The sequence below is a fragment of the Myotis myotis genome, unplaced genomic scaffold (assembly GCF_014108235.1).
Source record: "Myotis myotis isolate mMyoMyo1 unplaced genomic scaffold, mMyoMyo1.p scaffold_m19_p_15, whole genome shotgun sequence".
Classification (NCBI taxonomy): domain Eukaryota; kingdom Metazoa; phylum Chordata; class Mammalia; order Chiroptera; family Vespertilionidae; genus Myotis; species Myotis myotis.
In genome coordinates this window covers 23763564-24051921 of record NW_023416319.1, presented here as the reverse complement: position 1 = coordinate 24051921, position 288358 = coordinate 23763564, and the positions used below count along the sequence as shown (strand labels likewise).

General features: G+C 39.1%; 4 protein-coding genes, 1 non-coding gene and 1 pseudogene across 14 annotated transcripts; 3 read left to right on the top strand and 3 right to left on the bottom strand.

Moving 5' to 3' along the window:
- Positions 1–372: 372 nt before the first annotated feature.
- On the bottom strand, positions 373–5096 carry PPP1R3C (protein phosphatase 1 regulatory subunit 3C). The gene is made up of 2 exons (XM_036336626.1): positions 4845–5096; positions 373–2846 (listed from the first exon to the last, which is right to left on the bottom strand). Exons 1-2 carry the CDS (start codon positions 4856–4858, stop codon positions 1907–1909), a joined length of 954 nt encoding a protein of 317 aa, XP_036192519.1. The 5' UTR covers positions 4859–5096; the 3' UTR covers positions 373–1906.
- Positions 5097–77159: 72063 nt separating this feature from the next.
- TNKS2 (tankyrase 2) lies at positions 77160–136581 on the top strand. Of its 5 annotated transcripts, none has more exons than XM_036336620.1 (27): positions 77161–77639; positions 84915–85139; positions 87494–87589; positions 90998–91034; positions 91200–91275; positions 91640–91734; positions 92467–92533; positions 97122–97308; positions 98363–98445; positions 101468–101559; positions 101648–101726; positions 104375–104546; positions 104824–104903; positions 108726–108871; positions 110913–111078; positions 113245–113464; positions 116071–116180; positions 116876–117064; positions 118850–119102; positions 120169–120251; positions 121422–121542; positions 123849–123946; positions 124795–124869; positions 127672–127777; positions 130122–130308; positions 132534–132690; positions 134239–136581. In XM_036336620.1, exons 1-27 carry the CDS (start codon positions 77441–77443, stop codon positions 134299–134301), a joined length of 3462 nt encoding a protein of 1153 aa, XP_036192513.1. In that variant the 5' UTR covers positions 77161–77440; the 3' UTR covers positions 134302–136581. The 5 variants fall into 5 exon arrangements, with proteins under 5 accessions (XP_036192516.1, XP_036192513.1, XP_036192512.1 ...); XM_036336619.1 differs by having other exon boundaries at positions 77162–77639; positions 98363–98484; XM_036336621.1 differs by lacking the exon at positions 116876–117064 and having other exon boundaries at positions 77163–77639; positions 98363–98484.
- LOC118670420 lies at positions 130728–130830 on the top strand. Its single transcript, XR_004972318.1, has one exon. It is a non-coding gene; the product is annotated as a U6 spliceosomal RNA (small nuclear RNA).
- A 19507-nt stretch (positions 136582–156088) lies between the features above and the next one.
- FGFBP3 (fibroblast growth factor binding protein 3) lies at positions 156089–157800 on the bottom strand. The gene has a single exon (XM_036337352.1). The coding sequence runs from the start codon at positions 157733–157735 to the stop codon at positions 156959–156961; it is 777 nt and encodes a 258-aa protein (XP_036193245.1). The 5' UTR covers positions 157736–157800; the 3' UTR covers positions 156089–156958.
- An 8375-nt stretch (positions 157801–166175) lies between these two features.
- On the top strand, positions 166176–279846 carry BTAF1 (B-TFIID TATA-box binding protein associated factor 1). 6 transcript variants are annotated; one of them, XM_036336615.1, is made up of 39 exons: positions 174983–175100; positions 181724–181847; positions 182717–182960; positions 185553–185667; positions 188257–188403; positions 200509–200672; positions 202740–202876; positions 206087–206216; positions 206496–206564; positions 214694–214783; positions 215449–215544; positions 215641–215817; positions 216785–216925; positions 217730–217854; positions 220952–221072; positions 229386–229490; positions 230591–230740; positions 231038–231180; positions 231440–231614; positions 233506–233709; positions 243762–244188; positions 245299–245489; positions 247932–248085; positions 248503–248612; positions 252357–252558; positions 253772–253920; positions 262652–262804; positions 262996–263117; positions 263206–263373; positions 266030–266107; positions 266227–266356; positions 267953–268094; positions 268179–268309; positions 270135–270260; positions 272091–272243; positions 274219–274430; positions 275937–276096; positions 276441–276611; positions 278228–278371. In XM_036336615.1, exons 5-39 carry the CDS (start codon positions 188277–188279, stop codon positions 278369–278371), a joined length of 5277 nt encoding a protein of 1758 aa, XP_036192508.1. In that variant the 5' UTR covers positions 174983–175100; positions 181724–181847; positions 182717–182960; positions 185553–185667; positions 188257–188276. The 6 variants fall into 6 exon arrangements, with proteins under 6 accessions (XP_036192505.1, XP_036192507.1, XP_036192510.1 ...); XM_036336612.1 differs by lacking the exons at positions 174983–175100; positions 182717–182960 and adding an exon at positions 166176–166468 and having other exon boundaries at positions 278228–279846; XM_036336614.1 differs by lacking the exons at positions 174983–175100; positions 182717–182960; positions 233506–233709 and adding an exon at positions 166176–166468.
- On the bottom strand, positions 197365–198891 carry LOC118670277 (annotated as a pseudogene).
- Positions 279847–288358: the final 8512 nt, after the last annotated feature.

The following is a 288358-nucleotide window of genomic DNA, read 5'->3' as shown; positions in this document are numbered from 1 at the left end:
AGCTCCAAGCTTGCCCCTTCAAGAAGGTGCTGGAGCTCAAGAGATAGGAAACCATTCCAGCCCTTCCCACACCATCTCCTCCCCCATCTTAATGCTAAGAAGTGGCCCCAAAATAATCCTGACCTAGCAGAGTATGTATGATGAAAAGTCAACACAGATAGTGAGAGTCAGGGGGACAGTCCCAGCACTGCCCCTGGACCCCAGCCCCAAAGATCAGGTGGTAGGAAGTCACCCACAACAAGCCTGGGGACTTGTGAATACCCTTAGGTGACCCAAACTAACCTCGCCCAGTTCTCCTTAAACTAAACAGGAGAATTTCAGTTCATGGTTTCTTACTTAAATATGACATTGACAAAGAAAACATACTTTGATCTTATATCAAATACTTTTATTCTTAAAGTGAGAAGTTCATTAAGATAGCTATAGTAGAGTGAAACATGTAGAGTAGAAAAAATTGTGGGTGCTAACCAAACTTCAAATACTGTCACAGCAGAGTTATTCCAATAGCACTTTTCAGCATAGCAGATCACACGTGTTAAAATTAACTACATTCTCTGAACACCTCGCAATGGACATGCACAAGTGATGGAAGCAAACATTTAGGGACTACTGTCCTTGAGATCTTACAGGATGTATTTATGCATACCTCTAAACAAATATATTACAACACATCCAAAACAATTCACATTCACTTAAAAAATATATTTTGACTTCAAAGAAATTGGTACAAAGACTTAAAACAACAAGACGAATACAGGCAAGAAAAAGAATGCTACTTTTATGTGCAAGGTACTGGATTCTTGAATTGAGAATCAGTGTCAGTCCTCACTTCCAACATCACATTGAAAAAGTGTAGTGGAAACGTAAGTCACCTTCAATATGAAGGATGTGAGTTGTATACACTGACAACACTCTCGAAGACACAACAGCATTGCAGGAGGAATGCCAGTATACAGAGTGGGCCTTTTTATGAGGCCAAGCACTCATGAGTTATCGGATGACCCTTCAGATATTTGGGTTAAGCAACTACAATATTCTGGTTTAATCAAGGCACTTGCAAAGAGCTACCTTTGACATGACAGAGCCCCTACAAGTTGTTAGCCACTGGTGATGGCATGGTTTTTTGGTTAAGCAGCATTCTCTACTGAGAACTCAAGCATGATGCCTTGATCACAAACAAGGTCACTTATAACATTACAACTGCAAAACCAGATTTGCCTAAACTTCCCCAAATCATGGTTTTTGATTAATCATGTCTGAATAGAAAGGCTTCACTTAAAATCTTGATTCTCCAGAGTTATAATTCACCTTTCTTCAATACCTCCCAACACCTCTAAAGCTTGTTTGGTTCTTCTCCACAAAAACACATAGACTGGATCTTTTTCTCCCTTCTACAAATGACTTCCCCAGGAGAGAACTGTAGAACCAACTTAAAAACACAAAATAATCTTACATTTCTCACCAACAGTTAAGTATCAGACCTCCCACTCCTACTCTGACTTGAGCTACAGAGTCCTTTGTGAACACTTTACCAGACGTTCCTCATACCATTAACACAGCTTTCCTTCACCATCAACTGTCCTTCTTCAACCTTTCCCTTGCCCAATGTGAAAGCTAGTGAATTGAGAGGGAAGGAGAAATGGCATTGAAAAAGTATTGCTTTGATAAAAATGGGATTCCAGGCTATTACTTGATCCTCCACAGCAAAATTGGACAGCATCATCCATATAGACCCCAACACTAAATTCTCCAAGTGGCTATCTTTTTTTGTAGCCAGGTCTCAAAGCTCAAACCTAAACCTACTGAAGGAAAGTAGCGAAGACTTCCTAATATTGAGCATTATATTATAGACCTAGAAGTACATGGGGAATATGACAGGTCCACACCATTTACTAGGTTGCTTAATTCATCGATAAGAGGCCAAGTTCTCCATTCTCCCCCAGCTCTGCCATTCTGGGAAGAACCCACTGGCCAGCCTCGGACTGCCAAAGATTGTTGACTCTAACTCAGTCTTGGGGGGCACCTGGTAGAAGGCACAGTTCTGGGATGCCATCTGTGTCTGAACGCCATCAGGTTTCCATTGCACATGAACAATTCTATAATTCTGACCCTCATTGTTGTCCCAGAAGACCTGCCCGTTAGCCTGGTAAGAAATGCAGAACTCAATTTTTTCCTCAGTTGGAATGACAGAGGGTAAGTCAATGGCAAACGAGAAGGTGTCACTATCTGAGCCACCATACACATTTTTCATGTAGACACAGTCCACATTGGTGTAGTTTTTCCAAGTATCAAAAGTAATACGGATCTGGACCTTCTTCTCGAAGCTCACATTTTTTACCTTCACAGTCCCAGTCACTGTTCGCTCCTGAAGAGAGCAGTTCTCCAGACACACAAAATTCTTCTGGAAGTGGTTCCGAAAACTCAAGTAATCGATTGAAGGCTGAGGGAAGTCTAAAATCAAGTTTTTCTCCTCGTGGAGCTTCAAGCCAGAGGACAGATCGTTAAGGTCCAAGAGATCAAACTGGAGGTCCCACGCTGGTTCTTCTGGGAGGTCAGAGAAGACATGGATGGCGGTGAGGGAGAGGCCCTTGGAATCTGCAAACACAACCCGTTTCTTGGCCTGGTTATGTGGACTCTTCCAGTCATTCTGTGATTTGGCTTCCTGTTTTATATTGAGACACGGCTTCAGGGGCTTTAATTTGTTGACAAAATTTCTTCGTTGGAGGTCATCATATGGGCCCAGGAAATTCTTCAGAGGTGGGGAATGAGCCAAGCAGAGCCTCATGGCCACGTCCACTGGCACGACTGAACTTGTCAAAGGCCGTGGATCTAAAACCTGGATCATTCTGGAATATGAGAAGAAAGGTAGTTGTCACCTGGATCTAGAATACTCTTCCCCTGTTCCCAAATACACACATACTATTTTGTATTGGCTAAATCATTGCCTGCACAGTAGGGAGGTGCTATCATATGTATTTAAAAAACAAACAAACAGTATTATAATCAGATCTGTGTTCTGTGTTTGATTCTACCATTGACTGGCCACAAGGCCATGGGTTAACTGCTTAAAACACTTGGGGAGTCTCAGATTCCCCAACTGAGACATAAAAGGGTTGGATGAGGTCATCTTTAATGTAGCTTTAAAAACCATTGGCTCCATTCTGGACCAGTGCTTTTCAAACCTCTCTGGTCACAATGGCCTAAGGAGTTGATTTTCTTTCTTTTTCTTTAATGCAGAATCCTGGGACTTAGAGTCACTAAGGCAGAACCTCTGGGGTTGGGGACAAGGAGTTACATATGTTCTTAAAGCTTACGGTGATGTTAATGACCAGACAGGTTCTGGAGCCATAAGACCCTGTGCTTCCTCTGGCTGCTTTCCTGATTTTGCTATTGAATTGATTATACATCTCTGAAAAGGTAACACACTTGAAAAAAAAAAAGTTCTCATGGAACTGTTTTTCGAGTGAGAAGGCTGAAACGAGTGAGTGAAGGCAGAGAATTATCTCTGCCCTTGGATTATCATGCTCTTCCTCATAAGCCACTGAAATGCAACCCAGCAAAGCATGCACTTAAAAACTTCACACAATCTATGTTTCATGTATAAAGACATCTATGAAAAGACACATTTAAGTGGAAAAAGCTGATAACCTGAAAACTGAACTATTTTTATATTTATATTGTGTGTATATATATAGGAACATATAAATATCAAAACAGTTCATAGGAAATGCACCAAAAAGTTAATTATCTCTGGGTGATAGGATTGTAGGTGATCTTTTTTTGGTCTTTGTACTTTTAGGGCATTTTCTAATGTTTGGGCAATAGATATTTATAACTAGAAAGATAATAAAGCTATTTTAAAATTTAAACAAAACTATGCTCAGCAATATTAAATTAAGAAGTGCCCATCAAGTAGGATTTTTTCCCTGGCCCTCAGCCCTCATTATGTATTGCCAAGCATATGGACTTTTCTTCCCTATCCTAGCCTTACAGATAAGAGGTGTATGTATACTGTACATGGCATTTCTTAGTAACTCTTCACGGCAGCTCTAAGCAAGTAGGTCATTATCCCAAAATGGATAGTACTAAAAGAACCTCCACAGAATTTATTTTATCGGTCCTGGGATTTTTCTGGAAGACCTAGAAACTTAGAACAAAAAAAAAAAGAGCTAAAGCTATATTTGTGAGTCTAACAATCCTTAACAGGAAGGATTTTTCGAGAAGTCTGCTAAATGTGTCTGAGGAAGCCATTTAAGATGGTTTTGTGGGGAGGTTTGCTTTGTGGGTTTGTTTTGTATTTTTTACTTTTTGCACTTATTGAAAGGCAGTTTTAAAATTTAGCCATTTCCCCGAAATTTTAAATCCTGGCCAAGAGTTCAAAAATCATCCTTTGCTCAAACTCGGCCGCTGAGTTTGCTGTGGCAACCCGTGATAAGAAGAGTGGAGGACGACGAATGAATGCAAATATGGTCCTGTAGTTTTCTCCCCAAGCTAAACTCCCCAACCAGCGACGTCAGAGGCCCTTCCCTCAAACGAGGAGTCCTTGGGGTCTTGGTGCGGGACCAAGAGATGACAGTCGGAATCCATAAGGGAATCAGAACTAGAGCCGACTCTCCTTGAAACAGTTTCTGGTTTCAGATGCGGGTTAAATCAGCTCCGCCTAAGCACCGAGCAAATCTCCACACCTCCCAGGCCTCCCCCTGCTCGATTCCACTCAGCAATGATTCAACGTGCCCTCCCGTGGGGTCTGCATTTGCAGAGCGGACAGAAGGGAAGCGCAGCCTAACCTCCCCGCAGCCGCCCGCACCCCTGTGCTCCGGGGCGGAGGTCTGCAGCGAACCTACCTGGTGCAGCTCATGAGGCAGAGAAGCGGCGTCGGACCGAGAGATCGGCACTGGCTGCCTGTGCAAGTTCGCGCCCCGCTCCCCGCTGTCCCAGCTGGGCAGTAGCTCCAGTGGATTGCGGGTGCGGCTTCCAAGAGGCCCCTTATCTGCTGCTGACCACGTGGCCCGATCCCGCGACCAACCAGCTCCCAGCTGGGGCGCGAGCCCTCTCCGGAGTACGTGACCGCCGTGGTGCTGGACTCCTGCAGGGTGCGCACGGCAGACGGAGTGAGCTCCCCGCGGGGGCGGGGGCGGGGGCGGGGTGAGGGCTGGCCCAGGGAGAAAGCCGCAAACCTCCCCCAGGCCGGGCGCCAGCTCAGCCCGGCTGCTGGGAAGGAAATGCCTTGAGAGTCTAGAGGCGTCTATGCACAGTTCAATCTGAGCACGGAAAGCTGGGGCTCTTTCCCCAGGCTTATAGTATTTGAAACGTTCATCTTGTTCAATGCTAGGTGCATTCTTGCATCTTCTCCCGCAAGAAGTTGGCTGCATATACTTTGATTAGGGGGAATCCATAAACGCAGCCCGCGGTAGACTGAAGGCTGCCAGGAATGAACCGTTCTCTAACAGATGTCGCTAATTAAGCCCAGCCACCCCATAAAGGGAGGTGGCATTTAATGAGAAGGCACTTGGTATTGCGATCTAGTCTCCAGTTTTTCTCCCTGGAAGAGAACCCTAAAGCCAGAAATGAAGTGGCCTTTTCCGCTCACATGGCCGGTCAACCACAGAGCCAGTTGGTCAACCCAAATCCCTCGACTCCGTTTTGCCGTCCTTCAGCAGTGGTGTGGAAACCAACATGTTAAAATATCACACTCTTCAGTTTCATGACTCTGCGAGCCAGTTACTTTCACTGAGGTTTTGTTATTTTGTCTGGTTTGGGAAGTTTTTAGACCATCAGCTACAACCATAAAATTATATTTCTAAGACGAGGACGAATTCTTTTTATAAAACTCACATCCTCTATTAACGTCAATATCCAGGGGTCAGTTAAAAAATACAAAATTCCTTGTGTCTTTAAAGTAACTGTCAAACAGTGGAATTGCTAAAGTGGCGTGATTAGAATGAAGAAAAAGAAATACCTTCTGAGTATCACTGGGGAAGATACCAAAATGCTGGGGCTTGAGTTGTGAAATGAAATATCCAACTAGAGCAGCGGTTCTCAACCTGTGGGTCGCGACCCCTTTGGGGGTAAACGACCCTTTCACAGGAGTCGCCTAAGAATATATATTGAATATATAATTACATATTGTTTTTGTGATTAATCACTATGCTTTAATTATGTTCAATTTGTAACAATGAAAATACATCCTGTATATCAGATATTTACATTACGATTCATAACAGTAGCAACATTACAGTTATGAAGTAGCAATGAAAATAATTTTATGGTTGGGGGTCACCACAACATGAGGAGCTGTATTAAAGGGTCGTGGCATTAGGAAGGTTGAGAACCACTGAACTAGAGCAATTCAGTAGCCCCTCAGCCCCATCAAAGCTAGCGGAAAGCACGTGCTCTTTGGGTTTGACACTCACCAGCTACACCAGTGGTTCTCAACCTTGGCTGCAATTAGAATCACCTGGGAATCTTGTTAAAATCCTGATTTCTGGGCCTCATCCTCCAGAAATTCTGTTTCTTTGTTACTAATGATGAGGCCCAGAAATCAGGATTTTAACAAGATTCCCAGGTGATTCTAATGTGCAGCCAAGGTTGAGAACCACTGAGCTACACGAATCCAGGCACGTTTAGACTCAATGTTCACACCTGTACATGCAGATAGAGAGTAAGGTTGTTCTGATTATTACATAAGATTGTGCAGATGCGAACACTCAGCGCAGTGCCCAGCACAGGTATTCAGCCCACATCAGTTCTGGCCGGTCCTCCACTCCTTAGTATTAATTTTCACTGTTACCACAGGAGGCCAGAACCTGAGCTAAGGTACTGATAAGAGCTACTGATAAATGCTTGTTGAGCCTTTATTGTGTGTCAAACACTGCTCTAAGTGTTTTATGTCTTATCTTTTTAATTTTCACAACAACCCTAGGTGGTGTGTATCATTACTGGTCCCATTTTATTTATTTTTAAAATATATTTTTATTGATTTCAGAGAAGAAGGGAGAGGAGAGAGAGATAGAAACATCAATGATGAGAGAGAATCATTGACCGGATGCCTCCTGCACGCCTCCTACTAGGGATCGAGCATGCAACCCCGGCATGTGCTCTTGACTGGAATCTAACCCGGGACCCTTCAGTCCACAGACCATCACTCTATCCACTGAGCCAAACCAGCTAGGGCTGTTAGTCCCATTTTAGAGGAACGATAATGCGTCATTTAAAGGTCAAGATCTGCCCACAACCTCCCAAGTAAAACTTGGATTAAAATCTAGCTGATGCCAGAGCAACAAACACTGTACCACACTGTCTTCCTTTAATTAATTACTCATCAGCCATTAGAATGATGGAGGTAGAAGGTGCCTTAGGTAGCATTGGCTTCAAAGTCTTTATTTCACAGATGAGGAATCTAAAACTCAGAGAGGCTGTGCTGCTTGCCAGGGGCTGATTAGGTCAGAGCCAAAATTAGAACACTGGGTAGAGTTTTCTCCTCTACTCATGATCATATGTTGAGCTTAAAAAGTGGATATTACCAATTAAAGTTATGAGAAATATAAAATAATAAAATCCCACTTGGGGGTAAGGGTATGCATACACAGGGAATAGAATATGCTCTACCAAAATTTTAACAGTGCTTTTTTTTTATGGTGAGATTCACGAATTAACAATTGCCTCTCTGTATTTTTTAATTTTTCTACATTGAACATGGACTTCTGTAATTAAGAAATCACTTTAAAGGACATTAAAACTTTCAGATTTAAGTAACATGTACAGCCTATCTATTAGGTGCCAAGGACCATGTCATTTATTCACACAGTCCTTTTGAGTTTGCCCTTGCTTCCATTCATGCCACTTTCTCTCCTGCCCCCTGGAGGTCACTGATGCCATAAAAGTCACTCTCTGAACTCAAAATATGAATCCGCAAACAGAGCTCTCCCCTAACAGGAGTCAACACTCAATAAACCTCTAAACCAGTCCCTCACGTCTTCCCCCGCCCACCCCACCCCAGCTTTATTGAGATCTAATTGACATATAGCACAACGTATTAATTTGATACACTTAGATATTGTAAAACCATTACCACCAGAGCATTACCTACGGACATGTAAGTTGTGCTCTCTTGGCAGCTTTGAAGTATATAATACAGTATTATTAACCATTTTGTACATTAGATCCCCCAAAGTTCATATTCTTTGACCAACATTTCCCCATCCCCACCACCAGTTCCTGGTAAACACTATTTTCTGTTTCTATGAGTCTGTTGTTGTTTTTTAAGATTCCACATATAAGTGAGATCATACAGAATTTGTCTTTCTCCATCCGACTTATTTTACTTAGCATAATTACACCCCCCCTCACTTCCTGGTTCTTACCACCTTTCATTATGGAATGAGAGGAATTGGGATGGAATCAGTGTTCCTAGGAGTTGCAACAGTGAAGAAGTGGATTAGGACTTGTGGGGAGTTTTATTATTATTTGTAGGTTTCCTCCAACTGTGGTTTGGCATTACTTTGTCCTGCCCATCTTGACAATAAATCTACCAGTGAGGGTTTGTTTATTTATGTATTTTTAATCCTCACCCAAGGATATTTTTCCACTGATTTTTAGAAAGTGGAAGAAGGGGGAGATACAGAGTGAGAGAAAGATCGATGTGAGACAGACATATTGATTGGTTGCCTCCCACACGCACCCTGACCAGGGCCGGGGATCAAGCCTGCAACGGAGGTATGTGTTCTTGACCAGAACCAAATCCTTCAGTCCACAGGCAGATGCTCTAACCACTGAGCAAACTCGCTCAGGCAGTGAGGGCTTATTTATCTACGCAGTATTCCCAGCCATGCCAGGGGTTTCCAAGACTCATAAGTCACAGCCCTTTGGCCTTAAGGACATTATAGTTTTCATCACAAAACCCAAGTTTGAAGTAATGAAACACCCAAGGGACATTTTAAGGAGCTACTAAGCAAGGGCTGAGGATTGCATGGCTTACACAAGTGGGTTTCTTATAGTATTTGCCCAACATGTTACCAGAGATCTGCCCTTATGGGAAAGACCCTAGGGATTCCCAAGTTGCCAAGTCATTTTCTGCAACCTTGCCCTTTTTTTCATGACCAATCAAGACAGTACTTGAGAATTCAACCGTATATTTATATTAAAATGTCAGTACTTTAACCACAATTAGCAGTAATGGGATGAACCTCATAACTGACCTTCATACCCCACAATGTAGAGTCCATGAGGTTGAAAACTATTCATTTTGATTAAAAGGACCAGGATTTCTATTTTTGAGAGTAGAGAGGAGCCAGTTCACATGTCTCAGTGAATAGTAAGCTCGTAAACTAATTCCTTCTTTCTTTGTTAGTGATGTTGGATGGGAACACAATATCAGGTGAGGGAGTGTTAATTTAAACACACACACACACACACACACACACACACACACACACTGCTTACTTTGGGTCATGCACTGCTTTAAACACTTTAAAAATATAAACTCATGTAATATTTATAAGAATCCTGTGAGGTAGAGACCATAATGACGATCCCCATTTTACAGACAAGGAAGCTGAGGTCGCCTTGGCGGCTTAAGTAACTTGTACAAGGTCACACTGCTAGCAGACAGTAGGATCAGGTTTCAAACCCCTCTGGAGTGCATGCTGCAAGTTGAGTTGCTCTGACAAGCACCACACTGGTACCTCCCAAGACCAAAAGGATGCTCTATAGAAGCCCAGAGAAATTCAGAAAGGGAAGGGCTCCCTGTGGAATATCTGTGGAAGCTTCAAGGAGGAAGTGAGATATGGAAAGCCAGGAAAATGGAAAGAATTTTTTAAATGGTGGAATATCATCTTTAGGGCATTTAGATGATAAGCATCATTGGGATTCAACCAATGAGAGAGTAAGTAAGACCAGAACTGAAATGGTGCCAGCAGCCCATCATTCTTTTCAAAGGACATAATCCCAGAGGGCAAGAGAGAAAATTAAGTGTTGCTAATGCAGTGCCCTCGGCGGTCCCGGATCTGTCTCTTATTTCAACAGTGTTAGGAGGGAACAGACTCAGGGACACCCCTTCTTCCATCCTCCGACCCCACTCCAACCTCATTTCCAGTCACCACCTTCAGAACCACTTCAGCCACCCTCAGCCTCCGAGACCAGCCTACACGGCGTTTCTACCTTAACTCCTTCTTGCTGAACAACCATGAGCTCCCAAACCCGTCAGAATTATTCCACCGAGGGGGAGGCTGCCGTCAACCGCCTGGCCTGCATCTGCAGGCTCCCACCTACCTCTCTGGGCTTTTATTTCAATGGCCTGGCCATTTCCTCCTCGAGTTGGCGGACAAGAAGCGTGAGGGCGCTGAGTGGCCCTTAAAGTTGCAACACCAGCGCGGTGGCCGCGTTCTCTCCAGGACGTGCTGAGCCCCCCCAAGATGAGTGGGTGAAACTCAGGGCCATGGAAGCCGCCATGGAAGCCGCCAGGGCCTTGGAGAGGAACCTGGCCAGGCCCTTTGGGAGCTGCAGACCCTGGATCTACCCACAGCCCCTCAGCTCTGTGAGTTCCGGGAGAGCCAATTCCTGGGCGAGGAGGTGAAGCTCATCAAGAAGATGGGCAATACCTGGCTCCCCTCCGCAGGCTGCCGGCCCTGAGGCTATGCTGGGTGAGGCTCATCCTCCAGCAGGACCAGGAGCCTTTGGAGCCCAGAGGCCTTTGAGGAGCCCCTTCTGCATTCCCTGGTGTCTGGATTTTGCCTGAGCCTCACCCCGAAACTGCTAGGCAACCTTTTAACCACCCTGGAGACCTCTCCCATGCATTGGACCAAATGAAACAATAAAACTCTTTGCAGAAAAAAAAAAAGTGTTTCTGAGTTAGACTATGCTATTAGTCATTCGGTTTGCACTGAGGGAATTATCCGGTGTAATTTTCATTGCCTAAAATTTTTTTAGTTTTTGCCTCATATGCCTCTTTTAAAACATCCCTGCAAGAGAGCGATTTGGCCACAGGCACGAAGGCACGGTTGTTGTTACCAACAGTAAGTGGTTAAAGAAAGTGCAAGACACTTGAGACATATGAGGTGGCTCAGTGGAGGTGAGGAAGGAGAGGGAAGGGGGAATAAGCAAAAGATGGCACGCGTGGTCTCTCTAATAATCTGTTGAGATGTAGAGATAAAAAGACTCATACCAGGGTGGTTGAGTAGCAAGTGGGTCTTGTGAATTTTGTACACATTTGCTCCATGTACACATTTGCTACATGTGCTTCAGGACTTTAGAGAAAGGCAAGGTCTCAGGGCCAGGATGGCCAAAGAGGACCAGGAAATGTGTGAACTGCAAAGAGAGCAGTTCGGCCAGAGGGGAGGATTCTAGCTGGGGGTGTTGGGGGGGAAGGGTCAAAGGAGAGAGAATCTTTGGACTTTTCTTGAACAAAATTAGGGATCTGAGTGCTACAAAACAAATGAGCAATGAATGAAATAATCTAACTGTAGGGGAGAAATTATTCTTACATGCTCATAAATACATCTCCTAGTTGCTGTAGTTTCTCCATATTCATTGGATTTGTCTGTGCTGAGTCAGTCTGATATTCTGTACAGGTTCTCATTGCTCTCTCGGCCACAAGTGCACACATCTAGTTTCAGTCCCATTTTAAAAAAAAAAAAAATTTTAATTGATTTTAGAGAGGAAGGAAGTGGGAGGGAGAGAGAGAGAGAAAAAAAAAAAAACAATGATAAGAGAAAATCATTGATTGGCTGCTTCAAGCATGCCCCCTACAGGGGATGGAGCCTGCAATCCCGACATGTGCCCTGACTGGGAATGGAACCCTGACCTCCTGGTTCATAGGTTCACACTCAACCCCTGAGCCACAGCGGCCAGGCTCAGTCCCATATTTTGCTAACCCTTAGCATTCTGAATTGTTGTGACTGTGCACTGATTCTTAGCTTGAAAACCCAAGAGCTTCTGAGATGTAGCAGCTCCCTGTCTAACCACTCTACTTGTCAGGCTCATTCTGTCTAGAGACAGATATTTTTCTGCTTCATAACATGGTTTCTGGACTCGGCTATGATCTGTGGCTATTGAAGTAATTTTAAAGCACCTTGGGCAGAAGGAATCCAAACTGAAACAGATCCCCCATTAATAAGGTATTACAACATTTCCGTTCGAACGTGACAAAATTAGCCTTCTCCTCTACCAAATCACTCCCCCTCCCCGCCCACCACATACACACAAACACATCACATCACCCCACCCCAGCTCTGAACATAACTGTTAATAACCACCTGCCCCATAAGATGTTCAAAACCCTTTATTCCCTTCTTTTATTATCTCCCTTAACGATGCTGCATTATCTCCCTTAACCATGGAGAAAGATATTGCCAGAGCCAGGGTTTTGTGTCTCTCAGAGAACTATTTCTGTGTAGCTGCTACAGGCCTAAGAAGTGGTGAAAAGCTCCATTTGGGGTAAGATGGGAGGGGGGGGGAGCAGATCCTATCAAGTCAACTATTTTCACTAGGGCTTGAATATTTTGTCTGAAGTGTAGTAAATCCTCTAGACTAGAATGTCAGGCACAACTTTAAAAACACATTGCAAAGTCCACTTTTGCCAAGCCTTGTTTGCTCTTTCTTAGGGAGACATTAAATTTTTTTTTAAATGAACAACTGTTACACTCTTAAGTTACTTACTAAAACTGGCAATTATTTGAAACTGCCAATAGATACACAAAACATTTCAAATTCTCTCACTTTTCTTATAAAAAAAAAAAAAACACCTCCTGTAGTCGAAAATGATGATGTTGGGCATCAAAGCATTAGGGCTTGCTTTCCTGTGTACATCGTTGAGCTTTTGTTGTGACATTATTATGTTCTGAGCTCAGACAATTAGTGATTAAAAGAGAAGTTTTTCTTTCTAAAGAAAGGACAGAAGGAATAAAATTAACATTATTAAGAACAAACCATGTGACCAGCACTGTTAGGTCCTTTCAGATATTTATGACAAAATCACTGGCTATAATATTGGTACAATATAATGATTCTTTTAAATTAAATGCTATTACATTCAAAAGAATAGAAGACTATTGCTTAAAACAAAACAAAAGGTGATTTCTCTTATCTTACTTCTACCCTACCCCACCCTCAAATCCAAAGTGTTTGGATGCTATTTAGAGAGTTAGTCTTCTCTATGGTTGATATTGGAGGAGGTTCATATTTTGCAAACTACAAATAGAAATGCAAGATTTGATTGGTAAAGGTGACGGGGGCAGTATTTGAACAATAACGTTTTGTATGCAATTAGTCCTTTCAACTTTACAAATTCCTTCATATATTTTATTTCATTTAATCATTATTAAAACCCTAAGAAGCCACTCTTATTATTATTTCATCTTACAGATGAGACTCAGTTGGGAAATGACTAAAGTAGATTTCAAACTATTAAGAGAGGGAGTCCGGCTTCAATGCCAAGACCTAACTTCACATGCAAACACCTTAATCTGAGTAATTAGCTGGTTCATTTGCAGGTGTGAAACTAGGATCTGAGCAGGAGCCCTCTGTTGGATACTTCTGTCCTCCTCACTCCCATATTTAATCACCAAGTCCTGCCTGCTGCTTCCTTCTCGGTATGTCTCAAAATTCATGTCTTCTCCATTCCCTTGCCACTCACCATCTCTCAAACTGTTATAACCTTCTAACCAGCCTTTCCCAGACTCTATGTGTCACTCAAATGGATCTTTCTCACAACTAACAAGCTGTCTAAAATGTAGATCTAATCACAAAATCCTTCAATGGCTGCCCATAATCTAAATAATCAAAATAAACAAACTGCTGACATTCACAGCCCTCCAGGGTCCCTGTGTATCTCACCAACTTCATCCCCATTTGTCCTTCTTAGCCCTCTCTGTGCTCATACACTGTCCCTCTGCCTGAGTGTCCTCCTTCCATTCACCTTTGCTTGACTCCTCTTTTGAAATTCAGCTCAGCTGTCATCTCCCCAAGATACCTTCCATGACTGCTCTCCAGCCTGCCTCGGGGACCTTCCAATGTGCTCCCACAATACCCTGTGATTATCATTTCACTTACCATCTACTTTTTTATTATATTTATTGGGGTGACATTGGTTAATAAGATTATATAGATTTCAAATCTATGATACATCATCTGTATGTTGCATTGTGTGCCCACCACCCAAAGTCAAATCATCTTCTGTCACCATATATTTGACCCTCTTTACTACCCCAACCCCTTTCCTCTGATAAACATCCTACTGTTGTCTGTGTCAATAGAAAAGATGAAATACTGCCATTTTCGACAATATGGATGGATCTTGAGAATAACATACTAAGTGAAGTAAGTCAGACAGAAAAAGTTAAGAACCATATGAGTGAAATCATATTGATATGAAACTGAAAGCAACAAATAAAAAAATAACTTACCATCTACTTTTATAAAAATCTGTTTTGTTTTATTTTGTTTTGTTAGCAATATCTTATAGAAAGAGATCTCTAAGTTGTCTTTATTAGTATTTTCTTTTTTAAATAGTCATTATTATTTTTAGAATATTAACAATTGCCCACAGAGAAAGAATCAAAAAGAGAAAAGAGTTTCCACTCTAAAAAAAAAAAAAAAGTAGTGGAATTCTAATGGTAATTTTGAGAATTAAAAAAATATTCCAGATTTCACAATTATTTTTTATAAAGAATAAATATTTGCTTAGGGGAAGAACATTATGGGAGATTTTTAATAGTCATTTTGAACCCTCTAGTAAAATATCTGAAAAGGCTGACATAGTTTTTTATTTCTTTTCTTTTTACTTACAATTAATTTTATTCTTTTTCAATTATTGTTATTGAAATATAATTGACATATACATTGTGTCAGTTCAAGGTATAAACGTGTTGATTGAAAACATTTATATACTGCAATATGATTACCACCATAGCATTAGCTAATACCTCTGTAACTTCACATAATTATAATTTCCTTTTTGTGGTGGGAACAATTAAGATCTAGTCTCTTAGGAACATGAAAATCTGTTTTGTGCTTGTGTCATCTGCTAGCCTTTAAGCTCCTTGAGGGCAAGGACAGTGTCTTAGTCACCCAGGGATCTCCATCACTTTACACAATATCTAGTACAAACAACACATACTTCTTGGATAAGTTGGATACATTAATTTTTTAAAAATGGTTGCTGGCTTCAGAATCCTGCACAAATAGAGAAAATGAGAAGATGACATTTAAGCAATGTGAATGGTGAATCAGCAGGTGGGGAGAACATGAATTTCCAAAAGATGCTTCCAGAAACAGTCTGGAAAGGAGTGTTGACAAAAAATCCTAAATGAAGACAGTGTACCGAAGTTGGCAGTCAGGGAGCACAGTTATTTCCAAAATACCACCATGCACTGCCAACAAAACCACCCAATGCCCCAGACTTAGGAGCCTCAGCAAGAGTACACAAGAGTACACATTGTCCTGGGACATGGCAGGCTTGTTTCCAGATCACAAGTTAGACACCAGGACCAGGATGATGTAGACTTGAGGTTTTTAAAGCAATAACTCATGCCTGGCCCGTGTGGCTCAGTGGTTGAGCGTTAGCCTAGGAAACAAAAGGTCATGGTTCCATTCCAATCAGGGCACATGCCCAGGTTGCAGGCTCGATTCATCCCCAGTAGAGGACATGTGATTTTCTCTCTCTTAATCCTCCTTCCTTCCTTTCTTCTTTCCTTCCTTGCTACTTCTGGTTGTTGTCCAACTTGCCCTTTTCTTTGGTGGACTTCCAGATGTTTCCTTCCTCCTCTGCCTCCCCATGTCTCCTTGCTATTGTCCCTCACTATGTTGTTTGTGTAAAATCACCATTGACTTTAAATGCCCTGGAACATTCTGCTGACTAGTATTGTACTCCTCTAATTGTGGAAAGTACACAGATCACCTAAGTTCATGCCTTAATGGGTTACATTCCCTGTTCGTCCCTGCTGTTTCGTCTGCCTGGAAGACCTTCACCTGGGCAAACCTTATCCAGCTTTCCAGGTTCATCTCACATGTCCAATGTTAAACTTCCCCCAACCCTAAAGACATAAATAGAATGATCTGTTCTCTGCTCGGTGTTCCAAGAACAAACTTATTTAGACATCTAGAATAGCTTTTGTAGCACTATTTGATATTTATTTGTTTACATTACTATTTCCCCCATTAGACTCTGAACTCCTAAGGGCAAGTACCAAATGTTACCCATCTGTGTATCCCTTGAACTTATCAATGCCTAGAATATTGTAGACACTCAAAAGATATTTGTTAAAATATCCAATAGTCTTATTGACTCATTAAAGTATCAAGTTCACACCAAAAGTTAACAACACCTGTTCCCATCAAAATTGGGTATCATACAAGGAGAAATGTGAAAACTGGACAACATGGGTATTAAACAGTTAATTATGTAACAAATATTTATTGGTTTTCTGCTATGGAACCCACTGTACTCAGGGACTAGAGATACAGAAAAAAAAAAAAGAAAAAGAAAAAAACAGACCAATTTGGTCCTATGATCTCAGTCTAACAGAGAGACTATTCTTAAACAAATACTTGTGCAATTAATCATTATGCAATTTTAATATGCATATAGAAAGACAAGTAGAGGGTGCTTGAGAGCAGGTAATAAAGAGACATGAATTAAACTGGAATAAATAGAAGAAGGCTTCTTCCCTGAATTAGTGACATTCAGGCTGAGAGCAGAGTGAAGAGCAGGCATTAGATAGGTGAAGGGAAGAGCATGGAGAAACAGAAGTAAACAGCATATTTAAGGTAAAGGTGCTTTAGAAGAACTATACAGGGGCCTTCCAGATGTACTCTTGCCTGGTAAACTCACCTATATGGACTGCATCATCATTGGGCTTCCGTGCCCTCTGGCTTCTGGTTGGGTTTGGCCAAGGTGAGGCACTGACAGGAGAGCAGAGAGTAGGAGGAGCATGAAATCAAAGTATTATTCTCTCAATTTTCACCCTGACAGGTGGCTGTCATTGGTTTCAGTCCTCTACCTATAGCCATGACTTCCATTAGGCAATCCGCTCCATGGAGCTATTCTGTCGGCTCTGTAATGACTCTCTCCACTTGTCCTTCAGACCTAGAGATGGTAACAGTTCCTGGCGTTATTACCCCCAGAGGACTGCACTATCCCTTGTTCATTTCTTCAAATCCTGCCCCACACTCTTGTAAACAGCCTCTTTATTAACCACCCATCAAGTTACCCATTTTAATTTATGCTGTTTTCCTGCCAGAATGCCAACAGCTAGAAAGGACAAATAAGAGGCTAGCTCACAAATTGAGGAATTATGATGTGTTCCAAGAATTTTTTAAACATGATAAGGGCTTTAGATTTTGCCCAAAGTGCCATAGAAGCCATTGAGGGGGCTTAAGCAGATGAGGCAGGTGATCATATTTGCATTTTAGAGAGTCACTCTAACAGCTGCTGTACAGAGCATAGATGGGAAAAGGTGCAAGAGTAGAAGCAAGGAGACCAGTTAGGGGGCAACTTTTGTCATGAAGATGGCAAATGATGGGCCATGATGGAATCATTGAGACTGGATACCAAGATTATGACAGAAAACTAGGAGGAACTAGGGAGCAACAAAAGTCCAGCAAGGTCTTTAAAGTAATGCACGTGACTGCATGACCTCACTGACCAGAGACTAGACCCCAGACTCCAAGGCCACCCAATTCTGGTTGCTGAACTCCCTTCTTCCCCTCATGCACCACATATGGGCCAGCTAAAGTGACCTGTTTACCAATTGCAATGTACTTTACACCTGGTATACACTACCTAGAATGTTCTTGTTCTCATCCAAACCTTACACATCATCCAAGGCCCTGCTCAAAAGATAATAAGTAATCACATCTAATAATTTCTGAGAACATAACTCTTTTCCAGGCACTATGTTACTAGCATGGGCTCATGCAATCCACCTACCTATAAGGTAAGAGTATCATTCACTCCATTTTACAGAAGAGAAAACTGAGGCTCAGAGAAATTAATTGTCCACAGTCACATCTTATTGGACTTGAACCCGGGCCTGGATGACTCCAAAACTCCTGTGTTTGATCCCAATTTGCAATTTATCCTTTGAGTGTCCATCTTGGGTGCCTTATTGTATGTGATTGATAAGAAGCATGTTAACTGATATTTCACATTTTGTGAATTATCTCTGGAAATTCTAAAGAGGAACTCATTTCCTGAGCTATTCAGAATTCACTTCCAGATGATCTCATGCCTCAGTCCATGGGTATGTGCTAAGTTAGTTTAAATTGCTACAATTGGAGATTCTGGTGGAACCTAAATGCTAAATGAAAATTGAGTATGTTAGCTGACTTCTCCATAGTATCTGCTTGCATCAGCTGAATTAAATGAGACTCCCAAGAAATGAAGTCCAAGAGTATCAATGATTGGAATCTGGGCACAGGCAGGCATAGACAGTGGATGTCATGGCGAATGGGATGGTGAGTATAAATGGTGCTATGGTGCAGAATTTGGCATCAAAAAACTTAAAACTAGCCTGGCCAGAATGGCTGTGTTTGGGCATCAACCTATGAACCAGGAGGTTACGGTTCAATTCCCAGTCAGGCACATACCCAGGTTGTGGGGGCATCCCCAGTATGGGGTGTGCAGAAGGCAGCCAATCAATGATTCTCTCTCATCATTGATGTTTCTATCTCTCTCTCTCTCTCCCTTTCTCTCTGAAATCAATAAAAATATATTTACAAAAACAAACAAAAAAAGTCTTAAAACTAGATCTGGTCCAGGACGAGTCACTTAAACTCACAGCAAAATGAAATTAATAATAATTTCAAAAAGATTGTTTTGAGGGTGTCATCATTCATGTGAAAAAAAGTTTTGCAAACTACAAATTTCCATTATGAAGTATTATTGTTATCTTTTTATATAAAAGGGTAAGTGACCATGCAACCATCTGACCAACTGTCTAACCGACCAACCGGCCGGTACATATGACAGCACGGGCAATTTAAAAATAAACGTTGGCTCACACATGCACGATACATATAAAGCTCTCACTGGCGCCAATCGCACACAATGCCAGAATATATCTGAAGACCAACTATTGACACAACGTACCTCTGAAGCTGAAAGAAAGCGTCATCATCGACAGAATATGTCTGAAGACCAACTATTGGCACAAAAGATTGCGATCTAACATAATCAAAGCTGAAGTAGTAACAGGATTGCAGAAGGAGAGGTTGTTCTGATTCCAAGAATTGATTTGTCCCCATCTGACATTGGCCTCCTATTTAAATTAATTTGAAGACAGTTTCCTGTGATGCCAGCATTTGCGATGACTATTAATAAATCACAGGGACAAACTCTAGACAGAGTAGGAGTATTCCTACCTGAACCCGTTTTCAGACATGGTCAGTTATATGTTGCTTTCTCTTGAGTTTGAAGAGCATGTGACGTTAAAGTTAAAGTTGTAAATACTTCATCACAAGGTAAATTAGTCAAGCACTCTGAAAGTGTTTTTACTCTTACTGTGATGTACAGGGAGATATTAGAATAATTTAATCAATTTATCACTCATTGTTTTTATATCATGCTTTTGTTGTTTTTATATCATGTCTTTGTTGTTTTCGTATCATGTTGTTGTTTATTTATTAATCAATTTATATATTATTTTCATGTACATTTACTAATTTTCTTTCATCTCTGACACTTCTATTATAAAGGGCAAATAGCGATATTAAAATATTTTGTATTTTAATTTTATAATACTCTATTACATGTACTATTTTGACATGTAATTTTTTGCAGTAATGTAATTACCACACAAATCTTTCTTCTAATTAATTTCCTTTCAATGTGCACAAATCCGTGCACTGGGCCACTAGTTAGATAAGTCCCTACAGTAAGCTTTGACATACCTCAAGCTTATCTTCAATTTCTCAATTTTTTGTGTTGAAGATTAAGAAAGTGTAGATACAAAGTGCCAGGATGTCAGAAGCCTATTAAATATTTAATAAATCTTGGTAAATGGTTTATTCTTTCATACACAGGAGACTGTCATATAAGTATATATGCAATCAGATATGGTATGCGTATATAATCACATATACGGAAGGACATCCATAAAAATGTAAAGAGGTTTTCCCTAGTTATCCCCCAGTCACTATTCTAGATACTGGAGATACAATGGGGAATTGAACAAAATACTACCCTCAATTTCTTGTTATTTACTTCCTTTCAACTCCTCTCTCATATACAAGAATCACTTTTTTTAAAAATATATTTTATTGATTTTTTACAGAGAGGAAGGGAAAGGGATAGAGAGTAAGAAACATAGATGAGAGAGAAACATCGATCAGCTGCCTCCTACACACTCCCTACTGGGGATGTGCCCACAACCAAGGTACATGCCCTTGACCGGAATCGAACCTGGGACCCTTGAGTCTGCAGGCTGACACTCTATCCACTGAGCCAAACCGGTTAGGGCAAGAATCACTTTTCTATTATAAAAAAAATCAAACTACAAAGACAATAAAAAGAAAGAGGTTGCCAAACATGGGAGGAGGAAGGATAGGGATGAATAATTGGAGCACAAGGGATTTTGAGGGCAGTGAATTACATCATCTTTTGCCAAAACTTACGGAAAGGTTGACAATGAGTGAACCCTAATGTACACGATGGATTTTAGATACTAATAATGTAGCTTCATTGTTTCATCAATTGAAATAAATGTACCATATCAATGCAAGATGTTAACAACAGAGAAAACTGAGGAGGCGTATATGGGAACTCTGCATTTTCTGCACAATTTTTCTGTAAACCTAAACTGCTCTGAAAAATAGTCTTTTTTTTTTTTTTTTTTTTTTTTTACAAAAAAAAATGTGGGCGGGTGGGGAGAGAAAAAGAAAGATCCCTGAAAGCTCTGGTTTGCTTAGGTGAACACTTTCCAAATACTAAATTGCAATTGCATTACTCTTCCTGGCAGGAAACAACTTGTGGCCTTTTTCCCTTACTAGCAAGAAGTCATTAGCATTCATTTTTCTTTTTCCCCAAGTCTATTGAACAGTAACAATAAAATGCCTGGTTAGGTATAGAAAAACTGCCTTGTTACCTACTTTATTATTATGTGTGCTTTTATATTTGTTGGTTATAAGCAATAACTGGTTGCTTGGCAACAAAGTGTGAGGCTGTCTTCCTGGTAGAGATGAGTTCTCTAAGCAAAGCACCCCATTGTCTTCAATGCTGAGTTTCCAAAGCCACCCCAGCATATAAGGTTATGGAATTGTTGGAGTGAGTGACATTTTCATCTGGTTCCGTTCTTTTCTTATTCATTCATTCAACAAACGTTTAAAGATGATTTACTATGTGCCAGTCACCATGCTAGTAGGCACTGGAGTTAGAGTGGAGAATAAGGTGGACAATGCCCCATCCTCATTCTAGTGGGTCAGGAGGAAGATAAACAATTAAGTACAATTTTTCAGTTATGATTATCAGGCAAAGATGCGTGCCATGAAGAAAAGTAAAGTAGGATAAGGAGATATAAAGTTTTGAAGAGTTTCTCTTCGTTAGTTTTATGAGTGAAGGTCTCTCTGAGGAGGTGATGATTGAAGAGAGGCAAATGAAATGAGGCAGGGGAAGAGCATGCCATAGAGAGGAACTGCAAGTGCAAAGACCTTGGGACAGTAGCATGCCTGGCATTTCCAAGCTCAGCAAGGATGTCAGTGTGGCTAGCAATGAGTGCATTAGTGAGTTAACAGAAGAGGCTGGGAAAGGGACTCAAAGAGATGGAAATCCATTGGGGAATTCTGAGCAAGAGTCTTTCAAGGGTGATACCATGTCTGCCACATGGGGAATGCCTGTAGGGGGTGAGCAGAGGGGTATGAAGGAGTCAGACATTACTGCAGTGTCTGGAAGAGAGACCATGGACTGAGTGAACCAGTCAAATAGACAACCAGGAATCCAGGTTTTTTGGCATATTTGATGTCAAATAAAATCTATTATTTATCTCCCAAATTAGAGGAGACCAACCTAAGTTGGGAAACAAAAACTAATTGATTAGTTAAAAGCAAAGTTTAGTAGTGATTTCTGCAAAACTGAGCTTCAAGGAAACACTGACTTTCTAAGCACTATTCTCTCTGCGTATATTACCTAAATTTATTTCCACTTTACCTTCAGAGTCAATTTCTCACATTCACAAAACATGTATTTCACAAAAGAGCTTATATGCAGAATACATAAAGAACTACTGCATCTCAATAATAAAAAGACAAATAACCAACTTTTTAATTGGGCATAAAATTTTGAATGGACACTTCAGAAAGATATATGAATGGCCAATGAGCACATTAAAAGGTGTTCAACATTAAGCCCTAGCTGGTTTGGCTCAGTGGATACAGTATCAGCCTACTGACTGAAGGGTCCCAGGTTCAATTCCAGCCAAGGGCACATGCCTGGGTTATGGGCTTGATCCCTAGAAGAGGGCATGCAGGAGGTAGCCAATCAATAATTCTCTCTCATCATTGATGTCTCTCTCTCTCTCTCTCTCTCTCTCTCTCTCTCTCTCTCTCTCTTTCCCTTCCTCTCTGAAATCATAAATATATATATATATATATATTTAAGTGTTGAACATTAAGTCTGCAGGGAAATGCAAAGTAAAACCTACAATGAGATACTACAACATATGCTAAATGTTGGTGACAATATAGAGCAACTGGAACTCTCATATCATGTTGATAGGAGTGTTAAAGGGCACAATCACTTTGGAAAAAAGCCTGGCAATTTTTTTTTGAGCTCAATATAACCCCTACCTTATTACCCAGCAATTTTACTACTAAATATTTATCCGAGACAAATGAAAGCCTTTGTCCACAGAAAGAATATATATAGCAGCTTTATTCAAAACATCCTCAAACTGAAAACAGACAAGGTGCCCTTGACCAGAATCAAATCCAAGATCCTTCAATCTGCAGGCAGACACTCTATCCACTGAGCCAAACCAGCTACTCCCATTTTAAAGAGAGTGGGGCTGTTCTCTATTCAAAGATAAACATTGTTAACATTTTGATGTTGGTTATTCCAAGTTTTTTTTTCTATACATATTATAAAAATTTTTTCAACTTAAAGTAATAGGATAAACATATACATTTCCCACATGTCTTTTGTACTTACTAATATATGGTAAGCATCATTTCTTTTTATTAAGTATTTTTTTAAAACATCATTTTCAATAACAGAACTATTTAAGGCTCTATTGCCAACCCCTACCCATTCCCAACTACATTGGATTTTATCTTTTCTTTTAAACCTTTGCTAATTTAGGGGATGAAAATATAACTCTTTTAAAATATTTTTATTATAGTGATATTTAACTTTTTCATTTTAATTGATCCTTTGTTTATTATTTTTTTCTTTTATCTTTTCTATTGAAGTACTTTTATTGATTTATAAAAGATTTTTATTTATTAGATTTATTAAGTTTTTGTCATATGTTACAAATACACATACAAAAATATATTTGTTCCAGATTTTTTTTAATAAAATTTTTTTACTCACAAAAATTTGATATAAATTTTTGGTTATCTATCTACTAAAGGCGCGATGCACGAAATCCCTGCAAGGGTCTCGGCCCTTACAGCCCCCCACAGCCTCGGCCAGCCCTCGCAGCCCTGGCTTTGTCTGGAAGGTCGTCCAGGTGATGGTTCTGTTGTGAGGTCTAATTAGCATATTAGCTCCTTATTATATAGTATTGTTTGTTTCCTTACCATGCTGTCTTGAAAAAGACCTTGAGAGATTGTGTGAGAGAGAGAAAATAATAAACAGATTCAAGTAGGAAAACTTGAAGAAGAGAAGGAAGAAAAAGTATTAAGGCAATTGTTCCATGATTGAGCAGACAGACCTGGTTTTAATTTCATCTCAGTATTAACTACTAATTGGGCAAGTGATTAAATCTCTTAGCACTAGTTTCCTCTTTTGTTTACTGAAGATAACAATCCTTTCCCTTAAGGGTTGTTGGGAGGACTAAATTAAAAAAAAAAAGTAAAGCACCTCCCTTGAGAGAGGGGGGAGGGTCTATTAGGGGCAGAAGTAGAATATTGGAGACCAGCTATAATTATAAGAAATATTAATCATACTCTGTTAACCATGCTTGTTTTTTTTTCTGATGAAAGATAGCACATTCTAACCTGGCTGGGAGTTGCAGAACCTGGGAGCTCACCTGGAAATGCGGCCAATTTTCCATGTCCAGGAGCTGCCTATTATCATGGGAAGATTAACAACCTTGTTGCAGAAACCAGAGGTGCCAGCCCTTTGCAAACCCCAGCCCTTTGCATACCTGCAGGCCTTTGCAAACCCTTAGCCCGCATTGCTTGTAAACTGCCCATTTTGCATACCCATTTTTATCACTTTTGCCTACTTCCCCATGTAATCTTCTGCCTTCTACCCAATATAAGCAGTTGGCTTATGGTGGGGGGCAGAGCAGAATTTTGTGGATGACCTGTTGCTCTCCCATACTGACGGCATTATTGGAATAAACACCTGTATATGATTCAAACCTGTCTCTGGTGAATTGGCTTAAGTAGTGACAGGCAGCCCAGACCCATTAATTGTCCAGTTTCAGGTCCTCAACAAGTTGTAACAATTACTAAAAGGAAAAATGTCCTAAACCAGTGCTTCTCAAATATTAATGTATCTGTGAATCATGGGACATCTTATTGAATGATTCAGTACAGCTGCGGCAGAGTCTGAGTTTCTGCATTTCGGACAAGCTCCCAGATGCTGCTGATGTGAGTTTGAAGGGTCTAGCATCTTCGGACAATGGGAATCTTTGACAGGGAATTCTTAGGAACCAAGTTAACAACTGATGTTTATTTTCAAAATAATTGTGACTCTTAGAACTACACAGAATTTGCAAGATGGAAGAGATGGCTCTTCCTTGGAGGATGAAACTTGAATCCAAAATTAACTAGGTCAATGTTTCATCAGATGAAATCTAATTACAGTCACTATTGCTATGCAGAGGAGCCAAACCTCAGATGGATAGATAATTATGCATAAAGAATAACATAAAATATCTACTGACCAAGACCTCTCATGACCTCCTTCCCAAAGACCCATCCAAAACATCCCCCAAAAGGAAAACACCCTTTATGAAAAACTTGAGGCCTTGAGCAGTTTTCAGCTTGTGTCTTTCTCCACCAATCAGAAGCATCACTTGGAACATTTGCTCCCACTCCTAGAGCTTCAGGGAGTTCATGGATGGGGATGGGAGATCCCCCAAGCCTCTGTATTTCTAACAGAAATGATTTGGGAAACCCTGCCTTACTGGGTTCATCTCCTTTCTTTTCAGTTTAGAAGTTATAGCAGGGAGGAGTTAGCTCAACCTAGTGGACAGAGGTTCTATTGTAAAAAAACAAACAAACAAACAAAAAAACTAGGTGACCTTTAGTAGCTGTGTAACCTTAAGTGAGTCACTCATCCTCCTTGAGTCTGAGTTTTTTCCTCATCTGTAAAACAAGAATAATAAAAGCATTCACATAAAGTCCTTAGGGAGCCTAGAAAAGGTGATGGATTTGACAGCCACTTGCAAACTGAATACAAATGCGATGTCTATAAATGCATCTATTATGTCAAATCTTCACTGAACAAAGCCATTGACATGTCCCTGGGGGTTTCATAGTGTGAGATTGTATCCATTCAGCAAGGGGGAGTTGGTAAACTAAAGATCAAGTTGACATAAAACCTGGCTGTTATCCCAAGGTTGCCTTCTTTTATTTGAGCAACCTGGGGAAAGAGAGGCACGCTTCCAATCTGCTATCTCACCAATACTCATGATGATGATAGCTCCCCACTCCCCTCTCAGAGCCACCCAGATGCTTTGTCAATGATAAAAGCTAAAGGTGTCTTGTAAACTACAAAATCCATACACATTGGTTGTGCCTGTCACTGCAAGAGCTGAAAAGGGCAAGGCACCGTTTTCAGTAATATCTCACCCTAATCCCACCTAATCCCTGCCCCAAAGAACAAGAAGACTTTCCATCACAGTTCCAAATTCACAAGAGTATTCAGTTTCTGGCATGAAGGTCAGTGCCCTAGGGTGGAGCAGAGCTGCTCAAGAAGCAAAGAACCACCTCCCTTGGATGACACTTCAGGTATTTATTGTACAAAAACCTTGCTCTCTGAATCTTATGTTAGTGATCCCTCTCAGTACTATATAGAATCTCCTTTCTGAATAGACAGATTGGGAACGGTCTATAATTTTAAATTTTTTATCATCACCCCAGAATATGCTTTTTAATTGATTTTAAAAATGAGGGTGGAGAGAGAAAGAAACATTGATGTGAGAGAGAAACTTGGGGGAGAAATATCAATAGGCTGTCTCCTGTAATATGTCCCAAGAATCTACATATGTGCCCTGCCCTAGAATCAACCCCACAACCTTTTGGTGTATGGGACGCTGCTCCAACTAACTGAGCCACCGGCCAGGGCTTAAATTTTAAAAACTAAGCAGGTGAAATTGTTGGCCCATTGTCCACATGCCTGGCATCTTTGCATGTTTCCAAGAGTTGGGTGATGGATGGTGCCACATGTTCCACTGCTGCAGGCTGAACCTGTCATTATGCATCGGATTTCAGGAGTGGAACACTAGAATCTGAGCCTTGGGAGAGCTGAGTTCAGATATCTGTAGAGTTGGGCATGGGTCTATTAAGGGATTAGGAGTGGGAAAGGCTCACAATCATTAAAAGTGGGGAAATGAGAACAGCTGTCTGGGAAAATAACCCCACTCAGAGATGGGAATCAAGGTGGGGAGCAGGCAGGAAGACCAGGCAACCAGCAGAGCTAGCAAGTGGAGCTGCTACCCACCATGAACGCTTCCTAGAAATTCTAGGAAACCAAGGAGTGGGGGCTCAGCAGTGAGATTTGGAAGAAGTAAGCTAAGGAGACTCATACCCCAAAGAACAGCCTACAGCCCCTGATATTTTTCAGAGTTCTTTCAACGTTCTCTTTTTCTTAACAATTTTACTCACTTAGAAACCAGCAAGAAATGTGATGTCACATTTCTTTACAACTTAAAGGTAACAATTTCTACATACTTTTCCTTTCATGGGGTATTACCTTAAACAGAATGAACCTTAAAAAAAAAAAAAAAAACTACTGGGTATATCTTAGGGGTATGAAGATTTGTCAAGAAGACTGTCACTTTAAACTAGTGGTTCTTTAACCTCAGAATCATCTGGAAGGCTTGTTGAAACATCTAGTTCCAGACTGCACACATCCCCAGTCTTTGATTCACTGGGCCTGGAGTGAGGCCTGAGAATTTGCATTTCTAACAAGACCCCAGGTGATACTGATGCAGCTGGTCCACAGACCAACCTTGAGATCACTTCCCTACATAATTAGGGATCTTTGACAGGAGGAGAAATAAAAACACAGAGACTCTCAGGTGGCAAATACATATCCTAATCGCACGCATTCTAACCTTTTAAGTTGAAGTTCAGAAATGTCACTCCTCCCAAGCAAATCACTTGGCTTACTAGTCAATGTCTTGCTGTGTGGAAATGGTCAAAGAAAGGCTCAGGGTAATCTGAAAAAGGAATTGAGGCGTGGCTCACTGGACTAGAACTATAGCATGAGGTGGAGGTCATGCAGGTGCTCTTGAGATGGTGACATCAAGTTCTATCCCCCATGGGGACAGACCTGTCAATGGTAAAGAAGTCAGAACCACCTCCCTTGGATGACACTGAAGGTGTGGTACAAAAATCTTGCTCTCTAACCTGGCCAGTGTGGCTCAGTGGTTGAACATCGACCTATGAACCAGGGGGTCATGGTTCAATTCCTGGTCAGGGCATATGCCCAGGGCGCAGGTTTAATCTCCAGTATGGGGTGTGCGAGAGGCAGCTGATCAATGATTCTCTTTCATCATTGATGTTTTGATCTCTCTTTTCCTCTCTGAAATCCGTTTAGCTGTAACAATTGGAAAAACAACAAAGAAGTAGAGGCCACACAATAGAGTAGGAACCCAATTCCTGGGGATTTTGTGGAGCAGAGCCTATGTCCTGACTTTAGAGAGAGAAATTAACTTCTTCCATGCCTGAGCCAATGTTGTTTTTCCAATTGTTACAGCTAAATTGAACTCAGTGTAACTAATTCGCATGCGCATTCATTCATCCCAGGCTTGTAAACATGTCACAGGTGGAGATCTTGGGGAAAGAGGAACTAACAGATACAGTGTGCATTTTTAGCACAAAATAAAACAAATAATAGCTAATAATTAATGAGTGCTTACTTTAAGGGCTCTTACCTCCTTACGCTCACAACAACCCCCATGTGTAAATAAAGAACTTAAAAGAGGTTAAGTGACTTGTACAAGATCATACTGCTAGAAAACTGCAAAGATAGGATTTGAACCCAGGTCTGGATTGACTCCATAAACTACATTCTTTGCTAGAAGTATCCCCATGGGTGGAGACTGAGCCACACAGCAGGCAAGAGAGTGGGGCACAAGTCCAGTTTTACAAAGTCAGCAGAAACTCTGAATTCAAACTCAAATTCAGACTCTTATTCCAGCAAGATTCAATCATTTCATAAAAATGAGAGGGTTGGCTGTGTTCTAATGACTCTGTGAGGTATCCTAAGGGAGAGAGGCTGAACCACATAAAGCTAGATTCCCTAAAATTCAACTCGCTTTTGAGGCTTTTTGCACCTGTCCAGGTGGTCTATTATTTCTGTCTTTTTTTTTTTCACTCTAAGGACTTAAAAATTAATTTACCTAGAATAAAACATCTGGCTTATTGCATTTACATCATTTTAAGTATGATGGAGTTGAGATTGCTTTTGGATGACAGAAAGTGAAAGGAGACTTATAAAAGAGCAATCGTGAGCTAGAAAGTTAGTAGAATTTTTTTAATATATTTTTATTGATTTTTTTACAGAGAGGAAGGGAGATGAATAGAGAGTTAGAAACATCGATGAGAGAGAAATGATGTGCCTGCAACCAAGATACATGCCCTTGACCAGAATCGAACCTGGAACCCTTCAGTCCACAGGCCGACTTTCTATCCACTGAACCAAACCAGTTAGGGCAGAATTTTATTTTTACCAATCTCAACTCTTTTCAGATTATGAAGAATGCAAAAGGCAAGGAGTGCAACTGCACAGAGAAGTCAGGGGAAGAGTATGTGACTCTCAAGTTCAAACCCACATCCGTGGAAACTGGAGAGGAACAGCATACTTTGAGTGAGCCAATCACATCAGTTTTATGAAGAACCTCAGCGAAGGGGATCAAACAAAAAGAACTGTAAAGGATAACAAAGCTTCCTGTCCACTACAGCCTAAAACCTCGGAAGAAGATACCTATTCCTCTGTCGCCCTGTAAACTGTCACCAGTCAACCTGCTTCACTGAGACATCGTGCAGAGCTGGTGCCATCGGTGAAACCTCAGCACCGGAGGCCAGAAATAGCTGCACTTGCCCAATTCAAAAGAATGTTCCTGTCATAGGCAAGGAGGCCAAGATCCAGGCATGGCCATAAAGAAAATCAAAGGTAGAAATGTCTCTGAAGAAAAAGATGTGGCTCCTGCCCCTGAGAAGAAGGTGCCTGCCCTTGAAGAGCCTACCACCGTCCTCGAGGGAGTGAATACTGTTGTCATAACAACTGCTGCCTGGAGCCTGTGTCGGCCTCCGGGACCAGAGCTGCAGACAGAGCCAGGAAGATCAGAGCAGTGGAATCGCCACAAGAGACTTAGTATGTCGGGTAGTGTGGGGTCCATGGGAGAAGTCTCCCTGTGGACATAATGGTTGGGTTCACCTGCCGTTTTATGCTGAACTAACCTGGGTTTCTGAAAAATGAAGGCAACTGAGTGCCAAACCATAGAAGCCAAACTAAAGAGAAAATTGTTATTCCCTTCTTGCACCCTGCCTGCAATTGTCCAATATTCTGTGCCCCAAATGAGTTTAGAGGAAGAATATGTTCATGAAAAGCCTCCAATGAGATTAGAATACAAAAAAAAATCACCGATATGATTATAAGTAAGCAATGGTGAAAAGGTTACTACAATCAGCGCACTGATAGCCAACCCCCAGTCCCTTCCACACCCTCCATGCTTTCTGCGACGGGTCTCGTAGACTGGTGGGTTGTAGGTGGTACTCACAGACCCCAAAGGTGCCTGCTTTGGTTTGGGATAGATGGGTTGGGATATGGAAGCTTCTATGTTTTAAAAATGAAAAAACATCTCACTAATCACCAGTAATTCCGCTTAATACCATGAAAAGGTCATTCATTCTACCAATGTCGACCCTTTTGAAATAGTAATGACCTCAATACCTTCTAAGTAGGAACATCTTCAGCTGAAGACTAAATAACTGAGTAACGAAACAGCAATCATTTGCTCCTGTGCTGGATATTCCTCCTTGGACTACAGACTACTTGGTTGCTACTGGCTTCTAATTGTAAGTGTAATAATGACTTCAAGGTGTTGAGTATTTTAAGGCAAAGAGAAAGTTGTTATTCTCTCTCTCTCTCCCTCCTTCACTCCCCCAAAACATATGATTCTTAAAATAAAAAACAGCATTTTCCAAGTGGGTTTTTTTTTTAATAACCTCAGACTCCTATGGTTTGGCTCTGGGCTAAAACACAGGGTGCTTTGCCAGGAGCGTTTTCACTTGTAACTGTTTTGTATATTTCTGTTGCTTAAAAATGTTTCAGGCTGCTTCCAAATCATAAATACATAACATGTTGAATTTAAAATATGTATGTAAAATTGCCAACTATGATATTTAGGGGGATACATTTATCATAATCAAGTTACTGTCAGTTAATGTTCTGACTCAAAGTAGGATTAAGCCAAAAAGCATGATTTTTCTTTTGCATGATTGTTTTTTACATATGTTGTCTACTTCCTAAATTTATAGCCCTGGTTGTCTTGAAAAAGACTTGATGTTTTTCTTTTGTCTTATGTTTTCATAGTAATTTCTAACATTGTTTTATTATGAGTAGAGGGTCCCCCCCCCATCTACCACCACCAGTGAACATGTAAAAGTAATGCACTAGAAATGGTGACAAAGTTGGAGAGTTTGTAACCATCATAATATAAACTTGTTTGGGCAAGAATTCTTAATAAATATTGACACTAAAGAGGAAAATTGAGCAGAATATTTCCATGGTCTCGGAGTGTCTCTCTACTGATTGCACTTTAGCACTAAGAATTTTTCAGTGTAGTAAATAATACACACATTTTATTCCCTTTTTTAAAAATCATAGAATCATTTGATGTCCTGGCTTGTGAGCAAGTCACGAACAGAGATCTCTGGCTACTAGCTCAGGTGTATTACCCATTTTTAGCAGTGCCACAAAATAAAACTAACAGCTATTGAGAGCTTATTTTGACAGACCTAATGTTAAATTCCTATGTCCTTTAAAGCTCACAACACCCCCAAAACAATGAGTTTCCTGAGGGTAGAGGTTGTGTTATCTTGTCATTGTTGATCACCATCTCTTATTACTTTACCTGGCAAACAGCCGGTCTGCAACAACTTTTGGTTGAATGAATGAAAGGGTATCAGCTACTTCTTGGTGCCACTAACACCCAGCCTCACCTGTCTCTAATCCAACACTACAGCAGGCTCTGAGCAACTTCACATAAGCACAAAGGATATGCCTCCCCTGCAGGCCATACTTCCTGCTTCTTGACTTGGGCTTCCCTTTAGACACAGAGGTTGAGGCACCATGTAAACTCTACCCTGCATGTGCAACATGGAAGTGTGGGGGAGTTAACACTTCATGGACTATAACTTTGACCAATGGGAGACAGGAGTCAATGAATACATTTTTCTACCTTTCTTCTCTCCAATGGACTATTCAGATACAGAATTTATTTGGCTTTTTGGATGATAGTCATGATGGTCCTATGGGATCAAACAAGTAGCAGCAACCAACTCGGTAATATACCCTCCTATTGGTATATTACCTACCTCACTTTCTTTGTCTCTACATCCTGCTCCCTAGGCTCACAATCCCTGATAAAAAAAAAATTGCACATAAGTCTTACCTCAGACCCTACTCTGGAGATCTCAGGCTAATACAAAGTAAGTGAACCTACCTTTAAATACTTTGTCTAAAAGCATGATCCCGATGAACTATCATACACTGGACCATCATCTTGTTTTAATTGCTAAAAATAAGAACAAATGATGGATGCCATCTTCCAGAATGACATAGCCTACCACCCTGGATACCAATGGTAGCTATTTATATGAGCTGTGGGAACAGGGCCCGAAGGCAGCTGGGCCCCATTCTGAGTCCTATAAATAAATAGTCTTATTTCTCTGCAAGAAGCACCACTTTACAGGATTCTTTGAGGACAGGAGGATGTGATATTTTGTGTCAGGGTTCATCTCATAATGCTTAAAACAGACATTTACAATAAATGGTGACATAGGGATGCCTGCAGCTAATGTCTGAAAAAAATTATACAAATCTCAGGAAGCTTATCAATCCTTCTAAAAAGCAGCAAACCTAAGGAGGCTCTAATACAGCAAATGACTAGTAATAAAATAATAGATGTTATCGTTTTCTAACACTTACTGAATATTTACTCTTTGTCAGGTCAGGGTTCACCACGTTAGGTCTTCACAAAAGCTCTTTGATAACATTACTATTTTTAACGTACAGCTATCTGAAGGGTTTGGAAGTTTTAAATTCCCCAGGTTCTCACTGCTAGGAAGTGGAAGATTCCAGTCAACTTCCAGGCTTTTTGTAATAAAAGAGAGAAATAAATTTATCTGTTTAAGCTAGTGTTGTGTTGGTGGTTTCTTCTATGGGTAGCTGAAATATAACTGTTACACTTACCCTAATCGCAAGGCATTTCTTATACTACTTTTCGTTCTGGACAGTGATCCAAACAGAAGCCAGGAGCAAGGACTGTAGCAGAGGAAAGGTTAAGGCTCAGAATTAGGGGTTAGGGCTCAGTGATAATATCTTACCAGCTAGATGGCTGCAGGGACTGGGGACCGAACAGGTGCCAGGACTCACCCTATCAGATGGTACCTCTAAGGGAACTTTTTTCATATTTGAACATTAACTGCAAAGTCCAAGGTAGATTTATTCCATTAACCTGCTTTATTATCTGCAAAGTCCAGGGTGGGGTTCCAGGGGCTGGGACCTGGTTTGCACTCCCAGTGGCTCCTGGTGTAATAAAGCAGCCCTAGCCCCTTTCCTCACCACCTCCACACACATTGGCCTAAGTGGTGAGGCCCTCCTCGACAATTCTATGCCGCGTTTCAGAGTAGAGAGCAAGAAGCCAGGGACCAGGCAAGGACTGAGTCTGCTTTGTCTACAACTGTATCCTCAACACCTTGGACAGTACTGAGCACTCAGTAGGTACTCGGAAAATATTTGTTAAATAAGCAGACAAATAATATTCATTAATTGTGCCTCTGCATATACTATAATAATAGTAATAAACATTTATCATCTTTATTATATATTCTAAGAATTTTGCAAGTATTTTATCCTCAAAATAATGTTATGAAATAAGTATTATTATCATCCCCTTCTTACAAATGAGAAATGTTAGGCAAAGAGAGGTTAAGTGACTTGCCTAAGGTTAGTCACACAGCTGTAAGTATAAACCCTCTATCAACAACAACAACAAAAAAATAGTGTTTGTTAAATGCAAGCTAGCATTCCTGGTTCCTTTGAGACCCCATTATTTTTTCAATTTGGGGTATTTGTGGGTTTTGGTTGTTATAAGGCAGCATTATTAACAGGTAAGGATACATTTGCTCATCTTCTGGATATGAATTACAATCCAAACACTGGAAGAAGGGAGTGAGACTCAAGTGGGAGAAAACCCTAAAATCCTCCCCTGCAGTCCCACTGCTCTGAAATGAAATGCACGTGCCCAGCCACGGCCAATCTGATCAGGCCCCAGATAAGGGTGTTGTTCCTCCTGGTCACTGAGGTCTCTGTCACATTGGCCGCCCTCTGTTCTTCAAACAAGCCAACTGTGTGCCCCTCTCAGGAGCTATGCCCTGCTGTCCCCACTGCTGAAAATGCTCTTGCCCGGGGTCTCCTCACCGTTCAGGTCTCAGCTACATGTCGCTCCTTGTTGAGGCCTTCCTCCAGCACCCAGGAGAAAGAACTGTGCCAGCCCCCATCCCACCTCTAGCTGACCAGTCAATGTCCTTCTATTCCATTAACCTGCTTTTTTTTCTTTGTAGCACTTATCACCAGCAGAAATTATAATTTCTGTTCTCTTGCTTGTTTCCTTATTTCATCTTCCCACTGAGGAATATGAAATCCATGAGATAGATCAGGGACCTTGGCAGCATATAGGAGTGCAATTCCTATTTACTGAATTACAAATAAGTCAACAAATTACAAATGTTTGCCAAGCACTGGCCAACACACCAAGTCATCTGAGGAGAGGAACCTTGGGTCTCCACCCATATCTCAGCGCCTGGATCATGCAAGATAAAATACCTTCTGCATCAAAGGCTCACTGATAACACCCAGCTGCCCCCAAAGACTCCCAAAGGCCACTTGCAAATCTGAGAGATCAAATTGTGGACTTTGAGCTTGAGGCAAATGACTTGAAATCAACCCAAGAGAAGGTTTAGGAGCACCGAGGATGCCGGCAAGGTTCCTGGGGAGAAAAAGAGTTGGTGCCACCTCTAGTTATCAACAGGGAAAGTGGTCATTCTTACTCCAGTTTTATACACTGGGGTGTAGCATAAGAGTTCACATGAATAAAAATGTTCCTTTGATTTTAAAAAACACAGGTTGGAAACCCTTTCCTTTAGAAGAATTTATCCTCATTGTGTACAGAGTGAAGAGGCAAGAGGAAAAAATATATATATATATATTTTTTTTTTACTGAGGTCTTTCTCAATATTCAGAATTAAAATTTTAAATGACCTTCCCAGATATAAATTTGAAAACTTCAAGGCCAAGAACCCTCCTGCAGACCTGGGGAGCTGAACACATTCGGCCCTCCATCCACCTTTCTCTTCTCACCAGGTGGTAAGAAGCACGCATTGGCCACTCCAGGCAAGACACATTCCAACTGTAGTGCACTCAACCGTGCTACGGATGTGGGTAATTTTTTCCTGCAGGAAGAGAAACTAGGAAAATAACTGTCCTAGAAATAACTAGATCAATGGGCATCCTGCCCCAACCCCACCAGGCACGCACACCTCCTAGGTGGAAGGTAATGGCATGCTTGCTGGCAGCTGAGGATGCACCGTGTCCCAGAGGCTTTGGTAAAAAGTCTGCTCACAGCCATGGGGACGATTTGGCTGAAAATAAATTCCTTCCTTTCATTTGCACACCATGCCTTTAAGCTCCCCAGGTGCCACTTCCCCTGCTGCTGGGTGCAGAGTGGCAGGGACTTTGCAGCACTGCTCCCCAGCAGCCAAGGCCCGGAAGCACTGAGCAGCCGCCCCCACACCTCTGCCTTGTGACTGTCGCCTCACGGCTGCTAGGCGAGAGGTAATTAATTGCTGGTGGCTCTGGAACGCGGCCAAGATTCAGCCAGATGCAGAGCAGGCATCTAAACATGGGGCGTCGGGGCCAGCATTCGAGCTCTGACCCTGGGGTAGGTGCCAAAGTCACCACACGGCCTCGTGTGACCTGGCCCCACTTGCTCCGCCTCTTGCTAGGGCAGCAGCGGGAAGGTGGTGGGTGACATTCGAATCCTGAAAGGTATGCACGTGGTGGCTGCACACCACCCACGACTTGGATGGCGACAGTCACAACTGTACTTAGGGAAGATTAGCACATCCCTCTGTGGGTACTGCGAGTTCTGGCGCCCGGGCTCTCCGCATCGTGCCAGGGCCCATCAGCAATGTGGAACTTGCTCCATGCCAACTGGAAACACAATCCCTTTTCACTTCACCTGGGGAGAGAACAGCATCTGAGCTTTAAAGAGCCACACCTTGGTGGTCAGCCAAACAATTGATTAATTGAATCCAGCAACCTGTGTGTCTATACCTCTTGTTGGGGGGTCACCTACCACCCTACCTTCGGTCACTAAATTGTTACCATGGAAACCCAGCTACAGCCCTAGTCCTGAGGCTGAGTGTGTGCCATTGGGGATGAGCAGGGACCTGTCCCTCAGATGGAAGGTTTTAAGTGCAGTACCTACCACTCTCAGAAGCAGGGCAGGCATCACAGGGGTTGCCAAGAGACCATCTGGCCCGGGCCTCCATTCACAAAGGCCTCAAACTTAGAATTTTGAAGTGATACCCTGACATGACTGAAAGAAAATTATATTCCAGATGAAACGAAATGAGCAACCTCTAACCAAATGACACTGCTGGGGGAACATTAAAATAATAACAATAATAATAATGACTGACACTTACAAAGTGCATCCTGTTCTAAGAGTCTAGGTACTCTTCTAAGACTGCATTTAATCCTCACAAAATCCTCGAGGAGGTACTACTGTGCCCATTTTACAGATTAGAAACCGAGGTACAGAAATATCCAATAATGTGTCCAAGAACACATAGCTCATAAGGTCACCCAGCGAATAAGTGCTGGGCCAAGATTTGAACTCAGGCTGTCTGGGCTCCAGAGTCCCTGTGCTTAACTACTGCACTATGAAGTAACAGCTTTTAAAAATAAATCCTTAAAAAATAATAATAATTAAATAATAATAATAATAATTTAAAAAATAAAAATAAATGATTGGTAACCGCACAATCACACTGCTATTTTACGGGTGCAAAGCAATCACCTCTGAACATGAAACACTTGGCATTTCACTGTTTTTAACATCCCAGGAGCCTCTAAAAATGGAAACGCCCTAGGCTCTCTGAAAGGCATGCGGTCAGGTGAACCACAGCCTGTGTTCCTCACGAGAATGACTCCTACTCAGGAGAAAAATGATACAAGTTCTGCGCCAGGATGTTGGAGGGGCCGTGAGGGGGCCTTTCTCTGCGCTGCCGAGTCATCCTTTACTTGGTCATGTCAGTTCCTCAACTCAAAGCTCTCAAATTAAGGATCAAGAGAGCTTCTCTGTCCCTAATCATTGGCCGTGCCAAGGCCCCCGAGGGCTCTGGTTCCGTCCCAGCCCCTCCAACGAGTGGCAGCATCAGAGAGCAGTGCCAGGCACCTAGCCAAGGTGCCAGGAGGCATTGCCCAGTGTGAGCCCTAACTGACCTACAAAAGGAAAATGTGGCTCCTCAAAGCTGGTAGTTCCATCAGAAATAGAGCCCCGTGTGTGCTAAAGGGAGACACTGTGCACAGTTAATATTTGATACATGGACAGTAGCATTTACTCACCCAAACCCATCTGCTAACCTCCCTGGGCAGGCACTGTGCTGGGCACTGTGGGAATGAAGATGAATGAGACAGGAGAGCCCAGGAGAGGAGCAGTGGACACAGGAGCAAGTTGCTGCGACAGTGTTGTTGGTAAAGTGAAGCTCAGCCTGTGTGAGTGCTGTGAGAGCCGCAGAGGGCACTTCTCATTAAGCAAAGACGTTATGTGGAAGATTCCATTACAGGAGCTGACATTCTCAGGCAGCCTGGAGGGGGAGGGGGAGGGGACATGCCTTGGGTGTGACTTAGCCAAGCAGAGAGCTGAGTGAAGAACAAAGGGAGGCAGCAGGACACGGGAGTAGAGACAAGGCCCCCAAATGCCATCCAACCTATCATCATCTTTCTGCCTCTAAGCAAACTTCTGGTTAATTAGCTGATTTCACGAGTATTCACTGAGCACCTATGTGACTCACAATGTGCTTGGAAAATTTGAGGGTCTACCTGGGATTCTTAATAAAAGCTCAAAAAAGATAATGAACCAGATGTTTCCCAACTAACTCTTTCTAATGCATATTTATCCTCAGAAATTAAAATCAGCAGAGGCCATAGGACAAATGCAGAGTTGCGGCCTGTGCACGTGTGCACACGCAAGCACACACAATCTGTGGAGGGGTTTTAAAGCATTTCCATCTTTGAGCTTGATTCTCTTCGGACTCTGACTCCTTAGATTATATCTGCTGGGTTGGCACTCTTTGGGGGGACTGTTAGCAACAGATCACAGTCCCAGCAGGGCCTTGGGACATGCCCGTTCCACATCAGGCTGTGATCGGACACAAGTGCCTATATGGGCAAGCATAGCGAGGCTGTCATGCCATCTTTAAGGATGTTGGGTGCCAATCTGACTCTTTGTTCTCTATCCCTTTATTGTCCTTAAACACTTTAGGGAAAAAAAATCTGCTTCCAAAGGAAGCCAAGCTTGCCCTACTCAACTAAAGCTTTCGAGTTTGGCTCAGGCTGGAGCTGCAGAAAGAACTTTAAATGAAATTTAGAGTTTTGACTAATACCTATGACTGGATACTTTTATTACTGAAATGGCATCATGTTTGTGACAACAAGTAACTGAAACCCTTTAATTATCTACAGGAAGCCTGCCCTAAACATTACCGGGAACAGAAAGGAAATAGCTCCACAGAACAGTGTAAGCAGGTGGTGAGGAAAAGAATTAAGCTGATTTCTCTTTGTACTTTCCCAAGTTCTCTCACAACTTAATATTTGCCTAGTTTCCCCAGGAAATCTCAATTATCTGCTAGACTAGCAGTTGAAAGACGTCATCAGAACAGTGGCTGGCTGGGCTCGAATCCCATTTCTACACTTACAGATTTGCATGAAATTAGTCAGGATGTTTATTCTCTAAGTGCCTCAGTTCACTTTTCGGTGAATGTGGTTATAACTGGAACCAATCTCATGGAGCTGTTATGAAGACTCAACATCTGCAAAGAGCTTAGGACAGGGTATGGCACATAGTAAATGTTCAATCAATAACAGCCAATATCATCATCCCAATCATTGGAGACCTTGAAGTTAAAGGTTTGCTCATTAACCGCTAAAGGAAAAGAGGAGTCAGTAAGCATGTGGAATCTTGCTCCAGCCAAAAGAAAGCTCATGCCACTTGGTGTGAGTCCTTCCAGTTCAATGCCTGCTCATAGTCATTGCCAAAAAGGACCTGTTGGGCAAATGAATGAAGGAGTGAATGAATGAACGCCTACTCTTTCTATGCTCTGGCCAAATTGATTTGGTTGATCTGAGGCTATGTGAGTGGTAGAAATCTCTCGCATCTTTCCTTACCCTCAACAGAGGAGCCTCCTGAATCTACTGGGGCTCTTCAGAAACTCTTCCCAGCATGAGTCTCTCACTCCAACCTCGACAGCTGAAAGGGATTGTTCTAAGCAGTGAATCTCAAACTTGAGCATGCATGAGAATCACCTGAGGTGCTTTTTAAACTATAGGTTGCTGGGCCCACCCCAGAGTTTCTGGTTTACTATGTCTGGGCCAAGAATTTGCATTTCTAATAATTTCCAGGGGATGCTAACCCTGCTGATCCTGGGACCACACCTTAAGAAACCATCTATATGTATAAAAGCCTAAGCAACCATTACAACCAAACAACCAGAAGGACCGGTCAACCAACCAGTCACTGTGACATGCACTGACAACCAGGAGGCAGATGCTCAATGCAGGAGCTGCCCCCTAGTGATCAGTGCACCCCCACGGTGGGAGCGCTGCTCAGCCAGAAGCCAGGCTCACAGCTGGTGAATGCAGCTGTGGTGGCAGGAGTCTCTCCTACCTCAGCAGCAGCGCTACTGGGCAATGGTGGCGGCAGGTGCAGCAGGGCCAGGATGAGCGGCAGTGGAACTGTGCCCAGCCCCTGCTGGGGCTCCTCCCTGGCCACCTGCCGCTTCAGCACTGCTACATCCCTCGCGGGGATGTCGGATTGAGAGAGGGCACAGGCCAGGCTGAGGGACCTCACCCATGCACGAATCTGTGCACCAGGCCTCTAATCTTCTATAAACTTGATTGCATCACCCACAACAGAGGTTCTTTAAAAGTCCACAAACTAAAGTGACTACATAAAGTCCACTCTTTGGTCTTGGACCCTTCCAACTTAGCCCCTATCCAATTTTCTGGCATTATTTCCTGCCACTCCCATTCTCTAGCCACACTGAGCTGCACTTTATTATTTTTTTAATCCTAACCCAAGGATAGGTTTATCAATTTTAGAGAGAGGCAGAGAGAGAGAGAGATGTGAGACAGAAACATCAATTGGTTTCCTCCCAACACATCCCAACTGGGACTGAACCCACAAAATAGTATGTGCCTTGAGCAGGAATCGAACCTGCTGCAACCTTTTGGTGCACTGGATGACGCTCCAACCAACTGAGCCACTTGGCCAGGGCAAGCTCTGCTTTATTTTGTGAACACTTCCCTGGCTCTACCTCTGCACTCTTCCCTCTCTCTGGAATGCCTTTCTCCCCTTTGCTGATAAAATCCTACTCATTCTTAAAGACCTGATGCAAATGTCAGCCTCTGTATCACTTATTGTGAATCCCCCTGTGCTTTGTGGCCACAGCACGTTGTACATAGTCCTACTGTCACCCTTGTACAGTGTCTTTTAGGTATCTGTTGTTATTGGACTGACATTGCCCCTCCAACTGTGACCATGTATTATTTCTATTTGATGCTCAAAGCCAGCACAAGGCTTACCAAAAGGAATAGTTTAGTACACATATGATAAATAAGTGAACTCCAGATTGCAATTGCCCCAGTTGATATCTGTAGCCTGATCCACAGAGGTTTACTGTATCAACCAGCTATTGCTTTAGTAATGCTGCATCACACACAAACACACAATCTCCAACAACAGCTCTTTATTTTTCTGCCTCAGCGAGGACAGCTCTGCTTCAGGCAGCAATTTGGCTGGGATGGGATGTAGACTTCAGGTTGGGTTCAGGTACTCTCTACACATTTCCTCATTCTGGAACCAGGAGCTACATGAAACATGTTCTTCTCATGGTGGATCACAGGACACAAAAGCTAAAGCCAAGCCATACAGGCACATTTATAGACTCTGGTCATATCATACCTGCTAACGTTACATTGGTCAAAGCAAGTCATATGGCTAGCATCATTAACAGAGTGGGGAATACACTCCGTTTACACAGTATTAGTTAGCAAAGTCCGTGGCAAAGTAGATGGGGGTATAACAGGGAACCAGTTGGGAAGAATGAAGAATAATCCAACCTACTAAATGTACTCTTTCCCATCTTGGGGGCCTCAATCAGCTTTATTTATTCTGTTCAGATGATACCATAGCGTCCCAGATACCCAGTGAGTCTATTTTGCTAACCCTGGACATTGGGTGGGCTATTTCTAGACCTCAACTTCTATATCCACAAAATGGACCAAGCCAAACAAGGGCCTAGAAAACCAGTGATACTTGGCCTTTTGATAAGAAATAGAAAACCTGCATCCCATATATTTCCGTTACCTTTCTTAAGAAAATGATTGCCACTGGTTATACTACGTTTTTTTTTAAATTTTGATTTGTGTTTCTATGACTCCATGTTTAAGTTGTAGCTAATTATTTTGAAATCTCATTTGAACTTTAGCCATGCCTGCAGTTGTTCAAGTACTTAAAAAGTCATCTAAAATAATAGGTTATCCAAAATAAAATGCTGTGTGGTGATTGAAGGGTGATTCTAGGTGGTCTAATGGCTTATAGACTGTGGTGTAGCAGGCACAGCTGCAAATGTCCATTCAGAGAGAACTAAGAAATCAAAAGCCTCAGGCAAACACATGTCATTCTCCCCAGAGCCAGGCAGGAAACACTGTCCTATTACAGTACAGTACTTGTGTCCTCTGAAAATAAGAATATGGTTTTTTGCAGAGTACTGGAGATTTCATCTGGGACAGAGGACACTGTGACTTCTCTCTTCTGGTCAGGACAGACCTGCCAACTCCCCAGGGTGGTAAATGGAGCCAGTGAACTTACCCTTGCCTGACAGCTTTGTTCTTAAACTTTTGTCTACAGCAGGTCTGGGCTGCACTCAGCCATTGCATTTTTTTGTTTGGTTGGCTTTGTTTTGTTTGCTATCCTCACCTGAGGATATTTTTTCTATTGCTTTTCAGAGAGAGCGGAAGGGAGGGAAGGAGGGGGAGAGAGAAACATCGATGTAAGAGAAACATCTATGTGTGGCCTTGAACCCACAGCCTAGGTATGTGCCCTGACTGGGAACTGAACCCTCAATCTTTTGGTGCATGGGACAACACTTCCACCAACTGAGCCATCCATCCCAGGCTTTGGCCAAAGGTTTCACCTGCTCTTTGCTTATTTGCTTTTTAGATAATGATGTATCTAGTATGTAGGTGATACTCTTGGCACAGAAATGGAGAGCCTGGTCTCCTTGAAAGCTTTCCTCCAGAAAGCTATAGGTTTGTTCCAATGTGCTGACCTCCAAGGACCTTCTAACAAGAGCAAGTACATCCGTGCAATATGAGATGTTCATGGCAGAACGTAAGGCAAATCCTGGTGGTTTGTTTGGAGTTTTGCTTATGTGATCAAATGGCCATCTTTCCTGGCTTATTTCCCAACTTCCTTCACTCTTCTTTTAATCAGACCTAACATTGCTTTGTTCCTCATGCAAGCTTTGAGCTTTCCTGAATCCTTGCCTCCTAAATATTCATCCCTTAAGGTTCAACTCACCTGTGGCCTCTTCCATGAACTATCCTTGATCACCCCAATTGGAAGTAATCTGAACTCCTGTGGGACTTTTATTTCTCTTACAGGACTTTTCTCTTTCTGCCTTATCTACAGTTATTTATAAATTTTCTTCTATATTGACAATAAGTTATTTGTATGTAGGAATCATCTCTTTGTTATCTTTATATCTCACAGGATAGTCAGTATTATTTCTTGGTTGAATGAATAAATGTGTCTCATTTGTGACATGAGACACCTGTAATATATTTTAAACTCAATACATGTTATTAATCCTATATAATAAAAGCTTAATATGCTAAGTGTCCAGTCATCCAATCATCCGTTCAACCAATCAAAGCATAATATGCTAATGATATGCTAAGGTGACTCAACTGCTCACTCTGACATGCACTGACCACTAGGGAGCAGATGCTCTGACTGGTAGTTTAGCTTGCTGCTGGGGTCCGGCCAATCGGGACTGAGCAAGATGAGCTGGACACACCCCAGAGCCCTCCCACGTCCCTCCCCAGCTGGCCAACCTCCTGCGTCCCTCCCCAGCCCCAATCATGCACCGGTGGGGTTCCTCAGGCTGGCCTGCACCCTCTCACAATCTGAGACTCCTCAGGGGGTGTTGGAGAGCCAGTTTCGGCCCAATCCCGCAGGTCAGGCTGAGGGACCCCACTGGTGCACAAATTCGTGCACCAAGCTTCTAGTTATAGATAACATTCTATCATCCCTTCTGGATTCTAATGCCAGTAGGGAGCCAGGAAGCTAGTTAATGAGCTAGAATACAAGATAGGGAAAGTTTTTTGGTTCAGTGTACATCCGGATGCATAGGGTTTTATCTATAGACATCACAGGGTTATGGCAGGAATATTAATTCACACCAAGTTAAATGATAACTAAAGCTACAAATAGAGGGCATCAGCACTTCCTACTAGGAGAGGATATGATATGGAGGTGTTGATACAGATATCTACTCCAGATGGCATAACTCCCTTTTTTGTCTATTTTGGGTGACTGTTCATGTACTACCCATAAGTTCAGGAGACAGTGGGTGAGCATCCACAAAAAAGCATACAGATAGGGTGGGTCCAGGGGCCTACTTAAACCTAGGAGGGTGTTAGCCAAGATTAATCATGAATGTACAGCCAGACCTGAGAACTGAGGGTAGAGCCCTCATGAATGGAATTAGTGCCCTTATAAGAAGAGACATGAGAGTTTGCTCCTATGTCTGTTCCATACCATGTGAGGACACAACACAAGATGACCATCTGCACACCAGGAAGTGAGCCCTCACCAGACACTGGATTTGTCAGCACCTTGATCTTAGACCTCCCAGCCTTCAGACTATGAGAAATACACATTTGTTGCTTAAGCCACCCATATGTGGTATTTTGTTATAGCAGCCCAACTGACTAAGACAGGGCTGCCTAGTTCTCTAGTGGAGGCAGCGTTGGTGTGAGAACCGATGAGTAAATGCAGACATTCACCAACCTCCTTTCCCATCAGAAAACCTGAGGTCCATGCCAGCTCACCCCAGAGAGGCTCTGCCAGGCCTTCATGGAACCAAGCAAAGAGCAGCCTTGCTCCAGGCCAAGTCGTAGGCCACAGGCCAGGCTCAGCTAGCTGGAGGCAGTTGGATCACGAAGAAGCCTTGCCCAAGTCTGTGCCCCCTCCTACTCTGTCAGGGCAGGCTTTTGTGGGGGCAGGTGGGCCAGGAGCCTAGCATAGCTTTCACATAGGAACCAACAATTACCAACCCCTTGGCTTTGGTGATGAAGACATGAAGGAGCCCTGCTCTCAGCCTCCCCAGGACAATGGTGGCCCAAAGGCCCACAACAATTTCTAGTTCTTGCAGGGATTCAGGCAAACTGGGCTGGTGACTGAAAAACACAAGGTTGTGCTTTGGCTGTAGCGGTGCTATGGGAAGGAAAGAGTTTGACCCAGGACAGGGGTCAGTTCTCCTTTAAGCTCCCCACCGTCTCTTCAAGTAAACATGGTCTGTTCTTAAGACAACTCTACAGGCAAACAAAAGAGATCAGCTTGGATCTACTCATTCTCCTCTCCTCAATTCCCTGGTCCCCCTGGGACATGGATCCTCATAAAACCGTCCAGCCACAAGTCCCTGTTCCTCAAGAACAGAGGGAAGCCAGCACCCCAAAACCTGGGCTTGGGGCTGGAACCACTAGGGTTGCCCAAGCGAGAAATTTGCAAATGGCCAAGCCTGAGAAATCAGAAGACTAAGAAAGGAATTCAAGAACAGGTCATCAACTTACAAGCTGAAAACAGAGGCTCCACAACCACAAACAAGGCAAAAGAAAGCAGAAAACTGTAGGACAGGGGTCCTCAAACTACGGCCCGCGGGCCACATGCAAATACAAATATTGTATTTGTTCCCGTTTTGTTTTTTTACTTCAAAATAAGATATGTGCAGTGTGCATAGGAATTTGTTCATAGTTTTTTTTTAAACTATAGTCCGGCCCTCCAACGGTCTGAAGGACAGTGAACTGGGCCCCTGTTTAAAAAGTTTGAGGACCCCTGCTGTAGGACAATAGAGTAGTGTGGATGGTTCATGGCAAACCTTACAGAGGCCCAACATCTCTCAGTGTGGAATTCTGGAATGCTATCATTGGCTCAGGCCAGGGTCCTAAGGGGCAGCTTCTCTGGACAAGAAGGACCCCATCAGCCACTCTTGGGAAAATAGCATTCAATTTACAGTATTGTTTAAGCACCAATGTATGCTGAGAGCTGTGCCAGGCACTGGGGTATAGTGAAGAAGGCTGACCTATTCCTGTTCTCACAGAACTCCCATGCAGCAGGAATTATCAACATTACACTACTGTTACAGGTGCTCTGAGCAATGCAAAAAAAGTTCAGTTAGAAAAAAAAAGAAGAAGACGATTTTTTCATCACTTCTCTACTAATTCTTTAATGAAGAGCATTTGAAAATAGGTGTGAGACTTAGGAGCTAGCCAGCCCTAGTGTCATGATAGTGACTTCATGGTGGTGACTTCCCTGAACAGCCTCAAAGCTGCTCAAAAATCCATTTAAATTTTATCACCCATGAATATCTAAATCCCTCTTGAAGTTTACTACTTAACATTTAATCCTATTCTACCATTGTTCGGTTAAATATGTCTTATGAATTCATTCATAGTCTATCAGTCTCTATCCTTCTGTGTGGGAAAATCCTTATCTCCTCAATGTATCTTCTCACAGAAGTCTTCCCCTTTCCTTCATCACTTACCTCTCCTCCCCTGGACTTTTTCCATCCACTTTAAGTCATTCTTGACAGGGGTGGTCAGAAATGGTAGAAAACCCAGTTTTATTGCCAATACCCTTTGCCAGAATCTGCCCACATACCCCACTGGCCAGGAGCAGCCCCTTCCTTGCTTGTCCCGGCAGGCCCAGGACAGCCACGGCCAGTGCCTACCCCTGCAGGACGGAACTTTTCATTAATTAATATCACCGTTCTTGTTCTCAGGTTTCTTAGTTTACAAAGCTCTTTCATTTTCTCATTTGCCACAACAATCTTGAGAGGTAGGCAAGGTACTTACTAGCTAGCATCCTCATTTATAATTAAAAAAAAAAAAAAAAAGTTCCCTGTCTGGCAAGGCTCAATGGTTGAGTGCCAGCTACCTAGGGGTGGTGGTGATGGGGATGGAGGTGTGGTGAGAATGCGGGGTGCCCGCCTAGCTCGCTCTCACTCCCCCTGCTACCCTCCCCCAGGACGCCAGAACTTGCATGCCGGGGAAGCCCCCCATGCTCAGGTGCCGGGCACCTGTGAGGAGCCCGCCCTGTACCCACGCAACCTCTTCCAGGTGAGCCTGGCTGCAGCCACCGGGACCACAGGGGCCGGTCAGGCTCCCTGTGGGTTCATGCAGGAGCTGGTCTGCAAGGCTGGCTGGGAGAGAGCACACTGCCCACCTGGCTTCTGTGTGGCACCGCTGGGCGTCCCAGAGGCCCACACTGAGCCCTGGCCTGCAGCATCCGGCTACACTCACCGCATCTCTGTGTGGGGACTCGGGCGCTGTGACTCAGGCAGAGGGGGGCACAGGGGGGCCCAGGGGCCCAGGTGCTGCCCAGGGCCCAGAGGTCAGCTGTGACCTTTCCTCCCACGCCAGACGCTCGCTCTTTGATCGCCAGCCAGGCCTAGAGACCATACCCATGCACAAATTTCATGCACCGGGCCTCTAGTAGTGACAACAATATGGGGAATCTTTCTAAAATTCAGTATCATCTTCATTTCCTAGTCAGGAGTCCCTGGATTTAATTCAGTAATAGGAAAGTGTCTTCTGTGTTTAGACCACATATTAATCAGGGATCTCTCAGGAAAATCAAGCTCATGCTAGATGGTTCAGTGGAGATAAGCAAATACAGGGAACTAGTTATAAAGGTGTTGGGGAAATTGAGAGGCTAAACAAAGGACAATGCCATAACCCAGAGACTCAAAACTGCAGGAATTGCTACACCATATTATCAAGACCCAGAAGCCAGTGCAATGGGGCAAAAACTGGAAACTCAATACACCTCCTGAAGCAGACAAAGGAGGGGAGAAATACCCTGGTTTCTCCCTTTCTTTTCCCCTCAACCTCCCTTCTTGGCTCCTTACTGATGAAATGTAAACAGAAACCAGTTGTCCAGGAAGCTTGGGAAATGCAGGGGCAGCCCTGCTGGGATTTAGAGCATTGTGGAGGAGTAAGCAAGTGAGTGGCACAGTGCACTTGTAAAGAGCTAGAACTTTGCCACGAAAAGGGTACTTTGTTAATGGAAGAGAGCCCAGTGCCTCAGTCTCTCCAGATGTTCACATTTCTTGCCCTTAAACTCCAGTCTCCACATGAATAGGTCTCCCACCCCAGTCCCAAGCCCACTTGTACTTCCCACTATTAATCTCTGTTTGCACCTTGACCAATGGTACTCACATTTCATCATCTTTGTCCATGGAGGCCGATCTAGGCTTTGACCAGCTTTGAACTCTATGCACCTCTTCAAAGACTCTGGACTTTGGGCCCATATCCAGACTTCTGACCCTTGCCCAACCCCATGGGTCTGTCTGCACTTCCAAATTCCAGTTTTCTCTCTCAGAATCAATAGAACCATAAATAGAAGCTTAAGTATATTGCAGCAATAAGGGTAACTAATACCATAACTAAAAATATCATGCATAGCTATCCAATATTGGGAGGAGCAGGAGGGAACGTGGGATTGTGTGAGCTAAATCTTCATCTGATGCTAGAGGTAAATAGATAACATTTAAAGCTGATAAATCAAAGTGTAGTTATTTGAGCATATAAATTAGAGACCTGGAAGTAACCAAGAGAATTAAAAACAGAAACAATTTTAAAAAATAAGATGGCTGCCTTTGAGCAGTGGGGCTACTGGGTGAAGCAAGGACCTGTTGTTTTTCATTATAAATGCTTCTGTAAGCTCGGATTTTTTTATTTATTTTTTTTGACCATCATGTATTCTGTACTCAGAATTTGCACTTGATGTTCCCTCTACCTGGAACACTCTTTCCCCAAATATTCACATGGTTGATGCTCTCATTTTCTTCGGGCCTTCCCTGAGCACTTCTCCCCATCCTGTATTTTATTTCTCTCCATACCACTTATCACCTCTTAATATCTTATAGAATTTTCTTATACTTTTCTGTCTGCCCCAATTACAATGCAATTGCCAGAAGGGTATGAGGCTTGTTTTGCTCATGGGTAAAAGCCAGCACCTGGGACGATGACTGGCACTGCTGACTGATTATATGAACAAATCGTGTGTGTGTGTGTGTGTGTGTGTGTGTGTGTGTGTGTGTGTGTGTTGAAAAAAAATTTTAATGGCCAATAGTTGTTTTATGAAAATTTTATTTTTTGCTTGTTTGTTTTTGTTTTGTTATGTTTCACATTGAGGTAGTTCTTGGAAGATCAATTATGCCAAACGTTTTTCAAGTGGGTTACTCTTTTGTACACTTTGTCCTTCAAAGATTCCTTTGAGTCCAGACTAATGAAGCATCAGGCTGGTCCAAGTGCAGGGAAATGACATAATTGGAGAAAGGAAAGAAGTTTTCTGACAGAACACTTCCGTACCCCAAAATGTCACCCAAGAAAAGAACCTTTAAAATGAGGGCACGCTCCATTGAAAAAGGACATAACCAAAATAACACAATGTTTTAACGAGTAATAGATTTTGGGGTGTGTGTTTTTATTTTCTTAAAATAAAACTTTCAATTCTTTAAATCTAAAAAGCTAGAGAATTGAAGGTTAGACAGCCCTTTGAACATGCAGGTCTTTTGGATAAGAGTCTAAAAAAACACATCTTCCAGGGACCTTAAACTCATTGTAGAAAGTGTGCTCTTATCCAATTTCTTCTGAAAAGACCAATAATTCCTCACAAAGGAATTTGCAGACATTAACAGCATCAAAAACATCCACTCTCTTCAGTCCCTCAAAGGACTTCACTGCGACTTTGCTGGTGAGTCCCCAACCGATGGGACTGAATCACTGACACAATCAAGTAGATAAGACCCAGAATGCAGAGTAAGACACCCCAGTCTGGATTCAAGACTAAGCCCACCACTTACCATGGTGTGACCGTGAAAGACCTCCCTGTTCTCAGGACTGGTCCTTTAAGCTTCAATTTCCTCATTTCTATGGAAGGAATACTGGAACCTACTTCTACTACCATAGAATGAGATGGAATAAGGCATATAAAATGCTTGCCACAGCATCTACAACATACTAAGTATTCAATAAGAAATGGGTATTTTCATGATTATTTTTATTGGGTAGCTATGACATTTTATAGAGTTAGAAAATGTCTCTCATAAACAAATAAATGTTAGATTCTAAATTTGATGTCATACTCATCTCCTCACCAATTCCTTGCAAATTGCCTGTCCTTAGAACCCTTAAGTAAACACGTTTAAGCTTTAATTACGTCTCTTCAAGAATAGAAAATATAACCCAGCCAGTGTGGCTCAGTGGTTGAGCGTCAACCTGTGAACCAGGAGGTCACAGTTCAATTCCTGGTCAGGACACATGCCGGGGTTGCAGGCTCAATCCCCAGTGTGGGGCATACAGGAGGCAATCAATCAATCATTCTCTCTCATCATTGATATTTCTCTCTCTCCCTCTCTCTTCTCTCTGAAATCAATAAAATTATATTTTTTAAAAGAATAGAAAATATAACCTTACCTTTGACTCAAATAATTTTGCCCAGTATTAATAGACTTGTGCTTTGTTGAAAAAACAAGTGTTATGTTCTGCTGCTAGTTCTCAAGTGGTGTCCCCTAAAATTTTATACTTTAGGATGATTAGCAGATCTCCATCTATTGACTACCATTTGTAGCTAGTGGTTAGACTTTAAGATGACCAACATCTATGTTTGGATTTCAACAGGCAGGCAGGCCAAACATTACTTAGGAGTTTGACTTGACCAGAAATTTCTAAGAGAAAAAGGCTTTCTCTTTCCAAAGGTGAACAATTCAGGTTACCAACCAAGTCACTGACTAGACCAGCCATGGGCAAACTACGGCCCTCGGGCCGGATCCGGCCCGTTTGAAATGAATAAAACTAAAAAAAAAAAAAAAAAAAAAAGACCGTACCCTTTTATGTAATAATGTTTACTTTGAATTTATATTAGTTCACACAAACACTCCATCCATGCTTTTGTTCCGGCCCTCCGGTCCAGTTTAAGAACCCATTGTGGCCCTCAAGTCAAAAAGTTTGCCCACCCCTGGACTAGACAGAGGCCCAGGGGCCCTAGAATTAGAGTTTCTAGATAAAATAAGAATGCCCAATTAAATCTGAACTTCAGGAAAACAATAAATCAGTTTTAATGAAAGTATATCCCGAATATTGCTTCATTATCTGAAATTCACATATAACAGGCATCCTATATTTTTATTTCCTGAATCTGGCAACCCTACCCAGAGTCTAGAGATAACCACTAACCTCCCCACTCTTCATCTCCCATAATGCGATCTTCTATACTAAATTTTGAGTTTCTTGAAGTGGGCCCTACATCTTTTGGTTCCCATGCCTGCCACACCATAGTTGCTCAATGAATGTGTCATAAATGAATGTATGAATGAGTGAATATATGAGTGAATGAATGAAGCATTTAAACCTTTGAGGACTCAGCAAGGGTCATGCTGTCAGATTGCAACACCAGAGCTGCTACCCTGAGCTCAGCTCCAGCTGACCCCAGCTTGACCCCAGTTTCTAGTCACATAATTTATCCTGACTCCCAGAATCCCTGTGGACAGAACAAAGAAAGGCAGGTGGTCTGAGTTGTACAACCATACACTTCAAGTGTGATAATAATCAGCACTGATACTGGTCCACAGTGCTGGAGACTCGAGAGGGAATCGAAGGGTCTGGATACAAGTGGAGAAGGGGGCCGATGCTGCTTAGTTGCAGCTCATTGTTGCCAACAAGAAGTATCCATTTTCATCATGGATAGGTAAGCCAGCTTTTCAAGTGAAGTCAGAAGTCTGTGTACTTATGTGAAATCTCTCAGTTTTTAATAATAGACAACTAATTCAAAAATGATTTTATTAATACTCTATATCCAAATAAAACATATCTGCAGGCTGGATTTGGCCCCCAGCCTTCCATTCCCACCTCTGGACTTTGTAACTCAAATTTCCTGTCTCTGCAGAGTTGCTGATCAGGTTCTTTGGTTTGTTTGTTTTGTTTTTTTGATATATTTTTATTGATTTCAGAGAGGAAGGGAGAGGGAGAGAGAGAAACATCAATGATTGATTGGCTGCCTCCTGCACACCCCCTACTGGGGATTGAGCCTGCACCCCAGGCATGTGCTTGACCAGAATCGAACCCTGGACCCTTCAGTCTGCAGCCTGACGCTCTGTCCACTATGCCAAACCGGCGCCAATCAGTTTTAAACTACTCTGATTGGAAGTTATTGTTGTCCTAAGTAAGTAACTTGAAGGCATCACACCACTTTTGTGGCTGTTTAAACTGGTTTTAAAATAGTGCTGAAGAGATCCAGAATGAAGGAACAACCATCCCATTTTTAAATCAGCACATTTCACTCTTAGTGTTCACCGGTCCTCCTGCCTACTCATGTCATTAGTCACATAAAGACAGAAAGTGGGGGTGGGAAGTAAGAATATGGATGGTGCAACATAAACCATTCCAACTCCTGCAAAGGCAACCCTGAGAGTATGATCTTTGGATATCATGAAATCATCATCTATGTTTTTACCTAGATCATAGTTTTTAAATATTTAAACTGCCCCAATGAACCATTTTCAAATCCAAAAGTTCTTTTTTGTCATATTGTCCTATCCTTTTATTGTAGTTTTTATTACTTCATTAGAAGCCCAGCCCAGTGCATGGATTCATGCACATTGAAAGGAAATTAATTAGAAGGTGGTCGACAGAGTGGAACTGGGCTAGATGGACTGTACATGCCCTGGAGCCAACCTCCGGTGGTCCCTCCCCAGCTAGCAGCACCTGTGGCAGCGTCGGGGCTCGAAGTGTGTCTGCAGAGTGAGTGGGGTCCCTCTGGCAGGTGGGGTCCCTTGGCCTGGCCTGTGGGGATCAGGCTGAAACCGGCAGTCTGACATCCCCCAAGGGGTCCCAGAGTGTGAGAGAGCAGTCTGCAAAGTTGCTGTCGCTTGGCACCTCCTGTGTTGAGCATCTGCCCTCTGGTGGTCAGTACGTGTAATACCTACCCATCGGTTGGCTGGTCAGCCAGTTGCTTAGCCTTTTATATATAGACTAGAGGCCCGGTGCACAAAAATTTGTGCACTCGGGGGTGTGGGGGGTCCCCCAGCCCGGCCTGTGCCCTCTCGCAGTCTGGGACCCCGCGGGAGATAACGACCTGCTGGCTTAGGCCTGCTCCCGGGTGGCAGAGGGCAGGCCCAATCCCTAGGTGCAGCTCCTAGTCGGGCTCAGAGCAGGGCTGATTGGGGAGTTGGGGCACCGCCCCCTGTCATGCACAGAGCAGGGCAGATCGGGAGGTTGCGATGCCACCCTCAGTCACGCTCAGGGTAGGGCCGATTGGGGGGTTGGGGCACTGCCCCCTGTCACACTCAAGGCAGGGTCAATGGGGATGTTGCGGCACCACCCCCTGTCACACACAGAGCAGGGCCCGTGGGGGGGGGGGTTGGGGTGCCGCCCTCTATCACCCACAGAGCAGGGCCCATCAGGGGGTTGGGGCGCCGCCACTCTCACACTCAGGGCAGGGCTGATGGGGAGGTTATGACTCTACCCCGTCACACACAGAGCAGGGCCCGTAGGGGAGAGGAGGTTGGGGCGCTGCCCTCTATCACCCATAGAGCAGGGTGATCAGGGGGTTTGGGCGCTGCCCCCTGTCACGCTGATCCCAGTGCCGGGAGGCATATTACCCTTTTACTATATAGGATAGAGGCCTGGTGCATGGGTGGGGGCCAGCTGGTTTGCCCTGAAGGGTGTCCTGGATCAGGGTGGGGGTCCCCACTGGGGTGCCTGGCCAGTCTGGGTGAGGGGCTGAGGGCTGTTTTCAGGCTGGCGGGTGACTGAAGCTCCCAACTCTTCCTTTTTTTCTTTTTTGTTTTATTCTTGGCCAGCTTTAGCTCTGGCTCCAGCTCTGAGGCCTCTGCTGCTGAAAGCAGGTATCTGTTTGTTTGGGTTCTAGAATCGAAACATTGTATCAACTCCAGCTCTGAGATCCCGGCTGGCTGAAAGAAGGTTTCTGGGGTTTTGTTTAGCTTCTATATTTGTAACAATGTTTCAAACTGCAAGCTCAGAGGCCGGCAAGGCAGGCAGGGAACGTTGGTTTTCTCCATCACTGAAGCCTCATGTTAGCTTCAAGCTGCCTGGCTGCCGGCCGCCATCTTGGCTGGCAGTTAATTTTCATATTGCCCTGATTAGCCAATGGGAAGGGTAGCGGATGTACGGCTAATTACCATGTTTCTCTTTTATTAGATAGGACTAGAGGTCCGGCGCATGAAATTCATGCATGGGTACGGTCCCTAGGCCTGCCCTGTAGTCAGGGCCATCTTCCCCAGCTGCCCGCAGCCGGCCCTGCCCTCTGCTGCCACCCACCCCTGGTTCGCGTTCGCCATTGGGTGATCAGTGCCTAATGGCCAGGGGAAGGGACCGAGAGGGGGTCAGGGCGCCTCATAGTGACTGGTCCAGCGATCATTCTGGTCATTCTGCTGTTAGAGTCAATTTGTATATTACCCTGTTATTATATAGGATAGAGGCCAGCTGGCCTGCCCTGAAGGGGGTCCCGGATCAGGGTGGGGGGTCCCTGCTGGGATGGGGCTGGCCTGGGTGAGGGGCCGCCAGGGGTTTGCAGGTTGGTCACACCCCTGATCAGGGTGGGTGGGTCCCTGCTGGGGGCAGGACAAGCCTGGGCAAGGGACCAAAGGCAGCTTGCAGGCCAGCCACAACCTGATCGGGGTGAGGGGTCCCCACTCAGGGGCTGGGCTGGCCTGGGCAAGGGGCCTGGAGTGGTTTGCAGGCTGGTCATGCCCCCCATCGGTGTGGGGGTCCCCACTGAGGGAGGGGCCAGCCTGGATGAGGGGCCATGGGTGGTTTGCAGGCCAGCCATGCCCCAGGCTTTGTCAGGAAGGATGTCTGGAAGACATCCAGTCTAATTAGCATATTACCCTTTTATTAGTATAGATCAGTGATGGCGAATCTATCACCTCTGACACGCAAACTCATTTTTTTGGTTGATTTTTCTTTGTTAAATGGCATTTAAATATATAAAATAAATATCAAAAATATAAGTCTTTGTTTTACTATGGTTGCAAATATCAAAAAATTTTTATATGTGACACGGCACCAGAGTTAGGGTTTTTCAAAATGCTCACACGCTGAGCTCAAAAGGTTCGCCATCACTGTTATTTCTATTCTGAAATTGTACACATACTTTTTATAGTGTCTTTTATCTCAAATAATTGATTTGCCAATTCCATTTGTTTGTTGATCTGTTGACTCTCCCTCATAGAGTATTCTTTCCTTATGGGTTTGTGTTTTTTACTGTGAGCATATTTTCAACAGGGATTTCTAGGGGGAGGTAAAGGGACCTAGGGAAGGGCATTGCCTATAGAAATCCTATGTATCCTGTTACAGAAGTGTTGCTAAAGAGAAATTTGGTATTTGTTTCTACAAATTTCACTGAGTTGTTACCTTTTTTATGTTCTTAGGATGAAAATTCTGGGACCAAAGCCACATCTTCTGTCCTTAAGTGAACATAAATATGAAATCCCCAGCTACTAGTCCCTTCAAGTCTATTTCCAGCCCAATATCTTCCTGAGCCATTGTCACATCAGATGATGAAGTTACACATCTGGTTTAACATTCCCTTGCTGTTTTGGGCTCCCACAGAATTCTCTGTCTTTATTTTGAGCTCCTCTATTGCATTTTAATTTTTTGTTGCAATATTTTGTCCTGCATTTATATGTTCTTGGAGTGAGGAAAGAAGATAAAATGGGGGATCTCAGTAAGCCATGTTACCAGAACCCAGGAAAAAATATTTTTATACATTTTCCCATTAAATAGAAAGCACACATTATCTTGGCAAGATTATTATCAGAAAATGGTATTTCCATTACCAAATCACTTTGGTTCATTTCCTCAACCAAAGTTCCTTTGTTAAGTGGTAGATCCAAAATTGGGCAAAAGTTGTATAAACAATTTTATAAATCGCCTTTTTATATGTGGTTTTTATCTTGAAACATTAGACAGCTACCATTTGCTATATCATTAAACATGGACATAGTTTCCAACGTTTTATATAACTAATACTATGATTATTATCCTCATATACTTAAATATTTATCCACATTTTTTATTATTTCCTTAAGATATAATCATAGAAACATCTATATAGGGGAGTTGTATTAACTCATTTAAGCCAGTGTACTACATGGGGAATGATTGTTGAAATTGTATCCCTGCCAAGAACTGAACTGGCTAATTTGCCAGCAGGAAGAGAATGATTAGCAACTACCCTTCAGCAAGCCACAGTTTCGTAAGATTCCTGTTTGTTTTACTGTAGTTGTCCCTTGATCGCAAGTCATTAAAGGCCAGTGATAATGAAAACCCTATGCGAGTTTCACAGTGTAATTAAATTTCACAAGCTTTGCATAAGCAGAAAGCTGATTTAGTTTGGCGCTGTCCATCTTGCTTCCCAAAGATTGCTCCTCCCTTCCTCCGCCACATTCCCATGTGCCATCAGTTTGTAAAGATCCACATCAAATGCCATCTCCTTCAGGATCCCATCTACCAGGAGAAAAATATGCCAACTCTCTGTTCTCCCACAGCACTCACTGTACGTTTACATCAAACACTTTTCACTCTGTCATACCGCAGTTGTGCCCCTATCTGATCTTCCACACTCAACTATAGGCTTTGAGGACAGAATCTTTTTCCCCCAGCTGTATTAAGAAATAATTGATAAGCAGCTCTATGTGTAAGTTTAAGGCATACAGCATGATGGTTTGATTTGCATGTATTGTGAAATGACTTCCATAATATGTTTAGTGAACGTCCATCATCTAAAACAGAAAGAAAACATTTCTTGTGGTAAGAACTCTTGGGATGTACTCTCTTCACAATTGCCCATATATATCATACAACAGACATCATGTTGTACATTACATCCCTAATACTTATCTTATAACTGGAAGTTTGTACCTTTGACCACCTTTCTCCAATTTCCCATCCACCTATCCCTGGTAACTACAAATCTGATCTCTTTTTCTATAAGTTTCATGTTTTGGTGTTTTGTTTTGTTTTGTTGTTAGATTCCACATATAAGTGAGATCATGCAGTATTTTTCTTTCTCAATCTGACTTATTTCACTTAGCATAATGCCTTTAAGGTTCATCCATGTTGTCACAAATAGTAGGTTTTCCTCATTTTTTATGGATGAATAACATTTCATTGTGTATGGTATATATACCACAACTTCTTTAGCCATTCATCCATCAGTGGACACTTAGGTTGTTTCCATGTCTTGGCTATTATAAATGATGCTGCTATGAATAGGAGGGGGAAGATATCTTTTCCAGTTAGTGTTTTTATTGAGCACAGACTCTTTGATTCATCTTCACATCCCCCAAATTACCTAGAACTCTCTTCCTAAAGCATAGAAAAGACTCAGAAAACAGTTCTTGTGAACTTTCAATGCACAAATGGTAACAAACCTAACTATATACAATTTCATTAACAACTAACCAAAAATATATTTTTCTACTATTAAAAAGTGGAAATTTGTTTTTTCCTCAACTAGGATAAGGAAGTTTCTCTCTTACCTAATACTAGATTTGTAGACATAAACATAAACGAACCACTATGATTCGGGCAGAAATAAAGTAAAATTCAAAAATTCAGTTAATCTGATTCTTGATCTAATGTTGCAACTAATTTTATCTACATGATGGGAATTTTAGTAATAATTCTTAACTATTAGAGAAATGACTCTGACTACTAAATTACTATTTTATATTTTTTCTTTTAAACAATAAGTTTTATAGCTTGATTAACAAATAAATTTGTGATATAGCAATCTTTTAACAACTGAATCACTTAAAGCAGAGGTTGGCAAACTTTCTGTAAAAAGTCAGATACTAAGGACTTCAGGCTTTGCAATCTCCATTGGACCTACTCAAGTCTGCTGTTGTAGTGCAAAAGCAGCCAGAAACAAGAGGAATTAATGGGCATAGCTGTGTTCCAATAAAACTTTATTTACAAAAAAACCTGGATTTGGCCCATCTGTAGTTCGTCAACCCCTGATTGAAATGGTGAGTGCATGGATGTTTGCTATACAATTCTTTCAACTTTTCCATGTGTTTTAAAGTTTTCATAATAAAATGTTAGTAAAAATATCTATGAATTATCCAGAGGTTTTAATTATTATTCAGATGTCTAAATATTAAAAGCTTATAAATTATCCCCAAGTTTTTGTTTTTATCTATGCCTGTCTCTTCTCTTTCCTTATAGTCTCAGCTTAAATGTCATTCTCTCAGAGGGACTTTCCACAACTACTATTACCCCCAATCTAAATTAGATCTCTCCAGTATAGCATCTTGCCTTCATAGAATTTCCCTTAGTTTGTATTATATACCTATTTATGTGATGATTTTTCACTAGAGTTAGATTATATACTGTATGAGAACAAGTGCCAGGGAATATTTGTTTGGCTTATCATTTTTATACCCAGCTCTGCCAGCACCTGGCAGATGGTCTTGGAATTTGTTTTTCAACATTGGATTCATGAATACTAGTACATAAAGATTCAGCTCAATCGGATCCAGCAGTACATCAGAAAGATCATACACCATGACCAAGTAGGATTTATCCCAGGGATGCAAGGATGGTACAATATCCGCAAATCAATAAACGTGATACATCACATAAACAAATTGAAAGAAAAAAACCACATGGTCATATCAATTGATGCAGAAAAAGCATTTGACAAAATTCAACACCCATTTTTGATAAAAGCTCTCAGCAAGGTGGGAGTAGAAGGATCATACCTCAACATAATAAAAGCCATATATGACAGGCCCACAGCAAACATCATACTCAATGGACAAAAACTAACACCATTTCCCCTAAGAACAGGAACAAGACAGGGATGCCCCCTCTCACCACTCCTGTTCAACATAGTACTGGAAGTGTTAGCCATTGCAATTCGGCAAGAAGAAGAAATAAAAGGCATCCAAATTGGAAAAGAGGAAGTAAAACTGTCCTTATTTGCAGACGACATGATATTATACATACAAAACCCTAGAGACTCCATCAAAAAGCTACTGGACTTAATACATGAATTTGGCAATGTAGCAGGATACAAAATTAACCCCAAGAAATCCGAGGCATTTCTATACACCAATAGTGAACTTTCAGAAAGAGAGATTATAAAAACAATCCCGTTTACCATCGCACCAAAAAAATTAAGCTACCTAGGAATAAACTTAACTAAAGAGGTAAAAGACCTCTACTCAGAAAACTACAGGACGTTGAAAAAAGATATAGAGGAAGACATAAACAGATGGAAGAACATACCGTGTTCATGGATAGGTAGAATCAACATCATTAAAATGTCCATACTACCCAAAGCAATCTATAAATTCAACGCACTTCCCATTAAAATACCAACGGCATACTTCAGAGATCTAGAACGCACTCTCCAAAAATTCATCTGGAATAAAAAAAGACCCCGAATAGCTGCAGCAATCCTGAAAAAGACCAAAGTAGGTGGGATCTCAATACCAGATATCAAGATGTATTACAAAGCCACTGTTCTCAAAACTGCCTGGTACTGGCACAAGAATAGGCATATAGATCAATGGAATAGAATAGAGAGCCCAGAAATCGGCCCGAACCAATATGCTCAATTAATATTTGACAAAGGAGGCAAGAACATACAATGGAGCCAAGATAGTCTCTTCAATAAATGGTGTTGGGAAAATTGGACAGATATATGCAATAAAATGAAACTAGACCACCAACTTACACCATACACAAAAATAAACGCAAAATGGATAAAGGACTTAAATGTACGACAGGAAACCATAAAAATTCTAGAAGAATACAAAGGCAACAAAATCTCAGACATATGCCGAAGCAATTTCTTCACTGATACAGCTCCTAGGGCACTTGAAACTAAAGAGAAAATGAACAAATGGGACTACATCAAAATAAAAAGCTTCTGCACAGCAAAAGAAACCATCAACAAAACAACGAGAAAACCCACTGTGTGGGAAAACATATTTGCCAATGTCATATCTGATAAGGGCCTAATCTCCAAAATTTATAGGGAACTCATACAACTTAACAAAAGGAAGATAAACAATCCAATCAAAAAATGGGCAAAGGACCTAAATAGACACCTTTCAAAGGAGGACATTCAGAAAGCCAAGAGACATATGAAAACATGCTCAAAGTCACTAATCATCCGAGAGATGCAAATCAAAACAACAATGAGGTACCATCTCACACCTGTCAGACTGGCTATCATCAACAAATCAACAAACGACAAGTGCTGGAGAGGATGTGGAGAAAAAGGAACACTTGTGCACTGCTGGTGGGAATGCAGACTGGTGCAGCCACTATGGAAGACAGTATGGAGTTTCCTTAAAAAACTGAAAATGGAACTCCCATTTGACCCTGTGATCCCACTTCTAGGAATATATCCCAAGAAACCAGAAACACCAATCAGAAAGGATATATGCACCCCTATGTTCATAGCAGCACAATTCACCATAGCTAAGATCTGGAAACAACCTAAGTGCCCATCAGTAGATGAATGGATTAGAAAACTGTGGTACATCTACACGATGGAATACTATGCTGCTCTAAAAAGGAAGGAACTCTTACCATTTACAACGTCATGGATGGAACTGGAGAGCATTATGCTAAGTGAAATAAGCCAGTCAATGAAGGAAAAATACCACATGATCTCACTCATTCATGGATAATAGAGACCATTATAAACTTTTGAACAATAATAGATACAGAGGCAGAGCTGCCTCAAACAGATTGTCAAACTGCAGCAGGAAGGCCGGGGAGGGTTGCGGGGCAGGAGGTAGGGGGGTAAGAGATCAACTAAAGGACTTGTATGCATGCATATAAGCATAACCAGTGGACATAAGACATTGGGGGGTAGGGGAGGCTAGGGGACTGTCTAGGGCGGGGGGATAAAATGGACACATATGTAATACCCTTTGTAATACTTTAAGCAATAAAAAAAAAAAAAAAAAAAAAAAAAAAAAAAAAAGAAAAAAAAAAAAAAAAAAAAAGATTCAGCTCAAGTCTCACTTCTATAATCACTTTCTCAGCCACCCTCCCTGCTCCCCAACACTGGTAGATTTCAGAACTTGCTTCCTTGATCCCTACTGAGCATTGTGCCTACAACTCATACTTGACAGTCTCACCAAACTTCTTTTGGGTTCTTAGTTAAGCCAATACTACATGTCACTTCCAGGCCTTTACTCATGCTATCCCCTCTACCTGAACATGCATCACCTAGTCTCAACTTCCTCTACTCTGTCTTTATCTGTTTCTTACACTAAAATAGAGGATCATAAATGAAATCTACCACCACACTCTAAAACCTTTAATGGCTTCTCAAAATCTATCAGATAATGTTCACCTAGTTAGCATTCAAAGATTGTAAAACCTAATCACACAATACCATTGGATTTACCTATTTCCTAATATCTTCCTGCTCAAATAAATAATAAAAAACTTTTCTTATTGTCCTCTATTCCTTATTATATCTAAGCCATCGACGTCACCATTCCCCCATTGCTGGATAACATAATAGACAAAGTAAGTAGGTATTTAAAACATTAGCAAAGCAGAGGGGAGAGAGAAAGAGAGAGGAATTTTGCAACCAGAGAATCTGGAATAATCTATTTTATTTTCATCATATGTGCACATTTTGTGGTTTACAATTTTCAAATTGCCTTATTTTGAATTACATATGTATATGTACATCATACATTTTCTTCTAAATGTTAAATCAAGTGATGGCAATTTAGAACACATCTCTCTTATCTAAATCCTGCTCCATCTCTTGAGCCCAAGTCAAAATCCAATCTTCTCCAGATAACCTTTCCATACCACAGTAGAATTGTTTTTAATTAAATTGTTACAGTTTTTAGACTCAAGCATTCTCATATATACATATTACTATAAACCGTTTTGTGTGAGTTATAGATGATTTCCCTTACTAGATTCAAAATTTCCTGCTCACAAATAAATCCCCTAGAATGCAATGTACTTTTAAAAAATCTTCCACATTGCAATTAGAACACTAAGAATGAGATGAATAGTTGTTGAATGGAAAGAGGACAGAGCCCTGTTCTGCCAGTTTGTTTGTTTTTTTAATATGTTTTTATTGATTTTGGAGAGGAAGGGAGAAGCGAGAAAGAGAGAGAATCATGGATTGGCTGCCTCCTGCACGCCCCCACTGGGAATCGAGCCCGCAACCCGGGCATGTGCCCTGACCAAGAATCGAACCATGACCTCCTGGTTCATAAGTCGATGCTCAGCCACTGAGCCACACCAGCTGGGCTGTCCTGCCAGTTTACACGACCACTTGGCCAATGAATGTTTGAACGTAAATGTCATATTTCAAGAGTTATCAGAAAGCTATTAGGCTAAAGATAAATCCTGGATTACGTTGTTCAGTGGGATAACTATAAATAGCATCAATAAATGAAGAATCAAATCCTCCTTTTAGAAAATTCTGCAGGATTCCACCTGTTTTAACCAATTGCTCACAGCAAAGTCTTTCCTTCACAAAAACTCATTTGCTTAGACATTTACCACCACTACCCAGTCCCACTCCTCCCCTTTCACCCAGCACCACTATTACCCTCACCATCAAATCAAAAATATGTGTTTTAAGTCAGATCATAAATTGGCACCCAACAGCATTTAGGCTGTGCCGAAATTGATTACCAACACATCCCCACCTCCCTGCTGCCTACGACTGTCTGCTACCTGCCTCTTCCTCCACTTCAGTGTTATGGGCTATCCTGCTCCCTCTCTGTGTAGAAGCCATAGCCAAAGCTGCTCGTCATGAGCTGCCTCAACATGCCAAAGGGAAGGGAGGAGGAACTTTGGCACCCTCATTTTAAAAGGGTGCCAGTCTATGATGTAAAAGGAAGACAAAATTCTTCTCCCAGTGTGGACACTGCCTGCTTTCTTTATTGCAGTCATTAGGTGATGTCTTTGGCAGAGGACATACCAAGTAAGCTTTTCCAGGTTGGGTTTGTAGCCTTGGAAATATAGCATCCAAAACAAAAAGCCAAACGTTTTATTGTTTCTCAGTTTGTACCCACATTTCACCAAGCCACTTCACTTTTTGAAATATTTTATAACAAAGAAAGAGAGAAATTTATATTACTGTTGTCCCCTTACCAATGGTGAGTCATTCCAGTTTTTACTTCTCTTTTTGGTCTATTTTCTTTCCCCATTCAATTAAAAGAAACATTTTTTGTCACCAGTAACTATGGCATTTCCCATTTTCCCTTTTCTGTTCCCTGGCCTCATTTTTTCCCTGACCTCTACTTAAACAAAAGAAATTTTAAAAACTAAAGTGAATTGTGGATAATCTGTAATGGAAATTTTAAGGTCAATATATAAAAACTACATATGAATAGGATTTGACTCAATAGATCATTTATTTCTTTATAAATCTGAATACAGGTATGTTTAGCATTCATAGTGCTTTTAAGGAGAAATGTGAACTTTTTATTCAGGAAATTTTTATTTTGGAAGGTTGCATACTCACATTATACCAAAATCACATTATGATAACAAAATTTAACCATTATAAACTTTTTTCCCACTGGATCGACATGAATTTAATAGGCAATCAATCCAGAGTTCCAACTTCAACTTTAACCAATTCCAATGTCAAATCTCTGATTATCATATGCTCTACTTAATGAGTAACTAGCTGGAGAGTAAGATTTCAGTTTGATTGCAGCATTATATGTACAACCCAGAGGACTGGTTTTTCTATTTTTAACACAGTTATAGAGTAACAAATATGCTTTTAAAGGCCATGGAAAAACACCACATAGCTAGGAGAATTGAACAAAAAAAAAAAAAGATGCTTCTAATTATAGGTTAAGTTCCTCTCATATTCTGGGTTTGATTTTTCCTTAGGATATAATATGACATATTGTGCTATAGAAATAATAAATAACTCCCAACAACATCTACGTTATGTAAGCATTGGTTGTCTAGTGTGAGGACTAGGCCAAACAGATTCAAGCATATCCATGATTTTTATTAACCCTTTCCTAAGAATTAATCAAGATTTGAGTCCCAATTCCACCACTCAAAAACTATGTGACATATGATTAGCTTTTCTGGGTCTCAACTTTCTCATTTGTAAAATAGCGATAATAACCCACCTCACAGGGTTGTTGTGAAGATTTAGTGAGAGAATATATATGGAATACCTAGGGAATCTAGGGAACTTCCTTCAAACCCTTCCCCATCCCTAAATTTCCACTCTTACTATTATGAGCCAAGAGGGACGTATGTGAGCATCCCTTCCATTCCTCTGTAGCAATTAAATAAGTATCTTTTTGTTTATAGGCATTCTTACAAAATATATCATGTACATGTGATTTTACGTTAAATAGTGTTATATAACGTATTTCATTTTATTTCTTATTCCATTTACATTTTGGTTTGAGGCTTGGAGCTCTTTGTTTCTAATTATTGTGATTTGGGAAAAATATAACATCTGTTATAAATCAGTTTTTTACAGCTCCTTTTCAAAGGCAAATTCAAAAGCAATTTTTTTTTTTAAGATCAGATATGTCCAAACGTGCTTGGAACAACTTTATCTGAAAAGATTAGATATATAGGCAAAGCAAATACATGATGAAAGGGTGCAGGAGATTTTTTTTTTTTTTTTTTTTGGCAGAGGAGTGAGTGGAGTGGATGCCCCAAATGCATCCACTTTGAAGACAGAGAATAAATTTCAAACTTTGAAGACAGAGAATAAAATATTGTTCTACCCTGAATCATCATCTATTCTGATCATGCTGTAAAGACCATTTTTAAAATTTCAAGTAGATTCCTTAATATGTATGTCTCAGAAATATACCTGGTATCTTGACTAACCAGAACCTCTTGTTTTTTAAGATAAAAAATATCATGATGTTTATAATGCTGAGGTTAAAGGACTGATATTTCATAAGAAAACTGAATCGTAGTGAAAAAATGATTCAATAGTCGATAATTTCACTCTGCCAGCACTTGATTCTCTTTACTCTTCAAAGAAAGAAATCTATGATATATAATTGGGCATATTCTAACATTACAACCAGATGCTTCAACAGAATATCAAGTAATATTTCTTAGAGCCACATACAACCAAAGAGTGTGTTGCTAGACATCCAAATGTTTGAAACATTTGAAACAATAGCATCTGACTGAGAAGAAAACCAAATGTGCTATTCAGAGAAAAATCTCTCCAACACTTTTGAATCTGTATTCAATCAAAAAATCCAAAACTATCTGACAAAGTCTGCACACATTAGCTCCCACTTCTGATGGCTTATAATTGTGAATTTGCATTTTCTAGTTTAGAAGAAAATAACGAGCAAGAAAAGAAAACTTCTGCATAAAATCTGACCTACAGCCCTGGCTGGTGTGGCTCAGTTGGTTGGAGTGTCGTCCTATGCATTGAAGGGTCACAGGTTTGATTCTTGGTCAGGGCACATGCCTGGGTTTTGGGTTCCATCCCAGGTTGGAGCACATAGTGGAGGCAACTGATCAATGTATATCTCTCTCTCTCAGGTCGCTGTTTCTCTTTCTCTCCCCCGCCCCCCCTTCCATTCTTCCCTCTCTAAAATCACTTATTTAAAAATCCAAACTACAATTCAGGTCATCCATGATCAAACCTATCAGATATTATTATTAACACATTGCGTACCGCATAGAAATCTCTAAGACATACGCCAGGGACCACACATTTTTGGGCAAACTGCACGTTATTTAAATCATCATAATGCACTTTAGGTGTTGTTTTTCAATAGTTATAACATTTTTATTTACAAAAACAATTAAACAATTAAAGTTCCTAGTACTTTTTTAACGTATGGTACTGCGCAAAACATTTTCCTCTATGAAGAGGGACCAAACAAAATTTACATAAGTATCTAGATTCCCTCCTTTTTCCATGGGCGTGAAAAACGAGAACACTCGTGAGCGGTCCTTAACAGCTGGCGCGCGAAACACGAGAAAACTCCTGAGCGGTACGAAATGTGTTAACTGGAGGCCCAATGCACGAAATTCACGCAAGAGTAGGCCTTCCTTCCCCCAGCTGCTGGCACCGGCTTCCCTCTGGCACCAGGGACTTGGGCTTCCCTCCAGCCACCGGCAGGCACCTGGGACCCAGGCTTCCCTCGCAGCACCAGCTTCGTCTGGAAGGTCATCCGGTCTAATTAGGATATTAAGCTTTTATTATTATAGATCATTTTAATATGCTTTATTTTTAATTTATTTTTTAAACTTGCTTTCAGATTTTAATGCACTTGTCAACAATGGTGGTAAAAGGCTATGTGCAAGGGTAAAAGGAAGCAAACAACATGATTCACAGTCTTCAGAGATGGACAATATAGTCAGGAATACAAGATTCAAACATAGAAGAGGATGGGCAAAATAAAACTGACTAGTAAATAACAAATAATTGGATAGATAATATTTACTACAACAGCATGAAGGGTTGAAACAGCAGTAAAGACCAAAGTTTTGCCATTCATAAGAAAGGAGGGGCTCGGGCAAGAGTAAGAGCGAGGAAGTACAAGCTATTGAGAATAACAGGAGTGCAATGCTATAGTCCAAATAGTAAAAGCATGTTAAATAAATTATCAGACCAGTTTAGCTAAAATATATATATATACAAAACACGAGTGGGACAGCATTAGGAAGAAAAACGAACTGTGGAGGGCACGAGTCACTGAGTGTTCGGCTAATGTACCCAGGAGACAAAGAGAAAAGCACTGGAGACTCAGCACAGGGCGACATTCCCACACTACGGAGGGGTGAGGGTCAAGCCTGCAGCAGCGTTTCACAGACTGAAGACAACTGAGGGCGAATCATGCTATCTCAGTAGTTCAGAAATCATGCTAAAAGCTTGAAGTACAATGATGAATGGGGGTGGGGAGGGGATGAAATTTGGTGAGGGAGCAACTGACAGAACCTGGTCAATGACATAAAGCTAGACATGTACAAGGCAGAGGAAGGAATTCAAAATGTTTCCAAAGCTTTAAAACTGGGGACAGAAGTAGCATGAAAAGAAACAAAAGACAGAAAACCGTTACTAATAAATTTTTCCAACAATTGAAATGTTTTTAAACCAAAATTCTATTTATGTTTTTATTTAACACAAAACAAAACACAAACACAAACGTACAGCCAATTTCTGCAGTTGAATAAAAAGAGCATTCATGCTCAAATATTATGAAGAAACATCTTATACTAAAGAATAAACCACAGTCTATCATAAATCTGCGTGAATTAGTAACTAGTTGATCCAGATCCGTGCTGCTATTCTTTTTGTCCAAATGGCTCCCATTACTTAAATTACCATACACTTCATATTTAAAATAAACAACTAGGCAGAATAACTAACTGACACCCAAGAACTATATGAATAAAAGCAACACGTGCTGGAATACGTATTTCTCAAAAGTCTAATCAACAGCCCTAACTGGTTTGGCTCAGTGGATAGAGTGTTGTCCTGCAGGCTGAAGGGTCCCAGGTTCCATTCTGGTCAAGGGCATGTACCTTGGTTGCAGGCACATACCCAGTAGGGGGTGTGCAGGAAGCAGCTGATTGATGTTTCTCTCTCATTGATGTTTCTGGATCTCTATCCCTCTCCCTTCCTCTCTGTAAAAAATCAATAATATGTATATATTTTAAAAGGCTAGTCAACAGAGTAGAAACACTAAATTTCAAACTGAGTTACTATCAAATCCTTTATAAATAAATATAAACTCATACCTTTCTTTTCCTGGAAGTCTCCACCAAAGTAATCAAATTTTGAAAAAAAATAAAAACTATAAAATACCACATTCGACAAGTTTCATGAGTTTCTTGATTGCCTTTACTTTATCTTTCAAACAACAGAATAGACAATTTTCATCAAAAGTCCAATCTGAAATGCTTTCAGGTTCACAGTTTTAAAATAAACTGAGATTTTTTTTTAATGCTAATAGAGTTTTTAACCTAAAATTGGTGGTTTGCATATGGTCTAAAATTCTATTAAGTGGTCCACAGACATCAAAAGTCAGAGAAAACACATTGATGGCTAAGTATGATGACAATGTGGTTTGATCTGTGCCTCTGGGTAGCACTGATTCACAACTGGCATCAAAGTTTTAGGTAGGAACTGAAAGAACAGAGTTGTCCTCTTCCTAGGTATGAGTCATGGGAATGGGTGTTATTACTACACTATACTATGCCTATTAACAAACAAAACCCAGTAATTTGAATAAGTAAAATGAACAGAGTCATATAAACTGTACACACCAAAAGCAGACCTACCTCAGGTCTTCTCACCCCTAATTCAGACTCTGCTTTAAACCGTTCCTTCTCATAACTGGAGTCTTTTGGGCGTGCTTAGTATAGCACAATGCTTTCGTTATTTAAACCATCAGCTTAAAGGACATTTTATCCTGGGACTCTAATCGAGTTGATGACTACTAACTAGCTGAATTTCCTACATCACAACTAGCTGCTAGTTGTTGAGCTTTCATTGTAAAACTTCCTTCTATTCCACAAAATTGTCTTCTTCTGCTGCCTTGAGATTGCATTCAATGCAGTCAAAGCAAGGCTTATTGGTGTCCAGAGCTCTCTATTCTAATGGCAACCTATTCCCTGGACCTTGTACAAAGCACTAATTTATCTTCTGACCCCGCAACCTGACCCTCAATTTTGCTACCAGACCTGGACATAAGACAAGGAAGTATGTGAACACTGAATACTTTTTTAATTTCTTTTTAAGCCTTAAACCAGCATTACAGTTTGCAATTGAACTGAAGGTTCACATTCACTCTATTTGCCAGTCTTTAAAAAAAATCAGTAGAACTATTTCCACTAGATGGCAGACTTTACCAAGAACTGTAAGAGTAATGCCCCCTTGCGGCAATTTGCACGTTTTAAAAATCACCTTTTATGCAGCCATTTAGTAAACTCACTCAGACAAAGCTTTTATGATTCTATTTTTTAGGCCTCACTTTGGAAAATGTCAATAAATGTTAAAAGTGTAATGTACTCTTAAAAAATAGAAATTTTGGCCGAAACCGGTTTGGCTCAGTGGATAGAGCTTCGGCCTGTGGACTCAAGGGTCCCAGGTTCAATTCCGGTCAAGGGCATGTACCTGGGTTGTGGGCACATCCCCAGGGGGTGTGCAGGAGGCAGCTGATCGATGTTTCTCTCTCATCGACGTTTCTGACTCTCTATCTCTCTCCCTTCCTCTAAGAAATCGGTAAAATATTTTTTAAAAAATAGAAATTTTGTTTGTTTCATATTGAAATTTTTCTTTTTAAAATTGAAATATAGTTGACCTATAGCATTATGTAAATTTAACATGTATAACATGTTAACTTGTTACACTTATATATTATAGTATAATTGCCATTGTAGAGATAATTAGCACCACTATCACTTTATATAATTATCATTTCTTTTTAATGGCTGGAATAATCATCTCTTAGCAAGTTTGGTTATTATCATACAACTAGAGGCCCAGTACATGGATTTGTGCACAGGGGCGGGGGGGGGGGCTCCTTGGCCTGGCCTGCACCCTCTCGCAAGGCTGGCCTGCAGGGATGGGGCCTAAACCAGCAGTCGGACATCCCCCGAGGGACGTAGCAGTGCACCAAGCGGCAGGCGGCCAGGGAGGAGCCCGAGCCAGTGCACAGCTACAGCCTGGCCTGCTGCACCTGCCACCGCTGCTCAGTAGCACTGCTGTGGAGTCGAGAGAGGCTCCCACCACTGCAGCTGCACTTGCCAGCCGTTAGCCCTGCTTCTGGCTGAGCGGCACTCTCCCTGTGGGAGCACACTGACCACCAGGGGGCAGCTCCTGTGTTGAGCATCTGTCCCCAGTGGTCAGTGCGCATCATAGTGACTGGTTGACAGGTTGTTCCGGTCATTCTGGTTGCTCAGTTGTAATGGTCACTTAGGCTTTTATATAGATAGATAGATATCATTGTCTATATTCACTATATTGTGTATTAGATCTCTGGGACTTATTTAGTACTTGTTTTGAGTTCGTAGCCTTAAACAACATCTGAGAATTTCCTTAAAGAATAAGGAGTTTCACCGCCCCCCCCAAAAAAAAGACTGAAAGACATATATAAAAATTATCTCTGGAATTGTTCATATTTTCAGATCAAAAAGTACTTGTTGCCCGGCCAGTGTGGCTAAGTGGTTGAGCATCGACCTATCAACCAGGTGGTCATGGTTCGATTCCCGGTCAGGGCATATGCCTGGGTTACGGGCTTGATCCCCAATGTGAGATTTGCAGGAGGCAGCTGATCAATGATTCTCTCTCATCATTGATGTTTCTATCTCTCTCTCCTTCTCCCTTCCTCTCTGCAATCAATTTAAAAAATATTTTTTTAAAAAGTACTTGTTGATTATAAAAATTAAGTGTTTGATATTTAGGAGAAGAGATTGGCTATTGCTATTGAGTGTTGGCATTTGTTTTGCATCTTTTCTCCAGTAATGCTTATTTCCAGTAATGTCTGCCTTAAAGTGTTCTTATATGATATTGATATAGCTGCATCAGTTTTCCTTTGGTTAGCATCTGCATGATATGCTCTTTAATTCTTTTACTTTCAAATTTTCTATGACTTATATCAAGGTATATTTCTTATAAGCAGTATATAGTAGGAGTTTTATTCTATCCAAACTGACAAGTGTTTAATTGGAATATTTGGTTCATGTACATTTAATGTAATAATTAATATATAATATTATGATAATATCTACTACTTTATTACTTGTTTTATATCTCACCCAGGTGTTTTTTAATCTTTCTTATCTTCTTTTGGGTTAATTAAATAATACTATTTTTCTTTTTTTCCCATCTATTAGTTAGTTATACTTTTTTGTTTGTTAATCCTCACCAGAGGATATTTCTTCCATTGATTTTTTTTTTTTAATCCTCACCCAAGGATATTTTTTTCATTGATTTTTAGAGACAGTGGAGGAGAGAGGGAAAGACAGAAAGAAATATCAATGTGAGAGAAACACATCGATTGGTTGCCTCCTGCACAAGTCCCTGGGCCAGGGAGGAGCCTGCAATCGAGGTGCTTGCCCTTGACCTGAATGGAAACTGGGACCCTTCGGTCTGCAGGCCAACGCTCTATCCACTTAGCCAAGCTGGCGAGGACTCTATTGATTGTTTAGAGAGAGTGGAAGGGAGGGTGATAGGGAAGGGAGAAAGAGAGAGAGAGAGAGAGAGAGAGAGAGAGAGAGAGAGAGAGAGAGAGAAAGAGAGGAGAGATAAAAATCCATCCAATTGATTCATTGCCTCCAACACTCACCCTGACCCACACTCACCCTGACCGAGCAAGTGAGGCAGGGATCCTACTCAACCTAGGTACTGCCCTTGACCAGAAATCGAACCCAAGACCCTTTGGTGCATGAGCCAATGGTCTAACCACTGAACACACTGGCCAGGGCTAGCTATTTATACTTTTTAGCTATTTTTTAGTGGTTAGCCTAAATATTGTAATTTTTTAAGTCTGTATTAGTTTCCTAGGACTGCCATAAAAATTACAACAAACTGGATGGCTTAAAACAACAGAAATGTATTCTGTCATAGTTTAGGAACAAAAATTCCAAATATCAAGGTGTCAGCAGGATTGGTTCTTTCTGAAGGGGCCTGAGGAAGAACTATTCTATGCCTCTCTCATAGTTTCTGGTGATAGCCAGCAATCCTTGGCATCCCTTGGCTTACAGAGGAATCATTCAAACATCTGTCAACATCTTCATATGACATTCTCCCTATATCTCTGTGTCTTCACATGACTGTTTTCTTTTTAAATATATTTTTATTGATTTTAGAGAGGAAGGGAGAGGGAGAGAGAGATAGAAACATCAGTAATGAGAAAGAATCATCAATTAGCTGCCTCCTGTATGCCCCCCACTGAGGATCAAGCCCACAACCCTGGCATGTGCCCCTGACTGGAATCAAACCCAGGGTCCTTCTGTCTGTAGGCTCCATCCACTGAGCCAAACCAGCCAGGGCATGACTGTTTTCTTATAAGCACACTATATTGGATTATGGTCCCACCCTACTCCAGTATGACCTCACCTCTACTTCAGGAACTATACCTGCAATGACCATATTTCCAAATATTAGTAAGGTCACATTCTGAGTATTGGGAGTTAGAATATAAATATCTTTTTGGAGGAACACAATTTAACCCTCAATACAGCCTTAATTAATTATTACTTTTACTACTTCCCTGACAATGCTGGGACTGAAGAACACTTTAACTCAATTTACCACTTCCTGCCATTTGTGGTATTGGTATCATGCATTTAATTCTACGTATTTTAAATTTCAAAGAACATTATTGCTCTTTCATACCATCAAAGTCCATTCATTTTCACCCATATTTTTAACTTTTCATTGCCCTTCACTTTTTCTGTATTTTCTTTTCCCATCTTGGATCATTTGCTCCCCCTTTTACTCCTAGTTTCCTGAATCTTTCATTATATGTATGTTAGATCTGTTTGCTATGTCCCATTTGTTTCTGGTGAAATTCTCTTTTTCTTAATCTATTTTCTCCTTTCTCTCTGTTTCCTTTATTTATTTTTTATTTTTTAAAATATATTTTTATTGATTTCAGAGAGGAAGGGAGCTGGAGACAAAGATAGAAACATCAATGATGAGAGAGAATCATTGATTGGCTGCCTCCTGCACACCCCCTACTGGGTATTGAGCCCACAACCCAGGCATGTGCCCTAACAGGAATCAAATCATGACCTCCTGGTTCGTAGGTTGCTGCTCAACCACTGAGCCACGTAGGCTGGGCTCTATTTTCTTAAATATATTCATCACAGTTATATTTAATATTTGACTGGTATCTATAACTCTAAATCACCTGTTTTTTCTTATGTTTTTGGTCATTTTTCTCTATTTCTTGGTATGCCTGATATTCTGATATTTAGATATTGTGTTGAAAAATTGTAGAAGCTCTGGGATGAGGAAATCACGAGTGCATTCACCATTTCCTCTCCTGGGGAGGCAAAGTTAGACTGATCACCTTAGTCCAAGCAGGGGCTGAGCTGACTCAAGATTAAGCTGCAGTTCTAGTTCTTTCTGCCTCCTCTCATCACTCCCATAGTACAGCATAGCCTCAGGGTTCAGACTAAAACCCTGGGTGGTTCCCCTCCTCCATGACCTGTCTTAAACTCTAATCATTGATCCCTTGGTTGCCTGGGACAGCCAGAAACTCCACACTACTTTTCAGAAAATTTCTGCCTAGCTTCTTAGCCTCCTTCCTGTCTTTCACAGCTTTAGAATTCAGCAAAATGGCTAAAAACAAAACAAAACAAAACAAAACAAAAAACAAACTCTGACCAATTGGGCTCAATTTTCTGCCCCTGCAGCTTCCACTTTGTCTCTTTAAAACCAAAGGATTGCCAAATGCTCTGATGGTTTCTCTGCCTTTCAGCAGATGGTTTCCCTTTGCCCAAGACTTTAATTGGATATCAGCACATTCCTTGAGCACAGAATTGTGAAATTCCCCATGGAAAAACATGGCTGTGGAATGTTAGTTCAGCTCTTTATGGTTTGCCCCTCTCCAGAATCTTGACCTCTCAAATGCTTACTTGTCTTACCAATATGCATAAAGAGAATTTTTTTAACCCAACTTCTCTAGTTATTCTTAAAGAGTGCAATTTTCTGCCATAAGTTAATCTATCATGCTAAATGTAGAAGACTCAACCAGAGAGTTTTAGAGCTTCCCCTTCAGTGAAGTTATTGGTTATGCTCCGGAAACTTCGATTGCTGAATAGGAAAATTTCTCATTTTTAAAAAAATATATTTTATTGATTTTTTACAGAGAGGACGGGAGAAGGATAGAGTTAGAAACATTGATGAGAGAGAAACATTGATCAGCTGACTCCTGCACACTCCCTACTGGGGATGTGCCCGTAACCAAGGTACATGCCCTTGACCGGAATTGAACCTGGGACACTTGAGTCCGCAGGCCGACGCTCTATCCACTGAGCCAAACCAGTTAGGGCAAATTTCTCATTTTTAAACATCAGATATATGATGGTCTCTAAATCCCAACCGTATAGTAATTAGTGTGCCCTATAGCAAATTATGAATTTAAATAAATTATGAGAACTTGCCATTGAGCTGTCAACAAACAAACAAAAATATATATATACATAATTTAAAAACAAATATATAATTAATAAAGCATGTTGAAAACAAATTTTATTCAAGATTGGAGCAAAATAAACGTGCTAAGTTTTTCAGAGAAATAGAAATGTTATTAAATGTATTCTGCATTAACCTAATAAAATAATTTGCCATTTTTTAAAAAAAGATTGAAGCAAAATGTTAAATTTATTTCATTTATTTCATATTGGTATAGATAACCTAACTAAATATTTATAAAATAAAAATAGAATTCTTTCAAAAAGTGTTATACCTTGGTGAATTTTTTTTACCTCAGGTGTATAGAATTAAATAAAAAATATTAATTTCATGGCAAGTTAGTATTATCCATCCAGGTTAAGCCTCATCTTTTTTAAAATTTTGATTTATTTATTGTCTTTTGTTAATCTCTGTCCCTGGTCCCAAACTTCATTTTTCACTTTTTCATTGCCCTTCACTTTTTCTGCCTTTTCTTTTCCATCTTAGAGCATGTGCTCCCCCAAGATGAAAGCTTGCATCAAATCATAAGGTCTCTCTTATGTATTTAATGTATGTTCTTTCAATCTACCTTCATACATGTATTTGTCCTTGAAAATATTTGATAGTATTTTTGTGTATTAACTTACATACATGAAACTGCTGACAATTGCATTGTTTTTAATTTTTTGTGAACCTCGTTTATTCATATTGCTCTATGAAAATCCAGCTCATTTCTTCTGTTCATTGCATCATATTCAATCCTATGCTTATATATTTTCCTTACCCATTTTTTTTTTATAAAGGACATGTAATTTATCCCCAACTCTCGATTACCGCAAGCAACTGCAATAAACATCCTGTGCATGTCTCCTAGTGCATCTGTGTAAGAGTTTCTCTATCAATAAGTGCTGGTGAGGATGTGGAGAAAAGGGAACCCTCGTGCACTGCTGGTGGGAATGCAGACTGGTGCAGCCACTGTGGAAAACAATATGGAATTTCCTGGAAAAATTAAAAATGGAACTGCCTCTTGACCCACCAATCCCACTTCTAGGAATATATCCTTAGAAACCTGAAACACCAATCAACCCAATAGAAAAATACAAATAGACCACAAACAATGAAGATATTCAACTTTCTTTGCATTTTTAATGCCATCTTAACCATTTTTAAATGTATAGTTCAATAGTGTTAAGTATATTCACATTATGCAATAGATCTTCAGAAATTTCCATGCTGTGAAACTGAACCTCTATACCCATTCAACAATAAACCTATTTCCTCTTCTCCCCAGCCCCTGGTAACTAACCATTACTCAACTTTCTGCTTCTATTTTTGCCTCATGTTATGAACTGAATAGCATCCTCCCCCAAAATCCATGTTGAAGTCCTAACCCCCAGTACCTCTGAATGTGACTATAATTGGAGATAAGGCCTTTAAAAATGAAATTAAGATTAAATAAGGCCACATGAGTGAGCCCTAATCCAATCTGACTTGCTTCCTTTTATGAGAAAATTTGGACACAAAGACACCAAGAATGCATATGAACAGAGAAGAGACTCTATGAGGGCACAGCAAGAAGATGGCTATCTGCAAGTCAATGAGAGAGGCCTCAGGAGAAATAAGACTTGCCAACCCTGATCTTGGATGTCAAGTCTCAAGAACTGTAGAAAATTAATTTCTGTTGTTTAAAAAGCCACCTATTCTGTGGGATTTAATATGGTAATCCTAATTAATACACCTCATATAAGTGGAATCATACAGTATTTGGGGACAAAGGGGATTGACTTATTTCACTTAGTATGATGTCCTCAAGGTTCATACTAGTATATGCTGCAGCATGACAGGATTTCCTTATTTTTAAAGCTGAATAATATTCTGTTGTATGTATACACCACATTTTGTTTATCCAATCACCTGTTCATGGACATCAGGGTTGCTTTAACCTCTTGGCTATTATAAATAACTAGTGGCCCGGTGCACAGATTTGTGCACATTGAAAGGAAATTAATTAGAAGAAATATTTTAATATTGCTATTTGCCCTTTCTCTATAGAAGTGCCAACCAAATTCATGTTCGACAATGACAGATGGAAACACACGAGTGTGATTGGTGCCAGGGAGAGCTTTATTATGTATTGCGCATGTGCGAGTCAACTTAGCCTTTTATAGATATAGAATAAACTTGCCTAATTAGACCTGCTTTTTGATTTAGCTAAACTTTTTCCAGCCCAGTGAAGCACCCCAACTTCTCTTACAGGTACTTGTCAGCAACACAGCAGTAAATATCAACACGAAGCAGATTATTATTGTAGATCACACAGGAAGAACAAAGGGTGAAATATTTAACTGTAGCAGTGTTTGACTATATTCTGCTCAGTGAGAAAACCTGAAGTCATTTTCAAGGTCCACCATTTCTTACTTCTTTTCAGTCGGGTCAAGTTTCTAAGCTTTCTAAATCTCTGCTTTCCGGCTAATGAAAAGAAAATAGGATTCCACCGAGTCTCCTATCTACCTACTCCAGGATTTCTGTGAGGATCAAATGAGATGAGGCACAGGAAGTCCTCACCCCCAGTACCTCTGACATTTGGTTACAGTGTAAAATGTTTCCACCTGGCTATAAAGCAAGTCGTGTTCCTGGGCTAAAGAAACTTCAGGGAGGCTAGTCCAGGGAGCGGAAGCTGGGCATTGCTACCTGAGGTCATTACCCGGACAAACACTTAGCATACTAGCCTTTTATAGAGAGAGATGCTGCTATGAACAAGGGCATGCAAGTATCTCTCCAAGACCCTGCTTTCAATTCCTTTTTCTATGCCCAGAAGTGGGGTTACTGCATCACATAGCAGTTCTATTTTTATTTTTTTAGCAGTTCTATTTTTAAAGGTTTAGTAAATGCCATACTGTTTTCCATAGCCATTGCACCAGTTTATAGTCCCACCAGCAGTGCACAAAGGTTCCAATTTCTCCATGTTCTCACCAACCCTATTTTGTTTTTTTTTTATAGTAGTTATTCTAATGGATACATATATATTTCCGTAACTTTCATAATTATAAAAATGCTGCCAAAAGTGTACATCCTCTATCTTCTAGCACAGTAGTGAGTCAACATTTCCAAGCAAAACCTGAAAAACAGGTTAAAGAAGTTCAGGCAACGGAAGAAATTTTTTTGCAGTTCATTGACCTTTGTCCCAGACATCCACACCTCAGCTACGTCAGTGTAATACTGGTGTACCTGTGGGCCATTGGATTAGTCCTCAGCTAAACTCAACTATGGAAAGAATAATTAACCAGAGCCATACCTCGCAATTATTAATTTAGAATTGGAACAAACTTCCATGGCCTTCCTAATTTCACTTAAATGATCTTGAAGCAGCGCACCCAAACTTCCCATCAGGTGGAGAGCAGGGAAGAAACAGGAAAGGAAAACAAGATAAATAAATCCCCCAGAAGAAAGGGATTGTGGGGCTGAAAAAAGGGGGGGAAACTTCCACAGTGAGAATTCCAATATAATATGCAAGATCGCGGGGGAATGACGCTTTCAAAGGCTCTTCTCGGTGTAACAAAGCAAGGAAATTCACGCTTTAAAAAAGGACAATAGCTGAGTCGTTCTACTTCAGTAAAACCCACCGCAAAGATGGCGGTGGGCCGAATCCCCTTCTCCTCCCGCGGCCACATTTCCCACCAGCCCCTCCGCGCGCCCTCGCTCGCCGAAACGGGTCCGGCCGGGCTGCGGCCACTGCGCACGCGCAACACGCGTCACTCGCGCTCCCAGGACGGCGCGGTGCTGGCGGGAGGGAGGGGCTTTCCCAGCTTCCGCCGCCGCGTCGCCTCGGGTCTCGAACGTCGGGTTCAAGCTGCCTCCGCCGTCGCGGGGCAGTCGGGGGTTCCCGAGGCCCAGCGAGGGGCGCCCGGCGGCGCGGCCATGGGACTGCGCCGACCCCGGTGACCGGAGGGAGCTGAGCGGCCCAGGCCCTGAGTGTGTCTCCTCCGGCGGGCCTCGCCCTCCTGCTCGCGGGGCCCGGGCTCCTACTGCCGTTGCTGGCGCTGCTGCTGGCGGCGGCGGCGGCCAGGATCATGTCGGGCCGCCGCTGCGCCGGCGGGGGCGCGGCCTGCGCGGGCGCGGCGGCGGAGGCCATGGAGCCGGCCGCCCGCGAGCTGTTCGAGGCGTGCCGCAACGGGGACGTGGAGCGAGTCAAGAGACTGGTGACGCCCGAGAAGGTGAACAGCCGCGACACGGCGGGCAGGAAGTCCACGCCGCTCCACTTCGCCGCAGGTAACCCGGGCGGCGCCGCCTCGCCTCGCCTCGCCTGGCGCCAAACCCCACCTGGGCACCGGGCTCGCGGGCTCCTCTGCCCGCCTTTCCCCGCTGGCGCTCCGGGCCTGGGCTTCTCCTTCTCATCCAGGGGGGGGTTGGGGAGATTGGGGAAGGGGCTGCACGGAGCGTGCCGCGCTCAAGGTGTGTTTTTTTGTGGCTTTGTTTTGTATCTTCAATACTTGGATCAACTTCCGGTCTTGCTCTCCTAGAAGGCCTCTGCACGCAAGAAAGCGGGGACGTGGTAGACCTTGTAATCTGAAAGGCCTCCAAAATCTGTCCTCCTTGCAAATTCCACTGTGATTCTCACCAATCCTTTGGTTAAGGTGTTAAAGGCCTTTGTAAAATGCAAAGATGTAATTTAGAAGGAGTCGCTTAGTGGGCCATTGACACATTTGCCTGAATGGGTTTATCTAGGTATCATTAGCAAGTTTCTGGAGAGACAAGTACTGGAAATGGTCAAAATCGGGAGAACTGAGGTCTGATTTAGGCTGGATCGGGATGGTGGTCTCTGCCACACACTCTCACACACGCACACGCACCCTTGGGGTGGAAAAGTAGTAGGAAGAGAGGAAAGATGGTGCAGATACTTTAGCTTGGATCTAGCGTTACATTGGGACTGATCTTGCTTCATTCTGAGATTTATATCGTCTGAATGACTTTCAGTATTGACTAGGTTCACTTTATGACATAAGCATATTACATTTCATTGAAGAATTTAAAAGAACTAGAAGTGAGATACTCAGCTTATTTCTATACTTTTCACTTTTAGGAAAGATCAAGACTACCCTGTTCTTATAATTGAAAATGGGATTAGGGTTTCATACTTCTGATAATCCTGGTGTTTTATTTGATGTATTACTTGATTGCTTAAAATAATTTTTTTATTGATTTGAGAGAGAGAAATTATCGATTTGTTGTTTACTTAATTATGCATTCATTGGTTGATTCTTGTATGTGCCCTGACCCGGGATGGAACCTGCAGCCTTGTCGTATTGGGAGCTATCAGGCCAGGCTAAAATAGTTTTTTAAGAAACAGAAGGATATATTTTAAAGCACTCTCCTCTTTTGGAATAGGAATGATGCGCAAAGAAGGAGCATAAGAAAGATTTCCTTGTTCACAGACCTTTTACTACCAACAAAAATTTGTTTGCTTTAACCTGTACCAGTTTTAAAACATAAATATTATTAGGAGGTATGCTTTCTTGATCAATTACAACTTTGTTGGGTTCCCAGTGGGGAGCCTTTTTAAAGAGAGAAGGTTTGAGGGGTTGTTGGTAAGAGAACTAGAAACAGCCTGTGGGCAGCAGAAGGGATTAAGAATGCTCAAGTCAAATCTAAGCTGTTTAGCCATTTTGCCTACAATTTTGGTGTTCGGTGCTGCCTTTGCTCAGCTAATTTGGATTGTCCTGTTTGACCATATATTCAACATTTAAACAACTGATTTGACAAACTGTCATAACCAACTGATACGTAATTCAAAGGGTAGTGTTACTTAGATTCTGTTCACTTGATATGTGGGATAAAAATAACCAAGGAAGATCTTAGTTGCCACCTTTCAAGAATTTGATGTATTAATGAGTTCATATCTGAAAATAGGAATATTTAGAGGTTTAAGATTATGGGTTTAGCTTCTTATTGATTTTTGTGTGTCGTCGTCCCCCCCCCCCACCACCACCACCACCATTCCACCCTCAGTCTGTCCCAACATTTCAAAGTACTTTCTACATAGGTTTATTGTGGTTTGTTGAGACTGAAATGGAAAACTTATTTTGAGAACGAGCCCACCCCTCACAATTTTCCATATTATCAGGTACAGATTATACAGTTAAGAATTTAAGGTGTGAAAAGAAAATAATACAATAAAAATTGCTAATGGTCTACATATACCAGAGCTTTAAAGTCCTGAATTTAAAACCAGGCATAGCTCTAGCTGGTTTGGCTCAGAGAATAGAGCTTCAGCCTGCAGACTGAAGGGTCCCAGGTTCGATTCGGGTCAAGGGCACATGTCTAGGTTTTAGGCTTGATCCCCAGTGGGGGGCATGCAGGAGGCAGCCAATCAATGATCCTCTCTCATTGATGTTTCAGTCTCTCTCTCCCTCTACTTCCCTCTCTGAAATCAATAAAATTATATATTTTTTAAAAAGCAGGCATATAACTCCATATATAAATGTCTAATCACTATGTTGTACAAATAAAAATAATATATTGTAGTTCAACTATAATTGAAAAATGTTAATTTTTTTAAAAAGAATTTAAATTTAAAGTCCTTCCCAACATTATTTAGAAGTTGCAAATGCCACATCACAAAAAAGAAACTTAAATTAGCTTTGTAAATTTGATCTAAATTATTAGATGATGGGAGAGAACTTGTTTTCTCAATTTTTAAATAAATGCATCCAGCTGCATTTTCTCTTACTATATGGAGAATACATTGTATATCCCGGATGGTGAGTTATCGGTCATGTTAATGTGCATCTAAACATGCCATTGGAAACTCAACGTAGGTGGTGAGACTATGTAGCTGCCTGACCAAGCTGTTTCTTCGGTTTGTACCTTACAGAGTAAGCAATGGAGGAAAACAGGTTTTTTTTAGCCAATTAAAGTTTGGAGGTTTTACTGCGGGGGGGGGGGGGGGGGGGGGAGCGTGTTTTTGTCTTTTTGTTCTGATGTCCAAGGAACAGGAATAAGTCTGTGCAGACCAAGGAAAATGGATAGAAGAACAGTTTCAGAAAAAATTGTCTTTTCATCTAAAACATTTAGTTAAAAGAATAATCAGGTGCCATCCCCAAAGGAGTTCTGTTAATGAAAATCGCAATCAACATAAACTGGAACTTTTTCTATTAGGTGTATTTTTTTATTTAACTGGATTACAATCCTTGTAGATAAGTATACTTTAAGAAGTCATTTTTATAAGAAAAATTGTTTCCTCTTCAGTCCCGCCACTGCCAGCTCCCTTCCCTCCTTATCCTCTCCCTACCCCCACATTCCATCCCTCATACAGAGGATATGAGTGAATTTTTGTGACATGTTGCAAAACTTGTAGAGGCAAGTTGGTGGAGAGAGGCTGCAGCTTTAATTTTGCTAAAAACAGTAGCATCTGAAATGCTTGACAGTGTAATCCCCTAGAAAAGAGCAGATTTCAGTAAGGGTGATTGCTTCTCTGAACTTGTTTAGAAGAGGGACAGAAACTTTGGGAGAAAGTCATCTTATTGTCCATCATAGCCAAAGAAATACATAGCATTCTCTAGAATCTTAGAACTGGGGCGGGTAAAATAGAATTCAATGGTTTGAGAATTTTAAATATTTTGGGAAGTGTGCAGCGTGGTATCACTCAGTAGAGAAATGTGTAAACCCATTTATCAGGTTCAAGAATTTTAGATATAGAGATGGTGGCAGAAGATGATATACATATCAAAATATTAAACAGCACTAAGCAAATGTTTATTAAGTCCTGTATACATGTGTATTAGAAGAATGACAAGTTGGAAAAGAGCTTGCATTGTAGAGTTCTAGATAAGCAAAGTAACACTTGTTTTGTATTTGTAGTATGTTATGTTACTGTTCTGTATTTGTAGTATGCTACTCAACTCTACATTGGACCAGTCAGACTGAACCTCAATTATTGTATTCAATTGTGTGGATTGCATATAAGAAGGATTTTTAGTATTATTATTCAGAGAAGGGAAGTGGGATTAAAGCCTCAGGAATTTATTATACAAGCAACAGATGAAAACTAGAGTTACTTATTCTAGAGCTGAAAGAAGACTAAGGTCAGACAGTGTTACTCTCTTCACATATATTTAAGACATTCCAGTAGAAAAGTAAATGGATATGAGTTGTATAGCTTCAACAGTCAAAACAAGTACCAGTAGATGGAAGGTTGCAGGGAGTCAGACTCCCTTTAACAATCTGTTTAGCTATAGAATTGGTGGGGTTGGCATCTTTCAGAGATGTTGTAGAAAGGATTTCTGCATAGGATGGACAGTTGGACCAACAGGTCAGACACTGACTGGTATAACAAAGTGGAATGATTGCCCCAACTGAAGGTTTTAACAACTCAGCTATCAAAGATATAATAGCTTTTATACTTGCTGTTCATATCCTTTCTCATAGTGGTACTTTTAAAGACATCCAGTATGTTTCAATAGTATTTCCTCCTTTTGTCTGTAGGCCAACATCATAATTATGGGAGATTCATAAAATGTACCCACATTCCTTACCTAGGACTAGAACTAGACATTATTGTTTCCAAAATTGCTTTTTTGCTTTGGGGGGTAGGGGGAAAGTGAGTAAAATCCTACATCAGTAAAAACCCAAATCCTCTATAATAAAAGCCTAATATTCAAATCCAACGACTGGTTGCTATTATGTGCACTGACCACCAGGGGGCAGATGTTCAATGCAGGAGCTGCCCGCAGGCCCCAGGCCAGCCAAAGCCGGGGGCAGCGAGTGGACGGTGCCAGCCGGCCAAGTTGGGTGCCAGCGGGGGGACCCCCGATCCCCCCACCAGTTGCCCTACAGATCAGTCCTGATCACTGACCAGGCCTAGGGACCCTATCTATGCACGAATTTCATGCACCGGGCCTCTAGTATCAAATAAACACCAGTATATTTAAGAATTCAGAATCTTTCTTGACTTAGCAGATCTCCCCAGTATATTATCAAGATTTGAGCTACACTTTTTTCCTCAGCTCTTGCTGGACTTAGAGGTAGGCAATTGACTTCATTCAGAACTAGTTTGGAGTACGTACTTCTCCATTTAGATAGTTAGAATTTCATCAGCCCAGAGGTCATGGCACCCTTTTCCAAGTTTCTCTTAGTCTGATCAGATAGATGGTATATTGTCCTAAGTTGAGCTGGGCAAAACCTTCTCCTTTGTATTTCTCATCCGAAAGAAATATATGTGGAAAATATCTTTCTGGGTTTTTGCTAACTAAAATTATTAGTAAGTTTAAAATGACATCCCTCAGAAAAATCTGACAAGAGTCCTGACAAGAGCCTAAGTCTGCTTGATTATGCATCCCATCTCCCAGACTACATGAGCATTCTCTCTTTCATGGCATTTATTGATATTTCCTGTTTCTGATTATTTTTTTTCTGATAAAGCCGTATATGACTCCAGCTTACCTTTAGCTTGTCAAGGCATCACTATCATTTCATACTAGAGGCCCGGTGCACGAAAATTTGTGCACTTGGGGGCGGGGGGCGGGGTCCTTCAGCCCTCGCAGTCCGGGAGCACTTAGGGGATGTCCGACTGATGGGGGGGAGCGGGCCTAAGCCATAGTTAGACATCCTTAGTGCTGCCGCAGAGGCAGGAGAGGCTCCCACCACCTCTGCTGCACTCACCAGCCATCAGCCCAGCCTGTGGCTAAGTGGCACTCCCCCTGTGGGAGCACACTGACCACCAAGGGGGCAGCTCCAGCCCTGCCCCCCCACCACCCCTCCATTGCTGCTGGTCGCCACCGCCTCCTGATTGCTGTCCCTGCCCGCTGGCATCCACCTTGGCTGGCCTGGTGCCGCCCTCTCGCAGGCCCCGCTAACCAGTCATTCCACTGTTCGATTTGAATATTAGGCTTTTACTACATAGGATTAGACCAGTTAAATCATCAGTGGCCCATCTTGTCTTCAGACTATAAAAACTGGGAGGTGGCAGCTCTCAGTAAGATTTTCTGAGTGTTTTAGTTGGTTTCTCAGTAGTGACTTCCACTACTTTATAGTTTTTATGGAAGCCATTCAGTTGAAAGGATGTTTCCAGTATAGCAGCAAAATATGATACTGTTAACAATAGTCATGGTTAGCAGTTCCTGGAACTGCTGAAACTGATGGCACCTAGGTAGTGATGAAACTTGACAAGAGAAATTGAATAGACTGCTTTTGTTTGTGGTCACAAATCATCAGCTCCATATTCTCTCAGGGTCATTTGCTTACTATTTCAAAATATTAGACATGTACTAAGCAAATGTTTATTAAGTCCTATATGCTAGATTCTGGCCTTGGCCAGTGAACAGAAATAAACAGGACACACTACCTGCCATTAAGTGACAGTTTATTGATCAGCAATTATGCTTTCCAAATATTCCTGGTTTTTTTCATTGTTAGTGCTTTATAGTAGATTCAACAATGTATGATTTCATCAGTGTCTTCATACATGACATTGAGCAGTGTTTAAAGATGACTGCTCTTCCATAATTATAAAATAAACCACAATATATCTTGAGCAGCCATGACTACTAACTTTAGGTTTCTGATTCCTTTATACAGAGATCCTTAGGATATGGAAGTTGGCATTGATTCTAAGGTATGCCTATTCATGTTCTGCCTGGCCAGTAAGAACATGATTAGAAAAAAAAACCTGCAAAGCTATTTTTCCTCAAGAAATGAGTACTTAACAGATGCTTTGAACTATTTTTGAGACTATAAGAATGGGATTTCATCAGGGATTAGAGTTTAGGAAGTATCTTGAATCTAAAGGTTTCACTAAACTAACAGTGGAAGATTTTAAAATTTTAAATAGCTACATACTCACCCCCTCTAATTTCCTTTTATGCCAAGAAGTGGCTTCAAAGTTTCAGACTTTCATCTACTCTCAGTATAACATGATCTCCACTCACATGTACAGTCCTTACAATGTGACTTGGAAACATGCTGATCTCTGCTGTCAGTCTCCAGATGGGTTTCAGACATCATGTTGATACAAAGTTATAGAAGTAGAAGTTATCTGTGTCTTGGACTGTTTGTAACTATCCTATATAATAAAAGCCTAATATGCAAATCGACCAAATGGCAGAATGACCGGTTACTATGACATGCACTGACCACCAGGGGGCAGACATCCAAAGCAGGAGTTGCCCCAGCCCGCAGGCCCCAGGCCAGCCAAGGCGAGTACCAGTGGGGGGCCCTTGATTGCCCTGCCAGTCACCCCACAGATCGACCCTGGATTGCCAGCCAAGCCTAGGGAATTCGCTACCCGTGTACGAATTTCATGCACCAGGCCTCTAGTATAAATATAATCACTTCACCCTTTCTACCCAGCTTAAACTTCAGTTTCAGTATTGTCATAAGTGTCAGTATTGAGTCTCTCTCTCTCTCTTTATCTCATCAATGAGTTCTTGAATTGTTGAATCCCTCTTTATTATTTCCCATCCAGAAACATTTTAGCATGGCTTCTACTTAATTCTAATTCATGCATTTTTCTTTGGAGGACTTAAATATGAATAATTTGTTTTCTTTTAGGATTTGGGCGGAAAGATGTAGTTGAATATTTGCTTCAGAATGGTGCAAATGTCCAAGCACGTGATGATGGGGGCCTTATTCCTCTTCACAATGCATGCTCTTTTGGTCATGCTGAAGTAGTCACTCTCCTTTTGCGACATGGTGCAGATCCAAATGCTCGTGATAATTGGAATTACACTCCTCTCCATGAAGCTGCAATTAAAGGAAAGATTGATGTTTGCATCGGTAAGACTGTTTACTTTCCAGAATTTTCCTGAAATAGTTTGTAACCATTCTGAATCTAACTGACTTCATTCATTAATATGATCAAATTCTGCCAGGCTGAACTTAAATACTTAAGAACACTTCATAATTTAAACTAACCACTATTTACTAAGTGTCATTTTGTGTATAGTATTGGGCTTAAGCTCTTTAGAGAATAGAGACAAAATTCCTGTTTTCTGGAAATTTGAATTCTCTTGGGAGATAGCACACACACAGAATCAGATAAAGTCATGGCAGTGAACAGGGAAGTCATGGCAGTGAACAGGGAGTGTTCGAGGATAATGAGGGCAGTGAGTTGGCTGGAGTCCAGTCACTCTTTTCTGAAGTCTTTCCAACAAGAAGTGGGAGAAAGGTTGAAAAGGTAGGCAGGGACATCTTTATAAAGAACTTTGAATTCCAAGTTAAGGAGCTTGATATTATGAAGACGGTTAAGGAAGGGAACAACAGTGTGATGAAAATAGTGTGTTTTAGCAAGAGTGATCTGATAGGTGGCTGGTAGAATGGATGGCATCAGAGAGATTAGCTAGGAAACTATAGAATAACCCAGATAAGAAATGATGAGGTTATGAACTAGGGTTATTATAGGAGAATAGAAATGGCAGGATACATAAAGAAGCATTTGAAGGAAAAATTATCAGTCATTTAGAATACTTTAACAAATGAGATAGGCTTTGCTCAACAGTTTGATCATTGACAGAAAAGTATAAGTGAGAAGGCCGCTTATTTGATTGAGAGTTTTTATTAACCTGGTATGACTTTTCTGAACCTAACATAGGGATTTTGGACTCTGCTACCTTAGTTCTATTTTCTGACATAGGGGCAGTTGAAATTCTTGAGGCAGATAGAAAGCCTGTGTACTAGGGAAAGTCCAGGGCTCTGTGCTGGACTTACATTGTTCTCTCCTGCCCTCCAAACCCCAAGTCACTGTTTAGGTTAAAGTCACCATCTTAGTTCAAATTAGGTAATTTATAAAGATACGAAATAGATTACCTAGTAACCTCTGCCCAGTGTATTATCTTATATTGCTACTGCCTTTTGCTAGTTCCTGAGTCTCTGACATATAGATAACTAGTTTTAATAAGTAGGGTTTTCTAAATATAGTTATAGATCTGCACTATCCAATCCAGTATGGTAGCTGAGGACTTCTTGAAATTGAGATCTACTCTAAGGGGAAAATATACCAGATTTCAAAGTCTTAATATGAAAAAAGGAAATGCAAAGTATCTCAATTTTATTTTGATTATGATATAAATATAAATATTGAAATGACAGTATGTTGCCCTAACCTGTTTGGCTCAGTGGGTAGAGCGTTGGCCTGCGGACTTGAGGGTCTCAGGTTCGATTCCAGTCAAGGGCATGTACCTTGGTTGCAGGCACATCCCCAGTGGGGAGTGTGCGGGAGGCGGCTGATCGATGTTTCTCATCTATGTTTCTAGCTCTCTATCCCTCTCCCTTCCTCTCTGTAAAAAATCAATAAAATATATTATTAAAAAAAAAGAAAGAAAGAAAGGAAAAAGAAATGACAGTATGTTGGGTAAATAAAATGTGTTAAAATTTAGCATGTTTCTTTTCATTTTTTATTACATACTTAGTTCACATTAATGCCTCACATTTTATTTCTGTTGGATAGTACTGTTACAGATAGGAATAGACTAGAATGAACAGTAACCCAATCAAAGAGTGGACTTTGGGCTTCCCTTTCTGCATGTACTTGCCTGTCTTTCCCCAGCTCCTTATTTGTAGAGTATGCTGTAATATCTTTACATAACAATAACAATACAGAATATAGCACAGGTCTTTCTTTTTATGTGCTTTGGATTATAGTTTTAATTTGGAGTTTGTTAACCCTACAGAGAGTGTTTTTGTTTCTTGTTTTCTATTTTTAAGAATTTGCCTACACATTTTTTTTTATTTTGAATAACCACAGATCCATATTTCTGTAGGATTAGAAATTTTATTTCTGTTATGATAGAACAACCTTTCTAACATAGGCAGTATTCATTTGGAATGAAAAAACAATCTTTCAAGCAGACTTGCCTTTTATTTTCTTATACACTCTTATCTGTCCTTAGTCACTTGTCTAGCAAAGGAAAATCTGACTGAACTTAGGAGACATTAATGTGTGTAATACATTAAATAATAAAATATATAATACATTAAGTGTGTATAGTACATAAAATAATAAAATGTTTTATACTTATCTTTAAAATAAAACATTTACCACACTTTTGGGATATGAAGTATCTTTAACCTTGAGTCAGAAATCAAATTGTCATGAATACCATCTTGAAAAAAGTAGTATTGCTATTTTTCAGTGCTCTTGCAGCATGGAGCTGAGCCAACCATCCAAAATACAGATGGAAGGACAGCGTTGGATTTAGCAGACCCGTCTGCCAAAGCAGTGCTGACTGGTAAGTTTGTGTACTCTCTTTGGGTATTCCAGGAAGATTATAATGAACTTCCTGTGGTTAATGACCTCAACTAGATGTTTTTAAATAGTGTCAGTTGTTATTTTTTTTTTTACTTCTGTACAGTTGACATTTGATTCTTATCTAAGAAAGGTAAAGCTTTTTCTTTTTCTTTTCAAAATTGGTATTCCTCCTTCCCTATTCCATGCAATTCCCTGCTTTTATCTTTTAAAAAAAAACCTTGAGGTTCAAATGAAACCTTGCACTAGTAGCCAATATGCAATTCATATTATGGGCAGCAGTTCGGATTTCATTTCAGCAAATCAGTAAACACTATCCATTTTGTTAAATTATGTTTATTTAAACTGTATTAATTGTAAAGGTTTCTTTGTATTCATTATAAATATAAAAGCTATAGGCATAAAGTATATATTTAATCCTGTTTTTATTTATATATACAGTTAGCCCTCATTGTCCACAGAGCGCCCCTTAATTCCCATGGATACAAATATCTTTGGATGTTCAAGTTCTTTAAGAAGGCACAAATCAGCCCTAACCGGTTTGGCTCAGTGGATTGAGCATTGGCCTGCAGGCTCAAGGGTCCCAGGTTCGATTCCGGTCAAGGGCATGTACCTTGGTTGCGGGCACATCCCCAGTAGGGAGTGTGCAGGAGGCAGCTGATCGATGTTTCTCTCTCATGGATGTTTCTCTTTTTTTTTTTTTTTTTAATTAAATCTTTATTGTTCAGATTATTACATTTGTTCCTCTTTTTTTTCCCCCATAACTCCCCTTCTCCCAGTTCCCGCCCCACCCTCCGCCCTCACTCCCCACCCACTGTCCTCATCCATAGGTGCACGATTTTTGTCCAGTCTCTTCCCGCATCTCCCACACCCCTTTCCTCCCCAGGAATAGTCAGTCCATTCCCTTTCTATGTCCCTGATTCTATTATAATCAACAGTTCATTCTGTTCATCAGATTATTTATTCACTTGATTCTTAGATTCACTTGTTGATAGATGCATATTTGTTGTTCATAATTTGTATCTTTACCTTTTTCTTCCTCTTCCTCTTCTTAAAGGATACCTTTCAGCATTTCATATAATCCTGGTTTGGTGGTGATGAACTCCTTTAGCTTTTCCTTATCTGTGAAGCTCTTTATCTGACCTTCAATTCTGAATGAGAGCTTTGCTGGATAAAGTAATCTTGGTTGTAGGTTCTTGGTATTCATCACTTTGAATATTTCTTGCCACTCCCTTCTGGCCTGCAAAGTTTCTGTTGAGAAATCAGCTGACAGTCGTATGGGTATTCCCTTGTAGGTAACTGAGTTTTTTTCTCTTGCTGTTTTTAAGATTCTCTCTTTATCTTTTGCTCTTGGCATTTTAATTATGATGTGTCTTGGTGTGGTCCTCTTTGGATTCCTTTTGTTTGGGGTTCTCCGCGCTTCTTGGACCTGTAAGTCCATTTCTTTCACCAGGTGGGGGAAGTTTTCTGTCATTATTTCTTCAAATAGGTTTTCAATATCTTGCTCTCTCTCATCTTCTGGCACCCCTATAATTCGGATGTTGGTACGCTTGAAGCTGTCCCAGAGGCTCCTTACACTATCCTCGCATTTTTGGATTCTTTTTTCATTTTGCTTTTCCAGTTGGGTGTTTTTTGCTTCCTCGCATTTCAAATCATTGACTTGATTCTTGCGCTCCTCTGGTCTGCTGACGGGAGTCTGTATAATATTCGTTATTTCAGTCCGTGTATGCTTAATTTCTAGTTGGTTCCCCAATATAAGATCGAGGGTCTTATTAGTTTTCTTGTAGATCTCATTAAGTTTATCGGCGGCTTCTAAACAGTTCTTGAGAGACCTTAAAAGTGTGGTTCTAAACTCTATATCTTCCATTGACAATTTTGTCCTGTTTCTTTGTCTCCGCATTTTGTTATGCTTCCTTGGTGCACCCCCTAGTGGTCTTTGTTCGCAGTCTTATAGTTAAATCTTGATTGTTGTAGCTAATTCCAGGGAGGGTTTGACCTCCAGGCCAAGTGGCTATGAGAATCAGCTGTGTCAGCAGTGAGAGAACTTCTGTCCTCTAGGGAGGTGCTAATCTAGCCTTTGCCTGAGGCTATCCGGCAAATGCCTGTGTGCAGGGCTTGGGCGGGGTGGGTCGAACAGGATCAACAGGGTGGGCCAGAGAGAGCAGTTATGGCGGCTCTCAGTCCTGTCCCCACGGGCTCTGCCTCTCTGAGTCCCAGCCCCAGCTGCAAAGCTCAGAGAGAAAGCTGCACTCGCTCTGACCGAAGCCAGACAGTCCCGCTTCTCCCGTTTGAGTCTGGGTCCCTAAAGACTCGCCTGGATCTGGAGCTCAGAGTCTGCGACTCCCTCCCGATTGAAAACGCCAACCGCGCCCTCCGCCGCCAGCCCGCTCGCGCACTCCGCACCTCAGAATTTGACTTCAGCACTGCGCCTCCTCTGAGTGTCCGTATGCGTTTCTCTTTCCTCCTAGTTGTAGGACTTCCACTCAGCCAGCGTTCCTGTGGTTCTGGGTGATGTCCCTTCCGTTTTTTGGTTTCACTTTTGAAGTAGTTGTTCAAAGCAGCAAACTCCGGCGTTAACCTATGCCGCCATCTTGGTTCTCTCATGGATGTTTCTAACTCTCTATCCCTCTCCCTTCCTCTCTGTAAAAAAACCAATAAAATATATTAAAAAAAAAAGTCGCAAATCAATGCATACTGTAGGCTCTCCAAATTCATATATTCCCAACTGTGGATTGAAAATAGATTTTCAGTCTGAGATTGGTTAAAGTCATAGATGCAAAACCTGCAGATATGGAAGGCTGACTATTTTTAAAAGCATTGTAATAAAAATAATTTTAGTCTTGAAAAATCTTTTGGGTTCACAAGAATGTTAATGGTTATGTTCAGTTGGTGATGCTATAGATTATCTTGTCATTTCTAAATGTTGGTATATTGGATTTTGTTTTGTTGGCTTTTGAATGAAGTTGTATATGCATTTTGTGTGTTATGCGAATAGCATTTTGGTTTTCTATAATAATTTAAGGAGAAAAAAGAAAAAAGGTTCACCCATAAACTCCCACCTAAGACAAACTTTTTGAAAATTTTGTGTATTTCCTCCTTGGCTTTCTTTTTTCTGTTCATATTGTTTTCATATAGTTGCAGTGATACTTTGTTATATATCATTGAATTTTTTTCACTTTTATAACAAAGGTATTCCATGTTCTTCATATAAATATTTTTAAACTGTACAATATTCTACTGATTAACCGTTTTCCTTTTATTGGAAATTTATTTTCAAATTTATATACTTTAAATATAATTCAGTGAGCATCTTTATGTATAAAACTATAGTTACTTTTGTAATTGAAATGTTTAATTTCTGGTTTTGTTTTGTTTTTTCCCTGATTCATAGGTGAATATAAGAAAGACGAACTCTTGGAAAGTGCCAGGTGTGTTATATATCCCATGAAATCTTCATCATTTAAATGTTTTATTTTTTTTTTTAATAAGAAAACTAAAAAAAGAATGCATTTTTTTAAATGTTCACATAAATGTCTTCATATGGGATTTGCTAAAAAATAGAAATTGCTAATAAATTTTCTTTTGTGTGTTAGGAGTGGCAATGAGGAAAAAATGATGGCTCTGCTCACACCATTAAATGTCAACTGCCATGCAAGTGATGGTAGAAAGGTACTTTCATTTACCCCTAAGTTTGTGTTCATCTCCTGGTAACATGAAAATACATTTATCTTAATATAAATTAAAACATTTGATGAGAATGCTGATATATTCTTTTAAGCAATAATTTGGATTCTTAAACTTACTAAAACTTTTTTGATAATAAATATTTAGTTCCTATTTGCAATAATGAATTTATAAACTTTTGTACTATACCTTCAGTATATATGTTGGATTTTTTTAAAACCAAATTGATGACTATTTAGACAATAAAGTTAAAGGGCTTTTTTCTGGATTTTGGTTTGATTTTTTTTTAGCTTTTCATACCTTTTTTTCAGTCAGTATTTGAATTTCATTAATTTTTCTGATATTTCAGTCAACTCCATTGCATTTGGCAGCAGGATACAATAGAGTAAAGATTGTACAGCTGTTACTGCAACATGGAGCTGATGTCCATGCTAAAGATAAAGGGTAAGTATTTGAACAAAAATTAGGATTTCTTAAATATTACTATCCTTATAGTAATTTCTGTGACCTTATAAAAATCATATGTTTTACTGAACAGCATAAACATGTATTGAGCTTTTATGATATTCAGATATATCTGAGGGCATAGGGAATTATAAAACATTAAGGCAACCACTCAGGCTTACACTACACTTTAGGGGGCATGAAAAGATATCTGACAATACAAGTTCTCTAGTAAGTGTGAGGTGTAGAGGCATTCAGCGTTTGGTATACTGTTATAGAAGGGTAAGGTAGAGATCATCAGATCATTGTATGCTAGGCTGAGTAGTTGGAACGGTCTTTTGAAAGCAAGGAAGAACCAGTAAAGGACTTAAAACAAGAAGTAACTACATCGGGTAACCTTTGAAAAAATCTGGCTATAGCTTCAAGGACAAATTGAAGTGGGGATTATTTCAGTAGTACAGGGAGAAATAGTAAAGGCCCAAACCAAGACAATGGCAGTGCAGTGGCGGGAGGAGGGATGATGAAATGTATTGAAAGAGACTTGGGAATTAGAATTGCTAGGACAAAGCTAATGCCAAATGTGACAGGGTTCAAATGGATGTTATTAAATTTTGTACATTTTTATTATAAGGTCACATACACAATTTGCTATTTAAGTCTGACTGTAAATTTAAATTAAATTAACTAAGTCTTGGGAATCTCTAATAGGCTTTCCCCCTTCTCATATTGTAGTGATCTGGTGCCTTTACACAATGCCTGTTCTTATGGTCATTATGAAGTAACTGAACTTCTGGTCAAGGTTAGTTCTGTTGTACTTTTCTTATATAAGTTATTTTAAATACCTAGTGTATCTGTTTTTCTGTGTGTTTTTGATGCTTAGTGGATATAGGAGTATTTATAATTATTACAAAGTGTAGATCAGGGGTCCTCAAACTACAGCCTGCGGGCCACATGCGGCCCGCTGAGTGTTTTTGCCGTCGCTGCCTGTCCTGCTTAGCAGCCGACTTGTCCCGGGCCCGCAGTGCGCATGTGTGGAATGTCTGAGGGACAGTGAACTGGCCCCCTGTTTAAAAAGTTTGAGGACCGCTGGTGTAGATGGTTGATAGGTCAGCATCTGACTGCTTGAGATTTTTGAGATTCCTTAAGATTTTAAAGTAGCACTACCATCTTACGAATAGCAGATTACATGATTCTATAATTTGTAGCTAAAGTGAAATTTCAAAACTCTTAAAAATATCAGAGCAATTTTTAGTCAATCATATATTAAAACTACAATTTACATTTGCAAGACTTGCCCAGTTGTACTTTGAGTTGGAACAGGTTTGCTTGGATAGCTTTACTTCTTCCAATATGCTGGGTGGCTGTTGTTTAACAAGCAGGTTCCTGGGACTGGCAAGAGATTCCTTATTTTGCTCCCTATTGGATGAGAATAGAAGATATATATTCTCCTTAGAGTGGATCCAAGGATGTTACGCATACCCCAACATTTTTTTGTCTCCCAGTCTCTATGTATGTATTTGACCACTGTCTTTAGACTTCTCTCACTCTGCACTCACTCTGCCCCTTGAATACGTTCCCTCATTCTATATCAGCAGCTGTCATAGGAACGGAAAGAAGATATTTGTTTCCAATGCCTCTATGCTTCCTTTGGAGCATGTACTACCACAGAATACATTTTCCCACAGAAACAACTTTGTTATAATGGTTAGATACTCTAAATAGTCATAAGCCTTTTAAAATTTATTATGTGGCTGTAATATTATATACGTTCATAGCAGTAATACTTTTGCTTATTGTAAAACTGAATCTTGAATACAGCAGGGTATTTGGAATGTTATGGATGAGAGTGAAACATCAGACAGATTGCAATGAGACTTTTATAAAAAGACAATTGAATGGTGTTTTTCTAAGATGTAATGTTCACTAAATAAGTGTGGGAAGTTGACTAGAGGTTATACATATAGATAGAGGAGGTTAGAAGAGGCGAGGATACAAACAGTTACAGAGTACTCAAGTTCAGGACAATCAGTAGAAAGCAAGTAGACAGACGGAATACAGGTGGAAGTTCTGGGCAACACAGTCAGTAAGCAATCCTTGCTAACAAGTCTGGCTCGCACAGTGGTCGGCAAACCACGGCTCGCGAGCCACATGCGGCTCTTTGGCCCCTTGAGTGTGGCTCTTCCACAAAATACCATGTGCAGGCGCGCACGTACAGTGCGATTGAAACTTTGTGGCCCATGTGCAGAAGTCGGTTTTCGGCCTGGGCGAATCTATTTTGAAGAAGTGGCATTAGAAGAAGTGGGGGGTGTCAGTTGGTGGGGCAACAGGAGACGCAGCACAGGCGGGCCGCGGGATACGCAGCGCGGGGGAGGTACATTGTTTTGAGGTATGTTTGCTGAGGTCGACCCCTTCCAACTCTCATCCACACTCGTCTATCTGAAACAAGTGTACAAGACGAGTGTGGATGGGAGAGTTGGAAGGGGTCGACCTCAGCGAATGTACCTCAATCAGATTGAGGACGTTTTTAGCAAAGGCCAGCTTATGAGTACCTTAATTAAGTTAATAACAATGTACCTACCTATATAGTTTAAGTTTAAAAAATTTGGCTCTCAAAAGAAATTTCAGTCGTTGTACTGTTGATATTTGGCTCTGTTGACTAATGAGTTTGCCGACCACTGGGCTAGCACATGATGGCATTTAACAACAAACATGCAGTAGACTGCTTTTCATGACCATGATGCATACAGATTGTGATGTGACTGCTTGAAAAGCTAACATAATTTTATGCCAGTAGTAGACATATAGCATCAGGAGCAAATGTCCTAACAGATGCATTGTACTTGTGCAGTCAAACCGATTGAGAATCTATCATTCTAGGCTCTTAATATTTTTAAGCGAATTTTTTAAACTGAAGTCTATTTAGTTGAGGGCCACAAAGGTGATAGGAAGTCTAGAAACCATGAGTGAAGGAGCTGAAAGTGTTTAGATTGGAAAAGAAAACCATAAAGAATTGCCTTCAAATATTGCAAAGAAGAATATTGATCTCTTTTGTTCCAAAGACCAATAGATCAAAGTTTAAAGTACATAATTAACTTAATGTAAAAGAGAACTTTTTAACAACAGAAGTTATCTATTAAGTATAAAAGTTATGTTAGTTGAGAATTAGTTTCCAGGAATTAAAAGTACTAAGAGTAGGTAGCTGGTTCACCTTCTACAGGTAAGTGTGGAAGGGATTTTGTGTTTGATGAGAGATTAAACTAGAATGACTTCTGTGGTCTATCCAACTCTAATAGTTGGAAATGGCTAAATTAAAATACCAAGTGTTAGAAAGGCAGTGGAGCACTGGAACTCAGACATTCCAAGTATTTGGCACTTTTTAATAAAACTAAACATATCTACCATATGACCCAGCAATTCCATTTCTAGGGGTATATGCAAAAGAATAATGTATCCATAAAGAGACTTATACATAAATGTTCATAACAGCTTACTCATAATAGTCAAAAACTAGAAATAGTCCAAATGCCATCGACAGGATGACATTATGGTATATTTTGTACAATGAAATGCCACTACTCAGCAATGAAAATGAATTATTGATACGACAACATGAATGAATCTCAGAAACATTGTGTGTGAAAAAAACGACACAAAGTACACACTGAGTTATTCCATTTTTATGAAATTTAAGAACAGGTAAATCTAATATATGCTAAGAGTCAGAATGGGGCGGGAATTGTCCATAAAAGAAGCATGAGGGAACATTCTGGGATAATGAAAGTGTCTTTTTTTCTCCCCTCCTCCCCCAATTCTTTTCTTTAGCTGTGAGTGTCTTAGATCTTGAATTGGGTGATGGATATCATGAATATGTATGTACATTTCTCAAAACACATCAAACTACATTAGCCCCCCGTCTCCCAGAACCTATCTACAGTTCATTTCTCTGCAGTTTCAGTTACCTGCAGTTAACTGATCTGAAAATATAGTAGATGAAAAATTTCAGCAATAAACAATTTTTAAATTTTACGTCATTCTGAGTAGTGTGATGAAATGTCATGCTGTCCCACTTGAGACATGAATCCAGCATATCCCCATTGTATATGCTATCTACCCATTTGTGTCTGTTGTCAGATCAACTGTCCTGGTATTGCACTGCTTCTATTTAACCCTTATTTTATTTAATAATGGCCCCCAAAAGCAAGACTAGTGATAATGGCAATTCAGATATGCCAGAGAGGAGCTGTGAAGTGCTTCCTTTAAGTGGAAAGGTGAGTACAGTACCATAAGATATTTTGAGAGAGAGAGCACATTCACATATCTTTCATTACAGTGTATTGTTTTAATGGTTCTATTTTATTGTTGTTATTAACTTCTTGCTGTTACCTAATTTATGAATTAAACTTTATCATAGGAATGTATGTATGTATAGGAAAAAACATACACATGGAAACGCATTTCTCAAATTTAATTTGTCCCAGAAGGCTGTTCGGGAATCAATTTGTTTGAAAACCGAATCATTTTTTTCCATTATGTAACTTGAATTACTTCATTCCAGACCACCAAATGATTCCCTGTTTTAACCCTTCTTTTATACAGAACATGTCTAATGTACTATTTAATCTGTAATTAAACACTTATTTTCTTAAACTTATCAAACCATCCCCTACTAGCCTTAAACTTTTTCATATATCACTGACTCTGAAATACTATCACAGGTTAACTGATAGTATTTAAAAACAACAGTTTTTCTGCCTATTAAGTTGTCTGGGATTGTTGTTTTGTGAGCACTCCTTAGCAACGTTAGCACTCTTGATGGCCTCTTTATGATTTAAAATTATGCTTTGTTTGTTGCCTGAGAGGTGCTTTTTGAGGTATCAGCATGAAGGAAAGGGTTGTCAGGTTAAAAACTGAATGGTTGGTCCACAACCGAGACATATTTTCTGTGGAAAGCTTGGTGGAGAACAGAAAGATGTTCAAGAACAGGATTGATTGTATAGGGTTTGGTGCTGTCCATGGTTTTAGGCATCCACTGGTGATACATGGATAAGGAGGAACTACTGTATATACTTAAGAACTGTGCATTTTTGCCATATGTAAATTACATAATAAGAATTTTTGGAAAAGATGCATGTTAAATCTAAAGCTTCATTCTCAACTATTTTTAACAATAAAAGAGTTAAATAAATAGGCCTTTGTGCATAGGCCTAGCAACCAGTAACTGTTTGTTCATGGGGAGAAAATGTATTCTTTTTCTGAAATAATTGGTTTAAAAAGTGAACTTTGGGGACATGTTTAAATTTCCTTGATGTTATACTATAGACTACTACTAATTCTAAATTCTCTTAAAAATTGGACACTAAATATGTGCTTCCTTTCCCCACCCCCAGCATGGTGCCTGTGTAAATGCAATGGACTTATGGCAATTCACTCCTCTTCATGAGGCGGCTTCTAAGAACAGGATTGAAGTGTGTTCTCTTCTCCTAAGTTATGGTGCAGATCCAACACTGCTGAATTGTCACAATAAAAGTGCTATAGACTTGGCTCCCACACCACAATTAAAAGAAAGATTAGCATGTGAGTATAAAATGATGAATGTTTAGCTAAGATATTATATCAATAAACTAAAAACTATTTCTTGTTTGTTTCTAGAAATTTTTAAATGATAGAATAATTTCCTTAGCTGTGGGTATCTTTTGTTCAGACTAGCATATCTTAATCATTCAGAAGTTTCTACTTATTCTGCTCTTAAGATGAAAATATATTTGTATTCTTTTCTTTTTAAGTCAAGTTAAATGCATTTTATATGTATTAGTCTTATAGGTGGTATGCTTTTGAAAAGAATTTGGGTTTTGTTCCTGTCTTTGATGTGACTTTCTACGGAAACTGCCATGAAGTTGAAGTGTTATTTGTAGGATTGCCACCTTGTAAATCTAGTCCCCAGATTTTGTCATCTAATGTTCTTTGGTATCTGGACAGTTCTATGGTCTTCTATGTATAGCTGAAATAGATGTAATGAGACATAGCCACCTAGTTCAGGTACAATTTGCTATACATAAATAGGAAATTTACATTATTTTGGAATAATAAAGGACACTGCATGGTTTCACAAATCTGAGACATAAAAGAGAGCAATCTTGAGAAAATACCCTCTTTCATTTGTTCATCAGTAGGTACCTCTTGAAATATCCAGCTTGTCTAGTCCCCAGTTCTCTGATGTGTGAGCAAAGCCATCTGCTATTGCTGTAATGCTAGTGTAGGGACTATGATCACCCTCTGTTTTATTTATTTACTGAGAAAAGTTCTATGCTTTGGGAAATTGTGAGAACTCTCTGATCTGGGAATATGTTGCAGTACTCCAGATATTTCCAGACCAAAATAGACTTTGAGTTGGCCATGGGCTAAATCCGTGTATACAGTTGGAGATGAATTGGATCATAACAGGGGAACTGGAATACCACTGTCTCCCTTTTTAGGGGTTATATTTGGAGAATATCTTTAGACTCTCTATTTGGCTATTTTGGTAGATAATTTTGAAAATAATTTAAAGAAAAATATTATGTCTTTTACTAGGTAAATCTTACCAATTTGATAATTCTCATGCAGATTTATATACTTTTCCTTCATCCAGATGAATTTAAAGGCCATTCTTTGCTGCAGGCTGCACGGGAAGCTGATGTTACACGAATCAAAAAACATCTCTCTCTGGAAATGGTGAATTTTAAGCATCCTCAAACGCATGAAACAGCATTGGTAATGTTTCAGATTTAAGTTTTTGTAATACAGTAACCAAAAATATGCAAAACTAATCATAGTGTCCTACTTCTTCTGATGATACAGGGTAATTACCATAATATCCTATTTTTGTAATAGCATCTTAAAATCTGTGCTTTTTAAAAATTAATGCCTCCACATATATATAGAAAAATTTTAAATAATACAGAAAAATAGACAACCTACCTCACCCCCCAAAAGGCAATGTTATTATTCATTTGAGTATATTTCCAGAAACAGGTTTTGTTTATGTACTGGTATATATTGTGTGTAATTTTTTATTATGAATGGTTCATATAATTTGTTTTTTATTATGTTTATGATTAAAATTTTGGAATTCACTGAAAATAATGGAAAAAGAAAACAGTTCTACCACCAAGATAAAAATCACTTGGTTTTCTTCTAGAATTGTCTTTTTTTATTTTTTCCAATATTAGATCTACAATATTTTTCCTCCTTGCTCGAGGATATGCTTTGTATTTTAGAGGAAGGGTGGAGGGAGAGAAAGAGAAACATCAATTGGTTTCCTCCCATATGCCCAGATTGGGGATCGAACCTGCAACCCGGGTATGGCCCCTGACCATTCCCGCAACCTTTTGGTGTACAGGATGATGCTCCAACCGAGTCACACCAGCCAGGGCAAAGTGAGATCTAAAGTCTGTATATCTCTCCTCTATCCTGTGTGAATAAAGTGTGTGAGTAGAGGCTACTTCCCTGATAGAGGTAGAGGTAATAACCACTCTGTGGAACTGTAACAAATTAAATGAGAGAATCAGGCAGTCTGTGGAAAAGCAGTCAGAAAAGATGGGAGCTGGCAAGGATAAGTGATGAGCCCTAACCGTTTTGGCTCAGTGGATAGAGCATTGGCTTGAGAACTGAAAGGTCCCAGGTTCGATTCCAGTAAAGGGCATGTATCTTACTTGCGGGCACATCCCCAGTATGGGGTTTGCAGAAGGCAGCTGATCGATGTTTCTAACTCTCTATCCCTCTCCCTTCCTCTCTGTAAAATAATCAATAAAATACATTTTAAAAAAAGGATAAGTGATGAAAGAGAGGAACGGGAATGGTACAGTCAGAGCCTGTCGTAGAAGTAGAAATTAAAAGAAACCAAGTCCTGCTGTATGAATTGCAGAATGTGTTTTGGGTGAGGAAAAATGGCCCTACATAAATTCATGTGTTTAAGGGCAAATTTAACTCATAGTAGCCTTACTTCCCTGATAGCTTTTATGATTAATTTTCTTCCTAATGCTATGATGTAAACTATGTGAAGGTTATGTAGAAATCTATAAAACATTTTAGACCGTTTTGCTACTTAACATGTAAAAAATACCCAGTAAAACAATAGCAAAGCTGCAAGCTAATAAGAAATGCTAGTGCAAAATTAAAATCGTAGGAGCATTAAGCTGGTACAGAGAAACTTGGAAAGATTGACATGGAAAATTTTAAAGAGCTAATACTATTTGTTGTTTTCCCTAAATATTGCATAGTTGTGATTCCAGGGGCACTGCCTTCCAGGTTTCCAGAGACTGCAGGCCCTGTCCCAGAATGGGACAGAATAATATGGGAGCAATTTGAAGTAGATGTGATCAAAATTCTTGAAAATAAACTATTTCCATTTTGTGTGCTGTCCTGCTAGATGTCCTGGGGTGATTACTTACTTATACCATATCAAAGGAACAATGTTCACCATATAGAAATGGTTTCATTGAGAGCAAAGGAATGATTTTTGTGACAGCAGCAACATCAACGAATAAATCTGAAACAAAGTCATGACTATCAGATATGCTTTGTAATTAACAGGTCAAAATCAGAATAAATTTCATGTGTACTGTGTATTTAGATATATAAAACAACCTAGCTTAACAATTATCTGGAACTTTTATTCCATGAATTTTCAGGTTTCAATTTTAACGTATGCATACATGGATTTAGTCATTCGCTCATTTAGACATTTATTGAACACCTATTGTGTATGAGTGTCATCCTGGATGTTGGGGATTCAAAGATTTGGGACATGACCATGAGGTATTTATAGGTTTAAAACTAGAGGATCTCTATCTTATGTCTCCCTTCCTCCTTGATGTATCATGCACATAGATGCTGCCACATTCAACTTAAAGTGTATCATTTTCTACCACTGATAATCCAAGTTCCTTATTCTGCTGGAGCAACTAGTTGAAAGAGAAACAAATACTACTCATCTGGCCAACTATTCCATCAGTGCCATTACCAAGCAGAAGCCAGAACTGATGAGTGCTGTGTTATTTCTTCCTGTAAAGAAACCCCAGTCTTTGGGCTGTTTTGTCAGTTAACCTTTAAAAAAATGATATAAACAGTGTTTTCTCAATGGGAACAGTTATGAAAAGAGTAATAGTCACATTAATTTAAATTTTTCATCACATCAGTAGTGGCTTTTTCAAATATGTAGGACAACTATAAGCTTAATTGGAATATTTAGTAATAGATGTTATCAGGCAAATAAGATTTTCAGGCCCTGCCAGAATTTGGTAATTGTTGCACATTCTATCGAATAGAAAATCTTTGAGTAGCAAAGTTAAAAAAGTTAAAGTCAAACATAAAACACAGAAGTAAAATAACTTCTAGCCCTGGCCAGTTTGGCTCAGTGGATAGAGTGTCGGCCTGCAGACTGAAGGGTCCCAGGTTCGATTCCAATCAAGGTCACATGCCCAGGTTGTGGGCTCAGTCCCCAGTGGGGGACATGCAGGAGGTAGCCAATCAATGATTCTCTCCCATCATTGATGTTTCTCTTTCTCTCTCTCTCTCTCTCTCTCTCTCTCTCTCTCTCTCTCTCTCTCTCCCTTCCTCTCTGAAATTAATAAAAATATATAAAAAATAAATAAAAGTTGTTTCTTTAAAAAAAATCTAGATTAGAAACAGATGTTCTTAAATAAAAAGCAGTCATGTATAGTCCTTGATTAATGCTGCAATTTAAATTATCTAGCATTGTGCTGCCGCATCTCCATACCCCAAAAGAAAGCAAATATGTGAACTGTTGCTAAGAAAAGGAGCGAACATCAATGAAAAGACTAAAGAGTAAGTATACTTTTAATAATTAAAAATTATTGATATTTTATTTTTTGAAAAAATGCACTTATTGTCTGGCTGGCTTTTTCTCTTTAAGATTCTTGACTCCTCTACACGTCGCATCTGAGAAAGCTCATAATGATGTTGTTGAAGTTGTGGTGAAACATGAAGCAAAGGTATTACCTTTTTGGTAACCTTTGGTAATCCAGTGAGTTATTTTATACTTAGCAGGTTAAATGTCTGCCTTCCTAGACTATTTACTCTCTCATAAGTATACCTTTTTCCTCTGAATCAATATTTTAAAATAATCCTGCAGATATTTTTTCTTCATTTTTTTTCTAGAAATCCTATGGGTTTACTCAAAAGTACATTATTCCTATATATCCTTCCTTCTCTATTCCTTTTAACCACACCCCACTGGTCAAGTTATCCTTAAGGTCTTTTTCTAGCAACTATACTCTTCAGGAAAATATCTCCAGCTGGAGACATTCTGATTCTGACCTGTCATCATTTCTAGTATTCTTTTCTCAAATCTTCTGTTCCTTGATTACCATGATAACTCCTGTTATTTACCCTAGCCACAGCATTTCTTACCCTCTGTTTTTTCTCCATATTGGGAAATAAATACTGTCATATTGGGAAGTTACTGTTGTTTAGTTGGCATTTGTGCACAAAGTATTTTATTCATGGAATAATTATGTTTTCATCCAGGCTACAAATTATAATTTCTTACCCAGGAACTTTAAAAAATAATACTCAGTAAAAGATATACATAGCATCCCAGATTGGGATGATAGTCACTTAATTCAACAGTTTTTATAATTTTTAGCCACAGATCATTGCCTTTAAACAAAATCTTTAGTAGAAATGTACAATAAAACAGGAAGAATGGAGCTGCCCTGAATGAAGGGAGAAGAATGGAATAGAGACCCTTTCCCCTTGGGTGGACCCCAGGCCCTTCTATAAATGTGCTTTGCAGAGTCGTTTCTGTCTGTCCTTCCTTGGGTTTCCCACTCAAGGGAACACTTAGAATTCTATAATTTTTTTTTCTGTTGCCTCTCAGTGTCTTAATTTCTCTTTGATTTCGGGGAATTCTTAATAATGTATAATCTCCATCTTTCCTATTGTAAATTATTGAATGAAATAAAGTTATTTCTGCTTGACTGCTTGGCATATCTCATTTGTCTGTTCTATAACTTTTCACTGATTGCTTTTTTATACATGTGCTCTATTACTAGAAGAACATCTGGATGCATATTAAACTTGAGTTATGAAACTCAGCGAATCAGTCTTGACTAGGGTGGCCAACCATCTAGGTTTGTCCAGGACTGGGGAATTTCCAGACACACAGGACTTTCAGTGCTAAAATGGGAAGTCCGGGCAAACCAGGAGAAAGTGGGTCACCCTAATCGTAAAATAAAGTGGACCCAAATAAACTTTTTAAAGTGAATTTATTTCATATTTCAGTGAATTTTCATATATGAATAAATAGATTAATTGCCCTGAGCATTTTAAATGGCCTTTTCAGACCCTGTAAGCCTGAAGATTAGTCATTTATAGTCTAGTTTTGGATTCATTGAGAAAGTCATACTATATTCCTGTTGAAATATTCTCCACTTCCATGAATACGAATTGAACAGTTTCTCAAAACACTAGTGGCCACAGGATTGATTACCAAGAAACTTAATTTCTCAGTTATGTTCTGAGGAATTACTTCCTTGATTTGGGAGGGGTGGAGTAGGGATGAATAGGGAATGTTACAGGTGGTGTTCTTTTTTAAATTAGAAACATTTTTAAAAGTGCAACCAAGTTGAAAGAACTTTATAGAAGATAATTATATACCCACCACTTAATTTTCTCCCTCTATCAATATATCTTATTTTTTGACACATTTCAAAGTAATTTGCAAATTATTGTGCACTTCTCAAATACTTCCAAATAGGCACATCTAGAGCAGCGGTTGCCAACCTTTCAGACCTCACGGACCACCAATGGTCCGTGGATCACCAGTTGGCAACTGCTGATCTAGAGGTCAATATTCATTTACAGGGGGATTTTTTAGATGTAAAATTTGCGTGCAATTAAATGCATAAACCTTAAATGTACATTTACTAAATCACCAAGACACAGAACATTATCTCATGGCAGAGACAGGGCACTCTCCACCCCTAGAGATAATACCCTTTGTAATTTTTTCCTACATACATTACATTTGCCTGTTCAAGGTCTTCATGTCTATGGATCATACAATATGTACTCATGTGTAAGGCTTTTTCCTCAATATATTGTCTTGGAGATTCAGCCACTAATCAATAGTTTGTTCCTTTTTATTGCTCAGAAGTATTCCATTGTGTGAATATACCATAGTGTATTTATATGTACAGATTATATTTTCCATGATTTAAAAAGGTAGAAGATTAAGCCAGTAGAAATAAGTGTTTTCGTGCTTATCTAACCTCAGGCTTTGTTACTGACTATACTCTTCAGGTTATTGTCCACATTTCTGGACCTCAGAGAGCCATAGAAATACATGGATTAGACTTAGGCAATGTTCAGCTTTAAATGCAGTGAACTTTTTAATGCTAAACACAGCTATTATTCAACATCTCACACTTTTAACCCAAAATTGAATCTTCCTTCTGATGTCAGCCATCATGAACTGGTGAATTTATGTTCTAGACTTGTGCATAAATACTTGCTTTGAATAGGCTTCTTAAGAGAATAATTGAGAATTTTAAATTAGTAGCAAATGCTACTAAATACATGATTGGGTGCTTTAAATTTTGCATTGAAGGCTAATTTCAGCTTTGTCTGCATTATTAAGGTTAATGCTCTGGATAACCTCGGTCAGACTTCTCTGCACAGAGCTGCACACTGTGGTCATCTACAAACTTGCCGCCTACTCCTGAGCTACGGGTGTGATCCTAATATCATATCCCTTCAGGGCTTTACTGCCTTACAGATGGGAAATGAAAATGTGCAGCAGCTTCTTCAAGGTATTACATGCTTCCCTGAAATTAATTTTGTTAATTAACATTTATATTTTTTCCACATACCATGTAAGAGTTGGTAGTAAAAGGAAACATTTTTAGAATTTTTGGCTGTTATTTCTTCCTAACTCATTACACTGTATTTTCTTCTCCATAGGGATTTCCTACATAATCTACCAAACTCTGAAAGAACTCTAACTTTCAGATAAGGTGCCTCCGCCCTTAAAGCTTGGTTCTACCTCCTTAGTAGTAGTTAATTACTCTTCTCTCTCTCTCTCTTTAGAGGGTATCCCATTAGGTAATTCAGAAGCTGACCGACAGTTGCTGGAAGCTGCAAAGGCTGGAGATGTAGAAACCGTAAAAGTAAGATAGGATCTTATGTTTTTAATTTTGTGTTTTTATTTTGATAATGTTTAATGTGTTTGTATTGTTATAATGAAGAGCCTAGTTATTTATATATGCCTTGTTTCAAGAGGTAAATAATGCTAATCTAGTTTTCTGAAAATAAGAATCATCAAATAATAAAAGAAACTTTAGTTTCATTTGCATCTCTGTAAATGCATCACAGTCACAAATTTAAATAAATCGCATGTTCTTGGAAATGAATTTTGTTTAAAGAACCCATACATTTGTTTCTTTAAAAGAATAAGGTGCCCTGGCTGGTTAGCTCAGTTGGTTAGAGCATCATCCCAACACGCCAAGATTTCGGCTTTGATCCCCAGTCAGAGCACATACAAGAAGCAACTAATGAATGCATAAGTAAATCGAACAACAAATCCTCCCTCTCCCTTTCTTCCTCTCTCTTAAATCAATCAATAAAAATTTTTTTAAAGAGAGAGAAAGAGGTTTTACTAATACTAACATTCCTTTGACTATTTAAAAAAAAAAATATATATATATATATATATTGATTTCAGAGAGGAAGGGAGAGGGAAAGCGAGATAGAAACATCAATGATGAGCCCACAGCCAACATCATACTCAATGGACAAAAACTAACACCATTTCCCCTAAGAGCAGGAACAAGACAGGGATGCCCCCTCTCACCACTCCTGTTCAACATAGTACTGGAAGTGTTAGCCATTGCAATTCGGCAAGAAGAAGAAATAAAAGGCATCCAAATTGGAAAAGAGGAAGTAAAACTGTCCTTATTTGCAGACGACATGATATTATACATACAAAACCCTAGAGACTCCATCAAAAAGCTACTAGACTTAATACATGAATTTGGCAATGTAGCAGGATACAAAATTAACCCCAAGAAATCTGAGGCATTTCTATACACCAATAGTGAACTTTCAGAAAGAGAGATTATATAAAAACAATCCCGTTTACCATCGCACCAAAAAAATTAAGCTACCTAGGAATAAACTTAACTAAAGCGGTAAAAGACCTCTACTCAGAAAACTACAGGACATTGAAAAAAGATATAGAGGAAGACATAAACAGATGGAAGAACATACCGTGTTCATGGATTGGTAGAATCAACATCATTAAAATGTCCATACTACCCAAAGCAATCTATAAATTCAACGCACTTCCCATTAAAATACCAACAGCATACTTCAGAGATCTAGAACGAACTCTCCAAAAATTCATCTGGAATAAAAAAAGACCCCGAATAGCTGCAGCAATCCTGAAAAAGACCAAAGTAGGTGGGATCTCAATACCAGATATCAAGTTGCATTACAAAGCCACTGTTCTCAAAACTGCCTGGTACTGGCACAAGAATAGGCATATAGATCAATGGAATAGAATAGAGAGCCCAGAAATCGGCCTGAACCAATATGCTCAATTAATATTTGACAAAGGAGGCAAGAACATACAATGGAGCCAAGATAGTCTCTTCAATAAATGGTGTTGGGAAAATTGGACAGATATATGCAAGAAAATGAAACTAGACCACCAACTTACACCATACACAAAAATAAACTCAAAATGGATAAAGGACTTAAATGTACGACAGGAAACCATAAAAATTCTAGAAGAATCCAAAGGCAACAAAATCTCAGACATATGCCGAAGCAATTTCTTCACTGATACAGCTCCTAGGGCACTTGAAACTAAAGAGAAAATGAACAAATGGGACTACATCAAAATAAAAAGCTTCTGCACAGCAAAAGAAACCATAAACAAAACAACGAGAAAACCCACTGTGTGGGAAAACATATTTGCCAATGTCATATCTGATAAGGGCCTAATCTCCAAAATTTATAGGGAACTCATACAACTTAACAAAAGGAAGATAAACAATCCAATCAAAAAATGGGAAAAGGACCTAAATAGACACCTTTCAAAAGAGGACATTCAGAAAGCCAAGAGACATATGAAAACATGCTCAAAGTCACTAATCATCCGAGAGATGGAAATCAAAACAACAATGAGGTACCATCTCACACCTGTCAGACTGGCTATCATCAACAAATCAACAAACGATAAGCGCTGGAGAGGATGTGGAGAAAAAGGAACACTTGTGCACTGCTGGTGGGAATGCAGACTGGTGCAGCCACTATGGAAGACAGTATGGAGTTTCCTTAAAAAACTGAAAATGGAACTCCCATTTGACCCTGTGATCCCACTTCTAGGAATATATCCCAAGAAACCAGAAACACCAATCAGAAAGGATATATGCACCCCTATGTTCATAGCAGCACAATTCACCATAGCTAAGATCTGGAAAGAGCCTAAGTGCCCATCAGTAGATGAATGGATTAGAAAACTGTGGTACATCTACACGATGGAATACTATGCTGCTCTAAAAAGGAAGGAACTCTTACCATTTGCAACATCATGGATGGAACTGGAGAGCATTATACTAAGTGAAATACGCCAGTCAATGAAGGAAAAATACCACATGATCTCACTCATTCGTGGATAATAGAGACCATTATAAACTTTTGAACAATAATAGATACAGAGGCAGAGCTGCCTCAAACAGATTGTCAAACTGCAGCGGGAAGGCCGGGGAGGGTTGGGGGGCAGGAGGTAGGGGGGTAAGAGATCAACTAAAGGACTTGTATGCATGCATATAAGCATAACCAATGGACATAAGACACTGGGGGATAGGGGAGGCTAGGAGACTGTCTAGGGCGGGGGGATAAAATGGACACATATGTAATACCCTTTGTAATACTTTAAGCAATAAATTTAAAAAAAAAAGAAAAGAAACATCAATGATGAGAGAGAATCATTGATCCACTGCCTCCTGCACACCCCATACTGGGGATCGAGCCCACAACCCGCGCGTGTGCCGTTGGCCAGAATCGAACCTGGGACCCTTCAGTCCACAGGCTGATGCTCTATCCAGTGAGCCAAACTAGCTAGCTTCATTTGACCTTTTTTGAGCACTGTGATTTATTATTGGTGTTGCTTTTATTCTCCAAATGTTTATACTTTTCATGCAAAATACTCTTGAGTGTTTTGAATGTGGCTCTTATGGCCTTTTCCCACTAGGCTTTGTTACCTAAACCAAAGAACAAAAAAAATTCTTTGATTGACTATTTTCTTAATTCTCCCATTTAAGAAACAATAACATTCTATAGTTAGTTCATTCCATGTAGTTCATTAATTTTCTACCAATGTAATTTCTTGACTATCAGCATCAGCACTATCTAGAAACTTGTTAGAAAGGCAAATTCTCAGGTCCCAGCCCAGCACACTGAGTTAGAAAATCTGGAGGTGAGAACCAATGAACATGAAAATTTGAGAATCATTGATCTAGAGCAGTAATCCTCAAACTTTAATGTGCTTACAAATCACCTAGGGATCCTATTAAAATGCTAGTTCTGACTCAATAGATGGAGTCTGAGATTCTGAGTTTTTAATAAGCCTGAGGTGATACTGATGATTTGATGATGCAGTGTGCCTCTACATACATTTGCCAAAAATGCAAATTACAATTGCTGATAATTGATACTTAGATTATCTTTATGTAAGTAGCAATTGTGATAATGGTAAAAGTTACCTACTAGTCTTAGCAGAAGATAATACAGGTACTAGAGATGGGAGGAACAGAGGGATTCTCAATAAATGACAAGATGAAATAAGAATAAAAAGCAATAGTTTCTGAGGATGCTAATTTGATGAGGCAAGAAAATAACTCAGACGTTTGAAATTTCTACTAAATGAATGAAAATAAGAAACCAGAATAAGTAGCATTGTATGTACGCTGTGTTCCATCCTACAGAAATTGTGTACTGTTCAGAGTGTGAATTGCAGAGACATCGAAGGGCGTCAGTCTACACCACTCCATTTTGCAGCTGGCTATAACAGGGTGTCTGTGGTGGAGTATCTGCTGCAACATGGAGCTGATGTGCATGCTAAAGACAAAGGGCAAGTACCAGCCATTGCCATAGTCTCTTTCTTTTATCAGACCTTATTAGGAAAATCTGAAAATATTTTTATGATAGTTAGTAGTTGTTTTATTTTCAGGGAAATCTATTCCCTAACATTAGCTTAAATATGGCTTCTTCATTTTAGTTAAGATTTTATGATGGTTAGCATTTACATACAGGCTTATTTGCATAATGCCTTATCCTATCTAATAAAAGAGAAACATGGTAATTAGCGTACGACCGCTACCCTTCCCATTGGCTAATAGGGTGATACGCAAATTAACTGCCAGCCAAGATGGCAGCCGGCAGCCAGGCAGCTTGAAACTAACATGAGGCTTGCTTGCTTCAGTGACGGAGGAAACCAACGTTCCCCGCCTGCCTTGCCGGCCTCGGAGCCTGCAGTTTGAAACATTGTAATAAATATAGAAGCTAAACAAAACCCCAGAAACCTGCTTTCAGCCAGCCAGGATCTCAGAGCTGGAGTTATACTGTCACACTCAGGGCGGGGCCGATGGGGAGGTATGGCTCTACCCCATCACACACAGACCAGGGCCCATGGAGGTGGGGGGGTTGTGGCACCGCTCTCTATCACCCACAGAGCAGGGCCGATCAGGGAGTTGGGGCGCCGCCACTCTCACACTCACGGCAGGGCCGATGGGGAGGTTATGGCTCTACCCTGTCACACACAGAGCAGGGCCCGTGGGGGGGGGGGGGGGCGGGTTGGGGCGCCGCACCCTGTCACACACAGAGCCGCAGGGCGATCAGAGGTTGGGGAGCTCCCCCTTATCAGGCACAGAGCAGGGCTGATCAGGAGGTTGGGGCACCTTCCCCTGTCACAAACAGAGCAGGGCGGATAGGGAGGTTGTGGCCCCGCCCCCTGTCACACACAGAGCTGCAGGGCGATCGGGGGGTTTGGGCGCTGCCCCCTGTCACGCTGATCCTGGTGCCAGGAGGCCTCTCGGCTCCGCTGATCCCGGTGCTGGGAGGCATATTACCCTTTTACTATATAGGGTAGAGGCCTGGTGCATGGGTGGGGCTGGCTGGTTTGCCCTGAAGGGTGTCCTGGATCAGGGTGGGGGTCCCCACTGGGGTGCCTGGCCAGCCTGGGTCAGGGGATGATGGCTGTTTGCAGCTGTTCACACACCCTTCAGGGTGGGGGTCCCCACTGGGGTGCCTGGCCAGCCTGGGTGAGGGGCTGAGAGCTGTTTGCAGCTGGTCACACACCCTTCAGGGTGGGGGTCCCCACTGGGGTGGCTGGCCAGTCTGGGTGAGGGGCTGAGGGCTGTTTTCAGGCTGGCGGGTGATGGAAGCTCCCAACTGCTCCTTTTTTTCTTTTTTTTCTTTTTTAATTCTGGGCCAGCTTTAGCTCTGAGGCTCCAGCTCTTAGGCCTCCGCTGCTGAAAGTAGGTAATCAAAACAATGTATAACTCCAGCTCTGACTCCAGCTCTGAGATCCCAGCTCGCTGAAAGCTGGTTTCTGGGGTTGTTTTTTTTTAGCTTCTATATTTGTTACAATGTTTGAAACTGCAGGCTCAGAGGCCTGCAAGGCAGGCGGGGAACGTTGGTTTCCTCCATCACTGAAGCAAGCAAGCCTCATGTTAGTTTCAAGCTGCCTGGCTGCCGGCTGCCATCTTGGCTGACAGTTAATTTGCATATTGCCCTGATTAGCCAATGGGAAGGGTAGCGGTTGTACGCCAATTACCATGTTTCTCTTTTATTAGATTAGATGACCAAAGAGATTACAATAGTGTGGTTGATTTAAAAAATGTTTTAATTTGCTTTGGTAATATTTAAAATCTTCCAGTTTGTTTTAAAATTATTTTTCTTTAAAAATATACAATTCTAGGTATTTAATATATTCTCTGCAATTTTAACTATTTCCTGCTTGCCCCCCAAAATAATTCCATCTATGCTTTCATTCAATATTTAGGTTCTGTATAATCAGCATAATCTCTTTTACAGGTCAAGAAATTTATCAGCTATATGTAATTATTTAAATTAAAAAATATCTTTGCATGGCTTACCTTTTTTTTTTTCAGAGGCCTTGTACCTTTGCACAATGCATGTTCTTACGGACATTATGAAGTTGCAGAACTTCTTGTTAAGCATGGAGCCGTAGTTAACGTAGCCGATTTATGGAAATTTACACCTTTACACGAAGCTGCAGCAAAAGGAAAATATGAAATTTGCAAACTCCTGCTCCAGGTACATTTAATCACTTACTGTTGACAGGGTGTATTACATAGAAAATGTTTAATGTTTCTAATATAAATTTAAACTAATAAAGGAATAGGAAGCAGTATCTAACTCTCTACCTAGATATCACAATAAATGCCAGGAACATTATTTTAATATGAGTATGTTTACCACACATAGATTTTTTATTTTATTTAATTTATTTAGATTTTTTCATTGTTGATAATACTGCAGTTCTCCATTCCCTCCCTCCCCCCCCCCCCCTTTGCCCACCTTCACCCAGCTCCCACCTTTCTGTCCCTTGGCTCTCACTACACTATTGTCAGTGTCCATGAGCTATACATATGTTCTTTAGCTTATCCCTTTACCTTCTTTATCCAGTCCCCTCCATCCCCCTCCTCTCTGACATTTGTCGGTCTGTTCCATGTAATCATGCTTCTGATTCTAATTTGTTTATCAATTTATTTTGCTCATTAGCTTCCACCTATTGGTGAGATCATGTTTTTTGTGTTTTCTGACTGGCTTATTTCACTTAACATGTCCAGATCCATCTAGTATGCTGTCGCAAAGGATGAGGTTTTTTGAGGGGTTTTTTTAAATCCTCACCTGAGGATATTTTTTTCATTGCTTTTTAGAGAGTGTAGAAGGGAGGGAGGGGGAAGGGGACAGAGAGAGAGAGAGAGAGAGAGAGAGAAACATAGATATGAGAGAGATACACTGATTAGAACCTGCAACCCAGTTACATGCTCTTGACTGGGTCTATTACCAAGACCCTTTGGTGTGTAGGCCAATGCTCTATTAAGCCACACCAGCCAGAGCAAAAATTTTCTTCTTTACAGCCGTGTAGTATTCCATTGTATAAATGTACCACAGCTTTTTTATGCACTCATCTGCTGATGGGCACTTGTCAGTCTGTTTCATGTTTCCATGCTTCTGGTTCTATTTTATTGATCTGGGCTATTTCCAGATCTTGGCTATTATAAACACTGCTATGAACATAGGGGTGCATATATTCTTTCTGATTGGTGTTTTGGGAGTATTGGGATATATTCCTAGAAGTGGGATCACTGAGTCAAAAGGCAGTTCCATTTTTAATTTTTCGAGAAAACTCCATCCTGTTTTCCACAGTGGCTGCATCAGTCTGCACCAACAGTGCATTAGGGTTCCTTTTTCTCCACATCCTTCCTCACCAGCACTTGTTCTTTGTTGATTTGTTGATAGTAGCCATTCTAACAGGTGTTAAGTGATACCTCATTGTAGTTTTAATTTGCATCTCTCTGATTATTGTGATGTTGAGCATTTTTTCATATATCTATTGGCCATCTGTATGTCCTTTTTGGATAAGTATCTATTCAGGTCTTTTGCCCATTTTTTAATTGGATTTTTTGTCATCCTAGTGTTGAGTAGATTTATTATTGTATAAAGTCAACTATTGTTATATTAATAGTTCTCTGATTATGTTTTTTTCTTAGTACTTCAAAATAGTTGATGCATTATATAATTAATAAGCCAGATTTATTTATTTACTTAATTCTTTATTGTTGAAAGTATTACATATGTCTTCTTTTTTTCCCCATTGACCCCTTCCAGCCCTCCCCTACCCCCTTGCCCCAGGCCCTCATCACCCCCATTGTCTGTGTCCATGGGCCATGCATATATGCATACAAGGTCCTTGGTTGGTTACCTCCCTCCCCCCACCTTCTCTGCTTCCCACCTTCCCTCTCCCCCCCACCTTCCCTCTGAGGTTCTGCACTCTGTTCCGTGCTTCCTTGTTTCTAAGCCAGATTTATTTGAGTCTAATCAAATTGATAGTGCTGATTCAATACAGGTACCAGTGTACATATTTTACAGTAAAAACAAGAGTAAAGTTAAATTTATTTCAATGTTTGTGGAAACTAAAAATGGTGTATTTGAAAGTTAATTTATTTTAAATGTAGTTTAAAATTTTGACTAGTGTTGCATTATAAAACCCCAATACATTTTAACTGCCTCTATATTCTTTTTATTATAATTTTCTGTATATTAAATTAAACATTGATAACAATCATGTTAACCTTTAAGGTAGAGTCTCAGTAGGCAGTAGTTTTCTTTAGTATAGTTACATTGACTGTTTTCTCATTGACCAAGGACAAACCTGAGTCAGTTCCTCTTTGTTCTCTTTTTTCACATGCCCAGCATGGTGCAGATCCTACAAAGAAGAACAGGGATGGCAATACTCCTTTGGATCTTGTTAAAGATGGAGACACTGACATCCAAGATCTGCTGAGGGGAGACTCAGCTTTGCTAGATGCTGCCAAGAAGGGCTGTTTAGCCAGAGTGAAGAAGTTGTCTTCTCCTGATAATGTCAATTGCCGTGATACCCAAGGCCGACATTCAACACCTTTACATTTAGCAGGTAAGGGAATGGAGTTTCACAGATTTAGTCTGGTGAAACCTAAGACTCATTTTATCTGAGTAAAATATCTTCTACAAATAAATGTAAAGGGTTCAAATCAAACATCTCCTAATACCGCTGTTACACTCTAGTGCAGTGGTGGGCAAACTCGTTAGTCAACAGAGCCAAATATCAACAGTACAACGATTGAAATTTCTTTTGAGAGCCAAATTTTTTAAACTTAAACGATATAGGTAGGTACATTGTTATTAACTTAATTAGGGTACTCCTAAGGCTTAGGAAGAGCCACCCTCAAGGGGCCAAAGAGCCGCATGTGGCTCGCGAGCCACAGTTTGCCGACCACGGCTCTAGGGTGTTTGTATAGGGCAGTGATGGTGAACCTGACATGCGTGTCAGAGGTGACACGCGAACTCATTTTTTTGGTTGATTTTTCTTTGCTAAATGGCATTTAAATATATAAAATAAATATCAAAAATATAAGTCTTTGTTTTACTATGATTGCAAATATAAAAAAATTTCTATATGTGACACGGCATCAGAGTTAAGTTAGGGTTTTTCAAAGTGCTGACACGCCAAGCTCAAAAGATTCGCCATCACTGATCTAGGCAACTGTACGTCATGGTCAGTCTAGTAGTAGTTGAAAGAGGCTCTGCCATTCACCATGTGTGCTTTGGAACCTTTATTTCAGGTCACCATATTTGAATTATCTTTGGTGAGTGAGTTTTAGGTACAGAAACTTGAAAAATATGCCTGCTTGACCCAGCTTTCCTCATGAGAAGCTAAAGCTTTCCATTCTTCTGATGATAGCTGTTAAGCACAAGCAGAAAAATAAATCTTAAAAGACTTTTCAGAAGTTACATAAACCTCTCACCAAAGTTATTTCTTATATTAATTATAAAATACCACAGATTGGTGGCTTAAACAACAGAAATTTATTTCCTCACAGTTCTGGAGATCAAGATTTTAAGGATTAGATTCTCCTGAGGCCCCTCTCCTTGCCTAGCAGAGGGCCACCTTCTTGCTGTGTCCTCACATAGCCTTTCTTTGTTGTGAACACATCCCCGTCTCTCTCTCTCCCTCTATCGGTCCCACTCTCCTTTTATAAGAGACCAGTCTGCTAGGATGGTCACATTCTAAGGTAACTGGTGGTTAGAGCTTCAGTATAGGAATTTTGGAGGACACACTTGAGTACATAATATTTGTTCTAAATTTTCACTCAAAATTGGCATCGTGCACCTTGTTTTTAGTGCAGATATACAGCATTGTGGTTTCAGTACAGCTTTTTCAGCTACATTGAAGGTGCTAGAGAATGGGCCTTTAAAATCACTGAGCCACAGCTAATACTTCTGTGGATTTGTGTCCTATGCCTATATTACTCACACAACTTTATCTAAAACATGTATTAAAAAAAGAAAAAAGTAAAAATCTATTCATTTCAGTCTCAGTATGAGTGTGTTCCTAGTGTTTAAGGAATAATTTTGATTAGATGTGATTTTTAACTTCTCACCCCATGTAAGTTGGGACCCCACTCTCCAAGGAAAAGTATTACTCTATCTGTGTCTTTTGGAGAATTTTGGAAGTGATAAGCCACATGGTGATAAAAAGCTTTTCTGCTTCTACTGGCAATCAGGAGTTTCTAGTTCATGTAAGACAAGAGTGACCTAACCTCTGATTTGAATTGTGCTGTGCATATTTATTTATATTAGCTCTTTAAATTTTTATGGAAGCTTATCTAGAACATTAACATCACTATTTAATTATGTTGTTTTTTTAAGTGGCAAATACGTTGTATGCACAAAATGTTTTTGCCCACCTGGGCAGTGTTATACCTTGAGACCTAGAAGGGTTTGTACATTCAGTGCAACACTTAGCTTATAATAGTTTTGTAGGTTTGTCTTTCTTTGCTTTATTTTACTAAAATTGTTTTGCCTTAGGACCTTCAGCAAAAGTATAAAAACTACAATAAAAATTAAATCTAGATAAAATATTTTCAACTATTTTAAAGTTTCAAGTCATATCTGGTTTTATTTTGGCAAAGTTAACTTCCAGATTTGCTTTCAGCCTGTGAGTATGTGTCGGACTATACCGTAAGAGTATGTATTAAGATAGCTGACAGTTTCAAAGGTGACAGATTATGGCATATTTATAAAATATTGTTTCACTTCATGGGTTTAGCAACACATAGGTTCTGCTGCCAGACTTGTAGAGATAAAAGCATGTTCTTGTGGCCTTCTGGGGAGTTGGTGCCCTAAGACCCATACTGGGTGCTGTCTCCTGCTCTGCATTGAGGTCTTAACTTAGCTTTTATATGATTGAGTGCCTTTAACTTGCAGCCTTGGAGACCATGTATCTGAATTCTGGAAGTTGTATATAACAACATGAAGGCTGGGACTTTGGAAAAAAGGTTTTAAAAGATACAGTCATATCAGTCAGATTTTCTAAAATGAGTATCATCCCTGAGAGCTTCCAACTTGAGGCCAGTGGGCAGATTTTATTTCAAAGATAAATTTTTTAATAGACCCCAAAGGGGAATTTCATATTTCTATAATTATATGTAACTTTTTATATTAACAATTAAAAGTAATTTTACTTCTTTTCTAAATCAGCTGGCTATAATAATTTAGAAGTTGCAGAGTATTTGTTGCAACATGGAGCTGATGTGAATGCCCAAGACAAAGGAGGACTTATTCCTTTACATAATGCAGCATCTTATGGGGTAAGTTCTTCCATTTTACCTTTAAAAGTCTTTGAGATTTTCAAAGTGAAAATCAGTATTACAGTTCAATGGGAATTTACCTTGACTTTCTCATTTTATAGAGAAGTAAATATGAGGGCTAAAGAGGTTAAATAACTTCCAAGTTTCAATTCTGAATCTATTGTAAGTCTGCTGTGAGATGTGCAGCACATTTGTCATTCATTTTACTATCTTACCACCAATCTTTTACTTTCACTAAGCTGTTGATTTATTTATTGGTGCCTAGGAAACTCATTGGGATTCATAGGAATCTGTAGTTCAGATGCATTATTCCTGACTTTTTATAACCCTAAATGTTGCCACCAGTATTGACAATCTCCAGTAGTATAATTTGAATAATTGAGGAAAGCTGCTTATTTATAAATCATTGTTCCGCAGTTATAACATCTGAATAATTGAGAAATTATTAAAGTCATACTAGTTAGTTCACTTCTTTGTCAAATTCTTCATGTTTTCTAGATAATTTCTCAAGTAATTTAAATATCTACTATAATTTTTAATTAACTACCTATACATTGTGATGTTGGGAAGAAACAGTTTTTCATTTCCAGGCTAAGTATGAATACATGTAAAAATAGGTATATAGGGCTAGTTACTTTTTAGGAACTAAAGTGGAATAAAATTTCAGACTGTAACAGGAATATTTTCTTTTACAGCACGTAGATGTAGCAGCTTTACTAATAAAGTATAATGCATGTGTCAATGCCACGGATAAATGGGCTTTCACACCTTTGCATGAAGCAGCCCAAAAGGGACGAACACAGCTTTGTGCTTTATTGTTGGCCCATGGAGCTGATCCTACTCTTAAAAATCAGGAAGGACAAACACCTTTAGATTTAGTTTCAGTAAGTGATGGGCTCTTTGAAAAACTCAGTGCTTTTCTCGCTTTTTAAAATTCACTTGGTATATATAAAATGTCTTCATGGTGAATGTGTAAAATCTGTTTTATAGCCCAATTTAATTGTAGAACATTTTTGGTATTAAAATATAATAACTAAATAATAGAATTATTAGTTATTGTGTTTTAAGTACTTTGGGAAATGGAAAAAAGAAGTATAAAGCATAACTACTTATATTAGTTGGGAACCAAAATAGGCACAAGCTCCCATCGAATACTGGCAGTGCATACAGGTGCAGGATAATACAGGACATGGGCCTTAAGGAATTTCCCTAGCTGGGAGCATTGCCCTCAGGTGCTGCCACAAAACCTGCTTCTAGTAGATTCCCTCCCACACTACCTCATCCCAAAGTTCATACTTCTTCCCCAGTAGAGCTGTTCATGAAACAAGCTTGTTTCTCCAGTTTTCTGTGGAAGTCTTTTCTTCCTCTCCTGAGGGAACTCCTGTAGGAGTCTCCATACTAGCCTCTACCTCTGCTTTGACCACTGTAACACAGGTACCTGTCTTGCCTCCACCACTGGGGATATTGACCAGAGCAGTGAGGGAAAGGAGAAGAAATTTTTGAGGTAGGAAGGGAAGTCTCTTCAGACTGCTTTCACTGAGAGAGATTCCATTGTTATAAGTTATATTGAAAAGCTAATTTAGTTGAAATACATTGGAGGTTAAATAGATTTTTCTAGGTTGACAATCCAATCATATTTGCAACTTTTTTTTCAGGGAAATGTCTTTCCCATTCCAAACTTCCTTAAAAGTCAACTTTTCTTGTTCAATCAACTCATTTATCAGTCCACCAAATATAATTGACAATGAAACAAAGTGCTCTAGAGAACACGTGTGGACTTTAGAGTTGAACAGACTGCCTTAGAATTCCACCTCTACCACTTCTAGTTGTACAGTCTTGCAAGTTGCCTAACCTCTAAGCCTCAGTTACCTCATCTATAAATGGGGATAAAATATATTTGGTTAATATGAGATTTAATGTACTTAAAGTCCTTGGCATGTACTAGGTACATAAAAAGCACCCAAAAATAAATGGTGCTAATATTATTTTTACCTGTTATATACAAACCGTGAGTCCCATGAGAGTCCTCAGACTCGGGGGGAACAAAAGGATAAGGATCGGATAGTCAGTATAAATAAATCACTAACCATGAAAACAAGTACTGATTTACTTCTTGCTGAATGTTAATTACCTAGTGTCCTAATTGAGCATTATGAAAGAATGGTAATGTCACTAATTAAATTAACCTGCCAGTAAATTTGGGGATTTTTTTCAGTTCTAGCAAATTTTATTAAAATAATTATCTTTGTTAACCCCCCAAAAACATTCAGTATTGAGGAACAAATATCATTGAATATTTTCCAGTAAACAAACGATCATGATGTTTGCTAAAGTTTAATGTATGTTAAATTACTTCTCTCACAGTAATTGCAAGTGTTAAAAGCTCTTACCTTTTTAAATTGATATTTTTCATTGTAGTATCAAAATTATGATTTTTTTAATGCTCTGCCACATTTAACAGTTTTGATTCTGTGTCTTGGAAGAATTATGTTTTATATTGAATAATAGTATAGCTGAATATCACTTATTTGCTTCACTTTTTAAAATAATCGTTTTTATATTGAAAAGCAGTTCTAGAGCAAATATGTAGGGGTTTTGTCATTTGAAAATGCATTCTACTGGGTGTAGTAGAATTTTAACAGATTTCATCTCTCTGGCATGTAACCTAGGCAGATGATGTCAGTGCTCTCCTGACAGCAGCCATGCCCCCTTCTGCGCTGCCTTCATGTTATAAACCTCAAGTGCTCAATGGCATGAGAAGCCCTGGAGTCTCTGCTGATGCTCTGTCTTCGGGTCCATCCAGCCCATCAAGTCTTTCTGCAGCCAGCAGTCTCGATAACTTATCTGGGAGCTTTTCTGAACTGTCTTCAGTGGTTAGTTCAAGTGGAACAGAGGGTGCTTCCAGTTTGGAGAAAAAAGAAGGTGAGATTTTATGAAAATGCTTTCTAACTCACATTGTAGGCACATATTTGATATTTGGAATGCTAAAAAGTCTCTTTTTTTAACTTTAAATATAACTGTTAGTATCAGGTTAACATAGTCGGAAAGTTTTAGCATTTTGTTACTTTCCTTACATTATTATAATTCCTAGTGACATTTTCTCCTTTCAAGTTGAGACTTGATGCTGTTAACCTACTCTTTAGATGTAAATATGCTTCCTAAAAAGTTTAGAAGTCCTTTTGGTTGAGTAGCTGTGCCTTAATTTACCTCTTGTATACAAATTTACGGAATACTTTTTATTCCATGTCAAAATACCCAATTTTAAAAAGATAAAAAGACACACACACATATCTGCAGTCTCTAAAAGCTGTATTCTTTTTTTTTTTTTTTTTAATATATTTTATTGATTTTTTTACAGAGAGGAAGGGAGAGAGATAGAGAGTTAGAAACATCAGTGAGAGAGAATCATCGATCAGCTGCCTCCTGCACATCTCCTACTGGGGATATGCCCGCAACCCAGGTACATGCCCTTGACCGGAATCGAACCTGGGACCTCTCAGTCCGCAGGCCGACGCTCTATCCACTGAGCCAAACCGGTTTCGGCAAGCTGTATTCTTTAACCTTTTACCTGTCAAAATTTATCTCACCCTATGTGACATTGTGAAAATTATTTTGTGAAGTAGCTTACATCCTCAAAGACAGGGAAGCTTCTTTAATGGAGATAAAATTTACATATAACAGTAGTTTCAGCTCTATGGAAACTTATTTTAAAGATAGTTAAAAATAAAATTGTTTTAATTAAAAGATTTGTTTTAACCTGAGAGTGTCCTGTTGGTTAATTGTTTCTTCTAGTGATGAACTCTTAACAGCATTCTTTGTAATTTTTAACGTTTTGTTCAATATTATATCCCTAGTGGCTATTCACATTTTGCTTTATTTTTACTTTCTTTATGTATATAGTAATATTACAAAAGTTTTGTCATAATGTTGATATCTATTATTCTGATGTGTGAATTTTTTTTTTGTTTTGGATTTTTTTATTTTTCAGTTCCAGGGGTAGATTTCAGCATAACTCAATTTGTAAGAATTCTTGGGCTTGAACACCTAATGGATATATTTGAGCGAGAACAGGTGAGTTGGTTAACTGTTTTCCTTATTTTGGTGTTTTATGGAACCTCAAGGAAAAAGTCAGGCACACTTGAAATGCTCCACTTGTTTGGAGTGTAGGGAGGGTTTTTTTTTTTTTTTTTTTTAAGAGACTGGAAATCACTCTTCTAATTTGGCTTGGTCTTGGAATTTCTGTTCAATTTATTAGCACATAAAATTAACTCTCGTGTAGTAATAGTAAAATAACTTTTTTGAATGCAAAGTTTAGCTTATTCAACCAAAAATAAGTTACCCTTGAGCCCTGTTTGTTTATTTCTGTTTTATCAGTAACTACCCACTGTAAACCTGACACTTCATTAGCCTCTATATACAGGGTGTCCCAAAAAAGTGTGTACACACTTTAACAGCTGATAGCTCAATTTAAAAAGTGAAATGTATTTCAATAAACACTGCCTTTATAATTATTCAAACTGTGTGTATACTTTTTTTTTTTAGATACCCTATAGATATGCCATCTATATATCCGGTCTTTTCTAGAATAGTCCCAATTTACAGTACTCTGTCAGAATATAATTACAGATTTTTTTTATTCATACCCTAAGGAACTTCCGATCTAGTTATAGAGCTATAACAAGAACATATGAAGAGTTACGTTTTGGGCATCTATTTTAGAAATGCAAAGAAAGAAAAGATTACTGCGAGCTGGATTCCAGAGAAAACATAGTATAAATAGAAGAGGATTTTTTAAAGTGTCTTTAGTTTCACAAAGTGGAAATAAGATAATTGAGATAAAGGATTAGTTTGAACAGTGATGCAGAAGCACGATCTGGAGCCTGGAGGAACAATTAAAAGCCTTGTATACATGAGGGATGGTGGAAAGATATAATAGTGTACCTAAATATGGTTAATTTGAAAATACATTTTTTGTTTTGCTGCTTTGTTCTCAGGTTCTTATGCTAAATGATAGTGATACTTTTGGTAGTTCATGACTCAACTTTATATAATTAAATTAGCTAGTTAGCTAAAATTAGCTGCAGCTTTTCATTTTGTTTAACAGCTGATTTATTTTCATTCCTAAGCTGTTCAAAAATTAATTTGAAGTAAATGTATGAGTCTAGTACATTGTGAGATCACCAATATATGAATGTTCACCAAATGAGTAAGTCTTCTAAACAATTTATTCTCTTTTGTAAGATCACTTTGGATGTATTAGTTGAGATGGGGCACAAGGAGCTGAAAGAGATTGGAATCAATGCTTATGGACATAGACACAAATTAATTAAAGGAGTTGAGAGACTTATCTCTGGACAACAAGGTATTTCATTTTAAATCATTGCTATTGTCAGTTTAACAGCTTCCATAAAGGCAGTCCTCAACTTACGAATTGATAATTTAAAAATCTTAAGAGTCCATTTAATAGGAAGAGCTCCGGGAAACCTGGAATCAAGTCTTAACTCTGCTGCTACTACTAAGCCTCCTGAGCTGCTGCTATTTACTGTGTGAACCTAAGAAAACTTCTGGGCCATTCAGAAATTTAGGGATTGCTTTAGCGCTGTTATTTCTATTTAGTTATTTCTGAAGTTATCCTAGCTCCAAAGTTTTGATTCTGAAAGATCTGAAACTTGGGTATCTTGTATCTTATAGTAATAGGCAATGATTAGGTGTTCAGGACTGCCCAAAAAAGAGTTTGTAAATTTCTCTTTTGTAGTAAATAGCTAAATTCTAAACACTTGCAGTGAAAATACAGGGAAACAATGTTGCAACTGAGGAAATTTAACAAAGTTGAATATTTTTATTTCTCCTGGATGTTAATGCTTAAGGAATATACAAATTGCATTCGGTCAACAGATGTTAACCCTTCCCATGTACCAGGACCTGAGTATAAAAAGGTGAATTAAGTTTCAGAAATCACATTTTAAGTTCATTGTTAAATTGAGGAAATTATTTACCCTGGGGTCAGAAGCATCCTGAGATTGAAGTCCTGGCTATACAACTAGGGTTGAAGATAATCCTCCGTTAGCAAAAATGAAAATTTTCAGGGAAGAATGTATACCTGCCAGAAGAGGATCTAGCTCTTGAAGAAGGTAAAGGAGTGCCTCTAAAAATTAGGTAATAACGCAAGCTAAGGAATGCTGTATACTGGAAGTCTGGAATAGGATCAGTTAAAGGTAAATGCATCCTACTTATCTGGTAGGGTGTAGGGCAAAATGTTTAGAGATAGTCTTGAATATTTACAGTATAGATGACAAAAATTTTATAAGATAAAGAGGAGGGAAAACCCATGGCTCCCTGGAATGTTAGTATAAATATAAATAGTATCAAAAATGAAGAGAAACTAGAACCCTCAGTTGTGGACTGCCATCCTGACTCTATTACAGTAAAACCATCTGGTAAGGTAGCAAGTGTGATGGAAAGAGGTGGGTTAAAAAGGAAAGCAGGCAGTGTTTGTACAGTAAGTACATCATAGTATGTGGCACACAGTTATTAAGACTGTTGAAAGGCTCAGGAAACCATGATGGAAACAGATATTGCCTCCAAGAGGCAAGTATATGTACCTCCATGCCACCTCTGGTCCTGACGTAAAAGCTTTATTAGCTATTATTTAGTGCAGCAAATTAATAGATTCCCTGTCCTGATATTTCAACACTGATAAACGTCTTTCTTCAGGGAGATCCAAAGATGCCTTATTCAAGCATATGTCAGTCTTCATTAAGTGTTTCTGCTGTAACCTATTCACCTCTGCATAGTCTCTGTACTTCCTAGAAACCTTGTAATTTAGCCATGCCTATAAATCTTCATAAGAGTGCAGCATGTTGGTGGTAATCCAGTTATTCAGACCAGAACTCTAAATTCAAATAGTGCTCTTAACCTCCAGAGGCAAACCGCCTGCCATGCATTGACCCAGAAGTAAAGGACGATCCATACCTGGAAAAACAGCAGAACTTTGGAGATCATGTTGTAGATATTAAAGGAGAATTGTTATAAATATACCAAAGAAATGGGAAAAACCTGTTTAAGATTCCATTTAAAAAGTTTTATGAGAATAAAGTTAGAAAAATATATGTGGTTATCTTGACCATTGATATTCAGGAAATAAGACAAATTCATTGCATTGAATTAAAGAACCTACTGGTATTATGGGTAAGAATAAGTGTCAGTAGTTAGTAAACTTTATGGAGTTCTTATTCTAGGATGATTTAAAATTACTTGAGGTTATGCAAGTTTCTGTCATAATTCTTCCTCATAGTTTCAATAAATAAAGGAATTAAATGCTAGAAGGGTTTCACATTTAATAAAGGAGATAATTTGAAGAAGACATACTCATTAAGACTAGAAGATAAAGAATAGAAAGATTTTCTGAACTATTCCCACAAAACCCTTATGACTTGCCAGGTCAAATTAGTAGTTTAAATGCAGTGTGATGTTCTGTTTTGGATACTGGAATACAAAAAAGGACATTAGTGGGGAAAACGGTGAAATCTAAAACATCTTTTAAAATTGGTAGTAAGCATCAGATAAATCAGGTTATTTTTGGTTGATGTTTTTTGTTTGGTTGGTTGGTTGTTTTTGTGGGTTTTTTTTTTAACAAATGAATTTTTGCCTTCAAATTTCATTCAATAGGTCTTAATCCATACTTAACTCTGAACACTTCTGGAAGTGGAACAATTCTTATCGATCTGTCTCCTGATGATAAAGAGTTTCAGTCTGTGGAGGAAGAGGTATGTTCATATATCTTAAATAAATGTCAGTTCAATAACTAAGTTTCCTGGAGATTTCCAGATATACTTGAAAATTTCATAGAGTATTTTATTGTCCCTAACTCCTACCTGGAAAACTTGCAAAATCTGCATTTAAGATAGACTCCCTCAGTAAACCTTAATTTCAGTAATTTAATTCCAGTTCAGCACTACAGTTAATGCTAACACAGAATTCCATTCAAGAAGTGGTTGCTGTCATTTGAAAGAAGATGCTAATGTCACCTCCCTTCGTGAAGGCAATTGCAAAGCCCAGTATCTCAGACAGGACCCAGAACAGTGGAGGACACACCCAGAAAATTTTTCTTCCAGCTTTCTTTCTACAAAATTCATGGATCCACTAACACCTTTTAATAGTGCTTTACACTTTGAAGAACTTGTACCCTTTATATGTGTGAGTTGACTACAAAGATACAAAATTGAGTGAGACTTAGTTCTAAAACCAAGAAACTCTAACTCTTGATAAAATACAAATTGTGCTTTATTAGGGCAAAACAAATCTTTGTATTTTGGTATGTCAAGTGGTTAGTTAGCTTTGTATGTTTAGCTCCCTATGCTTCTAGCTGTTTTTTCTTCCTTTAGTTTGAATTATATAGTTTTCACCTATAAATACGTTTTCAGATTGTTTGTACTAGCTAACAGCTATCACTAGAAAATAGTACTTGTGAACTTATAGAACTCATATTTCTTAAACCACAAAAAATATTAAAAATCCATTTTATATTCAAAAATAGAATCATATAAGTCAAGAACCATGTTCCCCAAATCAGAAAAGACATAATAGCTAAATATTTGAAATGTTTTTCCATCAGATGCAAAGTACAGTCCGAGAGCACAGAGATGGAGGTCATGCAGGTGGAATCTTCAACAGATACAATATTCTCAAGGTAATAAGTTAGTAAAAATAGTTTGCTGAGACCATAGTTTTCAAAGCCTAAAACCATAATTAACTTTCATAAGAATATAATGATCTATCCAGCCCTATAAGTCTGTGACATGGCACAGGGGATATTTTGGGAAAGAATATACCCTTGGAAAGCTTAAAATTCTGAAAACCCTGTACTGTTTTTATGATCAGTAATTCGGTGCTTATTGAAATATTCAAGTTTAGCAGTTATGCTTTACCTTGGGGTAATGATAAGTCCTGTAGAGTTAGGACTTTATATAAATTATTAAGGTGCTCTGTGGTAACAAAGCTGAATTTTTTTGTGGCTCCTAAAAGGACTTCATCTTTATAGTTACATCATGCTTTTTTTTATTTGTCCTAACTGACTACTCCAGGTTTCTGTGAGTCAATATACCTATCACTTTTTCATAATTTTAATAGTACTCCCTCAATACCTTCATCTTTTCCAGAAATAGTCTTTCAAAAATGTTTTTTAGTCATTCTAATGAGAGTTCTGTCTCCTTATTGATACCAGTACCTTTTCCAACTTTGCTGTTTTTCTTTAACTATAGCAAGCAAAAAGTGTACATTCTACTTGAGATGCATAATGATTTTGTAATAACTACATTGATACATTCTTTCTTTTTTACATTGATATACTAGTATTCCTAATCATTATAAATATAAGGTGGCTAGAATTAAAATGTGGCAAATATCTAGATTTTAAACTCAAGAGTGAGCATCATCTTTCAGTTGTATATATTACTGTTTCACAAATATACTATTATGAGTATAATATTAGATGCCATATTTTAGAGTTAGTGAATACTAAATCTATACATTGAGGTTGCTATGCTCATACTATTATTATATATATATTACATATATTATATTATATATTATATACTATGCTCATACTATTATAGATGATTTAAAACAAACGCATTATTCAGGTAAAGGATCATACTTCTGTGTGTTCCTTTTCTTTTTTCTTTCTTTTTTTTTGTTAATCCTCACCTGAGGATATTTTTTCCCCATGGATTTTTAGAGAGTGGAAGAGAGGGGGAGAGACAGAGAGAACCAGAAACATCAGTGTGAGAGAGGCACATCGATTGGTTGCCTGCAACCAAGGTATGGCACATGCCCTTGCCTGGAATCAAACCCAGGCCTGGCCAGGGTTGGGACTAATGTTTTTTGTTAGTTTTTATCATAGTACTAGAGGCCCGGTGCATGGATTTGTGCACTAGTGGGGTCCCTCGGCCTGGCCTGCAGGTATCAGGCTGAAACCAGCTCTCCGACATCCCCCAAGGGGTCCCGGATTATGAGAGGGCGCAGGCCAGTTGGAGAGACTGCAGGAGGGCTCCAGGGCTTGTCCGGCTTGTCTCGCCCAGTCCTGATCAGCCGGACCCCAGCAGCAAGCTAACCTACTGGTCAGAACGTCTGCCCCCTGGTGGTTAGTGCGCATCATAGTGACTGGTCAAACAGTCAAACAGACGGTTGGACACTTAGCATATTAGGCTTTTATTATATAAGATGACATAAGAATGACATCTTGATATTTCCACTCACGGACATATATAATAATTTTTTTTTTTTTTTTTTTTTTTTTTTTTTATTGCTTAAAGTATTACAAAGGGTATTACATATGTGTCCATTTTATCCCCCCGCCCTAGACAATCCCCTAGCCTCCCCTATCCCCCAATGTCTTATGTCCACTGGTAATAATTTTTAATAAAACAAATAATTATGCCTATTACAAGCAAATTTTCAGTCAAGTCTACTTTGTCTACAAACAGTAACAAGCAGTTGTTAAGGGTGAGGGCAGGAGAGAGAACATATATTTGATTTTCAGAATACGGGCACACCTCACTTTATTGGCACTTCACTTTATTGAGCTTCACAGATTTTTCAACAAAATCTCCCCCAACAAAATATAACAACTCTCTTTTTTGTGATACTTGCTTTATTGTGATGGTCTGGAACTGAACCCACCATATCTCTGAGGTATGCTAGTAGTTGAATTTGAGAAAGCTGTTTTTTCCTCTATAATATATTTTAATGCAATATTTAATGAAAATTTTTTTTCAATGGTAAGACTTTTAATTTTGTTACTTTTTTTACCTAAATGAGATCCCTTTGTGCCTGTTGTATTCCTCGATTTTGTCTGTGGCAGTATATTGGCTTCTTTGAGTCAGAATTACAACCAGCTCCCAGGTGTGCTCTAGGACCATCAGGGGGCTATAGCACCTTTAAACACAGCTAAGAAACAGCTCGAAGATTATGAAATTTGACCTTGTAAATACTCCAGATGAGACTAGCAAAAATTTTAGGAATTGGAGGGATAGGGAAAGATAGAGGGAGTAATAAGGGATATGTGTATGTATATTTTAAGAATGTTTATTGGTATAGGCTATTTCAAATATTTTAATTAAAAACAGATAAAGTACTTTGAACCAGATAAAACAAAGGGAAGACATATTCTCTTTTTAATACTTAAATACAGAAAACATACCTGAGTTGGAGATATTTAGTAGTAATTATAAATTAATGAGAATGGAAATATTTTAATCAATGGTATTATTGACCTTTACATATGGCCTATATAGCTTTTTTCCCTTTGAAGGTTTCAGTTTCCAAAATGTAGCTATATTTCCATCTTTAGTTGATTAAAATAACATAGTTTACATTTTAGAGAAAAGTTTTGCCTCTTCCGGCTATGTGGCCCATTTCTGGTTAAGATAAGCAAGAAGATAAGTAATTATTATGAGCTAAAGATGTTATTTTTCTGGTTCCTTTTTTATAGATTCAGAAAGTTTGTAACAAGAAACTATGGGAAAGGTATACTCACAGGAGAAAAGAAGTTTCCGAAGAAAACCACAACCATGCAAATGAAAGAATGCTATTTCATGGTAAGATTGCTCTCCTCCTACCTTACCACATTCTCCACATTAGAATAGCTTTTTTTTTTTTTTTAATATATATTTTTATTGATTTCAGAGAGGAAGGGAGAGGGAGAGAGAGATAGAATCATCAATGATGAGAGAGAATCATTGATTGGCTGCCTCCTGCACGTCCCCCACTAGGGATCAAGCCTGCAACCTGGGCATATGCCCTGACCAGGAATCGAACTGGTGACCTCTTGGTTCCTAGGACGATGCTCTACCACTGAGCTACACCCGGCTGAGCTAGAATAGCTTTTTGTCAAGTATGAAATAATAATGAATCTATATAGTCCTTGTGTCATTTTTTATTTTTATTTTTTTAAATATATTTTATTGATTTTTTACAGAGAGGGAGGGAGAGGGATAGAGAGTCAGAAACAATGATGAGAGAGAAACATCAATCAGCTGCCTCCTGCACACCCCCTACTGGGGATGTGCCTGCAACCAAGGCACATGCCCTTGACCGGTATCGAACCTGGGACCCTTCAGTCCACAGGCCGACACTCTATCCACTGAGCCAAACTGGTTAGGGCCCTTTTGTCATTTTTTAAAATTATTTCTGTAAATTTTATATTTATATATTCGTATTTTTTTTCGTTGTTTTGTGTTTGTTTTTTATTGATACCAGAGAGGAGGGAAGAGAGAGAGAAACATCAATGATGAGAGAGAATTATTGATTACCTGCCTCCTGCACAGCCCCCACTGGGGATTGAGCTTGACCGGGAATCAAACCAGGACCTCCTAGTTCATAGGTTGACGCTCAACCACTGAGTCACGCTGACTGGGCTATATTCATATTTTCAACCTCTTTTGAATTTACATATTTCCCAATGGATAGCTTCTATAAACAAGATTGCCATAATGGAAAAAATACAGAAATGGGAATGTTCACTATTCATATTTTCCTCCTTTTTTTTAAGTCCTAGTTTCTTTTCTTTTTTTATAATATATTTTTATTGATTTCAGAGAGGAAGGGAGAGGAAGAGAGAGATAGAAACATCAATGATGAGAGGGAATCATTGATTGGCTGCCTCCTGCATGCCCCCTACTGGGGACCGAGCTCCCAACCTGGGCATGTGTCTTTGACTGGAATCAAACCCAGGACCCTTGAGTCTGCAAGCCGATGCTCTATACACTGAGCCAAACCAGCCAGGGCCTTTTTTTCTTCACATAATATTTTGCTTATTATGACACTCTGAGAAATTGTTTTATTTTTAACTAGTTGATTGAATTAAAATTAAAGTAAGAACTGAAAATCACCTCAAAAGAATGTATGCATCCTATTCTGGCATTGACCTACAAAAATATTTATGTATTGACTTAAATGGTTTGTTATTCCTATTTCAAATAAGTGATTCTGTTCTTCAGTGTTTCTGTAAAGTGGAATTCATTGTATTTTCCTGTCTCTTAATGAGCAGGGACACTGATGTTGATGAATCAGTTAGCTATTTTATATTGGCTTTTCCCAACTCCCATCCTGACCCCACTCCCTGGCCCGGTTCCCGTGCTCAGTTCCTCCCCTTTGGCTAAGCTCCCTGTCTTTGCACACGTGCAAGGAAGAAGGAGAAAGAAGTCACTGTGCAGGGAATGAAGGCACACCTCTTTTGCAGATGGAATCTGTTAAAGCAGGTGATGAAAGGCAGAGCACTGGAAAGATAGGAAAAACAAGATATAAAGAAGAGAATGAACATTGAAAAGATCACTTTGGTTACTTTTGATATCTAAAAAATGTACATAGACATGGGTGTCATTCTGAGACCTAATGAACTCATCCTTGCTATATGAGGTGAATTATAAGATTACTTGAGGCCTGGTACACGAAATCATGCATGGGTGGGGTCCAGCCAGCCTGCCCTGATCGGGGCCAGGTGGGGGAGGGGCCGTGGGCAGTTGGTGGGTCGACCCCGCCCCCTGGTCTAACTTCTGGTAGAACTCCTGGTTGAGGGGATAATTTGCATATTAGCCTTTTATTATATAGGATTGATTCTGATTTGTATAGATTTAGGGTCTGAAATTTGATAACTCTAGCATTTGTATTTCAAGTGATCTGTTTGTTATTCTAGTTGAATATGTATGTGTCTTTATTTTACCAGCTCAACTACTACCACCCTACTAGAACACTGACTTTTGTAATTCCTCTAAAATAATTATTCTAAAGCAGCGAATCAGCTGACAGTTAACTTGTCCTTTTTTTATGATTTTGCTTTATTGTAGTGATGTATGTATATTTAAGAGTTTAACTTCTAAGAAGCTTTAGTTTTTGTTCTTTTTCTTTTAAGATAAAATTGTTATTCATCTATATGTGTTTTAGGGTCTCCCTTTGTGAATGCAATTATCCATAAAGGCTTTGATGAAAGGCATGCCTATATAGGTGGCATGTTCGGAGCTGGGATTTATTTTGCTGAAAACTCTTCCAAAAGCAATCAGTATGTATATGGAATTGGAGGAGGTACTGGGTGTCCAGTTCACAAAGACAGATCTTGTTACATTTGCCACAGGTAAGAGAGCACTTGTTCTCATTTATTTTTATAAGAATCAGATAAGAACTGGTTCCATATTGAAAATTTGGGGGTGCAAGGCTAGGTAAACTTTATGGGCCAAGCACAGTTCTAAGCACTTGATCTGTTTAACTCATTTAATCATTAGTACATCTGGTGTTTTAAAGAATATGGAGAAGAACATATCATTGGGCATGAAAGAGATTTTACTGTGGGGCTGTGAACTCTAAAAATTCTAGTATTCACATGCTAAAATGGTACTACTTACCAAACCTAATTATTTCATGGCAATGCATGAAGAAGTCTCTCTTCCATTATGATATGCTCATAATCTTCAATTTATAATATTACTACTTGAAAAGTTATAATAAAGCACATCAATCCTGTAGAAAGCACATTATTATCAAATAACTACTTGTGTGCTCGCTTCAGCAGCACACATACTGAAATTGGATTTAGAGAAGACTAGCATGGCCCCTGTGCAAGGGTGGCATGCAAATTCATGAAGTGTAAATAAGCAAAAAAGGGGGGGGGAGTACAAAGTAGTTATCCTGGTCTAACTCGGTTGTTAAAAGCATTCAAATAACTTGGCTCTAATTGATAAACTCCTGATAAATAAATTATCTTTTGCCATTTGAAAAATCAAATAAGATCAGACACTGAGATGAATTCTACAGTTAGGGCACTGCTTATAAAGATCTAGAGCAATAGTTATCAAACATTAGCAAGCTTCAGAATTACCTAGAAGGTTAATGAAAATTCAGATTCACAGGCCCTATCTTTTGAGTTGCTGATTTAATAGTTCTGGGGTGGGGTCCTAGAATTTGAATTCTACCAAGTTTCCTGATGCTTCTGATTACAGATCTAGAAGAAAAAACAGCAACCTAGAGCAGTAGTTCTCGGTCTTAGCAGCACATTGGAATCACCCAGGAAGCTTTAAAAATGAATGTCTGTGTCCCACCTTCAGAGAGTCTCATTTAATTGGACTGGGGTATGATCTGGGCATTGGGATTTTTAAAGGCTTCCCAGCTGATATTGAGAGGTTGCCAAGGTGAAGAACTATAGCCCTAGAGAGAGGTCTGTTTTTGTTTAGTTCTTGTTGTTTTCCCCCTGAATTTGGACTTTGTGTAGGTGTCTGAAGTCAGCTCTCCTGGATATGACTTCCCACCCATTTCTATTTTAGATCATAAATTGGACTGGTTAGAAGGCTTATAATTTCTTGATATTTTATAAATTGAACATTGCTATTTCTACTTTTATTATCTGGAGGCTAAATAGCAAGTATAGATTGTATCTCTTTGGAGAATAGAATCATCAACTGGTCCATCAAAATCAGGAACGGGAGATAGTTCTTTGGAATTAAAGAAGGCCAATCATATGCCAGAGGGGAGTGGGAAAGTAACCTACTTAAACTTCTGGTAGGGAAGACCTAGTTGAGCAAGTAACATTTCACCTGAAACCTGCAAAATGAATGTTAGCCATTTGAAGAGTGTTAGAATGGCTGGTAGAGGAAACAGCATATTATGTATCCTGGTCGTGGGGGAAGAAAGTTTGACTATGTAAAAGAAGAAAATGTATCTGGGGCATGAAGAACACAATAAGATTAGAGAATTTGGTACCATTGTAAGGAATTTGGGGATTTCTTCTAAGTACAGTGAGCAGCCTCTAAAAGGGTTTAAGCAGAAAAGTGATGTGATCTGATTTATGTTTTTGGGTTTGGTTTTTGTTTTTTTCCTAAATCACTGGTCGCTTGAATGGAAAATAGTTTAAACATTAATTAGAGTAGAAACAGGAAGACTAAATCAGAGGCCATTATTATAGTCCAGGTGAACATTTAAGAGAAGAGAATAGATTGTAAATATATTTTGAAGGTAGAATCCACTGAACTTCATTGGAAAAACGTTCTTTGCAAACCACTTCATGGAAGTCCCTTAAAGCTCCTCCTTCCCACTTGGGCTATGATTTGTGTTTTTGCTGAAGCAGGATGGCTGAGTCTGGATACCTATACGGTTATTACATTTTCAGGTTTTATAATTAAAGTGAAAAATTCTTTCATTAATGAGAATAGTAGAAGACATTCTTATAAAGTTCACTTAGAGTGAAATGATAAAAACAGTCATAAATGTTTATGTATAAATGTATTAAAAAGCTTAGACAGTGTACACAAATAAAATTGTCATATGCTACTTTGTATTCAGTAAGGTCTTTTCCTTTTCACGCTATAGGCAGCTGCTCTTTTGCCGGGTAACCTTGGGGAAATCGTTCCTGCAGTTCAGTGCAATGAAAATGGCACATTCTCCTCCAGGACATCACTCAGTCACTGGTCGACCCAGTGTAAATGGCCTAGCATTAGCTGAATATGTTATTTACAGAGGAGAACAGGTAACTCATTTTTATTTGTTATCTTCAAAAATACTTTAGAGCCATACTTGAATCTCTTCTTACTAATCTCTTAAATTAACAAGGTATATTGTCTTGAGAAATGGGTTTCTTTTTAATTTTTTGTGGGGGGGGGAGGGGAATAATTTCAGACTTACAGAAAAGTTACAGAAATAGTAAAGAATTCCCTTTACCCAGATTTTTCAAATGTTCATTTTTTTTTTTTTAAGATTTTTTAAACTGATTTTTAGAGAGAGAGGAAATGAGCGGGAGAAACATCTATATGATTAGAGAGAGAGGAAAGGAGCGGGAGAAACATCTATATGAGAGCGACACATCATCAGCTGCCTCCAGCACACCCTCCACCAGGGATTGAGCCCACAACCCGGGCATGTGCCCTGATTGGGAATCAAACCAGCAACCTCTGGGACGACGCCCAACCACCTGAGCCACACTGGCCAGGGCCCAGATGTTAACATTTTAACATTCTCTCTCTTTTATCAGTCTTGCCCTCCTGAGTAGGTGTTTATACTTTTTCTTTTTCTGACCTACTTGAGAGGACAGTTCCTTTACCCTTAGGAACATAGGCATGTTTTTTTACCCTTAAATCTGTACTATAAGTGTATTTCCTAAAAGCATGGAGCTTCTCTTAAAATTATCAAAATCAGGAAAATACCTTATTCAGATTTTGCCAGTTATACTGGATTTTTTTTTCCAGCTTTTCTAAAATACATTTAAGTAGAATTCTATATTTAGTAGTTAATCTGCCTATAGCAAAGAAATGTATAATTCCCTCTTGCTCTTAGTGACACAGATCTGGTGAAAGCATCTCTAGATTGTGTTCTGAATTGGACATATGTATTAGAACCATCTAGGTCAGTGGTGGGCAAACTGATTAGTCAACAGAGCCAAATATCAACAGTACAACGATTGAAATTTCTTTTGAGAGCCAAATTTTTGAAACTTAAACTATATAGGTAGGTACATTGTTATTAACTTAATTAGGGTACTCCTAAGGCTTAGGAAGAGCCACATTCAAGGGGCCAAAGAGCCACATGTGGCTCGCAAGCCGCAGTTTGCTGACCATGGATCTAGGTCATTAAAAACAGACAGGCCGAAACCGGTTTGGCTCAGTGGATAGAGCGTCGGCTTGCGGACTGAAAGGTCCCAGGTTCGATTCCGGTCAAGGGCATGTACCTGGGTTGCGGGCACATCCCCAGTAGGAGATGTGCAAGAGGCAGCTGATCGATGTTTCTCATCGATGTTTCTAACTATCTCTCTCCCTTCCTCTCTGTAAAAAATCAATAAAATATATTAAAAAAAAAAAACAAAAAAAAACAGACAAACACATACTTAGTACTCCTTCCACATCTGAAGAATCTAAGGGACAGGAATCAAGGTAGAGGTATTTTGAGAAAATGCTCTCACATGAATCTGATCCACAGCACTAAGTTTTAAAACTTCTTCCCTGAAGCTTAGGAATGCTTAGAGTAAGTCTCTTCTAAAAAAAAATTTTGTTTACCAATATTTGAATTAATCTTTCTCTTTTAGGCTTATCCTGAATATTTAATTACTTACCAGATTGTGAGGCCTGAAGGTATGGTTGATGGATAATTATTTTAGGAAACTAATTCCACTGAACCTAAAATCATCAAAACAGCTGGTGGCCTCTTAATTTTTACTCCTTTGCTGAGAAAAATCATTGTTCAACAAGCCTGTGGCAAAAGGATAAAAAATGTGAAAGAAGTTTTAACATTCTGACTTGATAAAGCTTTAATAATGTACAGTGTTTTCTAAATATTTCCTGTTTTTCAGCACTTTAACAGATGCCATTCCAGGTTAAAACTGGGTTTGTCTGTACTAAATTATAAACAATTAACTTGAATCTTTTATACGTTATGCATTGATTCTAACAGAAACTGTAATCCTTCAACAGAACTCATTTTACTAATTCAGTACTGTGTTCTTTAAAACACAGCATTTACACTGAATACAGTTTCATTTGTAAAACTGTAAATAAGAGCTTTTGTACTAGCCCGATATTTATTTACATTGCTTTGTAATATAAATCTACCGTTTCAGAATTGCAGTGGTTACAGATTTTTTTCATGTGTACCGCTCATCTGCACTTCATCCTACATCATCATGATTGATCTTTACATTTGATTTCAGAGGCTGTGTTGAGTTGTCAGTAGAGACTTTGTCAGTTGGGAAAGATTTATTTATCACATTTAATTTGCTGATGGAAGCATGTATCTCTCATTAGAAATCTTTCCCATTTAAGAGCCTATTTCATGAACTCTCTGGGGATTTAATTTGTGCTACCTTTATATGTATAAGATACATTCCAAAGAGCTCTAACTATGGTAGTCCTGAATATTAAAGATGCTTCTTTACTGGCATCAAACTCTAGGTTTCACGTTGGAAAAAGCTTTCATATCATTCTGTGAAAATTAGAGCAAGTGCTTTTATTTTTTTTAGAAAGGTTATGTCCTGCCACTGAACAATTACATTGTTCTTTTCATGGAATATAAATAGGAAGTTAAATTTCAGAGATGGGAAGGATAATCTTGAATAATTTTCCAGTATGTTCTAATCACTGTAAATGTAAGCAGAAAAAAATTGCAAATGGGAGTGGGTGGTTTTTTTGTCCTATTTTTTTCCTGTTCTTTTTCCTTGGCCTTACTCTTATACTTACAGCCAGTCTATACACGATAGGTAAGCTCCACCCAGAACATGAAGTGTAGGTGTCCCAGTTCTCTCCTCGCCTCCTGAATGGGCAGGTGCAGTGAGAAGGGTGCTTCTGCTCTGGGCCACCTCATCATGACATTACACCCAGTTGGAGATACGCTATCCCATAAAATGCCATTCCTAGTTTCTAATATAAACTATCTTTTCCATGAAAAATGCTAAGGCATCTTGGTACAGAGACACAAGTTACGGCTTCGCAGTCTGTTTGTTGACTCTAGCGTCCTCATAAGTCAAGGCAAGAGTTTTACTCACTTAAGTCTTTGTAAATGAGGATGTTCCCATTCACTCTATACCAATTTACCTTTGTTTTACATTTCATTCAGTCTCTAACTAATTGGTCCTTTACAGTAACTTGTACATAAAGTGCTAGAAAATCATGGTGGTTTTTTTGCCTTGATTAAGAGTTAATCAGAGTAAATACATATCTGGAGTTTCTGTGATGTAAGTTGTTTGGCAGCTGTAGAGAGAACGCTATCCCATAAAATGCCATGTAAGTTGTGATTATTATTTGAGGTCAGTCCTGACCTTTAAGTGATTTTATACAGCCTTCTAATAATTGCAAACATAATCCTAAAGTCATTTCTTGGAACTCAAATGAAGTATGCCAAATTTTATATAATTTTTGAGATTCTGGAAGCTTCCATGTTTTATAATTAAGATAATGAGATGAATTGATGGAGTTTATATTTACATACCTTATATCTCATCATTTAGCCCATAATCCTCACCCTATGAGTGAATCTGGAATTGCTTATCATGTGAAATTATCGTGGTCTGAGTTTACAATATTGCAGCCTGTGTTGTTTCATCTAATCCATTGCTTAATTAGTGTGTTCAAGTTTTTCTATAAATGATTATATTGTGGTTAATATGTTAGCATGGTGACATTTTCAGATAGCTTTTTGTTTGTTGGGAGCTTGAAGGGGGGGTTGGAGGGGTTAGGGGATTTTTTTTGGAGTTTTTGCATGAAATACCTTACTTTATAATGATGGAATTGCTTTTTCCTTTGTTTTGTGAATTTTTTTGAAGTGAGATTTAACTTTTTGTGTGAGTAGTACTGTTATATTCATCTAGAGTGTCTTGTACTGTATCACATTCCATACCCTCATTTAATTCTTAATAAACTGTTCACTTGTTTTTTCAGGTAGCATGGTAATTACTGGAGTAGTATAAGTGTGTTGAATGGAATTTGAGAAAATGGATTAAGATTACAATAAACCACAATTGCAGGAAAACATTGTATTTCTGAGTCTAATAGTGATAAAGAATGCAGTTTAAAGAGTGAAATATTGAAGGTTGTGACCATATCTTCTCAGCTACTTTAAGATTGAAAGTAGCTGTAATATGCTTTTAGACAATTAGTCTACCCAACACTACTTTTGGCAAACCTTAAAGCTCATTCCTGGGAAATCTTTCTTCTTATAAAGAGGAGTATATTTTTGTTCTCTATATTATATAAAAAAGTATAAGTTTTCAAATCTTAAAGTTAGTGGTATTTATTACTCTTGAAAGAAAGCATAATAAATGTATTATGCATTTCAGTACACTGAATGTCCACATGTGTGTGCTCAATTCTCTGCTTTTCATAGTAAGAGAATAATGGCACAAATAACCCATAAATCACGGCTTTAAATATATTTCAGCAGTTTGATCTTCCTGCTTCACTTAGGACAGTATTAAAATGTTTGCTGGCTAGTTCATAAACATGCATTCCCATGTATGATGTGATCCACTTATTTGCAGGGAGATGGAGAAAGAAAACATGCAAATAAAGTTCCCTAAGCCTTTGTGATTAGAGTTCCTGACTTGCCATTTACTTACTGTCCCGTGCTGTTAGAGGACTAGAGTGACAGAGGAAGCAAGTTGTAGTACCCATTCTTCCCCTGGAGGACTGTCGTATTTTTGTAAAGTTAGACTATACTGTGGCCTTTTCACTGGCTCCTGAATTTCTACCACCCCACCCCTCTTTTCATGCTTACTAGCTAGGCAGACTGTGACTTAAAATATTTAATTATGCTCTCCACATTACAAGCCACCATTATCGGAAGTGTCTTCTCTAATTCATTATCCACCCACAGTTGCCCCCTATCACACAAATACAGGGTGTCCCCAAAAAATGTACACACACTTTTTTCTGATAGCTCAGTTGTTTCTCTTCAGATTTAACCCATTGGAATTAGTAATTATTCAAAGTGTGTACACTTTTTGGGACACCCTATGTATACAGAGCCCCCCAAATGGCCTGCCAATATACTGAAAAGCAGTGCTATACAAAAGTAGCCTGTGGGTAGGTTGGTCCGCAGACTGTTAGCAACTTATGGAGAGATGAAAAAAAATGAGGAAACTTTTAGAGCAGTTAGACATTGCTGCAATATTTTTAATTTTTCTTTACAAAAAAGTTTGCAACAAATAAAAGGAAGAAAAAACTGGTCCTTCAGATAATTTGAAAGGTATAAAAGATATATCTGTTTTGTTTACCACTAGACCCATCACTTAGCACATCCTGCCTGGCATATAATAATTCCTCAGGAAACTTTTTGAGTCAATAAATAAATAGTGATTAAGTGCTTGGGCTCTAAGGTCAGATGGATTTGGATTTGAATTTTACCCTATCCCTCACCAACTGTGTGGTCTTGACCAAATTATATGACCTTGATAAGTTTCAGAGTACTTACAGGGTTGTTGAGAGAACTAAATGATGCTTTTTTTTTTTCCAAATGATATTCTGTATGTGCCTTTAAGTACTATACTTGACAATAACTGCTTGTTGTAGTTAATTACTACTTTTTGTATTAATTATTATTTCCCTGTATGCTCCTGAACTAGTGGTTGGGTTTTCTCACTTGTCATGGAGACATAGAACATAGAATTTTTAAAGCAGCAAGATTAGCCACTGATACCTTCATCTAAGTGAAAGCTTTCCTGGCCACTGAGCTCAGTTGGTTAGAGCACTGTCCTGATACACCAAGGTTGCGGATCCAGTCCCTGGTCAGGGCACATATAAGAAACAACCAATGAATGCATAAATAAGTAGAACAACAAATCAATGTTTCTTTCTCTCGTGTGCGCTCGCTCGCTCTCTCTCCTCCTTCCCCCCCCCCTCTAAAAATAAAAAATGTCAGCCCTGCCCTGGCTGGTTGGCTCAGTGGATAGAACGTTGGCCTACCTACTGAAGGGTTCTAGGTTCGATTCCGGTCAAGGGCACATGCCCGGGTTGCATGCTCGATCCCCAGTAGGGGGCATGCAGGAGGCAGCCGATCAATTATTCTCTCTCATTATTGATGTTTTATATCTCTCCCTCTCCCTTCCTCTCTGAAACCAATAAAAACAGTTTTTTTTTAAAAAGCCCTATTTTTAAAAATATGTTTTTAATAAATGAAATCTTAAGAAGCTCAAAATGTAAAGTATATAAATCTCTAGGTGCCTGAGGATCCCACTTTGAAAATTACTCATAAAAGCATCAGAGGAGACATGGCAGCCTGGTTGGATAAGGAAAATAAACCCATAACCCAAGCTGTGTCATTCCTACAGTGAAAAAAAAAAACAAGCTCCACTCAAATGGACTCTCAAAAATCGAAAACAGCCCGGCCAGTGTGTCTCAGTGGTTGAGTGTCGACCCATAAGAGGTCGTCTGTTGAATTCCCAGTCAGGGCACATGCCTGGGTTGCAGACCTGATCCCCAATAGGGGACGTGCAGGGTGTTTCTAGCTCTCCCTCTCCCTCTCTAAATTCAATGAAAACATTTTTTAAAAATCCAAAACTATCTGTTTTGAACACAAGTCTTCAGACACAATCTTGGAAGATTAGCACACACACTCTTAGAATAACTGGGATAAGAATGTTTAAAATGGGAGGGGAGAAAGCTTAAAAACCATTAGAAAAGATGACACTGAAAAAACTTTTGAGGACTAAAATATATATAATTCATGAAATTAAGAACTCAATGAGCAGATTAAACCACAGATTGGGCATATCTGAAGAATTGGTGAACTAGGAGATAAACCAGAAGACCCAGATTGTAACAGGAAGATATTGGAACTAGAAAAGGCATAAGAGACTTGGAGAACAGAATGAGAAAGTGCAATGTAAAGAACAGAATAGTTCTCGGCTGGAATAACTCAGTGGTTGAGTGTCGACCTATGAACCAGGAGATCATGGTTTGATTACTAGTCAGTGCATGCCAGGGTTGCAGGCTCAGTGCCCAGTGTGGGGTGTGTAGGAGGCAGCCAATCAATTCTCATCACTGATCTTTCTCTCCTTCCTCTCTGAAGTCAATAAAAATACATTTAAAAAAAAGGTGATCGAAGGGATTTGAAGATTTTTTTCATAATGTGAATCCTCAACGAGGCATAACAAATACCTAGTAGGGTGAATAAAAACAAGTCTGCTTCTAGACATGTAGTAGAATTGCAAAAGACAAGAAAAACCTAAAAGCAACCAAAAAGAGCCCTGGCTGGTTTGGCTCAGTGGATAGAGCATTGGCCTGTGGACTGAAGGGTCCCAGGTTCGATTCCAAACAAGGGCACATGCCCAGCTTGCAGACTTGATCCCCAGTGGGAGCGTGTAGAAGGCAGCCAATCAATGATTCTCTCTCATCATTGATGTTTCTCTCTTTCCCTCTCCCTTCCTCTCTGAAATCAATAAAAATATTTTTAAAAAAATAAAAGCAACCAAAGAGAAAAGACATTAACAACAAAGGAATAATACACTGACAGCAGCCTTTCCCTGGTGGCAATAAAGCTGGAAGACATTAAATACCTTCTAAGGCCCTAACCAGTTTGGCTCAGTGGATAGAGCTTCAGCCTATGGACTGAAGAGTCCCAGGTTCGATTCCAGTCAAGGGCATGTACCTTGGTTGCAGGCAGTGATGGCGAACCTATGACACACATGTCAGAGGTGACACATGAACTCATTTTTTTTTTGGTTGATCTTTCTTTGTTAAATGGCATTTAAATATATAAAATAAATATCAAAAATATAAATCTTGCCCTAACCGGTTTGGTTCAGTGGATAGAGCGTCGGCCTGTGGACTGAAGGGTCCCGGGTTTGATTCTGGTCAAGGGCATGTACTTTGGTTGCGGGCACATCCCCAGTGCGGGGTGTGCAGGAGGCAGCTGATCAATGTTTCTCTCTCATCGGTGTTTCTGATTCTCTATCCCTCTCCCTCTCTGTAAAAATCAATAAAATATATTTAAAAAATATATATATATATTTACATCTTTATTTTACTATGGTTGCAAATATAAAAAAATTTCTATATGTGACACAGCACCAGAGTTAAGAGTTTTTCAAAATGCTGACACGCCGGGCTCAAAAGGTTCGCCATCACTGGTTACGGGCACATCCCCAGTAGGGGGTGTGCAGGAGGCAGCTGATCGATGTTTGTCTCTCATCGATGTTTCTAACTCCATCCTCCCTTCCTCTCTGTAAAAAATCAATAAAGTATATTTTAAAATAAAATAAAAATAAATACCTTCTAAGTGCTGAGAAAGAAAAAAGAAAAGGATGTTAGCCTTGAATTTTCTAACATAGATAAATTGGTATTCCAAATTTATGTCCAAAAAAGAGGACAAAAAACACATTTTCAGATTTTGCTGAAAGAACTCAGGATTGTTCTTCAGAAAAGACAAATCCAGGACGGAGTGGGATACAATAAGCATGGTGAACAAAGATTGGTAAACAGACTGAAATATATCCATGTATAAAGAGAGGATATAAAGGGTTTTATTAACCCCCAGCAATAACTATCAATCATAGTTACCATCTATTAAATTCCTGCAACATGAGCCACATAATTCCACATGGATTGTCTTTCAGATAAGGGAACTAGAGCTCAAGAGTTAAACTTGCCCAAAGCCAAGGCTGATAAGTCTCTAGGATTCCCTTTCCCCATGTTCCTCAACCCTCCAAAGTCTGCTGTGCTCTTGGGAGCAGTTCATCAGTCCTAAGGGGACAGGAGTCCTCCAGGCTCTGGGGGAATGCCATTTGTTGCCTGTACCGTAACAGATCCAGGATGGGTAGATCTCTGGCTTCTGGTACTTAAGTCTCAGATCAACTGTCTTTCTGTCCTGGAGCCAGCACTCCGCCCCACCTCCATCAGCCTGCAGATTTGGTCAGAGGAGCTTCATGCTCCTAAAGGCAGAAAACTGCTCCAACTTTCCTTAGAAGGGGCTTGAACTGAGAAGGAAGTTGAAAATCAAACTGCCTACCTCAGTGCCTTCCCTCTTGAAACATGCTGGAAAGAATGTTTTTACTTAGAATCTCTAAACAGCTGAATTTAAAACTGAACAATGGAGGAACAGATGGATTCTGGGTGAGGCTATCATCCAGAGGTTGAAACTGATTTCTATTGGCAATTTCAACCATACATATTCCTCAAGAGGGAATAGTGGGAACTCTTCCTGGGAGTGTTCTGTCCCAGAAAGAGTAGAATGTTTCTGTTCTGACCACAGAATGAATAAAGGAAATGACCTGGCTGAAGTTTAAAAGATTTTGATATAAAAAGGCTAGCAGATTCCAGTGGAAGTGAATATAGCCCATTTGTATTTACAGACAATGATTAAATAAACTAATCTGACAGTCTATGTGGGCAGTTGTTGGGGAACCAGATAGATCCATCTTCGTGCAAAGAATTGTGAATGAATGAGAATCCATGGCTCAGTGGGCAGGCGGGGCATAGGGGAGACCACCAGTCCAGATAATCAGACATTCACGTTTCCCACTGTTTTGTTCTATTGTATCCAAATGTGAGAAGCTGCTTTCCAGTCCCCCACATACAAAGCTCTTTATTGGACTTTACTGATGCATGATCCCTGCTGCTTTACTCAAACTGCCAGCCTCAGAAAGAGTTTTGCTTGATGGTGTCTGGCAGCTCAGCTTTGCCCCCAAGTAGATTTATGAGCTGTGAAAGGTGGTCAAATTAACACGCTAAGCATTCCTGATAGGATTAGAGGATTGGAGACGAGCTGGCATTTGCATACCATCCTGATGTAACACAACATCTTCATGTCTTCCCAGCCCTTCCTGGTGGGGCTTGGAGGGGGCAAGTAAGAGGTGACATCACACACCCTTCTCCCAGCTGACAACACAAAGAGTCACCATGATTCCAGATGATGTAATTTGGCATTTAGCATCTAGTAGCATCTTTCAAACAAAAGGACTGAACTGAAGTGGTAACAGCACTTACTTTCAGGGCTGGATACCTGTCCACGATCCCCATCTTCTCTGCGATGGGATTAATTCCTCCAAGTGCTGTGACAGGTGCTAGGGGTGAGCCTTAAAACATCCATTTAAGTAATAACATAAATTACTGATGGTAACAGTAACGCCCATTTTATTGTAGAAAATTTGGAAAAGGCTATAAAATAACAGCAAAATAAAAATCACCCATTATAGAAATAACCCACCATCAACATTTTGGTGCAATTATTTACAATCTGTTTTCTATGCATACAGACAGATAATTTGTTTTTAACAAATCCAGATCATATTGCGCAACCTGAATCTTTTCTTATACATTGAGTGGCCAAATTATTATGACCACTCCATCAGGACTTCGTTGGGCCACCTTTTGCCTTCAATACTATGGCATTGACTCCACGAGATGTTGAAAGGTGATGCAAGGAATCTGACACCATGCCTGATGAATAGCACTGTCCAGTTCTGTGAGATTTGATGGCTGTGGCTCTTTTAACTTCATCCCACAATTGCTCAATTGGATTGAGATATGGTGATTGTGGGGGCCACCTAAGCAAGGTAAAGTCTCCCTCATGTTCTTGAAACCACTCCTGCACAATATGAGCACGGTGGCATGGCGCATTGTCTTGTTGGAAGAAGCCCTCTCCATTGGGATACGCTATCAAAATGATAGGTTGAATTTGATCAGCAATGATACTTAGGTATGTTGTGCTATTCAGACGTTCCACACGAATTAAAGGGCCCAAATCATACCAGGAAAACATGCCCCAAATCATAACACTGCCCTCACCAGCTTGAAGGGTTGTACTCATGCATGTGGGGTGCATGCTTTTATGCTGTTTCTGCCAAATTCTCTCTGCCATCTGCATGATACAACTGGAAACGTGATTTATCTCCTGCATGATGCATCGGACCACATGACTTTTTTCCAATGCTCGACTGTCCAATCCTTGTGTTCCTGTGCAAATTGGAGACGTTTTATCTTGGTAACTGCAGACAGCAAAGGTGTTTGAACAGGCCTTCGGCTTCCATATCCCATACGATGCAGTGTATGGCTAATTTGCCTACAAACGTCAGGTGGTCATAATAATTGGGCCACTCAGTGTAATGTATCCATAGCATTTTCCCATTCATTAAATATTCTTTTTGAAAAGGTTATTTTTAATGACTGCGTTGCATTCCATCACATAGAATAAAGTATCTCAACTTTGGTTGTCCGGGGGTCAGGAGCAAGTGTCCTCAGAACATCCCTGCAGAACTATGGGAAGGGTGTTAGGGGAAAAAGGTAGTAGGTAGATGTCTGATCTTTCCAGCAGCACACAGGTCTAACTGGTACAACACCAAGAAAATGTTAGATCTGCCTGGCCATTGTGGCTCAGTGGTTGACCTATGAACCAGGAGGTCACAGTTCGATTCCCAGTCAGGGCACATGCCCAGGTTGTGGGCTGGATCCTCCGGTGGGGGTTGGGGAAGCAGCCAATCAATGATTCTCTCTCATCATTGATGTTTCTGTCTCCCTCTCCCTTTCTCTCTGAAATCAATAAAAACATATTTTAAAAAGTTAGATCCAAGACCTCACAAGAACCATGAATCAAAATGAAACACTCCTGAATCTTGTCTAGGTGCGTTGCATGATAGTTACTAAACATGATACTTATCAGAACCACCTGGGCAATCTGCAGGTTAAAAATAGTCTCCCAAGTGCTGCCCCAAACGGTCACTCTGGCAAGATCAGAGTGGGGTCCAGAAATGTGTTTTCCACCAGCACTCTGGGTGGCTCCAGTAGAGCTTATGCTCAACCCAGATCTGAAAAAATACCAGTGAGTAGAAAGTGCTTTACAGTGAGATGTGGGCATAAGGGGCAGCTCTTTCCCTCTGAGCCTCAGTTTCTCACAGTATTAAATGAGGGGAAAGATTATGCATGCCCTGCCAACCATGAGGCTCGGCTGAGGTAATGTCTGTGAAAATACTTGGCAAATTATAAGCTGCATGTAAATGTGAGGAGGCGTTACCTCATTGTGCCCAAGAAGAAAGGGTATTTGGAAAAGCCTGATTTATTTTCAGGGCTCGACAACAGCTCCCAGCTACTTTGGGGGAGTCTGCTTCAAAATCCACATTTATTTTCTTACTAAACATTCTCCTTCCCTGTCAACGGGCTTTGCCTGTGACTGACTTCATTTTACTAGTAGGTCAGCTTTCGCTTTTCAGGGCTTTGTGCTGATTGGTCCCATACCCAGTGCTCCTTATTGCACTGGGTATGGGACTAATGAAAAGAGTGTTCTCCCTCCAGACCCCATCCTGGCCCTGTCCCCTCAGAAGTCCCCGAATTTGGAGTGCCTTTGTGGCTTGAATCTAGGTCACAAAAGATTGCCCTTTTTTAATCCCATGTGGTCACAGGTGCACACACCCAGTGCTTCAGGGGAGGACCAAAGAAATGGAATAAATGCCTGGCTTCTGCCTTCCTGCTTTCCTACAGAGATGCAAAGGTTTCTAGAGGTTAATAAGATAGAGCCAGTGCAGGGTTCACTCCCTGGGGCCCTCCAATCAACTTCTTGTATGTGCTGTTTAGTTAGGGCTTTGACTTAGAATGTCAGAAAATAGCACCCTCTTCCTCCCAAAGCAGGAGTTCATGCTCTGTGGTCTCTGACCTAATGAAAATGCAGGCTGCTTCAGCTGGATTAAGAGAAGTTTTCCTTCTCTTTTGTAAAGCGCCTGTAGGCCTGCAACTACTATTTAGAACAAGAGTTAAATTGCAAGAGGCCATTTCATGACCAGGGCAGAGAGAACCTTAACTTCCAGCTCGCACAGCTTGCTTCCACTAACGTGAAGGAATATTCTTTCCTGTGGCCTCTCTTTCCTTGGTCTGTTCTTGACCTTTCATGATGGATGTACTCATAATTTTGCCAGGTCTTGTGCTTTTTAATAAAGAGAGGGAAACCATTTGAAGATAGAAACCATAATCCTTTAACCTTTGCCTCTGCTGCGACAACTAAAGCACAAGATGAAGATGAAGCAGGTGAGTTGAGAGAAGAGAAAAATCCCCTCCTACCCCCCCCACCACCCCCACCCCCCAGTTGTTAAAATGCTGCAATTTACCTTCTCTTTACCTGAGGACCAGCCATGGTAACTTTTAGACCCAAATTAGCTTCGTATTTCTTCCTTCAAGAAGCCTTCCCTCAGTCCTGCTCGCTCTCCCCTCACCTCCACACACCTCGGTGAAGTTGACCCTGTGTGGGGGGAGGAGGGCCTCCTGAGAGGCTCCTGCAGTACCTGGTACTTACCCTTTCATAATACTGGCCCCTACACTTGGTGCCCCTTTTCAGGAATCCTGGGAGATTCTTTCTTTTATTTGTATTGATTTGAGAGAGAGAGAAACATTGATTTGTTGTGCCACTTATTTATGCATTCATTATTTGCTTTTTGAATGTGCCCTGACCAGGGATCCAACCTGAAACCTGGGAGGATGCTTTAACCAACTGAGCTATCCATCCAGGGCTCCCGGGAGATTTTTGAGGGCAGGACCGGTGCCCATCCCACTTACTTTTGAATTACCAGAGCCCAAATTCTCATGGGCTAGGGACTAGTTGAAGGAGTGTGGATTAATTTTCTATTTGGACATTTTACTTTACTCATTCTGTACGTGCCAATTTACTTTCTCTGATGACAGTGTCGTTATGTTTTGCCCACTTGATCACATTTCTTCACAGTCATTTGATCATGTAGTAAAAATGAAGTATTTGCACTATTTTATGTTCCATATATCTTATAAAATATTTTAGGAACTATTGCCAGCTGAAGTTCTCAAATAAAAGATTCAAAAATGTGGTTTGTCACAAGGTTAAATGATTTGACTTAGCTCAGGAGTGTTACTTACGAAAATGTGTATTTACACTTAGGTTTTGTAGACTTACACCCTGGTTTTGCTATTATTTAAGAGTTTATAATATACACATTTTATAAAATTAGACAAAGGCAAATTAGTAAATGTGTCCCCATTTGGTAATTTTCATATGGATTCAATGAAAGGGCGCGTGTACACTCACATACACACACATATTTCTGAAGCTGTAAGACGCTTTATTTTCCAAATTCAGACAAAGAAACAGATTTGCAAACACAGACCCCCTTGTAACATTGCGGAAGCGGTCATATTACAAGTTGGGCGACCCGCGGGGGGCGAAGGAGAGCGGCTTTCAGAACCATGATCATTGTCTCCACGTTCTGGGCTCCGCATTCTGGTTTCTGCGACGCCCGCAGGCTTACTCATGTCCCGCTTTGTAACCTCTTCTGGCCGCAAGAATGGTGGAGAAGATAACGTGACTGCGGAGCGCGGGGCGGGGGGTCCCGGAGGGGCGCGGGCCCGGCCAGTGGGAAGGTCGGGCGCGGAGGGGCGACATCACCCCACCGGCATCAGGCCACCGCCTCCATTCAGTGGCGAAATGTGGGCGGGCAGAGGATGCGCGGAGCCCTTGGCCCGCGGTTAACCCTGCGCGCGCCCGCCCGCCGCGAGCATCCCCCGGCACCCGGGGCATCACCCGGCGCAGAAGCACTAACCGCTGTGGCAGCACCGCCCAATTCATCGTCCTCTACCTGTACCCGGGTCCCTTAGGTGTTGCCCTTTTTTTTTCACAGCTTAATCACCATAATTACTTTCCCCAGAGCCCACATATTCTCGCTACAATTCAAATAATTTATAAAATAGTTTGAGGAATCGTGGGGCCCCAGGAAGCCAATGTCACGTAGGTGGCTTCCCTTGCTGGCAGTCACGACACAGCGTCCAGAAGAGGGAAGCCAGCACCAGGCAAGCTCTTCAAACTGCAGCCCCCGCCTCCGCACTTTGCATGTGGGAACAGTCAGGCCTTGTCTCTCTTTTCTCGCCTTCTCTGTAAATTTGTTACATTCGTAAGTAGACGAATGATCAATTTCCCGTTAGTTTCTCTTAAAACTTTTATTTAGAAAATACTCAAATGTGCGGAATCGTTGAAAATGTCATGCAATAATGCAAATAAACATTTCTCTATCCTTCTAGCTTTATTACTTGTTAACATCTTGTTATATTACTTAATCAGCTATTTGTATAGAGATATATTTTTCTCCTAAATTATTTGAAGGTATATTGGAGATCGCATGACATTCTACTCTGATATAATTTATCACACCGAAGAAAATGAACCCTAATTAAGTAATAATCACTTAAAATATAGGCCATATTTACATTTTCTCTGTTCCAAAAATGCCTTTGAACCAAGATTTTTAAAATCCAGAATAAAGATGGATTGCATTGCATCTAGTTATGTTATTTATTTTTATGGTAATTTTCTTAAAAGGTTTTTATTATTTTTAGCCTGCATAGCACATTTCTGGAATTTAAATTTGGGTACTGTGGTTATTCTAGATCTATCTTTTCCTTAAGGTTAGCACATTTTTAAAACGAGATTTTTGACAGAAATACTTTGTTGCTAAGCTTCCAGTACACATCTTGGTTTTCATGGGCAGACCACCCAACGTGTTTTCCTCCCTTGGAGTCTGACCCAAACCTGATGCCACAAAGCTCCTTTTCCTAGGCCCTCACTTTCAGGGCCATGTCCCAGAGGGCTCTTGGTCTCCATCTTCTCTTACCTCTCCCTTTGGATCCATGATTTGTGTGCTGTTTTACAATAACTCTGATCAAACCCAAATTAAACCATTATTTTTTCTCTTCATAGGTAACCTTTAAAAATATTTTTAAAACTTTCCCCAAGTCCTGTCACTGTTCTTATTACATATGTGGAGCTCAGCATTCTTTTCCTATAGTCCTATTGCCTCTCTCTCCTGGCTTATCTATAATCAGTGTGCATTGAGTGCTTGCTATATCACACACACACACACACACACACACACACACGCACACACTGCTCAGAACAATCTCATAGAATTGGCACCATTAATATTACCTCCATTTTAATTTAATTTATTTTTTACTTATTGATTTGAGAGGGAAAGGGAAGGAGAGAGAAACATTGAGTTGCTGTTCCATCTATTTATGCATTCATTGGTTGATCCTATATGTGCCCTGCCTGAAGATTGAACCCGAAACCTGGGCATAATGGGATGATGCTATAACCAACTGAGCTACCTGGGCAGAGCACTATTACCCCCATTTTAAAGATGAGAATAGTGAGACTTAGAATAAGTAGTTTGTCTGGTGCTTGTGGAGCTGGGACTTGATCCTTGGTTATCTGACTCCAGAGTTCATGTTCTTAACACTGTATACTACCTTTGAGACATTAACACATCTTTTTATTCAACACATAAAGAGCCTGTATAATTGGAAGGTGTTTTATCCATCATATTATTTTACTGTCACTATATTCACAAGTCATTTGGTAGAAATTGGTGACACTCATGTGCCAGGGCTGTGTATTGAGCACAAGGCTAAGCTTTTAACTAAATGACATTTGGTTAACTAAATGACATATATCAGCTAGCCGTTGGCTCACTGAGGCCATAGAACATCACTGGTGACACCCCTGGAGGTCAGAGAAGGTTAGGTCATCCCCTAAACCAGTGGTTTCCCAACATCTGGAATTCCAAAACCATTAAAACTTCCTACACGTTTGGAGGAATGACATTTGCCAAGTGAGAACATTCAATTTTTAAAATCACCATCTATAATACTAGCATCATCATTTTATAAAAGAAAGGCTATTTTAAATCTATCTCCCTCCACTCCTATAAAAAGATTAGAAGGGACGTAACTTCAGAATAAAGAATAATCCTTAATCTAAAAAATTCAGATCTGTCAAAATTCACTATCTTGCCCTTATTTTTCTCATAATGAACTGACTTTGGATCGGGCCATATAGGCCAACATCATCATTTTACCAATAAGGAGGTGATTTATTAGACACATCTTTATGCTAGCCAGGTTACTGTGATGGAGTCTGCTGGCCAGGATGGCGGACTAAACCCCTATAACAAAATCACTGAAAGTGGTTTCCCCTGGTTAAGTGCAAAAGTCTGATGCTTCCATAAGGGTATGGATGTAGACCTGGCAGAAAGACACTGTGACTCAGCAGAAACAAGGGTTCATAGAGGATGAAGGATGAGGGTATTGATGGAAGATGTTCAAGGTCAATGGCCTGGTGATGGGACAGTTGTGCAATAACAAAAATAACTCAGTTCAAGTTCCAGCTCTACTCTCTCCTTGGAGAATTCACTAATGTCCCTGAACCTGTTTCTTCACTCATAAAATGCCATCTCATGAGGTAGATAAGAGGACATATAAGAAGATACTTTTCAGTCTGGTCGGTGCGACTCAGTGGTTGAATGTCAACCTATGAACCAGGAGGTCACGGGTTCAATTCCCAGTCAGGGCGCATGCTTGGGTTACTGGCTGGATCTCCAGTGTGGGGTGTGCAGGAGGCAGCCAATCAATGATTCTCTCTCATCGTTGATGTTTCTATCTCCCTCTCTCTTACTCTATAAAAGAGAAGGCCTCCTCTGCTATTTTGAACAAATCTATCACTAAGCAGTGGTCACCTTTTAGAGCTGGTAGGAACTTGAGGCTGCAGCCAAATAACCCTGCTGGCCCCTCCTCTCTTAACACCATACAGCTGAGCCCAGGAGGCTAATTATCCTGCTTGCAAATAAGAGCTCTCCAGCCTTCTGTCTGCCCCAGCCTTCCTCCCGCAGCCTACTTGCTTTTTGGCACACATGCTGCCATCCTACACTGAGGTCCTCCTTCGTTCTGGGTGACTCACTGAAAGTTTTTATAACACTGTAGGTGCCAGCCATTCACAGTTACACAAAGTGGTTTCACCCTCCAGATTTTCCTGAGGGTTTATGTTATGGATTTTAACAGGGCTTTGCAGGAACATCCACACCCACCTAAGAAAATGGTTGCGTACCCACATGGTTGAGACTGCTGGTATGAGCTAAGGCATTAGGATATGCTGTCCTAAACATCTTTTTGGCTGTAGGTCCGTTTTCCAAATGTTCCAATCCTGTGTGTGTGTGTGTGTGTGTGTGTGTGTGTGTGTTCTGTTGTATTGTGTTTTATTTAGCTTTGCCTTTTTTAAAAAATGTAATTAACAGCATTCCTGAGCCTTGGGCATTAGTTGGAAGGGATAAGAAGAGAGAAATGTAAATAGCTGCTTTTAAGTGCTAGTAAGTATTTCATCCCAGGGCACTGCCAACGAATACTTATATATGACTAAACATAAACTGTGACATCTCACCCTCCTGCAGGTCCCACACTGGCTGTCTTCCCTTCATCTCTCTCTTCCCCACCTCTTAAAATCAATGCAAAAGGGACCTATCCCTTTTGGGAGAAGAATCCTTCTCATTGTGGTCATTGTGCATGGAAACAAAAGAACATCTGGATCAAAGGGTCAGGGTCTTCAGCCCCACCACGATCACATGACCACCCAGCTCAAAGGAGGCAACTGTTAACCGAAGTGCTGGTCGGAAGCTTCTAGCCTTTCATGGAGAGTTCCTGTGGTTGCCTAGAAACAGTCCCCTCAGTCATTTACGTTGCCTTGCCCTGTGCTGCCAACAGTCCTTAGGGAAATTCTGTATTGAGCCATTTCAAGTTGTACCCTCAATGAGAGCTTCCTTCCCCACCCCCCCCCCCCACCCCCGTCTCTGAAACATCCAACCCTGCATTCCTCCAGCACCCAAATTCATTTTGGTTCCCCTTTAGAACTTCAGAAACAGTTTGCCTCGTTCCCATAGCCCCCCAAAATCCTGCTAGTGGTTTTGTTGAAATCATGTTTAAATGTATAGATTATTTATAGATTGAAAAAAATAATTTAATGTTTCTTATGTAATAATAATACACTCATCTATAATTTCATTTTTTATGGCTTTCTTTTCTGCCCTTCGAAGTATTTCTGTATTCTTCATATAGCTCTGCATATTTCTTATTGAGTTTATTCTTAGGCATCTTACCTTATTATTAATGGCATCTTCCAACATCTTTTCTTCCCGCTTGTCTGTACACGATGACCACTCAATAATTTTAACACGACCGAAGCCAACATCGTGTTTTGGAAAGGAGAGGAGGGCTCTGGTCTGCTTTCATGCCTGCTTTTATAAACTGAAACGGGGACGAGTTTGAATGTGGTGAGCCAGAGGTCACACAGGAGGGACAAACTAGGGGTAAATTCATCACAGCTCTGCAGCCCTGAGCCTGGGCAGGAAGCAAGGAGAGTTGTTCTTTGAAGTTGTAAGAAAGCCATAGAGCCGAAACCGGTTTGGCTCAGTGGATAGAGCGTCGGCCTGCGGACTGAAGGGTCCCAGGTTCGATTCCGGTCAAGGGCATGTGCCTGGGTTTCGGGCATATCCCCAGTAGGAGATGTGCAGGAGGCAGCTGATCGATGTTTCTCTCTCATCGATGTTTCTAACTCTATCTCTCTCCCTTCCTCTCTGTAAAAAATCAATAAAATATATTTAAAAAAAAAAAGAAGAAAGCCATAGAGCTGGGAGGTCAGCTGTCGTACCCAAGCCTTCAAGACCCAAAACATTCTCTTCTCCTTTCAAGCCGTCCTCATTGAAGATCTCACATACCCCCGTGCTTCCACATTAGGGAGGCAAGCACTGCATATTGCTCTCCTCATCGGATAATTCCCTCTTCAACACCTACACATTTCCTGCTTCTTTCTTTTGACGCCGTTCCCAGCTGAGATGCAGAGTTGCTGACTGCCATTTTGTGTAAGTGCTGCCCTTTAAGGCTGAAAGTCCCTCTGGATGCCCGTGTTGGTCTACTAAAGGAAATGGGAGCACTACGGATAGAGTTATCGCAGGCTTGCAAGGTGCCAGGCACTGTGCTTTTCATGAGCATCTCATTTAACCCTCCCAACAGCCCGATGGGGGAATTACTGTTCCTTTTTCCCTGTTTTACATAGAAGAAGACTGAAGCTCCGAGACAGACACGAAGTAAACTGTCCAAGGTCATGCAGCTTGTTAGTAGTAATACCGAGATTTGAACCCATGCATGTTGGTCTCCTTCACCTAAGCTCTTAGTAGCTTTTAGCTGTAGTATATTTTTGTGACAGTAGAAGGAAAAAGTCCTAGCTCACGCTTCGACCAAACTGAAACATTAGCCTTTTATTAAACGGAGTGCAGTGCTCCAATCTCCCTTTATTGAGAGCCCGTCATGAGCGGTGTCATTAGCTGACAGTGTCCGGCAGCAGCACCTTCAGAATCCGCCGTGTTCATACCACGGACCTGTTCTTTCTGGGCCATACTGGAGCACAGATATGTTTATGAGTGCCAAGACTTAGACTGAGAAGCAGCGGAGGGCGTGGCCCAGGAGTTTCAGGTTTAAACTGTGTCTTTTCTCCCCCGCACCTGTTTCTTGGGTTCCGCCATTCCTTACCTCAAGCTGACATCTCCTAGATAGGCTTCCCAGATAACCAGACCTTCACTCAGCTTCCGTGTTCCTAATCTTTTACATGTAGAAACCCAATTTTTATTGTTGTTGTTAGGTTTTGTTTTCTAATGGTTTCGTGGTGTAATCCTACATTCCAGCTTGTTGAAGGCTGGAACTACATCAGGGTATCCCCGTGCCCTGCCCCTTTCCTTAGCACCAGAGTCCAGGGCATTTGGAACAGCATCCAACATTATTTGTTTATTGTTTAATTAAACTAATTGACTTTAAACTTTACTCTTCTTCAAGGGAAGGAGAGGTAATATTTATGGGGTGCCTATTATATGTCAAGTATTGTGTGGTGCTGAGTAGTATCACAATGTATCACAGAATTTATTCTCCATGGTAACTCTGGAAGTTAGCCATTATTGTTATTGAACAAGAGGAGAGAGAAACATGGAGAGGCTAAACAACCTTCTCAAAATAACGCAGAGTCAGTGGCAGGTGGAATATTCAAACCAGCCATGTCTGACTCAAAACCAGTGCTCACCCACATCACAGAACGGCCTCCTCGGGCCAGTACTTGAAGGAGGCAAGTGAGAGGGGTGAGGCTCTTGCCTAGGGTGCAAAATATAAGGCAGTCCCAACAAGCTCAGTCATCAAAATAAATATCTTAATGCAATATTTTAAAAATCAAAATTAATGCAAAACAATCCGCGAGGAACAAAGTACTGCATTTTTTAAATAAAGATGGGATCATTATTACTGGTTTTCCTTTTGCCTCAGGCTTCAATAGAGCTTCCCACAGCACCAGCACTCATCCTGCCTTTATTTAAAGTCATAAACTGAGTCATTGAATGAAAGCTTTGTTTTAGAAGATTAATATGTTGGTGGTGTGAAGGACAAACTGAAAAGATAGAGACTTTGAAGGTTTGGAAAATTTTGCCTAATCAAAATGAGTTAAGAAAAATTCCACTATTCCCTCTTAGCTCTGTGCTAAATAACTTGGGAAGTACAACCAGAACAAGATGGTCTGATGCTTTTAACAAATTCTCTGTCTTCTGTAGACTGAGCTACAGATGCCTTGCTACTTCTGATGCCCACGCTGGTGCCAGCTCCGACGTTAACCAGGGTGTCTGGCAACTTTCCCTTCACTCCTAATGGCACCCGAGGGGGGAAATTCCCATGTTTCCCATGTACATCCGCCTCATTATTTTAGAGATTTTGATCCTGTCTTTTCCCACCTGCACATTTCACCTTCTAGCTTAACCTTCCAAGTCTTTCTATCAGGGGTGGGCAAATTTTTTGACTCGAGGGCCACAATGGGTTCTTAAACTGGACCGGAGGGCCGGAACAAAAGCATGGATGGAGTGTTTGTGTGAACTAATATAAATTCAAAGTAAACATCATTACATAAAAGGGTACGGTCTTTTTTTTTTTTTAGTTTTATTCATTTCAAACAGACCGGATCTGGCCCGCGGGCCGTAGTTTGCCCACGGCTGTTCTAGATGCTCCAGATACAGAAGCCTTCTCAATTTCTCTGGTCATTTTGGTTGTCTTTCTCTAGGTCTTTTCTAACTCCATGATCTTTCTGGGGTTATAACATGTAGTACTACATGTAGCACTTGTTGATTTTCACACATTATCTTCTCTATGAAAAACTATATATAGGTTTCCAGAATGCTAGTAGTGTGCCTTAGGGACCTCAGATTTAACCAAGCCCAACTCCCCTCAATGTACATTTCAGAGATATTGGGACTTAACCAAAGTCACCCAGGATGCTGATGGTAGAATCTGTCCATTTCTCTTCCACTGCAAGCAATTGGCCCCTCTTAGTCTGTCTCCTGTTCCTGAGACAGAGTCTAGTATAGCTCTGCTTAAACAGTAAAGCAGCAGTGTACTTGGCCTACAGAGTTTGGCCCTTCTCTCTTTCATAGAGGTACGTTCATCAGCCGGCCACAGGACACACAGGAAGGAATGGGCAGTTGTCTTGTATGGAGAGGTAAAACAATGGTTCCAGACAGTGCTGTTTTATTTCAAATACCCTTTTCTGATGACACCCCAACTTTGCCAATCTTTTTGAAGAAAGTATACATTGGTCCGTATTTCTAGGGAGTAGTCTGCAGCCACTCTGAGCTTCCTTTCCTTGGCCCAGATGAATTTTATCTGGTGGTCAATGTTACTCAAATGTGATCTCATAAACCTGGCCTGAAACTGCGTGCAATCTGAGTATTTTTGCCAATTGTATGAATACAAGAATGTACAGAATCGGTAAAAGATCGTTTGTTTACATTTCCTAGAGGCCAGACAGAGAGGGAAAAGTTCAAGAGATGTTCGGTATCTGTAAGATTGCTGTATTGACCATGATTTTACAGGGGAGGAGGTAAGAAATACAGAAGGTTGGTAAAACCTTATACAGTGGGGCCTTGACTTATGAGTTTAATTCGTTCCGAGACAGAGCTCGTTAAGGAGCTAGATAAGGAGCTCATTAACTTAAATTACTCTGTCAACTCAATGCAAAAAATCAGCCGAGAGACAGCTGGTATCTCAAAAAACTCGTTAGTCGGGACACTTGTAAGTCAAGGCCCCACTGTATTGGGCAGTGGCTTAAATGTCTAATGGCTTAGGCCTGTAACAGGAATGAAGTCGATTGATAAGATGTGCAGGAGCAGTGGAGAATTCCAGAAAACATGCCTATACTAAAGGGGCAGCCAACGGTAGGTGTCAGCCAATTGTTGCCATGCAGGACGGTAGATCCAATGTTTCTAGATCTGATTTTTCAAGACAATTCAAAAATCTGGATTTTTAATGAAATTACCTAATTTTTAAGTGCTGGCAACAAATTCAATGTGGGAGGGAGGAAAAAAGAGAGGAAAAATGAAAGTGAACCAACCACACGCAGGCCAAATGGACAGTTTGTGACTCTTGACTTATAGACTTCTTTCTTGTCTTTCCCAACAATTCAAGATAAGTTTAGCAGCCTACTTCAAGATAAACTCAGAACTAGATCAAATGCAGTCAGAATTTCCATTGCCCTGTCAGTTTTTTAAATCTATCCATACAGTTTTTATTGGGCACCTAACATGTGCAAAGTCTCTCATTACATCTTATTTAAGATGAAATATGTTAACAATTAATTACATGAAACAGAAATACAGCTTCCACAATGATCCAAAAGACTCTGAGATACATACTTACATTTTAGCTGGTTTTTAAAAATATAGTCAACTATAAAATATTATTTTTTAAAACCTACTGGAGCCCTCAATTTCTACAATTCACTTCTGAATTTAGAAGGTTAATGGGAAAGTTTCAGAACATGAGGCATCACTATTTAAAAGTAGCACTTCTAAAATCATTCATTCGAGTCCATTTTGACCAGTGAATGGCTTCTATCCCTGTAGAAGTCATCTATATTACCAAGCAGCGTCCAAGTTACTATTAATTCGGAAAGAGAAAAAAGTTGGAAACCCTGTCGGCTGATTAGGTGAGAAGACATTATACAGGTCCACTTGGCTCAAGCTATCAGTTGTTCGTGATTACATTTTAATATGTGCGCTAAACAGTACACATTGTATCAGCTTCCCACGTGAGAATCACATCACTTTAGTCACTTTCCCCCCTTATTATTTTTTTCAGTCTCTCTGTACCCATATCTCTCCCCCAAGTCTACAGTTTTTACACATTTAAGGTATGCCTACTTCTGTTTCCACTATTTCTTCTGGTCTTAATCAGGGTGGAGACTCTTCAAATTGGTTAAACTTCTCTGCTGTCTCAGAGATTGTCCATATCCCCTTACATTACACTCTCAGCCCAAGCCCCCACCCCCACCTCCATTCTAGAACCTGGACTCCTCCCCACTCTCTATCCCGTACCTCCGGACCTAAGGTGCCTGCCCTTCGCCTCCTTCTCCAGCTGAGCGCCCTCTCCCCCGACCCCCAAACCCCCATATCTCTTCCCAGGCCGGCACCCTCAGCCGTTCCAAAAGCTAACAAAGAAGTTGCAGAGGGAGTGCCACTTCTCGGCACAGTAGGTCTCCGCGAACTTCGCGTTCCCGTCCAGCCCGTCGGGATCCGGCCCTGTCCCCAGGGGTCGCTCCTCGTCTGGGTCCGAGGCCGCCTTCCTCTTGCCCCCTTTCGTCTTCTTCTCCGAGGGCTTCCCTTCGGGGCGCGCGCGCAGGGGAGGCGGGACGGTGGCGGCGGGGCCGATCGCGGGCTCCCGGGTCCGCCCCCGGTTCCTGGCCCGGGGTTTGGGATCCGGGGGGAAGCCGGCCGCAGTGGGGCGGGCGGGTGGGGGCGCGTGGGACACCAGGCGCAGCTCGGCGCCCTGGCCCTTCCTCCCGGCGCACAGGCGGGCTCGGAGCGGCGCGGGGTCCTGGCAGGGCCGCCGCTTCCTGCGCAGCCGGCCCAGCACTTGCTTCCAGTAGCGCGCGCCGCGGGCGGCGTAGGCGGCGCAGCGCCCGGGCTCCCCGCGGTAGGCGCACCGGCGGCGCTCGCCGTCCGGGCCCTGGCAGCGCAGCCACAGCTCGCTGCCCGCCGCCGGCCCTGGAGCGGACAGCAGGAGCTGCCAGCTGCACGCGTGGCGCTCGGGGCTGATGAAGCGGCCGGTGGAGCCGCCCACGGCACCCCGGGCTGCCTCTGGGGCGCTGCCTGCCGCCCCCGGGTCCCTCCGGGCGGCGGCGAGGAGGCAGCCACCCAGCAGCAGCAGCAGCAGCAGCAAGAGTGATGCTCGCAGCCTCAGAGGACTCATGGCTCGGGTCGGCTCTTCCGGGACCCCTGGGTGCTTCAGTGGTGGCAAGGCCAGGACAGCAGCATCCCTGCGACCTGGGGACAGAGGCAGAGGCTAAACCCCCGCGCAGTCCTTGGCCCCAGCACCGACACCTGCGAAATCCCTCTCCCCCCCCAGGCTTTCTGGGCGCTTGTTGCCAGTGGGCCACAGCAGCAACCCCCCTGAAAAGTTCTTCTGGGAAAAAATAGTTTACTGTCTAAATAATCATTTTTAAATAAAATGTTAAACCCCGTGCAAACACGGAAGCAAAGCAATGCCTGATAACTACCACCTCCACAGCCTCCCTCTCCACATCCAATAAGCAATCCCCCCAAAGCATGTCAGGCTATTCCCCAGGAGCTTACCGAGTTCTAGCAGCGGTAGCGGAGCCCTATTAGAGTTAAGGGAATGACTGTAGAAGAGAGGTCTGTTTCAGCCAACTCCCAGTGAACGAACGTATCGTTAATGGGACGGAAGGGGGTCTCTCCCACTGTGCCCCTTCCAGACTCCTTTCACACTGGGAGATTTCCCACCACCAGCCCAATACACACACACACACACACACACACACACACACACACACACACACACACGATAGAAGTGGCACTGTAGCATGAATATAAATCGTATATTTAGCTTCCAGTGTTTAAAATAATCATGTGAATTTTAACAAGTAATTCTTTTCTTTTCTTTAACATATTTAATCATCTGAACAGAAAAGTTAAATAGAAAGACCTAAGTTTTAACAGTTAAACAATAAAATTAAACAAAGCAATATTCTAAACCAGGCACTACTTACATACTTACACTCTTTTTTATATCATTCTGACTTCAATATTTTCACTCATTTCCAATAGTATTTCTTATCACAATAATTTAATCCTAATAATTGTTACTACTAATAAAATATATTCTGGTTTATTAATGTACCACAGAGTCCAGCAGTTCACCCAGGGGTGGACATTTAAGCTTTGGATTATTTTTAGGTACTATAAATCAGTTATAAACTTCTTACCAAAATAGAAGATTAAAAAATAATAATTTATTTGGATTATAGTTGCAAGGTAATATTACTAATTCAAATGCTATTATCTTTAAGAATTGAAATGTTCTTGAATCTTGAAATTTTTTTAAAAATATATTTTATTGATTTTTCACAGAGAGGAAGGGAGAGAGATAGAGAGAGTTAGAAACATCGATCAGCTGCCTCTTGCACATCCCCCACTGGGGATGTGCCCGCAACCCAGGTACATGCCCTTGACCGGAATCGAACCCGGGACCTCTCAGTCCGCAGGCTGACGCTCTATCCACTGAGCCAAACCGGTTTCGGCGAAATTTTTATATTTAAACAAAGCTAAAATATACATCAGGATATCATTTAAAAAACGATTTCAGGCCGAAACCGGTTTGGCTCAATGGATAGAGCGTCGCCCTGCGGACTGGAAGGTCCCGGGTTCGATTCCGGTTAAGGGCATGTACCTGGGTTGCGGGCACATCCCCGGTGGGGGATGTGCAAGAGGCAGCTGATCGATGTTTCTCTCTCATCGATGTTTCTGACTCTCTATCTCTCTCCCTTCCTCTCTGTGAAAAATCAATAAAATATATTTTAAAAAAACCGATTTCAGTAATAAATGTGATATTTTTAAATTTTAAGAGTTTATACTTTTTACTATAATTGTTTTACACATGTATTTTTCTAAATACTTCCTCAAGATGTCAAGAAATCCATCTTGCAGACAGTATTTTCTTTTCTTTTTTTAAAAATATATTTTATTGATTTTTTAGAGAGGAAGGGAGAGGGAGAGAGAGTTAGAAACATCGATGAGAGAGAAACATCGATTCAGCTGCCTCCTGCACACTCCCCACTGAGGATGTGCCCGCAACCAAGGTACATGCCCTTGACTGGAATCGAACCTGGGACCCTTCAGTCTGCAGGCCGGCGCTCTATCCACTGAGCCAAACCAGTTAGGGCCAGACAGTATTTTCTATTACTGAACTCCTATTGGTGGTGTATTTGAACAGTTATAATTTGAGTACTACTATAAAAAGCAAAATATTTTAATTAGAAGAATTTACTTAAATATGTGTTAGCATATATTAAATATACAATAGTGTATATTGACCTAAGAAAGGAAGTTGTGTTTTGTGTGTGTGTGTGTGTGTTGTTTTTTTACCACTCTGGTGATACCAGAGAGATGAAATCACTTACGTAAGGTCACACATCATTGAGTGTTAAAGCCAAAAGCCACCTGACTTTCAATGACCAATAATTTTTACATTTCAGCTTCGTATTACTACAATCAATATCAAAGTTAGTTGTGTTTTAATTACACCAATTTGATTTATTATGAAAAGCAATTAGTACCAATGAAGTTTAAAATATTCACATAAGTTTCATAAACAAGAATAGCTTCTTAATAACACCTGGGAGATGAAAACCTTTCCCAGAAAACCATGTTTGTATGAGTAAAGTACTGAGGAGTAGTTACAAGCTTCTGTTAGTTGCTCTGGCATGACTGCTATCAGCTACTGAGCCAACTGGAATAGTTTCTCAGCTAAAGAGTGACATCTTGTGAAATTCTGCTCTAATTACAATGAAAACGTTTATTATCTGAAGAGTCGTATTACACATTCCAGAGACCATGCTTTCTGTCAGAGACATCGTTCCCAATGTAAGGACACAGCGATGTGCTGTGCCATGTCAGAAGGGGGCACTTCTTATCTGAAGTTACTTTTTATAAATTCTGTAAAATATACATCACACAAAATTAACCATTTAAACTATTTTTTAGGTGTACTGTTCAGTGGCATGAAGTACATGCACACTGTTGTGCAACCATCACCATCATTCATCTCCAGAATGTTTTTCATCTTCCAAAATGGAAATTATAGCCGAAACCGGTTTGGCTCAGTGGATAGAGCGTTGGCCTGCGGACTGAAAGGTCCCGGGTTCGATTCCGGTCAAGGGCATGTACCTGGATTGCGGGCATATCCCCAGTAGGAGATGTGCAGGAGGCCGCTGATCGATGTTTCTCTCTCATCGATGTTTCTAACTCTCTATCTCTCTCCCTTCCTCTCTGTAAAAAATCAATAAAATATATTTTAAAAAAATGGAAATTATACTCATTAAATAATAATGCATTCCTCCCTCCCTCCACCTCCTGGCAATCACCATTCTACTCCCGTCTCTATGAATTTGACTGCTCTAGGTAGCTCACATAAGTGGAATCATACAGAATTTGTCCTTTTGTGATTGGTTTATTTCACTCAACATAATGCCTTTAAGGCTCATCCATAGTGTAGCATGTGTTGGAATTTCCTTCCTTTTTAAAACAATAATATTCCATTGTATACATGTACACATTTTGCTTATCCATTCACTTGTCAATGGATTCCTGGGTTGCTTCCCCATTTTGGCTACTGTGAGTAATGGTCCTATGAACATGGGTATATAAATATCTTTGAGTTATTGATTTCAATTGTTTTGGGGTATATACTGGTACCCAGAAGTGGAATTACTGGATCATGTGGTACTTCTGTTTCTGACTTTTTGAGGAACCTACATACTGGCTTTCCCAGAGTGGCTCACCTTTTTACGTTCCCACTAATAGTGCACAAGGATTCCAATTTCTCCATATCCTTACCAATACTTGCTATTTACTGTTTGTTTGATTGCTTATTTTGGTTTTTATAATAACCATCCTAATGGGTGTCACGTGGCATCATTGTAGTTTTGATTTGCAATGCTGTAATTAGTGTTGTTGAGCATCTTTACAAGTGTTTATTGGCCATCTTATATCTTCCTTGTAGAAATGTCTATTCAAGTCCTTTGCCCATTTTAAAATTAGGTTGTTTTGTTGTTGTTGAGCTGTAGGAGTTCTTTATGTATTCTGGATATAGATACACATCTATGTAGCAAAATGGTAACATGGACAGGTAGTTTATACACAAACTTCTTTCTAAAACATTTTATTGATTTCAGAGAGGAAGGGAGAGGGAGAGAGAGACAGAAACATCAATGATGAGAGAGGATTATCAATTGGCTTCCTCCTGCACGGCTTCTACTGGGGATCAAGCCCACAACCTGGGCATGTGCCCCTGACCAGAATCAAACCTGTGACCTTTCAGTCCACAGGCCGACACTCCATCCACTGAGCCAAACTGGCCAGGGCACAAACTTCTTAATAAATTATTTCTGGGAAGGTAAGGAGGAGTAAGGGATTAGAGAGAAATATAAGACCTCAATTACACATTCAATTTCTTGTAAATGTATCCGTATATGGTAAAATATTAGCATTTGTTAAATCTGGTGGGTAAGTACATGCATAGATTTTATTCTCTATATTTTTCTGTATGTTTAATATAATTCATAATTCAAAAATACAAATAGTATTGCTTTGTAAATATAGTTTTTGAACTTATAGAAATTGTATGATATTGTACATATTGTTCTGTATCTTGCTTATTTTACTCAACTTACAGTTTTGAGGTTCATCCATATTGGCATATATAGATGTAGTTAATTTAGTTTAACTACTGCTGTTGGTATCCCATCGTATGCTATATTACATTTAATTTCTCCATCATTCTCGAGATGGACATTTAGGCCATTTCTAGGTTGCTAGCTGTTAAACAGTGCTACAGTGAACACTCGTGTAGAGATTTTGTGTACAGAGTTTCCCCTAGAGCAGTGGTCTTTACACTGGAGTATATGTACCCTTGGGGATACCCAAAACTTTTCAAGAAGTGTGTAGGCCTAAGTAGACTTTTAAACACTCAATTTCAAGATCCTCAGCCTGAATGTGCATATGTTTATTTCAACCATGGACCTGGGTGTGGGCCTGGGGTTAGGATATTAGGCTGGTTCTCTTTTTCCCCTCCTTTCACAACTAACCTCTCATTTGACTACAGGAAGGCAGAGTTTGTATCCATATAAAATCTCATTTGGGATTTTATATATAAAATTTAATATACATACTTTTTATGTTGTTTTTATTTTTAAAATTTCAGTTAATCCACCTAAAATTTATTTTGTGGCTAGCATGAGACAACAATATATCTGTAGATGTAATAACTTTGATGTAAACCTCTAAATAATTTAACTGGATAATTTATACTTTTATATATTCATATCAGAGGTCTTTTGAGCATATGAGAAAAGGCTGAAGTTAGTGGATGTATCATTCCACTATCTTCCCAGAATTCCCTGCAGTTTTAGTGGCCAAATGATACTGTTCTGGCCAATGAGATATTAAGTCTGGGAAGATTTTTGCTTTCTTGAGACAAGCACTGCGTCTTATTCCTTCCTTTTCCTTCTTTCTCCTGGATGGATGATGCCTGGAGGTGGAGCAACCTTCTTTCCAACTCTCACAGTAGAGCTTATCTCAGGGAAGCTGAATCTATCTCATGGTTGGTCTAAGGAAAATTCCATCCCCATTACCAATGGTTGGTTTAGTTATCTGTGTGTGACCCGACTCTATACACTTGGTTGCTAAATGGTTAGTATCAGCCTGTGCACCAGAGGGTCTTGGGTTCGATTCCCCGTTAAGGGCATGTAGCTGGGTTGCAGGTTCAATCCCTGGCCTCTGTTGGGGTGCATGCAGTAGGCAACCAATAGATGTGTCTCTCTCACATCAATGTTTCTCTCCCTCCATTCCTCCCTTCCATTCTCTCTAAAAATCACTGGAAAAATATCCTTGGATGAGGATTAATAATAATAAAATAATAATAGCTACTTATTTAGCATTTAGTATTTGTAAGTGTTTCATGTATACACTCATTTAATCCTTACAACTTTACATGTACCTTAAAAGTACGGTACATGGTTCATTATTTACAATTCTGAAATTGAAAAAGGTCTGAAAACCATACTTTAAAAAAATTCATTTGGAAGCAAAACCTCATCTGAACTGGCATATAGCTATTTACAGTCTTTTATTTATTCCTCTTAGTATGCCTATTAATACATTTTGCTGCAGAACTAGAAATGTATTTGATTATAAGGTGCTGCCCTAGAACCTGTTGGGGTGTGACATAAAAAGGCATGTATATTGGATAACTTCTCAAAACTGAAAGAATTCTAAATTTAAGAAACCATCTGGCAGGGGTTTCAGGTAAGGGTGGTGGACCAGTTCTATTATTATCCCCATTTCACAGCTGAGAAAATTGAGACATAGTTAAGTCACTTGTTCAAGGTCGCATAGTTAACACAAAGAATAACCAATGTAATGAATAATATCTTTAGTTTTTATTACAATAAACATCATGATAATTATCTCAGTTAACCTTGATCACAACCCTCTGAGGTACTATTATTTTTATTTCTCAGATGAAGAAACTGAAGCTTAGAAAGGTTATATAACTCTCCTGGGCACATAGCTGATAAGTGTGGTGAGGAATGACTTAAAAACAACTTAGTCTGACATCAACATATTTGGTTATCATGCTATCCCTTACAAACCTATCATACTAGCCCTTTCCTCTCTTCTAAATGTCCTTTATAACTACATGTCTAATTACCTCTTGGATATTAGAGTAAGATTTTTAAACTGCATACCAGATCATTTTACTCACATGCTTAAAACCCTCTTATAACTTTTTACTGCATTTAGAGTGGAATCCCAATTCCTTACACTGGCCCTTTTCTACCTCTCCCAGCTCATCTCCCAACACAGCAGACTTCTCTTAGGCTTTTGCACTTAGTGTATCCTCCACCTGGAAGGCTCCCCAGGTTCTCACACAGCTGGCTCCCTTTTGTCATTTGGGCCTCACCTCAAGTGACTCCTCAATTATTCCTAATTACCCAGTTTAGAGTCTCTAACCATCCTCTCTAGCTCATCATTCTGTTTTACATAACATGTAAACATGGTGTTTTCTTATTTATCTGTTTTCTCTTTCTCCTAGAATATAACTTCAACCAGAGTGGGCACCTTGTCTGTTCTGGTTTCTTTTGAAGTCACAATTTCCAGTACAGAGTTTAGCAAGGGGGTACGTACTTAATTTTGGTTGAATAAATGAATGTACATAGTACAACCAGTAAATAGCATCTGCTGGTTTGTCGCAGGAGATAAATTTGTGAATGCAGGTGGGAGGAGACTGTGACATGTGAAGATATTTGAACAGCAGCTTAATCAGATTTAATAGCATAGAAGTGCCTAGCAGAGGTCTGACACTGAATAGGTGCCAAATAAATACTTGATGAATGAATAAATAATTGATGAATGAACAGTAAATATTATTACTAGCTTGGATCTTTAGTAAATTACTTAAAACATTCTGGGCTTAGTTTCCTCGCCCATAAAGTGAAGATTAAAACGTACTTTACAGGGCAAGCCTACGAATTATATGAGAGAATGCGTACCACGTGCCTACCATATAGCAGGTACTTAAGCTAGTTTCTGTCCCCTTACATTTACGTATATACTACTTTATTGTTTACAAAGCTCTTGGAAGCTCTTCTAGATACATGACCTCATTTTACTTCCATACCTTCTATAGTACTTCTCATTAGCCTCATTTTATAGTTGAAAAACAGACTCAGGGCTTGAGACATAGCCTCTTCGGGTAATGAGACGCCAATGTACAAGTTTTACAAGCAGAGGAGTGACACAATAAACACAGTGGGGGTTTTTTGAAGATTAATCTTAGTGGCCTGGAAGATGAGCTCGGCTGAAGAAGATGGAGAAATATTACGTTGACTACTTTCATAAAAATCAAGTTTATGCTGATAAGGGCCTGCACCAGGTGACTGGATAACATTTAAAAACCCAATGAATTAAGCGACTGAATAACCAGATAAACCTGACCCTTCCCACTCCCCGCCTCCCCTCCCCCCCAAAAGAAAAGTCTGGGAGTTTTCACATCTGGTTGAGAAAATGATGGCACCATCACCATTAAACAATTGGGAAGTCAAACTTGGCAAAATAGTTGCCTTTTTAAAAGACCTTCCCTCGAATACCTATGCAGAACTTCTGGCAAATAGGGCAAACATGTGCGCGCCGTGTCTTAAGTGCCACCGCAAATCTGTCTTCATTTTTCCCCTCCCACTGGCTTCCCCACCTGGACTAGAGCCCTGAGGTCCTGCGCGATTGCTTTCGCTCGAAGCAGTTCGGTGGGATGAGGATGGGGCGGTAAGGAAGTAGAAACTAAGTTTTTGAACTTCCGGAACTACGGTTAAATCGCCTTTTTTTCCTTCTCTGAAAAATAAATGAGAGGCCCCACATTCCTTCGCCCCGCCTCGTTTTAAAATTAAACGACCCTCTCCAGGTGAGCACGAAGAGCTTGCCTCCGCCCTTTTTAAACGCTCGCTGCCAGGGCCAAGCTGCTGACACTCCTCGCCCTCACCCAGGAGCGGAGCCCCTCGCGGGGAGCTGACGTCACTTCCGGCGCGCTGACGCTCAGTCCGGCGTGCGGACGCCTGCGTCAGCAGAGAGCGGGGCTGGGGGCACCGGGTTTGAAGTCGTGCGGGTTGGAGGACTGCCGCCTCCGCTGTGTCAGACCCCTGCTCCCGGGCCGCTGCGGGGACGAGCGTCGGTAGGCGGGGGGCAGATGCCCGAGAGCCCGCGCCCGGACGCCCCGCGCCGCGCCAGCCGCTCCCCTCTGCTCCGCGGTCTGGGCCTGTGCCGCGCTGCTCTCGGGAAACTAGCGCCTCGGCGGCGCGGCGCCCAGCTCGCGGGGAACCTCGAACCGCCGGCGCCCGGCCATGGCCGTCTCCAGGTGGGTCTCGCTCCGGACCAGCCGGCGGGGAGGCGGCCCCCGCCGGCCAGCCCCCGTCTCCAGTCCGCGGCCGCCTCCTGGAAGGGAGCGGTTCCCGTTGTCACTGGGCTCGGGCGCCTTCTTCCACGGACCACGGAGTTCGCCCCTCAGTCTGCGGGGCTTTGGGCGCGGGTTCCTCCTCGTGAATGGTTCAGAACATGTTTTTTTTTGTGTGTGTGCGTGTGTATGTAATTGACTTATTGCCACGATAGAGCTTGCTTTTCTCGTTCCTCGCCGCATTTCTCATGTCTGGTTTCTCTTCCCTCTTTCAGTTCGAGGAGAGCTTTTTATCTCCGTGTTTTAAGGCTGCTCCCTAACCTCCATTTCACGGGAAAACTTGGTAGGAACGCTCCGGGATGGGGCAATTAGAGTACCAGGATCTAAGCGAGCTGCTAGTTACGTGAACATTTTATAGTGACGGCTTTAGAGATAAGTTTTGGTTTTTTTTCCCCCTGAGGACTTTTTTTTTTTTTTTTAAACATTACAGTAGAATTTACCTTCTGTGTAGTAGTACACATTCAGTCGTCAGCGTGGTAATCTTGGGCAAATGATCGTATTAGTTCCGTTTTCCTTAACTAAAGCGCGAAAGGCATATCACAGATCTGAAATTATTTAAAAATGTGTGTTGCCTGTCAACAGGACCGCCTAGGGGAAACCAACATATTTGCATGCCTTTCCTGCAGCAGGGCAGGATGGTGGGGAAACTTTCCGTCGGATGTTTGATTGTAGTGGGTCTGTGTACATGAGAGTAGGGGACAGCCCCTGGGACGACAACTAGAAGGAGTTAGCCAGTTTCTTAGAGTTCATGAAGCCCGTTTTCATGAGAATTGGGTCCTTCTACCACATAGACCAGCGGTTCTCAACCTGTGGGTCGCGACCCCTTTAGGGGTCGAACAACCCTTTCACAGGAGTCGCCTAAGACCATCAGAAAACACATATATAATTACATATTGTTTTTGTGATTAATCACGATGCTTTAATTATGTTCAATTTGTAACAATGAAATTGGGGGTCACCACAACATGAGGAACTGTATTAAAGGGTCGCGGCATTGGGAAGGTTGAGAACCACTGACATAAACGGAAGGAAAAATGATAGTTGAGAAAACGAATCGTTTTCATTATTCTTTTGCATAATTAATTGAACATGGTCCTTGAACACACACTGTGCTCCAGCTGTATCTGTTTTCCAAGAGAAAGGATCACCCATCCCTCACAGACTCCCCAGGTAACTGATGAAATCGTGTGTGGGAGAAGCCCGAGGGGAGTTGGGTGAAGGGGGTTGCTAGGTACCTGGAGTTATGGGGCATCTACTTTGTATTTCATCGATTAACTGAACTCATTCAGTGTGAGGAAATTCTTATTTTGTGATACATAAAACTGCCTTGAGAGAACACAAGTGGTACTTTCGATTTTTGCAAATGCAGAACGTTGCAAGACTGTGCAAGTTCTCACCTTTTTAATGTGTTACCTTCCATATAAATACATACATATGTGCATTATAAATACATTGATACATAAGCTTAGTATGATATTTGTCTACCAGGTGATAACAGTATGTAAGGGAATGAGTTGTTCTTTAAGTTCCTTTCTTAGAGCTAAGTGTATTTTCACAGTATTGGGTATGGTTTTATAGAGTCAAAATGAAAGTGATTAAAAAAGAGACTAATCTGCTTGACCAGAAGGTTAGGGCACCTACATTTCTGAAGGAATGAATGGGTTTCAAGAGATACTGCCTTTTGTTCCTGACGTTGGATTTCAGCGAGTAGTGCCTCACTCCCCCACCCCAGGAGATTCTTTCCTATTCATCTTGTCAAAATTCTATTAAATTCTACTTTTTAAAAAGCCTGTCATGGTTTTATGAAAGAGCTACTCCTGTGCTTATTTTTGTAATATAATAGGTTAAAAGAAAACACTTTTGAGACTCTTGTGTTTTGGGGATACTGTCAGTTCTTGCTTTTTTCATCTGCAGAGTCACTCTAAATTGCAAACTTTAATTTCAAGCTGGCCTTCTCAATGCACTAAGCAAAATTTCTCTATTAACTAGTTATCTTTTTTCTCCTGTTACTGTATGCATGTGAAATACGGACTCATTTTAATCTTATTTCATACAGAATAGGTGGAAGATAGTTCAGGAGAGCCTATTTGCCAGAATTAAATCAGAAATGTTTTTTGCTCTGTTTATATCAATGCACATAACTGAAAAGTAACTGTAATAACATTTTTAGGACCTGTAAATATTTCCAACAGAAAGGTAACAGTAAGTTGGTGCCATCATCATTCCCTCAGTTGCCAGATTCAGAAATTTGGGATAATATTTGACTTCTCCCTCTCTCTTTTCCCCCTATCTAGCAGGTTACCAAACCCAATGTCATCAGTTCTACCTTTATAATCTTTTTCTGGTCAGCTTTTCTTTCCATACCAGTTACCACAATCCTGCTTCATACCACCGTCATCTCTAATCCAAGACACTTGGAACAGCAACCAGTTGATTTTCTTGCCTCCCGTGGCAGCTCTTTCTAACGTATTCTTTACTTCAGCCATGTCATTTGCTAATGTACACATTTTAATATTGTCATTTTTCTGCTTAAACCCCAATAGTTTTCTAATGACATGGGATAAAGTCCAAATTTCTCAGCAAACACATCTTTCCAGGTCTTTTGTGATCTGATTACTGCTTCACGTTTTTAGTTTCATCTTGTGTCAAGTTCTGTGTCTCTCTCACTTCCTTTCTCCCCTTTTCCAAATTTGTGTTCTCACCTCCTAATCTTTATTTCTGGAACATTTCTTTCTTGTGTCCCACCCCTAAGTCTGACTAATTCCAACCTTATATTCTGGGTCTAAGGCAATATGTCAGTTTGTTCAGGAAGCCTTCTCTGGCCTTTACTTCATCTGAGCTTTTTGCACCAATGTGTTCTGTCAATCATAATATTTATCACTAGTGACCCAGTGCACGGATTCGTGCACATTGAAAGGAAATTAATTAGAAGGTGGCTTACAGGGCAGGGCCAGACACGGCCTGGAGCCAACCTCTCATGGTCCCTCCAGCAGGTAGGGTCCCTGGGCCTGGCCTGCGGAGATCGAGCCTAAACAGGCTCTCCGACATCCCCCTAGAGGTCCTGGAGTGTGAGAGGGCACTCTGCAAAGTTGCTGTTGTACAGAGTGTGGAATGCAATCTGCAGTAAACCAGATTCGGGGCCGACAGTGCCCCAGCAACAACATAACTCACGGCTCAAGGTGGAATTGCGTGGCCCTGCAAGGAATCGGGCTCCCTCTCTGGTTTCAGGGTGCATCACCCAAGAACCGCCACTGCCAAGTCACTGCAGCTTGGCAGCTCCTGCGTTGAGCACCTGCCCACCGGTGGTCAGTGCACATTATAGCAACCAATCATTCCGCAGTTTGGTCGATTTGCATATTAGCCTTTTATTATATAGGAAACTTTGTGAGAAGGGAATATGTTTGATCTTTCTATCCCTTGCAGGAGGTCCTGGCTCCTACTAGGAGCTCAGTACATTTTTTTAAATGAGTTTTTTTTGTTTCTTGTTTTAATACTTGTCATGATTTACTGTAATTTATATATAGTAAAATATTTCCAGTGTTTTCCAGTGAGTGCTTCTGAGTTTAGCTACACTGTTTTTTTCTTCTGGAATATTGGCTAGGCTTATAACTTAACATAATAAATATTATTAGAATTATTTTTTATATATTTTTAAATTGAATTTTAGAGAGAGAGAGAGGGGAAGGGAAAGGGATAGAGAGAGAGAAATATTGATGAGAGAGGAACATCATCAATTGGCTGCCTCTTGCATGGCCCCCCCCCACTGGGGATTGTAACCCGGACATGTGCCCTGACTGGAAATCGAACTGGAAACCTTTTGGTTCCTGGTTTGATGCTCAACTGCTGAGCCACACTAGCTGGGCTAGAGTTATTTTTAAAAGTTTATAATTGGCACAATTCTGTGATAATGTGGCATTTTAGAATGCAAATTGGCCATTACTGCATTTTGAATGATCAAATTTTTTAGACCCTGGTTATAGTTTTATAAAGGCCTATAGATTTATTATACTTTGAATTGTAAGACTGTGACAAAATGCACATGGGTGGGTTAAATTTCACAAAAACAACACCCACCACAAACTTTGGGACCCTCTAAAATTGCAAGTACAATTATAGCATTTTGTTCTCCCTTCAGCAGCACATACACTATGGTAGCATTTGAAGTTCTCCATAAAATGCAGTGAAATATTACTGAAAAATTATAATTCCTTTCGACCCTTAATAAACAATTGTTAAGGAGTATATAAATGTAGGAGTAGAGAACAAAGTTACCCTTTACATGTGAATGCTGGAAAATAAGCAAAGCTCACTCACTAGCTACTTGACTTGCTCCTACAAAACCAGCCTCAGCAAAAAGACAAATTAGTATATATTACTGCTTTTCGTGTTGCTTTCAGACAATTTATATTACAGTTGTTAAATCTTTGAATTCTGCTGTTTTATTTTGTGATCCTTTCTCTAGTACAGTGGTTCTCAACCTTCTGGCCCTTTAAATGCAGTTCCTCATGTTGTGACCCAACCATAAAATTATTTTCGTTGCTACTTCATAACTGTAATGTTGCTACTGTTATGAATCGTAATGTAAATATCTGATATGCAGGATGGTCTTAGGCAACCCCTGTGAAAGGGTTGTTCGACCGCCAAAGGGGTCGCAACCCACAGGTTGAGAACCGCTGCTCTAGTATCACCTGTCACTACCTAGTTGGGGTAGTTTTAGAAGAATTGTTAAAGAGTATTATGCTCATTACAGAAGATGGTGAATCTGTAACTGTTGGGCTCGATGGCTTAATATAAATTTTTTAAAAAATATATATTTTATTGATTTTTTACAGAGAGGAAGAGAGAGGGATAGAGAGTTAGAAACATCGATCAGCTGCCTCCTGCACAACCCCTACTGGGGATGTGCCCGCAACCCAAGGTACATGCCCTTGACCGGAATTGAACCTGGGACCCTTCAGTCTGCAGGCTGACGCTCTATCCACTAAGCCAAACTGGTCAGGGCAGAGATTTGTTTTTTAAAGATTGTTTTTGATGCCTTTGCCTGTTTATGCCACAATTGAATCAGTTGACTGTTGTTTTACATTGACTAGTTAATACGAACAGTTTTTCCTTGATCACATAGAGGAAATTTTTAAATATAGAGAATTTTTCCTCAGTGTTATAAGCTAAACAAAATGAGGTTCATGTCTAAAATGCCTAGACAGTAACCATGATTTGACTACATTAGAAGCTACATCTTATATCTGTGACATATATCTTTGCATTTGAAAATGATGCAGTGTTCAGAAAGGATTCAAGAAAAAATCGGAACATATCCTGTTATGGAAGAAACAAATTGCTACATATGAACAGAACTTTGCTTAGTTTTGTTAATTCTCTCTGCACTGCTGATACTTCGGAGAAACATTGTTTCAACAGGTCTATTCTGCCAAGTAAAAGGAAGTTCCTTGATGTGGGGGAAGTTCCAGTGGATTCTTCCTAGTGACAGGGGAAATGCTAAAATGATCTTAATTATCTATAGGACAGCATATGTTTCTTGTATTTGCTAAGCCTATTCCTCTTTTACTACAAATTTTAATTCATTATAGGATTGACAGAGGGACTATTATGAATTACATACAGTGGGCGCTCCATATCTGCAGGTTCTATATCTGTGGATTCAAGCAATCATGGATCTGGATTAAAAATATTTGGGGGAAAGAAGTTACATTGTTGTTGATGTGTACTATGTAGTTAGGCCTACAATGGTTGCATCTGTACTGAACATGTATAGACTCTTGTCATCCCCTAAACCAGAGGTGAGGAACCTTTTTTCTGCCATGGGCCATTTGGATATTTATATCATTTGCTTAATATAATTTATTGAATATAAATTTATGTTGCTATGAAAAAAGCGCCTGGATTTATTGAATTTCTATTGTCGCCTGTGGTTGCCTTGGCAGGGGCAGACCAAATGATTTTGTGGGCTTTATACGGCCCCACCCCTGCCCTAAACAATATCGTGTAACAACTATTTACATAGCATTTGCATTGTATTTGGTATTATACGTAATCTAGAAATGATTTAAACTACAGCAAGTCCTCACTTAACATTGTTGATGGATCCTAAGACTGTAAGGGAAACAACTTATAATGAAACCATTTTACCATATGCTAACTGGTATAAACAAGAGTTAATTTCCTGTGGCATTTCATCATCTCATCAACATTATAATAAAACAACCTTAAACAAAATGATGTTATTTGAGGACCTGCTATATATGGGATGATATATGTAGGTTATATGCAAATACTATGCCATCTTTTATCTTCTATATATATAAAGGCTAATATGCAAAGTGTCCCCTCGGGAGTTTGACCAGGAGACCGGGAGTTCGATCGCTCATTATGACATGTGCTGACCACCAGGGGGTGGCGTGGAATGAAGGAAGGCAGCCGGGGAAGGAAGGCCCCAACTGGCCCTGATCGCTGGCCAGGCCTAGGGACCCTACCTGTGCATGAATTTCGTGCACTGGGCCTCTTTTATATAAGGGTCTTGAGCATCCAGAGATTTTGATATACATGGGGAAAGTGTATAATTTTGTATTGTTTTAAAACCACAGATAGTTCTTCTAAAGAACCTATATTTTATCTTTAAGATAAAATCATACAGCCCTAGCCAGTTTGGTTCAGTGGATAGAGTGTTGTCGTGCAGACTAAAGAGTCCCAGGTTTGATTCTGGTCAAGGGCACATGCCCGGGTTGCAGGCTCGGTCTCCAATGGGGGACATGCAGGAAGCAGCCAATCAGTGATGCTCTTTCATTATTGATGTTTCTATCACTCTTTTACCTTTCTCTCTGAAATCAATAAAAATATTTTTTAAAAGTTTATTAAAAAAACAAACAAACAAAAATCATACAAAAGGCAATAGGCTATTAGGTAGGGATAGAGATTAGGAAAAAATGTCCTGAAGGAGAAAACATAACTTTGTTGTATTTAAAAATATATATATCGCTATTGATTTTTAGAGAGAGGCGAAGGGAGAGGAGATAGAGAAACATCGATATGAGGGCAAAAAATCAATCGACTACCTCCTGCACACCCCCTACCCTGGATTGAGCCTGAAACTTATGCACATGCCCTGACCCAGATCCAACCGGAGGCCTCTTGGTGCCCAGGATGACACCAACTGAGTCACACCGGTGTATGTATATATACCTAAGCATTCATTTAACAAGTATTTGCAGAATGCTTTCTATATTGTAGGCACTGGAGATACAACAGAGAACAAAAATGGAGTCCCCATTCCCAGGGAGTTTATGTTCTAGTGTGGTTGTGGGGGAAATACAATTTATCTAGCATGCACCTGGCTGTGCCCCTGGCTTTGGTGTGGTTTCACATCTTCATATTCACCCTTGTGTTCTACGTGTTATCTTAAATTAATCTACATCCTTGTTTAAAGAGCTAACATTAGCATAGTTTCAAATTACCCATAGTTTGAATTAGAAGATTTGTGCTTTAAAACACCAGGCTAGAGAATTTCTTGGAAATTTTTTTCTTTTGACTGTAACTTTCTTAATGATAATATGTGGGACTTAGGACAGTGTTCATGTTAGATATTTATTTTCTTACCTTATTCCCTATATAATAAAGAAAAGTGAAAATTTAATTTCTGTTTTAAATTTTAATGTAATTTTTTGCTAAATATAAAAAATACCTAACAGATTGGGCAGAATTGACTGATCATTCTCTTTTAGTTAAGGTTACAAAGCCATTCTTGTGAGTTATTCTGTTGGTTCACCTTCCACAATTTTTCAGGGATTAAGTTTATTCCAAGAATATTGAGATTGGAAGTAGATTAAGGAAGTTATATTTTATACCTTTTTTCTTTCATCTTCAACTGGCTTAGGAGTGGAAATGCAACATATACCTGTTTATTAGTGATGGAGTAGTAATCTAGGGCATAGTAATAATATATAGGAGTGGACAAAAGTGGTGTATAGTTGTGAGTATGCAAAACACAGTTTATTCTTGTATTATAATTAATTAATTAATATTTATTTGTATTGCAACTGTAAGCCTACTTTAGCCCACCCTGTATGACTTCTTTCAGTTTCTTTTTATGTCTTTATGAGGTATCATAATGCAGAGAGCTGAAAAGAAGAGGGATTAGATTGCAGCTGCCAGTATAAACTCTACAAACTTCTTGTACTCTTTCCTTTTCCTAGGTAGTTTTTAGAACAGTTGCCTGAAATCACAAGTAGGTAAACAAAACGTGAATCATGTCTTGAATAGTTATCTCTCTGAATTAAAACCCAAATTGAAAATGGGCCAGATTTCTTATCATCAGTAGATTCCTAAGTAGTGGATATTGTCAAATATAATTACCTTAGGTTTTATTTAAATTATTCTTCTATCTTCTTTGGTACCTTTTATACAGTTGACATCTGTTACCTCTTTCTTCTTCTCCATCTGTCTATCTTCAGAGAATGAAGAAGGGCATTTTTTTTCTACTAGCTTTTCTGCAAGAGAAGGTTTAGCTGAAAGAAGTATTGTGGTAAGTACTGTGTTCCTCAATCAGCCCTTCTTTTAACTTCCTTTTTCTTCTGACCACCTAGCTTCATTCAGGACTTCTCCCTCACCAGGGGCTCTGTCTGCCCTCCAACATAATACTGACCCTATCTCAAGCCCTTGCCCCTCTCCCATCAGTTCACTATACTAGCCTTTTCCATTGTGGCCTGGCCCTGAGGCTTACCATGCTTGCCTTATAGCTGTCTACCGTGGGGTAACAGATCAGACTGCCCTCTTGTCAGATCCTGGTCTGCATCTCTTTGTTCTCTGCCTTTTTTTTTTTTTTTTTTTTTAAATATATTTTATTGATTTTTTACAGAGAGGAAGGGAGAGAGATAGAGAGTTAGAAACATCGATGAGAGAGAATCATCGATCAGCTGCCTCCTGCACATCTCCTACTGGGGATATGCCCGCAACCCAGGTACATGCCCTTGACCGGAATCGAACCTGGGACCTCTCAGTCCACAGGCCGACGCTCTATCCACTGAGTCAAACCGGTTTCGGCTGTTCTCTGCCTTTTATGTGGTGTCTAATCTGCTGTCCTGGAGAGAGGAATGGAGAACTCCAAAAGAGACTGTGAGTCAAGAGGACCAAGGAAGCATCTTGTGTCTCCATTCCTCTGTTCAGGGAGACATGTTTATTACCACCAGGTAGAAGATGTGAGAATAAACGGACGTAGAACTGGATGAGAGAGTGAGCTGATCTGCTACTCTTAGGGCAGTTGGCTATTGGAGGAGCACAGGTGACATGACATGGCATTGGGATAAAAGGCTTTGCAGAAAGGAGAGGCAGGAGTAACTGTGTGGCTGAGACAGATCAGCATTAAGTTAGGAGTTGGTTTTTGGGCAGCTTGTGGTTCTGATGAAGCTAGGTAGCAGGGGATTAAAGGAAAGTTTAGGAAGGGTGGAAATTATTGAAGGAATACAGTGCCTACTGCATGGTCTCTTTCAGCTTGCTGTTGGGAGCAGACATAAGTGCCTTGATGTTCAGAATGCTGAAGTACTGTTATGCTAATCTCTTCATTAATTGAAATATTATCTTGCCATCAGTTCTGTTATTTTAATAACTCGTTTTTATGTAATACGTCTGTTGTAAATTAAGGTTGTTTTTCAAAGGAAGCAAAAAAAAAAAAATTTAATACAGCACACTTTTTTTTTTTTTTGCTTAAAAATGGTGCCTAAATTTGTTCCCAAGAAATTTGAACTTTTCTTTATAATTTTAATCACAGTAAGCACCAACTACTCAACTACATTTAAATACTGTGCAGAGACACTGTGCAAAGTATTGTGGGGGAGCGGGGCAAAAAGAATCATCAAAGGAGGTGAAGCCTAATGAGCATAAGACATCATGTGACAACTCAGTGTAAGAGATGCCACAAAGCAAAGCATAATAAATACCAAAATGGCCATTTAAGATGAGAATTCATGTGGATTTCGGAAGAGGAAATAATCTCTATGGTTTAGTAGTTTGAAATGGTTTCAAAGGGTAAACAACTTTAAATCTTTTTAAAAAAAAATATTTTTTAGTGATTTCAGAGAGGAAGGGAGAGGGGGAGAGAGAGAGAGAAACATCAATGATGAGAGAGAATCATTGATTGGCGGCTGCCTTCTGCACATCCCCTACTGAGGATTGAGCCCGCAACCTGGTCATGTGCCCTTGACTGGAAACGAACCTGGGACCCTTCAGTTTGCAGGCCGATGCTCTATCCACTGAGCCAAACCAACTAGGGCACAACTTTAAATCTTGATGGATGGGAGCTAGCTGAAGAATTGAACCCAGAAAAGGCATTCTAAGTGGAAGAAACAGTATAGACAAAGTTATGAACACCAAAAAGGTTCATGTTTGGGAGAGACTTTTTTGTTTTTGATTGCTATCTGATAGGCAAGGGTGAGCCATTAAAAAGTTTAGAATAAGGTAGTCATTTGACCAAAGGAAGTAACTCTGGCAAATAATATCACATCAGTATGAGATTATGCTTACCAGGCAGTTGAAAGTGTGGTACTAGAGCTTCCAGATGGGCCAGAGTTAGGGACTATTTGTACTGTGTTATAGTTTTAACAAATAATATAGTTTCCTAAGGGAGAAACTGGTGAGAGATGAGCAGCCAAGGATGGAATCTGGGAGAATGTTCATATTAAATGTGTTAAGAATAGGGAAACCAAGGAAAGAATTGAGTTCAAAGAAGAACAGGGTAATAAAATATGAAAATTTAGAAAAGAAAGTATTTTAAGGAGTATTTTTGCTGATGTCAGATGTCATAGAAGAGTGAAGAAAATTGGATTTTTAAAAAATTGGATTTGGATCTTACAAGTTCATTGGTGACTTTCAGTTATGCTATTTCAGTAGTAGAGAAGGATTAGAAACGTGACTGATAAAAATTGTATAAGGAGGAAATAAAAGAGGTGTTTTTAAGCACTGGTTCAAGATACTAATAGAGAGGATAAGTATAAAGACCAATCTTTAGAGATAGTTAAGAAAGAACTTGAGATCATTTGTGTTCCATATCCTGGAGATCTGTCTATGCAGTAAAGTAACCCTTTTTAAAAAAAAAAAATTGATTTCAGAGAGGAAGGAAGAGGGGGAGAGAGATAGAAACATCAGTGATGAGAGAATCATTGATTGGCTGCCTTCTGCACGCCCCCTATTGGGGATCGAGCCCACAACCCAGGCATGATCTCCTGGTTCATAGGTTGATCTTCAACCACTGAGCATCACTGGCAGGGTGTCTGCTCCTTTTTAAGGAATAGGGAATGGTAATTGGGGTTTGAAGAATGTGGAAATGATTGGGGAAAATTTTGAAAACTGAATTTTCTTTCAACTTTTTACACATGGATTTATAAACAGGTTAGTATTGCCACTTCCTTAGAGTGTTCATTTTGTGGCCAGCTTTGCTTTTGGTCACAAAAAAAGCAGAAACTCCATATGGGAAAGGAATTATGAAGTAGTTAAAATCTTTGCAGATGTCTAAGGAATTTGACATCAAGTGTCAAAGATATGAAAAACATTATATAAGAAAAAATACAAAAATGTTGCAATGATGTGATGCTGTAAAATACAGCCAAAATATCTAGTTTTACCTCCAAAATAAGAGGTTAAGCAAAGTGAGCTTCCCTAAGTCCTCTAATAAGTGACAGAAGTAGGACCTTTAAAGCTTCTCTAATTTCCAGTCTTGTTTTTCATTTTATCACTGTTTCGTATAGGAAAGTGCTGAATCTTTGTGAACTATACATATATTGAAGAAACATCCTATATAATAAAAGCCTACTATGCTAAGTGTCTGGTCATCCATTCAACCAGTCAAAGTGTAATATGCTAATGATATGCTAAGGCTGCTCATCCGCTCGCTATGATGTGCACTAACCACCAGGGGGCACACAGTTGACCGGTCGACCAGTTGCTATGATGTGCATTGACCACCAGGGGGCAGACGCTCTGACTGGTAGGTTAGCTTGCTGCTAGGGTCCAGCTAATCGGGACTGAGCAAGATGGGCCGGACATGCCCTGGAGCCCTCCCGCGGTCCCTCATGGGCTGGCCAACCTCCTGCGTCCCTCCCCGGCCCCAGTTGTGCACTGGTGGGGTCCCTTGGCCTGGCCTGTGCCCTCTCGCAATCCAGGATCCCTCTGGGGATGTCGGAGAGCCGTTTCGGCCTGATCCTGCAGGCCAGGCTGAGGGACACCACTGGTGCATGAATTCGTGCACTGGGCCTCTAGTATTGTTATAAAGAATACATGAGTACATGCAGCAATCTCTATATATAAAAGCCTAAGCGACCGTTCGGCGAGTAGCTATGATGTGCACAGCCACCGGGGGGCAGATGCTCAATGCAGGGGCATGGAAACATGGAACAGATTGATGAATCTCAGGGAGGAGGCGGGAGGAGATTAACCAAAGATCTTATATGCATACTAGAGGCATGCACTGGTGGGGACCCTCTGCCTGGCTTGTGGAGATCGGGCCAAAACGGGCAGTCCCACATCCCCTGAGGTGTCCTGGATTGTGAGAGGGAGCAGGCCAGGCCAAGGGACCCCACTGGTGCATGAATCCGTGCACTGGGCCTTCTAGTACAATTATACGTCCATTGTAGCATAAATTTGATCTAAGACTAATACATTTTTTATAGTAAAACATTTAATTTTTGATAATTTTGCCTGCCATAGAATATAGAAGATTTAAATGAATATTTGTCTTGCCCTAGCCGGTTTAGCTTAGTGGAATAGAGTGTTGGCCTGCGGACTGGAGGGTCCTGGGTTCGATTCTGGTCAAGGGCACATGCCTGGGTTGCAGGCTCGATCCGCAGAAGGGGGCGTGCAGGAGGCAACCAATCAATGATTCTCTCTCTTCATTGATGTTTCTATCTCTCCCCTTCTCCCTTCCTCTCTGAAATAAAAAATATATTTAAAAACAAAAACAGTAAATGAATATTTGTCTTGATACTTACAGGAAGTAGTTTGTAGATGTTTAGAATTTCTTTTCATAAATTTCTTTTCAGTGAGCATAGACATTCAAAAATCATATTGTCATGGCAAGGTACAGATTATTTGTTGGTTCAGAGAGGGTTCTTATAAACTTTAACATTGTAACCACTTTTAAAGATGAAAATAAAGGGGATTCTGAGAGTTATGTATGGGATGTATGTGGGAAATCACTTTGTGGGCACGAGGTCTGGGGTCCAACTTAGTCTTAGAACTTTTTAAGAACACCAATTGTCAGAAAAAAATTTTTTTCCTTTTGTCCCACTATCTCCCTGAGTCACTTCACCAACTCCTGTAGCAAAAACTGATAAATGGGTAAAGACAAATATTTAGATAGCATTGAATGAATAAGAGGGGACATGTCTGTATAAAGTAAGTTAATTTTTGCATGTCCTATAAAAATTTCTTTATAACCATTCAGTGTGCCATTCACTATATAGGAACAAAACTGTGTTGTATTACTCTTTTTTTCTTTATGTTACGGCTTAAATTACCTCAAATATTTGTCCTTCTTATACATCCTTAACTATAAAATTTTAACCTTGCCCCTTAGTATTGTTCTGAAGCAGTTGAAAAGTTTTTGTAGTACCCTTAAACTTCTTGACTGAAAAAGACCTATTTTAGTTATATATTTCTTACCAGTTATAATGATTTTGTACTTATTAGTGACTAGCTAGCTTGAAAAACTAGCAGAAAAGAAAGAAAAAGAAAAACCCTGCCCATTTCATTTCCCCCCCAGAGGTTTATCCTTATAAAAGATTTTCAGAACTTTGTTTTTTAACTTTTTAGCTCTCTATAAAAGAAAAATAATCCCAGAAGTAAAATATGAGCCTCTCTACAGTTTATTATTATTTTTTATATCTAATATATTTAATTTTAAAAGAAATCTTTATTGTTGAAAGTATTACGTATGTCCCCCTTTTTCCCCCATTGACACCCCCTCACCCCCAGGCCCTCACCACTTCACTGTCTGTGTCCATGGGTTATGCATATATGCATACAAGGTCTTTGTTTGATTACCTCCCCCCGCCTCCCCTCCCCCACCTTCCCTCTGAGATTCCACACTTTGTCCCATGCTTCCATGTCTCTGGATCCATTCTGAGGATATGTTTGTTTGATTTTTAAAGAGAGAAGAAGGTGGAAGTGGGGGGGCAGGGAAGGGAGAAACATCAATAGGTTGCCTCCTATGCACCCACAACCTAGGCATATGGCCTGACAGGGAATTGAACCCACCACCTTTTTTGGGGGTGGTGTATAGGATGATGCTCCAACAATTGAGCCATCCGGCCAAGGTAAACTTGTCATCTTGTAACATTTCCTCACCAGTTCTTCCCATTTCTTGTAATGACTTCTTCATTTTCTAAGATTTAGAGTCTCAGAATCTTTTTATTTCCTTAACATTTATTTCACTTAATTACTATACCATGTGTGATTTATTTATTTCAGCATTTCTCTCCACCTCTTTTTAGTCTTGCTATGATTATAGTTCAGGTTTGCACTTTTAGCCTTAAGTTATCTAAAAGGTTCCTTCCATTTTATTTCATGCTTCAAACTGCTGCCAGAGCAATCTTTCTAAAACATAGCTCCAGTCTCATCACTTTCTTAATTCAATACCTTCATGGTTGAACTACACATTCAAAGATCTCCACATTAGAGCTCTATAACTACTTCTGTCTCCCACTGTTATCTTACAGTTAAGCTACTAGTCTCGTCTCTAAATGTAGTCTTCCTTTTCTTATTGCCTTGGTGGTGGTATTTCTTCCAGGTGTCTCTCCCCCTTCCCTTTTACCACCTCATTTCCACCAGTATTGAAATCTTATTTTCTACCATTATGGTCCTTCTCATACACCATTTCTTTTACAAAGCCTTTTCAGTATTACACAGTTGGGGGTATAGTATTTGTTTTCTCTGTCCCTACTCTTTAAAATACTTTGTATGTTTTTTCTGACATGTATCTTACTGTATTCTGTATTCTACTTATTTGTATATTTGCCTTGCCATAGCAAGTTGCTTGAGAGTAGAGATTCCCCTGCAGCTTTAGCATAGGTCTTTGTTCACAGATGCTCAGTACATTTATTAACTCATACATATGAGAAAACACATTTCAGAATAACCATTGTATTTTTGGCATTTTAGGCTTGACCGTCTTTTTATCTTACTGGATACTGGCACTACTCCAGTTACAAGAAAAGCTGCTGCACAGCAACTTGGAGAAGTGGTAAAGCTTCATCCCCATGAACTACATAATCTCTTATCTAAAGTAAGAATGCTTTTTTTAAAAATTATAATACAATTGTGAAAATTTGTCCATAGATAACAAAAGACAGAAATTGTCTTATTTTATTTTAGTGACAGCTTGTGGTCTTCAAATTCCATTAAATATCTTAACGTTTTTCAAATATTTTTAGATTTTTGCTATTTATAATGTATTTTGTTTGTTGCAAGATTTAAAGTATTTTTGTTTTGTTTTTGCATCAAGTTTAATTGTTTAAGGGATGTGACAACATAACATTTTTTACCTGTGGCACGAATTTGAATCTGACCCAGTTTGGTAATGAACTAAGTTGTTAATCTAGTTTGTTGGTGGTCTAACTTGTTTTTAATGGCTAATAATTATATCACAGTTGGCAGTCTTAAAATGGACGAGTACTCATGGGCATGATTAAAATATATGAGAACCTAGCTGTCATTATATTCTTAGTAAGTGGAGGCTTTTTGCTTTGTTGGATCACTGTTTTCATAATGCTAGCCTAAGTTCTTTCCTCAAGCAATGACTGTACTTTCACTGAACTCTGGGCTTGTGGAAATATGTCTGTATGATAGTAAGCAGCAAATTCCATATGTTTAATTCTCTGGCATGCAGAGTAAAAACAAGAGTGCTTTGGGGGAAGGAAGAATAGGAATAGGTTGGGGGAGGGGCAATATGATAAGCCCAGACATTCGAAGCTCCATGACACCTCTCTTCCCACTGATCTTATCCCTTTTTTCATTTTCATTTGTTCCTCCCTGATTCTTAGGAGTAGGAGCTATAAGCCCCTTGTTGATATATATAAATCTGTACTATGTGGTTCCTACCATAAAGGTTAACAGTGACTCAGTGACTCTCTTTCCAATGTATTACCTGCTTAGATACTACCATTTCTGACCAAGATGTAGACGGAGAGACAGTGATTTGACATCTACAGGTCCCATGTTCTCACAATGGAGAAGGATGCATATTAGGCAATACTATACTCATGTGTAAGGTGGAGGGATAGGGAAGCATACCCACTTCCTCTCATCCCAAGGGAAGAGAGGACTGAATGAGCTGAAACTGGAAACAATGAACAAGACTAATCTATGCTGAACTGAGAAAAAGTTTCCAGCCTTCCAAGTGAGTTCTGGTCTTCATAAATGAGACCCCAGCATACTGGCTGCCATCAAATAATTCCAAAAGAGGCAAAGTTTGTTTTTAGCACCTTCTTACATCCTACTCTCTCTTCTCTCCCTTCAGTGTTTTCTTGTTGCCTTTCAGTTTTGTTTTTAAAACAGCTTTATTGAAGTAGAATTTACATATAATACAGTTCACCCATGTAAAGTATGCAGTTCAATGATGTTTAAAATTACATTCACAGATATATGCAACCATCACCGAAATCTAATTTTAAAACATTTTTATCTCCCCCAAAAGAAACCTCATTCCCATTAGCAGCCATTCTTCATTACTCCCTCTCTCATTCTCAGTCCTAGGCAACCACTGATTTAGTTTCTGTCTATAGATTTGCATATTCTGAACATTTTATATAGTTGTGTGACATTTTGTGAGTGGTTTCTTGTACTTAAAATAATATTTTATATTTTCATGGTTCTTTCATATTGTAGCATGTCTCATTACCTCCTTCCTTTTTATTGCTGAATAATATTCCATTGTATAGATATGGATATACCATATGGATATACCTTATTATCTATTCGTCAGTTGATGGACATTTGGGTTGTTTCTACTTTTCGGCCTATGATGAAAATGCTGCTGTGAAAATCCATGTGCAGGTTTTTGTGTGGTTGCATGTTTTCCTTTCCCTTGGATATATGCCTGGAGTAAAATTGCTGGATCCTGAGGAACTGCCAGACTGTTTTCCAAACCGGCTCCACCGTTTTACATTCCCAACAACAGTGTATGAGAGATCTGATTTTTCAACATCCTTGCCAGAACTTATTAACTGACTTTGATTATATACATACTAGTGAGTGTAAAGTAATATCTCATTGTACTTTTGATGGGTTTTCTGATGACTAGTGATGTTGAACATCTTTTCATGTGTTTATTGGCTATTTGTTTATCTTTTATGGAGAACAGTCAGATCCTTTGCCTGTTTTTAAAGTGAGATATTTGTTATTTTATTATTGAGTTGTAAGACTTTTTTATATACTTTGTATACAAGCCCCTTATCAGGTATTTGATACGTTCTTCCAGTCTGTTGGATGTTTTTTCACTTACTTGATGGTGTCCTTGAAGCACGAAAGTTATTACTTTTGATGAAGTCCAATTTTTTTTAAACATCACGTGCAAAAAAACCAACACTTGTGCTTTTGGGGTCATATCTAAGTAACCCTTGCCGAACCCAGTGTCACAAAGATTTACCCCTATGTTTTAAGAATTTAATAGTTTTTAGCTCTTACTTTTAGATTTATGGCCCATTTGAGTTAATTTTTGTGTATGGTGTGAGGTAGGGCTCAAAATCATTATTTTGTTGCCCCAGCACCATTTGTTAATAAAAACTCTTTATCCATTGAATTGTCTTGGCACTCTTGTTGAAAATCAGTTGGTCATAGACACATAGTATTGTTTCTGGACTCTTTCTTATTATTATTACTTTTAATTGATTTTAGAGAGAGGAAGGGAGAGAAAGAGAAACATCAGTTTGTTGTTCCACTTATTTATGCATTCATTGGTTGCTTCTTGTATGTGCCCTAACTGGAGATCAAACCTGCAACCTTGGCATATCAGGGACAATGCTCTAACCCAGCGGTCACCAACCGGTGGTCCGCGGACCACTGGTGGTCCGCGAGGTCTGAAAGGTTGGCGACCACTGCTCTAACCAACTGAGCTTCTGGGCCAGGGCCTGGACTCTTAATTCTATTCCATTAATCTAGATAACTGTTCTTTCACCAGTATCACACTGTCTTGGTAATTGTTGCTTTATAGAAAGTTTTGAAATCAAGAAGTGTGAATCTATCAATTTTATTCTTTTCAAAATTGTTTGGTTATTCTGAGTTCCTTGCATTTCCATATAAATTTTAGGACCAACTTGTTCATTTCTGTAAAAAGTCAACTGAGATTTTGAAGAATTTTGTTGAATCTAGATCAATTTAGGGAGTATTAACTATCTTAACAATATTGATTCTTTCAATCCATGACCATGAGGTATTTTTTCGTTTATTTAGATCTTATTTAATTTCTATCAACAATATTTTGAATTTTTGTGATTTTCAGTATTCAAGTATTGTACTTCTTAAATTTATTCTTAAGTATTTTATAATTTCTGATGTTATTTAAATGGAATTATTTTCTTAATTTTATTTTCAGGTTGTTTGTTGAAAGTTTATAGGAACACTTTCCATTGATTTTTGCATACTGATTTTATCTCTTGCAATCTTACCTCATTTATTCTTTCTGCTAGATTTTTATAACTTTTTGCATTAAATAAGACTTAAAATATACACTTTGCTTTAGCAGGTTAAAAGCTATGTTATTTTTCAAATGTACTTAAGTCTTCATTTATTAAAAATTCTTTTTAAGGTGTGATTCATGTGAATGATATAATCTTACAAAAGATTTAATAATTTCAAGACGTTGTATATAAATTTGATGGCTGCTAAATTAAAATACATTAATAACATGTAAATTTGTATTTCTCTGTTCTGGCTGCCTTGAACAAACAACATTTTCTGGTATATAACTGTTTTTGTTTGATCATTTTTTAAGGTGCTGATATACTTAAGGAGTACAAATTGGGATACTCGGATAGCAGCAGGACAAGCTGTTGAAGCTATAGTGAAAAACGTACCTGAGTGGAATCCAGTGCCAAGAACCAAACAAGGTGCTTTTAAGTGGAAAACCTATTTGCAGTAAAACACCTAACTGTAGAATTAACTAAACTATACATTTTATACTTTAATAATTTTAAGTCTTAATTTTTATGCTTTTAGATGTAGCCTTATCAAAAAATGACATTGAATAAGGTGATTTTCATATACTTTAAAAAAAGACTACTAAACAAATGTTTTCATATTTATTTTTTTAAATTATTAATTCTAGGCTGGCAGGTGTGGTTCAGTGGTTGAGCGTCAACCTCTGAACCAGGAGGTCATGATTCCATTCGTGGTCAGGGCACATACCCGGGTTGCAGGCTTGATCCCCAGCATGGGCATGCAGGAGGCAGCTGATCAATGATTCTCTCTCATCATTGATGTTTCTATCTCTCTCCCTCTCCCTTCCTCTCGGAAGTCAATAAAAATATTCTTAAGAAAATAAATTATTCTACAGTATGCTTGACTTATAGAGATTATTACTTCCCTGAAGGAATTTATGTCCTAAAAAATAAAATTAAATCAATACAAAGTAAATCTTTGAAGCAGTAGTCTATTTATTTTGTTGGTGGAAGAATAGTGTAATTATTTTCTAAATTTAATCACAATTATGTGTGGTTATTTGGATGGTTATGCCTAGTTTTTTGTTGTTTTAATTTTTATTTATTGATTTGAGAGAGAGAGAGGAAGGGGAGGAGAGAGAAAGAAACTTCGATTTGTTGTTCCACTTATTTATACATTTATTGGTTAATTTTTGTATGTGCCCTGACTGGGATGCTTAGTTTTTTAATGTGTCCTTTATATGCCTTATAGTGGAAATCATTTTCTGACTTCCTGAAATAATATTTAAAAATGATTGTATGCTTTTAAAAATGTGTAAAGATGCAAATTTTAATTGAATGAAAATTTAATATGGTGCAAGTGGGTTTCATTTTCAAGTCACTTTGATAATATCACTTTTATTATAAGTTTCAATTATCTAAAATTTTTGCTTTAATTTGCTGGCACATGTTATTTTCAGTGATTATGTTAATTTGTCTTTTCTGTAGTCAAATGAAATATATAACCAAAAGAAGTTATAACTTTTTTTTTAGAAAAGAGCTTTTTCTTTTTCAGGTTATTATCCCTGATTATTTTGGTATATAGAGATGGTAGAACTCAGATTCTTTTTTACAAAACTTATTAGTTATACTGGCATTAATATTTATAGTAAGATTGCTTATCATTACTAGAAAACTTAAAATATGTGTAGCAGTTCTCTTTAAGTGAAGCAATTATGCTTTGTTTATGGATGAATTATATACAAATGCCAGCTCAACAAACCAATGGACAATTAACAATATATTTAAAAATTTATAATGGCATACCTTTTTGGAAAGGATACAGAACGTTTTGAAGTTATTTTTAGGCCTCAGATATAATTTTAGCAATTTAACAGTGGATTATAATTAGTTTCTTTTTTTTTTTTTAATTTAAATTCTTTATTGTTGAAAGTATTACATGTCTCCTTTTTCCCCTACTGACCTCTCCCCGGCCGCTCCTGCCCCATAGCACATGCCCTCACCCCCCTACTGTCTGTGTCCATTGGTTATGCTTATATGCATGCATACAAGTGCTTTGGTTGATCACTTCCTGCCTCCAACCTCCCCTGCCTTCCCTCTGAGGTTTGACAGTCTATTCGATGCTTCTATGTCTCTGGTAGCTTCATATTTTGAGAAGTGAGTGCTATTGAATAAGTAGTTGCTTTGTGTTCCAGATATTCCTCAGTTATAGGGAGGAATGATGCTTACTAGTTTTAGTTATATGAATATGTTTATCTTTCAATTTAGCTAATAAACTCATCGTTACCTTGGTATTTTTATTTTAGCTTTTTTAAAAAATATATATTTTTATTGATTTCAGAGAGGAAGGGAGAGGGAAAGAGAGAGAGACATTAATGATGAGAGACAATCATTGATTGGCTACCTCATGCATGCTCCATACTGGGGATCGAGCCCACAACCTGGGCATATGCCCTGACCAGGAATCAAACCGTGACCTTCTGGTTCATAGGTTGACCCTCAACCACTGAGCCACAATTGCTGGGCCACCTTGGTATTTAAAAAAATTTTTTTTTCCTTTATTGATTAAGATATTATAAATGTGTCCTTATCCCCCCCGTTGACCCCCTTCCTCCCCCCCCCCCTCACGCCCTCACCCCTGGTGTCTGTATCCATGCATACAAATCCTTTGGTTGCTCTCTCCCCTACCTTGGTATTTTTTTTTTTTAATTTAATAGTAAGTGGAGACAGCATGATATTTATTATACGTATTTCAACATGAAGGGGGATGCATTTTTTCATATAACATTGTGCTTTTGTAGCAGACAACAGCTATACATACATCCACTAACATTCTGATAGTTTGTAGGAGGGGAGCCACCAACTAAATAGTTTGTTTATTCATAAATAAGAGCTGATCATAAGTAAATCCACAGTAGCTTTTCTACTTCCCCTTTTACTTTTCTTAAAATATTACCCATCCACCACAAGTAATGCTGTTTTCTTTCATTTTACATTTTGGCTGTGTGATCAAATTAAATATTTTTAAACTTTATCTAGAACCTACTTCAGAAAGTGCTATGGAAGATCCATCTACTACAGATCGATTGAATTTTGACAGATTTGATATATGTAGACTGTTACAACATGGGGCGTCACTATTGGGATCTGCTGGTGCAGAATTTGAAGTACAAGATGAAAAATCAGGTATGTAGTAGTTCTACAGAAGAAAGTCTGAAACACGTGTGTTCAAACTAATTTATCACTTGATATGCTATGTACTAGTCATGCAGAATATAACATGTCATGAAATATAAATTAACGAAAGTTTGCAGGTAGGATTTGGAGGTGCTACGAGTGGGAAGATAACCAGAAGTACTTGGTCTAAAGCTACCATATGAATATTTTTCTTCCCTTAACTGAATATGTACTATATGTACAGAGTGAGGCAAAAGTAGGTTTACAATTGTTCATATGGAAAAATAATACAATAATTAATAAATATTACAATAATCTGTGTTTTGTGTACTCACAACTGTAGACCTACTTTTGCCCCACCCTCTATGCATTATTAATGGTACATACTAATATTCAGTAGCAATTTTATCTAATATAGAAATTTTAAATTGTTACCCAAGAGCCTCAATTGAAACGATTTTAAAAGCCAGATTGTGGTAATATTCTCACAATTCTGGAAATCTGAGAGGCTATATGATAGTTTTTATTATGTTTTAAGTATTTAAACAATTGGATCTATTCTTGCTGGTGACCAAGCAAAAACTAAAAACGAAAAATAAATTGTGGCTAGGTAATTATCCCATTATCTTTAAACTTAACAGAATCTATCTGGATATAAAATAAATGTTTTGGCCATTCAAGATTGATGCCTTGAGTGGAAAAAACCTTGATGTTTTTAATGGATTTGTAAGTAAATAAATTATTTTTTTGGACTAAAACCAAAACAGAACTGTGTTTTGTTGCCAAATAAAGTAATCGTTAGTCAAAGTATATCTATCCAGCTAAGTTAATGAAATTCTCTTTAATTTGTACATATTAAAAAATTTTTAAGTACCCATTCCCTCTTCCTTATATGATTTCTTTTGGAAATATAGTTTAATTATTTTTAGAGAAAATTAGGAAAATTTGCTCAAGTTCCAGAAAAGCAATAGTTTTTCTAATAAGGGAGGTAGAAACTTTTCAACTTGAAAAAATTCTCTAAACAGAAAGTATGCTAATCTTACTAAGGTACCCATGAACATTATCAGAGATCTTTGTCCCTAATCCAGGAATAAAAGTACACTAAAAAAAAAAAAAAAAGTGTTTGGGTCTTACCCCAGAGATGATTCCGATTTAATAGATCTCTGGAGAGCTCTGGGAAATTGTATTTAAAAGAAAAAACTGCACTTGTGACTCTGATATGTAACCAGGATTGGAAACCCCGGAACTCAGTTTTAAAAGCTGGTATGTCACAGCATGCTTATTTAAAACCCTAAAATTGGGTTTTCTTTAAATGTCTGTTCATCTTTATTTGTCTGATGTATGTGATGAACACATCCATGATTAGTTTAGGTGCTGGTCTTAGTTTCCTTTGCAGGTATGTAGGTTATTTTTCCCAGTAACTTTCCTTGGAACAAGAGGACTAATTTGGTTGCCTACTATTTTTCCTTCTGGATAGAGCAGCCTTAAAATTTTTAAAAAGTAGCTTTATTGCGACATAATTCACATTTTATACAATTTACTCATTTTAAAACTATATAAGTGAGTGGTTTTTGGTATATTCACAGATAGGTGCCGTCAATCTTAGAATATTTTCATTACCTCAGGAAGAAACTCCATATCCTTTAGCTAACACCGTTTTACCCCCTACTTTGTTTCCTCACCTTTCTAACCCTGAGTGACTTTTTGTCTCTATAGGTTTGTCTATTCTGGACATTTATTGTAAATTGAATCATAAATATATGGTCTTTGTGACTGGCTTTGTTTACTTAGCAGCATGTTTCCAAGGTTTATCCATATTGTAGCATATATCAGCACTTCTTTTTTGTTTGTTTGTTAATCCTCACCCAAGTATACTAGCATTTTTCCATTGAATTCTTTTTTTTTTTTTTTTTTTTTTTAGAGTGGGACAGAAGAAGGGATAGGGAGGGACAGAGTGGGGGAAGAAAAATAGACAGGAAGAGAGAAACATCGATGTGAAAGAGACACATCTGTTGGGTGCCTCCTACATGTACTCTGCTGGGGATCGAACCTGCAACCCAGCTATGTGCTCTTTACTGGGAATGGAACCCAAAATCCTTTGGTGCACAGGCGGACACTCTAACCACTAAGTAACATCAGCCAGGGCTGCTGCTTTTTTTAAAAAAATACGTTTTTATTGATTTCAGAGAGGAAGGGAGAGGGAGAAGAGAGAAACATCAGTGATGAGTGAGAACTGTTGATTGGCTGCCTCCTGCATGCCCATACTGGTGATCTAGCCCACAACCTGGGCATGTGCTCTGACCGGGAATCCAACCGTGACCTCTTGGTTCATAGGTTGACGCTCAACCACTGAGCCATGCCAGCTGGGCTGGGGCTTTGTTTTAAAATAGTTTTTTGTGTGTTTTTTTTGTTTGTTTTTTTCAGTTGATCAGCAGCCTAGCCAGGATCTCTAGCCAACTTTTGGTGTTTACTGTCTTGTTACATCTGTATTTATACCAGTTTATTTTAATCCTGTCAATTTCTATTGCAAAGGTTAGGGCGTTTCTTATCTCCATTCCAGGGTCACCAGGTTCCTTAGCCAGGTTCTTCAGCCAGGTTCTGTCTAGGTCAGGGGTGGACAAACTTTTTGACTCAAGGGCCACAATGGGTTCTTAAACTGGACCGGAGGGCCGGAACAAAAGCATGGATGGAGTGTTTGTGTGAACTAATATAAATTCAAAGTAAACATCATTACATAAAAGGGTACGGTCTTTTTTTTTTTTTTTTTTTTTTTTAGTTTTATTCATTTCAAACGGGCTGGATCCGGCCCGCAGGCCGTAGTTTGCCCACGGTTGGTCTAGGTTCTTTTGCCATGTTCTCTCCCTAGGTTTTGTCTCTAGATTCTGTGTCTAAATAGTTTTTATTACTGTTATAGGATGTATTCATTTTTTAATTGTGGTAGATAACGTAAAATTTATCATCTTACCCATTTTTTTTTTATAATGACATTTTTTTTAAAAAAATGTATTTTATTGATTTTTTACAGAGAGGAAGGGAGAGAGATAGAGAGTTAGAAACATCGATCAGCTGCCTCCTGCACATCCCCCACTGGGGAAGTGCCTGCAACCCAGGTACATGCCCTTGACCGGAATCGAACCTGGGACCCTTCAGTCCGCAGGCCGATGCTCTATCCACTGAGCCAAACCGGTTTCAGCCATCTTACCCATTTTTAACTGTACATACTGTTCAGTAATATTAAGTCCATTCATATTGTTATGTGGCCAGTCTCCAGACTTTCATCTTAAAACACTGAAACTTTATACCCATTAAACAATTTCCATTACTCCCCCTTCCCCAGCCCCTGGCAACCACTATTCTATTTTTTGTCTTTATGAATTTGAATACTCTAGGTATTTCATGTAAGTGGAATCATACAGTATTTGTCCTTTTTAATAATTCTGTTTTATATTTTTCTATATATATATTTTTTAGATATTTTTATTGATTTCAGAGAGGAAGAAAGAGGGAGAGAGAGATAGAAACATCAGTGATGAGAGAGAACATTGATTGGCTGCCTCCTGCACACCCCCACTGGGGATCGAGTCCATAATTAGGGCTTGAACCCTTGAATGGAATCAAACCTGGGATCCTTCAGTCTGCATGCCAATGCTCTGTCCACTGAGACAAATTGGCTAGGGCGTTTCTCCATGTTCTTGACAAAACTTGTTATTAACTGACTTTGATTAATATCCATACTAGTGAGTGAAGTGCTATCTTGTAGTTTTGATTTGAATTTTCCTAATGACTGATAATCATATTGGACATCTTTCATGTCTTTATTGACCATTTGTATATTGTTGGAGAACTGCCTATTCCGATCCTTTGCCCATGTTTTTATTTTACACTAGGGGCCCAGTGCACGAATTGGTGCATCTTGAAAGGAACTGTGGGCTGCGAGGCTGCGGTAGGCACAGGGGCAGGTCTTGGCCCATCCACTGCGCCCCCCCCCCCCCCCCCCCCCCGTCTCCTGACAGCCCTGCTCCCGCCGCTCCCATATGCGCTGACAGCCCCAGTCTTGCTCATACCCACTGATGGTGCGGAGTGATTGGGGCCGGTGCCAGCAATGGATGTGAGCGGTGTTGGCGCTGTCAGTAGATGCTAGTGGCGGCTGCTGCCCTGATAGCCCCTCAGGAGCAGGGGGAGGTGGAAAATCCCCCAGGGGTGATCAGGACCAGCAGCTGCCACTCGCACCCGCTGATGGCGCTGAGTGATCGGAACTGGCGCCGGGCACCAGCAATGGGTATGAGCGGCGCTGTGGTGCTGGCTGCCGGCGCTGGCAGCAGGTGTGAACACCGGGCGGGAACGTGGTGCACGGAAGCAAAGAATTTTCAGTAACCGCCAGAGACTCGCCCCAAAGAGCGACTGGCGCCCAGCCTTGGTCTGGTGCCCCCACTCACCTGCTCCACTATCTTGCCTCGACTAACTCCCGACATGTTCTGCATATGCCCCCTGGTGGTCAGCGCACCTTGTAGCGATTGGTTGCTTGGTGGTTCCTTTGTTCGGTCTATTTGCATATTAGCCTTTTTTAAAAAAATATATTTTATTGATTTTTTAACAGAAAGGAAGGGAGGGGGATACAGAGTTAGAAACATCGATGAGAGAGAAACATCGATTCAGCCGCCTCCTGCACGCCCCCCACTGGGGACATGCCCGCAACCCAGCCACATGCCCTTGACCGGAATCGAACCTGGGACCCTTCAGTCCGCAGGCCGACACTCTGTCTCCTGAGCCAAACTGGTTGGGGCCATATTAGCCTTTTTTATATAGGATTTTTATTTATTTTAAAATCTTTATGTGGTAAGTATTACATATGTCCCCTTTTTTTCTCCCCATTGACTCCTCCTAGTCCATCCCCACCCCCGACCCCATGCCTTCGCCGCACTATTGTCAGTGTCCATGGGTTACATATATGTATGCAAGTTCCTTGGTTGATCTTTTCCCACCCACTCACCCATGTTCGTCATCCCTCTGAGATTTGACGGTCTGTTCCATGCTTCTGTGTTTCTGGATCTATTTAGTTCAACAGTTTATTTTGTTCATTAGATTCCACATATGAATGAGATCATGTGATACTTATCTTTCTCTGATTGCCTTATTTCGCTTAGCATAATACTCTCCAGGTCCCTCCATGCTATCTCAAAGGGTAAGAGATCCTTCTTTTTTACTGCTGCATAGTATTACATGGTATAAATGTGCCACAGCTTTTTTATCCACTCATCTACTGATGGGCATTTGGACTGCTTCCAGATCTTAGTTATTGTAAATTGTGCTGCTATGAACATAGGGATGCATACATTCTTTCTGATTGGTGTTTCAGGTCTCTTAGGATATACTAGAAGTGGGATCAATGGGTGAAATGGCAGTTTCATGTTTAATTTTTTGAGGAAACTCCATACTGTTTTCCATAATGGCTGCACCAGTCTGCATTCCCACCAGCAGTGTACTAGGGTACCCTTTTCTCCACATCCTCGCCATCACTTGTCATTTGTTGATATGTTGATGGTAGCCATTCTGACAGGTATGAAGTGATACCTCTTTGTCGTTTTAATTTGCATCTCTCCTTTGCCCATTTTTATTTTATTTATTCTTTATTGATTAAGGTATTACATATATGTCCTTATCCCCCTTTTGCCCCCACCCCCACTCATGCCCTCAGCCCTCTGTTGCCTGTGTCCATTGGTTAGGCTTATATGCATGCATACAAGTCTTTTGGTTAAACTCTCCCCCTTACCCCCACCCTCCCCTACTTTCCCTCTGAGGTTTGATGGTCTGATCGATGCTTCTCTTTGTCTCTGGATCTGTTTTTGTTCATCAGTTTATGTTGTTCACTATATTCCACAAATGAGTGAGATCATGTGATATTTATCTTTCTCTGACTGGCTTATTTCACTTAGCATAATGCTCTCCAGTTCCATTCATGCTATTGCAAGTGGTAAGAATTTTTTCTTTTTTACCGCAGCGTAGTATTCCATTGTATAAATGTACCTCCTTTGCCCATTTTTAAGTGGAATATTGTTCTTTATTACTGAGTTGTAAGATATATATTCTAGATACAAACCTTTTGTTTGATATATGATTTACTAACATCTTTTATTTTGTGGGTAGTGTTTTCACTTTTATGATAGTATCCTTTGAAGCACAAAAGTTACTAATTTTGAACAATTCTAGTTATCTTTTTTCCTCTCAAGCTTTTGATGGTATATATAAGACACTATTGCCAAATCTAAGCTCACTTACCCCTACGTTTTCTTCTAAGAGTTTTATAGGTTTAGCCCTTACTATTAGGCATTTGATCCATTTTGAATTAATTTTTGTATGTGTTGTGGGGTTATAGGTCCAATTTAATTCTTTTGCATGTGGCTCTCCTGTTGTCTCAACGCCATTGTTGAAAAGAACTATTCTTTCCCCCACTGAATTGTCTGGGACCCTTGTTGAAAATCAGTTGGTCATAGACAGTTTTGTTGGATTCTCAACTCTACTTCATAGTCTTGGTTACTCTTGCTTTGTGGTAAGTTTTAAAACCAAGAAGCATGGGCCTCCACTGCTCTCGAAACTGCCTGGTACTGGCACAAGAACAGACATATAGATCAATGGAATAGAATAGAGAACCCAGAAATCGACCCAAACCACTATGCTCAATTAATATTTGACAAAGGAGGCAAGAATATACAATGGAGTCAAGATAGTCTCTTCAGTAAATGATGTTGGGGAAATTGGACAGATACATGCAAAAAAAATGAAACCAGACCACCAACTTACACCATACACAAAAATAAACTCAGAATGGATAAAGGACTTAAATATAAGATGGGAAACCATAAAAATAATTAGAGGAATCCACAGGCAGCAAAATCTCAGACATGCCAAAGCAATTTCTTCACCAATACAGCTCCTAGGGCAGTGGAAACTAAAGAGAAAATAAACAAATGGGACTACATCAAAATAAAAAGCGTTTGCACAGCAAAAGAAACCATCAACAAAACAACAAGAAAGCCCACTGCATGGGAGAACATATTTGCCAATGTTATTACTGATAAGGATTTAATCTCCAACATTTACAGGGAACTCATACAACCTAACAAAAGGAAGATAAACAATCCAATCAAAAAATGGGCAACGGACCTAAATAGATAATTTATGAAAGAGAACATAAGGAAGGCCAAGAGACATAAGAAAACATACTCCAAGTCACTAATCATTTGAGAGATGCAAATCAAAACGACAATGAGGTACCATCTCACACCTGTCAGAATGGCTATCATCAACAAATCAAGCGAACGACAAGTGCTGGAGAGGATGCGGAGAAAAAGGAACCCTCGTGCACTGCTGGTGGGAATGTAGGCTGGTGCAGCCACTGTGGAGAACAGTATGGAATTTCCTCAAAAAACTAAAAATGGAACTCTTATTTGACCCAGTGATCCTACTTCTAGGAATATATCCCAAGAAACTAGAAACACCAGTCAGAAAGGATATATTCACCCCTATGTTCATAGCAGCACAATTCACCATAGCTAAGATTTGGAAACAGCCTAAGTGCCCATCAGCAGATGAGTGGATTAGAAAACTGTGGTACATCTATACAATGGAATAGTACGCTGCAGTAAAAAAGAAGGAATTCTTACCATTGCAACAGCACGAATGGACCTGGAGGGCATTTTGCTAAGCGAAATAAGTCAGTCAGAGAAAGATAAATATCACATGATCTAACTCATTTGTGGAATATAATGAACAACATAAACTGATGAACAAAAACAGATCCAGAGACAGAGAAGCATCTATCAGACCATCAAACCTCAGAGGGAAGGTAGGGGAGGGTGGGGGTATGGGGGAGAGTTCAACCAAAAGACTTGTATGCTGCATATAAGCCTAACCAATGGACACAGACACCAGGGGTTGAGGGCATGATTGAGGGGATAAGGACACATATGTAATACTTTAATAAAGAAAAAAATTAGCCCTGGCCGATTTGGCTCACTGGATAGAGTGTCGGCCTGGAGACTGAAGGGTCCCAGGTTCGATTCTGGTCAGGGGCATATCCCCAGTGCGGGGTGTGCGGGAGGCAGCTGATCGATACTTCTTTCTCATCGATGTTTCTCACTCTCTCTCCCTCTCCCTTCCTCTCTGTAAAAAAGCAATAAAACATATTTAAAAAAAAAAAATTAAAGTTCGTTCTTTTTTAGTATTGTGGATTTTCTGAATCTTTTGATTTTCTATGTGAAATTTAGGATCAGTTTTTCAATCTTTGCAAAAAAGCTAACAAAATAGGAATTGTGTTGATTCTGTATATAAGTTTTGGAATTATTACTGTATTGACAATGATCCATGAACACGGAATGTTCCTTAATTTTTTTTCACCAATATTTTGTAGTTTTCAGAATATAAGTTGTAATTTTTGCTTTTGATGTTGTAAGTAGAATTTTAGAAAATATATTTTTATTGATTTCTGAGAGGAAAAGAGAGGGAGAGAAAGAAACGTCAATGATGAGAGTGAATAATTGACCAACTGCCCCATGCATGTTCCACACCAGGAATCGAACCCTCAACCTGGGCATATGCCCTGACTGGGAATCGAATGGTGACCTCCTGGTTCATAGGTCAGAAGCTCAACCATGGAGCCATATCGGCTGGGCTAGAATTGTTTTCTTAATTTCATTTTTGAGTTGTTTGGTTCTTTCAATCTTTTCCCCCCCCTCTCTTTTCTTTATTTTTTTAAAAGTATATATATGTTTTAATCAGATTAGTTTCAGAACAAGTAAAATAACAGAGAAAAAATTACTTTAAAATAGTTGTATTTATAGTCTACGATTTGCTCAAATACTGGCTTTCTTACAAACATTCTACAGGATGTTTTTTAAACAAATTTTTCATATTGTATCTTAGTGTCTATGACTTATGAAATTTTAGGGAAATAGTTCTGGGTGTTTTTATAGCTTAATTTGTACTAAAGAGATGGCAGGTGTTCACATGGCAGTCCATGTGGGATTCTAACATGACATTTAGTGAGTTTTCTGATGTGGACCATCCCTTTGATGCTGAAGGTGTAATGCATCCATTGAAGGAAGTGATTGTAGATTTGGATTGCCGTTTTCTGCATCTTCCAGTTTTTCTGTGTTATCTTCTGAATTAATGTGGAATCGTGTGACTCTGGGATTCGATGCCAAAATGTTCCTTTGAAGCTTAGAAAAGTCTAGTTTTACTGGTGGATTTTCCCTTAATTCTGTCTCGATAATATTCATTACTTACATAATAGCCAAATCTAATAAATTCTGACCTCAATCAGTGCATGTAATTAGCACAACTGTTAGACCTATTGCTTCTGCATCTGGAATTAGTCTTGGATTAGGTGCATCAGCCTGAAATACAAACATATGCCTTCTCGTATGAACAGGGCCCACTAAGACAGAGTCTACAACTTGACCGTATTTTTCACTTTCTGCAGAACCCATATAGATAATTTTTCATTCCAAGTCTTCAGGCAGGTCCTTGATGCACTTGAAGGTGATCTTTTTTTATAGTTTCTGTTTCTCTATTGAGGTATCCTATATTTTCATTATTGTGATAGTATCTTCCTTTACATTGAGCATTGCTAAACTCGCAGCTTTAAAATATTGTCATTGCCCTGGTTGATGTGGCTCAGTTAGTGAGTGTCGTCCCATACACTGAAAGGTGGAGGGTTTGATTTGAGTTCAGGCAGGGCACATACTCAGGTTGGAGGTTGGGTCTCTGGTCGGGACACGTATAGGAGGCAACTGGTCAAAGTTTCTTTCTCACATTGATGCTTTCCTCTCCCTCCCTCCCTTTCTTTCTCTCCTTTTCTCCCTCCCTCTATCTCTCCCCACATTTCTCTCTCTAAAATCAATAAAAAATCTTGCCCTCTAATTTCAACATCTGGGTTATCTCAGAGTTTGTCTTTTCTTTGGAGAATGGGTTACATGTTCTTGATTCTTTGTATGTCAGTTAATTTTGGATTGTATCCCTCACACATGCTGGAATCTGTTATATTCTTCCAGAGTGTTTTGGTTGATTTGGCTTTTGTTGCTTGTTTGTTTTAGCATGCATTTAATTTGGTGAAACTCAAATTACAGATTCCAACAGCTAAAATTTCAGATCAAATTTTAGCTTTAACTGGACTGTGTGGAGTCTGCCCTGTGTGTGCAAAGTTCAGAATTCACCCAGAGATTTGGCTGAGTTTATACAGAATTTGCTGTTTCTCTCTGGCTTTCTACTTTCTGTGTTTTCTCTATCTTCCAGTAGCTGTATTGACCCCTGACTCTTCTCTAATTCTTCAAGCCAGAGAGACTGGGTTTTTTATCCAGCTTTTAGCTGCCCACCATGGACTGGGTTTACCCTCAGGTTAAAAACTGCAAAATTGGGAGACTCACCCAGTGCCATGCCCTTCTTCCAGGTATTGACAATTCTCTAAAGGTATATGCCTACTTTTGCACACTTTCCAGTCATTGTCTTCAGGTATTTGTTTTTTTCATATTTTGTCTAGAGCTTATAATCTGTGGAGAGTTAGTCCAATAAGAACTTATTAAAAGCAAATCATTATAGTTTTTAAAATGTTTTAAAAAGAATTTCTAATTTTGGGGCGTCATATCTTGCAATTTAGCTATTTTTAAGCACAAAATTATATCCTATCTAATAAAAGGGTAACATGCAAATCGACCGAACTGCTGAATGACTGGTTGCTATGACATACATTGACCACCAGGGGCAGATGCTCAACACGGGAGCTATCCCCTGGTGGTCAGTATGCTCCCACAGGGGGAGTGCCGCTCAGCCAGAAGCTGGCTCACAGCTGGTGAGCACAGGGGTGGTGGTGGGAGCCTCTCCCACCTCTGCAGCAGCGCTAAGGATGTCCGATTGCTGACCCATGGGGAGCGGGCCTAAGCCGTCTATTGGGTATAACCTGATGGCTCCTGGATTGTGAGAGGGTGCAGGTGGGCTGAGGGACAGGCATCAGGCCTCTAGTTTTTAAAATAATACCTTTTGATCTGTTTTCCAGTGAAGTAGTACAAGTTTTACTTGGGACATTTAAAATCTGTCTACTTTTATGCCTTATCTTTGTTATTAGGGGTATATCATCTCAGAATACATAAAAGCCTCACTTGGAATAAGCATGTATTTGTTGAGATCTTTTCTGTCAAATAAAACCTAGGTTTTTGTTTTGTTTCTTAGCGTGGTTAGATCTTTCAGAGAATGTACAAGGTATAGTTATACTAAAATAAGATTATATTTTTCCATAGGAATAGATCTCATTTTATATATACTCGATAATTGACAATAGGGCAATGGGAAGTCTCAATGAAAAATATTTTCTGATGGTTAGGTAATGGAACTTATGACATTAAATTATCCACTATTAAAGACTGAGTATGGCTTGCTTATTGTCAGGAGGGGTGTTTTAATTTTAATTTTTTAAAATATATTTTTATTGATTCAGAAAGGAAGGAAGAGGGAGAGAAAGATTGAAACACCAATGATGACAATCATTGATCAGATGCCTCCTGCATGCCCCCTTCATTTTTTAATTTGAGAAAGTAACAAACATGATAAAAAGGATTTGGGAACCAAGCCCACAACCCATGCATGTACCCTTGGCTGGAATCGAACCCAGGACCCTTCAGAACCCAGGCCAACACTCTATTCACTGAGCCAAAGCAGCCAGGGCAGGAGGGGTGTTTTAACAGTTAAAAAATTTTTTTGTATTTTATTTTTTTTAAGTTAGTTTTATTTGAGCTTCTCTTATATTTTTTAAAAATTTTAAATATATTTATTAATTTCAGAGAGGAAGGAAGAGGGAGAGAGATAGAAACATCAATGGTGAGAGAATCATTGATTGGCTGCCCCCTGCATGCCCCCTACTGGGGACCAAGCCTGCAACTCAGGCATGTACCCTTGACCAGAATTGAACCCGGGACCCTTCAGTCCACAGGCTGATCATCTATCCACTGAGCCAAACCAGCTGGGCTTTTTTTTGGGGGGGAGGGGTATTTTAATAGAGTCTTATCTTCGTGTATTAGAATACTTCTTAGCTGATTTGGAGGAAATGTATTTCTTTTCTGCTTAAAGGTGAAGTGGATCCTAAAGAGAGGATAGCACGCCAACGAAAACTATTACAGAAGAAACTTGGCCTTAATATGGGAGAAGCCATTGGAATGAGTACTGAAGAACTCTTTAATGATGAAGATTTAGATTATACCCCAACTTCAGCAACCTTTGTAAACAAACAACCTGTAGGTAAAACCTTTATTTGTTTGATTTTAAACAATAATACAAAGGGCTTGTTTCATTTTGCTATGCAACTGCAATTTTTTAAAAATACTGTCCTTAATTCTGTTCATTGCTAATGTCTTTATAAATTGGGTTTCTGATGAAAGATTTTAAAGAGATAGAAGTTCAACCTATCTTGTAGAGACTGGACTGTTAGATAAGAGCTGTGGTGGACCTTTTGAAGCCTCTTATGTTGAGAACTCCTAGTTGCACCAGTTGCTCTTTCCTTTGTTCTTTAGCAAAGGGGAAAAAAAAGTAAATGTTTGAGAGAGTGGGATAGTAAGGGCTATCATAGTCAGATATGAATCTAAAATCTTTAGAGCTGTGAATCATTTTTTAATTTGAGAAAGTAACAAACATGATAAAAAGGATTTAAACATTTAAAAAGGATATACAATATGAAGTAAAAGAAGTTTCTTTCCAATAATTGATAGATAGCCATGTCCCCATGCTGCATAGGCAATCCTGTTGTAGTTATTTATGCATCCTTCTGAAATGTTCTCTGTGTAGACAAGTATGTGTGCCCTTTTAAGCCATGTTTACGTTTACTGACTTCATGTAACTGAAATATCAATATATACAGATTGATCACATTCTTTTGTAATAGCCTCAGGCTATTTTGTTAGTGGCTTTACCATACTTCTGTTCTGTATTGCCCCTTTTCTCTCTGTTCTTCCAATTTCCAATAGGTGCCTGTGCACTTCTTTTTTTAATGTCCCAGACTCATTATAAGCTGTGGCTTTCTCCTCAGGAACATTAACATACAAGTGAAATACTACCTTTCAGGGGTTCAATACCCTTTCTTCTTGCCCTTGCAATATTCTTTCAGGGTTCTGTGAGTCCTGTTAGGATTTCCTGCTTTGCAATCATAAAACCATCTTCTCATTCCCTTGGCCTTGCCCTTTACTTGAGAATGGTCTATTTGCCTTTATAATAATTGTTCTCTTAACCATTAGAATTTGTCAACTTTATATTTTTAGGGTTAGGGGGTGTGTGTTGATGAATTACCTTTGCAGACAAAGAACAATATTGCACATACTGGAAGGGAAAAGGAAAAGAGTATAAAGAGGCAGAAAATATAGTGACAACCAATAAAGAGTGGAAAGAAATGAAGTAGAAAAAGGGGTAAATAAAAAAAAAATAGAATTAAAGGAGAACAAAAATATAGTACTGTGATCACTGTGGTAATTGGGCATGGCGTAAGAAAATGAATGGGCAGGTATATTAGAGGAAATGGTCAATATACAGAATAGTTGGACATGGGATGGGTAACAGCCAGTTTATGGTTTGAAAGATCCCAATTTGGTTGTAATGGACGTTTGGGAGGAGTTACTGCTGCATTAGCTCATTACTGCTCCATTGCCTTATATGTGCACCAATGGTCCCTGGATCAAGACTGTAGCATGGGATCCATACCAGTGGCCTTAATTGGTTGTAGAATGGTAAATTTCATTTGAATCTTAATCAGTTAGTGGCAGAAAGGATCTTTAGGCTTGGGCTGAAAGCATTTCTAACTTCACAGTCTTTATAATGTCTCCCATGAATAGATAAGAGATTCAAAAAACAGTAGGCAGTGAGTGCTTTAGAAGAAGAGTGCTTATTGGGGTAAGTTGACTGTAGGATGCTGGACCAATCACTTCTGGCTATAATTTTTAAAATATTTTTCAGCAGATGATTATCAGTTTCTTGCATTGACATTCTTTATTCTTAAAATTTTTGATTTGTATTATGGTTATTTTGAAATCTTATGTCTTTTTTTGTGGGTTAGGATCATACATTTGTGTCACATCCATGACATAAGAAAAATTAAGAAACATGACCATCTGTTAGGATTTGGAAGAACAGGGAAAAAGGAAGAAGAGAGTGAAATTATGGTACAGCCATACAGTGGAATAGCATGAAGCTCTCAAAAAAAAATGTAGTCAATTTGTATATAGTGAAATTTATAGACATATTCCTCTTTTGAGGCTGAGACTATGGATATTTATTTTGACTTCTTTAGTTCAAACTCTGTTCTTTTATTCTTTTAGACTCTCCAGGCAGCTGAACTTATTGACTCAGAATTTCGAGCAGGAATGAGCAATAGACAAAAGAATAAAGCTAAAAGAATGGCCAAGTTATTTGCAAAACAGAGATCCAGGGATGCAGTGGAAACCAATGAGAAGAGGTAGAAATCTTTTTCTGCTACTCATTTAAAATAGTACTGCTATATAGCTTAAATCTGTGTCTGCTTGATCTCTAAAACATTTTGCTGACATTGTCTCTAGCTGTGGAGTACCATTTGAATTGTCTTGCTCAACTGTCAGAGTATTTACTATTATAGGGACTAGGACAACTTCCCAGAAAAATCTGCATGCAGATGTTTTCCTTACTAATTATGAACTCTGAACGAGGGCTGAAGGTCTTCCAAGGGGAGCACATTTCAGGCAGATGCAACAGTATAAATGCCTTAATCATGGAGTATCCAAGAACTAGAAAGAAGGGCTGTATAGCCAGGATGAGTGGATGGAAATGAGAGTAGTAAAGAGTGAAGTCAGAAAGATGATGATGTAAGGCAGTGGTCGGCAAACTCATTAGTCAACAGAGCCAAATATCAACAGTACAATGATTGAAATTTCTTTTGAGAGCCAAATTTTTTAAACTTAAACTATATAGGTAGGTACATTGTTATTAACTTAATTAGGGTACTCCTAAGGCTTAGGAAGAGCCACACTCAAGGGCCCAAAGAGCCGCGTGTGGCTCGCGAGCCACTGTTTGCCGACCACGGGTGTAAGGGCTACAAGTTAAGAAGAGTGCATTAGTAAAATGAGAACTATTATAGTATTGCATTGCCTGTTTCTTAGGCTGGAGGCTAAACCAAATAACAGGTAATAATTATGTCTTGTCTACCTAACTTGTTGTAGGAAAGAACTTTATGGTTGAACTCATGATCCTCACGTTTTTGTTTTTTCTTTTTTCTCTCATGTTCTTAATGAGTCAATAAAAGTGGTATCTGTGCATGGGTTGGAGCAGCATTTCTCAAAGGGTGGTTTAAAACAAACCCCTTCAGAAGCACTTGAGGGACTGTTAAAATGCAGGATCTTGGGCCCCATTCAGCTCTATTATATCAGAATTTTTAGTGGTATTCAAGAAGTGCTTGAGTAAATGATGAATTAAACACAAGAGCCTATAAAAATGTTTGTTGCAGATGGCAACCTTTTGACATTTTCCCCATCTATATAAAGCTAAAAAATAAGTGTTTACAGTGTTTATTTAACCCCTAGAGTGCCGGGAGCGCGATCGCGCACCTCCTGTCTTTCGCCAAAAGTGCCGGGAGCACAATAGCAGTGTCACTATTAGATGCTAGTAGTTCACTCTTTATGTGGGAAAAAAAATTTAAAAACCTTAACTCAAACTGCCTTGGCAATTTTAGCATAGTTCCTAGGATATTGGTTGGCACTCAAAGGGTTAAAAGCTAGGCACAGTAAAGGACAAATAATAAACATCTAGTTGGTATAAATTTTTATATGGGATTATTTTATTTTTTAAGTATAGAATCTTTATTGCTTGTAGTTAACAAGATTTTTTAAGTTAACAGTTCATTAGGATTGTATGGTAACTAGTAATTGTTTCGACTGGCTTTTATTTATATAAACACTTTTACCCAAATATTTGAATATTGGAAATATTAGATCTTATTTTTCAGATTTGTGATTCATTCCATGAATACTTAATGAATATCTTCTATGTGCCAGATACTGTACTAGGCACTCAACATACAGTAGTGAATAAAATAGATAAAAGATTTCTGTTTTTTGGAGCTTACATTCTAGAGCAGGGGTCTGGCCTTGCCATGGCAACCAAAGGTGGGACTCGAAATTCAATAAATCTAGGAACTTTTTTTCATAGCAACATAAATTTATATTAAGTGAATTATGTCATAACTATCTGAATGGCCCTTGGCCAAAAAAAAAAAAAAACAAGGTTCCCCACCCTGTGCTAGAGGGAAAGATGTGAAATAAATAAATCACATGTTAATAAGGATTAAGTAGGAAAAAAGTGAAATGTTTTGGGGTAGAGAGTTTAAAATTTAAATAGACCAATCAAGGAGGGATTCACAGAGTTGACTTTTCGGGATCTGAAAGAATCCTCACTTCTTTCCACATAGAGGGAATAGCAAGGGCAAATGCCTGGAAGTAGAAATGTGCCCAACTAATTCAAGGACTGTAAAGTGACCAATGTGGCTAGATTGGAGAGAATTAGAGTAAAAACAATAAGGAGTGAGATTAGAAAGGCTCAGATTTCATTCATCACCTTATAGAAAATATAGTTGGCCAAAGAAATTACACTATTAAGATGGGGGCAGTATTTACAGAAAATGATGCTGTATATACCTTGACGGTGCTAATTTGTTCCTTTCCGTTAATTCAGAATAGTTTTACTTGTCTTCTCCTTTGTAATATTTTGTTATGAAGCCAGCCTTAATATTTTTGGTCCTTTAGTCATAAAATAACATTCCTCATATTTTTTGGAAACATTTTTATTGATCAGTTGTCTTATCTATATGTTTTTCAAGAACTAATAAAATTATAGTGTGTCACTCAATATATTTTTTCCTGAGTACAGAAGCCTAAAAAAGTTATACTTGGCTAGATTTAGGTTGTTAGACCAAGGGAGTTTGAGAGGAGCTGGTTCTAGAAAGGCAAAAAACAAAGACTTGTTAAATTTGAAAGTAAAAATTAATTGGCTATTTTATATTCATCAATAAGGATATATTTTTGCTCAAAAATTTTAAGTAGTTAATTTAAAATTTTTTTTTATTTATTTCAGAGAGGAAGGGAGAGGGAGAGAGAGATAGAAACTTCAATGATGACAGAGAATCACTGATCGGCTGCCTTCTGCTTGCCCCCCATCGGGGATCGAACCCGCAACCTGGGCATGTGCCCTGACCGGGAATCAAACTGTGACCTTCTAATTCAGGGGTGGGCAAACTTTTTGACTCGAGGGCCACAATGGGTTCTTAAACTGGACCGGAGGGCCGGAACAAAAGCATGGATGGAGTGTTTGTGTGAACTAATATAAATTCAAAGTAAACATCATTACATAAAAGGGTACGGTCTTTTTTTTTTTTTTTAGTTTTATTCATTTCAAACGGGCCGGATTCGGCCCGCGGGCCGTAGTTTGCCCACGGCTGTTCTAATTCATAGGTCGATGCTCAACCACTGAGCCATACCGACTCAGTGGTTAAGTGGTTAATTTTTGTTATTTGATATATGAAATTATAAATAAATCATAAGAATATGACAAAATATTTGTTCAAATGATGGGTTTTCTTACATTTATTGTGGTTCACATTATCCTTATTCACGTTTCAAACAGTGATTTTATTTTTTTTTAGCAATGATAGCACTGACGGAGAACCAGAAGAAAAGAAACGAAAAATATCAAATGTTGTTATTAATCAGTCTGCAAATGATTCCAAAGTCTTGATTGATAATGTTCCAGACAGTTCTTCCTTAATTGAAGAGGTACTATTGAAATGCCCTAAAGTGTCCTTTGAAATTATTTATAATTTTTTCATACTAATGTGTCAGTAGATAGTATTTAATAATCTGTCAAATGAAATAAATTATATTAAAAATCTTATTCCTTTACTTCATTAATAGCAATTTTAATTATTTAAACATGTTAAGACCTGACTATTATTATTATACCGCTACATAAATACACTTTATTAAATTACTTAAATTATTAGCATAAAATAGACCTTTTGAATTAGTAGTAATATTGTGTGTGTTTTTATTTAGACAAATGAATGGCCTTTGGAAAGCTTTTGTGAAGAACTTTGCAATGACCTTTTTAATCCTTCCTGGGAGGTATGATCTCTTCCTTTCTTTTTTTTTTTTTTAACCTATTTTATTTATTTATTTTTTTAGGTATTACTTTTTTAATTGAATTTATTGGGGTGACATTGGTTAATAAAATTATATAAGTTTCAGGTATACAGTTCTATAATACATCATCGTATATTGTATTGTATATTCATCACCCCAAGTCAAGTGTTTATTTAGGTTCTTTGCCCATTTTATATTGGATTAGTTTTTTTTTCTTTTTGGTGTTGAGTTTTTTTAAGTTCTTTATAAATTTTACCCTCTTACCATACTGTTGTCTGTGTCTCAAAGTTGTTGTTTGCTTAATCCCTTCAACTTGTCCTGGACAGTTTGGCTCAGTGGGTAGAGCATTGGCCTGCGGAATGAAGGGTCTTGGGTTTGATTCCAGTCAAGGGCACGTACCTCAGTTGCAGGCTCGATCCCGGCCCCGGTTGGGGTTTGTTCTGGAGGCAATCTATTGATATGTTTCTCTGACATTGATGTTTCTCTCTGTGTTGCTCCCCCTCCCTTTCACTCTCTAAAAATCAATGGAAAAATATCCTCGGGTGAGTATTAACAAATTAAAAAAAAAAAAATCCCTTCAACTTGTCCACCCAGCCCCGCAAACCACCTCTTCTCTGACAGTCGTCAGTCTATTCTCTGTATCTGAGCCTATTTCTATTTTATTTATTAGTTTATTTTATTCATTAGATTCTGCATATATGTAAGTGAAATCATATGGTACTTGTCTTTCTCTGACTAGCTTATTTCACTTAGCATAATATTCTCCAGTTCCATCCATACTGTTGTAAAAGGTAAGATTTTCTTCTTTTTTTATGGCTGAGTAGTATTCCATTGTGTATCACAGCTTTTTTATACACTCATCTGCTAATGGGCACTTGGGCTGCTTCCAAATCTTGGCTATTGTAAAACAACACTGTGGTGAACATAGAGATGCATATAGTCTTTATAATTAGTGATTTGGGTTTCTTGGAATATAGTCCCAGAAGTGGAATTGCTGGGTCATAAGGCAGTCCCATTTTTAATTATTTGAGTTACCTCCATACTGCTTTCACAGTAGCTGCACCAGTCTGCATTTCTATCAGCAGTGCACGAGGGTTCCCTTTTCTTCACATCCTAGCCAGCACTTGTTTGTTGATTTATTGATGATAGCCATTCTAACAGGTGTTAGGTGATATCTCATTATGGTTTTAATTTGCATTTCTCTGATGATTAGTGATGTTGAGCATCTTTTCATATGTCTATTCACCATCTGTATGTCCTCTTTGGAGAAGTGTGTGTTTAGGTTCTTTGCCCATTTTATATTGGATTAGTTTTTTTTTGGTGTTGAGTTTTTTTTAAGTTATTTATAAATTTTAGATATTAACCCCTTACCAGATTTATCATTGGCGAATATGTTCTCCCATTCAGTGGGTTGTCTTTTTGTTTTGTTGATGGTTTCCTTTGCTGTGCAAAAACTTTTTAAGTTTTATGTAATCCCATTTGTGTTTTTTGTTTGTTTCCCTTACCCAAGGCAATATATCAAGAAACATATTGCTACATGAAACATCTGAGATTTTACCACCCATATTTCCTTCTAGGATTTTTATGGTTTTGAGTCTAACATTTAAGTCTCTAATTCATTTTTAGTTTATTCTTGTGTATGGTGTAAAAAGGTGATATCGTTTTTTTTTTTCTTTTTGCACATTATTTGTCCAATTTTCCCAACACCGTTTACTGAATAGACTACCTTTACCCCATTGTATGTTCTTGCCTCCTGTGTCAAATATTAATTAACCATAAAGGTTTGGGTTTATTTCTGGGCTCTCTGTTCTGTTCCATTGATCTATATGACTGTTTTTATGCCAGTACCATACTTTTTTTTCCCATACTGTTTGGTTTTTAATCTGTATTGTTCTAAGTATTACATATGCCCCTCCTTCGCCCCCCTCCACCACCTCCAGCCCGCCCTCTTGCCCCAGTCAGCTATTGTCTGTGTCCATGGGTTATGAATATATGCATGTAAGTTCTTTGGTTGATCACCTCCCATCCACCCATACCATACTGTTTTGATTACTATGGCCTTGTATAGTATAGTTTGATATCAAGTAGCATGATTCCTCCAACTTTGTTCTTTCTCAAGATTGCTGTGGCTATTTGGGGTCTTTTGTGATTCCATGTAAACTTTTGGAATATTTTTCTAGTTCTATAAAATATGCCACTGGTATCTTGATAGGAATTGCTTTGAATCTATAGATTGCTTTGGTTAGTATGGACATTTTAATGATGTTAATTCTTGCTATCCATGGACGTGGTACATGCTTCCATATATATATATATATGGCTTCAATTTCTTTCTTTAATGTCTGATAATTTTCCGAATACATGTCTTTTACATCCTTGGTAAAATTTATCCCTAGGTATTTTTAAAACTTTTTATGCAGTTGTAAATGGGATTGTTTTCTTAGTTTCCCTTTCTGGTAGTTCATTATTTGTGTATAAAAATGCACCTGATTTCTATAGATTTATTTTATATCCTCTACTTGACTGAATTCATTTATCAGTTCCAGTAGTTTTTGGTGGAATCTTTAGGTTCTCTCTATATAATATCATGTCACCTGCAAATACTAACAATTTTACTTCTTCCTTTCTAATTTGCATGCTTGTTATTTCTTCTTGTCTGATTGCTGTGGCTAGGACTTCCAGTACTAACTATTGAATAAGAGTTATGAAAACAGACATACCTGCCTTGTTCCCAATCTTAAGGAAAATGCTTATAGTTTTTGCCCATTGAGTATGATGTTGCTGTGGGTTTGTCATATATGGCTTTTATTATGTTGAGGTATGCTTCTTCTGTTCCCATTTTGCTGAGAGTTTTTATCATAAATGGGTGCTGGCTTTTATCAAATGCTCTCTCTGCATCTATTGATATGATCATATGATTTTTTGTCCTTCAATTTGTTTATGTGGTATATATATCACATTTATTGATGTGTGGATATTGTACCAACTTTGCATCTCCGGAATAAATCCCATTTGATCATGGTGCATGAACTTTTTAATGTATTGCTGAACCTGGTCTGCTAATATTTTGTTAGATTTTAGCATCTATGTTCATTAGGGATATTGGCCTATAATTTTTTTTCTTTGTAGTGTCTATACCTAGTTTTTGAAAATATTGGCTTTGTAAGATGAGCTTGGAAGACGTCTTCCCTCCTCTTGAACTTTTTGGAATAGTTTGAGAAGGATAGGTGTTAGTTCTTCTTTGAGTGTTTGGTAAAATTCACCTGTGAAGCCATCCAGTCTAGGACTTTCATTTGTCGGGAATTTTTTTTTTATTACTGCTTCTATTTCATTAGTTGTAATCTGTTTATTTAGATTTTGTGATTCTTCCTGATTCAGTTTTGGAAGAATGTATGTTTCTAGAAATTTATCCATTTCTTCTAGATTGTCCAATTGTATTTCTTTGGTGTCAGTCATTACTTCTCTTTTCTTCCTATTTTATTTATCTGTGTTCTCTCTTATTCTTGATTTATTCTGGTTAAAGGTTTGTCAGTCTTGTTTGTCTTTAAAAAAACCCACAAAAAACACACCCAAGCTCTTGGTTTCATTGCTCTTTTGTACTTTTTTAGATTATTTTATTTACTTCTGCTCTGATCTTTATTCCTTCCTTCTACATACTTTGGGCTTTGTTGTTATTTTTCTAGTTCCTTTAAATTTAAAGTTAGATTATTTATTTAAGTTTTTTCTTATTTCCTGAGGTAGGCCTGTAATGCTATGAATTTCTGTTTTAGGACTGCTTTCACTGTGTCCCATAGATTTTGGGTTGTTGTGTTCTCATTTTCATTTATTTCAAGGTATCTTTTGATTTTTTCCTTGTTCTCATTGTTTAGTAACCTGTTATTTAGCCTCCATGTCTTTGTCTGTTTTTCATTTTTTTTCTTGTGATTGATTTCTAGTTTTACACCATTACGGTCAGAAGATGCTTGATACGATTTCACTCATCTTAAATTTTTTTTTAATTAAATCTTTATTGTTCAGATTATTACAGTTGTTCCTCTTTTTTCCCCCATAGCTCCCCTCCACCCATTCCCCCCCCCCTCCGCTCTTACCACCACCCCACTGTCCTCATCCATAGGTGCACAATTTTTGTTCAGTCTCTTCCTGCAAATCCCACACCCCTTTCCCCCCCAAGAATAGCCAGTCCACTCCCTTTCCATGCCCCTGATTCTATTATAATCACCAGTTTATTCTCTTCATCAGATTATTTATTCACTTGATTTTTGGATTTATTTGTTGATAGATGTGTATTTGTTGTTCATAGTTTGTATCTTTACCTTTTTCTTCTTCTTCCTCTTCTTAAAGGATACCTTTCAGCATTTCATATAATACTGGTTTAGTGGTGATGAACTCCTTTATCTTTTCCTTATCTGTGAAGCTCTTTATCTGACCTTCAATTCTGAATGATAGCTTTGCTGGATAAAGTAATCTTGATTGTAGGTTCTTGGTATTCATCACTTTGAATATTTCTTGCCATTCCCTTCTGGCCTGCAAAGTTTCTGTTGAGAAATCAGCTGACAGTCGTATGGGTACTCCCTGGTAGGTAACTGAGTTTCTTTCTCTTGCTGCTTTTAAGATTCTCCCTTTGTCTTTTGCTCTTGGCATTTTAATTATGATGTGTCTTGGTGTGGTCCTCTTTGGATTCCTTTTGTTTGGGGTTCTCTGCGCTTCCTGGACTTGTAAGTCTATTTCTTTCACCAGGTAGGGGAAGTTTTCTGTCATTATTTTTTCAAATAGGTTTTCAATATCTTGCTCTCTCTCATCTTCTGGCACCCCTATAATTCGGATGTTGGTACACTTGAATCTGTCCCAGAGGCTCCTTACACTATCTTCGTATTTTTGGATTCTTTTTTCATTTTGCTTTTCCGGTTGGTGTTTTTTGCTTCTTCATATTTCAAATCTTTGACTTGATTCTTGCGATCCTCTAGTCTGCTGTTGGGAGTCTGTATAATATTCTTTAATATTCTTTAATAATATTCTTTAATAATATTCAGTGTATGCTTAATTTCTAGTTGGTCCTTTATCACAACCTCGAGGGTCTCATTAGATTTCTTGAGGGTTTCATTAAGTTTATCGGCGGTTTCTAGAAAATTCTTGAAAAACCTTAAAAGTGTGGTTTTGAACTCTATATCCAGTAGTTTGCTTTCCTCCATTTCTTTCATTTGTGTCCTGTTTCTTTGTCTCCACATTTTTTTATGCTTTGCTGTATCGATAGAGTGGCTTTCTGTGCTAGGTGTCCTATAGGGCCCAGTGGCTCAGCCTCCCCAATTACCTGAGGTAGACACTCTTGGCGCACCCCCTTGTGGGCTTTGTGCACAGTCTTGTTGTAGTTAAGCCTTAATTGTTGTAGGTAACACTGGGAGGGATTGACCTCCAGGCCAGTTGGCTGTGAGAATCAGCTGTGTCTGCAGTGGGAGAACTTCTGTGCTGGAGACACCCCTCCGGGGCAAGACTTGCTTCAATGGGGCTTTGGTGCTCACTGAGTCTGCCCCCTGAGTGTGTCCTTTATGGATCCGAGGAGCTGCAATCTGGATGGTCCCACTCTGCACACTGGCTCCTGGATCTCTAAGGAGGTGGTAATCTAGCCTTTGCCTGAGGCTACCCAGCAGGAGCCAGCTGTGACGCAATGCAAGTTGCCCTGGGGCCTTGGACCAACTGCAGTTTGTTAGGTAATTATCAGATTGCAAAGGGCCAGGCCTTTATATGCAAAAGCCTCCGAGCATGGCTTAGGCGGGGTGGGGTCACAGGGGATCAACAGGGCGGAGCAAGCAGTTATGGCTGCTCTCAGTCCTGCCCTTAGAGGCCCTGCTTCTCAGTGTCCCGGCAATCGCTGCAAGCACATCCGAGAGAAAGCTGCCCTTGAGTTCCGACCGATGCCAGACAGTCCAGTTTCTCCCGTATGAGTCTGGGTCCCCAGAGACTTGCCCAGAACTGGAGCTCAGAGCTTGAGACTCCCTCCCTATTGAAAAAGACAACCGTGTCCTCAGCCGCCAGCCCTCTCCGCTTGCGCCTCTGTACCTCTGTATTTTACTCCCGCTCCACACCTCCTCTGAGTCTCGGTATGCTTTTCTCTTTCCTTTTAGTTGTAGAATTTCCACTCAGCCAGCCTTCCTGTGGTTCTGGATGATATCCGTTCTGTCTTTTAGTTGTATTTTTGAAGTTGTTTGGGTGGCACCAATTTCCGGTGTTTACCTATGCCGCCATCTTGGTTTCTCTCCTCACTCATCTTAAATTTACTGAGACTTGTTTTGTGTCCTAATTTGTGGTCTGTCCTAGAAAATGTTCCATGTGCATTTAAAAAGAATGTATATTCTGTTGTTTGGGGGTGAAATGCTTTGAAGATATCAAATATATCCATCTGATTTAGTGTGTCATTTAAGGCTGCTGTTTATTTTTTATGGTTTCTGTGTCCTTTTCATGCTTTTGTAGTTCTTAGTAAGTTTCTTGAGCATCCTTATAACCTCCCCCCCTTTTTTTTACTCTATATCTGATAAATTGCTTGCATCCATTTCATTTAGCTTTTTTATTTTTCTTGAGATACCACCTGTTTTTTCATTTGGGGTCTGTTTCTTTGTCTCCCAATTTTGGCTGCCTCTATGTGTTTGTTTCTGTGTATTAGGTAGTATATAGCCTTATGGAGTAGGTGTCCTGTGGGACCCAGTGGTGCAGTCTCCTTGACCACCTGAGCTGAGTGCTCCAGGAATGATGTCAGGAGGAACCCCGGCAGCTGAGATATCTCTCCTGAATCTCAGCCGCCACTTGTGGGAGCATGGCCAGCCCATGTCACCTCTCCACGTTTCCTACCAGTCTCGCTGTCTACGGTTTCTTTATTATAATTTTTCTAACTTTATTTTCTTTGCCAATGAAGGGAACTGTGTCAAGCACAATCTGTTTTATTTAAGGTAAATAATAAGAAATATGGAAAGGTGATTTTGAGGGGAAGAGTAAAAGTAAAAAGCTTAGGATGAAGTTTATTTATAGACAAGAAGAACAAGTTCACAGGAAAGATGTTCAGAAACATTGAGTGGAAAAAATATGTAGAAGCAATATTTGAGCAGGACATAATGGATTCGTATTCTTCCCTCATGTCCTTCTCAGGACCACTGCTCAAGGCATTTTCTATTACCAAGTAGAAAACTTTGGACTGATTTTCACCTTTCATATCATTTTTGTTGTATTTCTTTAGTAACTTGTTTATTTCTTTGTATTATAGTTCTCTCTCTATAATACAAAGGCTTGTATATCTCTCCCAGACAGTAAAAATTTCCTTTGGACAATTTTGATTAAAAGTAGAAATTTCCACAACAGCTTTTAAACCTCAAATATATTTCTTCAAAGAAAATCTTCAGCAGGTCCCAATATGTAATAGATATGAAAGTAAAGTTCCTCTGGTTGAAGCTGAGGGTTGTTGGTCTCAAACCATTCTCTTCCTCTTATATTGGCCTCTGGGTAATTTCAAAGACACTGGTTTGGAATACCTTTAAGCAGTCTTTCTACCCTTGAATAGCTTTAAACAGAAATATTATCAATGTTTTAACTCACAAGAGATCTTGGAATAAGTGGGTACAGTGTCAGTGGCCTGTTTTCTCCCTTCCATATGTCACTTCAGAAGGGTATAGGGCTATAATGAAGCATTAGTCATGAGATATTTTATTTGAATTGTCTTCTTTTGCCACTTAACACTGATAGCTTTAGAACTTAGTTTTGATGCATATATTCTAAGATATTGATATTGGGACTTTGAAGAACAATATATGATACTTTCTTTAATGTGGATAATGCTGAATGCAAATAGAGGGTACAGGAGGGACAGCCAAGTGGATTACATATACCTCGGGAGGATATTAGAATAGCTATTATCTTAGCTTGATTTAAAAAACATTTTACATAACCAAGATTATAACATTTATATATGTATTTCTCCTTGGATAGTAGAGGAAAAAAACATTCTTGTGAAATATCACTTAGTTTATTCCAATATCTTAAAAATCTAATATTCCCTTTCCAAATTAAAGAAGTTAAACTTGGTTTCTTAAGCATTTAACCTCTGACATTTGCTTTCTGGTTATTTCTAGGTTCGACATGGTGCAGGCACTGGACTTAGGGAAATACTTAAAGCTCATGGGAAAAGTGGTGGTAAAATGGGAGACAGTACTTTAGAAGAGGTAAGTCTAGTAAAGAAACAATTATTATCGAGTTTCAGTAGTTGGCTCTTCTTCCCAGTTAGAGAAGTAACAGAGCATGTACCATAAGGTAAAAATAAAAGGTAAATAATAAGAAATATGGAAAGGTGATTTTGAGGGGAAGAGTAAAAGTAAAAAGCTTAGGATGAAGTTTATTTATAGACAGGAAGAACAAGTTCACAGGAAAGATGTTCAGAAACATTGAGTGGAAAAAATATGTAGAAGCAATATTTGAGCAGGACATAATGGATTAGAAAGTAGAGTAAAATGAATAGGAGGATAGTTCAGAGGCCAGTGAGCAATATGATTGGTGTAGCATGGAGACACTGGTAATAGGATAGATAGTAAGTAAATGATAGATACAGTTGATATTGGAGCAGCCTTAAGTAGTTTCTTCATTTCTCTTGGAGTGCAAATAGTATAATAGAATTCATGAATTTTAAAGATTTTGGTATAGTATATCTGAATCTAATAAGAGGATGTGATTAATATTAAAGATAGCAATTGGAACTCTAATATATTTTGGTTATATTCCTACAGCTAAAATAATCCATTCCAATATTTTAGTTTTTTGTTTTGGACCTAATATTTCCCCAACCCTCAATACAAAGTGTGATCTTTGTTACTAAAAAATGATTGTTTAACAGATGATTCAGCAGCATCAAGAGTGGTTGGAAGACTTGGTTATTAGACTCCTTTGTGTTTTTGCATTAGACAGATTTGGAGACTTTGTTTCTGATGAAGTAAGTATCACCTAAGGGAGGCTTTGCCCAATTAAATTTCAAATTCGGCAAAATAAGGCTTTTGAAATATGAGTTTTCTTCCTTTCTCATTTGTAGGTTGTGGCACCAGTTCGTGAAACTTGTGCTCAAACATTAGGTGTGGTGTTAAAACACATGAATGAAACAGGAGTTCATAAGACTGTGGATGTGCTGCTTAAGTTACTTACACAAGAACAATGGGAAGTTAGACATGGTGGTCTGCTAGGAATAAAATATGCTTTGGCAGTTCGTCAGGTAAACATTCAGTTTTTGAAGCATATATGGGAGAGTTTTTCCCCTCAGTTTCTTTTCATTAATTATATGAAATGGCCCTAGATTCTTAGTGTTACCCCAAATGTAAACAAGCTATTCTTAGGTAAGTCAGTCCTTCAAGATTTGCTTTTTTGAGATAGTATCATAGAGATAGGTACAAATAACAATTTAAGTACAAATCAAAAGATGATGAATTAGGTTTAGAAACCTGTTATTGTTTCATAGCAAGACCAATTCTAGGTGAGATTTCCATTGTATGTGATCACAGGAATGGCCTCTGAAGGCTGGCTCTATGAGGAACTTGAAAAAAGAGTAGATTGGAATAAAGAGAAGTAGGAAGGGGTTACTTTTCTTTCCCTCTTCTCATACCCTTTTTGGCTATCAGTGGGGTTGAATGAGAAATAGGCATTAAGGTTCTAATAGCAGGGTTAACTATGTATCTGTGGTCACATGGAATTCATAGTCTTACCTTGAGAACATGTTCTGATGTTTTAAATCACACTGAATAATAATAAAGTACTTGATATTGTAGTCTTCTGTAAATAGGATTAGCTATATAGGCTTCTATTGATGTTATTTTTCTTTTCTGTTTGTGATTCCTTTTTAAAAAAAAATATATTTTATTGATTTTTTTACAGAGAGGAAGGGAGAGGGATAGAGAGTTAGAAACATCAATGAGAGAGATACATCAATCAGCTGCCTCCTGCATACTCCCCACTGGGGATGTGCCCGCAACCAAGGTACATGCCCTTGACCGGAATCGAACCTGGGACCCTTCAGTCCTCAGGCTGACGCTCTATCTGCTGAGCCAAACCGGTTAGGGCTGTGATTCCTTTTTAATAAATAAAGATTTGGATTTATGTTTTCATATGGCAAATTTAATAAAAAATGTTGAAGCACAATATTTGTACTACAGAAAGTTAATTTATTTTGATGTACTGTTTTACAGGATGTAATTAATACTTTATTGCCTAAAGTTTTAACTAAAATAATTGAAGGACTCCAGGACCTTGATGATGATGTCAGAGCTGTTGCTGCAGCATCATTAGTACCTGTGGTAGAAAGCCTTGTGTATCTTCAGACACAAAAGGTAAATTTAATTTTTTTTCAATATTCTTCCTGTATAGCTTATTTACATTTGGGTATAAAGTATTAGGAAAAACATTGACTACTTTTTTTCCCTTACCCTTCATTTTTCTTATGACAGTCCTCTGGTATATACAATTCAATTATACATTATCCTTAGGAAGAGTGAATTGTGACTATTAACCTTCTTCCCATTCACATACACATACTATGCAGGGAACTTCCTTGAGAAAAATGCAAACATTTCTTCTTTAGTTTACTCTTGGTTTTCAGACATACGAGATTGTTTTGATTTTGGTTTTTGGCTTTTGGTTTTTTAATCTGGTCTCATTTTTTGAAGTGACTCTCTCAAGGTCTCTCTGTTTCCCTAGTATTATCAAAACCAGAACACGTGTATTTGGAAGTGCAGCAAGCAGTATTTTACAAATGAAATTTGTCTTTAGTACTGTTTTAAATAAAATTACAAAGAGGGTCATGTCTCTATGTCAACACTGTATTGTTTTCACAGTTTAGTTTTTTTACATAAAGTATTGGCTATTTTATTTCCTGAATTCTCCCTCCCATTGCAAATCCGGTTAGGAAGAGAAATTTCAAAATAGATGTGAGTGGCATTAAAAACGGGTAGGGAATTGTTAAAGGCAAATAATATCCCCTTTTTAACTTTGCTCAAAACTGACTCTATTCAAGATCATTGGGATTGTATATGTTATTGAATTAGTAATGACTCCTGGGATACAAACAACCTGGCATGGCTTGTGAATATATTGTGTAAAATTAGTAACTGTTTCCTTGATAACTGATCTTATAGGTACCCTTCATTATAAATACATTATGGGATGCTCTTCTGGAACTAGATGATCTAACAGCTTCAACCAATAGTATTATGACTCTTCTTTCATCCCTGTTAACTTACCCTCAGGTCCAACAATGCAGGTAATTATTTCTATTTAGTGAAATAAAGTAAAAAGTATTTACATAAATTTCCAATACTTAAGCCTAAAAATATAATAGTCTAGCTTTTAGGAATAGTACTGAAGTTGGTGATGCCCAAAACTACAATTTTCAGGAAGCCTCCACCCGTCCCCCCTCTCTGCCCCCCCCCCCCAAACTCTCTAGCCACTAGCACATTTGGAACTGGAGCTTAAAAAGGTCATATTCTTTTATGCTTGGGTTACTTTGGTTATAGAAGTCTTCATCTTATTCACCTTATAATAGTTGACTTCAGAAATATAATTATTGCATTTTATTTTCACCTCTAGCCCCAAAATGTAGAATTTTTGCCTAATTTAATGATATTTAGTTAGCAGAATTATCATTGAACACCCGCATTGCATTTTCCAAAATTTGCTTCTCTAGGCACTTTTCCCTTGTAATGTTTACTTTAACTCTTGTTCTTGACTTCAAGAATTACTCACCAGGAAGAAGATACATAGTAATCTATATATATAACACCCTAAGTGACCAGTCAATTGTTTGACCAGTCTACCGTCTGACTGGTCACTATGATATGCACTGACCACCAGGGGACAGACACACAGCGCAGGAGCTGTCCCCCTTTGGTCAGTGTGCTTCCACAGCAGGAGCGACGCTCAGCAAGCTTACCAAGTGGCAGCTAGTGCAGCGGGAACGGGATGAGCAGGAGTGGTGCGGCACTTGGCCTGGGCTCGGGTACCTCCCCGGTCGCCTGCCGCTTTGCTGGCAGTCCGACATTCCCCAAGGGGTCCTGGATTGTGAGAGGGCGTAGGCCAGGCTGAGGGACCCCACCCATGCACAAATATAATGTCCAAAGGCAGAGAGATTGAGTGAAGCCAAAAAACAAATAAAAGAATTTAGTGTCATGTACTTTCCTTTCCTGATATTTTAAATGAAGTTCAGCTAATTAATGTTTTTCCTGCTTTTTAGACTGGCTCCTGAATGTTATTGTTTCTATTAATAGTATCCTTGAAGATAAACAAGTAATAATTTTTATGCAACTTTAAAAAAATCACAGATGAGCCCTGGCCACTTTTGCTCAGTGGATAGAGCATCAGCCTGCGGACTGAAGGGTCCCGGGTTCGATTCTGGCCAAGGGCACATGACCTGGTTGTGGGCTCGATCTCCCCCAGTTGGGGACGTGCAGGAGGCAGCCAATTAATGATTCTTGCCATTGATGCTTCTATCTCTCTAGCTCTCTCCCTTCCTCTCTGAAATCAATAAAAATATATTTTAAAAAAATCACAGATGAGACAATTAATTGCTGTTCTTAGCCTAGTGAGGGTGTTCAGTGACTGTTCATATGATTATGATCATAAATGATTTTTGACTCTGAATGAATATTTTCAAGAAATAATCATAGATGCATGAAAATGTGTAGAGAATGTTTCAAATAGTGCCGACCAACTGGTAATACTTCAATGTTAAATTTAGGTTAGCAGGATAGCCCACAAATTGGAAGAGCTAAATAAGTACCTGTACAAGTAAATGAATAGAAAAATTGAGGTGATAGTGCATATATTTCAGATGCTTTCATTAGTAATAAAAGCTGTAGAGAGTAAATGAGTTAATCTGTGTGAAAGCTCTTCTCAAGCTGCAAAATGCAAGAGCTTTTAATTACCCTTAGTTAGGAATTGGCAACCTTTTTGTGAAGTCAAATAATTATCTTTTTGGCTTTGTAGGCCATGCGATCTCTCAAAATTACTCAACTCTTCAGATAATGATTATTTTGGCCTTGTGGGCCATGTGATCTCTGTCAGAACTACTCAGTTCTGCTAATGTAACACAAAAGCAGCTATAGACAATACATGAAAGAGTAAATATGTCTATTTCCAATAAAACTTTTATTTTAAAACCAGGTAGAGTGGATTTAGTCTGTGGGCCTTAGATTTATTGACATCTGCTCTAAATAAAGGACTTAGGACTTTAAAAAAAATCACCAACTAGATAGTGTTAGGAAAGCAACATAATATAAGAAAATGAAAAAATGTAGTGAAAGTTCTGTTGCCATAATGTGAAATAATGTACTTTTAAATTTTCTTTTTTCAAAATTGCTTTATTGGAACATTTGTTCATATATTGTGCTATTTGGCAGATACTTTCTAGTTTATGTCAGAAGAAATGCAGCATGTCATTTGGAGCATGAGGAGTTACACTATTAACAAGACATTGTTACTATGCTTTTACATATTTTGAGTCTGTGTTGCATGTGTACTAAATGTGTAAATTAATGTAAGAAGTCATTTTTTATACAAACCTTCAAGTATTGAAATATTAAAAGATAGGCCACCTGAGAGGAACTACAAAACAACAGATAAATAGTTACACTGACATATTCTTTTTTTATTCATGCTTTTTTCTACATGCTATTTACAAGTCATTTCCTCATTCCAGGTAACTTTTATAAATCACTCATGGTTGTGACAGGAATCTTATGGCTCAAGTTGTCAGCCTAGATGTGGCTTTGCTTGCTTTCCTATTTACAATCTAACCTGTAAGAAGGAAGATATTTGAGTTTTCTTAACTAAGTAATACTAAATCAGGATACATTTCAAAGTTACTACCATACCACCTTTTGCTCATTTGACATGTGGCAGAGATGGCCCCAGAGTGGATGTAAATGATGTGTATGTTATGGTTGCCCACAGGAGAGGAGTAAGGATTAGCAATCCTGATTTTGTGTAGGCTACTACCAGCTAAGATACATGCCACCCCCCTCCCCCCCCTTTTTTTTTTTTGAGTAAGAACAGATTGGGAATAAAAGCATTATATTGGAAAGTTCTAATTTGATAAAGGTAATTTATGACATTAGCACCATAGAAGAACCTAATGTTAATATTTCTGTTCTTCTTTATGACTGTTTGCTTTGGCTATACTGGTGCTGTAATAACAGTTTTGATTGAAGATATTAAATGAAGGTTCATATGAAAATTGTATTATATTTTTAGAATTTACTCCTCTAAAAAGATAACAGGTCCACAAGGAAATGATATTTAGGTAATGTATCAATGGAGTTTCAACTGAGAATAATTAGATTAACTTGTGTCTTCTTTATTAGTATTCAGCAGTCACTCACAGTTTTAGTTCCACGTGTCTGGCCATTTTTGCATCACACTATATCATCAGTTCGAAGAGCAGCATTGGAAACTCTGTTTACGTTATTATCAACACAGGACCAGGTAAGAAGGAATAACTATGTATAGCAATCTTGAAATTTATGTAAATTAATTTTTTAAAGTAAATTGGATCATCAGGTTACTGTTACTACATATCCAAGGATCAGGAGAATGCTGGGCCTAGTAGAAATAGTATGGTGACCATATAGACACAAAAGGATATAATCACGATGAAGGCAGGAGTGTTTTAATAGTAATATTTTCATCTAGGTTATATTACTAGCACTTGAAATAATGTTTAACACATAGAAGGCCCTCAGTAAATATTATGAAAGATTGAATAGTCCCTTCCTGTCAAAGACCTTTATTCTGTCTTTGCTGATGAATTTGATGGTTGGCAGAACCCATCTCAGATTAGAAGGTTACATTTGAAGCTCTGTAGTACTTCTAAAGATTAACAATGAAATTGCTAGGCACTTGCTTCTTCTTAAGGATAACTCAATTTTAAGAGCATGATATTTCCAAGGATAGAATACTTCAGAAGTCACACACTGAAATGTGTATAGCAATCATTCAAGTAATATTCACATTCCTATTTTTTTAAATAACCCTATGGGTCAAACAAAATACTAGAATTTAGAAAACTATGATAAGGAATCCATTCATCTTTCATGCTCTAATTTATAGGTACTACCGTTTGAGCCAGTGACCTTTAAAAATCATTCATTGATTTTTTTTTTTTTTTACAATAGATTATAGTACAGATAAATGTCTCCTTTGTGTTCACTAACCATGCATTTCTATGTGAATTAGGGATATTCCATATAGACTTGCTTTAATCTACAGCATGCTACTGTGTTGCACTTCTATGAATCAGCATCTTTAAATTTTGTTTTGCATTATCTTTTTTATTTTGTCTACTCAGACTCTTCTGAGGAGAAACTATCAGGTCTGTTTTGTAATCCTCAGTTGATCAGGCATGGGTTGATATGACAAAACTGGCATGGGTTATTCTGAATTTTTACTTTATTTTTGTTTTAGTTTTGTGGTTTTTATCTAAATGTTTTTTTTTGTTGTTGTTGTTGTTTTTGTTTTTTTTAAATATATTTTATTGATTTTTCACAGAGAGGAAGGGAGAGAGATAGAGAGTTAGAAACATCGATGAGAGAGAAACATCGATCTGCTGCCTCCTGCACATCTTCCACCGGGGATGTGCCCGCAACCAAGTTACATGCCCTTGACCGGAATCGAACCTGGGACCCTTGAGTCCGCAGGCCGATGCTCTATCCACTGAGCCAAACCGGTTTCGGCTATCTAAATGTTTTTGATGTACGAACTGTAGTCTTAAATTCACTTGGATAGGCCTCTTAAAGTTACCAAATTTCTTGCCTTCGTGTTGTTCTTTTTTTAAAAAATAAATCCATAGGACTTAAAACACACACACACACACACACACACACACACACACACACACACACACACACACACTGGGGGCCCAGCACACAAATTTGTGCACCCTGAAAGGAACTATGGGCTTCGAGGCTGCGGTAGGCACGGGGCAGGTCTTGGCCCATCCTCCTAGCCTTCGCCCGGCCCCTCCCATTGTGGCCCCCAGTTTCGTCTGTCGGCAGCCCCGCTCCCGCTGCCGCCGCTGACAGCACAGAGTGTTTGGGGCTGGTACCAGCAGCAGGTGCGAGTAGTGGCTGCTGCCCTGATAGCCCCTCAGGAGCAGGGGAAGGTGGAGAAGCCCTCAGGGGCAATCAGGGCCAGCAGCCACCACTTGTACCCACTGATGGCACCGAGTGATTGAGACTGGCGTCAGGTATCAGCAGCGGGTGCGAGCGGTGCGAGTGCTGGGTGAGACCCCCATGCTCGGGAGCAAAGAATTTTCAGTAACCATCAGAGGCTCGCCCCGATGACAATGACCGGCACCCTGCCTTGGTCTGGTGCCCGCATTCACCTGCTCTACCATCCTGCCGTGGCCAATGCCCGTCATGTTCTGCACACACCCCCTGGTGGTCAGCGCACGTCATAGCGACTGGTTGTTCAGTTGTTCCACCATTTGGTCTATTTGCATGTTAGCCTTTTATTATATAGGACTAGATGCCTGTTGCACGAAGAGATTCGTGCAATAGGCCTTCTCTTCCCCTGGCTGCTGGCACCAGTTTTCCTCTGGCACTCGGGACCCAGGCCTTCTCTCTGGCTGGGCTCCTGCCAGAGCCTCCCCCGCCCCAGCCGTCAGGCCTCGTGGCCCCACCCATCCCAGGTCCGTGAGGCCTCGGGACTCCGCTGATCCCGGGGCTGTGAGGCCTGGGGGCTCCGCCGATCCCGGGCTGGGAGGCCTCGCTGCTCAGCCGGCTTCGGGCCGTTTGGCTTGACTCCACTGCTTGGAGCCTATCTATGCAAATTAACTGCCATCTTTGTTGGCAGTTAATTTGCATATCGCCCTGATTAGCCAATGGGAAGCGTGTCGGAGGTATGGTTAATAAAAGACCCTATTTGTCTTTTATTAGATTAGATTTTTATTGATTTCAGAGAGGAAGGGAGAGGGAGAGAGAGAGAAACATCAATGATGAGAGAGAATCATTGATCGGCTGCCTCTCGCATGCCGGGATCGATGTGGAATTGAATTGTGACCTGGTACATAGGTCAATGCTCAACCACTGAGTCACACCAGCTGGGCCATAGTTTGCATTAAAGTTAACTCTGCCCTAACTGGTTTGGCTTAGTGGATAGAGTGTCGGCCTATGGACTGAAGGATCCCAGGTTCGATTCTGGTCAAGGGTATATACCTTGGTTGTGGGCACATCCCCAGTAGAGAGTGTGCAGGAGGCAGCTGAATTGATGTTTCTCTCTCATCAGTATTTCTAACTCTCTATCCCTCTCCCTTCCTCTCTATAAGAAAATCAGTAAAATATATTAAAAAAAATAAAAATAAAGTTAACTCTTTGTCTTATAAATTCTGTGGTTGTTGAGAAGTGTACAATGATAGATATAAGTGATTATAATATCATATAGAATAGTTCAGTGCCTTGAAAAATGCCTTTCGTGTGTCCCTGGAGCCTTTTGAGCTGTTGTCCCAGTGCTGGAACTCTGAAGGACTGTGTCCAAGTAAGTCTGTCCACAGGCCCTTTAAGAGGAATGCCTGGGACTTCATCAGCCTTCTGTCTCAGCTACAATTCTCATTGGTTTTTACAGCCAGAAATTATGGAGACTTCTCTTCCTGGCACTGGAACCCTGACCACTTTCTCCTTGGGGGACCCCTGCAGTTGAGATAACACTCCAAGATATTTATACACCACACATAGATATGGGACCAGCCTGTGCGGTCTCTATCCTTTGTACCAGTCTCAATGTAGCTTCTTTATATTCTTAGTTGTAGGACTACTGTTTGGCTAGATTTCAGGTGGTTCTGAATGATGTTTGTTCTGTAGTTTAGTTGTAATTTTGATCTTTCAGTTCTTAATTTACATGGAGACCAAATGAATTGTCTATTGAATTGCTTTCCCACTCCTGAATATGAAATCATCTTAAGTACAAAGTGAAAAAATTAACCTCATTTCTAAATTACTAGTAACTTTATTCTGGCTTTAATGTCTAACTTTTCAACCTATTCCTCTCAATAATTCCAAGGTAATTTGGTGAGGCTAAACCTGGCTGTAGCTCAGTGCATCAGATACCTCATAAAGACTGATGCCTCTGTTCTCTTGAAAGTTCTGATTATCTTTAGTAATTTTGTTTTGTTTTGCTTTATAAAACCAGAAGACTTTATGAGAAAGATGTTCTTAATCTTAAAATTTATTTGATCACAAATATATATGCAGGCATGCCATTCTCTAAAAGGTCTTTAAATAGAACCATTCTATCTAATAAAGAGGGAATATGCTAATTGACCCTCACACCATCGGAAAGATGGTGTCCATAGCCAGTAAGGAGGGCATATGCTAATTGACTGCCACACCCTCAAAGATGGCAGCATCCACAACAAATAAGGAGGGAATATGCTAATTGACTGCCACGCCCTCAAAGATGGTGGCACTCAGTCCCCTCAACCCTGCCGGGGCAGCAGGCGCAGCAAGGCCTGGGCCGCCCCCAGGTGGGACTAGCAGCTCCACACGCTTGCCTTCGGAGTCCCCCAGTTCCCCACCTGCCCAGGGCCAGCCCGAGGTGCAGACAAACCTCAGATGGTGGCTGCCCGAGGCTCAGGTAACCAGGGCCAGCCGAGGCTTGCGCTGCCAGCAGTGGCAGCAGCAGAGGTGTGATGGGGTGTCGCCTTCCCCTGATCACCGGGTCACCTCCTGCCCCTGAGGGCTCCTGGACTGGGCTGAGGGACCCCCTCTCCAGTGCATGAATGTGTTTTAATCCTCACCTGAGGATATTTTTTCCATTGATTTTTTTAGAGAGAATGGAAGGGAGGAGAGAGAGAGAGAGAGAGAGAGAGAGAGAGAGAGAGAGAGAGAGAAAGAGAGAAAGATCGGTGTGACAGAAATACATCGATTGGTTGCTTCCTGCATGTACCCCTACCAGGCTGGGATTAAACCTGCAGCCCTTTTTTAGTGTTTGGGCAGTGCTGTAACCACTGAATAACACCAGCTAGGGCTTATCACTTTTTTATAGCTTCTTTCCAGATCTTCCCTGCCACCCAAACTCATTTGCTGTGGAGATAGAAAAAATGATTAATTTGCCTATAAGCAAGAATCAGATGTTCATGGTAATGACGACCAGATTGCTGCTTTTTTCCACACCTACCCATTTTGCAGGAATACTTGCAGGAAGATAAAGGGGTTGGGGGTGGGGACATAGCAAAGGGTGCTGGCAAGATCTTAAGCCCTCCTAGGATACCAATTTTGCCAGTTAGGGATTTATTGCCAACTACAATTCTGTGCAAGGACTAAAAATAGTAAAGTCCCTGCTGTGCCCGGCTCCCTCACTGTAATCCAGTTAAATAAACCTATAAATACAAAGCAACAGCAGTAAGTTACCTGCCTAAATCAATGCCTACTAGAAGGCGGGTGTAAAATAAACGAAAATCGGTGGGCCAACTTTCAGTTTTATAAGAGATGGATTGACCCTGGATTGGCAAACTACCTTGTGTTTTTTTAAAAAATATATTTTATTGATTTTTTTACAGACAGGAAGGGAAAGGGATAGAGAGTTAGAAACATCGATCAGCTGCCTCCTGCACAACCCCTACTGGGGATGTGCCCGCAACCAAGGTACATGCCCTTGACCGGAATCAAACCTGGGACCTTTCAGTCCGCAGGCCGACACTATCCACTGAGCCAAACCGGTTACGGCTACCTTGTGATCTTTTAAGATAGTACTAATAGTGAGCTAAAGGCATGTTACTTTTTGGAACTATATCTAAAAGGAGATACTTGGCCTAGCTGGTGTGGCTCAGTGTTTGAGCATCAATCTATGAACCAGGAGGTTACCGTTGGATTCCTGGTCAGGGCACATGTCTGGTTTGTGGGCTTGTGCAGTTGGGGGTGTGCAGGAGACAGCCAATCAGTGATCGTCTCTCATTGATGTTTTTATCTCTCTCTCCCTTCCTCTCTAAAATCAATAAAAATATGTATATATAAAGGAAATATTTGTACAATTGTTCAGGTGGACTAAATTTGGTCTATAGATGTTTTCCCAGCCTTATCTTATTTTCTGCTAAGCAGACTTTATACTATTCGACTAGAGAAACTGCATTTTTTTAAATTGTTTATAGTATTACATATGTCTCCTTTTTCCCCTGATTGACCTCACCACCGCCAACACTCCCACCCCTCAGGACAAGCCCCCACCGCCCCAGTGTCTGTGTCCATTGGTTATGCTAATATGCATGCATACAAGTCCTTTGGTTGATCTCTTAAATGCCGCCCCCCCCCCCCCCCCCCCCCGGTTTATGTTGTTCATTATATACCACATGAGTGAGATCATGTGATATTTATCTTTCTCCGACTGGCTCATTTCACTTAGGAGAATCTACATTTTTTTAAATGCTAATTCCTGTGATGATATTGATCTATGTATTCTGGGATGGTATTTTTTTATTTGGCTGGATTTTTTGTTTTTGTTTTCTCTTTATTCTTTAAATTTTATTTTTCTCTTTATTTTATTTATTAAGTTTACTTTTTTTTTTTAATATATATTTTATTGATTTTTTACAGAGAGGAAGGGAGAGAGAGAGAGAGTTAGAAACATCGATGAGAGAGAAACATCGATCAGCCGCCTCCTGCACATCTCCTACTGGGGATGTGCCCGCAACCAAGGTACATGCCCTTGACCGGAATCGAACCTGGGACCTTTCAGTCCGCAGGCCGACGCTCTATCCACTGAGCCAAACCGGTTTCGGCAAGTTTACTTTTTAGAGTAGTTTTATGTTCACAGCATATACCTCCTCCCCACCATCAACATCCCACACCAGAGCAGTACATTTATTATAATCAGTGAGGCAACATTAACACATCATTATCAAAGTCTATAGTTTACATTAGGTTTCAGTCTTGATATTGTACATTCATTTTATGGGTTTTAACAAATGTATAATGACATATTGTCATTATTGTATCATACAGAATAGTTTCTCTAAATTCTGCCACTCTCCACCCCCACTCCCCCTTCTCTACCTACTTATCCTTTCCTCCCCCTTGTTGTTTTTAATAAGTATAAAGTAGAATTTACTATAGTAATTAAGCTTGTAGCCTGAGAAGACTACTACAGTTTATATCACATTTATTGTTTATAAATATAGGAGAAACAGTATTCCTCTATAGATACAGCTTTGGGATCTACAAGCAACTGTTTGGATTTCCAGTGGGGTTGAGGGTGGTAAATATGATGGGGAAGAAATCATAAGAGAGAAGAGATTATAGAAGAGTAATATTAAAATATTTGCTTGCTGCTGTTATAGCTTTCCTAATTCTGTTGAGATTGTCCCTAATTCTGTCTGATGAGAAAAAGAGCTTCTCAGTTTCTCTTTCCCTTTCAATGAAAAGTAGTTAAAGCATAGCATATCAGTAAGTAGGCTACCCTAGCTGATGATTTTGTTGTCTGTTTTAAACATCTTTCAAACTACTTTGAGAACATATAATCCTGGTCCTATCTTTGTTATTAATTAGTTTTCCATTGGCTAGAAAATTATACATAGCTAAGTTATGCATTATCCCTAGAATTTCTAGCTTCCTGAAATTTCAGTTTAAATTTTCAAATTTCTCTTCATACTCTTCCAAACAGCATATGTTTGCTTTAAAAAATTATGGTGGGCCCTAGCTGGCTTGGCTCAGTGGATAGAGCATCAACCTGCAGACTGAAGGGTCACAGGTTTGATTCCAGTCAATGGCATATGCCTGGATTGCAGGCTCGATACCCAGTAGGGGGCGTGCAGGAGGCAGCCAATCAATGATTCTCTGTCATCATTGATGTTTCTGTCTCTCTCTCCTTCTCCCTTCCTCTCTGAAATAAAAATAAATAAATAAATAAATAAATAAATAAATAAATAAATAAATTATGGGGGAGTGTGGTGATAAATACTGTGAATTAGTTACTAGAATTTTTCGGTTGGTCAGTCTTATTCATTGAGCTTATACTTATTTGAACAACAATAGACATGTGAGATTCCTTTCTGAGAATCCTGGGCACACAATAGGTGTTTGGTTGAGCACTATTTGATTGCTTTCTTTGGGTGAACTTTTGAATTGTTGAAAAATTCCTTATGTTGAGGTGCTAAATCTGGGTATAAGGGAATCCCTGAACCCTCTGAAATTGGAAGCAAAATGTTATACCTAAATATGTATGTAACTGATTTTTCAAAGAAAAGAGTGTGCATAGTTTTCTTCAGATTTTCAAAGGGCCCCTGAACCAAAATAGATTAAGAACCTCTGCCTTAATTTTATAGCGAACTCAAAGTAGAGTTTTGAAGATTGGTATCATCTTATAATTCTTTACTTGGATTATTGGTGAGCACAGCAGCAGAATTTGAATTCTGATCATCCAGCACAGCAGCAGAAATCTGATCATCTTTCAAATTTCCCTGACAAAGCAGTGATAAATAATGTAACCAAGGAGATGTTGCTGGTTAGAGCTTCCTTCCATGTGGAGGATGATTTCAACATTTTGAAGCAAAATTTAGTGTTGTTAATCATAGTCAGACTTCTCCAGTTTCCTAGCAATTATATGCTATTCAGTTTCTCTAGACTACTGGAATAGTAAATGTGGTGGTGTTCTAAAATATTGTCAGAATTTATCACTAGTTGAACCTTTTTGATAAAGCTAAATAGTCTTTTTATGGTAATACTTAAGATTATTTGACTTATTTATAACTCTTCAGATAAGCTAATACCCATGAGTTATGTGCTAAAGCTTTGATTCTGTTTTTGTTTTCAGAACTCTTCATCTTGGCTTATACCTATTCTGCCTGATATGCTGCGACACATTTTTCAATTTTGTGTTTTAGAAAGCAGCCAGGAAATTCTGGACCTCATTCACAAGGTACCCAGTGAATATATCTGTACTCCTTTTCCTAATAACTTGGTAGTTTTAAAATTCTTTCATTATTGCTATACTGCTGTTGGTTAGAGGTTTTTAAGAAATTAGAAATCACCTAAGAGATTTGAAAAGTCTGGAGATCTGCAAGGTGAGACAAGGAAATAGGCTTCTTATGCAATATAATAGTTAAGTCTGACTGGCCATGCTTCTCTTTCTTATGTGACCTTCTGTGCAAGTATTTTAAGTTAAGTATTTTTCTGATAGCCTCAATATAGAAAATAAAATGAAGGAAAGACTGCTTTTCTCTATTACTCATTTTGCTATTTATCAGAATGCTTATTGATCTGCAAAGTATCTTTTGGGATTTATTGGTGATCTGTAGAGTCTGTCATAGTTTAGTACTTTCCTCCCTTACTTAGCAAGATTGGTTATATGTGTTGGAATGTTTAAAGAAGGACCATGTGATATATTTAATAACATTTATGGGAGGGGGGAATTGCACTATTGTACCTTTAAAGCCCATTAAATTAATCTTGAATTATTGGCTCATTGTTAACAGTGGTGTTATTTCTACCACTGTTATTTCATCCTGGTCGTTCCCATGTAATGTTAGTCATCAAGTAAGGTATCTTATGAATAAGTAAGCTCATGAATCAAGACTTATACTGTTCTTAATTTATACTAGGATATTATGATCTCAAAAGTTAGAGGATATTTATCATGAATTCTTATATCTCGAAGTGAGTTGAATGTGGGACTGTATTAGTATTGAACTTTATGATATATGCAAAGGATTTCATTGACTTATTGAGATTTTGACAACTCTTATTATTTTTAGGGTATACTTTATTTTAAATGACTTTCATAAAATACTGAAAAGTTTTTTAATTTTCTTTTTTATTACATTTTAAATGTACAAACCTACCAAAAAAACCCAGACATCCCAGTATTTTAAAAATAGGCCTCTATATTGAATTTTAAAATTAATCTATACTGTTTCTGAAAATTTTTTCCCCCAATTCGCTTTCCCTAACAATAAGTATTAGGATTTATTAGCCCTTACTAGAAAAATTTCACTTTCATGTTCCCCCTTCACTCTGTAGGTTTGGATGGAATTGTTGAGCAAGGCTTCAGTTCAGTATGTGGTAGCAGCTGCTTGTCCATGGATGGGTGCTTGGCTTTGCTTAATGATGCAACCTTCACATTTACCTATTGATTTAAATATGTTGCTGGAAGTAAAAGCTAGAGCCAAGGTAAGTGAAAGGGACATACTATATTTGCATGTTTAGCTCATAATAATTAATATGGTAACCACATAGGAAATCTGTATTTTATTATAAGTGCGATTTTATTAATTTAGCTTAATGGGAAATTATTTTATTAGGATCTTAACAAAGTGCATAGTAATTTTTATCCATTAAAATTTTGTGAAAAGAACTGTATTTTACTGAGATTATAACAAATAAAAATATTTTTGATGTTGCTATTAAACTTTAATGATTACTCTTTATTGTTTTATGGTTTTTGGTTGTTTTTTTCATTCCCTCTAGGAAAAAACAGGTGGTAAGGTACGCCAAGGCCAAAGCCAGAGTAAAGAAGTACTTCAGGAGTACATTGCAGGTGCAGACACCATTATGGAAGACCCTGCAACCAGGGATTTTGTAGTTATGCGGGCCAGAATGATGGCAGCCAAGTGAGTATACATAAATTCAAAAGTCATTTAACCCAGAGATTCTTCTAATATGTCTGTTAATCCTTCCTCCATCACACTATTTACAAAGGAAAAAAAATTAACATGTAAGAAAACTTAATTTTTTGAAGTTTTAAATAGGATTTATATATTTTTGTGAAGGTAAGACTGGAGTTATGTCTTCTTGGTAAAAGTTAGCTTCAGTAGGGGAAACTTTACCTCAAGTAACTTGTATAGTAACTTCTTTTTTTCTCCCTTTTAGGTTGTTAGGAGCACTTTGTTGCTGTATTTGTGATCCAGGTGTAAATGTAGTAACCCAAGAAATTAAACCAGCTGAATCCCTTGGCCAGTTACTACTCTTCCATTTGAACTCCAAATCTGCCTTACAGAGAATTAGTGTTGCTTTGGTAATCTGTGAATGGGCTGCTTTACAAAAGGTAAGATTTTGCTCAAAAAGAAATTAAGTTACATTAAGTAAATTTTCAATAGCTGTTAGGATTATTTTCATTATATTTTATAAACAGAAAAGTGAAAATTTTCTCTGTATAAAAATCCAACAGTTACAGAAAAGTATTCCAGATTATATTGAAACATTGTTGGTCTCTCATTTGCCTTTAACCCTGGACTTTCTTCTTAGAATTCCTAGTCTTATACCTGAGACTACTAGTTATGCCTGTACTTAACATTTACTCTTGATCTACTCTCTGTTAAGAAATATCCCTCCTCTCAGCTGGCATGGCTCAGTGGTTGAGCATCAACCTGTGAACCAGGAGGTCAGGGTTCGATTCCAGGTCAGGACACATTCCTGGGTTGTGGGCTTGATCCCTGTGGTGTGGGGCAATGTGATTCTCTCTCATCACTGATGTTTCTATCTCTCTCTCCCTCTCCTTCCTCTCTGAAATCATTAAGAATATATTTTAGCTCTAACCGGTTTGGCTCAGTAGATAGAGCATTGGCCTGCGGACTCAAGGGTCACAGATTCGATTCCAGTCAAGGGCATGTACCTTGGTTGTGGGCACATCCCCAGTGGGGAATGTGCAAGAGGCAGCTGATCAATGTTTCTAACTCTCTATCCCTCTCTCTGCCTCTCTGTAAAAAATCAATAAAATATATTTAAAAATATATATATATTTTTTAAAAAATGTCCCTCCTAATAAAACATGTGTATGTATGGAAGCAGTTTAGAAATTATTGGTCATTTATTCCTCTATATCTCTCTCAGATATCACTGAAAACTACCAAAGATAAGAGGCTTTGAGTACTAGAGATCCATTTGTATGAGTAGTCTAGCAAGGGCAGAATTTTTGGTCACACAAAGAATTATCTCCACATTTAAGCCAAAAATCTTTGTTTCCAAATAATCCATACCATGTATCCCCTTTAACTTCTAGTAAGATGTATGACTTTGTATAAGAATTGTTTCTGTAAATTAAAGAAACTTCCTGCTGGTTTTGTTTATTCCATTGACTGGAATTCTGGAAATTTAACTGTCTGCACTTGCTGTGAGAGTTGCTTATTACTGCCTCTTAGCATTTTGTCAGATCTGTGCCCAAAAGTAATTGAGCCATGCTTTATTGCAACTGAGACCCCAGTTTTGCTTCTGGAAAAAGCAAGGCTCATCTGTTTTTAGGGACGACTCAATGTGCTGGAGAGGCAGTGATGCTGTGTTTTTGTGCCTCTCAGACTCAGCAGCAAGTGTTGACAGTTCGGTTTCTGGACCCTCACAGAGCTTCTCTGGATTTACTCTGTGAAGCCCAGGCTGATCACCCAGATCCCACAGAACCCCTCATGTCTCACCACTGAGGCCATTCCCCTTCTGGTTGGGGCAGGCAACAACCAGACAGAGTGGGAAGGGTTAGTTAAATTTGGGGGCAGGTAAGTAGCTTTTAAATTATATACCCATTTCTACAGTATGGCATGTGAAGCTATGGGTTCGACTGTTAAGATATCTAATAATGAGTTTTTAAATAACATTTTTTGTGCATGCTAAGTGTTCTTATCTGACTGATTTCTTTTTACAGTTACGTATTTTTAAATCTGTGCTATATAGATGTAAACTTAGAATAAATTCAGAGTAAAGTAACAGTAATTAGTTGGCAAATGTAATGGAACTTTAATAGTTCCATGTGCATGTTCTTTATTCATTCATATTAAAAATTTAGAGTAGTTTGGGTGTGATACCTTTTCTCTGTGCAACTAACTGTTGTTTAGGAGATAACATAAATTGAAAATGAGGAATTTAGAACTTGGCAGTTTGCAAGTGAAAATTTATGCATCTTTAGAATTATGTTTATTTGCTCTGAATATTTGTTGTCTGTTATATTTTAGGAGTGTAAAGCTGTTACGCTAACTGTGCAGCCACGTTTACTTGATATCCTTTCAGAACACTTATATTATGATGAAATTGCTGTCCCATTCACACGAATGCAGAATGAGTGTAAACAGCTTATTTCATCTTTAGCTGATGCACATATTGAAGTTGGTAATAGAATAAACAACAATGTTTTTACAATAGATCAAGCTAATGACCTGGTGAGTAAAGAAGTAACTTTCTTAATTTTAGATTGAGCATGAAATAAAACAATGATTTGTTGAATCTTTCTGTGGCTCGATATCCTGTCATTTCTATCCTTTGGAAAGGTTATTTCATTGTATTGACTTTTCTTAAAATAAGGGGATGGGGAAGGATTTTTTTTTTTTTTTAAGTTCAGATTCTGGCAAACGAATGCACCATTATTAGAAAAGCTGTTACAGTTTTTGTTGTTTCTGTGTCTTGCTTAAGGCTGGCAGAGTATAGGAAAAAACTGCTTCTATAAGTTCATGAGTATTTTTCCTTCCCCCTCCCAACTTATAATGAAAATATTCAAACATAAAACTTGAGAAAATTACACAGTGAACATTTCATATACACACCAACTAGGTTCTAAAGTTAACATTTTAGTAATTCTTCTTTATCACATGGGTATGCAACTAACTATCCCTTTATCTAGTCATCAGTCCATCTTATTATGCATTTTTAAGTTGCAGATATAAATACATTTCAGCATGTATGTCATTAACTAAAATTCAATATTTGATTGTTTGCTTTTTTGAGTTAAAATTTATATGCTGTGAAATACACAAACCTAAATGGACCATTTGATGAATTTTAACAGATGTCTATACTTAGGAAACCCAGTTCCCTATCACCAGTTCTGAGTCAATCCCTTCCTTTTCCTGCCTTCACGTAACCATTGTTTTGATTTTTTTGCCACCATAGATTACTTTCACCCATTCTAGAATTTCATATAATTGGAATCATAGACTCGGTACTGATTGATACAAATATTTTTTTCCAGCATGATGTTTTAAACATTCACTCATATGTATCAGTATTTCATTTTTTTTATTACCAAGTTTTATTATAAATACTAGAAGCCCAGTTCGCGAAATCATGCAGCCCCGCCTACCTGCGTGGCCTTGCCATGCCTGCAGCCCCGCCCACCTGTGCCAGTCTTTGGTCGTTACAGCGTTAGGGCCACAGGCCTTTTATAATATAGATATTTCAATCAATTTAAGCCCCTTTCCAGTTGAACACTTGGGCTATTCCAAGTTCTTTGCTATTAGGTACAGAGCTGCTATAAACATTCTTATATAAGTCTTTGTAGTAGTATATTTTCATATCTCTTGAGTACATTATAGAATTGCTAATTTTGCTTTATCACATGCATATGCAACTAATTACAGATGCATAGCACATATATTATAGAATTGCTGGATCATAGGGTAGGTGCTTAGTTTTATAAAAAATTGTAGACCTTTGCCTAACGTAGCTATTCATTTTTACCTTCTAACCAGAATATGTGAGAGCTCTGGCTCCACATCACCACCAAAATTTGGTGTGTTCACTCCTTTTAATTTTTGTCATTCTGGTGGTTGTGTGATAGTGTCATTTTGGTTTCAATTTGTGTTTCCTTGATGACTAATATGTTCAACACTTTATTATGTTTTATTGGCCATTTGTTGGTCTTCTTTCTAAAATGTTCAAATCTTTTGTCTGTTTTTAATTAGGTTGTCTATTACTGAGTTGTAGGAATTTTTGTATATTCTAGATACTAATCCTTTGTCAGATAAATGCTTTCTGAATATTTTCTTCCAGTGTGTGGTTTGCTTTTTCATTTTCTTAATTTTTGGTGTCTTTAGATGAGCAGACATTTTAAATTTTGCTGAAGTCTTATTTATCAATTGTTTTCTTTTATGGTTATTGTGTTTTGTGACCTGTTAAGGTACCTTTTCTTATCTGCAAGTGGCAAATGTATGCACATACATTTTCTTCTAAAGCTCCATAATTTTAGCTTTTATGTTTAGATTTATCATCCATATTGAATTAATGTTTATGTATAGTGTGAAGTAGAGATTGAATTTTGTTTGTTTTTCCCAAAGATACCATTTTTTCCTGTTTTTTAATCTTTGAAAAGGTTTCCTCCCCCCCTCCCCCCATTGGATTGTTTTGGCACCTTTGTCAAAAATTTGTTAAAAGTGTTAGTCTCTATCCAGGCTCTGTTTGTTCAGTTTACTTGTTTCTCCTTATGCTATTTCACCAATGTCTTGGTTACTGTAGCTTTTTGTACTTAGTAAGTCCTTGAGTTAGATGTTGTAAATGAGTTGGGTTGTTTGTTTACTTAGCGTATTAGAAACTAAGCCACTTCACTTGTCTTGGAACCTGTGAAATAGTAGTCTTCATTTCTTATTCCTTTTCCTAGTTAAAAAGTGAGACAAATCTAAATTTGCTATTTTTTCTATGTTGTTCTTTTATAAAGTTGTTTGTTTTTAATTATTCTATAATTTCTCCTTTCACATACCATGCCCCCCCCCCTTTTTTTGCCTGCCTTGAATGAAATGTCAAATTTTTGTGTATGTTTGTTCTGGATTCCATTTCTATTATTTCAGTAAATTTTTCTTTTTAAAGCTATCAAAGGTCCTCTTCAAGCTTTTGTTATTTCACCAATGAAATTACTGTTCTGTTTTCATGAACTTTATTAGTCCAATTGTTTTGACCTGAGATATCGGAATCTCTGGAAGAGTATTGAGGGAAGGGCAGTTTTTAAAAGTAGTCTATGTATCTTTCATTGAATCCCTATGTTTCTCTTACCTGCCAAATACAGGCACTTCTTTGTTTCTCACGAGTCTCATAATTTGGTTCTTTTTTTGGTAGCAATATTTTTTTTTCTTTATTGATTAAGGTGTTACGTGTGTCCTTACCCCCTCTTTGCCCCCCCCCCCCCAACCTCACCCTCGCTCATGCCCTCACCCCCCTGGTGTCTGTGTCCATTGGTTAGGCTTATATGCATGCATACAAGTCCTTTGGTTGATCTCTCCCCCTTCCCCCACCTTTCCCTACCTTCCCTCTGAAATTTGACGGTCTGATCGATGCTTCTCTGTCTCTGGATCTGTTTTTGTTCATCAGTTTATGTTGTTCATTACATTCCACAAATGAGTTAGATCATGTGATATTTATCTTTTTTTGGACTGACTTATTTCGCTTAGCATAATGCTATCCAGTTCCATCCATGTTGTTGCAAATGGTAGGAGCTCCTTCCTTTGTACAGCAGCATAGTATTCCATTGTGTAGATAGTACCACAGTTTTCTAATCTACTTATCTGCTGATGGGCACTTAGGCTGTTTCCAAATCTTAGCTATGGTGAATTGTGCTGCTATGACATAGGGATGCATATATCCTTTCTGATCGGTGTTTCTAATTTCTTGGGATATATTCCTAGAAGTGGGACTGGGTCAAATGGGAGTTCCATTTTTAGTTTTGAGGAAACTCCATACTGTCTTCCACAGTGGCTGCACCAGTCTGCATTCCCACCAGCAGTGCACGAGGGTTCCTTTTTCTCTGCATCCTCGCCAGCACTTGTCATTTATTGACTTGTTGATGATAGACATTCTGACAGGTGTGAGATGGTACCTCATTGTCGTTTTGATTTGCATCTCTCAGATGATTAATGACTTTGAGCATGTTTTCATATGTCTCTTGGCCTTCCTTATGTCTTCTTTCCACAAGTATCTATTTAGGTCTGTTGCCCATTTTTTGATTGGATTGTTTATCTTCCTTTTGTTAGGTTGTATGAGTTCCCTGTAAATGTTGGAAATTAAACCCTTATCAGTGATAACATTGGCAAATATGTTCTCCCATGCAGTGGGCTTTCTTGTTGTTTTGTTGATGGTTTCTTTTGCTGTGCAAACGCTTTTTATTTTGATGTAGTCCCATTTGTTTATTTTCTCTTTAGTTTCCACTGCCCTAGGAGCTGTATCTGTGAAGAAATTGCTTTGGCATATGTCTGAGATTTTGCTGCCTGTGGATTTTTTTTTTTTTCCCATCTTATGTTTACGTCCTTTATCCATTTTGAGTTTATTTTTGTGTATGGTGTAAGTTGGTGGTCTAGTTTCATTTTTTTGTAGTATTTGTCCAATTTTCCCAGCACCATTTATTTTTTTTATTTATTTATTTTTTTTATTGCTTAAAGTATTACAAAGGGTATTACATATGTGTCCATTTTATCCCCCCGCCCTAGACAGTCCCCTAGCCTCCCCTATCCCCCAATGTCTTATGTCCACTGGTTATGCTTATATGCATGCATACAAGTCCTTTAGTTGATCTCTTACCCCCCTACCTCCTGCCCCCCAACCCTCCCCGGCCTTCCTGCTGCAGTTTGACAATCTGTTTGAGGCAGCTCTGCCTCTGTATCTATTATTGTTCAAAAGTTTATAATGGTCTCTATTATCCATGAATGAGTGAGATCATGTGGTATTTTTCCTTCATTGACTGGCTTATTTCACTTAGCATAATGTTCTCCAGTTCCATCCATGACGTCCAGCACCATTTATTGAAGAGACTGTCTTGACTCCATTGTATGCTCTTGCCTCCTTTGTCAAATACTAATTGAGCATAGTGGTTTGGGTAGATTTCTGGGGTCTCTATTCTATTCCATTGATCTATATGTCTGTTCTTGTTCCAGTACCAGGCAGTTTTGAGAACAGTGGCTTTGTAATACAGCTTGATATCAGGTATTGAGATCCCTCCTACTTTGTTCTTCTTTCTCAGGATTGCTGCAGCTATTCGGGGTCTCTTTTTATTCCAGATGAATTTTTGGGAGTTCTTTCTAGGTCTATGAAATATGCCATTGGTATTTTAATGGGGAGTGCATTGAATCTATAGATTGCTTTGGGTAGTATGGACATTTTAATGATGTTGATTCTACCAATCTATGAACATGGTATGTTCTTCCATCTGTTTATGTCTTCCTCTTTCTCATTTTTCAGTGTTCTGTAGTTGTCCAAGTACAGGTCTTTTACCTCCTTAGTTAACTTTATTCCTAAGTATCTTAATTTTTTTTGTTACAATGGTAAATGAGATTGTTTTTTTAATCTCTTTCTGTAAGTTCACTGTTGCTCTATAAAAATGCCATAGATTTTCTTGGTGATAATTTTGTATCCTGCTACATTGCCAAATTCATTTATTAAATCTAATAATTTTTTATGGAGTCTTTAGGGTTTTTTATGTACACAGTAACATGTCATCTGCGAATAATGACAATTTTACTTCTTCTTTTCCAGTTTGGAAACCTTTTTATTTCTTCTTCTTTTCTAATTGCTATGGCTAGCACTTCCAGAACTGTGTCGAACAGCAGTAGTGAAAGTGAGCATCCCTGTCTTGTTTCTGTTCTTTGGTGAAATGGTTTTAGTTTTTTGCCCATTGAGTATGATGTTGGCTGTAGGTTTGTTGTATAAGGCTTTTATTATGTTGAGGTATGATCCCTCTATTCCCACTTTGCTGAGGGTTTTTATCAAGAAAGGATATTGGATTTTGTCAAATGTTTTTTTCTGCATCAATTGATATGACTATGTGATTTTTATTTCTCAATTTGTTTACGTGATGTATTACATTTATTGATTTGCGGATATTGTACCATCCTTCTTGCATCCCTGGGATAAATCCTACTTGGTCATGGTGTATGATCTTTCTGATGTAATGCTGGATCTGATTTGCTAGAATTTTGTTGAGGATTTTGGCATCTATGTAAATGAGGGATATTGGCCTCTAATTCTCTTTCATTGTGTTGTCTTTACCTGGTTTTGGTATTAGGGTAATGTTGATTTCATAGAATGAGCTTGGAAGTGTTGCTTCCTCTTGAATTTTTTGGAATAGTCTGAGGAGGATAGGTTTTAGTTGTTTGAATGTTTGGCAAAATTCCCCTATGAATTCGCCTGGCCCCAGGTTTTTGGTTGCTGGAAGTTTTTTGTTGACTGATTCAATTTCCTCCATAGTTATCGGCCTATTGAGATTGTTTGGTTCTTCCTGAATGAGTTTTGGAAAGTATTTTTCTAGGAATATGTCTGTTTCCTCTAGGTTGTCTAGTTTGTTGGAATAGAGTTGTTCATAGTATTTTTAAACAATCCTTTTTGTATTTCTGTGGGGTCTGTTGGTATTTCGCCTCTTTCATTTCTGATTTTGTTTATTTGGGCCCTCTCTCTTTGCTTCTTGGTGAGCCTGGCTAACACAATTTAGTTCTTATCTATGTGCTATGCTATCTCCTTTGATGTTTTATATATTCTTCTAGTAAGCATTCTTACTTGGATGTCTCACTGTCACTTCAAATTAACACAACTAAAACAAAATTTTTTAAGCAAAAAAGTGCCATTTTTATTCACACTCACAAATTTTGTTAACATTTCCTTTCAAAAAATTTCATATGCTTATCCTTTGTTTCCATTGCCTCAACTTAGTCAAAGGCCTTTATTACTAGAACCTGATTCACCTCTAAGTCTCCAGGCAAGTCTCTGTTTCATTTCATTCTGCATGCTATGCCAGACTAGTAAAATCCCCTAAGTGCCACTCTGAATGCATCCCTCCCCTGAAACATTATTGTCTCCTTCTAAATTTGAGTTTTCTTTTCTTACTTTCAGTACCTTCTTTAAATTGCTCATTTCTTTCCTCCTCATTTCTCAGACTTCCTCCACTTAAACAATTTATTTTTTAATTTATTGATGAGAGAGAAAGAGAAAGAAACATTGATTTGTTGTTCCACTTATTTATGCATTCATTGGTTGATTTTTGTACGTGCCCTGACTGAGGATTGAACCCGAAATCTTGGCATATCAGGCTACGCTCTAACCAATTGAGCTACTTAGCCAGAGCCTTCCACTTTAACTCAGTTTTCCTCTTGCAGAAAAATATACCACACTCACTTTCTGTGTGTCCTCATTCTCACTCTGCCTGAGCTCCTGTTTCTTTTGCCAGGAATTTTCTACTCTCAATCCTCTATGCTTATCCCAATTTCATTTCTTGATATTCCTCCATCTGTACCCTGTGCTCAGGCCATGATAAACTGTTTTCAGTTCCTTAAACAACATCCAGCTTTCACTCCTTAACACACTATTTTCAAAGATGTCCCTACAACTCCTGATGTACCCATTCTTAAGAAATTCAGCACAGGTATTAACCTCCTGGCAAGCCTCCACTATCCTGTCACCTAAGAAAAGTCAAGCAAACCCATGTGCTCCCACAGCAACTTGAATTTACCTTGGTTATATGTTACACTAGAGGCCCGGTGCACGATAATTCGTGCACTTGGGTTGGGGGAGGCGGCTAAGCCCGGCCTGCACCCTCTGGCAGCCCAGGAGCCCTTGGGGGATGTCTACCTGCCAGTGGGGAGCAGGCCTAAGCTGTCAGTTGGACATGCTTAGCACTGCCAAGGAGCCGGGAGAGGCTCCTACCACCGCCACTGCGCTTAAGCCGTCAGCCTGGCTTGTGGCTGAGCAGAGCTCCCCCTGTGGGAGCGCACTCACCACCAGAGGGCAGCTCCTGCATTGAGTGTCTGCCCCCTGGTGTTCAGTGTGCGTCATAGCAACTGGTTGTTCTCAGTTGTTCCATTGTTAGGGTCAATTTGCATATTGTGCTTTTATTTATAGGATTGCCTTAGTTGTTTACTTACATATCTATCTCCCACATTAGAGTCTGCATTTTTTTTTGGATGTATGAAAACATCTTTTAGTATTAATAAATATTTGTTAAATGAATGAATGAGTGAATTTGGGGTAATTGGAAAGCTTTCCCTTAGTTGCCTAGACAGAAACCTAGTTATTTAAGACAGTGTTTTAAAACTTTTAGCAGTGAAATCCTGTTTCAAATAAATTTTATGCAGAACTTGAATAAATAAAACAGACAGTGGTTTGTGATCATGCTCCTTTGTAGTGAGCAGACTGACAAGGTCAAGCAGATATAGCTCAATTTAAAGTTTTTGGTATTTTATAATGATAAAAGAAGATCTGTATGTGTGCCTACTTTGTTTTTTATAATAAGAAGCCAGCATTATCAGTTTTGTCCTTAGTGGAATTGATCATTTCTAAGTCTGAAAAATTAGGTTCTCCATTAAAAATAAGTTAGGTTCTTTAGTGTTGCAGGCTTTTCTGACCAATATTAATCAGGCTGGATCTATTTATGGAATCACTTTATGATTGCAGTTACCTATCAAACAAGAAGACTAATTTCTTTTTATGTAAGCCATCACTCAGTCTTTAGATGGTAATTAAAAATGCTCACACAAGCCGAAACTGGTTTGGCTCAGTGGATAGAGCGTCGGCCTGTGGACTGAAGGGTCCCAGGTTTGATTCTGGTCAAGGGCATGTACCTAGGTTGCGGGCATATCCCCAGTAGGAGATGTGCAGGAGGCAGCTGATCGATGTTTCTCTCTCATCGATGTTTCTAACTATCTCTCTCCCTTCCTCTCTGTAAAAAATCAATAAAATATATTTTAAAAAAAAATGCTCACACAAAAACATGTATATAAATGTTCATAGCAAAATTGTTCATAATAGCTAAAAGGTGGAAACAACCCAAATGTTCATAAACTAATGAATGGATAAATACAAGGTGGTATATCCATTTAGTGGGATATTATTTGACACAAAAAAGGGAATGAAGTACTCATACATGCTACTACATTGATGAATTGTGAAAGTGTTATGCTAAATGAAAGAAACTAGTCACTATAGGTTACATATTGTATTAGTCCATTCATATGAATGTCCAGAATGGGTAAATCTGTAAAGATAGAAAGTGGATAAATGGTTGCATAGGGCTGGGAGGAAAAGAGGAATGATTGCTAATAGGTATGAGTTTTATTTTGGGGATGATGGAAATGTTCTAAAATTGTGGCAATGATTACACAACTCTGTGACTATAATCAAAACCATTGGATTGTATACTTTAAATGGGTGTATTTTTGTGAATTTTATATATATTTTTAAAAATATATTTTTATTGATTTCAGAGAGGAAGGGAGAAGGAGAGAGAGATAAAAACATCAATGATGAGAGAGAATCATTGATTCTCTTGCCCCACACAGGGGACCAAGCCTGCAACCCGGGCATGTGCTCTGACCGGGAATCAAACTGTGACCTCCTGGTTCATAGGTCGATGCTCAACCACTGAGCCACGTGCCAGCTGGACATGTGAATTATATTTCAAGTAGAGGCCTGGTGCACAAAATTCATGCACCGGAGCGGGGGGTGTCCCTCAGCCCAGCCTGCACCCTCTTTAACCTGGGACCCCTCAGGGAATATCCGACTGCTGGTTTAGGCCCGATCCCTGTGAGATTGGGCCCAAACCAGCAGTTGGACACCCTTCTCACGATCCGGGACTGCTGACTCCCAACTGCTAGCCTGCCTGCCTGCCTGATTGCCCCTAACTGCTTCTGCCTGCCAGCCTGATCACCCCCTAACCACTCCCCTGCCAGCCTGATTGACGCCTAACTGCTCCCCTGCTGGCCCAGTAGCCCCCAACTGCCCTCCCCTGCCAGCCCTGTCCCCCCCAACTGCCCTCCCCTGCCAGCCCAGTCACCCCTAACTGCCCTCCCCTGCTGGCCTGGTCTCCCCTAACTGCCCTTCCCCACTGGCCTGATTGCCCACAACTGCCCTCCCCTGCTGGCCATCTTGTGGCTGTGGGCGCCGCCATCTTTGAGGGCATCACAGTCAATTAGCATATTCCCTCCTTATTGGCTGTGGGTGCTGACATCTTTAAGGGCAGGGCAGTCAATTAGCTTATTTCCTCATTAGTTGTGGGCGCCGCCATCTTTGTGATGGTGTGAGGGTCAATTAGCATATTCCCTCTTTATTAGATAGGATGATGTTGTTAAAAAAGATGTACTGAGCAGTCTTTTAATGGGGTCTGATGCCACAGCTATATAGCTTTAGGCAGTTCTTGGTAATTAAAGAATTAATCTATTGTCTACACCCCCCACATACACCCCCATTATTTGGTTATTTTCACCAGAAGGGAGACCATCGACCTATAAACCAGATAGTCACTGTTTGATTCTTTTCAAGATACTGTGTCTTTCTTAAAGAATATAATGCTAATGTTAAAATAAAATGTAGTTGGAACTTTTTAGACATTTATTTAATCTATTGAATACGAAAATAATACTAGATAATGTGAAACTTCAAATTGAAATAGACAGCTTGCTGTCAGCCCGTTAGGATTTTATGGACTGTTTTGGGGTTGATATCATTAATTATTTTAATTTCTCTTTTTCAATAGGTTACTACTGTTTTTAATGAAGTCACGTCATCTTTTGAATTAAATCTTCAAGTGTCACAGCAGTTAGATAGTAAACGACAGCAGGTCCAAATGACAATTACAGAGACCAACCAAGAGTGGCAAGTGTTGCAGTTGAGAGTGCATACTTTTGCTGCATGTGCAGTTGTGAGCTTGCAGCAGCTTCCGGAGAAATTAAATCCTATCATAAAACCTTTAATGGAGACAATTAAAAAGGAAGAGAATACACTAGTGCAAAACTATGCGGCTCAGTCTATAGCCAAACTACTTCAACAGTGCACAACGAGGACACCCTGTCCCAATTCAAAAATTATAAAAAACCTTTGTAGTTCACTTTGTGTGGACCCCTATCTAACTCCTTGTGTCACATGTCCAGTGCCAACACAAAGTGGCCAGGAAAATTCTAAAGGTATATATCTAAACTGTCATTTGGGATAGAGAAATAATTAACCATTTAAATGTGTTTTCATTTACTTATAATTTAAGCACAAATTCCATTTTATGTTAGTGCTTTTTTCCATTTTGAGAGAATTTGCACATACTGCTAATAAAATCACAACCCTTTAAACTCAAATCAGCTATTCATAAAAGGTCTGATATTTAATATAAGATGACTGAAATCTGACGTGTTAACCCTTCTCTTTCAACATCATCAATATAGAATTTATTGTGAACTGGGGTTAGAATTTATTGTGAACTTTTATGATATCAAATGTTATCTGTAAGTTCTTCCTATTAAAGTCTGATTTCTCTAATTTTGTACATCTTATGAAATAAATGAACTTTATTACCTTTAGCAAATAATTACTAGCCAACTTTTCTGTTTTTATCTGGAGAATCTATATGGAAAACAAGAACTGCTCTCTCTAGGCTAGTCTCAAGGACCAGCGTTTTTTCACATGCCTTAGTCTTGTGTGATTTACTTATTCCTTTTGATAAGATTTTGGGAAAGCAAAGGTAATAAATTTATAACTTTGGCACAATATAGGTCTTGAAAAGAAATCTGAACTGGAAGAGGAATGTGGTGGACATTTTGATTGTCAACATTATAAAAATGTGATAGGATAATTCCAATTGCCATCCCAACCCCAGTGTTATGTGAGGCACAGTATTTTGCAGGGTCAATGTTTCTGACCTAACTCTGGATATTTCTTATAGAGAGAACTTGCTTGCAATATGTTTTTAAAGTTTGTTTTTATGCCTAGAAAGAATCATTTTAAAAAATTAATATTCTTTACCTTAAAGGCCAGTTATTCTTGCATATGGTAGTTATTAACATGATCCTACAACCTCGATTTTATTAAGTATGGACCTATACAGATATCAAAACATTTAAATTAATGTTCTAAATTACTGAGAATTTTGTTACCACTTCATTGTCTTAAGAAAATGTACTTGGCCTATAAAGATTGGAGGCTTTAAAGACATAGTTTTAAAATATGTTTTATTTTTTTAGCAGAATGCATTTGGTCACCTATATTATGCTTAAAGGATTATGTAACTTTTTTTTTCTTATTAGTATCCAGCTCCGAAAAAGATGGAATGCACCATACTGTCACCAAGCACAGAGGTATAATTACACTCTATAGGCATCAGAAAGCTGCTTTTGCAATCACAAGTAGACGAGGTCCTACCCCCAAAGCAGTAAAAGCTCAAATAGCAGATCTTCCTCCAGGAAATAGTGGAAATATCCTTATAGAACTTGATGAGGTAAATTCTTTTTTCTTTCAATACTCTGGTTTCTAAATGAATATCTTTCAGATTGATAGCGAAATTGTCAATTGTCATCTCACCTTCCAGGATTGTATTTTTATATTTTTAAGCGAAAGAACTGGGATTAATAACCCTTTGGAGTATGCCAGCAACATGATTCAGAAAAACTGAAAATTTCTTCAAATTCTCATGCATCAAATTTTATCTGCCTAACTTTATCTCCCTAAGCGAGATACTTTCTTGGTACATACGTCTTCACAAATGTAAACTAATTCAGCTCCTATAGCAGTGACTGTAGAGTTGTTAAATAACAGTGAAAGCTAACTTTTCTCAGTCCTATCAGTGACAGGAATTATTGTTGATACTCAGAGGATAAATTGGTAAGTGTCAAATAATTGTCACCTATCTGACTTTTAGTCACCCTGGAATTTATTATATGTGTGAAGTGAGGGAGGGATCTAAATTTATTCTCCCGAATGAATAGCCAGTTATACCACTCTTGAATCCTTTCCTCCCTGATTCAGAATGGTACCCTCTGTTATATATCATGCTTCGTATACACTATATGAAGATTTGTTTGGTTTTTCTATTCTTCTTCATTGGTCTACTTGTTCTGCAGTATAATATTCTTTAACCCTTTTCAGTCCAATGTAGAGGCTGACTTGACAGACCAGGCGCTAGGAACAGGTCCAACATCGAGGCTGAGACACTGCAAACTGGTTCAACATTCAATCCCGTCAATTAATTTGGACCAGACTGTTTGAATTCCAAAAATAAAATTGGCTGCAAAGGGTGAAAGATGATAAAAGTGGTTATTGAAAATATTACAGTCACATTATTAATGAAATGAATGCTCTAGAGCTCTTTTGGTTGCAAAACAGGAACTTACCCAAATTCAGCGATAATCTATCAATACTAAAAGACATGTGTTTAATATATTTCTATAAAATATAGGCATTTTAAGTTTTAAAATAAAAATCTTAGCTTATTGTCTGTTTCTTTTGAAATATTCTGTCTTGGCCAGTGTGTTGTCCCGTGCACTGAAGGGTCTTGGGTTCGATTCCCGGTCAGGCCACATACCCAGGTTGAGGGTTCAATCCCTGGTCACGGTGTGTATGGGAGGCAACTAATCAATGTTCCTCTGTCATGTTGATGTTTCTCTCTCTCATTAATGAGAAACATATCCTCAACATTAAAATAAAATATTTTATGAACGAAGCTGATTATATTCTTCCAATAATAATTGTAGTAAAAAATTTACTATGATTTTTATGCTTATACCTCTATGGTGTGTATAGTTCTTCCACTTAAAAATAACTTGTGCCGCCAAACCGGTTTGGCTCAGTGGATAGAGCGTCGGCCTGCGGACTCAAGCGTCCCAGGTTTGATTCCGGTCAAGGGGCATGTACCTTGGTTGTGGGTGCATCCCCAGTGGGGGACGTGCAGGGGGCGGCTGATCGGTGTTTCTCTCTCATCGATGTTTCTAGCTCCCTATCCCTCTCCCTTCTTCTCTGTAAAAAATCAGTAAAATATATTTTAAAAAATAATAACTTGTGCCCATCTTGCATGGCTCAGTGGTTGAGTGTTGACCTATGAACCAGGAGTTCAGGGTTCGATTTCTGGTCAGGGCATATGCCTGAGATGCTAGCTCAATCCCTAGTAGGGGGTGTGCAGGAGGCAGCTGATGAGTGATTCTCTCACATCATTGATGTTTCTATCTCTCCTTTTCCCTTCCTCTCTGATATCAATTTAAAAAAATAACTTGTAAAACATATGTATCTTTCTGGGGCAACAGTTTTTTGTATTATAATAAAATTATTGCTAGGTGAGAAGTTACCTGTGGTTACATTAAATAGATGCTTTTATTCTATCCCTTAAACAAATATTAATAAGGACAGATCATTCTGTCTTCTAATCTTCTCTTTAGCAGATAAGTTTCTTTGGGGTAGGGGAAAGAAAAGTAGATCTTTTAGGACTATCTCTGAAAACAGCACATATTCTTCTATTCCTTATTCCCAACCCCAAAAAAGTATTTTGCTTTGGATGGAAGACATCTAGTTTGGATTTTATGCCACTGTAAATTTAATTATTAAAAAATATTTAGCCCTAGCCAGCTTGGCTCAGTGGATAGAGCGTCAGCCTGCGGACTGAAGTGTCCCAGGTTCGATTCTGGCCAAGGGCACATGTCTGGGTTGCGGTCTCGATCCCCAGTAGGGGGCGTGCAGGAGGCAGCTGATCAATGATTCTCTCTCATCCTTGATGTTTCTATCTCTCCTCTCCCTTCCTCTCTGAAGTGAATAAAGAAATATATTTAAAATATATATATTTATAATGGTAACACTGAATTCTTAGGTGGTTACTTTTATATTCTCTTAATGAAATTTCAAATGCATTATACTTTTTTGTGAAGTTCTGTTTAAAACTAACATTTAATTGTAGGCCCAGAAACCTTACCTGGTCCAACGGAGAGGAGCTGAATTTGCCTTGACAACTATAGTGAAGCATTTTGGTGGTGAAATGGCTGTGAAATTGCCACATCTCTGGGATGCTATGGTTGGTCCATTGAGGAATACTATCGACATAAATAATTTTGGTGTGTACATATTTATCTGAGTTGGAATTTTGACAAATGTCAGTCTATATTTATTACATATATTCTTATAAAATAAAAACGCCTATACCTGTTTATCTCAGACTTGCTGTTAAGTTTTCAGATGGAAGGTTGGTAGAAGCATTTATTTTAATTTATTTTCATTTTGTATATTTTTTGCTTTTTTTTCTATTATGTTTAGAAAGATATTTGAAATGGGTCAGTCATTATGTTAAACTTTTTTTAGTTGCTTTAAGTGTATCTTAGCACTTAAATTAAGGCATGGCATTTAATTTCACACTAAAAAGGCAAAATCACTTTCCCATGGTAACTGGGGAGTTATTAAAATTTTATGTGGGCTCTAGATTTTGAAAAATTATTTACAAGGTGATATGCACTGAAATCAATGTATTTTAATAGATGGAAAGTCTCTCCTGGAAAACGGAGATGGCCCTGCTCAAGAATTGGTGAATTCTCTGCAAGTTTTTGAAACGGCAGCAGCATCAATGGATTCTGAGCTTCATCCTTTGGTAATTAACTAATGCAAGTGTAGTTTTCTTCTATTAAAACAAGTGGCTTTATATAAAAGTCTTATGGCTGGAAAATTGCAATTTGATGCCATCCCTAGTAATTGCATTTTCTTTTATATGGTGTGTCTAGATTCCTTATTGACAGTACAATTCTTATGGGATTTGAGGCAGAGTTGAGTGCATGAATGATAGGAAACCTACTCAGGGACCTTTGAATATAGGGCAGTAGGGACAGATCTCTGATGACACAGAAGTTGGATATAAACAGGAAAGAAAACTGCAGCCTATTCATTTTTACCACCTTAATAATATAGGTTTAAGAAAGGAAGAGCACAGCTAATAAAACTTTTTCTCAAGATAAGTGTAAAGGTAGAAGGAAGTTACCTGGACAAGATGAAATTAGTGGCAAAGACAGAACACTAATTTGAGTTTTTTGACTATTAAAAAATTTCTTATAAAATATTGGGACAGAGGGAGGAGGAAAATAGAGTTAATTACCTGACTTTTCCATTGAAGAAAGTATTATTTTTTCCACATAGCTGCAATAGGAAGCTCTCTGCAATTTACAGGGTGCTAACTCCAATTCTCTACTTACAGCTAATGGAAAAGGGAGAATCTAGGAGAAAGTAGACAAGAATGAACTTTTTCGCCCTGGCCTGCTTGGCTTAGTGGATAGAGCGTCGGCCTGCAGACTGAAGGGTCCCAGGTTCGATTCCAGCCAAGGGCACATGCCGGGGTTGCAGGCTCGGTCCCCAGCGGGGGGCATGCTGGAGGCAGCCAATCAATGATTCTCATCATTGATGTTTCTATCTCTCTCTCCTCCCTTCCTCTCTGAAACCAATAAAGAAATATATATATATATATAAAAAGGAATGAACTTTTTCCTTTTATACATACATAATAAAGTATGTTCTTTTATTTGTTAAATTTCACTGATTTATCATTAGTAAAGAATCCATCCATATGTTGTTACCCTCCACGTTCAACAATATGCATTCACCTGAAATTAAAGGCTAGTCTGTTCAGCAGGTATCTGGCTTTCACCAACATCAATCCTGGCGTTCAGTGCAGCATGCATTTAATAATGGCATATGTCTTGCTGTTGTGGTCATAACACTATGGTATGCCAGGAAGTTAAAATGGAAAATGCACGTATCAAAGTATGGTGCCTAGAACAAAATCAGGATCACTCAACCCAGTGGATAAAAAGTATGTGCTTAAACCTAAGCTAATGCTACAAGATTTGGAGGGGGTTGGTGATGTGTGGTGTCATTTTCCCAGCCTCAGTAGGAGAATCTTGCCAATACCTTTTGATGTGTTCCCCTATTAAATTTTTTTAAAAATATACATTTTTTTCTTTATATTTTGAGAGAGAGGAAGGGAGAGGGAGAAAGAGAAACATTGATGTGATAGTGGAACATCAATCGGCTGCCTCCTGCACAACCACTCCCACTGAGAATTGAGCCCGCAACTTGGGCATGTGCCCTGACCTGGAATCAAAGCAGCAACTTTTTGGTGCACGGGATGAAACCCAACCAACTGAGCCAGGACTCCCCTGTTAATTTTTTTTTTTTTTAATTAAATCTTTATTGTTCAGATTATTACATTTGTTGCTCTTTTTTCCCCCCCATAACTCCCCTCCTCCCAGTTCCCGCCCCACCCTCCGCCCTCACTCCCCACCCATTGTCCTCATCCATAGGTGCACGATTTTTGTCCAGTCTCTTCCCGCATCTCCCACACCCCTTTCCCCCCCAGGAATAGTCAGTCCATTCCCTTTCTATGTCCCTGATTCTATTATAATCAACAGTTCATTCTGTTCATCAGATTATTTATTCACTTGATTCTTAGATTCACTTGTTGATAGACGCATATTTGTTGTTCATAATTTGTATATTTACCTTTTTCTTCCTCTTCCTCTTCTTAAAGGATACCTTTCAGCATTTCATATAATCCTGGTTTGGTGGTGATGAACTCCTTTAGCTTTTCCTTATCTGTGAAGCTCTTTATCTGACCTTCAATTCTGAATGATAGCTTTGCTGGATAAAGTAATCTTGGTTGTAGGTTCTTGGTATTCATCACTTTGAATATTTCTTGCCACTCCCTTCTGGCCTGCAAAGTTTCTGTTGAGAAATCAGCTGACAGTCGTATGGGTATTCCCTTGTAGGTAACTGAGTTTCTTTCTCTTGCTGTTTTTAAGATTCTCTTTTTATCTTTTGCTCTTGGCATTTTAATTATGATGTGTCTTGGTGTGGTCCTCTTTGGATTCCTTTTGTTTGGGGTTCTCCGCGCTTCTTGGACCTGTAAGTCCATTTCTTTCACCAGGTGGGGGAAGTTTTCTGTCATTATTTCTTCAAATAGGTTTTCAATATCTTGCTCTCTCTCATCTTCTGGCACCCCTATAATTCTGATGTTGGTACGCTTGAAGCTGTCCCAGAGGCTCCTTACACTATCCTCGCATTTTTGGATTCTTTTTTCATTTTGCTTTTCCGGTTGGGTGTTTTTTGCTTCCTCGCATTTCAAATCATTGACTTGATTCTTGCGCTCCTCTGGTCTGCTGTCGGGAGTCTGTATAATATTCGTTATTTCAGTCCGTGTATGCTTAATTTCTAGTTGGTTCCCCAATATAAGATCGAGGGTCTCATTAGATTTCTTGAGGATCTCACTACATTTATCGGCGGCTTCTAGACAGTTCTTAAGAGACCTTAAAAGTGTGGTTCTGAACTCTATATCTTCCATTGACAATTTTGTCCTGTTTCTTTGTCTCCGCATTTTGTTATGCTTCCTTGGTGCACCTCCTAGTGGTCTTTGTTTGCAGTCTTATAGTTAAATCTTGATTGTTGTAGCTAATTCCAGGGAGGGTTTGACCTCTAGGCCAAGTGGCTATGAGAATCAGCTGTGTCAGTAGTGAGAGAACTTCTGTCCTCTAGGGAGGTGCTAATCTAGCCTTTGCCTGAGGCTATCCGGCAAATGCCTGTGTGCAGGGCTTGGGCGGGGCGGGTAGAACAGGATCAACAGGGTGGGCCGGAGAGAGCAGTTATGGCGGCTCTCAGTCCTGTCCCCAGGGGCTCTGCCTCTCTGAGTCCCAGCACCCGCTGCAAAGCTCAGAGAGAAAGCTGCACTCGCTCTGACCGAAGCCAGACAGTCCCGCTTCTCCCGTTTGAGTCTGGGTCCCTAAAGACTCGCCCGGATCTGGAGCTCAGAGTCTGCGACTCCCTCCCGATTGAAAACGCCAACCGCGCCCTCCGCCGCCAGCCCGCTCCGCGCACTCCGCACCTCAGAATTTGACTTCAGCACTGCGCCTCCTCTGAGTGTCCGTATGCGTTTCTCTTTCCTCCTAGTTGTAGGATTTCCACTCAGCCAGCGTTCCTGTGGTTCTGGGTGATGTCCCTTCCGTTTTTTGGTTTCACTTTTGAAGTAGTTGTTCAAAGCAGCAAACTCCGGCGTTGACCTATGCCGCCATCTTGGTTCTCCCTCTAATTTTTGAAATAATTGTATGCTCCCTGATAACTAAAAGAAGATATTGAGCAGGGAAGTTCTGCACCTTTTCTTTCTAAAAGAGTTATACCTTAGTTTGGATTTACATTAGTTTCTTATTGAGGATATTTTGACAGTAATGGTTTGAGATATTCTTGGATTTAGAGTCACTTTGGCATTTGAGAACCTTTGAATATGGACTATTATAGTTATATTTTAAACAGTACATTTCCTAATGAGTATTCTTATTGTTTTAAACTTTTTTTTTAGTTGGTACAGCATTTGCCTCATCTCTATATGTGCCTTCAGTACCCCAGCACTGCAGTGAGACACATGGCTGCTCGTTGTGTAGGAATCATGAGCAAAATCGCTACCATGGAAACAATGAATATTTTTTTGGAGAAAGTTCTTCCATGGCTGGGAGCAATTGATGACAATATCAAGCAAGAGGGTGCAATTGAAGCACTTGCCTGTATCCTTTTTTATTTTTACAAAATGTTCAGCAATTATATTTATTTAAGGATGGCTAAAATAAAATTGATTTATTCAAGTAAATTTGTTCCAAAAAGAAAACTACCTTTTTACATTCTATTTTGAAGAATTTTTTATTATAGTATAAGTACATTAAAAATATATTTACATTTTATTGTGAAAATTTTTACACAGAAAGTTTTGCAGAATTGCTATTTTAGGAAATCTTTTCAATAGGCAAAAATAATTGTATGTACTTTATGAACTATATATTTGGTTTATAATTAATACTTCATTAATATTAATCAGATATTAATAAGGTACTTCTTATATTATAAAACATTTTGTTGCCAGAGTTAGTTCATTACTTGGGTAGAATATGACTACATGTTCTAAATTACTGGGAATATACAGGCAAAGCTCTTTGCTAAAAGGATATGGCATCTACTGACATTATTTAATTTGAAGTACCTGATATTTCTAAGAGCAAGAAAGATGAATGGAGATCAAATCAGTAGAAAGTCAGGTTCAGAAATGCTGAATATTGCAGGGGAACTAAACTTACTGGGCCTGTTATGTCGAATTTATGATTGTCAAGATCTTGATGGGAAGTTTAGAATTAATCATTGAGCATTGTGCTCCCTGCTTAAAATGTAACTCACTTTATTTTGGTATTGGAAGTCTAGAAACTTGATAGTATAGGAATGAAAAAATCTTATTAGTAAAACTTCCTCCAGCCAACCTCAGATGGAAACATGATTTTATATTCTTAATCATGAGAAAATTACATAGTGTTTACAAAGAGCAACAGTGTACAAATGCTGTTATAAGTGAATCATAGACCTTGAGGGACAGTCTAGTCCAGTGATTGTGAACCTATGACACGCGTGTCAGAGGTGACGTGCGAACTCATTTTTTTTATTTTTCTTTGTTAAATGGCATTTAAATATATAAAATAAATATCATAAATATAAGTCTTTGTTTTACTATGGTTGCAAATATCAAAAAATTTCTATATGTGACACGGCACCAGAGTTAAGTTAGGGTTTTTCAAAATGCTGACATGCTGAGCTCAAAAGGTTCACCATCACTGGTCTAGTCCCTCAAAACACAGATGAGAAAATGAGGAACTGTCTTAGAAGTTACAATCTTGGTGTATCCGTTTGCAAAAACATCTTAGAACCATTTGGAAATTTCCTTAATAACTTACTCAGGTGTAATGGAACAACTGGATGTTGGTATTGTTCCATATATTGTCCTTTTAGTTGTGCCTGTGTTGGGAAGAATGAGCGATCAGACAGACAGTGTAAGATTCATGGCTACGCAGTGCTTTGCAACCCTAATTAGACTCATGCCACTTGAGGTAAGTAGAAGACACTTGGTTTATGGACTTACAGGATATGTCAGGTTTTAAAAAATAATGTTGAATATGTTTGTTATAAGCATTAAGAAATTTATACTTTAATGGGTAACTTTTTTAAACAAAAGAGTTTTAAGTAAAACTATGGTTCCTAAAAGACTAATTCATTAATGCTGTTCTAGAAATAGTATTATTTATAAGTATCCCTATAACATCCATGTAAAGATTCTATGCTGAAGTTTACATGAAAAGTAAATTTGAGAGATGGTAATTGAAAATGTAAAGCAATTGAAGTCTCTGTGGGAGTATGGAGAAACAGACTTGAAGGACTGAAATTGGAGAATTTTGGAGTATATTCATGGGACAGAAGTAATATATGTGGCCAATCAGGAAATAATGGCTTGAAGCAAGGGAAGTACCAGAGCCCTGCCCACCAAGCCCCTTAATATATTTTGGTGGGATTCTTATAAATAAGTAGATATGCAGTTCATTCATGTTATAATATGTATCAATACTTCAGTTTGTTTGTGAAAACAGCTACCTCAGAACCATTCGGAAATTTCCGTAATAACTTACTCAGGTGTAACGGAACAACTGGATGTCCGCGTTATTCCATATATTGTCTATGTATAAATGCTTCCTTTTTAATGGTTGAATAGTACTCCATTGTATGGACATACCACCATTTCTTTATTCATTCCGCAGTTGATAGACAGCTGGATTGTTACCAGCTTTTGGCTGTTACAAGTAATACTATGAACTTGCACTTATAAGTCCTTTTGTGGATGTGTGCTTTCATTTCTTTTGAGCAGATTGTTATCTAGGAATGGAATTACTGGGTCAATTCTTTTTTAAGAAACTGCCAAACCGTTTTCCAAAGTAACTGTACCATTTTACATGTCTACCAGCAAAGTATGAGCATAAGTTTGATACCGTCTTTCTTTGAAAAAAAGTTTGGCTAGATCTGGTAAAATTGAAGATTCCCATCCCAGTGACCCAGCAAAACCATCCTAGATATATACCCTAGAAAAATTCATAGACATATACCAAGGCACATCTTCAAGAACATTTAGTAGTAGTATAGCATTATTTATAGTAGTCTTTAACCACTCAATGTTCATTATCAGTAGACTAATGTTAACTAGATTATTGTACTACAATAAGAATGAACAGTACAGATGCATAGTACAATATTAATGAATCCTTTTACATAAGATTCCCTTTTTTAATGTAGTTCAAAAATAGGCAAAAGATGATGCATACTTTAGATGATAAAGGTATAAGGAAAAGTAAGAAAATTGCCATGAAAGTTAATGAAGTGACTACCTCTTAGGGAAAGGAAAGTAATTATCACTGGGAAGAAACATATGGGATCTTCTAGGATATTGGCAGGGCTCTTTTTTTTATTGGGTAATGGTTATAAAAGTGTGTTTTTTATAATTTACTAGAGGCTTGGTGCACAAAATTTGTGCACAGGTGGGGTCCCTAGGCCTGGCCAGTGATCAGGGCCTATTGGGGCCATCTCGCCTATTCCCAATTGGGGCCAGGCCAGCTGGGGCCTGCCACATGCTGCCTGCCAGCTGGAGTCTGCTGCCTGCCACCTGCTGGCCAGGGAAACAGACGGGGGTGGGCCCCACGGGATGTTTGCCAGCCAGGGGGGAAGGACCAGGGAGATTGGCTGGCTGTGGGAGGTTGGCTGTGGGAGTGCACTGACCACCAGGGGGCAGCTTCTGCATTGAGCATCTGCCCCCTGGTGGTCAGTGCGCATTATAGTGACTGGTCGTTATGGTCATTTCAGTCATTCTGGTTCAGGTTGCTTAGGCTTTTATATATATAGATTAAACTACATTTTTTTATTTTTTATTTTTTTTTAAATATATTTTATTGATTTTTTATAGAGAGGAAGGGAGAGAGATAGTCAGAAACATCGATGAGAGAGAAACATTGATCAGCTGCCTCCTGCACGCCCCCCATGGGGGATGTGCCCGCAACCCAGGTACATGCCCTTGACCGGAATCGAACCTGGGACCCTTCAGTCCACAGGCCGACGCTCTATCCACTGAGCCAAACCGGTTTCGGCTAAACTGTACATTTGTTTATATATTTTTATATCCAGAATTGTTTTCATCACCCACTTCCTAGATCTTATTCATATCCTTAGATTCTTGGGCTTTGCATCATTTTATTTATAAATTAAATTGGTTATATTTAGTCCCCTTGGCCTGTTTTAGCTTTCGAATCCATGAGTGATGAGAAAATATCATATCTTTTTTGAGCAAAGGAGTAGATAAAAGCAATGTTTTACGAAAAGTAGTCTTAACAGCTGAAAGCAGGGTCTTGGGAAAATCAGTTTAATAGCTGTTTGAATGTGAATTAGAATGGAAGTGCCCCCAGATCTACTATGAGGTTATAAAGGATATAAACACTTAAAAAATAATATTACATAAAACATTGGCAAGGAAAAGAGATACTGACTTTAGAAATGAGAAAAGGTTCCCTTTGATGTGAAAATTACAAAAATGTGATGCATATTTTGCTTCCAGCCATAATAGAAAAACAGGGACCAGATTTATCCTCCTACTTGAACCAGAAAACCACACAAAATGAAACAGTGATTTTCAGATGTTGAACAACAGGCAGCACAGAATAATGTTTTATGAAAGAAGGGAAACGAAGAGCCTAGTGCCTTTGCCAAGTTGAGGAGTCAGAGTTCAGAGTGAAGGGAGGACAAGATGGTGAGACTTTGCAAGGCAACGTACCCAACAGGAAGTAGCTGCATAAATAGGAAGCTCCAGAGGTCCCCACAAGGACTGATCATTCATCTGGGCATATGCATTCTAGCATACTGCATTCAAGTTCACATTCAAACATATATAAGAATATATGTTTGAGACGGGGTGGGGGGGAAATGTCATAGAAAGGAGTATGTGGAATAACTTCCAGAGCTTACAGAGGGCCAGGAATAGTTTGTGTGCCCAAAAAGCTGAGTCAAAAGCCTTCTACCATATTGAGCACCAAGTATGGTCCTTAAAAGTATATTGCCTGGCCAAAACCAGTTTGGCTCAGTGGATAGAGCATCGGCCTGCGGACTGAAGGATCCCGGGTTCGATTCCGGTCAAGGGCATGTACCTGGGTTGCAGGCACATCCCCAGTGGGAGATGTGCAGGAGGCAGCTGATCGATGTTTCTCTCTCATCGATGTTTCTAACTCTCTATCTCTCTCCCTTCCTCTCTGTGAAAAATCAATAAAATATATATATATATAAAAAAAAAGTATATTGCCTGAGTAGTGGGACCAAATTAGCCCTTGATAAAAGGCTAAATTGGATCCACCTTAACAAAGTTTAAAAGCAAGCCTTAAAAGGATCAAATTGATTTCAAGCAACTTACCTACATTCCAGGGGAATAAAATTTAAAGGAAGAAAATCTAGCACCTGACAACATAATTGTGATGTTTAACATCCATGAAAAAATTACCAGGCATGTAATATTTCCAGTAACCAGGAGAAAAGTCAGTCAATAGAAACAGGTTCTGAAATGGCCCATATAATATAATTAGTAGACAAGAACATTAAAATGCACTCCATTTGTTCAAGAAGGCAGTATGAATATAATGAGCAAAATGGAAGGTATGAGAGCAACCTAAATTGAACTTTGTGAGATGAAAAATATAATTACAGATAGTTCCATCAGTTCATTGTCAGAGAGAGCCCATTATGCCAAATAGGTCCATGGACTCAAAAACAAATTTCCAAATCAAAATATTGACTCTTCAGTTCTACACCCACTCCATGTTAAACACTCTCTTTTTAAATGAATACCACAAAGTTCCTTAATCTGCCCACTGCTCCAACATGCAGTAGGCAAAACCACATTGCCATTACAATCCTCAGTGTTCATTTACCTCTCCATTTTAATTTCTTACTCCTACTGATCCTTTTACTCCCTCCTGACAGTCATTATTATAGTGATCTAAGCTTTATCCAGCCAGTTTCTCCTTCATGTTTCCAGTCAGTCCAGCCCACATCTCTCTTCATGGAGCAGCATCAACAGCTTCAATGTTTTATTTCTGACCCTGTCAGAAGGAAGCAGGCAGAGGAGGGCTTGTGGGACAGTTCTCATAAAGTCTACAGCAGTGTATAGTAATTCCCTAAGCCTTTATATGCACTCACCACTCATTCACTGACTCACTCAGAGCAACTTCCAATTCATGATAGGTGTCCTATACAGGTGTACCATTTTTTATCTTTTACACTGTATTTTTACTGTACCCTTTCTATGTTTAGGTACACAAATACCATAGTGATACAACTGCCTACAATCAAATGCTGTACAAATTTGTAGTCTAGAGCAATGGGCTCTACTGTATAGCCTGTGTGTGTAGTAGGCTATACCAGCTAGGTTTGTGTAAGGGCACTTGATGTTTGCATAGCACCAAAATTGCCTAAGGATGCATTTCTCAGAATGTATCCCTGTTGTTAACAGTGATGCAAGACTATAAAAACACACTGGATGCAATTGATAGCAGATTGGATGCTGCATAAGAAAAGATTGGTGAGCTTGAAAGCATAGCAATAGAAATAAGAATGTCATGCCGATTCAATGCTGTTCCGCTTGATCTTGATTTCTATTACATCATAATAGGAAGAATCATGTACTTTTCTAAAATGTGTACTATCAAAGATTCAGGGAATATCAACTACCAATTCTAATTCCCTGCACTATTAGTAACTTGTTGATTTTATAGGAATTGGAGTGAAGAAGATATTCACAGAAAGGGTTCCTGGGACTAAATAATATTTGTGACTCTTGGACTTAGGGTTTCATTGTTAAGAAAAGGATCTCGTTATATGTCATTTATTAAAAATTCCATGAGGATAAATGGAGATGTTGTTACATCTTTGTAAAGTACTGTGCAGAAAGGCCTCATTTTTATTAATATCATTATGGTAGTAGATGTGCTAAAATGTTGGTTTCTATCTTACTAAAGTTAATTCTGAAACCTTTTGTAAATGTACCATGCAGTCATTTTTAAAACTCGGTGACATATATATTTTAATTGAATTTAATTATAATTCTTTTTCCAAAGTTCTAAATTTTTTAAACTTTAGAGAGCATAGGGCAGTAGTTTTCACATTTTTTGGTCTGAGGATCTCTCTACACTCTAAAAAATTGAAGATCTCCAACGGGCTTTTGTTTATCATATTTTCTGTAATGTGAAAGGATTTATTAATTTAAATAATAAATCCATTAGATGTTCCCATATGTAACATTTTTAATGAAAAATAACTATTTCCTAAACAAAAAGTTAGTAAGAAAAATTACATTGTTTGACATTTTAACAAATCTCTTTTAGAACTAGGTGTAGGTAGCTGGATTCTTGTATTTCCTTGGGCATTCAGTCTCTTGCAACACGTTCCTTGGGTTGAGTTATTTGAAGAAAGTTTAGCCTCACAGAGATAGGTAGTTGGAAAAGTTAGTATTTTGACGCCTTTTCAAATAATTGTGGGTATTCTTTTATCTGATAGCTTATCAAAATTCAAAAAGGGAAAGCTTGATAAATTTGTTTTCAATGTAGAATCTAACGTTCTACCAATGAATGTGTAAATTACCTTACTTTAAAAGTAATTGGTTAGCCCTAGCCGGTTTGGCTTAGTGGATAGAGCGTCGGCCTGCAGACTAAAGGGTCCCAAGTTCAATTCCGGCCAGGGGCACATGCGTGGGTTGTGGGCTAGATCCCCTCACCCCAGTAGGGGGCGTGCAGAAGGGAGCCAATCAATGATTTCATCATTGATGTTTCTATTTCTCTCCCTTTTTCTCTGAAATCAATAAAAAAAAAAAAAAATATATATATATATATATATATATTTTTTAAGTAATTGGTTAATCTTACACTTTTGAGTAGATTTTTTACCCATATGTGTTTTGTAACATTATGCATACATCATTGGGAAAATATTGGTCCCCTGAGTTGCATTAAAAAAAAACTTTTAAAAATTGATGAGAGAGAGAGAGAGGGAAAGAAAAAGGTTGTGTGAGAGAGAAACATCGATTTGTTATTCCACTTACTTATGCATTCATTTCTTGTATGTGCCCTGACCAACCATCAAACTTGCAACGGTGGTGTAACGGGACGACGCTCCAACAAATTGAATTATTTGGCCATGGCCAGTAAAATTTTTAACAGTTGGTATATTTCACCATACTGTAGCAAAATCAAATTAATTAATATCACCAACAGAAAATTCCTTTTTAGTATTGGCAAGTTGCCAAGTTCACAGTGCTAAGTTTTTCCTGAAAGCTTATTTTGTCATTGGCAACAAGTTAGGTCAGTTGTTTTCTTGGAAGTGAAATTTTATTTTTGAGAAAATGTCAGCCAAATCCCCAAGTCAGAATAACTAGTTTATCCGTCCAGTCAAGTAAAATGTTCTATGAAAAATCACTAGGTCAGATCATAATTTAAGCAATCTCACAAGTGCTTTTCCTTAACATATAGTGCAATGTTTTATGTATACTTTACATCTCATTGCGTAAAATGTTAAAAAGATGTGCATTCATGGTTGAGTTTAATAAAATTATGTTTACTACTTTAAAAGACGTTCTGAAATGAAACCAGTTTGTTTTTTTTTAATATATTTCTTTATTGGTTTCAGAGAGGAAGGGAAAAGGAGAGAGAGATAGAAACATCAATGATGAGAGAGAATCATTGATTGGCTGCCTCCTGCACGCCCCCTACTGGGGATTGAGCCCGCAACCCAAGCATATGCCCTTGCTGGAATCGAACCTGGGACCCTTCAGCCCGCAGGCTGATGCTTTATCCACTGAGTCAAGCCAAGCTGGCTAGGGTTGAAACCAGTTTTTTTTTAAAATGCTGGTGTATGGCTGGGAGGAATACAGTGACTGCTAGTATATGTGGTGCAATTGCCATGATTCTTTCTGATCGACAAGAAGTTTTACCGATATTACTTTTGCATCATCAGTGCAAATGTCAACACAGTGGTAAAAGCAAACAATATCTTTTATTATGAAACTAGGGGCCCAGTGCAGGAATACATGCACCTTGAAAGGAACTGTGGGGCCATGAGGCTATGGTAAGCACAGGGGCGGGTCTTGGCCAATCCTTTGCACCCTCGCCGGGCCCCTCCTGCCACAGCCCCTAGTCCCGTCTGCCGGCAGCCCTGCTCCCACCACCACTGCTCCCATGCACTGATGGCACTGGTCCTGCTCTCACCTGTTGAAGGCACGGAGCGATTGGGGCTGGCGCTGTCAGCAGTGCGAGTAGCAGCTGCTGCCCTGATCGCCCCTTAGGAGCAGGGGGAAATGGAGAAGCCCTCAGGGTGATCAGGGCCCACAGCTACTGCTCACACCCACTGATGGCACGAAGCGATCGGGACCGGTGCTGGGTAGCGGGTTCGATCGGTGGCTCTGGTGCCGGCTGTGGATATGAGTGGGGCTGGCGCTGGTAGTGGGTGCAAGTAGCAGCTGCTGCCCTGATCACCCCTTAGGAGCAGGGGGAGGTGAAGAAGCCCTTGAGGTGATCAGGGCCGGCAGCCACCACTCACACCCACTGACGGCACCGAGTGATCAGGGCTGGCGCCAAATGCCGGCAGAGAGTGCGAGCAGAGGCTCTGGCACCAGCAGCGGGGGTGAGTGGGGCCAGCGCCAGCAACAGGTGCAAGCACTGGGTGGGACCGTGGCATGCAGGAGCAAAGAATTTTCAGTAACCACCAGAGGCTTGCCCCGATGACAGCGACTGGTGGCCTGCCTTGGTCTGGTGCCCCTGCTCACCTGTTCCATTATCCCACCATAGCTGACACCCGCCATGGTCTGCGCATGCCCGCTGGTGGTCATCACACGTCATAGCAACCAGTTGTTTGGTTCTTGTTGTTCCGCCGTTTGGTCTGTTTGCATGTTAGCCTTTTATTACACAGGATGGTTTTGACCTCAGTGACCCTTTGAAAAGGTCTTGAGCAGAGGTCCTCAAACTTTTTAAATAGGGGGCCAGTTCACTGTCTCTCAGACATTCCACACATGCGCACTGAGGGCCCGGGACGAGTCGGCTGCTAAGCAGGACAGGCAGCGGCAGCAAAAACACCTGGCGGGCTGGATAAATGTTTTCGGCGGGCCGCATGTGGCCCGCGGGCCATAGTTTGAGGACCCCTGGTCTTGAGGATCCTGAGGAGTGGGCAGCCCACATTTTAAGAACCAATATCCTGGGACATCATAACCCAAATTGAGAAGCTCTAGTAACAGCATATCACTTAAAATAAGCTATACAACTTTATTTGCCTTTTTAAGTAATGCATGGTATGGGAAAAATTAAGTTGTACGTGTGTTTTTTAGAATACCTCAAATGTGTTTGTGTAGTAGTCTCATTGTAGCATTTTAACCCTTTTTGGTCCAATGTGGAGGCTGACTCGACAGACCAGGCGCTAGGAGCAGGTCCAACGTTGAGGCTGAGGTCGACACCGCAACCGGTTCAACATTCAATCCCGTCAATTAATTTGGACCAGACTGTTTGAATTCCAAAAATAAAATTGGACTGCAAAGGGTTAATACCTGTCAAATTCTTTAAACTGTTTGTTTTCCAGTCTTTAAAATTATACTACTTTTGAATTAATTTTTTCTCTGCATTTATATTTTAATAAAACTTAAAATTACTAGTATTTTATGATCTAAGGATAAAAAATTAATCATGAGTAAATAGTTTTAATACACTTAAAAAATCATTTTAGGCAGGCATTCCAGACCCTCCAAATATGTCAGAAGAATTAATCCAATTGAAAGCCAAGGAACGACACTTTTTGGAGCAATTGTTAGACGGGAAGAAATTGGAAAATTACAAAATTCCAGTACCAATCAATGCTGAACTCAGAAAATATCAGCAGGTAAAATTTTATAGTTATCTTATAAATATAAATAGTGACTATTCCTTTCAAATGTACCTCAAAGAGTTTTTAAAATTCATTTAGTAAAGTAATTGTGGTTGGTATCCTATATCCATTTATTTCTTTTATGCCTGTAAAAATGCTATTTATGATTTGTTTATAGTTATAATTTTTCTCTTTCAACATTTCAGGATGGTGTGAACTGGTTAGCATTTCTTAATAAGTATAAACTTCATGGAATTCTATGCGATGACATGGGTTTAGGAAAAACTTTACAGTCCATCTGCATTCTAGCAGGAGATCATTGTCACAGGTAATTTAAAATATTATTTTGAAAGAAGGCTTCCAGATGCTGAGAAATATAGACAAGGTGGTTAATTTATTGTTTTGTTGTTGTAAAGGGCCCAGGAATATGCAAGATCAAAATTGGCAGAATGTATGCCACTTCCTTCCTTGGTGGTTTGTCCACCAACATTAACAGGTCACTGGGTGGATGAAGTAGGTAAATTTTGCTCCAGAGAATATCTCAATCCATTGCACTATACTGGACCTCCTACTGAAAGAATAAGGTAAGAACTGTTAATTCTTTTGCTCTAAGTAGTTTGGAAGAATAAAATTTATTGCAGGTGAATTTAGTTAGCTTTTTTTGTTATCAGACATATAAATTTATTTAAGAAAGGTAAGTGTACATACATTTTAAAGATAATCTCTCTCATCAAAATTCAAGAACTTTGCCAAAAACACTAATTCAAAAGAATATATGCCACCCCTATGTTCATTGTTATTTACAATAGCCCAGTGGCCATCAATAGACAGTAGGTAAAAAAGCTATAGCACACACACCATGGAATATTACTCAGCCATAAAAACAAATGAAACTTTACCACGGCAACAGCATGGATAGACCTAGAAGGTATCATGCTGAGTGAAACAAGTCAATCAGAGAAAGACAAATACCCTATGACTCACTTATATGGGGAATCTAGGGAACAAAATGAATGAACAAACAAAATTGAAACAGACTCAAAGACACAGAGAACAGACTGACCGATGGTTGCCAGAGGACAGTTGGGGGAACGAGTGAAAAGGTGAAGGGATTGAGTAGTACAAATTGGTAGTAGTACAAAATAGTCACAGGGATGTAAAGTACAGCATTATGAGTATAGTTAATAATATTGTAATAACTATGTATTGTGCCAGGTGGGTACTGGAAATATTGCAGGAACACTTTGTAAAGTATATGATTATCTAACCATTATGCTTTCACCTGATACTAACATAAAATAATATTGAATGTTCTTCTTTGTATTTTTTATATACTAGAGGCCCGGTGCACGAAATTTGTGCATGGGGGGAGGGAGGATTGTCCCTCAGCCCGGCCTGCACCCTCTCACAATCTGGGACCCCTTGGGGGATGTCTGACTGCCAGTTGCGGGATCGGGCCTAAACTGGCAGTCAGGCATCCCTCTCGCAATCCGGGACCGCTGGCTCCTAACCGCTCGCTTGGCTGCCTGCCTGATCGCCCCTAACCACTCTGCCTGCCTGCCTGATCGCCCCTAACCACTCTCCTGCCTGTCTGCCTCATCACCCCAACTGCTCGCCTGCCTGCCTCATCACCCCTAACTGCCTCTGCCTTAGCCCCCACTGCCGCGGCTTTGTCTGGAAGGTCGTTCGGCTGTCAGTCTAATTAGCATATTACACTTTTATTATTATAGATACAGATATATACACACACATTGATTTCAGAGAGGAAGGAGGAGGGAGGGAGAGATAAAAACATCAGTGATGAGAGAGAATAATTGATGGGCTGCCTCCTGCATGCCCCCTACTGGGAGTTGAGCCTGCAACCAGGGCATGTGCCCTGACCTGGATTAGAACTATGATCTCTGGTCAATGCTCAACCACTGAGCCACACTGGCCGGGCAAAATTTACGTTCTTTAAAAAAATATCAAGGACTTGGGCTGTTCTTAACAATCAATTGGGCCTTCTAAGTATTGGAGCTAGAAAACTATCAGGAACCAAAGCCATTCTCTATGCCTTTCTTGGGAGCCTTGTGATCATAGTATTTAAGTGTCATAAGCTACCCACTTTCCCTAAGAGTTCCTTCTCCCCAAAAGTGCTTTTAGTCCACAATGACTGCTTTAGCTGTCCTGATACCATAGCAACACTAGAGTTCTATTAGCTTTACCTTCTCTGTGTTCACTAGTATATCCCCTAATGTTCCTAAATACAAATTTTAAAGAGGGGAATCTCATTGATTTCAGTTCATCTTTAAAAAAACTTGGATAGTCATAGGTTGCTGATTAGTCCATAGATACCCTGCTCCTTCTGTATTAATAATAGGTAACATATTGAGCACTTACTGGCCAGGCACTGTTCTAAACAGTTTCACATTTATGTAAAATTGTATGTCCTCACAATCACCTTATGAGGTGTGGGTTCTCTTGTTCCTAATTTGCAGATGAGGAGTCTAAGGCATGGGGCCTAGGTCCAAGGTCACTCAGCTAATTGAATAAGAGATTTGAACACAGGCATCTCAACAGCTTGTACTCTTAAAAAATGTACTGTAGTGTCTGTTAGAATTCATTTATTTACAAGTGATAGAAACTCAGACTAGCTTACATAAACAGGAAATTCATTAATTCACTAAATTGATAATTTCATGGGTGTAATTCTTGTTTCGGGCATATCTAGATTGCTCTTGTTTGCTCTTTCTCCTAATACGTAACTTATATTTGGTCTGTGCTGGACTTCAGTCTATAGTTGGTGGATATGATGATCATGGGCAGTCTTAGGCCCATTGGTCATGCCCCAAAACCAGCCCTTTGTGGTCAGCGAATATTGTGAGGGTCTCAGCTTGATTCAAGTGCTTCATCTCTTTGGTGAATACGAGGATTGATCGCTCCCCCTCAACCCCCAGCACAACATGGAATAGTGAAGGAATAGAGCCTCCAAGGAAGAGGTATTGGCAAGTGAAGTTAAAATGTCCACCACATTTGAGTCAGGTATCCATCTCTTTTCTAATCAGACTAAGTTAGAGCAATAAGGCCCATTTATAAGAATGGCCTTCTGGTAGCAGGGTCATAAATGCAAACAGAAGGGAATGTTAGTCTTATTAGACAGATTGAAAGCACCTTATATGATGGTAGATGTAGTTTCTTTCCCCTTTGAAATTGTATTATAAACTTTGCAGATTCCTCATGTCCTCTTATTTTTAAATACAGGTTACAGCATCAAGTAAAAAGGCATAATCTGATAGTGGCTTCATATGATGTTGTGAGGAATGACATAGATTTCTTTAGGTAAGAATCATTTATTTATTTATTTACTTAGAAAAACTTAGTATCAAATTTGAAGAAACTTAGTATTTTCCTGCCTCAGAGACTCTTCATGCTAAATTTATTTGTGTATTCTCCCTTAGAAATATTAAATTTAACTACTGTATTCTTGATGAAGGCCATGTCATCAAAAATGGAAAAACAAAATTATCAAAAGCAGTAAAACAACTGACTGCTAATTATAGGATTATTCTTTCTGGAACACCAATACAGGTAATTATTTACTTTAAAAAAAAAATATTTGCCATGTGAAGAGGAGGATTGGCATTGGCATTGAATTAAATAAGAAGGTTTTTGTTTGTTTTGTTTTGTTAGTTTATAGGAATGATAATTTCCAGTAATTATGTTTTTATAACTGTTCATTTGGTACGTAGCATTACCTGAGAAAACTAGGTTTTTAAAGTCATATTTAAAATGCAACTTTAGGCTATGTAAATAGAAGTCTTATGTCCAAAGTCTGGGAGTCATTAGTCCGACTCTATTCCAAAATGGCCGTTCTCCTTTTGTAGCGTTACACCACAATTGGATTTAACACTGAAACCATGAATACCTGAGATTAGGAAACAGTTGAAAGCAGGAGATTGTAGACATTTATGTTGGAAAAGGAAGAAGATAGTTGAATATGTAGATGTGTTCAGTTAAGAGAGATTGTGTTACAGTACTTCTAGAGGTTGCAAATGTTCACACCTAGTTTGGATAGCCCACTTGGATGGGGAAGATACCCTTCATCACTCTCCAGTTAGTGGGAGAAAAAACACCAGGTGACTTTGAAATAATTGATTTTTTTTTAATGTACTTGTTACTTATTTTTGGTGATGGACTGATTATTATTATAAGTGTTAGGGTTTTGTCTATTACTTGAACACTATGGATTTTAAAAGTACCTTTAAAAGGGGGAAAAAGACCCTTTAGGCTTGCATTATTGAGATTTATTTTGTTCCAATTTAAACTTATATAGAAACGTCACAGTATTTTTAAATAGGTTACTGCTTTCACAATAAAAAGAGTTGTTGTTTAAAAGCAATCTTTTTTTCCCTCATACCCACCTGAACAGTTTAGCTCTGAAGCTGTAAGGTGGGTTTCTGCACTGAAGAGCCATGGTAGCCCATTTGATAATGGTCCCTATGGGAAGTCAAACTTAAGTGGGATTTGAAGGGTATCCATCATATGGGAGGGTAGCCCAGCATGGTGAGCCAGAGCTTGAGCAGGGTGAGGAAGGACAGACATCTGGAAGAGTTAAAGGGTAAAATGGCACCTTAGGATACACACATTTTGGGAAAGAATCCAAAATGAAAATGTGTTGATTTTTTTTTTTTTTAACGAAACTTCAGAATTGGAAAGAACTTGTGCCAGTTCTTTGTGAACCTTAAATACTGGGCAGACTTGACCTATAACCAAACTCTTTAGGTTTTTCCTTTGTTGAAGAAATGGTGATGTAGGCCAGATTCCTTAAATATTGCTGTCAATATGAGTGTCAAAGTTAAAAGAATCAGAAACACATTCATCCTTTTGCTCTTTTATTTACTACTTTATGCCACCAGTAGGACTTAATACTATAGACCAAGACTTAGCTGGTGGAGGAGACTTGAAAATCTCCCCTCCTCCCCCCAAATAAGACAAGAGTATTTTCTCCAAGGATGCTGACTTGAATATTACACCTTTAAATACAGACTTATACCATATACCTAAAAATGTGATAATATCTCATCTATATCATCATAATGGGCTTTTTTTAATTAATGTTTCAATTTTTAAGTGTAAGTAAATCATCTCAGTACAAACTCAAATATATTCCTTTCTTATATTCAGAACAATGTTTTGGAGCTGTGGTCATTATTTGATTTCCTCATGCCAGGATTTTTGGGGACTGAACGCCAGTTTGCTGCTCGATATGGTAAACCTATATTAGCAAGTAGGGATGCTCGAAGCTCTAGTCGAGAACAAGAAGCAGGTATGAAAAAGAGATCATTATATTTTCTGTGCAAGTGAATATAATTTATTCTTTTTTTGAGCCATTTTCTCTTCTTCTTAACAGGTGTCCTTGCAATGGATGCACTACACCGCCAAGTCCTACCATTTCTTTTGAGAAGAATGAAAGAAGATGTTTTGCAAGACCTTCCACCCAAAATTATTCAAGACTATTACTGTACTCTCAGTCTTCTCCAGGTTAGGAATCTGGTGATTGTGGTTGTTGGTGATATGTTTATTAGTGAAATCCTTTGAATAAGCCACAAAAGGGGAATAGCCTTTGGCTTTATCACTCTAATCTAGCTTCTACTTTCCTAAACTTGAAAAATATTCTGGCCGAAACCGGTTTGGCTCAGTGGATAGAGCACTGGCCTGCGGACTGAAAGGTCCCAGGTTCGATTCTGGTCAAGGGCATGTATGTACCTTGGTTGCGGGCACATCCCCAGTAGGAGATGTGCAGGAGGCAGCTGATCGATGTTTCTCTCTCATTGATGTTTCTATCTCTCTCCCTTCCTCTCTGTAAAAAATCAATAAAACATATTAAAAAAAAAAGAAAAGAAAAATATTCTGTTTTAAATAGATGTAGATAAGACACTAAGTGAATCTGTGTATATATGTGGATATATTTGGATAAGTGCATTTTGCATTAACATGCAAAATTCAGTGTCATAGTTGCTTTCTCATATGTCTAGTTAATTGAAAAGGTTAAACTGATGAAGAAATGTTTATAAGGACCAAAAATCTGCCTATAGTGTCTTATCCTCACATATATAACATTAAAGGTATCTTACGTCAGTCCCCATTTTTACAAATAAGGAAACCGAAGCTCAGAAAGTTAAGCAACTTGCTCAAGGTTGTATAGCTAACATATATCAGGATTGAGTTTCAAACTTTGGGAAGTGGGGATCATATCCCTTTTAAAGTATTATTGCATTACCAGTAAATTTCTGAAATAAATTTTGACTTCTGTGCAGGTCTGATTTTGTACATAGAGACCATTATCAAAGGAATGTACTGTATGCCTTTCCTTGTGTAGTATTTTATAAGGGTAAATTGCCCCTTACAGGCCATGTCTTATGAAGACACTTAATAAGACATGGCCTATAATCAGAATTTTTTGTTTGAATATGTACTTTATGTTCTAGGTTACTAGTCATTAATCTATTTCAGTAGTATGAGTTGATCAAATGAATAAGATACATAGACTGACCCTACAAACTTACCTTCTTTCCCCTGTATGTAAGACAGCCTGTTGGTATATATTTATGCAGCTAGAGTTTAGATGCTAATAATTCTGTGATCATTTATATTATCTACCCTATTTCTCTGGACCTCCATTCCTTGTTTGTAAAAATAGGGTTAATGTTTCTTAAATATTGTATGGGTAATGGAATGAAGATTTTGTAAAATACAATAAGTAAAAGGTGCCATGTGAAAAAAGGCTGTAATGATATACCAGTGATGGTATTAAAATATCAGCATAAAATACACTAAGTAGACTGGAGGCAGGGAGCTGGGGAAGGAAGTGACATTTGGCTTTATTTAGCCCTGTAGATTTTCTTCCCTTTTGCATTGTTTTAGCATGTACAAGCAGAACCCAAACCCCAAGGTAATATTTTAGACTTGCCTTTTAGGCAGCAATATTCTTTTAAAAGTTGGTCTCTTGGAATGTACCTTTAGTCTTGATCACATAACTTCACTTAAGGGAGATTTTCTAATTCACTTGTAAGAGTTCAGATTCTTTTTTAGTGGTATTATATTTATCTTCTGAACAGAGTGGAAAAATTAAGTGTAGGACTATTTGACTACTGTTTTAATATTTTAGCAGCCCAACTTAATGTGTTATACTTGTTTTCTAAATGTAATTTTAAAGGAATTTACCAAGATGGATTATCTAATCAGTAGCAAAGTACAGGTATCATAATTTAATGAGAGTTGATTTAAATTATTGCTCTTATTGGCCTTTGCTTACTTTTTCAACAATTGAAAATAAGTATATTTGTTTGTGGGGGAAATTTTGCAGGTCCAGCTCTATGAGGACTTTGCTAAGTCTCGTGCCAAGTGTGATGTTGATGAAACAGTTTCTTCAGCTGCACTTTCTGAAGAAACTGAAAAACCAAAGCTTAAAGCTACAGGCCATGTATTCCAGGTATAGATTACAGTCTACTTTTTAAATGTTGCCTAAGTATGTTCTTCAATGCAGATTTTACATGGAACACTGAAATATGGGTTTATTTAAATTTTTAAAATACTGTGTATACATTCTTGGAAATAGGGAAAAGTGCCAATCTATTTTCGTATTAAGTAGTTTAATATTAAAATTAAACGAAAAATGCAATCTACATTGTTTATTATATATTTAAAGGGGTTTTTAGAATAGAGAATCTTTTGCTTTCCATTTAAAAAATACTGGGACACCTACCACAAGGCAGTAATTTTTCTAGGCACAGGGATTAATTAAAGCAGTGAGCAAAACAGACTGCCTCCCTTGTAAATATGAAAAATGAATACATAAAATGCATGTAAGAGAAAAAGCAGAATGTTGGGTTATGCAACATAGGAGTCAGGATAGGTTGTGATTTTTAATTGAGGGATCAGGTATGGCCTCACTGAGAAAGTGACATTTTAGCAGAGATCTGAAGGAGGATTGAGGCATGGCAGTTATGTAAGGGGAAGCAATTCTGGGCAGAGGATACAAAAACTACAGAGGTCCTGAGACATCCTGCCTATTGTGCTCACGGGGGTAGCAAAAGAAAAAGACATGGAAAGTGCCAACTCACTTGTTTTCCCTTTTGAAATATACTATAGAAAACCTTCCAAACCCCTTTGCCACCAATAAATTAAATGCTGCAAGCATTTTTAAAGATAGAAGAGGAAAAAGGTAGTTGTAAAGGCTAATAACTCTCTCACAGTTTCTATTGTAGTGCCCAGTCATCTCTTGTGCCTTGTCAGTGAAGCTTGCTAATACAAATCTCCAGGGCAAAGGGTGAGACACAAATAATAGCCCAAGCAAAAGGCAAAAGAGAAAGGTTGTGGCTGAATTAGAGAAAAGAAAGAAGAGATCCTATAGGGTTCTGATTCTTAAACACAACCACTTGAAATAACCACCTAGCTCCCCAACCCCCACCACAGACCTACTGACCCAGAATACTATGTAGAGGGGAAAGATCTGCAGATTTATCAGGTCTTCAAGACATTTTATACACACTGATGTTTGAGTAACCCTTCTTTGGGAAGTGATGCCTGGTGCCAGAAGCATCTGTAAGCATTATGAGGCATTTGAGTGGGAAAGGGTTAGGTATAGGAGCTAATGAATAAACCTTTTTCTGCCATGAGAAGCTCATTGTCTAGTGGGGGATACAAACAGTATGATTGATACAAGCTATAAATGCTCTAAAAAATAAATACAAACTGCACAAGAATCAGACGAAGGCATCACAGATGAGATTTGAACTGATTCTTGAAGGAATAAGGGTAGTCAAAAGAGAGAAGGGCATTCTAGACAGTAGGAAAAGATATTGAAGTGCAAACATTTGTGACATGTGAAGTGATCTTGAGTCACACACACACACACGGCCTGATGCACAAAATTCGTGCAAGAGTAGGCCTTCCTTCCCCTGGCTGCTGGCACCAGCTTCCCTCTGGCACCTGGGACCTGGGCTTTCCTTGCAGCCCCGGCGTCATCTGGAAGGTTGTCTGGAAGAACATCTGGCCTAATTAGCAGATTACACTTTTATTATTATAGATATACTAGAGGCCCAGTGCACGAAATTTACGCACTCAGGGAAGTCCCTCAGCCTGGCCTGCGCCCTCTCGTAGTCCAGGAGCCCTTGGGAGGTGTCCAACTGGTGTTGCCTTGGCTGGCCTGGCACCACCTGTTTGGCAACACCCCCACCCCCACCGACCAGTCATTCCACAGTTCAGTTGATTTGCATATTATGCTTTTATTATATAGGATATACTTTTTCCTCTTTTAAAGGCGTTACAGTACTTACGTAAACTGTGCAACCATCCAGCATTAGTCTTAACACCTCAACACCCTGAGTTCAAGAGTACTACTGAAAAACTGGCCGTACAGAATTCTTCACTTCATGATATTCAACATGCCCCTAAACTCTCAGCTTTGAAACAAGTAAGTAGGTCTTTTAAGGGTTAGATGTGTGTTGAACATTCCTGATCTAGAACACTAGGTAAATTTGCATTTCCAATAGATTACTGATATATTTACCATTTTTATTTTTAATTTGGTTAAATTTTGGTATAAATACATAAAGCATTAAATATGCCATTCTATTTTTAGGTATATAATTCAGTGACATTACTTACATTCACAGTATTGTACAATTGTCACCACTACTTACAAAATATTTCTGTACCCATTGAGCAATAACTTCCCATTCTCCTTTTACCCCAACACTGGGTAACCTCTAATATACTTTGTGTCTTATGAATTTGCATGTTCTAAATATTTCATGTAAGTAGAATTATTGACTTATTTCACTTATTTTCAAGGTTCATTCATGTTGTAGCATGTATTGGTACTTCCAACTTTATGGTTGAATAATATTCCATTATTACTGTTATGTTTACACCAGATTTTGTTTATCCAGTCATGTGTTGATGGGATATTTGAGTTGTTTCTACCTTTTGGCTATTGTGAATAATGCTGCAGTAAGCATTGACTTATAAGTATTTCTCTCTCTCTCTTCAGTCTTTTTTGGATATAGACATAGGAGTGGAATTGCTGGCTGGGTCATACAACAATTCTACGTTTAACTTTTCAATAGCTGCCAAATTGTTTTCCATTGTGGCAGCATCATTTGCATTCCCACCAGCTATGTGCCAAGGTTATAATTTCTGCATATCCTCCCCAACAATTTCAATTTTTTTCAGTATAGCCATCCCAGTAGGCATGAAGTGGAATGTCATTGCTGATTTGCTATCCCTAATGAGTAATAATGTTGAGCATCTTTTCGTGTGGTTATTGGATATTTCTATAACTTTGGAGAAATGCTGTTTAAATCCTTTGACCATTTCTTAATTTGATTGTTTATCTTTTGGTTGAGTTTTAGGGATTGTTTTTTATTGTAAATATTAAGCCCTTACCAGATATGATTTGCAAATACTTCCATTCTTTATTTGTTTTTCACTTTCTTGATAATGGTTTCTGATGAGAAATCAGGGGTTAATCTTAATTGAGGATCCCTTTTGCATGACAAGTCACTTTTCTCTTGCTGCTTTTAAGTTCCTATTTTCAAATAAAAATTGAATTTCATCCACATTTTAATTATACTACAGGCTTTAAATTGTTTTTAGTTTATATTTTTGTACATTACTTTTTTACCTGCAGTTATTACTTAAACTAATCTCTCGTTTTAGAGTGCCTCTTGTCACACTGAAGTGTCTGGAATTAAGAAATTTAGGAACTCTGCAACTTAGGCCCAGATTATTCCTGGCTATTCTTATGGAGAGCTGTTCTAGAACCCTTTTTTTTTTAGATATTCAGAGTAAAGGTTCTATCTCAGGAGAGAACTAGCTTGCTTTTTTTTAAAATATGTCTGTTCTCTGAAGTAGAGGAAGAATCTTATTTGCATTTTAAAAATATGGCAATAGAAGTAAAGAAATATGTTTATTAGCAGATAATAGTGCCAGAAATATCTAATATTGCTAGAGCCAGAATTTTAAAATTTCAGTAGAATGGAATGAACTGAAACTCCAAGTGACAATTAAAGGTGATAAGCACAGTCAATTTTTAAAAGAAAAACACTTAAATATAGATTCTGTCAGACTTGGCAAACATAGGGCAAAGTTGAATTTGATTTGATGGTAAGTTCACTACAAACCTACTGTATGAATTAGTTGCCAGTAAATAAAGCTAATATGATCTTGGTGGTTAAAGCAGTGTAATGGCCAAAATGAGGGCATCATAGTTTCATTGTATTTTATATCAGTTAGACCAAATTTTGAGTATCATTTATAATTTGGGGCCATTATTTATTATAACCATAATAAATAATCTAGGAACCATTTTATATGAGGTATAGCTTGAAAAACTATTGGTTGCCTACTTTTATTGAATGCTTGTGTAACAACTGATATTTTTCTAGTTGCTGTTGGATTGCGGTTTGGGAAATGGCAGCACTTCAGAGAGTGGCACAGAGTCTGTTGTGGCCCAGCACAGGATCCTGATCTTCTGTCAGCTGAAAAGCATGCTTGATATAGTAGAACATGATCTTCTCAAGCCTCACTTACCCTCTGTCACTTACCTGAGATTAGATGGAAGCATACCTCCTGGTCAGAGGCATGCCATTGTTTCACGGTAAGTGGCTTCTAAAACGCCTATAAATCATGGCCATAGTCAGTGTATTATTTCTTACATAGGAGTTTGCCTCATGAAGTATTTTCTTTAAAAATATAGAACTAAAAAACAAATTAGAGAAAAAAAATATTTTTCTAAAAACCAAAAAAAATAGAACTACAGAAATACCATTGAATAAATAGTTTGTTTAGCTAAAAAAGTGTGGCTTTATTAGGATAGCACTTTGAAGGGTATGAAAGAGAATTAAGGCATCAACAAAAAATAGAGATAACATTTTACCTCACCTTTTTGGGGAAAGTTGGGGTGGAAAGAAGCAAAAATGTGGCTTAGCTGAGATCTGTATCTTCATCTCTGTGCCTCTGCTCAGAACAAGTTGGATGCTGGCCCAGCTAGGAAGCAAAATCAATGAATGCAGTGTTTCCTAAGTGTGGCCTGCACCCGCTACTTTAGAAATCATAGATTCCTAGGTTCTGTCCCAGACTTGTAACTTTAAGAGTAAGCATTTTTAAAAAGCACCCTCAAGAGATTGTTAAACATGATACAGTTAGAAACCCATGATCAAGCTTTGGAGACAGACCCAGGTTTGACTCCTGACTGCTATTTAGGCAGTGTTCTCTTGGGCATGATTATCTTCCACAGAGCTTGAGTTTCCCTAAAATAAGGACAAATGATAATATCTTCATAGAGCTGTAATAACATTGAAGTAACATAATGCATATAAAGCACAAAGCCCCATTGCTTGAATCGTAGTGAAATCTAATAAATGGGAGCTTGGTAATAATGTTAGTTTTTCTTTTTCCTTGAAGTTATAGTGCAAGAAATTTGTGCATAGGTAGGGTCCCTAGGCCTGGTGGGCAATCAGGGCCGACCTGAGCCTTCCTTTGTTCTGCGTCGCCCCTGGTGGTCAGCACACATCATAGCAAGCAATTGAACTCCTGAGGGGACACTTTGCATATTAGCCTTTTATATATATAGATGCTAGGACCAGTACAATAGCAGCAACCCTCAATACCCTTACCCTCTACCTTCCCCAACTGATCTAGCCTTTCCCCCATTATCTTCTGTTTCTCTACATTAAAGGTTGATAGTTGAGTTTTGCCTTAATTAGAATTAGTGTTTAGTTACATTTTTTCAATTTAGTCTTTATCTGATACTCTAAAATATAATCCAGTTGGACTTATTTCTGTTTGTAAAGTTTCTGACTTCCATTCTTTCTACTACTAAAGATGTTATGTACAGGGTGGGGCAAAAGTAGGTTTATAGTCAGAGTATGTGAAACCATTTATTCTTGTATTATTTTCATACAAACTGTAAGCCTACTTTTGCCCTACCCTAAATACTAAAAGAGAATAGTTTGATCTCAAGTGGTCACAGAAGTGTCTATATTATGGAGTTGTAAAGAAGTGTTCTCATTTGTGTTCTTAATTTTTATTAAGTAGTCTAATTTTTGTTATATGGGTACATTAGAAATGTACTAATTTTATTTTAAAATATCTATACTTTTAGGTTTAACAATGATCCATCCATTGATGTTCTCTTACTTACAACTCACGTTGGTGGCCTGGGGCTTAACTTAACAGGCGCTGACACAGTGGTATTTGTGGAGCACGATTGGAATCCCATGCGCGATCTACAAGCCATGGACCGGGCCCATCGCATTGGGCAGGTAAAGAGTCACCACTCACAGGTGTTAACTTGTGAACTGGGAAAAACACTTCTCAAAAAAGACAGGAATTGGTTTAAGTTTCTACACCTGATACTAACAAATGTTTGACCTTAGGCCAGTAGCTTAATTCTGTGGCACCACTTCCTCATGCATTAAATGAGGTAGCTTAGGCTAAGAAAACTGGGACTCTATCTACCCATCACTAATATTCTGTGCAAACATTTTAAACTCTTGGGGCCAGATAACCCCACCATAATTAGATAGTAGTTAAATATGCAAGCCCTTGACTTGGTTTACCTCAAACCAATCAGTTTATTTGTGCTTAACTTCTTTTTCTTACTCAGAAACGTGTGGTGAATGTGTACCGATTGATAACCAGAGGAACATTGGAGGAGAAAATAATGGGTTTGCAGAAATTCAAGATGAACATAGCGAATACAGTTATTAGCCAAGAGAATTCTAGTTTGCAGAGTATGGGAACAGATCAACTTCTCGATCTATTCACACTTGATAAGGTAAAGAACTTAACACAATTTGCTTTTTTTTGTTGTTAATAGGATATTTTTTCCATTGATTTTTTTTTAGAGAGAGGAAAGGGGGCGGGGGGGGACATCGATGTGAGAGAGACACACTGATTGATTGGTTGCCGTCTGCAACCGAGATACTTACCCTTTACTGGAATCGAACCTGTGACCCTTCAGTCCGCGAGCCAGTGCTCTAACCACTGAGAAAACCAGTTAGGGCCAATTTTCCCTATCTTTAATGCATGCACAGACTTCCTAGGGTTGCTTGGTAAAAGTATTGAAGGAACTAGCAAAAGGCATTCACTTTAGTATCAATAGTATCAACTAGACAATTTTTTGAGGAAATTTTTGACGTCCAGATAAAACTCTCCAGGATTCTTGGGGATGTTTGAAGTTTTGATTAATGTCTCCAGTGTCTTGCCCCAAGATTTCTTTCCTTAGTCCTTTCCTGCTAACAGACATCTGTCACTGCAGTCAGCTAAACCTGGGTCTGTGTTTCTTGCCCTGTTTCTTGGTGATCTTAGGCAAGTTAATTTCTTTGAGGTTCCACACCCTTCGGAGAATAACAATGCCTATATTATTACATGGTTATGAAGTTAATATATGTAAGCACTTAGAAAGGGTATCTAGTATAGATTCTCAGTACATAGTAGCCATTATTGTTATTATGGGTGATGGAACTAATATCCATAATCAAAGGATGCACCATCTGGAAATACTGGTCAATCTAATGTAAAACTAATATGGCTGGAGTTATAGTCCTGCCTAGGTTTAGAAAGTCAGCTGTACAACCAGTATAAATTATAGTGAGTATTGGCCTTAGATAATGTAATTAAGCTAGCTGTAATAACAGAATTGTAATATCCAAATCTGAGAGAAAGTAGTTCCACTGTACTGTGTGGTTCAGCCATATTTAAATATTATGTCTGGTTCTGGGTGCTGCATTTTAAACAGTAAGTCCCCAAAAGATTACCAGAATGGAAGAAGGTTCTTTAATCATATCATATAAGGTAAGGTTAAAAACAAGACATGTGTAACCTAGAAAAAGGAAAGCTGAAAGAAATATGGAATCCTGCCTTCAAATAACTTTTATGTGTGACTTTTAGCAAGGAGAACTGGACTTGGGGATGTTCCAGGGAAGCAAGAACTATTGCTCTAAAGGATCCTATTGGGACAGTTGGGAAGATTTGAATATGGACTATATTAAATCATTTTGTATTAAATTTTCTTAATTTGATCTTTGTATTTCAGTTATGTTAAGAGGATGTCCTTGTTCTATCTAGGGATAAAGGGGCATAATATCTACAACTTCCTCTTGAATGGTTTGGGTCAAAAGCTGGTTATTTAACTATATGTCTGGGAGAGAGAATGACAAAGCCATTGTGACACAATTAACTGTCCTGTGTAATGTTCTTATAATTCTGTAATCTTAAAATGACAAATTAGGCCTGTGGGAAAATAGAATAAGCTATCTAATGAGATGAACTTACCATCACTTGAACTATTTTTTAACTCTGTTGAATAAGAGCAATGTTAGAAACAAGTATGGTATTTTAAAGAAAAATCTAATTTTTGAATTAATGATCTTTCTGCCAATTTTTCTTAAGGAGGGCAAAGCAGAAAAAGCTGACACCTCTACTTCTGGAAAAGCAAGTATGAAATCAATTCTCGAAAACCTGAGTGATCTTTGGGATCAAGAGCAATATGACTCAGAGTACAGCCTGGAAAATTTTATGCATTCTCTCAAGTAACTATCAAATATTGTTAATGCAATTGCTGCTAGTTCGGTTACATTTCTGCTGATATTCAGCAAATTTCAAAGTTTATGGTGAACTTTTAGCTCAGTGTGTAAATAGATCTGAAGAATATTCAGCATAATGCTGGCTCTTGTTTCACTGGGGGGAACAAGTTATTCTCAAATATTTGCACTGTATTAAATTTAAATGTTAATGTGAAATGGTATAAATTTTACATGCTGAATAGCTGCAGAGCAGAGGAACCAAACCAGGTTTACATGTGCTACCATGAGGTGTTCTTACTGGGAACGAGCCTCCTATTTTACATAGACACTTTGTACAGAATAAATATCCAAAAGTACTTTAGTGTTCATGTACATTTTTTCGTTTAAATAGAACTTGTTTTTAAAAACAGGGCTTTTTTTCATAAAAGCCTCAATGAGCCATAATTTTAAAAATAATGACTATGCTATTGGTCACTTTTAGAATATGAAAATCTTAGACAATGAATTGAACCATGCCCTTGGTGAAACCTTTGTATATTTAATGCCGATGCATAGTGTTTTTCAAATCTTTAACGTCATTTTGTCACCTTTTAAAATATATCAACTATTCTAAATACAGGTAATGGGCTATTTAAGGCTGTCATAATAACATCCTATTAAGAGGGTGTTTGTTTTTAATTTATCTAATGGCTAGAATATAGCCAATTCAGAGAACATACGTACACAATAGGTTTCAATCATATATATATATATAATATATTTTTTGTAACTATGAACATATACAGTTTTCCAGAAGTAAATTTTACACTCTTTAGAATTCTAAAACCTATGGTGATAAGACTGTTTATTGAAGTAATGCATGACTAAAGCATAAAAAGAATTCCTTTCTATACATAGACATACATACATACCTATATGCACAAAAATACACCTGTCCTGCATCTGAAAAGGTGCTTGGTATTGGTACTAAAATCATGTAGTTATACTGGGCAGCAATAATAACTGGCCTGAAGTTGATTAGTGTTAGAAAAGTGATCTCACTGGTGAGGGTGGATATATGTATATAGATGTGCATTTATGTGTATGTATATAACTTTATAAATTTCACACATAAATTAATAATGCCTATGTGCATATATATATGTATGGGAAATATTTGTATATACATGTACAGGTAATAAACATCCCCAAGGTTTGTGGCTGGTTATACACATAGGCATCGGTTAAAAAACCATCAGACCTCAGCTGTAAAATAACTGTTCTGTTAAAAATCATTACTTATATTGTTCTGCAGCTTTTACACATGGACATTTGTCACATTTCAGTAGCTTTGACAACCATACTGTAACATTAAACCTAGCATTCCACAAGAGTAATAAATAAGATTGAAACTGTAATATATATGCAACTATGTGTATTATTTGTACAAAATGATTATTTAAAAAAAGCAAAAGAATAAAATGATTAGTTCATACATACAAATAATTAAATGATTCATTGTTTAGAATTTACATTCAAATTGCAAAAAATCAAAAGGAAACTATATAAGACACCCATTGTACATAGCACTGGGTAACTGAGCCAGTATATACCTGAGTTGAATTTTTTTTAATTAAGTATTTATATGCTATTTCCATAAGCCAACTATTGAGCATAGCTCAGAGTAATTGATATTTTTCTAAGACTATGTAAGGAGCAATATATCATTAAAGAAATAGGAAGATAATTCACAACATAAATGTTGAAGTTGTTTCCAAATTGGAAGGGCAAAGCTGAAGTCAGATGTGTAGGCAGTTTAAATTTTTTTTAAATATACTTTTTATTGATTTCAGAGAGGAAGGGAGATAAAAACATCATTGATGACAGAATCATGAATCAGCCATCTCCGACACGCCCCACAGTGGGGATCAAGCCCGCAACCCAGACATGTGCCCCAACTGGGAACCAAACTGCAATCTCCTGGTTCATAGGTTGATCTTACCACTGAGCCACTCTGGCTGGACAAGGCAGTTTAAATTTTAAAAGAGTAGGATATTTCTAGTAGCACAGGCAGAATAATGATAACAGTGATTGCCTCTAAGGGTCAAAGGTAAGAGGAAGACTTAGTGTGACTATAACATTAGAGCCGCCCTAGCTGATTTGGGTCAGTGGATAGAGCATCGGCCTGCAGACTGAAGGGTCCCGGGTTCAATTATGGTCAAGGGCACATGCCCAGGTTGCGGGCTTGATTCTCTAGTAAGGGGCGTGCAGAGGCAGCTAATCAATGATTCTCATCATTGATGTTTCTATCTCTCTCTCCCTCTCCCTTCCTCTCTGAAATAAATTAAAATATATTTAAAAAATAATAATACCCTTGCCCTGGCAGTATGGCTCAGTTGGTTAGAGCATTGTCCTATATATACCAAAAAGTGGCGGGTTCTATTCCAGTCAGGTCACATACCTAGGTTGTGGGTTTGAACCCTGTGCGGGAGGCAGCTGATTGAAGTTTCTCTCTCTCCCCATCTCACTTCCTCTCTGTAAACTCAATTAAATATTTTAAACAAAATTTTAAAATAACCTTTTGAGTTACACAAAATTAAATCTCATTCCAGCTTTCTAAATAAAGAAAAACACAAACAGGTAAGAATTAAGTATTCTCAATTAACTGACCGACTAGGAGTCAGTAGTGCAGCCTAAGAATAATGGCTACATGAGGAGAATTGGAGTGAGTGAACTGAGCAGTGAATAATAGTAAAAGAAATTTACAGCTGTTAATTTTGTGGCTATGATAATGATATGGTAATGTTTCTTAAACTGTGTTTTGTTCTTAAACAAAACAAGCATGGGAGAATGTTAATTTTTTAAAAAATACATTTTTATTGATTTTTAGAGATAAGGAGAAAGAGAGATAGAAACATCAGTAATGAGAGAGAATCATTGATTGGCTGCCTCCTGCACGCCCCACACTGGTGGTCAAGCCTGCAGTCTGGGCATGTTCCCTGACTGAGTTGAACCGTGACCTCTTGGTTCATAGGTTGACGCTCAACCACTGAGCCATGCTAGCTGGGCAAGAATGTTAATATTTTAAGCTGGGTTTGGGTTCATGGATATCCATTGTACTTTTCTCTCCCCTTTTTTATTATAGAAAATGTCAGTTAAAAATAATTCAGAGGTTATCAGTTATGTGTTTCCTATAGGAAAAGCAGTTTTTAGAACTAAAAATGTTAAAATTTGGGGTTCTGTGTATAATTTTTGTTATATGAACATATCCATAAATATTTGTCAAAAAAGATTCTAGTGTTTCAACAGGAGCTTATTGTAACAAGGGTGAAAGTCTCTGATGCTGGACTGATTGACCCAGAATAGTATAATTTTATTCCTTTAGATGATTATATAAGCTTATTCAAAAATAAATACTTCAGTGAAGCTGTTTGAGAATGTGACCACTTAATAGTTTCCCCAATTTTGCCTCTAGAAGTAGAATGGAAATTATATAAAAGTAGTAAGCATTCTACCACATCTGTTCCAAAAGATCCCAATACAATCGTCTCTCTCGTTAAAAAAAACACCTCAATTTTTCAGAATCTATGCTGGCGTCAGTGAGCTGTAAAGTGAAATTGATTGCTGAAAAATCTATTATCAAGTGCCAGAGCACTCAATGTAAAAAACAACAACAAAAACTTAAGTTATGCCAATTAATAGAAAATGTTTATTTACTATTTACACAAATCAGTACCAGTCATTATCGCTTAGGAGACAGAAACTGCCCCCAATTCAAAAAAAGGTTCTTAGTCTGATAAATTCCCTCAAGCCAATGAAGTTCTATTGAAGAATATAGGGGCTGAGATCCTATTATCTGTGTAGGGACAAAAGACTGGGTTTCAGGTTTACAGGATAAAATGGAACTATGACTTAATCCCCTCCATAAAGTCACAAAGAGCTAATGTATTCAAACACGACTAGCAAAACTATCCAGGAGCCCAGAAATAAAGTTTTCCATGAGAAGTCAGAATCCCAGGTCTGCACCACTAAGTTTAAGGTCTGGGTCCAGGCTGAGTGTATACTGTGAAACCACAAATCAAAAAAACAACAAAATCAACTCTGGGACTCTAGCAGAAGTAAATACATATAGATAGATTCTGGTAGAATTCCACAGGGGGAAAGGTTCTAAGATTAAATGTACATATACATACTACCTAGAGGAAGAAAAGTCAGCAGATGCAAATAAGAGGGCTAGTTCATTAACTGCAAATTAGAATAATCTGAAAAACCATAAAATGATTAAGATAATTCAATATAAAAATAAAACATTAAAAATTAGGCAAATTTGAAAAGATCTAAAAATGAAAAAGTTACTGGAATTGGAAATGTGATAGTTATCAAATGCAGATTAGACACAGCTGAAGAGAATTTGTGAACTGGGAGATTAATTTTACAAAATTAACCTACAATGAGATACAGAGATGTATTGATAGAAAATAGGAAAGAATAGGCAGAAATCACGGGAGATGGAATGGTAGCATCTCATATACACTTAATAGGTCCAGAAGGGAAGGGAGATCACATAACACCTTTGAGTTAATGTGGGGTTTTTTTTTGCACACTCCTGCATCTAATCTATCAGCAAGTTCTACCATCTCCAGCTGATCTTTTCTCCATCTCTACTGCTACAGCTATAGTTCCCACCACGATCTTAACTCCTGCTTGCCAAATCCTTCGGTGACTTCCTATTACGCTCAGTCTGACCCTGAACTCTTTACCATGGTCTACAAGTCCTACACGTTCTGGCCACTGTCCATTTCTGTGACTTTCTCTTGTGATATCTCATCATATTTACCCCAGTTCAGTCAGTCTGTCCTCCTGCTTATACCTCAACATAAAACCAAATGTGTTTCCATCTTGATTTGGGTTCTGGCATAGCTGGGTGAATGGTGTCATGGGGAGATACGAAAGCCTGAAGAGGGAGCAAACTTGGGAGGGGAAGGTAGAAAATGAAGAATATATTTTGGCCATTAAATTTGAGATTCCTATTACATATCAAAGTAGAAATGTTGAGTAAACAGGTAGATGTGGAAGTCTAGAGCTCAAAATGAAAGGGCACAAGTAGAGATACAAATTTGGAAGGTATGGGACTGAATAAGATCTCCTGAGGGGTTATGTATATAATAAAATACTATACAGCAGTGAAAAGTGAGTAATAAAAATGGGTACGTCTCAAAAACAAGGGTGAGTCAAAAAAATAAAATGTATAGTTTGAGTCCATTTATAAAGATTAAAAACAGACAAAACCAAAACACTTTAAGGATATACAGATACATGGTCATTCACATTTGGAAAGTAGAAAACTAAGGGACAGTCATGTGCACAACATTTATTGATCATTTCCTACTCTGCCAGACACAACGAGAGAAGCTCATAAACCAGCTGGGAGAAGGATACTGAAGCCAACAGCTGACTTAGTTACATTAATTTTGGAAAAAGCCTTCAAGACAAAAAGCATTATTTGCAATAAAGAGTGGTATCTCAATTATAAGAAATTTAGTTAACCAGGAAGTATAGCAACTCCAAGTTAAATATACCTCAAAACAAAAACAGACAAAACCAAAAAAATGGACAAGTCCAAGATCACAGTGAGATTTTAACACACCTCTTTTCATTAGAATAACCAGACCAGAAAAAAAAGCACAACATGATGTAGGTGATTTTAATAATAAAATTATCATGTTGTGCTTTTTTTCTGGTCTGGTTATTGACATGTATATATAGACATAATTGACATGTATATATAGACCTATCCAACAACTGCAGAATACAGTCTTTGGAGGCTTACATGGAACATTAACCCAGACTTACCATATGTTGAGCCATAATGCAAATCCTGGCAAATTTTAGAAATTAAAAATACATATATAATATCTTGGTTCTCCACTCCTATTCAAGATGTAGGGTTGGCATCGAGAGAGAGAAAAAAATATATGTGCAGTCCTTCCAGTGCAATAAAGCAACAATAGGAAAGCATATAGCATAGAAAATAAGAAAACTTTTTCCTTATAATGATTGTAGAAAATTCCAGAGAATCTACAAAAAAAACTACTAGCCCTAGCCGGCTTGGCTCAGTGGATAAAGCATCGGCCGGCAGACTAAAGGGTCCCAGGTTCGATTCCAGCTAAGGGCACATGCCTGGGTTGCGGGCTCCATCTCCAGTGTGGGGTGTGCAGGAGGCCGCCGATCAATGATTCTCATTATTGATGTTTCTATCTCTCTCTTTCTCCATTCCTCCCTGAAATCAATAAAGAAATATATTTTTAAAAAAATTTTTTACTAGAAGTGAATTGAGCAATTTCACAGGACACAAGGTCAATATAAAAAAAAATTGTATTTCGCCCATTATATATCTATGGTTTGGCCCAGTAGATAGAGCATCAGCCTGCAGAATGAAGGGTCCTGGGTTCCATTCCGGTCAAGGGCACATGCCCAGGTTGTGGCCTTGGTCCCCAGGAGGGGGTGGGCAGGAGGCAGCCAATCAATGATTCTCTTTCATCAATGTTTCTATCCCTCCCTCTCCCTTTCTCTCTGAAATCAATAAAAATATATTTTTTAAAAATCTGTATTTCTCTCCATGAGAGCAATAAAAAAAAATGGATATTAAAATTTTTAAACATGCTTTTTATGACAGCAACAAAACCTATGAAAATACATAGGTATACATCTTACAAGTTATGTAAAAGGTCTGTGTGCTGAAAACTACAATATGCTTATGAAAGAAACCAAAATGAAGAGATTCATCATGTTCATGGATTGAAAACTCAATATTAAGATTTCTGTTTTCCCTAAATAGATTTGAAGATGCAATTCCAATCAAATTCCAAAAGGATATTTTGTAGAAATCAATAAACTTTCTAAAATTTATGTGGGAAGGCAAAGGAACCGGAATAAAAATCAACTATGAAAAAGGAGCAGTTGGAAGAGTTACATTGCCAGGTTTCAAAGCTCATTATAAGCATACAGTGATCAAGAGAGTGTAGTACTGGCATAGAGACAGGTCCGAGGAACAGAATTGATTACCTACAAATGTACTGACACTTATATAGTCAATAGGTTTTCTACAAAAGATGCAAAGGTGATTCAATGGAGAAAGGATAATCTTTTCAAATGGGTGTCCACAGGCTTAAAAAAAACAACCTCCAAACTTACCTCATACTTTATGCAAAGTTTAAGTCAAAATTAGTCATAGACATATTTGGTAAACAAATCTGTATAAGTAACATCAGAGAAAATTTTTGTGATATTGGGTTGGGCAAAGATTTCTTAGATAATGATACCAAAAGCATGTATGATCCATTAACAAAATGATAAACTGTACTTTAAAAAAAAATAAGAGCTTTCACTATTTGAAAGATACTTTAGAAAGAATGAAGAGCCAAAAAGTGAGAGAAAATATTTCCAAATCACATATCTGACAAAAGGCTTCTATCTTAAACATACAAAGAACTCCTAAAACGCAGTAAACAACCCAATTTAAAAAACAAGCTAAAGGTTTAAACAGACATCACTAAAGAGGATATACAGAAGGCTAATAAGCACATGCAAAGATGTTCAACATCTTTTCTAGTAGTTGTGTAGTGGTGTATCACTACCATTACACACGAGAATGGCTCCAAATTTTAAAAACTGACAATACAAACTGCTGACAGAGATGCAGAGCAACTGGAACTCTCATACACTGCTGTTTGGAATTCAAAATGGTACAGCCACTTTGGAAAACAATTTGGCATTTTCCTATAAAGGTAAACATAAACTTACCAGATGATCTACCAATCCAACATGTCCATGTACAAATTTGTACACGTTTACAGCAACATTATTCATAATAGGCAAAGAATACGAACAACTCAAATGTCCATTTACTTGACAAATGGCTAAACAAAATGTGGCACAGTAGTCCCCCCTAACCTGCAGTTTCAGTTACCCATAGTCCAAAAATATTAAATGAAAAGTTTTAGAAATACAATTGCTCAGTTTTAAGTTGTATACCATTCTGGGTGGTGTGATGAACACTCATGCCCTCTCACTCGGTCCCGCCTGGTACCTGAATCATTCCTTTTCCATCCTATCCATGCTGTATACACTACCCACCCATCAGTCACTTCACGGCAGTCTTGGATATCAGATCGACTGTCGCTATTGCAGAGCTTCTGTTCAAGTAACCCGTATGTTACTTAATAATGGCCCCAAAGCCATTCACATAACTTTTATAACAGTATATGATTTGTAATTGTCCTATTTTATTATTATTGTTACTCTTCATTAATATGCCTAATTTATAAATTAAACTTTATCATAGGTATGTATGTACAGAAAAAAACATACTATATATACTCTCCATGGTTTCAGGCTTCCATGGGAGGTCGTGGAATGTATCCCCATGGACAAACGAGGATTGTCTGTCTATGCAGTGGAATAATATTTGGCCATGAAAATGAATAAGGTACTGAAACATGCTACAACATGATGAACCTTGAAAACATTATGCTAAGTGAAATCAGTCACAGAAGACCACATAGTATATGAATCCATTCATATGAAACATTCAGAACAGGGAAATCTATAGAGACAGAAAATTCATGGTTGCTTTAGGGAAAGGATACAAACTTCTTTGTGAAGTAATCAAAATGTTCTGAAATTGACTGGTGATGGTTGCATATATTTCTGAATATGTTAAAAATGAATGACTCGTATGTACCCTTAAAATGGGTAAATTGTATGGTATATGAATTATCTATCTAAATATAAAAGGCTAAGTGACCATCCGACGGGTCACTTGACACACACTGACCACCAGGGGGCAGATGCTCAGGAGCTGCCTAGCTGTGGTGACTTGGCAGTGGCAGTTCTCGGGTGATGCACCCTGGAACCAGAGAGGAGGGAGCCCGATTCCAGGGTGCATCACCCAAGAACCACCCTGTCGCAATCCAGGACTCCTCAAAGGATGTTGGAGAGCCGGTTTCAGCCCAATCCCCGCAGGCCAGGCTGAGGGACCCCACCTGCTGGAAGGACCCTACTCACTCCACAGATGCCCTTCGAGCTGCCACCCCAGGTGTGTGTCCAGCCCATCTCGCCCAGTCCCGCCCCGCCAGCTACCTTCTAATTAATTTCCTTTCAATGTGCATGAATCCATGCACCGGGGCACTAGTATCTCAATAAATTTGTTAAGAGTTTCTAGACAGCCATGACCGGTCTGGCTCAGTGGGTAGAGCGTCAGCCTGCAGACTGAAGGGTTCCAGGTTAGAGTCTGGTCAAGGGCATGTACCTTGGTTGCAGGCACATCCCCAGTAGGGGGCGTGCAGGAGGCAGCTGATCGATGTTTCTAACTCTATCTCTTTCCCTTTCTCTCTGTGAAAAATCAATAAAATATATTTTTTTAAAAAAGAAAAAGAGCCGAAACCGGTTTGGCTCAGTGGATAGAGCTTCCGCCTCCGGACTGAAAGGTCCCAGGTTCGATTCCGGTCAAGGGCATGTACCTGGGTTGCGGGCACATCCCCAGTAGGAGATGTGCAGGAGGCAGCTGATCGATGTTTCTCTATCATCAATGTTTCTAACTCTCTATCTCTCTCCCTTCCTCTCTGTAAAAACTCAATAAAATATATATATAAAAAAAATTTAAAAGTAAAGAAAAAGAAAAAGAAAGGAAGACTATGAAAAGGAATAAGTCAAGGTAAAAGTAAAACCTTTTACTTTCTTTATTCTTAGTTGATCTAATAGATAAGTCTTTGAAATACTAGTGACAATGTATTTGGTGATTATAACATATATAAGTGAAATGATGGAAAGAATTGGAAATCCTTTATTATAAGATGTCTGCACTACCCAGGAAGCACAGTACAGTGTCATTTGAAAGTGGAATTAGAAAATGACTTCCAGTCAAGATGGCAAAGTAGGTAAATGCTGTGCCCACTTCACAGATAAAAAAAAATGCTAAGGGAGTTCATCACCACCAAGCCAGCAATGCAAGAAATGC

What these genes read in the sequence shown, in the direction of transcription:
- TNKS2 (XM_036336619.1), top strand. Translation starts at nt 77,441, where the DNA reads ATGTCGGGCCGCCGCTGCGCCGGCGGGGGCGCGGCCTGCGCGGGCGCG. An exon ending in GTCCATGCTAAAGATAAAGG is followed by an intron (nt 91,735 to 92,466) that starts GTAAGTATTTGA and finishes CTCATATTGTAG; the next exon opens with TGATCTGGTGCCTTTACACA. An exon ending in GTGCATGCTAAAGACAAAGG is followed by an intron (nt 108,872 to 110,912) that starts GCAAGTACCAGC and finishes TTTTTTTTTCAG; the next exon opens with AGGCCTTGTACCTTTGCACA.
- BTAF1 (XM_036336612.1), top strand. An exon ending in TACATAATCTCTTATCTAAA is followed by an intron (nt 181,848 to 185,552) that starts GTAAGAATGCTT and finishes TCATTTTTTAAG; the next exon opens with GTGCTGATATACTTAAGGAG. An exon ending in TCCTTATAGAACTTGATGAG is followed by an intron (nt 245,490 to 247,931) that starts GTAAATTCTTTT and finishes ATTTAATTGTAG; the next exon opens with GCCCAGAAACCTTACCTGGT.
- FGFBP3 (XM_036337352.1), bottom strand. Translation starts at nt 157,735, where the DNA reads ATGAGTCCTCTGAGGCTGCGAGCATCACTCTTGCTGCTGCTGCTGCTG.